Below are 288,358 nucleotides of genomic sequence, written 5' to 3'. Positions count from 1 at the left end.
TTCAAGAGAAAACTAGAAATAATGCAGTTGTGATGTGGCCAACAAATTATTCTCCAGGCCTACTGGCAACTGTAATCTTGGTGCTTACCTGTTCCCCAATTCTGAAAACTTATATTTATAAAACAATCATGTTACAAAAATGCTATCAGTTTCTACGCTCAAGTGCCCCTGCCAGATATATCTCTTGGGAATTGGAGGACTTCACACTAAAACAATAGTTCAGACAGTTATTTACTGAAAAGTTAGGCAAGTTGTTCCCAAAAGTAACTATAGCTGATTTGAGATAAAACATAACTAAAGTCCAGGCAAAGCTAGTTTTCATCCAGAGGTAGCAGGTTTTATAGGCTGTGCTTTTGCTGGCTTCCTCAAGATAACATTTTGTCTTCATTACAAGTTGACCTTGGCTTAGCTTCCTCAAGATAGAACGCATTGCTTTATTAAGCGGCAGTCTCACCAAAATATCTTTCTGGTACAGAATGGTCCCTGTAATTCCCCTGGTATTGAAATCGCAGGGCAAGATCTTCATGTCCTGCTGCCAGCGCATAGGTTGACCTTGAACACTGAGCTCCTGCAACATGTAGGTCAAGGTTGAGTGTCAATTAGCCACTTTTAAATATTCCCATACATATTACTTGGATCCACAGTACAGTTGTAAAGATGATACCAGAGCCTTGCTGTTTTAACCAGGCCTGCGGTTCTAAAGGAGGCCTTTGAGGAGAGCCTATGGCTTGGTGGAAGAGCCTCTGCTTTTCATGCAGAAGGTCCTAGGATCAATCCACAACATTTTCAAATAAAAGGACCAGGCAGTAGGTGATGTAAAAGACCTCTAGCTGAGACCCTGGAGAGGGTCTGACTAAACAGTACAGACCTTTATGGATGATAGTCTGATTCAGTATAAGGCAGCTTCATGTGTGTTTATGTGTGTGTACCAGGCTAGAAGCCCTCTAGTAATGCTTTATTTATGTAATTGAAGAAATAAAGTAGAAACGTTTCTTTAATGACTCCTGAGTTTGTATGTTGGAGATGGGATCATTGGTGTATGTGTTGTAACTGCAAACTGAGCTCAGATAAATACTGTTGGATCTTTGTGTAGGATGATCAGACATGAGGAAATATTGGGTTCTACACCATTAATAAGTCTATGGAATAGACCATTTATTTACTATGTGGCCATAATTCCACCACAAATTTGCCAAAGAACTTTCCAATGTACCCATCAGATCCCTGTCAACCTCAGTACTCCGATGCATATAAGATCTAGCTTATGTAGGGATAGAACTTTTTTTAAAAATCCTGAGAATAGTTTATTCTAAAGCCTCTAACCCTGTAATTGGAGGGATGGGAATCTAGTGACTATGAAAAATCTTCACCTATCTCTGAGTGCTTCTGTGGAATTCAGGCTCAACAGCCACATTGAATGTTCCCTCTCCACCAGTTTTTATTGAAATGCCTTTTCATTCTTCCCATCTACCATCCGTATTATTCTGCTGCAGCCTAAGATTCTCCCACCTCCACAATAACTAGTCCCAACATAAATATTATATCAAACAAACCACATGGCTTTCCCCATGTCCATAGGCCCCCAGGATGACCAGCCCTCTGGAGTTCTGTCCCCAGCCCCCCTTTCTTAGCAGCCTTGTTTGAAATGTGTGCCTTGCCCCAGATACTGAGGTCACCAGTGCTAAACCTTCTTATCAGTGTCCTTTATTACAGCCTGATTACCTCCCCTCCCAAGATAAACTGGAAATCACTGGAATTGTCTTTAAAAGAAAAGTGGTATTCAAATAAAAATAGCATTGTGTGGTGGTGGTGGTGGTGGTGTTTTAAAATATATGGGTCAGGGAATGTGGGCCATAGCACCGGAACGCTCTATGTCCTCTGCTGAACCGCAGGTTCCGTAGTCTTCTTTCTTCTATGTTGTAATGCTTTTACAGTGTCATCTCAGCAGGGGACCCCAATAATCCTTTTCAAACAATGTTATTGAAGAGCATTCAGAGCTCAGTTATTGTATTTAAGTGCACACCAGGTTTTCAAGGCATCAAAGAGAATGTAGCATCAAATAATATTGTTTCTGTACTTGCAAGCATTACCCAACTTCCAAAAAAATAGCACATTCAGTTAACTCCTTACTGAGCTTAGCTTTATTGAAAAATATATTCCCATGACAGGAAAAAGTCATCATTTTGTACTGTTTTGTCTCAGGTCCATTGTAGCTGAAGAAGTGTAGGGATACCTTTTTTCTGCTGCTGAATCCTAAAAACATGCTACAGTTAGGGATCTAGACTGAATTGCTGATAGTATACTAAACTCAGCTGATGCTGGCACAACACCTCCGGGGCCAGGAAATGGGTGATATCAAAGGCATAACAGGGAGGAACAGGATTATCACAAGATCTCGCAGACCTCAGTCATCCCCCCCCCCCATAACATTCTACCAGCAAAAGAGGACATAAATGAAAAAACTCCCATTGAACCCATATAGAAACTCAAAAATTACTGCTGCTCCTGGTTTACCCCCATAATATAATTGCAACATGGGATACTGGCTCTGTTCTTTAGGGCAACAACAACATGCAGCATGGAGGCTAGCTCACTTTGGCCTCATTAGTATAAAATACAAATGGTGACTTTGGTGATGGGAACTCTAGGAAAAATACACGTTGCTGCTCAATAACTCACTGTGCACAGACAGACAAGATGATTGACGAAGGAAGGCCAGATTGCTAATGCCCAGCTCAGAACTCTTACAGGTATTCTGCTTTGGAACTCCAGACCCAGCAGAAACCTCAGTTCCACCTTCAGCTGAGGATTAAAGGACAAAGCACTCCATGCAGATAAGCTAGGAGAGGGATTCTGATGCCTCAAAGTACAATTTCTGTAAATGTCACCCCCACCCCTGCAATTTGAGAAAACTGGGTGATGGCTGGACAGTTCTTCCTGCCTCCTTTCTGCTGGTAGTAGCAGTGTCACCCATCCAGTGGACATGGAGTAAGTATGCAATGGTGAAATCAACAGTTTATCATTCTACTTCAGTGACTATGGTTGCTGTTCAATCCCTCTTAACCCTTTCTGTCTTGCTGATTCAGAGTTGCAGATATGGAGCACAGTAAATAGTCATGGGAGAGAGAACAGCACTACAACTCCCTACAGGGAATGGGGGAAAGGTTTCTCAAATATTACAGTAGATGGATCTTCACATGTTGTGCGCATCAAGAGTGCCATTAGTAGAGAGGGGAAGTGGGGGTTGAAGCAAATAAGTTAGGAAGTCTCTAGATGGCAGCACTGCCTGACAGTCACTCTCTCACTGGTTGCTGCCTGACAGTAGTTTTGGTTTGGCATTCAAACTGGAAGAGTTGTGTTTGCTTGGGTTTATTTAGCATCCACATAACATCATCCACTAATCATCTGCTGTCTTAAATTTCCCCTGCTGTCTTTCCCAAACCTAGTCAGAGCATGTTTGTTTGTTATGTGTATGTTACTGAATGTATCTCACATATCTTTATGGTTTCTATACAAATAGATGTCATTTAAAATCAGTGCCTGACGTATGATTGTCATTCAATGTTACAGGTATATATCAATGGCCAGTTGCTTTGAAAAGGCTGACAAAGCCCTCTGTTGATGGCCAGAAGGGGGCAAGTGAAAGTTCGGGGGGGGGGGGCTGAGTCAGGCAAAGTGTGAGGGAAAACTGTCATGATCGCATTCCATTGCCACTGTTCCTGGAACATTGTTGCCATGTGGAAGCAACCACTACCCCATACTGATTTGTAGATACAAGCCCTCTCTTTTGACCACTACTGCCTCAGCGTGTGTTCTCTTTCAACTCTTTGTAGGCAGCCCTCTAACAGGAGGATGCTCCTCTCCCCCACTGTAGTGTAGACCACAAACAGACCTAAAGCAAAGCCAGAAGCAGTAACTGATACAAGTCCAGCTGTTCCTGGGTGATGGAGACAAAGTGCTAATGTCTTATTCTAACAAGGTCCTGAACCTTTGAAAATAGCTTGTGCTACAGATAAAGCTGTTGCTCGCACTGAGAATCAGTGATGGGGAAAGCTGCACACATCACTCCAAGCCTGTCATGTAGAAAGTCACAGAAGCTCTGCTAGAACAGGAAGACTGGCAATTCTGTTTTGTTTCATCATGGATGCTGTTCTGTAAAAGCTTGGTTTCCTTCACAGCTGTTGTGCGTATTTGTATCCTTCTCCCCCTTGCTTGTTACAAACACAGTGAGTAACACATTCTCAATTAAATGGTGACCTAAGGTGTGTGCTACCACCACCACCACACCACAGTGGAATACAGGGTCTGCACCTAGAGCAGTAACACACACCCCATCTATTACTGCTGATGTGATAAAACAGAAAAACAGTCATAGATATGACAGAGTGGTAGAGTGGAAGGAGATGGGTAGCAAGAGCTGGTGAGGTGGTAACTAGCAGGTACAAGGAATCTAGTAGATGATTGTGGGGGACATGTCTGACCAAATTATAGGGAGCCTCAGGAATATTTGTTCCCCCCCCCCCCAGCCATTTTATTTTATGGCAGCTAGGTTTTAAACTATTTTATGATTATATTTTATGATTTATGATTTAATTATTGTAAACCACCCCAAACTCACTTAGTAGTAGAAGCAGCAGCAGCAATAGAACCAAACAATTAGCAAAACAAGGCAAGTGCTTCATGTACCACTGGAGAGCCAGTTTGATGTAGTGGTTAGGAGTGCTGACTTCTAATCTGGCATGCCAGGTTCGATTCTGCACTCCCCCACATGCAACCAGCTGGGTGACCTTGGGCTCGCCACGGCACTGATAAAACTGTTCTGACCGAGCAGTGATATCAGTGCTCTCTCAGCCTCACCCACCCCACAGGGTGTATGTTGTGGGGAGAGGAATGGGAAGGCGACTGTAAGCCGCTTTGAGCCTCCTTCTGGTAGGGAAAAGCGGCATATAAGAACCAACTCTTCTTCTTCTTCTTCCTTTGATTGTGGTGTTGCACGCTAGGGTTTGCTTGTGTATATGTCGTTCTCCCCTGTTTTTCCTGCTGGGTGACTCCATGTACTAAGGATGTGCTGTTCTACATATACTGTTTTCATTTATAAGCTGCTCCCACATGGCTATGGAAATGTTGAAATGACCTAATAGTTGCATGTTAGAGACTTATCATGTAGGTTTTTGCATGGAATTTGAACACCAGAGGTATGTGTATGTATATAAACTGATTTGTGGGAGAGGCGCACATGTTCAGTACTCACCCACATTTTTGGGTCACTTAAATTTTCCCTGCTGCATAGGGGTTGTTCAGATAAGCAGTTCTCATGAGGCTGAAAGAATCTCGAAAGGGCAGCTGTACTGTGATTTATGTTGATCATTTCCCATATAGATAGCAATTTTATTCATATATCTAATTAGTTATTGCTATGTCTGCTAATTATTTAGCATAAAAAACCATTCTGGTATTATTTTTCTAATTATCTCCACATGGGAAAACATTTGCTTGCTGAGTCTTATTAGAACTGTGTGCATGTAATAGCTGTAATTGTTGTTTTTGATTACATATCCAGTCAAGTAAACTTGGTACTTAGCTTCATTTGCTTGATTAACATAGTTGCAGATTTGGATAGTCTGGATTTACTAGCAGCTGAATCAGTGACCCAAGAATCTGTGGATCAGACATTTGGTTTGCATAATTATCCAGTGCATATGTTGTGATTAATGTGAATTTGATGAACGTGCATAAATAAAATGTACCTGAAGCAAAATCTTGAGCAGAGAGACTGTTGGGCAATGTCTGGTCAACATGGTGGTCTTCAAATTGTGTTGGAGTATATGCATATCTGGACAGTGTCATCCAGGTTATATGTACAGGTTGACGTATGAATTATTTATTTGGAAAATGATGCCTAGCTCATGTAAGGTGATGTGTAGCAATACTAAAGCTGTATGTATTAACTTGGCCATGCATAAAACATCTCTGACATGCGCTGGTCAGTGTACATATTTTAATACAACTGGATAAAAATGTGGGTTATAATACAAAACAGAGAATCCAACAGTTGTTGCGCAGAAAGCAATACATTTAGTTTCCACAGCAAAAATGTGGCTCAGTTCAGAAGAAGGCTGATTAGGATGGACTGATGAATATGAAGAAACATAGATACTTAAAGTGAGGTGCTTCTTAAAATAAGGTTTGATTTTCAGCTGCCACAGTATCTATACCACTATTAATGATACAACCATGGTGACAATTAATGACTTCCTCATTCTAGACCAGCCAAATAACTTAGATATTAATTACTATTGTTGAGGTATTAATCAATTGTACTTACAGTGTAGGCTGATAAAATGTTTAAAATGACCCTGAAGTCATCACTGTGCACCATATAAAAGTCTGCTTTTGTGAGAATTGTTACAAATCTGAAAGTTATGAACTGATTTCAGAATACTGCACACCAAAATGAAATAGGCAACTATGCTACTGAACATATAATCAATCTAGAGCTCTGTTAGGTGAATTTCTAAAGAGACTTGATGATAAAAACACTGAAAATGATGGCAAAATGATAGTATCCAGTTACAGTTTACCCCAGCAATATAACAAGCCTATGACATATTTTGTAGTCAATTTCCTATACTTTGGTGTATGGAATGTCCTGATCAGTTTGATACTTATACTAGGGGGAAAGCCCATTTATAAAAAATAGGCGAGAGCAGGGGCCCGCGGAAGGATGCGAGGCACCCCGCCCCCTCCTGACGTGCGTGCATGGGAGGTTGCGGGAGAAGGCTGGATCGGTGATGGCCATGCAGGCAGCCGTGGCCCGGTCTCCCGCGCAGGTGAGCTCGTCCCTGGGCAGGAGAAAGGGGCAGGGTGCGTGGCAGGCTGGGCGTGGCCCTCGACGGAGCGGCAGTGGAGCGACATGGCGTGAATAGGTCGCGGCAGGCGTGCAGGCGGCTGCCTCATCTGGAGGCACTATTCTGGGGCAAACTGGGTCCGATGGGGAAAATGCTTCACTGTCTGGACCTGAGAAGAGGTGGGGCAAACTGCCCCATTGCAAACACCCAGCAGCAGCCCGACGCAGCACCGCCAGTGCAGAAATTGTCTGAATGGCTTTAAACTAGTCACACAAGCTCAGGTAGATCTACCTCCCTGGATTGTTTTGAGTGTAAGCCACTTCAATTAACCATTGTGGAGGAATGTAGTGTGCATGTGTATATGTATATATATGAAATAAAGAAATAATAATGGTTAAAGGAGGGTGCACACATAAAAGAAAGGTTAGTAGGAAGGAAAGAGGAAAGCAGGGAAAAGAGAGAAATAGTGTGGGGAAGGGGATCAAGGGGGAAATGAAGTGTCCACCATAAGTCCTTCTGGGTTCCCTGCTGGTACTTTCCTATGGTTTGAATTAGTGCACTACCACTAATACACAAATGCTAATAAAGTGTATCTTCAGTTCCATGTTCATCTGTCTTTCAATGAGGGAAGTTGGGTTGTTTCTTGTGAGTTAGGACTATCAGACATCTGTATCATTCAGCAAACATCTGTAGCACAAGCAATCTGTGTATGAGTTTAAGACAGGTTTTAATCAGTTCCCTTACATTCTGCTGTAGTAAAACTGATCTGTACAATAAAGTATACATTTGAGCAATGCCCTCCCTTCCAGTGAATCATGAAATTACAAATGGCAACATGAATTGTTCCTTCATTGGTCTTAAAGGTGCTATTGGATTCAATTTTTGTTTTGCTGAAAGTTGAAGAGAAATCTGGATTCCTATCTGAAAAATTTTACCAGTTGTAATGGACTAAGGCTGTGAGTCTAATTTAATGTAAGCATCAAACAGATCTGTTTTTCAGAGAGACTAGAGATATGTTGCTATTATCAGGTTCTGTGACTGCTATGATTGCTATTAAGAAACCAGCAAATCTCAGCTGTTGACTGGTTTTATTTTTTGCATGATTTGTATCACATGCTTCTCATGAAGGCAGGCCGTTAAGAGTATATGAATGCAGCTTTGTCACCATCATCTTCTGGGTAGAATAGGCATTTCACATCCTCAGAGATGTGATTGCTCAGACTATGTCATACAGAATTGTTCCAGGCCTAATCTTTGCTAGTAATGCTACAGATTCTATATCTCAGCTCATAGATTTTCTTCAACCATTCTGTGGCATGAGCTGCATAAAATTGTTAGATTAAAAAAAAACCCTGGTTTCACTACAACTCACAGCGGATCTCCTGTGTTGTTATTTCAAGTTCTTTCATATCCATTGAGAGGACAAGGGCTGGTTCTGCACACACTCCCCTCCACCCCCGTTGTTGATCCTGATGAATTCAGATAGATTTGAACCCGTTTTTTTCTCCTTCCTTTCCCCCGAATTGAAACAGAAAGAGTTCTACACTTGTTTGTTTGTTTGTTTGTTTGTTTGTTTGTTTGTTTGTTTATACCACCCTTCCCTACGGCTCTGGGCGGTTTACATAAAACATTTTTGAACATTCACATCGAACACTATCAAAATCAATATCAAAATCAATATAACAGTATAACAATAACAACATATCAACTGGAACAATTAGAACGGCACTTCTACACGGCACAGTAACTTGACAATCCCTCAGTAGGTTCGGTCCCTCAGGCTGGGGGGCACCTATAGGTGTTATGGCTCAGTCGGCCCCACCAATTGCCTGGTGGAAGAGCTCCTTTTTGCAAGCCCTGTGGAATTGTGGAAGTTCTGGCAGGGCCCTGATCTCTTCGAGGAGCTCATTCCACCAGGTGGGGGCCAGGACCGAGAAGGCTCTGGCCCTTGTTGAGGCCCGACGTGCCTGTTTAGGGCCAGGGATCCGTAGCCGGATCCCTGTCATAATGTCATAAGAACTTGATTGGGGAAACTCAGAGGGGAGAGGGGAGTGGTGGTTGCGAAGCTGCTTATTTATTTTTCTTTTCCTGAATGAGCGAAGGGGTGGGATAGGGTGAAGTTTCAGCCAGCATTATAGGAGCAAAAGGCTGGAGAGTGCTTTATTTCTTGTCTTTTGACTCCCAAGTCTACAGAAAGAGCAAGCTGGGGGAGGAGCAAGTACAGCACAAGGCTGCTTATTTCACTTTATTTTCCTGAACGAGGGGATTGGAGGAAGCAGCCTCACAGAGAATGAGGAGGGGAAAATAAATCCAAGAGGCAAATCTCTGCTCATAAAAGTATGGGCTTCCGGAGCACAGTCACTTTAAAACATATCCCAAAATGAGGACAAAATAAGTCTTGCAAGGGAAGTCTTGCAACCGGGAACCATATGCCCTGACCGGTCAGTGACAGACTGCTTTGCTATATCAGAACTGGAGATGCTGGGGAGGATGTTAATCTGGCAAAACACTGAACACCTACACTTAATACTGGGGGCTCTCAAAGTGGGTTCCTCAAATATAGCAACTTCTATCTGCTCCTGGATGTTGTGGGGAAAAATGGGGTCACTGTGGATCAATCATAAACATTGCAGAGAGAAAATTTAATGTGCTAAATTTGTTGTTGTTAGGTGCAAAGTCATGTCCGACCCATCGCGACCCCGTGGACAATGATCCTCCAGGCTTTCCTGTCCTCTACCATTCCCCGGAGTCAATTTAAGTTTGAACCTACTGCTTCAGTGACTCCATCCAGCCACCTCGTTCTCTGTCGTCCCCTTCTTCTTTTGCCCTCAATCACTCCCAGCATTAGGCTCTTCTCCAGGGAGTCCTTCCTTCTCATGAGGTGGCCAAAGTATTTGAGTTTCATCTTCAGGATCTGGCCTTCTAAGGAGCAGTCAGGGGTGATCTCCTCTAGGACTGACCAGTTTGTTCGCCTTGCAGTCCAAGGGACTCGCAGTGCTAAATATCAGAATGGAAATGGAATGTGTAGATGAGTTTCTTTAAATCGAGGTCATCAGGGATAAAAAATCCAGTGCAGATTCACCCAAGGTCTCAACTAACGTAAATTGTATGATGATAGAAAGGCAGCAAATACTTCTTGATGCAATGTCATAAGAACATAAGAGAGATTTCTCTCTGTGTCCCATGGTGGCAGGGGACTTAAGGGGTGGGGCAGCATCTCTTCCCATCAGGAGAGGAGCTGCCCAGCTCCCTGGCCCAGGTGTCACCCCCACAGAGTGCAAAGAGGCTTCTCTCTGCACCCCATGGGGGTGGGGGACTTCTCCCAATGCATTGAACGTTCAGAAGGGTCTTGGTGGGTGGGGCGCACTCTGGAGCCTTTCAAACATTCAGCAAATCATGAGACGTATCAATCACTCTTTATATATAGATGATGATAATAATACAGTACTTTATAGATATACTGTAACAAAGCCTTACAATGTATGGAAGAGCCTTCCTTTATTATGCTATGTGTGCATTCTAATGACAATGGGAAGTAGGTTTGTTTGTTTTTTAAGGTGTACTCCATGGCAGAGTACGACTGTGGCAAAAGGCTAACTCTGCCAGAATTTCCCAGAGTTTTAAAAACAATTTTAAAATGTTCTAAGAGAACTCACTCTGGAGTAATATTGTGGAGACTACAGAACTGTTTTCAGGTTATCATTATGGCCTGACAGTTGTGATGTATCATCTTCATCAGTAACATTACAAACACTAACTAGTAGGCATACAACCATATTTTATGTAACAATAGCAACAAATATGCTATTTTAGAAAACTCAGCAGATCAGGGGGAATGTGATTTTCCTGAAATATGCTAACTGGGAGATACACAGAACAACTTAACAAGGATTTTGATTTCCCTTTAAAAATACTATAGATTGGAAAGGTGTTTGTAGAATCAGAAACTATAAGCTGTGGCACACTTGTACAGTCCAGCCCATCACCTACAGTCTTCCTCAGAAGCCCTGTTCTTCTCTGTGCCTTTACCTTCAGAGGTACAGTTGCTGGCAAGCAGAGTCTGGGCTTTTTCTGAAGTGGTACCTCACAAGGGGAATACCCTTCCCCTTGAGACTTATCTGCCATCTACTATATTTCTTTTTTGCCCATGCTTTTAATGAAACGGTAGATATTTTAACTTTGTATAGTTTACTTCTAGCCTGAAAGGTATTTTATGAGACTTTTTAAAGCCACTCAGTGTTTTATTCTGTTTTTATGCTCTGGCCTGGGGTTCTAATGCTAATTTTAATAGTTTATTACTTGTTAACAATTTTGTGGTCTGTTATGCTTTCTTCATGTTTTACTTTTTAAGCCACTGGAGAGATGGCCTGGAAATTTCTTGAAGAAATAAATAGTATGTTCATTTGTTCATTAAAACTGTAGGGGCAGTTCAGATGTCTCTCCATTCCCGTTACTGCCACCAAAAACCTCTATGTATAGCCAGTAGTTGTCGATCAGCTAAAGATCTTACACATCTTAGAAGCAATCTTAAGCAGGTCAATACTGAAAGTCCCATTTTATTCAATACTATAAATTAAGCCCGCTGTAAAGAAAATACAGCAGGCGCTAGGGAGTTTGGGGGTGGGGGGTGGATGGACAGTAAGAAGGGAGGACGAAAGAAAGGAAGAAAGGCATGAAGACAGATGAGAGCAAGTGAGAGGGCGAGAAAGAGGCAGAGACAGAGAGAAAGGAGAGAGACAAATGTAGGGCGGAAGGAAGGAGGAAGTGAATGCTGGAAGAGGAAGGAAGGGAATGCTGGGAGGAAGGCAGGCAGAGAGGTAGGTGCCCTGAAAGGGGATGGGGCAGGGGTGGAAGGGAGGGGATGGAAGGGTGGGGGGGTCGAGTCGCGAGGGGGGAAGAGTTGAGGGTACAGAAGTGTAGGTGGATGTGAGTCTGGGTGCAGGGAGGCTGAAAGGAAGAAAGGCAGAAAGAGAGGAAGGGCAAAAGCAAGCAAATACAAGGGAGAGAAAGGGAGAGAAAAAGAGGAAGTCAGGAAGGAAGGAGTCAGTGCTCCCGGCTCTCCCCCCTGGCCCAGCCAGGGTCTGAAGGAGATTGCTGGGCAGCTCAGTTGGTGGGCGGGGCCAACGCAGCGCTCTCACCCCCCCCCCGGCTCTGAGAGGCAGCCATGACACTCCGGGCTGCCGTGAAAGGGCTCCCCCCCAGACCTCCGCAGCCCCCCGTCTGCAACTCGAGGCCTTCTCACGGCCCCGGGAAGAGGCTGTTCCTGAGCCCGGGAGAAGGCCCCCGGCTACCAGGTCCCCCCTCAGTGTTAAGGCAGCCCCCCCCTCAGCGTTAAGGCAGCCAGGGCATGAAAGGAGCAGGGACGCAGCGTCAAAGATGCCGCGTCCCTGCTCCTTTCCCTGGGACGAGGAGAAGCTGGCTGGAGGACTCACCATGTCAGAAGAGCTCCTTCTTCTGTGCGGCAACTCCCCGGTCGGTCCAGGTGAGGCCGAGCCAACCATCCAATGGGGAGCAGTGCGTGACACTCGGAGGGCCCAATCAGGAGCCGCTTTGCAGCTCCTGATTGGGCCCTCCGAGTTTTTATCCCAGACAGGGCCCACCCTTTCTCCTCCCCTTTAGCCCTTATCCTTTTATTCCTACCGCTTCACAGGAGCGGTTTACAGATGGTTTACTCCCTAGAGGGTATTTGTAGGATTTCAGCTGAGTATTCACGGTAGAGGCATTGAAAAGTAATCCTCTATTGACCTTTTATGCACGGTGGCAGCTACCCCGTGCTGCCACCGTTCCATTGTGGTGGGGCACGATGCCCTGCCGTTCCCCGTGTACACATTGGGGCGGGGCATGTTGGGCTGCCCCAGCATAGCACACACGCACTTTACGCCAGGGCCAGATGGGTTGGATTGCTGCCGGCAGAAGTAAGCCAAGCAGCGGGGGGAGGTGGGATGGGAGGCTGGGGGAGTGGGGGGCAGGCCCCCTCCACACACACGGAGCCCACAGGGGGCTGCAGTGTCCCTGAAGGGACACTACAGGTTGGGGCTGGGCTCGGCTGGCTCAAAGACCCAGCACTGGCAATTATGCACAGCGCCGGCCCGCCTCAGCCCCTGCCGGCCCCCCACGTTTGCTTAACACAGGCCTTCCGTAGCCCTGGGCCAGGACGTGCCCGCGCTGGTGGTGGCGGCGAGCATTATCAGGGATTTTTCCTGAAGCGCTGCCACCACCAGCGCGGGTGTTATGGCCCGTGCATAACAGGCCAATGAACAGGTTTTTTTTACCAGCAGAAGATTTTTACCAGCAGACATAGATATCAAGTAACATCTAAACTGGTTCTCAATGAATTCTCTTGGGAATGTCTGTTGAGCATTCCCCAGTGAAATGAATGTTCCCGGTGGCCACGTGCAGTAAGAAACAGTAGTCATAGATTCCATCTGCATAACCCCCTGTCCACAAGAAACTATTCTTGGTTCTACTGAAAATCTCATCTCCTGTCTTTGCGTGTGTACTTTCCACAAACTCCAAAGGCAATTTATGTTTGTAGTGCCTTTTATCTTCCATGGTTTCTTTCTTTTGTCTTTTAAAAACTATATATTTTTACTGTTATAAGAATGGGTGTTCTGTGCTTGGGTAAATGAAAGATGTGTGCTGCAGTTTTGAAAGAGACAAGATAAAATGATTGCCATACCATCATCACAGATGGCTGAGAAAGATACTGTGTGTTCCATAGAAGGAGGAAAAAATGTTAAGGGAGGAAAAAGAGCTGTCACAGAATGTTTTGTACGAAAACATTAAAGGCAGCTTTTAACATCCTGGCGGCGAGTAGCATGTCTCACAGGCCACAAGAAAATCAGTTTCTAAGGTGCTGTGCTCTGAGACCTTGTTTGTCGAAACATTTGCTTAACATAAGCAAGTGTGCCTCAGCCATTCCAATGCCATATCACAAAAGTTGACATTATGGCAGTACTGTATGGATATTACAATGCAGCCCTAGGCAGATTTCTTTGTAAGGTCAAATCAAGTATCGTGTAAGTACTGGCATTGTAGACCTCTCCATCCTGACCTGAAATTTCTGCCCTGTCCATGTTACAACTATGTTTCTGTAGAAGCTGCCAGTCAAATTGAAACTGGAGAGAGATGAGTGATAATTTTGTGAGATAACCAAAAGAAACAAAATAGTACATTAAAATTTCATGTAATGTACATTAGAATGGCACTTAGCATATTTTACGACCAGTTTTAATTGGCCTCAATTCCATTTTGGAAACTAAGCACCATACTTCTCAACGGACACTGTTGACCTTTGCATATATGTAAATGAATTGCCCTTTGCATCTAACAATGGCAGTTCCCCATCACTCTGGAAAAGGTAGTGTGCCTTCTCCTCCCTTGTAGCCATGAATAAATTGAATGGGCTGTGATTTCCCCCAACTATAATGATGTCACTCTATCAAATTGTCCTATCATATTAGGGAGCCATAGTTTTCATCCAGACATTGATGTAACTTTTTATACAAGTCAATGATTTTGTTATCTTGCATCTTTTGGAAATTTTCAAGGCTAGTTAAATGCTCTTGTTCCTGAATCATCTTGTATGTCTCATTAACCTCTAGAACGACTGTGAAAGGATGCTGGGGAGGGGGTGCCCTACTTGTATTCAGGAACATTCCATTAGATGCAGTCTTTTCCAGCTGATCCTTCATAGGAATTTCTCTGTAGGTTCATTTTTTTCTTTTTGTCACTGTCAACAGACCTGTACAATAAAGTTCATCAAGATGCAGTAACAAGAGCTGTAAGAGTTCATAACTCAAATCTGCCAGCATTTGCAGCCACAGCTCTGCTGCCATATGGAGCACTGAACAGTCAGTTATAATGTGGGTTCCTGCCAGATTCAGTCATGCTGAATGTTACTGCTTTTGAAACAGATTTTCTAAGTCGGAATTTGCTAGTAGGCCAGAGAACAAATGATTTCAGTCCACAAAGGAGGTAGGGTGGAGGGTTTGAATTTAGCACAATATACACCTCACCCCAAAGGCATTTCCTTAAATGTAAATCCTAGTAGTTCCAATGGAACTTGCTTCATTTTTTTTATACTTTGGAGTTGAATGGTTAGCTGAATGTATTTTTAAATGACTTTGCCACAAAATGGCACTTATTTGTGGATTGGGCTGTACATGATCTATACTTACTGCAATTTCATGTAAGTAATCATGAACAACCCTTATAAAATGCTGAAGACGTATGTTTATTGCAACCCCTTCCCCTGGTTCCATGTGGCATTTTGTCCCTACTGTTTGCCTCAGCTTAGCAAGGGACCTAGGGAGTTTCTGGGAGAAAAGCCAACGCTGAAGATTTACCTCAACAAACTCCTTATGCTGGCAATTCACAGTATCCAACCCATAACGTATAAAATTGTACATTTTGGATATAGAATTCAGGATGGTTTACTATGCGAGGTATGGAGAGGGCGCAGCCAGTACCAATTTCTGAAGGATTCCATTTTCCAACATGGATATGGGAATGTTTATTACATTATCATAGGTAAAGGTAAAGGTATCCCCTGTGCAAGCACCGAGTCATGTCTGACCCTTGGGGTGACGCCCTCTAGCGTTTTCATGGCAGACTCAATACGGGGTGGTTTGCCAGTGCCTTCCCCAGTCATGACCGTTTACCCCCCAGCAGCAAGCTGGGTACTCATTTTACCGACCTCGGAAGGATGGAAGGCTGAGTCAACCTTGAGCCGGCTGCTGGGATTGAACTCCCAGCCTTATGGGCAAAGCTTTCAGATGGCTGCCTTACCACTCTGCGCCACAAGAGGCTCTACATTATCATGCAGTGTATCAAAAAGCTATTTCCAGTCAGAGGGAAGTATACAATGTGGAAGTGCAATGCCAAGTTTAAATTATTGTCTGGTTACAAAAATCACTTGAATGCTGAGGGCAAGCCACAACCTCTTAACTTACCTTAATTCTGAGGATCATTGTGAAGCTATAACACTGCTTTGAGCACCTCTGAGAATGCTTCTGTGGCAGCATGCAGAGACAATGTATAAATGGCAAATTAATTTTCCCATGTATGATTCTATACACAGCAAGCAAGTCACTTCCTCGCCATTTTTACATTGCATTGTATTTTTACAAAATATAAATGGAAGTAGGTAATGTGTTAAATACCTACTGGACGTAAAGATGCTGGATGTAAAGAGGGCAAAACCAGTGCACTATAAATACTGACTTTTTCCTGGGAGAAGCACACAATTTTGTGTGTGTTGCCTGCCTCCCCTCCCTTAGGCTTCTACCCTCTGCCACTGCTTGATTTGGAGCAAAAATATGAAGGGAATGGTCACTACATTGAGTGATACTCCCCCTCCCAGTCCCCCATACCTCCCAGGACTGTAAGGCTTATGCCTGGAGATCAAACTAAGACTGTTTCCACATTCGCAAAAAATGCTGCAGTGACCTTCCTAAAGTCCCACGGAATAACAAACCTTTTACACAAAAAGTTGGGTGCAAAATCAGAGTCTACTGCATTTGGGATCCAAATGCAATCCCTCTTTACTGCTCAGTTGGAGAATCCTCAGAAACTGCGATCCCCCCCCCCTGCCCTTGAAGGCAATGTGCAGTAATCCAATGAGGAAACTTGGGATTTGAGTTTGCTTTCTCCTCCATTTCACCTCAAGTGATGTCATCTCAGAAGCGTATCAGCTTGGCCTACTATCTTCCTTACCTCCTGCTTTCCTCTTCCATATTTTTTTTGAACATGGTCACATTACTATATAAATTTACAAGGACTATAGTGCTCACTTTTTGGGAACGCTCCAGAAAGTTAACCTTAAGACAAACACAAGGACTCCACATTCCTCCCTGCCTTTCCCTTCTTCCCCTACAGTAGTGGTTCTCAACCTTCCTAATGCCATGACCCTTTAATATAGTTCCTCATGTTGTGGTGACCCCCAGCTGTAAAATTATGCAAGTGTTCTTTCACAGAAATTAAACCAAAACTGACCAATGGCGTGAAGAGCCATTGTTCATGATTATATATAAATTGATTTTTTTCTGGGGTTTCTCAGTTCAGTTCTGCCTCTTGTCCCACCATGGGTAGGCGCCTGCAGGAGGAGGGGCAACAGGGGTGGCACCCTCCCCAACCAAGCTGCTCGCCCTGCCGTAACCCCTGTGTGAGGGTCATTTGACCCCAAAGGGGTCCCGACCCCAGGTTGAGAACCACTGCCCTAGATCATCTAATAAACTACTTCAATTATTTAAGGTACAATGAGGCACTTCATAACTTTTGTGCAGATAAACAGTTGTGTAATGACAGCCAGCATGCTTTGTCTTCACATATGTATGGTGATTGAGTGCACATCAACAAAAGAAACTTCCCCACCACCCGCTTGGGTGATTTGAATGTCACAGAAATCAAGGGATGGGTGTATGTGATTATTTACATTTTTATTGTGTTATGACATAAGTGCATTATTGCACATTCTCAGACCAATAAAAGGAGAGGGGAGGCATGACAGGAAGAGTGGCTACCCACTTTCCTGATGAAAATGCAAACACATCCCACAGTTGGACTCCTGACCAGTCACAGGAGAAAAACTTAGATGGAGAACAGGCGCAAAATCAGAGTCTACTCTTAGAATCCATATTTTTACATGATCATATATCATTCACCAGCTTAAATGTGGAAATCTCTCAAACCCACCATTTGGGAAATGTAGCATCTAACAGAGAAAAAAGCATTGTGAAAATGCTGGCAGCTAGTGAGAAATTACTAATTTCAGATTGAAATTAAAAAATATAGACAGAAATAATATCATCCACAGATTGTTAAGAGAACTAGGTACTGCTTAACCTAACCTTATTAACTTCTAATTTAGAAAAAGGAATGAAATTTTATTGCTAGCATGCATTCTAAATTAAATTAAATCCAACAAACATGCTGATATTGAACTTTTCATTTGATTATATGTGGAGAACCAATGCATTTAACCACCAGTTCTTCAGCATAAACCAGTAAAGAGCACTTTACTAGCAGAAATTGTATCAAATCTTATGGAACATTTAGAACAAGAAGAAGAGTTGATTCTTATATGCCACTTTTCTCTACCTAAAGGAAGCTCAAAGCAGCTTACAGTCACCTTCCCTTTCCTCTCCCCACAACAGACCTGGCATGCCAGACTAGAAGTCCACACTCATAACCACTACACCAAACTGGCTCTAGGCATTAGGTCATATTTGCTAAATAAAGATGTGGTTTTGGATACTTGTTGGGATTGAGCCCGATGCTTTCTCATCAGAGAATGAGGACACTGTGGTTGTAAATCCCATGGAGGACAAAAACCAAAATGGAGGCTATGGTGTCTGGACCCAGGGACTGCTGGTAATGGCCATCTGTGGCTACTAGACCAGACTCTGAGTCTCTTAGGTGCAGGAGCCACCACTAGAACCTGGGGTTGCTGAGAGACCCATGAAGAACTCTGACAAATTTCCAAGAACCCCACCATTGCCTCCAGGACCCTGAAAGCAGGGGAGATAGAAAGCCCATGCAGACGTACATTGCACAAGTGCGCGACTAGTTCCTCAAGATCTCTCTGCTGACCATAAGATATCTAGAGAATCCAGAAACAACTACCCTTTGCTAGTCATAAGGCTTTGTAGGTTGCTGGACAATTCAGCTGTGAGTGCTTGCAGACTCTGGGCCGCTGTTGCAGTGTCATCCTATAGTGTTTGCTGGGTGTGAACAGGACAATCTCCTGTGATTGGGAGAAAACTCTCCCCATTATTTCAGAATTCGACTGACAACTCACTAGGACAAAAACATCCTTTCCTTTTAATATGGACTTAATGTGTGGAAATGGGCTGTTGAAGTTTTTCAGCCTATAAGAGTAAACACTATCTGAAGAAGAAATGACTATTAAAGGGGCAAGAGAGACTGTGACGAAATAGACTTGCAAAGCCTTTTTGCTCCTTTTGGTAGGCCCCCCCAGGAGGTCAAACACCCATGGATGTCCTGATTATCTTGCCTAAGGTGACCAGATTTTAACAGTGGTAAAGCAGGACACCATTGACCGGGGGGGGGGGGCGTTCTTGATTTAAAATATGGAGCAAAGCATGGTTTCTGGCTGTTTAAACCAAACAGGTGATCAAACCCCTGCTTTCTATTCTTCATGAACCACCATGAACTGTGTCAAAATTCATGGATGTTCATAGTAATTGTTCAGTTGATGGACACTGCTTCACAAACAACAAACCGACCAAAATTAATGATAAGCTTTGGTTCATATGCTGATACATGCCCATCCCTAGCACTAGTACATAATTGTGAAATGTGGTGAAACAGCTGCAAGATATGCCATTCTGATGGAAGCTTGACTTCCAAATAGTTTTACATCATCTGTTATCTTTGCAACAAAGAATTTGTGCTTCTACAAGAACTGACAAACCTTGCCTTTACCTGAATCATCTCCTATGCGTGGAATACATATCTTTGTTGACTCTGATGGCCCAATATTATGTTCTATTTCCAGCAGTTGTTATGGCTTACAATGTGCTTACTCTTCTCCTATCATTTTCCTTTCCCATAACAACAAAAATGAATCAGTAATTTTCCAGGTATAATCTACTGAATATATTAAATCATGACTACAAATGGTATTTACTTCAGCATTTGACAGTTTTATATCCATGTTATACAATCCCTATTCCCAGCCTTATTCTATTCCTGCCTAAACCTGTTAGCTCCAGAAATGATTTGTCAGTAAGAACAGCAAACATGAGTTCTGAAAGTACAGTAACTGTGATTTTTCCAGAGCATAAATTCTTATGATACTAGCCATATTAGGTCATTTGATCTGAAGTTAGGCCTATGTAAAATACTGAGATTAAAAGGCAAATCTTCTGTACATTATGATGTGACTAGATCCCATTTGGTAATTCTGCCTGACAACCCCATAGCCCACTGTAATCAGAGTATTGTTTTGTAAGGGTTCTGCCCCTGCATGCTCAACAGGCAAACCCCAAATAAGCTTTTGGCCAATTTTTTCTCCTATAATGATAAGTATTTCCAGTACTACTTCTTTCTCTAAATCATCTGCTGATGCTTCCTCTAGAGCAGGGATTCCCAACCAGGGGTTGATGGACCTCTAGGGGGGTCTGCAAGAGCTCTGAAAAGGGTCCATGGAAGTTATGAAGTGGTGTGGTATGAAGGGGTTGAGCTGTCTTCTCAGCTCCTACTCTTCTTTCTGGTCTACATGAGGCAGAACTCCCTTAGTCATAGGAAAGGCAGGGGGAGGGCTAAGAGTGCGGGTAGTGATGTCACTTCTGGAGGAGTAGCAAGGGGTGTGGCCAGTTATCACTTCCAGGGGCCCTTAAAGTCTGTATTTTTCTCCAGGCACTCCTCCATGGTCAAAAGGTTGAAAAGGGCTGCATTAGAAGAAGCATACCATTTTGAGCTTGTAGGCGCCTTTGGAATTTTGAGGGGGGTGGTGAGCACCACTCCAAAATGGTGACTACAGAATGTGGCACCCAATCCAAAATGTCTGCTCCAGGAGGTGGAGCCAAGCACAATACCTTTCCTCACTTTGCAAAAGAATTCTAAACAGGGAATGAAAAGCAATTCTAGACAGGAAATGAAAAGCAATGAAGGAAAGCCCAAGGGTAGACAAGGAAAAAGAAAAGAGGAATGTAAAAGAAGGAAAGCATGAAGGGAAATGTAATGGCTTACTGACTGAGGAAAGCACAGATGCTTACCAGTTCTCCTAATCCTATAGCAGCTGTGGCTGCTATTGCAATGGAATATATTTTTATTTGAGTTAGGGTTGCCAGTAACAAGCCCTGCCATATAATGGCCTTGCGCATTTTCTGAAAAGCTTGCCAGATGCCCAGGGAAGTTCTGGAGAGTACCATGGCATTCATGAGCACCATATTGAGAAAACCTGCTCTAGAGTAGCAATCCCCAACCTGTGGGCCATGGCCCACATGTGGTCCTTTGACTAATTGGAGGTGGGCCCCGAAGGATGCCTTCTCCCCCCCCCCGGCCCTTTACAACACACTTTGGGTGTCATTGTCTCCCATCCCAGATGCAACTCTCTTGTTGCAGAGAAACAAGCTCAGGGTTCCCATTGATTTGTCATTGTCATGAGTTAAAATAGTGAATATTTTCATGAGTGAATATAAAATGTTCCTTATGTTCATTGTTGTGGCGTGTCTGTATCTTATTTTGAAGGGATGTTTAAACATTACCATAGCGATCAGAGAGCGTTAGGGCAGTGGTTGAGAGTAGAGGAGTAAACTACCTCCCCCACCGGGCCTCAGTAAAAGGCATTGAGTGGTCCCCGGTGAGTGGTCCCCAGCGTTGAGTGGTCCCCGGTGATAAAAAGGTTGGGGACCACTGCTCTAGAGCATTATTCCAACATGCACCATCCTCAAAAAGACCTCTTCATTTTCAAATTACCTGAAGGCTTGTTGTGTAAAGGAAATAGTCAATTCACATTGCCGGTGTTGCCTCCATCTTCCTGTCTTCTAACATCAAGGGTCCAGGTCAACTCCAGAAACCACCCACCAACCTTTACTATTTGCAATTATTATAGGCTTACTTTATTTATACTTTATTTTCTCCTCAATGATGACTCAATATTCTAATTTTTCCATTTTATTATTACAACACCCCTATAAGTTGGAAGTTCTGCTAGACCATTGCATCCTATAGGATAAGCAGATTGTAGCAATGACTAGGGGTTCCTTTCAACAGTTTTGGCTGGTGAACCAGGCATCACTTCCTGGGTGGGAAGATCTTGCCACTGTGGTTAATGCCCTAATATCTAGATTAGATTACTGCAATGTGCTGAATGTGGGGCTGCCCTTTAAGACTGTCCAGTTGATATAGAATGCTGCAACCAGAACATTGACCTAAATGGGTCATAAGGACCATATCACTCTAGCTCCATCTGCATTGATTCCCAATATGCTTCCAGGTCCAATTCCAGAGACAACATGATCCTGGATATTTGAATTCTCCTCATTTTTGGAACTGTAACTCCCATAATGTTCCTGAAGATAGTTTATTAGTTATGCCTGCCAGAAATAGATGGACAGAAGGATGGACAGACTAACAGATGCCTCCTTTTATTATTATATATTATATCACCATGGTTTTTTGGACTATAAGATATAGCACCTATGAGAAGCAAGTGCAGCATTTATGAAATGGATTTGTTCTGCCTTCTTGGAGAATCTCCAAGGCAGAAGATTTCACAGACTTCCTAATGAAATTGTTCCCAGCTAAACAGTTTTATATTTTGAAAGGGATATTTTTGGGAGTAATATGTAAGCTGAAGTCTACCATCTTGTAATTTAATTGCTCTTGTCTTCTCCTTAAAAGGGCAAGATGAACTATCACCCTTTATCATCTTTTTGAACTTTTCATTATGTGGAGATTCTTTTATAAATTCTTCCTGACTCTCAATTTTTTTTAAACCAAACACACTATGCATCACTCAAGAGAGCGAAGCAAGTGCTAGATAATCAAGATGATTATTGGTTGTCCTTTCTCAGTTATGATTCTACACCCTCACAATGTTACAAAAGTTGATATATGGCCAAGAAAACACACTGAAATGCAACAGTTCAGTAAACAAGCAGTTTCATTTAATTTTAGGTATTCTAATTGAATGTCAGTTAATTACACAGTTGTAATCCATATCTTATTACAAATGCCACCTACTATATACATGCATTTTAAATAGCACATTTTCATGTATCAAACTCTTCCCTTAAAAAAAAAAAGATGTTAATCAGATTTGCAGCAAAGCATTCAATTGTGGTTGTGGTAAAAACCCACAAAATATTAATTACTTAATGTCATGTATTTAAATGCAAACTGATAATGGGGCCCAGTCCTTCAGCAGCTAGAATGGGTGAGGTGGTCCCATCCCATCCAGTACCTCATTGCAGTCTGGCCAGATGGGATTGTCCACTTGAATTCCTTGACGTGAAATGGTAGCCCCATCCTGTCCCTCACTGAGGTGTAGCTGTATGGAGCAGACCTGTCCTATTCCAGTAGTCTCTTCCCACGAAGAGGCCACCTAGAAAGGATGGTCTGGGAAGGCATGTCCCTCACTGCAGTGAGCCCTCTTTCCTTTTGCCCACTCCTCTTTTTGGCCTGAAATCTCTAGGATTGCTTGTGCCCACCTATCTCTTTGGCCTGGGATTGCTATGTGGAAGGCCCAGTGGGAGAGCACACACACACACACACACACACCCCGCATGCCTCAGTTCATAAATCTTTATGTGCTGTAGTGAAAACCAGTTTTCTGCATACAAATTAACATGTTGGGTTTTTTTCTCCTTCACTACAATTTTTTACTGGAATACTTAAAGAATAGTGGTGATGGATTCAGGAAAGTATAAACAACTGTACAGTCTTAGGTGACAGAGAGTCTTGTTCTACTTTAAAGTATATAATTTGGGCAAAAGCTGACATTTTTAAGCTATATGTTTGTTTATTTGTTTGTTTGTGTGTTTAGAAATTTATATTCTGTCTTTGGTAACTCATGAGTCAGAGTTGACTCTGTCAGGTGTATGGATACCATCTTAGAATTTCTTCCAGCATTGTAGTGTCATTTCTGCAGTTAATAAGATGATTAAATGAATAACATCTTTCAACAAAATTTGTTTTGTTCTAACCTTCTTTTTAGTGTTAAATTTCAATACATTTACACTACTATCCCATTGGACTCTATAGTAATGCAATTACAGAAATATAATTATTCCAGAAGACCAATTACAAAGTCCTATGGATGTTACACTCATTAGATACTGTGGTTAAAAGGAATGAAGAACAATGTAATTGATTCTTAGGCTTGATTCATAATTCACATTATTAAATGTTTGAAATGTATACTGGTCCGTCTCATAACAGCTGCTTTAAAAAAATATTGCATTCTCTGTATGTCAAATAAACTATTTCATATCTTTAAACCGCCCGTGGCACCACGGGCGCCACGGACTATATAAAAGGCTAAGGGGTTCTAGGGCGGGATGTGTCCGTGATGAGGAAGGGTCCGAATTGGACCCTTCCTCTGGACAGACAATCGGAGGGACCAATTGGCAGGCGCGCAGCGCCTGCCAATTGGTCCCTCTGATTCCCAGCCACAGCAACTGCGAGCCGCGCGCAGCGCGGCTCACAGTTGCTCCCTTTGCCTTTGCTCCCTTTGCCTTTGCTGCTGGCCTGGTGCGTCGGAGGCGCGAAGCGCCTCTGACGCATCAGGCCGGCCGCAAGGGAGCTCCTGGCAGCCGCCGGCGGCCTGACGCGGCGAGAGGCGCAAAGCGCCTCTCGCTGCATCAGGCCGCCACCCGAGGGAGCCCCTGGCAATCGCGCGGAGCGTGGCTGCCGGGGGCTCCCCGAAAGAAGGCTGCGCGAATGTCCGCGCCTTTCCAAGATGCAAGCCTGCCACCGCTTGCCCTCAAGACAACCCGCGCTTCAGCCCCACCGCCAGCCTCCTGCCGCCATCTTCTGCCTTCCAGCCAACAGGAGCGCTGAGCATTGAGATGTCGACGCGGCAACTGCCGCCCAGAACCAACGCAGGGAAGAGCCCGCGCAAAGGACGCCCGCCAGCCGCGCTGCCCGCTACGGCGTGCTGCCCACCAACCTCTCTCACAGCCCACTGCCCACTCGCCCACGCCAACACCGGCGCTCCGCGCCCACCGGAAGCCACCCGCAGACATCTCCCTCACCGCAATAACAGGTAGGCGTCACGGCGAACACGACCCGCCTCGGACACGCGCGGAGGCAGCTGCAGGGGGGTGGGCTCCCTAAGCCTACCACCAGCCCCAGAAATCCTCTGCCGGCTGCTAGCGCCCGCTGCATTTCGAGGGCAGTGGGCTTGATTACTAGTAGCAATATAAGTGCTTTCAAGCTGCAGCCAACTTACGGAAACCTCAGCAAAGGGCTAGAAAGCCAAATGAGAAGCAGATATAGTTTACCATTGCCTCCCTCTGCAAAGTCTTCCTTGCTGGCCCCCCATCCAAGTACTGACTCCGCTTAGCTTCCAAGATTTTATGTGATACCACCTTCTCTTCAATATTCCAATTAGGAAAGCAGTATTTTAGTAGAAAACATATATGCATGGTTTTCAGATTTATTTGTTTGTTTGTTTGTTTGTTTGTTTGTTTGTTTGTTTGTTTATTTATTTATTTATTTATTTATTTATTTATTTATTTATTTATTTGGCTGAAAGCATAATTTCAAACTCTCAGATCTGTGATGAAGCAGAATTTGATCCTTCATCTGAAACAACACTTTCTTATGCACTACCGATGCTGTGTGGTGTTCTTCTACAAACAATTGTCTAATCGCTATAAATGCTTGAGCTACTGCTTTCTAGTTGTTGTAGAAAGGTTAAGGCAACCATTTTGCCACATATATCTACATATTTATTCTTTTGCCCCTCTGCTGCTCCTTCAGTGTGATTAAATCCTCCTGAGCAATGTTCAAACTGTTAAACAATCAAGTCACATTTTAGAAAGAGAAGTTGTCCCTTGATCTACTCTGAATTACTTTTAGCTTGGGAAGATAAGAAGCACTGAGGCCAGGAAGGAAAAGAAGGGGAATTAGTTGGGCTTCTATAGGCTTCCAGAGCTAGGCAACAGTTGATCTGTATGGTTATAATGTTGTAAAAACAAATCCTTTTAAAATTAACTTTCTGTATTTATATTGCTTACACAATGGTCCTTTCCATTTGAAATTCCTCTCCATGAGTCATTAGTGAATGTGCCCTGCAACTTTGATGTCTCTAGCTTGCACAGAATCCATTCTATAAATTAGGGTGTACAATTTTAAAAACCTTTTTTGGGGTGGTTCGGGTATATTGGAATTAAAAATATTTTTGGATTTCCAAAAATGATCTCATATTTTTTCAGAAATCCTGAAAAAAAATAGTGACAATTTCCCCAGAAAGAATTTTTTGGGAGGACCTTCCAGGGAGGGGGGGGGGGCATGTAAATTTAATGTAAATCCAATCCTCATCTTGGTCCCATCTCCAAACCTCCAGGATAAGTAGAGGAGATTCTGCCAAAGATCCCCTGCAACTATAATATCTCTACTACACTGGTGGCTTTTCTACCAGACCATGAGCCTTATGAATCAACCCAGTTCATAAGGTAGCTAAAAATGTGTGACAGTCCATGCGAATGGAGCATGTCACAAACCAGAAACTGAACTACATTTCCCCAGTTCATGCCCAGTCTTACATATAATTCCTGGTATCATGTCTGCTTTGGCCTGAAAAGCTGAAAGTGGAAAACGGAAGAGAAAAAGAAACTAGATTATAGTGGAAGAGCGAAGAAACGACAGCCATCTTAATTCATAGACATATATACCCACCGCACCTATCTAAATAATGGGTTGCTAGCTAATTTATATAAAACATTAGGGTTTGAGCTCTTCAGCTGTCATTCCAGGTTTGTTGATGTGATTTAGTATTTTACAAAAAAAGAAAAGAAAAAGGGTGTTGTGTGGTGACGCACCCTGTTTTACTCAGAGGATTAATATGGGTATTAGTGAACCTACTCAAGCTTTACAGGTGTTTGTAATTAACCCATTTTGTTTACAGGCTCTTATCTCTGTCAGGGCCAGAACCAGGAACATGGGAATTATTTTTTTCCTGAAAACATAGACCATTTCTGCATGAGGAATCTGCCCCTGGACAGCCTCTGGTTGCTGGTAGGTTTTAGAGCCCCCTCCACATGACATTGCCTGCATCCCAAGGCTATCCAGGGGCTGGATTGAGTTTTGCCCATATTTGCCACAGGATGAAAGAAATCACAAAAAGTGGATTTACCACTTTTATCTTACATCCCATCAATGAGCAATCGGTGAGCAACCAGAGGCAAGCCCATAAGGAGGGGGAAAGGTGTGATAGTCTCTGTAGTGCTGTCCCACCCTTGCACCTGCTATTTCTTGTAATAAGATGTAACTTGGTACACAATTACAAGACTTAATTCTGCTTCCCTTGAAATTAATGTATTGGCTTCAGTATAAGCAGACCCTTAACTTGTATGTTATGTGAGCTCTGCCTCTGCAATTGGAATCAGGATTAAGCAGTATTTGTTTCTCCACCCCCCCCCCTTACATCATGTTCTTTGACGTGTGTAGTTCTATCAAAATTCTAATAGACTAACCATTAAGTGACTTTCTGTTTATATTATAGACTCTTTGAAATTTAAAATTGACATTATAAGAATTGGAATAGCAGAATTTACAGAAGCGTAGCTGTTTCTCCTGCTGGATATGTGATAATTATTTTTCTACTCATTTACATTCAAAAGTAATTAAAGTATATAAGAAAACTATGTGCAGAATGTTGTTTGAGATGATGAAGAAATTCCATAGAAATTTTGTAGTAATAATGGATGTTTTAAATCATCACTTTCTAAAATGTTGTATGATTGGGCCCTTTGAAACAATAAGCCCCGCCCCCCATGGGGGGGTCTGTTTTCCCAGTGGGTCTTCACAGTTGATATTCTTCAATATAGTTCTATATTTTTATATATATACTAGATGTATGGTGGGCCCGCTGGTGGGCCCGGCGGGCTCGCAGGGCTCCTGGTGGGCCCCTCCTCTGTGCCGTCCTCACTGGACCCTTTCCCCCACCCCCTCCCCCAAGGCCCCGGCTTTGGCACGGCAACAGAAGCAGGCCCGACATGTCTCCGACACAGCAGGCCTGCTCTTCTCACTGCGCCAAAGCCTTTCCCCCCCTTCCCCCTCCCCCCGAGGTCCCTTCCTCAGCACTGTGAAAGGAGCAGGCCCGCTGCACCTGCTCTTCTCGGTGCGTCAAAGCCTTTCCCCCACCCCCCTCTCCACCCAAGGTCCCAGCTTTGGCGGCGGGAAAGGAGCTCCTTTCCTGGCAGCGAAGCCTCTTCCCCTGGCCCACTCACCTCCGAATCCAGGACAGGCCAAGCGGCCAATTGGAAGCTGCACTGTGTGCCCCTCCAAGTTTTTATCATGGACTCGCCCTGCCCCTTTCTCCACCCACAATGCCTTTACTGTTTTATTTTTACCACTCCACAGGAGCAGTTTACAGATTTTATTCATTTAATTTATCCATTGCCATTCACTGTGACTTCTCAGGGTGGTGCACATGGAACCAGTAATGTTGAAAAACATATATCAAACTATTTTTAACAATGTAACAGATCAAAACAGACATAACAGTCATAATATCAATGTCAGAAATGTAATTTCAAAATATTGACAGTAACTGCAGCAATTTGGAGAGGAGGAGACCATGAGTTTGGATAGAGTTGCCTGCCAGAGATGGATCTGGTTGCAGGGGGATCTCCTGTTGCTTGTGTTCAGCTGAAGGCCTGATGGAAGAGCTCCATTTTGTAGGTCCTACAGAACTGTTTCAGTTCTATTAGGGTCTTGAGCTCATTGGAAAGCTCATTTCACCAGTTGGGGCCACCATCTAAAAGGCCCTGGCTCTTGTTGATGCCAGAAACTTAAAAGTTGAGCTGCAAAACAATATTAAAAAAATATTACAAGTATATATTAAAAACAAAGTCAAAACAATATATCTCCAGCTGCAAATGAAGAACAGAAAAAAATGTGTTTCGACCCACAGGGGTCTTCCTCAGTGGTCAATATATATTATACAATGCTCTCTTGTCTATAAACAAATTCTAAAGTTTTGCAGAGTGGTCAAGAGAAATCTGTTTGGTGTAGCCCCAACCAATGTTTCTAAAGTGTTTCTTTTTGGAGCCCACCTTCTATAATATATATTATCTAGGACCACCATGCTCAGCTATAGTCTTATTCTGCATCATGTGTCTGACACTCTTGATATAGAGTTTATGCACCAACTCCTATTGATAGCAGTGGTTCCTAGTTCAGCAGTCTCCATTCCATGCTGCTGAGTCAGCTTTCAAAGTTCATGTGGTGTGGCATTGCAGCCTCTGTCCTCTGTGTTTCTGGGACAAATTCTAACCAGATCAAACTACTAGTTGCTTGATGTGACCTTTTCTCTGCACTAAAATAACTGCAGCTTCTGCAACAGGAACCATTTTTCCAAGTATAAAAATGCAGTGATGGGGAAAAGTTGCACCTGAAGAATTTCTGATTGTTAAGCAAGTTGTTAAAGGCAGAAAAACAATGGCAGCCCTCACAAGAGTCTGACATAGTTCTAAATAACATGCCTTGACTTGTTTGCCCCTTGAGGCCTCCATTCTACATCAGCTTCTGTCCACTCATCTTTAGTCATATTTTCCAATACAATGCTTCCACTAAGTGACTTGGAATTGCAGCTCCAGCAATCCTGCAGTATTAATAAGGCTGAATCAAAGATCTGGATTTTTTCACAGGCACAAGAAGCATGTTTCAGGTTGAACCCAAATAAAGTGGGGGCAGTACAATGCAATATTAAATGAGAAGAAGAGTTGGTTTTTATATCCCACTTTATATTGTCCAATGGAGTCTCAAAGCAGCTTACAATCGCCTTCCCTTCCTCTCTCCACAACAGACACTCTGTGAGGTAGGTGGGGCTGAGAGAACCCTGGTGTTCCTGCTCTGTGAGAATAGCACTATCAGGGCTGTGATGAGCCCACGGTCACCAAGCTGGATGCATGTGTGGGAATGGGGAATCAAACTCGGCTTGCCAGATTAGAAGCCACCACTCTTAACCACTACACCATAACATTAGGAAGGACTGTGGCTCTGTGGAAGAGCTGCAACATCCCTAGTTAATAGGAGTAGACCTTGTGAAAGACTTCAGCATGAGACTCTGGAGAACTTCTGCCAGTCTGAGTAGACAATACTTGATGGACCAATGGTCTAATTCATGCTAAGGCAGCTTCATGTGTCATTAGAGAAGTTCATGTTCAAAGGCTCAACTTGAATTAACCTTGCTTTATGTTTCCCAGTCGGATGTAGTAAAACCAAATCTCTACAGAAATGGCTTCTCCTTGACTTTGAATGCAAGCTTCTGCATGCCCAAGAGTAATGAAGCATATATGCAGTCAGTAGATTTCCTTGACAGCTTAGATTTTTGTTTTTTGCTGTAACACAAGAAAACTTAAGCTGACAAATATTCAAACAGATTGCACTCTACAGTATTATTTAGTGGGGGATCTTTGACTGCTAGAAACAAATTGTTTTAAACTAGTCAGTATTGACCTCGGGCAGCCATCCATATCACTTGTGTGTCTTACCCATGCACGAATACAGAATTTATCTTTGTTCTAAGAAAAAACTGGGTCTCCAAGGATCATAAACGGCAGAGACAAAATCTTTGAATATGAGATCCAGTATTAAAATTGCAGATGTGTTCATCAATTGAAGGAATGCAATGGCTTGTTTTATTGACATAGATATGGCAGCATCCTTGTCTTGCTGTGCCAGAAATGTTGTACCAATGTGTACAAGGATTTGCTAATATTCAGGAAAGTGGCAGTGTTAGGTACCACTCTTGTTATCTGTTCCACTTAATATTTCTGGCAAGGGCTTGGAGACAGAGTGTCTCATGGATTAAGTGCCACTCAATGCTTAACACCCACTCAGAGGGCGGCTGTCCTATCCCTCAGTGCCTCCTCCTCCAACCAGCTTGCCTGTCCAGTGGCCAGCCAATCTCTTTCTGTCCCCTACCCCTTCCTTCTTCCACTTCCCTCTGAATGCAACGGGCTTGACCGCTATTCTTTAACCATTCCTGTGGAGCAGATTAAATAAAGCGGTAAGGGCAACTGGGGAGGAGTTAGGGCGGGCCCTGTCCGGGATAAAATCTTGCTGGGTCGAATCAAGAGCCGCGAAGCCTGGATAGTTGTGAAAACAGAATCATTTGTCTGTGTACCTCAATCTGGAATGCTTACAATTAGTTTGGAATAAAGATGTTTTAGATCAGGGGTCCCCAACCCCCGGTCTGTGGCCCGGTATCAGGCCGCAAAGGCCAATGTGCCGGGCTGCCAGCGGCCGCGCCTGCCTCCCCCCGTGCAGCGAGAGGGGGGAAAGAGGCCAGCACGGCAGCCGGCGTGGCAGCCAGCGTGGCAGCCAGCGCGGCAGCGACGCTAACACGCACGTGCGGAACTGCCATGCATGCGCGTTTTCGCCCCCTGGTGGCCAAAACACGCATGCGCAGCAACTCTGCGCATGCGTGTTAGCACCACCTGGTGGCCAAAACGCGCATGTGCGGCAGTTCCGCACGTGCACGTTTTTGAGCAACTGTGGCAGCCGGGCTGCTGGCTCTCCCCCACCCCCGGAGGCGGTCCCCGACCAGATGAAGGTTGGGGACCTCTGTTTTAGATGCTTTTGTACCCTGCTTTTTACTGCCTAAAGAAGCCCCAAAGCAGTTTATAATTGCCTTCCCTTCCTCTACCCACATCAAACACCCTGTGAGGCAGGTGGGGCTGAGAGCAATGAGAGAACTGTGACTGACCAAGATCACCCAGTCAGCAGCATGTAGAAGAGGAGTGGGGAATCAAACCTGGTTCCCCAGACTAGAGGCCACTGCTGTTAACCACTACACTAAACTGGTTCTTTAATTCCAGACTAATTGTTCTTTTATTCCTTACTTTACTGTGCAATTCTTAACAGAGTTACACTGTTCCAAATCCATTGAAGTCAGTGGGCTGACAAGGGTTAATATGGTCTACGATTGCAGTTCTTATTTTTATTGCTATGTTTCTAAAACGGAGGAAATACTATTTGCCCCAATATAGATCTGGATTTATAAATGAAATTACATCTGCCACGTTATTCAAAGTTACATGGCCATAAATCCCACTGAAATTAATTGCGCAAAACCAGCCTGCAAGACATGGGCAGGAACATATCAGATGCACAAGGACAAGAGCAATGACTTGTGTCTCCGCTGCTCTATTCATGGCATTCTAGAACGTTTCCGGATCAGCTTCAGCTGTTCAGAGCAGGTAATAAACAAGAGTTCTCTCGGTAATTTGCTATCAGTCTTCTCCTTCCTTTAACTGATGACATCCTGCATTGTAAATAAAGATTTCAACACATCATTTACTCAGATGTAAATAATACATACACACTTTTAAAGGAAAGGCATTTCTGAATAAAAGCTCTTTGTATTGAAAATGGATGTCTTACAAAAATGATTTAAATGTTCATCCCTTGATTGTGACTCTCCCAAAATAACCTAAAACCACTGAATGCATCATGCCTAGAGCATTCTGTGTACACTAGTTCAGCTGAAAAATACAACAGCAACTGCCTTCACCAGACATGCCTTGACCATTAAAAATATAATAGAAGGGACAGTATAAAGAATGAAAATTCTGGTCTCCTTTGCCAACCCGCAGAGGTCAGAGTTAAGGATATTGCCATGGATTTATAAGGAAACTCATATTGCAGCTGTCTGGACTATACCTGGCTTGAAGATAAATCAGCAGGCTAAATTTCCACTGCTGCCAGTTCTTTAACCTTCATAAGTACAAGTGTTCAATCCGGGTCCTGTGCTTTTCCAAAAAGAATGTCTAAGAGTTTGCAGAGCCATTTCTTGCACTTGGTTTGAGGAGCCTTGACCACTATGATCACTGCTTATGTGTTCTGCCCTAGTAACCAGAAAGATAATCATGAACAGTTAGTTGTTATCTGCTGCAGTGCAACTATTAAGAGATCAGAATAATGTGGAATCAAAGAGGCCACTAGCATCTTGTTGGTTAGTTTCTTTGCTTACTTAAAAAAAAATTAAAGGGCATTCTATAATACCCTTTCCCCTTTTTCTAAGAATCTATTTAAATATTACAATAAGATCTGCCCACTACTATTACTTGAATGTTTGCATTGAGATCCTGTATTGTTTCTGCTAAAAAGAATGAAGATTGTATTCTCGCAAAACTGTTAGGACCAGCAAGAACTTGGTGAGCCACATGCAAGGGTATCTGGTTGGCCAATGTATGCCACAGGAAGCTGGACTAGATGGACCATTTCTCCATTCCAGCACAATTGCTCTTATGTTCAAAGGCAACAGAGACATAAGAGGCTGCCTTATCTTCTCAATCCTCTATTTGGCTTTACAGAAACACACCCCAAACTCATTGGCTCTTCCTGGCTTGGCTTTTTGTGGCTTGGCTAGAAATGCTTCCAGATTTGCCAGAATCAATTCTACTCACGTTTGTACTTACTTTGGCTCTGTTGCTCAGTTGCATTTGACCTAGGGCTATCAGACTGACTCTGAAGTCCCAAATTCCGCTCTTCTATTAACAAAGTATCCCATAAAGGTAAAGGTAAAGGTATCCCCTGTGCAAGTACCGGGTCATGTCTGACCCTTGAGGTGATGCCCTCCAGTGTTTTCTTGGCAGACTCAATACAGGGTGGTTTACCAGTGCCTTCCCCAGTCATTACCGTTTACCCCCCTGGACTATATATACTCCCTGCAGGACTCCACATATGTGTTTGTGGCGACTTTATAATCTCTCTCCTATTGCTACCCTCTGTCTGTGAACCCAGAGAAAGGAGATTAGCCTTTGGAGGGCTGTCCGCCATATCCCTGTGTCGGTGAGGCGGTGAGCTAAAAGCTCATGGTTGACTCTGTCAAACACTGCTGAGAGGTCTAGTAGCACTGACCCACCTCAGTCCAGCTAATAGTGGAGGTTATCCATGAGGGCAACTAGCACTGTTTATATATTGTGGCCAGGCCAGAAATCTGACTGGGATGGGTCTTGGACTGAAGCTTCCTCCAGGAATGTTGATATTAGGTCCATGACAACCCTTTCAACCTTTCCCCCCAGAAATGCTAAGTGCAAGATGGGTCGGTAGTTGTTGAGCTCTTGCGGTCCAGAGATGGCATACCACTGCCTCTTTTAGCCCCTCCAGGAATTCTCCTGTTGAGGGAGAGATTGATTATCTCTCAGAGGTGGGCTCCTATTCTTATATCAGTTGTTTTTAGTAGCCACAATGGGCAGGGGTCTAGTGGGCATGTGTTCAAATGAGTAGCCGTGTTGGTCTGAAGTAGCACAATAAAATCAGAGTCCAGTAGCACCTTTAAGTCCAGCAAAGATTTATTCAAGGCGTGAGCTTTCGAGTGCAAGCACGCTTCGTCAGACTATGATCTTCTTACATGACAGGAAATATATAGCAAAAATCAGTTCGGTTACATCTGTGTCACAACCAGATACAGCCAATGATAATCCTTTGTCAAAACAGCCAATAGTGGGTATGTGGTTGGCCTTTGCTGACACGATTAAAAATCTTTTTGCAAATGAGGCAACACCAGCATGATGAGGGTTCTTCCATCTCAGCAGTATGAGAAGAAACTGTGCTGTCACGGTTCCCATGCCATTAAAGTTTTGCAATAGTACAAACACTGTACCAAGGCCACTGTGAAATTTGTTTCATGTTTCTGTCTCCTGGTGAGCAAGCTGTTTGGCTTAAGATTGTTGAAGAAGGGTAAATACTTTCTCAGTGATAGTCCATTTTGAAAAGACCTTGTCCCATCCTACTGGCCCCTTCCTAGAATCAATATGTAGTAATGCTGAATGCCATTAAAAAAGAAATTTGTGGCTTTGATTCCATTTCAGTATCTCATTTTTAAAAAATCCAAAAGAAACTTCTGGGCTCAGAAGTGTATGTCTAATTTTTCCTGTAAGTAAAAGCCATGATAACAGCTGCTAGCCTGGCTCATTTTCAGAGTTTCTGAACAGCAGCAACTTACTATTTCCAGCACACTCACATATAGTGATTCCAATTCATTGACTAAGTAAATATCCATCAGATTGTTTATAGAAGCCAGCTTTGAAATCAGATTTCTAAATCTTTTCTCATTGAGTTCTCTCCATCCTTTCTCCCCAGAAACGGGTTTTCTAAACAAGTCTAGGCTTATTTGGTACCTGTATAATCCCACCTATACTAAATGCTATTAGGTCCCACTGTCTTCAACAGGACTAAGTTAAGCATACCTGGCTGGATTTCCTTTTGCAATGGGCTCAAGATGAGAGGGAAGAGGGGGAATGAATTTGGAGAAATGGCATAGAGATGGGAAAGAACAGTAAAATGGAGTGGGAGAAGAAATGGCTGATGAGAGATGAAAAAGGAGAAATGAGTCTAGTTGGGAGGGGATTTTCTAGAGACCAAGGATACCTTAATACAGGGAGACTCCCCACTTATATTGCCCAGTGACACTGATGATGGTTCCAGTTTGTGAAGGAATGAGATATCAGCTTGGCAGGTGAAGTTTTAGAAGCTTTCCCATGTGTTACTTTCCCATGTAGAAATCATTACCTGGTGGAGACTGGTTACTCTCTTTTTAGAAGCTCTGTTTTACATGTGAAATATACAAACTGTCTCAAAGCAGTTTACAAACACCTTTACCTTTCCTCTCCCCACAATAGGCAACCTTTGAGGGATGTGGTGGTATGAGAGGTCTGAGAGAACTGTGAATGGGTTACAGTCACCCAGCAGGCCTCAGGTGTCTCAAAGCAGTTTACAATTGCCTTCCCTTCCTATCCCCATAGACTTTCCGTGAGGGAGCACTAGCTCATAGTTTGGTGTAGGTTTAGTGCCTCTCTTTGAAGCTGACAACCCTAAGAGGAGATCTCTCTGTGCACAGTAGTCTTGGCAAGGCCAAGTTGTTGTCTAATAAAAATTGATAACCTAGTTTCCCCCAAAGTCTTACTGTCTACTTTCCTGTAAAGTTAACTCCACTTGAAATTCTGGGCCACTTATGCCTTTCATAGCAATTTCCTGGCAAATACTGTTTTTTATTTACCAGGCCAAGCTTGAGAAAAGTAACTTCAGTTCCCATGTCTCTCCAGCCATTTACTTGTTCACTATTTACAGTTTCAGGCTGTAAATATTCTTTATATAAATCTTCCTGCACTTTCCCAACTCGCAGGATGTGTCTGTCTGTCTGTCCTCTGTGCCCCAAAATACAAACAGTTGCTGGTAAGGGCTGTCCAAATCCCATAGCCCAAGAGGCATACACGCACACCACTCCATCCCAACCTCAGTCTGCGAGTCTCTACCATCATCTCTAGATCACTGCTCATCTCTAGATTATAATAATCAGCTCTGCAGGCAAAAATGGCTAATTTGAAGGCCAGATTCTGAGGTATGATTTTGGTCCCATCTCCAAACCTCCAGGAATATTTCCAACCCTGGGGTGTGCATGTCTGTGTGCCTGTGGGGGCGGGGAAGCAGTATGTGTATGTGTATATGGATTGGACTCCTGATGCAGGGGAATAGATCCTCCCCCCCCCCCCGATGTCATGAAGAAGATTGCATTTATATTCAGCCTCACATTCCTGGTAGCTCTCAACAACGAACCTTTTACACTGCTTCAACACCCAATTTGACATTTTTAGTAAAGTTTACACTGCAGTCCTGAAATCCCTTTCCAGGGCAATTTTAATTTAGACCCATCAATACAGGAGGAAGAAAAACTGTAGATGCCTGTAGAACTAATTAAACAGACAAAAAATGGCTGCAGAATCATCAAAGTAAACTCTCAGCTTGATAAATCTACAATCTAGCTTGAAAGAATGGGGGAGGGGAACAAGGAACAAACAGTACAAGATGCTCTGTCTGTCTCCACCACCAGTGGAAAAATTCAAAACACAACCTGTGCTTTTGGCATGAGCTCCCTGTTCGCCAAAAGCAAGATGGGCTATGTACCCATTCCATCATGAATAGAATAAGGGACATCTAAATAGCATATGAAATAAAATTGCTGTGCTATCAGAAAGGAATTTCACATGAACCCAGAGGGTGCAGACAACATAGCTGTACTACCCATACTATATGGAATGCCCTTCCAAAAGACATCTGCCTTCTGCAAAGAGCATTGAAAGCAAATTGAAAGTGTGTTATTTAAGTGCATGCGGAAGCGCCATGTGTTAGGCCTATTATGCATGGCCGCCGAAATGGCGATTTCAGGTCACATGGAAAACGCGGAGGGGGAAGACGCAAAGCAAACCGCTTACGCTCGGGACGGGACGCAACGGCGGCAAAACCCAGAGTAACCAATTATGCACGCGGCGACCCCAGCGCCGCTTCTGGTGTGCCCTGGTCGCCTGGAAGCTGCGCTTTCTTCCGCATTTTGCTAACACGGCTTTTTCAGCGTCATGCACCAAATCTGTGCCCGGTTGCAGCTGGCGCCATGTGTTATCGGTGATTTTAGGCAGCACCATTCCACCCTGAATGCGGACCTTCCCCTTCGTGCATAATGGGCCTTAAAGGGGATTCTTTTTGTTAGGGCTTTTGGAAGTCAGGTTGTTGACTAATAGTTACAGCTTTGCTGGTTTTAATTGTTCTGTTTAATTGTATTGATGGGAGAGAATCAGGGGTGCCCTGATGACCAACACCTTTGCTTTACTGAAACACTGTGTTTTGAGTGTATAACCCATGTGTTGTAAACCATGCTCCTGAGGTTTCATGTTTTGGGAAGGGACAGAAAATAAATGCCTGTAATAAATAGCAGAGACTTCTAGCTCTGCAGAGGTGGCAGCAGCAGCATACAGACCAAATTACGTCCTGTATAGATGGCAGCAATACCATCCCAATGAATGTGCAGCATTGACATGAAGGAAAAGGACATTGTCCAGTTTTAGTACTAACAGGCATCTGTGAATAGCAGCACCATAGCATGTTACATGTATTTATTTAGGAAATTCCTATACCACCTCTCCAGGGAAACTGCTCAAGGCAGCTTACAAAATAAAACATAAAACACTGTATATTATTAACTAAAATCCAGAATGAGCACCTGAAAGGGCTTAGCATAAGCCACATTCCACTAATACCTATAAAGTAAAGAGGGCGACAAATATGATGTTCCTCTTTTGAAAAGTTTGCTACTACCTCATTTTCATTCCTCTTCCAATGACAACAAGAGTTGATATGTGCTGAGGGCTTGCTTAAATGAAGCAATTGTTTTCAGAAACTTTCTAAGATTGATTACTCCCGTCCATAGCCCACAATCAGCTTTGTGCCTCCTTTTGCTTGTGAGTTTAATTGATTGGGTGCACAGAACTGAAAACCAGGACTCTTTCTGGCATGTCATGTATATGTTTGTGGCTCATGAAATGCTTTGAATGGAATGGAGGGATGGTGATGATCAGTCAGACAAGAGCCCTTGAGGAGTAAAACCAATACAAAAAGCATCTTTATGCCTTCTTCACTAAAATAGTTGAATGGCATTTGACTCTGGGCTTGAGTCTTTGTTACAAAAAGATTCAAGTTGGAAGTCTAGCGCCCGCTTCAAAGGGCCTTCAGAAGTCTCTTTGTATTGCCTTCTTTTTAAAAAGACCCTGGACAGACTTGAACTATTAAAATCTTGGGCAGTGACTTTTCTACTTTTCTGGCTGCATGCTGTTCCAGTTTCAATTCATGTCTTCTATGAAAATAGAGACCTTCGGAAAGGGTCATTTTCAAGGACAAGTATAGTTATAATTGATCTGAAAAGAAATGTTCGAACATATCTAAAAGATTAGAACAACTTGAACAGAGGTAACTAGCTCTGCTTACAAGAAGAACCATACTAAACCATAAGAATGTGTATAGAATGCTGTATAGTTCTAAAGAACATCTGCAGAAAAGATCAAGTTTGATACTGAAAATCAGTTCCTTCAGTTTAGCCCTTTGTCTGGCATATACCTATTCCACTACAATCAGAAGAGAGAACAAGGGAATATGTGAATACCCTTTATAGTCTCAAGTGATGGATGGATAGTATCTTCCTCATTGGGACCATGAGAGGGGCTGAATGCACTGAAGACCTGAGGATATGTATCAGGCTCATTTGTGAGTAGGAGTGTAAGTGTACTGGTGGGCTACATATCGAGCCTTTCAGGCACCAGCCACTTCTCATACCTCTAGCAAAGAATCTTCTAGATTTCAGAAATTGTTTCCAAACCCTTTAAAATAATACGCAGATGATGCTTCAAAGATGCATACACAAGAATCTGGAATTTTAGGAACATAACATTAATCTCCCCACATCATTCCGACTGAAATATAACATTAGGTTGTATCAGGAATGTATGGGGTTGCCGACCTCCAAGAAGGGCCTGGTGATCGCCAGGAATTTCAACTTATCTCTGGACTGTAAAGATCAGTTCCCCTGGAGACAACGGCTGCTTTGGAAGGAGCTTCAAAGCTTACAAAGTTTACAATCGCTTTCCCTTCCTCTCACCACAGCAGACACCCTGTGAGATGGGCATGGCTGAGAGAGCTCTGAGAGGACTGTGACTGACCCAAGGTAACCCAGCTGGCTTCATGTGGGGGAGAGAGGAATCAAGCCCAGTTCTCTAGGTAGAGTCTGCTGCTCTTAACTACTATACTACACTCTCAATGGGAAGGTGGGATGTATGACATTATTTCCTATTGAAGTCCATCCCCTCCCCAGACCCTGTCCTCCCCTGGCTCTGCTTCCTAAATCCGACATCAGGCCTAATAATAAAATAAATAATAATAAAAAATCAGCAAAACTTCAATACATAGTTCAAAAGAAGTCATTAAAACCAGACACATTTTGGACAAATGTGATACAGGTAATTACAATATATACCACAAATTAATCACAATATAAAATTAATCATTTCTGACTTGTCTAAAAAAACACAAGAAGTAAGGACATTTATAAAATTGATATATCCTTCTTCATTTTTGAGATACATCAGGGCCATCTAAAGTAATTTTTAAATTCAAGGTGTTCCTGGCCCAAAAGATCTTTATATTCATGGTCAGAGTAACTTGTAACTTTGTGGTACATATGTCCATACGCAGGAAGCAAATTCTGTCAAGGCCTCCCTGGGCCAAACCCTACTTCTTAGCCAGTATACCACTCTGGCTCTCCATGGCTGCATTTAAAGGATTGCCTCATCTCTGATATCATCATCTGAGATGTTTTGTTTTGTTTTTTAATCCAAGTCACCTTTAATAAATACCTTTGTCAGGGTAATAACAGGCAACAGCCTTGTGCCTTAAACTAGGAATTACCCTTAATTTGAGCTCCTACCATTTTTAATCCCTGGGCTGCAGATCAATTGCTCTGAGAGATCTTTTCCGATGCACAGTAATAACAACAGGACTAGAGCCCTTGCTTCATGCTGTGTCTGCTAGACATTTCACTTTGGGAGCATGGCATGACAGATGTGTTCTCCAAAATTTCTTTCATGTTGATTAATTCTCTGCCACTAAGGGAAGCTTCAATAAACAGCTTGAATACAATCCGGGTTCTGGCATCATACATACAGCATTTTTGCATTTACTTACATGTTCTCTATATAATAAATAACACAGAAGCAACATTACACTAGAGAAGGGCAGACTGAGAGCACTGCACACCAGTGGCAAAGTATTTTGCCCCCACCCCATGTATTTATTCTAATTGTTGTTATGACTAGATACTTAGCCTCAGGTGTGCTGAGGAAATCAGAATGACTCATCTGTCTAATGCAGGCAAATGCAGGGGTGGATGTTGTCCTGATGGGTTAATCATCCCCATCTTTGTTAATTTCTGTAGCTGTGCTGGCCAGCTATTGTGACGCTTAGTGGGTGACTTCTCTGCTGAAATAGCCTTTTTAGTAGTGTAGCTAATATACCAGGGAACAATGGCTGTCTTGAGGATATGAGCCTTGCACATGGCAAATGTAGTCTGCGATGATAGTTTCTGCATCCATTTTTTTGCCATCCTTTATCACTGATTGCCTTCTTGCATGACCCTCTCGGAGTGCCTTTTAATCAATCTTCTAAGTCATCCTTTCTTGGAGAATTATTTTGCTAGCTGGCCTGCCCGCCTGAATTTTTCCATACATAACTGGGCTATCACCATGCTCCAACAGCAGTCTTATTGTTACCTGACCTTGTTTCTCTAGGAAGCTAATGCTTTGAAAGTGGGGGATGGAAGTGTAAAATTGAACCATCTTTGCACTAGAAAAAGAATATGGCTCAATCCAAAGATTTGCTTGTCCAGCAAATAGTGCAGTTTTAAACAGAGCAGCCTTTTTGGCCCTGGCCCCAGCCTGGTGGAAGAAGCTCCCAAGAGCGTTCAGAGCCCTGTGGGACCTTAACCAGTTCCGCAGAGCCTACAAGACAGAGCTGTTCCACTGGGTTTATGGTCAAGGCCTATAATAACATCCACCAAACATGTGGCCTCATTGCTAGGAGAAGAAGGAGAAACTGAGGGCCTTTTCGCACGGGGATCTTTGTTGCAAATTGGTCACTGAATGAAAAATCGCCATTTAAAATAGTGGAATTCGTCGTTATGCATACCTGGCTTTGTAGTGGAATCAGTTGCGTTTTTTAGCGTTTCCCACAGGCTTCTGGTCTCGGCAGAAATCGCTAGAAAGGAAGCGCTATTGCCAAGCTCGTCCCGCCCCTGGCCGTCAAGCAGCCAATGGGCAGCCGTTAGCATGCTCCCAAACAGCCCCTTTCCCTTTAAGGAAGGTTTTTCTTTAAAAAAAACACACCCATTGTAACGAATCTAGGTAGATTCGTTGCAACGGAGAGACCCATACAGCTGCCTGGTGTATTTGAGCTGTCGTTTGATCGTTGCCACGCCCCCCCCGAGTGAAAAAAAAAATCCCCCCCCTCTCACGGGGCCGATTTTCGGCTGAATGGAATGTGTGAAATGTGTGTGCTTAGTGACTGAAGGGGAGGGACTGAAGCCGGGGAAGCCTCTGTTTGAGCTGTCATTTGATCGTGGCCACGCTGCCTCCGAGTGGAAAAAAAAAATCCCCCCTCCCCCCCCCTCACGGGCGCGATTTTCAGCCGAAACAGTGTGAAAAATAAAGGGAAAATACATCAGCAAACGGGATTCTGCGGGCTTCTTGTGCTTAGTGACTGTAAACAGCTCTGAGGAGGGACTGCAGCCTGGGAAGCCTCACTGGCTAAACGGAGGCTCGCCGGTGCGTTGATCTCCACTCGCTTGGGGAAAAAAATATGGCGATCGCTTCGCCGGAAGTTTGGAGGACAGGCTCAGGAGGAGGGACTTTGAAGAAACCGCAACAATGTTAACGCACAGGTCTTTATCGCTACTGTTGCAGATTGGTTGCAGGAGTGTATCGCTTTCCGGAGGGTGAATCCACTTTTTGGGATTCCCCTGAAAGCGCTACAACGAAGCGCTTTTTGCGGGTTGGTTTCAGGAGTGTTGCAGATTGTCTATGACGTCGTGGGTTATTCCAAATTAGTAGCGTTTTCAATTAGCAACCATTGTGCTATTTTGAAGCCGTGCGAAATGGCCCTGAGAGACCAGCTCCCTTCTAGAGGACCCCCTATCTGGATATCTTAGAGGGACTGATTGTGTGTGCTGTTTTAAAGTTTTTCAACTGTATGTCAATTTTATTGATGTGACCCACCTGGAGTGTTGGAAGGGCAGGCTGCAAATATTTTTTTTTAATCATAATCATCTCTTAAGACATCTCTGGGGCCCAAGGAGGGGTGAGAAAAAATAATGGGCGAGCTGAAGTCAGTCAGTGGCATCACTCCAGGGCCAAGCAGCCAATGGGGAGCCGCACAGAGCGCGGATCACCATTGGCTGCTTGGCCCAGCCTCAACTTGCCCGCCCGAGGACTCACCACACACAAGGAGAAGCAGCCTTCCCCGACAGTGAGTCCTCCCGGTGGCTTTCCCTCGCCCTCGCAAAAGGAGCAGGGACACTGTGTTGCAGACGCCCTGGGGTCCCTTCCCAATTGCCATTCCCCACCGCCGCTTCCCTGCACCCAAACACATACACAGCCTCATCAGCCAACCCCCCCCGGCCACCCCCCTTGCCCCGCCGCTGCTTCCCCGCCCCCACAGACACACAGACATGCACACACACACACGAAAAACCCCTGGCCGCCCCCCCTCGCCCTGCCGCCGCTTCCTCGCCCCCACAGACATGCACACACACACAGACACCCCTTCCCCCACCCCACACATCCATGCACACACTCCTCTCTACCCCCTCTTCCCTCGCCACCTCCCCCTCTCCATTCCCCCCTCCCCCTTCCCCACAATTTTATCCTCACAAGAACACGGTTAGGTTAGCTGAATAGAGGGAGTAACTAGCCCATGTTTACTCATGGAGCAGCAGGATTCCAGTGCAAATGTTAACAAAGACACGGGAAAACCTTTTAGTCCTGAGCACATGCTGTCCAGCTAAAGAACACTGTTATAGCTATGCTAAGGGTTATTTCCATATATTGGCCAAAATAGTGACACATATTCTGATTCCAATCACGCAATAGTATATGGCACCTCCTGTCCCCTCCTGTCACCTCAGTACTGTCACACCTTTTTTAGCTGCCATTTTGCGTGTCTTCCCCTCCTCAACCATGGCTTGAAAAGGCAGAAGAGAGAGCAATGCACCCTTTACAGTCCTCTTCTCAGCCTGTCAATCACTCTAAGTGAACAATCACATCCCAGCAAATCCAGTTGGTGTTTAAACATGGATTTTTTAAAATTATGAATTATTCATTGCTATGCATATACACAGCATCATATATGCATGGTGTCTTTTAAACTCACTCCAAAAAACAATGCATTTTCAAGTTTTGGTGAGAAGTCACATTTTTTTCTTTTCAACTTTGGGACACCAGTACATTTGAGAAGCCCTGCTTCTGTAACATAGAATCATAGAATCATAGAGTTGGAAGGGGCCATACAGGCCATCTAGTCCAACCCCCTGCTCAACGCAGGATTAGCCCTAAGCATCCTAAAGCATCCAAGAAAAGTGTGCATCCAACCTTTGCTTCCAGTGAGGGGGAGCTCACCACCTCCTTAGGCAGCCTATTCCACCGCTGAACTACTCTGACTGTGAAAAACTTTTTCCTGATATCTAGCCTATATCGTTGTACTTGAAGTTTAAACCCATTACTGCGTGTCAATCCTGAATGTGAGATGCTTGTTTGGTTCTATCGACTCGCCTACACGTGTGTCTGCCTATGCGTTGATCTGCGCACAGTGCCATTTTTAAAAAGAAAAAATTATTCCTGTGCTCAGGAGTACAAGAAAGGGAAGTGGGTGTGAGGGCGGGACGAAGCTTGGTGCATTTCAACCTCCCTACTTTCTTTCGGCTCGTTGAAGGCTGGTTACTCTCTGATCACTAGCACTTTTTAGGGCTCTGAATCCACTTTTGGCGATTCCCTGAGTCACACGTTAAAATGGAGGAAATAGCGAACCAGCAACTAAGCAGACTCTGAATGTGGGCAACGTCATGTGGAGGGGCTGGAATATGCCACTTACATTAGGGGGCTCTCCAGCTACATTTTAAGGATGCAGAAATGCCCAAGAGGCAGAATGTGGGGGAAATCCATATTTTTCTGGTAGTTTAGATTTCAGAGAGCATCATCTTGTACCCGTATTTGCGGGAGTGCAATGATTTATGATTGGTGGAACCCAGCCATGACATATCAGGATCCTATTAGCCATGTTCAGTCATAGAATCATAGAGTTCAGAGGGACCTCCAGGATCATCTAGTCCAACCTCCTGCACAATGCAGGAACTCACAACTACATTCCTATCCACAGTGACCCCGATTTCATGCCCAAGTGATTGCCAAGTGATTCCCCCCCCCACAACCACCAAACAATCTCCAGAATCCAGCCTGGCCTGGAGGAAATTCACTGTTTGATCACTGTTTGATCCCAAAGTAATGATCAGCATTTCCCAGGGCATGCAAGAAAGGAATGCAAAGTCCCTGACTTTCATTTCCAGAAATAAAGCAGATAAATGCAAATAGGCTGAAAGATCACTAATAGTAAAGTATCAGCATAAATTGTTCTCAGGGTTAGTCCATAACAATGTTACTGGTCTTTCAAACAGTTGTATCCTCAAAATCATGAACTTAATGGAGACCACAATGGTCTAATGTTGAATATATCTCATCTTTGCGGCACATTCATCCCTTTTCACTGTGAGTTGTTTATCTTTGGGTGTCGTGCCCTGATTTAATTCCTTTTGTCTATGCTCATGGCCCAATTTTGACATAATGTTCTCTGTGTTATTTCTTTTATGTTTGTGTCCATATGCTCACTCATAGATGTTTCCAAAGGCAGATTCCATGGATGCCAATCCAGGACATGGCTTCAGTGTGATATGAGTTCTACAAAGCAATTACATCCAGGGATATCAGGAGAGCAAAATCAAAGTACACTGAAAAATTTATTTACAATGTAATGACATCACATGTGCTGTCCTCATAAAGGTACATGGGCCCTCATAAAGGTACATCAGTCCAATGTCGAGAGCTATGAACTCTCCTGTGAGCATACAACTTAGTAGGTTGACTTCATAATGAACCTATGAGTCTGTGCTAGGCTGAAAAGAAATGACTACTACTCCAGGGATTCTTGTTGAAATGAGACTGGGTGCAGGAATTGTGTTCATACAACTGTCTTCCCTATTTTGTTCACCATAGGAAGAAGGTAATAATCAAACTGCGAAGATCTGATGTTCCAAATAAACATGGAACATCCTGGTTCACTTGTTCTCTTCCCTGTGACAGAAGGCATAAACCTTAGTCTTAGTCTGAGCAGAAAAATCCTGTTGGCAGAGTTGCGTCTGGATAGGTCCTATGGTCTCAATTATCATTTCTTCTGGGCAAATATTTCAAGAAATACAACTGCAAGAAACTGACCTTATCTCTTTAGCATTTTTGGTTCTGAAGAGAACGTCAATAAGATGAGAAGGCGATTTGGCTGTCCTCATAATGTTAAGAAGGTTGATGAATATTATGGAGGAGACACCTGTCTGCAATTAACAAGACTGAGCCCAACTCATGTCACATGAGCCACCAAATAATCTTCATGCTATCAACACTTTCAGTCACTATATATCCAAGCTGGGTTAAAGCCAAAGATATATGGGCCTGGAAAACTCGAGTGTCTTGTTGCCAGACTTCTAACAATCCAGGACCTATTGCCAAATTATTTTTAGTATGATTCTGACTGTATTCATGCTGAAGTGTTTATAATATATTCTCTTATATGGTTGTGCTCTAAGGGGGTCAGTGCCTCCAGAATAGCCCCATTGAACACATTTGATATTATGTTAGATTCAGTGAGACTTAACTTCCAAACAAATATACTTTGGATCAGGATGCTCATCTTGTCAAAGTCCTGGGAGGAAGGTTGTATGTCGGTTTTTTACATTTATTCCATATTTGCCCAGGCATCTAGGCTTCATTTCTTACATGAGCATATATACTATGTTGCTACAACTGTGTGTTAGCATTGAGTTGCCAAGCTGCTTTGTGACAGGATACGGGGAAATTATTGTTATTTCAAATAAGCTTTCAAATAATTTGCCTTATTGATGCTAATTTAATTTAACTTTCCCCCCTTCCCCCAATAGTGAAACATATTTCATTGTGCAGGGTTTTCCCCCTCTGAGTCTGGCTCTTGCAATAAAACATAGCCTTCTTTTTTAGCCCTACTGCCTTGAACTCACTAAGCAAATGGATCTGAGTTATGATCATCCTGTATGTGAGGTACAGACTAAGAATGTGCCTTTCTTTTCTACTACCTGGCATATCTGTCCCTCTTCCAGTGCTGTTAGATGAGTACCCATGTGTGCAGTATCCGAAATAAAGCACACAAGCAGAAAATGCCATGCCCATGTAGTACAGTTGGCCCTAAGATCAACTTAGGCAATTGTTCCAGCAAGGGACAAACAGCTTCATATTGGTAATTTTGTCCTGGGTGATATTGTTGTATATTTAAGAATATATATTAAATAGTAAATTATATGTTGGGTTTTATTGTAAGTTTATTAAATTGCACTGTTTTTTTTGTGTGTGTTTTTTAACTCTGTTGTAACCTGCCCAGAGCCTCTAGGGAAAGGCAGGCTGAAATCAAAAATAAATAAAATAAAACTAGTATTTTGCCTATGCACTCTGGACCTATACATATCCTACCTTAGTCTGGAAGAAATTCCTCCAGCCTAAGCCTTCCTCCAATTTAAAGGTCTATTCTATTGGAGGAGGGCTCTTGAGGCTAGAAAGTGGGATGATAGCATGCAGGTTGTTAGATTTTATTTGTGTATGTCATAATAAACTCTCATATAGTTGAGGATGCGTAGACTAAATGAGTAAGATTATGCCATCATTGTTGCCACTGTGACCAATTGGTTATACCAACTATTGTAAATTTATTAGAACTTATTGTGATTTTATGGTTTTTAGGGGATGGGGTTATGTAAGCCGCCTCGAGCCTTTGGGGGGAGGCGGGATATAAATACAACAACAACAACAACAACAATAATAGAAAGAGAGATAGGGACAGGGCAAACATGTTGGATAGGGAGAAAGGCCTATTCTCATTCCTACTTCCCATTACGCAAGAGTGGCAATGGATGTATCATTTGATCCAGTCCCTGGTATTTGGCAGGAACTAGTCTATTGCAATCTGATATCCAACCTCCTGTCCACCATTGCAAAATACAAACTAGAATGCAGCTTCAGTGTTTAAGGCTGAGACCTGTCAGGAGAGCAAACCAGAATTGCATAGACCAGGCTTTCTCAACCAGGGTTTTATGAAATGTTATTTGTTTATGATTGGATTTCTATCCCACCACTTCTCACAAAGACTCGTGGCGGGTTACAAGGTAAAATAATAACCCCCCTAACACCAATACCCCCCTAACAGCAGCAGCAATATCGGTGTAAAACAATTCTCTCACCACCACTCCTCCCACAGCCATCCCAGATGGGATGCACTGGTGTAAGTGCAGAGACCTGATCAAGAAACCCTGGGGGTCCTTGACAGTCCTGGAAGGGTTTCTTGAATGGGTGGGAGTTAATTATTTTTTTATATATTCTTAAATTTTATTAAACATTTATTATTGGGTGATATGAGAATATATGGTCATGTTGACGTCCCCCTCCCCATGGCCAATGATGGGTCTGGACAGGATAGAAAGGGGGGCTTGGGGGAGGGGCCCTAGGTGCTTCACAACCATATTCTGCACAAATGCACTACTTCTGGGTGTTCTCAAAGCCTGAGAGATTTTGGGGAGGGGGGATGGAGCCTGGGGAGGGAGAGGACTGTGAGAGAAGTTAGCAGCCATTTTCTCCAGGGGAACTGATTTCTGTTGCCTGGAAATGCATTTTAAATCCAGATCTCCAGGTCCCACCTGGAGGCTGTCAGTCATAATTTGTGACATTCCCAGAAAGTCTGACCTGGCCCTTACATCTCCCCTTCTTCCAACAGGGACATGGTAGCAGAGAACCTGTATGTAGACATTCACAATCATTTTGGTTATCAAGCCCCTTACCCCCCGTTAGAGATTTATTTTTGATTCTGATTTAAAATATTTGTATTTCACCTGTCCCCTGAGGGCTCAAAGTGATTATATACAACTATAAACTTACATAGAGAAACAGGCTCAGATGTTTTCAATAATGTATCCCTAAAATATCATGATTGTGTCTTTGCACTACAGCAGCAATGAACTGCAGCCGTAGAGATGAATCTAATTTCTGGTGGCATGTGTACTGTTTCAGGTGTATCTGCATGTTACTGTACACAGAGACAATTCTAGACTGATCCTGCACTGAGCAGGAGGTTGGACTAGGTTGCCTGCATGGCTCCTTCCAACTCTATGATTCAATGAACTTTGGCAGCACATTATCTTCCACTAAAAGATAATAGGGACTACTGATGGTACATGGTCTGCATGGGTGACTTCTTGTCAAAAACTTGTGGTCCAAGGGTTCTATAGTATTTAGCCACAAGTACAAGAAGCTGCTATTTGAATTTGCCATTAGTGTACACTGTCTGCAGGAAGATACTTTTCAAAAAGATTCCACTGTAATCGTTTCAGAAAAACTTGGATCCTAATCTCTCTCTCTTTATCTCTCTCCCCCTTCTCTCACCAGTTAATTCAGGAGATGGCATTGACTACAGCCAGCAAAAACGTGAAAATATCGGAGACTTGATTCAAGAGACATTAGAAGCCTTTGAGCGCTATGGTGGAGAAGATGCCTACATAAACATTAAATACATGGTCCCAACTTATCAATCGTGCTTGTTAAACTAACAAATGGAATAGTGGTGTCAGAAAAGTGATGCTGTTCACATTCTCCAACTCTGTTTAACATTTTGTTACTCATTGTTTCTCTGCAGCTACTAAAACTGTGATTTCTGGACTCTTAGACTGCTTAGTGCTATCAAGAACCTGTCTTTCCAATACATAAATAGTGACTGTTTCATGGATTACAATGGTCTACTGTGCTCATTTGTTCTGTGAAAGAAATGCTCCTTTATCACAAATGCTAAACGGAGCAGGAGTCAGTCAAACCTTCAGTTGTATGGACAATAAAACTATAATTTTCATATGCAGTTCAGCAATTGGTCTTCTGTGTCCGCTTGCCCTGGGGGCGATGTCAGAGACTGTAACGAGGAGTGTTTATGCTGATTGCTTAATAGGAGTAACAACAGTTCGGCAGTAGCTCTCTAGCAGCTGGGTAGAATAATGGGCTCTGCCTTACAATAAGGGAGGGATTTTTGAGCAGCCCATTAGAAAGCTCACTTGTAAAATTAATTAGTGATTTTTATACTATTGTCATCTGTTTCCAGATCTTGCTTTTTTAAGCAACAGAATATGAGCCCCTATTATCAAATTTGTAAAAGAATAGCATGTGGGGATGGGGATAAAGAATATAGATACCAGCCTCAAAGTAAGATTTTGTAAGAAGTGTGGCACAGTAGCTGTTTCCAAAGGGCACTACCTGGTATTTTATAATATTCGTCTAAGCAGTTCTTCCCAGAATCCTATTAATCTCTGCTCAATGGGGTTTACTCCCATGAAGACATGCTAAGGAAAGCACTGATTCAAGTGGGTAACTGTGGTGATCTGCAGTAGCAGAACAAAAATAGGGTCCAGTAGCACCTATATGAGCTTTTGTGTACGTTCCCACTTCTTTGGAAGTGTCTGAAGAACTGTGCTTGCATGTGAAAGCTTATCCTTATCCATGGTTTGTGAAACAGCTTGGTGGGTGGAACATGTCCGGCTGTCTAAGTTGGAATAGGGCCAATCAGCAGCCACCCTGATTGGCCCTACCTCTGCAGCTCCTGCCCTCTATCCCTGGACTCTAGCCTTTTTGCTCTCAGATGCACCTCAGTGCCTGGAGCCAGCAGCAGGTAAGGGGAGAGGGCCCTGGGCAAAGGGTCATGGTTGAGGGCCTGTTGACGAGGGCCTCCCAGCCTGCTGACTACCTGCTAAGGAGCTCTGTCCCGGCCCTGCTAACAAGCTGGCCAGCCCCTGCCTGCCCCAGTTGATCCAGCTGCGAACTGCAGCCCAAAGTCATCTTAAGCTGCCTGGCCAGGGGACGGAACCTTTTCAAGGCCCATTCTTAGAAACAGGCTTTGAAGCTAGTACCTTGAATAAAACTTGTTGGTCTTAAAAGTGCCACTGGATTCACTTGTAAGGATAACCCTATTCAACCTCTTTGGCTATTTGTAGTAATCAGGCTTTCATTTCCATCAATTTGTTTGGTCCCTGCAATATGTTCACATTGTTTGCTTCTATAAGGCTGGACAGAGAGGCAATTCATGACCTGTGGCACAGATGGAGCCCCTGAAGCAATTCCCTCTAGCCCCTGGCAGCCATATTAAACTTTAATTGAGGTGTAGTAAAATGTTCACCTGTAGCATCACTTGTAAGGAAAAGCAAAAAGTCATTTAATGTTTTTCTCTCCGCTTCTATAGGTAACGCTCCATGATGCCTGAATGCATGTTCTGCACACATGCCTGTATGCATGTTCTCTGATTGCTAAGTGGCACCATTTTTCTGATGGAGCAGGGCCAATTGTGACAGTGAGGAGTTGCATTTTAATGCGGCCTTGTATTTAGTGTTCCAAGATTCACTTCCAGCCTCTAGACTACAATTAAGAGAATAAAGTGGTCCTGAGACCACAGGGACCCCCATGTTTGAGGTTGCTTGCCTGTTTGATCATTCATCTAATAGGGGTGCCAGCTTCCATGAGGGCATCTCCCAGAATTTCAGCTGACTTCCAGACTACAGAGACCAGTTCCCCTGAAGACAGGTGGGCTCTGTAGCATTATATTCCCCTGGGGCCCCTCCACTCCCCAAATCCCACCCTGCCTCGGTTCTACCCCAAATCTCCCAACCCAGCATTGGCAGCCTTCTCTTACCATGTATGATCCTGCTCTGTTCAGATTCTGTGCAACCTACTCAGACTATTAAAAGCTAGGGATTTGTCCCTTTTCCTTTACAGATTGCAGACTAGTTGGGAATGTAAAAGAAATCAGATTACAGGATTGCTAATGTTGCTCCTGGCTATTTCTAGGCATAGTATAGCTCTGAGTGTTTTACGAAGCACAAGACGAAGTGTCGTGTGACTTAACCCCCTTTCGTAATGAGTGCTTCACACACACTGCTGGGCTGTTCTCCTGCTACAAAAACAGAACTTCCTAAAAGAATATATGATTTAAAACAAAAATGCAAGGCCTACTGACCTCTGAGCTTGCCAGTTCTCATTGGCTGGATAAATTAGTTCCCGGGTCTATGAGACTGTAAGCAGCCAGAAAAGTGAACAGGCACCAACAACAGCCCCTTTCTTTTCCTTTCTCAGCACTGCCTCTCTGCACTTCCCCATTTTCAGCTCAGCTCACATTATGAGATCTTCCAGTTCCTGTTTCTGATATTTATTTATTTATTTCTTAAAGAGAAGCTGCACCAGCTCTTGCTGCAAACAGAGCTCTTTTTTCATGCAAAAAGCCTCCAGTCAGTCCCAGAAGAATCAGTGCATTCACAAGAGATGAACGACACATACATGGCAGAGGCTGGCTGTGCCGGGGCTTCCAAAGTCATAAACATTCCTCAGGACACACCCTTTCTGGTAGTGTTTTCCATGTTGGTTGCATATAGGAGAACTTTAAAAGAACTCACAGTAAAACATGGGGGCCATTTCCATACTGCCTTTGTACTCCATTCTAATAGTTGGTTGTTAATGGATTTTTCCTGTCATTTTAGACAGACTGATTTTAGTAATTGGGTGCTTGTGGCATTTATTTTCCTGTTCACACAAACTTGCTCGTGTTTGGTTAGCAAAGCATGGCTGAAACTGCTTTTTTCTACGCCTTCATTGTCCTTCTGAATTGCTGTGATGTGCTGTTTAAAATGTTCATAGTATTTCCTACAATGCAGCTTCCCCCCCCGCCCTTTTTCCCCATGTGAGCTTCCTGTTTCTTTTTAATGTTCTAAGTTGAGCACTACAGCACTAAGCCAATACAGCACCTCAGTGCTATAGCATCACTACTGAGATGCCTTGACCCCAGGAGTCAATGGACTCAATGGCATCAAGGCATCTTAATGATGTCACTATAGCACTTAAGTGCTAAATTGGCTTAGTGATATAGCACTCAACCTAGAACATTTAAAAAACCTTTCTAGAAAGATTTCACAACAAAAAGGGGGAGGGATTACGGCACTATTTGAAATATCCATAGCGCTTTACAGATGGCTCATTAACAGGAGGAAATTTGTTGTATGAAAACCTGGCCCTGCATCACTTCACTCAAAATCAGGCCAGCAATGAATAACAGCTGGTTTAGAACAGTAATGTGAAAATCTGTGGCTGAGCTGATTTAAGATGTTTAGAGTGACTGAACTCTGTCTGAAATAGAAGACAATAAGGATATCTCAAAATGTAAAAGAAATATGGGGAAATGTTTTGATCTCTGTTCTGCCTCCTGTTTAAATGTGCCAGGGTGAGTCAAAGTGAGCAGGCCTGTGCAGTTCTGATCCAGCCAACATTAAACACTTTAAAATCCTGTTGCATTAGATAGGAGCGTTCAGTCTGTCAGATCTCCCATTGATATCATTGGGACGTAAACGCACTTAACTATTGTTTGAACAAATTAACAGAACTATTAGGGGCCTAATTGTTTTGCCTATGAAAATATTGCTGACAAAAGTCCATTTACCTCACCAAACATAGAGAAAATAGTTCATTTCTGATGGAAATATACCTCTGTTTGCTTTAAAGAAATGAGTGTCCTGAAAATCCCTTTTATGGTGGGCTATAAGCAGGACAGACTAGGCTAGAAGTGTGTCTTCTCTCTGGTATAAAAACATATAGGAAGCAGCTCCTGGATTTCAGGCGGCTGGAACAGCATGTGAGTGATGGGAAAGGAGAGTTACAATCGCAGACTGGTATTCCTCTCACCCCCTCCACCCTCCCCATCTCATAGCACAGAAGGAAGCCAGCAGACATCACCCTGACAAAAATAGAACTGATGAGCAAAAGGGAAAGGCTGGAGAGAGGCCTAGCCCTCTCCTCTGCAGTGCAGTTATCAACAAATGCAATGTCAAAGCTGAAATCCACACAGGTTTGAGTGATGTGCCCAGATGGCATTTTGTGAGAGAGCTGGAGTTCTCAGGAAACTTCACCTGGTGGACTGAAATGTAGTTTTTAAATATAAAAATGAGCAAACAGAGTGGATAGAGTGGATAGATATGGGTTGGAACATTTGATTAGCAACTGATTGTAGGAGGAAGCAACTAAGAAGGTGGTATCATGGATCCACAGACAAAAATTTGTTTGCCCACAGAGGTGGAATGAAGAAGGAGAAGGAGAAGGAGAAGGAGAAGGAGAAGAAGACTTGGTTCTTATATGCCGCTTTTCCCTACCCGAAGGAGGCTCAAAGCGGCTTACAGTCCCCTTTCCTCTCCCCACAACAGACACCCTGTGGGGTGGGTGAGGCTGAGAGAGCCCTGATATCACTGCCCGGTCAGAACAGTCTTATCAGTGCCATGGCCAGCCCAAGGTCACCCAGCTGGCTGCATGTGGGGGAGCGCAGAATCGAACCTGGCATGCCAGATTAGAAGTCCGCACTCCTAACCACTACACCAAACTGGGATTGACACCATAAACTGGGATAATAAAAATTGAGAACTTTATTTTTCATTATTCGCGAAGGATCTAGAGCACACACAGGGCAAAACATCATTTCAAACCTAATTGCAGTGTGGTCAGTTGGTGGTATGAATAAGAGTCTGGCCTCTTTTTTTTTCATCCATCCTTAATTACATGTACAAGGCCACCGGGACGCCAAGCCCCAGAGATATCAGGTGGATACAATTCAGACTCCTACTTGCCAACTGTACTTTCATGCTGAAGGGAGGTGTGCCACATTCCTCCCCCCCCCCCGCTGCTGCAAGGTCCATGGGTCAAGGATAATGGCATCCCTTATAGGTTCCTGTCCCATAATCATGAAGGCACTGAGGTTCCAGGTTCCTGACCTGAGGGTTACCCCTTCATCCTCTAAAGTGATGCCTCAGGATGCTGACCTAAGCTATACTGTGTACCTTTGAGGCAACATTTTCCTGCATTTCTACTTCCACAGGAGATTCAATGAGAGGCAAAAAAAAAATTGCAGTGAGAATGCTGGACACATGAGTAGGTTCATCCTATACCCAATGGGGTATATGGCAAATTTACCAGGAGCAGGAAGAAGGTCCAGACTACATGGCTGGTAACATGGCAACATCAGTTCCACCATGTGCCAGAAGTGACATCAACATACTGGGCTGTCCCAGCAAAAGCTCTGTGGTAAAAATGACAGCTGGCAATCCTACATACATAAAGTCAGTTATTTTTCTGACTATGCATTTTGCTATCAAAGTTCACTGCCCAGTGTTTGGTGCATGAGTACTGCTCAGTGCCTCAGCTATGGCCTCATGAATTCTTAACCACTGAATAAGCAGTATGAGAAATATCTAGCAATGGCACTACAGGGAAAGATTCTCCTTATCTTCAAGAAAACATCTAGATGCTTGATTATTATATAGCCACAGCTCTTCTTTTTAGCAATTCAGAGTTTGATATATTCCACAGTGATGGCACCCTGATCTTGAATGTGAGAAGTAGGGTTTCTCTGCATGTTACCTTAAGTCAACCCTGAAGCCTTTGTTAACTTTGCACTGTCCAGAGAAAAACTGATATTGTCTTGTTAAAAGAATTTTTTTAAAAAGGCTGCCCCTTCACTCTGGAATCATCTTTCCAAGGAGGAGGTGTTGTTGGCTCTTTTTTTTTTTAGCTGAACTTTTGAAGGCTTGTAAAACCTTTACATTTCTCAAGGCCTTCCTGGATTGTTCCTCTTGAATTGTTAATAGTTTGTGTGGTGGTCTTTGGTATTTTCTGATATAGTTTAGTTTGCTCTGCTCTGGCTAGACCTCAGAGTACTGTGTTCAATTTTGGGCACCACAACTGAAGAAGGATATAGAAAAACTGGAGAGCTTCCAGAGGAGGGCAATGAAGATGGTGAGGGGTTTGGAGACCAAGGCGTATGAGGAAAAGTTGAGGGAGCTTGGTCTGTTTAGCCTGGAGAGAAGACAACTATGAAAGTACTTGAAAGGCTGTCATATAGAGGAGGGAGCAGAGTTGTTTTCTATTGCTCCTGAGGATCAGAGCAGAAGCAATAGGTTGAAATTAATTCTGAAAGATTTTCAGCTGCACATCCAAAATAAGTTCCTGACAGAGCAGTTCCTCAGTGGAACAGGCTTCCTCAGGAGGTGGTAAATTCTCGTTCTTTGGACATTTTTAAGTGGAATCTAGATAGCAGTCTGACAGAAATGATGATTCTGTAAACTTAGGCAGATTGTGAGTGTGGGGCAAGAAGTGTTTGGCTTTTGTGGCCCTTTCTTGGATGTTCAGGGAAATGCTGATTTTGGGGGAGGGAGGCAAATTTACTCCAGGTCAGACTGGCCAGAGATTCTGGGGGGGGGGTTGGGGGGAGATCATCTGGGCATGGAATTGGGGTCACGGTGAGAGGGGATGTAGTTGTGAGTTTTCTGCATTCTACAGTGGATTGTACTAGATGACCCTGGAGGTCCCTTCCAACTCTGTGATTCTATGGTTAGTTGGTTTTAATTTTCAATGTAAGTCCACTCTGAAGGTAGAGTATATATCATCACCATCATTCAAATCATTTGCTGCTGTGGTAAGAAACTCTTAAAGTTCTAGAAAACACCAGAGGGAAATATATGGTAACTTATTGGCTATGTTTTGCCATGCTCATTGGCAGTCAAGTCCTGAGCCTCCCCTAAATTCCTGGAGGGAAAGTTGGTAGTAGATTTTGAGTACATGTAGTTTCATGTTATACAGGGTCTTCTTCATGATAAATGGTATTTTAATCATGAGATCTGATAGACAGCATGATGAATGAGTGTCCTGAAGTTTCATTGTCTCAGTTCCTTGAATGTCCATATGTTTTCTGGTTTTTACAATTTATTCTCTTCTGTGTTTCATCAGTTGGATGACCAGTTTTTCTCTCTAGTGAATAGCAAAAGTCTTTTTACACTTTAGAGTTAATGTAGGGTGAATTGACCATATAAGATTGCCAATGCATAAGCAATATGTATGAAAAAAGGCTTTTACGGAAAGTATTCCAGTATAAATATATGGTCTGTGAACATTGCCTGTACTTTGGTTTTAATAGTGGGCATATCACATACTATAAAATGCATAAGATCCAGTCAGAGTATAATAAATTCATTCATCATTATCTCCTTATAAGCTGGATCTGAAAAAGTAATATTAAATGATTTCTTGATTTAGAACAAAATTTCTAGGGCTCATTTCCAAAGTTGCTAAAGAAAGGTTTCTGTGAATTATGTTTGTATTATAAACTTTTGTCAGCAGGGTTTATAAACTCTGTATTATAAAAGTAATAAAGACAGTATCATAAACTTTGTCAAAAGTTTCTACAGGATCAGTATATAAATAATTGATAAGTATTATTAATATTATTTAGCATTTTATTTGCTTCTCCCTAAGTCAAATTCAAAGCGGTTTACAGCCATCATCTATAAAATCATAAAATGAAAATGTAGATATAAAGTAAGGCAGGTGCACAACTTTTATGACGTAGGTGTTTTGCATCTGCATGATTTGCACTTGCAGCATGCATGAAGGCATGGTTCATTGACTGAGATAGCCATGAAGTTGCTGAATTATGGTTTTCTGAAGCCAGCAACAGCAAGGCAGGACAGAAACTCCATCCAGAACAGAGGCATAGACTAAAATGGTTTAGTCTTTTTGAATGTAGGAAGATTTACACATCGTCTACATTGATAAGGATGGGGCCATATTTTAAAAAACAAAACAAAAAGCACACTCACTCACTTTGACAATGTGCAGAATCCCAGCATTTCCCAAAGTGCTTTGCAGTAGGGACATCCAGGGTGTGTGTGGTTACAGTGGGAAGTGTTCTTCTGTAGTCTTCCTTTTATGACTTGGGGTTTGAAGAGGTTCTTCTGCAGGCTTGTTCACCTCTAAGCAAATACATGGTGGTGTTGAATAGCAGAGGAAACAGCAGTCCAGTGAAAGGAGACTTGCTTATCACAATCATCCCAACACCGAAGAGTAGGAGGCCAAGTCAAGAAACCTTTGGATCTTTAGAGGTCAGAAAAAGCCTTCCTAAAGGCTTCAAGCCAAGCAGTATTTTTCATGGCATGGACATAAGTAACATCACCTGGTAAATAGCATCCAATTAAGTCTTATCTCCAATTAATTTTTATCTCTACATTGCTGACAATCCTATATTGTTCATGTATGATCCACAGTTTAACAGGACTATAAAAGCCACCTTGTCTCTTCCTTCCCTTCAGGTGAACACAAATAACGCAGGAATTGATCCTAAGTAGGTCTATTCAGTAGAAAGTTCTATTTTATTCAGTGCTTTTCAGTCTCAGGAAAGTGTTTTTAGGATTGAATCCCAAGGCTCTATTCCAATCATGTGCAGGTGAGCCCTCTCAAGTGAGCAATCCTGAAGATCTGCTGTGCAGTGGGGAGCAGAGAAAACTGGTCAAAGGTTTAGATCCCTTTCCTGTAGAGCTGATTGGTGCTATCACTGATAACATGCTGTTCTTCAAGCACTAGGCCCATAGCCAAAAGACAGTCAAACCAATGGTCCTTCCATCTCAATACTGTTGAGTGTGCCCAGAAATATGCAGGTGGAGGTTCTACTCAGATGGCAAAGATTCTACCTGTGATGTTTTGCGCACAAAGCCCATGTCCAGCCCTTTGAGCTCCCAGATTTTGTTCCACTAACCTGTACACCCCTTAACAGAATTCTCATGGAAGCTGGTACTTGGCCTGGCCAATTATATAGGCCCAAGTTGAGCAAGCTGTGTTTTTCACTTGTCTGGCTCTGTGCACATCTTGCATAGTGAAATGGAGCCCTGTAAAGCAAACATTTCACTCTCGCCCATCCAGCAGCCTTACTGGGAAACAGCTTAATGAATTCTGTCATGGAATAGTAAACCAGCAGTGAGAGTTATCCCACTTAAACAAATTTGACACTGCATGAATAAAAGCAGCATCTTATCTCGTGTATTTTAAAGAAGAGAAGCCAAAAGCAGGTTTTTGTCTTATTCCTCAGTTAGAACTCTTAAGGACTTTTTGTTCAAACCTTTTCAAATTTATAATAACACTGAATCATTGATGTCTGCAACAAAGGAAGAAATTGCTAATGCTGTGCCTCCAGAATCCAAAGGCGAACATCTGCCGTTCCAAACTTCTTGCATGTACTTCTTGCTTGTTTTGCAGTATTGTGGGAGTCACGTGATTAAATTCCATCTTTTTGCTGCCTCTGCGCATTGCTTGGGCCCAAAGTATGTGCGGCTTTAATTCAAATTCAGAGAGCAGCTCAAAGATGATATCCGCAAACCATCCAGCTTGTGTATGTTTTGATTCAATTAAAGATATAATAGGATCATTCAAGGAGATTGCCTTTTAAGAGGCCCTTTGTTCACTCCCCCATGTTCCTAGGGTGCACAGGCATGTATAAATGCATCACAAAGAACGGGAGGGGGGAAATCTATGAAAAAAATTATTAACAAAAAGGTACATTTTTCACAAGCCAGCTGTGGGCTGTATTCAGCCTCAGCCTATTAAGCTGCATTTGCAGACTCATTAGCAAACTTGTAGGCATAGCCCACATTCAAAGGAATGTGTACCAGTAAAACAAATAATAATGAAAAGACATTCCTGAACCAAAACACTATTAAAAAATATTATCAAGCACCGGGACAGCTTTTTTTTGGGAAAAGTCAGCACAGTTGTATAGAATCCAGTTTATTTTATGTTTATTCTCCTCTCTCCTTTTAAAGAGAAGAACATGGACAGTTGGCTTAATTGATTGAGAAATCTATCCAAAGGAAAGCCTGTTTCTGGAGCTTGCCCACTTGGGAACCCTGTCTGCGTCAGACATGTGGCAAAGGCCACATATCTCACAAAAGACCACATTTCACAAAGGAGGTTTAAGAGCACCAATTGAATAAAGCTTTCTCTGTGAAATATCTTTATGGGTCTACGAAGCAGTTAAACCCACTCGGGGGCGGGGGCGGGGGAGATGTGTACATCTTCTAGAGTGTGTGACAACAAGAAGTCTAATGACCATTAATGAGGCTTATTGCTTATCAGTAAAAGGGGAAGGGAATAAATTCGCAAGAAAGGAAGCTGAGGGTATAGTTCTATGCTCACCTGGAAGTAAGTCTCTCTGATCATAGTGGGATTTACTTCTGAGTAAAGATGAACTAGGTTGGACTGCAGACCTCTGCATTCCAGCTCTTTGCTGTTAAATCCAAAGTATATACAAGATTCCAAGTTTGCAATGCTCTGAATGTTGCTGTCTCATCCTGATTTCAAAGGATGGATGCAAACATCAAGGCTGAAATAATAACTTTATAGCTCATCCTTCCCAGTTGGCTCCAGATGGGTAACAAGAAGGCATATACAAATACTATAATTGCTTTTGTTTAAATAGCCAGGGGGAAATATTCAGAATGGACATCTGAATAATCAGAATTTTGGATCTATGGGAATGCTAGTTATATATGGTTACATTAAAGTGGAGAGCCCTGACCTGGATGGGCCAGGCTAGCCCAGTCTCTTCAGAATTCAAGTGGAGTCAGTTCTGGTTAATATCTGGATGGGAAGCCACCAAGGAAGACCACACAAAGGTAGGCAATAGCAAACCACCTCTGAACATCTCTTGCCTTGAAAACTCTGTGGTGTCACCATAAGTTCCCTGCAACTTGATGGCACTTTCCACCATCAGCAATGAAGAGGAATAGTGGAGAATGAGGATTCAGATAGTGGGAGAAGCATCTGGATAGTCACGAAAAATAGAAACAGAGTACCAATCTAGGTCTTCATCAATCACTAATCTAGGAGTAGTTTTTTAGAAAGTTTGGAGGACTTTTCTGCTGTAAACAGCTGTTGAAATGTAGCCCTTTTAAGAAGGCTGCCACATTGGTTTAAATTCCTGATTGGAATTCCTGCCTTGAGGTTGATTTAAAATTAGTCTGTACAAATAAGCTATGGCTAATCTTCAATACCAACTCTTGTGAGAATTGGCAGCAAGTTGTTACTAAGAACAGCTACACATTGCTGTCTGTAATGGCAAGATAAAAATCCCCTGTTCTACCATCTATAGTGTACTGATCTCTCCACTCTTGTAGACTTCAGGCTGGAATCCTCAGAGGTTTGTTCCAGAAGCCGGGCCCACATCAGACTGGAATAATTGTAGACTGCCAGTTTCTGAAAATCCCAAAGAGAAAGAATTCAGGTCTGGACTAATTTTGGCCAGGCTGAAGTGGCTGCCAATATACTGCATTGCCATGGGTCTGCCTGCCAGCATCTGCCATTGGATACATCTGGAACAGCTCTGTTCTGCTGTACTAAGACAGACATCTCAATTGTATGGGGGGGATTATCTTATATATGATTTCAGATTTTTCTGTAAACCATGGGAGTCCCCCAAGTTTGAAGAAAATCTGCTTATCTTTGGTGTGGTCCCAATCTGCTGATTTAAGTATCCTCAGCCGAAGGCCACGTGTGGCTAATAACGTATAGATGTCTTGTATGTTCCAATACTTCTGTAACTTTCTGATTGGCTCAATTTATATTGCTTCCTATTGAATGTTCCAAGATTAGACCTTATGTTCATTCCCCTTTGCCTATCTATCAAGAGTTGGGAATGGTCCTCACCCACATCGAGTAGATTAATTATTTGTGATTGGAACTTGATTGATCCAATTGGAACTGGAACTGCTCTCTCTTTCTAACCATTCCCTTCCCACCTTTCTGTTGTTTTCTGTCATTAATATATATGTGTCAACCAAAATAATGTATACTTCATGCATCTAAAAAAGTGAGTTCTGGCTCACAAAAAAATGTATTATAATCATGTAATATAGAGATCCTGTGATTCCAAACCTATATTTCCATCCTTCTTTTATGATGCTCATGCCTCCTCCATCTACCAGCTTCACTTCATGCTCACTGAATTTCCAACTTGTTAAATCACCACCTTGTAGCATCTGCCTGTGGCTGCTTTGTTGTGTCTCCCATAAGTTTATATAAGATTTTTTCCCTCATAGTTTTTTATAACCAGATCAATAGATGGCAATTGTACAAACAGCATTTTTTAATTTTCCAAGGGAGCCACATAAAGAAACTGAGGTGAGGGACAGCAGTAGCTTAGGCACATTTTCATGTTTAATTTTACTTATGATTTTCAGATTCTCATGAAAATTTAAATATTGTTCTTGAATTATAATGGCAGTATCATTTGCTCTGCCTGGTTCTATGAAATAACTTTGCTCTATATTTGTGACTAGGGAAGCAAGGGAGGAACCTATACTAAGGGTTGATTGGAAGTGGTATCTACCTGTCTTGTGGGTGGAGCAGAGTTCTGGAGGTCCAGGGAAGCAATTTGGGGCAACAGACGAGGGACCAAGATGAGCGTCGGACAGAGTTTCTGTAGCCTGGAAACTGACTGCACTTAGTGGCTGTGGGAGCCTGATATTTAAAGGAAATTTGTGGCCTGAGGTTACAGGGGTCTTATCGTACCTTGTCCAGGTCTTGGACAAAGAGTTTGATTGCCAGTAACGATCATGGCCAGGTCCCAACAAAGAAATGGGTTGCTGAAACAAAGAAACTAGCTGCTGGGAATATGAAGAAATATTTCCTATCTAGAAGGGCTGATGGCCCATTTCTGGCAAATCCTGGATGATTGCTTGTGCCTGGGGATAGTGGTAAGGGAAAAGACAAAGACCAAATCTTGGATTAGATTTGGTGTTGAAAGAGAGTGGCCAGGTCCCTTTACAAGACAATGTGCTTGGCTGGCTGAAAGGGAGTTTTGGGTGGGGTGCCTTTGTCTCTCTGTATTTGCCAGGTGTGCTGACAAACTCCTCTTTTGTTTGCAAGCAAGTGGTTTGGGGGAAGCCTAGCTCCAAGTCCGGCTTGAGAGCAAGAAGTGGATTTTAGTTGCTCTGCCATTATGCTTTGCAGGGCTTGACCTGGCTTTTCTCTCTCTGGTGCCAGGGTCTGCACAGGAGTGTCAGGAAAGGTTGACACGGGTGTGCCAGCCTGCAATGGACGGGTGACAGCCCACATAATACCATAGCTAGTTCTATTTACTGAGCAATACAAAACTTCTTGCCAGGGCATTCCTCTTTACAACTCCTAGATATGTGAAGTTCTTCTAGAACCTAAGAACACAACTCAGATCCCTCATATTATACATTCCACAAAATATAATCAAATGTGTTAGGTCTCAACCAATTTTAGAGACTGTAATTGAGAATATTTGTGAAAATCCAACTGCATCTGGACAAGAATTTTAGATTTTACATGCCTATAGAACTTGGTGGTTTATGCAGCAGCTCACAAAAAATATTACAACTGTGTTTTGCTCGTCTTCTTTGAGAAATATTACAGAGAGAGTGTTAAGCCCTTTTCTTTTCCTGTTAAGCCCCCTTAGTGAAAGAGTGTTATTACAGGGACAGCAGTAAGCCCCCTTAGTGCCTTGAGCCCAATCCCTATCTGTACCTACAAGAGCTTTCTTGCAGTTAAATTGCACACTGAGTAAACTAATCACAGATCCCAGCATTTATTTTGGCTCCAACTCTTCAAAGCACTTCTTAAGTTGACTGGTTCCTATGTCTCAGGGAATGCACAGACATGCAGGATGCACACGTGTACTGTTACTCGCAATGGCCTGTCACAAATTTAAAGTGACAGGAGTGAGAGGCCGATAACTGCAAGGTCCTCACCTATGTACAGCAGAGTCTAGCTGTAGGAACGGAGGTAGATTAATACTGAATGCAAATAGATTTTTATTTTAAAAGAAATCCAAAACAGATTAAACAATCATTTTGTAAAAATTACACACACACACACACACTAGCATTTGGAGAGAAATAAAGATTATAGCATCCAAGATAGAGGAGTTAACCTGGGGGCAAGAAAAGCATCAAAAGGGGCAGATGCTTAGTCCAGCATAATGTCTGGGCGGTCTGTCTGGGATCCAGACAAATACACACTTTTGGACTTCCTTCAGGGATTGATATATTATTTGAAATTTCCATGGCCAGCCCATGAACTGCCCATAGGGGGTGTGAAGTGAGGTAGGTGATTGATGACTGGCCATAGGTTGTGGACAACTCTGATAGGTGAGTTGAACTAGAGTGGGAGGTTTGGGATTCTGTCCATCAAGCAGCAATACCTTGGCTGAGTGTAAGACAAAGACCAAGAGTTTGTGTGATAAGTGGAGCAATTTAGAGTTTTCTGCCAGGTGATCATGAGTCACTGGCAGGCATATTGGGAGGACCAAATGGTCCCTGAATAGAGGGTTAAAAATGACAATACCCTTGATGACCCATAATCAAAACAGGATAGGAGATGGGAGTATGATAAGATTCCTGAAAAGAAGAAGATTGTCAGCTGCCCCAGGTGGAGACCTGAAACTGCAAGAATCTTGACAGGATTAAGGGAGCGTCTTGAGTTCCATTTACTTGTTAATGCTGGCAATGTCTGTGTGTGTGTGTATGGGAGGAGAATGATTGGCCCAGTTTTCCAATATTTCCCAAAATGCTTTTTGCTACAGTCTCCTGACTTCCCCTGGAAGGGGTGGCATCAGGCCATGAGAAATACAATTGCAGGGTTTGGCTGTTGCGTAGCCATACCTGAGCCATCTTCCTGGGGAGAGCACTGACCTTCTGGATACCTCCTGAGCCTTCCTGCAGTTGCAGAGAGGAGCTACAAAGCAGATGCTGGCTGGAATTTTGGGGGAAAGGGACCTCTAATATGGAGGGGTCCTCTTGACCTTACAGTACATCCATTTGCAAGTGACATCCAATGTTTGTTCAGCTTGTAACCAGCACTTGGATAAATTTGGGATTTTTAATCACACATTTAATGGCACGTGTTGTGAACGTAGCACAAGAATTGTTCAACACATGGATTTAAAATTATCAAGTGCACCATAAACACAGTTTGTATGAGCATTCACTGTAACTTGTCAGCAGGGCTACCTTGCTGGCAGAAATATTTTGAGTTACAACTATCCTACACTGGTAACTGGTGATGAATTTTGGGGTATATAACAGCTGTAGCTACATTCCTGCTAATATACATAATTGGTACACAGCTTCACTGTTGGAGTGTGTGTCAAGTGTAATTAAAAAAAAATAGAAACAAGACTTTAGGGCATTTAGAACATCCTGAAGCACTGTAGGTTTTATGCTTCATAATGGATGGGAGGAAATGCTGTCACTTTTTCCTCCCATTTAAGATTTAAAGGAACAAGAAAATCATTTTCATGGCTGCTGTATTTAGAACCAATTGTTCTCTGTGAGATTGTTAGTCCTTTTAGAGAAGAAAGCAAACATGTTTTTTACTAAAGATTTCGAAGGAAGGAAGGAAGGAAGACAGACAGACAGACAGACAGACAGACAGACAGATAGATAGACAACCTGTGACTCCAGCAAGCTTTCTCTCACAATTTATATGTAAACTCAGCTGGTTTGTCATCTCCATATCCTAGAGAGTCATAATTCTCTAGGAAAAATTCTAAATTCTATCAAAATACTTAATAGGTTTAACAAAATTTTCCAAGATTCTTTGGGAAGCTATTGCAGTTAAATTAATGTGGTTTTGTAGTATAGACATATTCTCAATCTCCTAACCACTGCTGAAAATAGAGTGTTTGACCATCACATTATAAAAGTAACAGGTACATCTTTTTAATTTAAATCAATGTCACTGATTAAAAAGCTACATTATTTATTTTTTACACAAATGGAAGGAGAAAAGGATTGCACCAAGTCCTATGAAGAAAGCAGATAAAAAGACAATTGTTGTTTCTCAAATGGGTTGTTTTTCATATCATGTTATATTTACTGAAATTCTGCTGAATAATTAAAATTTCACCATCAAAGTCATCTACTAGTTCTATCTATTAAACCTATCTTAGTATTCATTCCTCCAAGGAGCTCTGGGTGCCATATATGGTTCTTCTCCATTTTTATCCTCATAACAAACCTGTGAGATAGGTTAAGCTATGAGAAAGAGACTGGTCCAAGAGCCAGCTTGGTGTAGTGGTTAAGAGTGGTGACTTCTAGTCTGGTGAGCCAGATTTGACTCCCTGCACCCCCACATGCAGCCAGCTGGGTGACCTTGGACTAGTCACTGTCCTGATAGTGCTGTTCTCACAGAGCAGTCCTGTCTGTTATATCTCAGCCCCACCTACCTCACAGGGTGTCTGTTGTGGGAAAAGTAATGGAAGGCAATTGTAAGCCACGTTGAGATTCTTTTGGGTAGTGAAAAGCAGGGTATAAGAAACAACTCTTCTTCATCATCCAGTGAGCTTCATGGCAGAGTGTAGAGTCCTGAACATAATTCCTGGTCTAGGATACTAATCACTGTAACTTGCAGGCTCAGCTAAATCAATTAATGCTGGCAGGCCACTTCTAATGCTGGAGCTGTGATGTGTTCATCATTTAGGGCCAGTGCACACATTGAGCTCGTCACTAGGATTCTCCAGAGATCCTGCTCCAATGGTCATATTTAGCCAAATTTCAGAAGGAGATGTCTGTGTACACAAGGATGTTGTCTAGCAGCAGGATAGGAAAGATATTTTTGTGAGTGTTGAAGGCAACACTATGCGGCATTTAAAATGTGGCCATCCCATCAGCTGTCTGCCCACACTAGAGTTATTCTGGTTCCTGCTTCTTGTTTTGGAAGCCAAAGTACAGGGGAAACAACTGACTTGTTCCAAGACATACAACCCAACTCTTTCAGAGCCAGGGTGGAATTCCAGACTTTTGTTTCTGCCATTGGCTTAACAGTTCTCTATCTACCCCATCAGAATTCAACAGGGCAATGAGTCCAAAAGATTTTAATATCAAGTAGCTTTGCCTATATATGAAAGACACCTTTTAAAAGCTAGAGGCAAAATTGAAGAGCTCAGATACACATTCATGATATCTGATTTGGGAGTTTTAAAAGCATTTTTCTTATCCTTCAGGTGCAACTTCTGCCATGAGCCAGAATCCAGATGTGACACTTTGTTTGTTTGTTTGTTTAACTTGCATGCTGCTGCTCCTAGCCAGCTAGCTCATGGTGGCACACAACATTTAATAAAATACAACTCAACAATTGTAAAACACTCAAAAAACCCCTCCTACCCATCCACCCCTCAAACCTGCCTGGTTCAAGCCCACCATCAGCTGCCATACATCGGGGGAAAGGTGTAAAATGGAATGCCAGAGGAGGTGCCAATCTTCCTCTACCTGGCCTCAAGCAGGTGATGGAATGTACAAAGCAGGACTGTGGAAAGAATGGATTAGAGGAAACATGGCAAACTTTTCTCTAACTCCATTCAGAGATGTAAAGGAATGTGTCTCATGTTTGCATTGTAAAGTGGCAGCCCCAACACAATCTTTGACATTAATCAGAAGGCTTTTTCCAGTGCTCTTCAGAAAATATCATCTGACAGATATGGTGTATTTGCCTCAACAAAACCTCAGGAAAAGCTACTTGTTGACAGTCAGCCAGAAAACTTGCCTTTCCCCTAAGGGGATGCCACCTAATGGGATGCTTGGTTTCAGTTAAGTAGCATGAACATATTTTCACTTTGGAGATCTGATCAGGTCCCCTGTCAAGAAAGATTGGCTTGAACATTGTCAGCAATACTGAGATATAACATAAGGAGAGAATAAACCTTGCCTGCAAAATGGAGCTCTTCTACGGTTGAGGCTGGCGCGCCAAGGAAGATCTGTACAGCCCCCCTTCCAGGATAGAGCAATGTGTATGGTGGCTGCAGGTTCCATCTGCCCCCCTCTTCCCACCTCACTCTATGAAATTTCTAGTGGGGGGAATGGATAGTGTTTTGAATTGTTTTTTCCACCGTATCTCTCTTGGTTTGTGATTATGGATCTATGTGCTTTTATGTCTGGGGTCTTAATGGGAGTTTTATTGGGGATTTTATTCAGACTGTTGTAACCTGCCATGAGCCACTTGGGAGTGGCGGGTAATAAAGTGAAATAATAACAATAGCAATAATAAAAAACCAATCACTGCCCAGCTTTGACAGAGTTGTCCCTAAGCAAAGTAACATGAGTTTGAAGGGAAAAAACAATTGGAAAGTTTACTTGGCAGGAGTGTTGAAAATACTGGACTGCAAAAGAATACTAAGAAGAAGAAGAGTTGGTTCTTATATGCCGATTTACTCTTCCAGAAGGAGGCTCAAAGCGGCTTACATTCGCCTTCCCTTTCCTCTCCCCACAACAGACACCTTGTGGGGTGGGTGAGGCTGAGAGAGCCCTGATATCACTGCTCAGTCAGAACAGCTTTATCAGTGCTGTGGCAAACCAAAGGTCACCCAGCTGTCTGCATGTGGGGGTGTACAGAATCGAACCCGGCTCGCCGGATTAGAAATCCATACTCCTAACCACTACACCAAGCTGGCTCTCTAGGTTACAGGTACAAAAGGTAGTTGCTTGTGAACACTCCAGGGAGTCTCTGGTTGCCACCCACCTTGCCACTGCAAGCAGGGGTATAGATAGCAGGGCTCGGGGATCTTAACTGGAAGATGGACTATAATTGTGTTTAGGATTAAATGTATTCTCCCTTTCTTAGCCAATTCACCTCATGCAAATAACAAATTCTAGCTCAGTTCATGTTATATAAATGAGACTGGTTTGTTCTCCCTCTCACATTCAATTCCTTCCTCCACTCAAACAGGATCAGCTAATTAGTCACTTGTACATTACTGCTAAAACAGAATTTGCCATTCCATCTGAATCACAATCCATGCTTTATTCTGTATCCTCCAAATCAGGATTCCAAACCCAAATTAAACCCTGGTTTGTAATCCTGATCTGGAGGGCAGAAAACAAACCATAGTTTGTTGAACAATTGAAACGAGAAGTTCTGATTTCCTATTAAGTGGGAACCATGCCTCTGTATTCTTCACTGTTACGAACTCTGGCTCATGGTTGCCTCTAATGTCCACAATTGCTTTGCCACTCATGGGCCATATGCTGCTCATTCAAATGCGATGATTATTTTGCACATTTTGGCAGGCAGACCCCCTTTTGCTCCAGTATTATATAGACTGAGGTGAATATGATTCTGTCATCTTTAAAATAAGATCATATTTATTATTAGAGAAAATGTGGGTACAGGAATGCGTTGTTTCTTTCAATACACCTAAAATTGCACCTTTAGCTTCACTGGTCTTTTAATATTTCCAAAGCATTTGTAAACTATGTCTGCACTATTACTTTCATATTGAAAGTCATAGTACTTGGATTACTTACTTGGATTACATACTTAGATTACTACTATTCTTTGATTACTGAAACTTATTTTGGTGCTCCACCTGCATCTCCATTGAGGAGGCCAGGAAATGAGGAGAGCCTGAAGGTATCCTGAATCTTCACATGGCTCACCGATCAAAATAAATAAAAGATCTGTCAGTTTCTCCAGTACACAGTAACTGCCTTTTATGGATAATAGTGTATGTTGATTTATGTGAGGATGTGCTCCTTCAATGGCTTTTACTATATCATCATAAAACCACAGTCTTGGAGAGTACATTAAGCTGCACCGTTCTGTTTGTTCGGCACTTGGGCTGGTAGCAGTCTCCTCTGGCTGCTTTGCATTGGTAGTGAAAAATGGGGCGGGGGGGGGGAGGAAGTTATTTTAAAGCACCCATCAGAGCTGAAGAAATCTGACCCTCATTTGTGAATGTGGCATCCAGAGAAAAGTGAGGCAGGACTGATGAATAGACTGGAAACTAGTGAAAGACTGGTTTCAGTCCGGGGAGGGGGGGGTCCCTCTTCTTCTTTCATTGAATGTCTCAGAATGTCAGTGTCACCGACAACAAAATGCATCCTTATGAATGCTTAAATTGGAAAACGGGTTATGAGAACTTGACTGCAATTTCCCTAGAGGATCCAAGGGTTTTGAGCTTCCAAACATGTGTCCTGATGGAATCATGCACACTTATGCAAAGATCATAAATGGCAATGTACTCATTTCCCCAATGCTGGGAGAAGTCATGTGACTCATCCAGTATTTGCAACGCAGAGGGTCTGAAAGGACAATAAGCAGATTCCTGAAAAATTAAGCAAACTTGAAGAAAGGCATTCATATTCATTTTGAATGCATTTTTCAGGTCACTTGTTTGACTCCAAAAAGTTTTTTTGTCTTTATTTTGCAAATGCCTCATGAAGAAGAGGGCAAATATTGTTAATGTGACTTTGCCACACATTGTCAAGTGCTTGTAAACTCTATTTATAGCTACAGTTAAAGATTCAGATATGCAAGTGCTCCATTAAAAGACCACATTAATGAGCCCTCCGAGAAAATATCTCCCAAAGCCTTTTGAGCTCATAACCGCCTGGTTGCGCAGGGCTTCTTGCTTGTTAACATTCATAAAATATAAATACTGTGTACTAAACACCAGCACTTTGTAGGCCCTGGTGACTTATGGGGCTGTCAATGGGTTATGTTGTGCCATTTGAGAACGTACCGCTTGCCATGAACTGCCAAGTGTCATTCATTTCGGCTCACACAAGTAACCTGTTCCTGTTTGGAGAGCCTTCATTTTTATTTGGAACCCTGGTGCTTTTGCTTTCAGTGACTCACTAGGATAATGTCTATAAGGATAATCTCCCAGATAACAGCCAAGCCTGTAAGTCTGGAGTTACAGAGCAGAGCTTAGGTCTAGCTGCAGCTCAGGATTGTGAGTACTGACCTTATACTCTATAATAAACAAGTAAACCTTTGGCAGGATACAGAGCAATGAAGGAAGCTTTCCTCCTTTGACATAAAGGATCCTTCACTATCATTGCTGGCAGAAGTGAAGGTGAGGGAAGCAGCAATAAAATGAAAAACTGGCTTATTCTTTTTTCTTTCCCTACTGCTCTTTTCTGATTTTGTTATTGAGATTGCTTGGGAGAAGGTATTTAATGTATAACACATAAAAAGTTAAAAGGTAACCAGAATTGTCTTCTGATTGCTCTGATATCAGGTAAGTTTTTCTAAATGCAGGTTTTAGGCACAGTGGCCTTCAGGATCTTTTCATCCTCTGAGTACTGGGATCCTACAACTCTCCACTGATGGGGGGAATCTTCACAGCCTCCAGAGACTATGAACGTTTATCCAAACATGCTGTTATTCTGAGGAGTCCCTGATGCTCAGGTTTCGCAAGACAACTGAACCAGCCTTCAAAGTTCATCAATATGCCAATGACACCCAGCTGTATTTCCTGATCACTCCCCCAAGAAACATTTGCCAGATGTTTGGAAGCAGTAATGACTTGGCTCAAACAAAGTTTCCTGAAACTCACCCTCCACAAGATGGTCCTGTGGATAGGCAGGAAGGGTCTGGGCAAGGAAGCATGATTGCCCTGCCTCGATGGGGCACAACTGACATTTGCACAATCTGCTAGGAATTTGGGTGTGATATTTGATGCCTGCCTTTCAATGGAGGCACAGGTCACAAAGGTAGTTCCCGGCCCCAGGGAAGCGCACCTAGCCTCAACCATGGCAAGGGCCTTTTCGTTCCTGGTCCCTGCTTGGTGGAACGAGCTCCCAGGTGAATCATAGAATCATAAAACCATAGAGTTAGAAGGGGCCATACAGGCCATCTAGTCCAACCCAATGCAGGATCAGCCCTAAGCATCCTAAAGCATCCAAGAAAAGTGTGTATCCAACCTTTGCTTGAAGACTGCCAGTGAGGGGGAGCTCACCACCTCCTTAGGCAGCCTATTCCACTGCTGAACTACTCTGACTGTGAAATTTTCCCCCCTGATATCTAGCCTATATCGTTGTACTTGTAGTTTAAACCCATTACTGCATGTCCTCTCCTCTGCAGCCAACGGAAACAGCATCCTGCCCTCCTCTAAGTGACGACCTTTCAAATACTTAAAGAGGGCTATCATGTCCCCTCTCAACCTCCTTTTCTCCAGGCTGAACATTCCCAAGTCCCTCAACCTATCTTCATAGGGCTTGGTCCCTTGGCCCCAGATCATCTTCGTCGCTCTCCTCTGTACCTTTTCAATTTTATCTACGTCCTTCTTGAAGTGAGGCCTCCAGAACTGCACACAGTACTCCAGGTGTGGTCTGATCAGTGCCGTATACAATGGGACTATGATATCTTGTGATTTTGATGTGATACCCCTGTTGATACAGCCCAAAATGGCATTCACCTTTTTTATCGCTGCATCACACTGCCTGCTCATGTTTAGTTTACAATCCACAAGTACCCCAAGGTCTCGTTCACACACAGTGTTACCTAGAAGCATGTCCCCCATCCAGTAGACATGCTTCAAAGAAGTCTAGACTCTCTCTGGTCTACCAGATGAGGATCACCCTTGGTTTCTGAGTTAAATAATGCATTTTTTTAAAGCGGTAGGTGTTTTTGCAAGAGACTTGAAAATAGCCTGAATTATCACCCGCAAGTATCCAGTGATGTCACAATCCTTCTTGCTTGCCTATTGACAGTTGAGCTTCTTTACTGCAAAAACTGCTGCATTCCCCACCATGTAGTGTGTAAGATGACATTCCTTGCCTTCCCTAGTCTAGATTGTTTACAGTAGCGATCCCCAACCTGTGGGCCACGGACCACATGTGGTCCTTCGACTAATTGGAGGTGGGCCCCGAAGGACGCCTTCTCTCCCCCTCCCCCAGCCCTTTACAACACACTTCATTGTTGTGGCGTGTCTGTATCTTATTTTGAAGGGATGTTTAAACATTACCATAGCGATCAGAGAGTGCTAGGTCAGTGGTTGAGAGTAGAGTAGATGAGTAAACTACCCCCCACCGGGCCTCTGTAAAAGGCGTTGAGTGGTCCCCGGTGAGTGGTCTCTGGCGTTGAGTGGTCCCCGGTGATAAAAAGGTTGGGGACCACTGGTTTACTGGACGTTGGTCCTAAGGACAGTTAGAGGAACACTGATTCACTTCAAGGAGGGAAGTTTGTCAGATTTTCAGGTAGGTGAATACCTTTTCAGTGCATTAAAACTAGCCCACTATCCCATCACCTACGTCCAGCAAGTAGGATAAAAGACATGTTATTATTTTAAAGGCTTCAATTATCTAGACAAGGGAGATGGTTTCTTTCTCCTCTGAGGAGAGGAATAAAAGCACAAAGATTTAAAGGGAAAGAAAATGACTGACTTGTGGGCGTGAATGGGGAATGCTCTGTCATATAGCCTTCATCCTGTCATCAGGCATCATTGCTATTAAATTGTAAATGTCATTACTTTTTTAAAATGAAAAGATAGATCAAAATCCACAAGTCTCATGTTTCTCTAATGTCATTACATAATTCTTTGTATTCAGTCTCAAGTAAGAAACAAAGGGGGGGGGGCACCCATATCACAAATTGTCCTTAACTTCTCTAGTGACAAGTCTAGTAACAGGGTTTGTCTTTTTAACAATGTGACTGTTTCTAATTTTTTTCTTATCTGTGCATGCATGCATGCATGCGTATGTGTGTTTGTGTGTGTGTGTGTGTGTGGAGAGAGAGAGAGAGAGAGAGAGAGGAAGGTTTCTCTGCTTCTCTGTACTACTCCTGTACAAAGTTTTATGGATTAAACCACTGCTAGAATTACAATACTTATGAAACATTTTTTTTTTTGCGATCCACAATAATTACATCACTGTAAGAACATCACTGTAAGGAGTCTCTTTGGCGCAGAGTGGTAAGGCAGCAGACATGCAGTCTGAAAGCTCTGCCCATGAGGCTGGGAATTCAATCCTAGCAGCCGGCTCAAGGTTGACTCAGCCTTCCATCCTTCCGAGTTTGGTAAAATGAGTACCCAGCTTGCTGGGGGGTAAACGGTAATGACTGGGGAAGGCACTGGCAAACCACCCCATATTGAGTCTGCCATGAAAACGCTGGAGGGTGTCACCCAAAGGGTCAGACATGACTTAGTGCTTGCACAGGGGATACCTTTACCTTTACCTAAGAACATCATAGGCCCAAAGGCTGAAAACCTAGATCCATCTGCTCTCCTAGGAACAAGGGGCACATACTAGAATTCTGGGATGGGAACCAAATTCAGTTCTTGATTAACTAACTGGTTTGATTTGGATAGCAACAGGGAATCTCAGGTTCAAATTTCCTGTCTTCCATGAAGTTGATTAGACAATCTGGGGCCAAGCACTTTATCTCAATGGGAGAGACTACAGGGATTTTCATAAAAGGATAAAATGGTGAATGGAAGAACTACATAGTTTTCTCTGAGGTCCTTGGAGAAAAGGTGGGATATCAGTATTAAATAAGTAACTTATGCCCAAGCCATCTGCTCAAGCCTTGAAGAACAGTGTTCTTTTGGCACAATTTTTGGATTGGTCTAAGATACCAGGTTCTGAATTCACAGTTTTAATGTTATTTCTTGCCTCTGACTTTTATTCAGCTCTTTGTTTTACACTGCTACTTAGCCTCTTTCCTTGTGGTCCTCTTCCTGCTCCTTTCCTTGTTCCCATTCCAGTCTTGGCTCTGCTGCCTGCTGGCTTCTTGGCATGGTTTGGCTATCTGACCTTGGCCTGAGTTCTGACCTTCTAGTATTTGGGCTGGCTCAGATTACATCACTCAGGTCCTGGACTGACTCATTAGCTTTGACTCCAATCTCCTTCCCTGCAGCCATGCAGAACATTTTGACCCCTGGCTTTTGATTCCATTTCTGGCCTCTCCAATTTTGCCTTGCTCTGGGCGGGCGCTTTGCTCCTGTACATCTCAACTGTCTGTAACAGAGCTGCTGCTGCTGCTTCAAAAGGAAAGGAGGATAATGCCCAGGCTCTTACGTGTATGGAGACACAATCACTTCATTTATCATGTAGAGACTCTTCAGAAAGAAGCCTGGAAGAAAGGCGAACACCTTGGTGGAGCTGTTTCCAAATCCCAGTGGCAACCCGAAAGAACTTTAATGAAAATGAAATGTGCCCATCCATAAGACATTCTGCTTTCTGAGCACCAGTGATACAACCTATCTTTAACACTTTGCTCTATTATATAATTGTGAAAAGCCCTCCTGGGTGGAGACTGTCCGGGCCCTGGCCCAGACCCACTGGCACCTGCCCCCAACCAGCCCAATCAGGCTGTGTCTCCTGCCCCTAACTGTCACATCCAGCAACTTTGCCTCAGACCACTGACGGAGCTGGCAGGTGGCTGATGAGTGCGCTCCCCCGTCTTCAGGCCTGCTGTGAAGGAAGCCTCTGACAGCCCCTGACTGAGGCGAGGAAGGCATTTCCTAGAGCAATGCAGGAGAGTCTTTAGGGAGACTTGTGCTTTCTTTTGAGCGGGGGGGGGGGGGAAGCTTTCCCCTTCTGCCAAACAGTTGGCTGACAGGGAGGCCACAGAAAAGCCCCTTCTCACTTAAAATACTGCTCTGTCCTGGCTCGCTGCTGGAGGAAAGAGGCAGCCAAGCAACTCTATGCAGATTTTAGGCCTACTACACAGGGTTGTTGTGCAGATGAAACTTGATCCTGTTTTTTTGCTTTGTCTTTCATCTGCACAACAACACTGTGCAGTAGGCCTAAAGTGTTTCAACTCCACAACAACCATTGTGGGAGGCCTTAAATGTTTCTTTTGCCTTCTTCCTTAGGGGGGCTTCCAGCTGTCCAAGGAGAGCATTGTCAGTGGGAAAAATGGACCACCCAATCTGGGGCTGCAGCCCAGGTTTATAACACACATGCATCGTGCGGGCAATTGTAGGCAGAATTATACTGTTCTGAGTACACTGAAGTTAATTGACTTAGAAAGTGTAAACCTGTTCAAGATTGTACTGGGTGGCTGCTTTTTAAAGGCAAACCCACAAGCACACCACATCAGGAGTCTCATCATGGAACTTCCGCATCACATGTAGCCTGGTCATCCACCCACTCTCAATAAGTTCTATTGTCACTGCTTCCAACTCACTTGGTAGTTTGTGTGGCACTGGCTCCAAGAAGAAAAGAGCTGTTTGTTTGTACCCTGCTTTTTACTACCCAAAGGAGTCTCAAAATGCTTTACAATCTCCTACCCATCTTCTCCCCACAGCAGACATCATGTGAGGTAGGTGATGAGGGAGCTCTGAGAGAACTGTGAATGGCCCAAGGTCACCCAGCTGACTGCATGTGGAGAAGTGGGGAATCAAGCCTGGTTCTCCAGATTAGAGGCTGCTGATTTTAACCACTGCATCACAGTGGATAAACTACAAGCTTAATGTTGCATCAACAAAGTTCCTGTGATCAACCAGTAAATTTCAGACTATGCCACGCCTATGAAACGTGATCTTCAGAGTCATACTCAAGTTAGAAATGCATTTATTCACCAAAGCATTAAATCTGACTAATTCAGAAAATTGGTAGGACAAAAGTACAGTGCAAAAAATTTGAGGCATTTTCAATGGGGACACTCTCACAGGCTACAAAAGGAGAAAGATGAGCTTAAAATATTAGATTATCATACATGGGGAAATTCCTTTAAAAATGCTTCAAGCACTAGTTTCCATACATGCAACAGACTTCCTTCAAACAGGCAGAAAACTGCACAAAATAAAAGCTGGCAACATTCATTTCCCTTTTTTATTCTTAGGGATGTCAACATTTCATTTCCTTAAATTGCTCCAAGTGCTCAGTCAAGAGTTTCACTGTCCTCCCTAGTGGGGTGCCCATGATGGCATTTAAGACAAACAATTACTGACAGCAGGCTGATGATTTCTCCATGAGACAAAAGTTAGGAGTTATTGACTTCAACAGGAGAATTGCTTCCTATTGGTTTTATCATGGAAGGCTTTATAACTTTCAGGCAGGTGGATTGGATTACACACTGAAAAGCTAATCAGCATTTTTTGCTGCATAGGCAACTTTCCCCTTGCAGCTCTACCACTACCCACACTGTCTCCAGACAAGGGACAAGAGGGTCCCACATACCTGATGTCATTTTTTCGACCTATTATGTACAGCCGCTGAAGCGGCGGTTGGCGGTCGCATGGAAAACGTGGAGGATGAAGAAGCGAAGCAAACTGCAAACGCACAGGACGAACGCAACGGCGGCAAAACCCAGAGTGGCTGCCGGCTGCGGCCGATGAGGCGGCAATGCGGAGCAAACAGGAAGGGAGATGAGCACGGTGTTGACCGAGGCTGGGCCGCCAAGTAGGGTGACCACGGCATGCGCAGGCACAGGCCCTGCTGGTGGAACCGAAGGGTGCGGAAGGGGAGAGAGCAAGCACACCCAGAAGCCCTGTACACCACGGACCTCCCCGATTATGCACGCAGCCACTCCGGAGCTGCTTCTGGTTGCGCCCTGGTCGCCCGGGAAGCTCCACTTTCTTCCGCATCTCCCTAACGCAGCTTGTTCAGCGGCACACATCGACTCTGCGCCCGGCTGCCGCCTGTGGCGTGCATTATTGGTGATTTTAGCCGCCATCATTCCACCTCGAATGTGGACCTTCCCCTCTGGGCATAATAGGCCTTCAAGCTGAACGTGCATCTGCCTTATCCATCAAAAAACAGTTCTAAGAAGTGAGGAGATTGTCAGCAGTAATTTGAGTTGCTCAAGACTGAATGTATGAAATCATCACCAACTGTCAGAGTTCTAGAGAGAATTGTGGAGCCAAGAAACTCTGGAGCAGGCACACACACACAACTCTGAAAACCACATGCACTGCAGAGCAACACCTATACTGCTAATAGGGTTGCTCTTGGGGAAATGGGTTGTTGATTGCAGGCAAATGTATATACCCTTTTATTCAATCAATCCAAAGTCAGACGTCTGAGAGAAAGATTAACCGAGGAATATTAAACTTCTTGGGCAAGCTAAAGCAGGTGAATTTAGGTATAAAAGCAGTAGACTGTGTAGGTTGAATCATGTCTGCAGATGAATCCATATAAAAAAGTTTAAGAGTGAGTTAAACTGAGGCAAGGATGGATGCAAGAGGAGGGCTGAATCATCCCTCTGCTGGTATTTCTTTCCTGTGCTGCTGATTTTTAGCAGCTTTTCTTTTGTGTGGGATTCTAGGGTGTAAACTGCATGGAGCTTTTATTTCAACCCCAGATCGATTCAGTCTCTGCCCTTTACACACAATGCGATTTCTGTTTGGATTTTGGGCCATTTACATTTTCCTTCTGCAGCAAGAAAGATTGATCCGGAGTGACCCTACCTTTATTGTGCGATATCTTAGAGTGCTTTTAATCCTCAATATCCAGATTGGAAAAGAAAGTTCCGTGGTAGAGAACCTCTGATAGGCTACACCTGGTCATGTGACACGCTTGTCTTAAAGGAGAAGCCCCTAATTTCTCTCAACTTCTGTCGGTCCTGGATTTTTCCTCCCTTCTCTGCCTTTTTCGATCCTCTCCCCCACCCCTCCAAGAAAAGAAAGAGGCTCCCTGCCTGGCTCCTCTCCCCACCCCTTCAAGAAAAGAAAGAAAGAGGCTTGGCTCCCCCCCCCCTTCTGAACTACCTTAACCACGTGCAGAAAACTATCCTGTTTCAATGCGGGGGGGGGGAAGAGGAAGACCCGAGTTCAAAGCGATCTGAATTCAACAGGATTGACAATGGAATAAAGCAAGTAAGTGCAGACTCTGCCTAGGACTAGAAGTAAGCCCAATGGAATAAAGGTAAAGGTAAAGGTATCCCCTGTGCAAGCACCAGGTCATGTCTGACCCTGGGGTGATGCCCTCTAGCGTTTTCATGGCAGACTCAATACGGGGTGGTTTGCCAGTGCCTTCCCCAGTCATTACCGTTTACCCCCTAGCAAGCTGGGTACTCATTTTACCGACCTCGGAAGGATGGAAGGCTGAGTCAACCTTGAGCTGGCTGCTGGGATTGAACTCCCAGCCTCATGGGCAAAGCTTTCAGATGGCTGCCTTACCACTCTGCGCCACAAGAGGCTCTTCCAATGGAATAAAGAGGCTTAAAAATAGCCTTTTAGATGGAAAAGTGTGAACAAGGGAAGGGTTCAACTCTCCCTTCTGGCTCATATATGAAGATCCTTAAATTTCTCCTCCTTAAGAACTGTCAGGATCTGGACTATGTTCTGCTACCACTATGCTTAATCTTCAAAGAAAAGAAATGTATACTCCAGAGGTAAACAATCAAGTCTCAACCCATGAAAAAGACAATCTATGGTAACACATTTTTAAAAGTTATTGGGATTCTTGATACATTGTAAGAAGAGTCTCAGCCCAATTACTGAATGAATGCCCTGAAGGAGAAGGAGAAGGAGAAGGAGAAGGAGAAGGAGAAGGAGAAGGAGAAGGAGAAGGAGAAGGAGAAGGAGAAGGAGAAGGAGAGGGAGAGGGAGAGGGAGAAGGAGAAGGGAGAAGGAGAAGGAGGAGAGTTGGTTCTTATATGCCGCTTTTCTCTACCCAAAGGAGTCTCAAAGTGGCTTACAATCTCCTGTAGCTTCAAATGAGTAGCCGTGTTGGTCTGAAGTAGCACAATAAAATCCGAGTCCAGTAGCACCTTTAAGACCAACAACGGTTTATTCAAGGCGTGAGCTTTTGAGTGCAAGCACCCTTCGTCAGACTGATAAAGGGTGCTTGCACTCAAAAGCTCACACCTTGAATAAATCTTTGTTGGTCTTAAAGGTGCTATTGATCTCCTGTAGCATAAGCTACAGACTTGCTAGTTCCAGAGGTTGAACTGTCCCCTGGTCAGTCATCTGTTAACAGAGGATGTGACTAAGTGCTTGTGGAAAAGACAGCAACATCAGCTGGGGAACATCAGCTGACTCATGCTCAGCATATTTAAAAAGCCTCTTCTCAAATATGGTCAGTCAAGAGCGAGCACATACTTTTTAAACTACTATCCAAACATTTGAAAGGTGACCCTATGCATTTTGAACAGAAAAAGACCTGCTCCTTAACTAGCACATGTGGCTTTTATAACAGCAGAGACCTCCTCTCTGCTTAGACGACAGCTTCTTACAACATACTTATCTGTATGCACACACAGATAGATGCCCAGACACACATCCCTCCCCCCCCCCCACACACACAAGGGACCTTGATCGAAACAACCTTTGACTGTTTATAACAATTGCATCATTGTCTGGTGGATTAGTGGAGTTTGTTTCAAGTGCTTCACTGCCAAATGAGAGCTGATGAAATTTTTACTGGGCACTCCTAACATGGACGCAGAGCACATGATGTTATTGCATTGTGATCACTAAACAGCTCTCAGCATGGATGTCAAGTGACTTTCAGGTTGTGGTGGGGGAGAGGAAGGAAAATGTCATCTGGGTATAACAAACTTCGTGGCAGGGGACAAAAGCCTACATGGGGATGAAATACAGATTAAATTACAGAAGAAACAGTGTGCTGTATTCAGAGGACTCCTTACAGTACTTCTCTCTCTCTTTAAAACGAAGGATTTGTGTCTTTGGGATACATATTCTTTGTTCTGTATACTGATAAACCCCACCTTTCTCCTGACACATTAAGGATCAAAGGCAAGTAGCAACAAATGCTACGGAGAATTGGCATGTATTAGAATCATGTGAGAGGGGATGCAATATGGTTTTCAGATTAACTCAAGCTCTGGCTACTATTTGTGGGGTGGGGAGTAGGCTGCATGGTCCTATATCTGTAGATTTTGTGGGGAAGTGAATGACATTTAGTAAAACAAATCTGAATGGCTTGTAGTTGGGGCTGTGAAGTGTTCACTCTCCTGTCTTAAAGCAAGGAGAAAAATCTTGGCCAGGGACACTTGACCTCTTTTAATAATGACCTTTCATACATATTTATGTATAAGGCTTTGCTTTATAATGGCCACTTGAAATGGAACTATGTGAAGTGTGGCAAAGATATGCCTAGGACCAAATATTTAAAAAGATTGTTGGAATTTCCTGCATACCAGCCTCAAAAACCTCCCACAGAGAGGAGTGGTGAAGGGTATTTATGCATTGCTTTGCTTAAGTATTTCTGAGTCTGACTTTTTTATATGGTGTAAGTATAACCAAGATTTTATTAGGAATCTAAAACCCTATGTCTGCTAAACTATTTCAAAAAAGTTCCACAGCAGGGCACATTGCTTTGTAAGCCCCTTCTAGTTACACTGAAGTTTGTGTCATTCTTTATACACCCAAAGCAAAATCATATGATCCCCATTTCCTAAGTAACATAATTACTGTATTGGTTCTTAAGAGGGGAAACACTACTTTTATTGTTAATTAATGCTGCCAAATCTGGTTATGCAAATCTGGATATGGGAAGTCTAGTTTAAGTGTGGGCAAAAGGGAAACACTGGCTAAAAATAAGTGTAGTATCCACATATTTGTCTACCAGTTTAAATAGCACTTACGTAAACCTCACTCCTAACTATTGCAAGGGATGTGACCCTATGGTCACTTTTAGTCCAAGGCAAAGGGGGAGGGTAGAAGGCAACAGAACTACAGAAAGTATTTTGCAAAAGTGGCTGGGTGCGTATGCCAGCCAGTGTGTGTGTGTGTGGGGGGGTGTTACTTAATATTACTTAGGAAGAGGAGAAGAAATCACATGGGCAAATCTATGTATCCTTGCTGGTTCTGTCTCCAAAAGAGCTTGATGAAAAAAACTGAGAGGAATATTTGGATTCATTGCAAAAGCTTAGCTATTTGAGGAGCTTCTATTTGAGGAGCTACCAGCAAGTTCTTGCACCATGTTCTACCTGACCCTCAGTCAAGGAGAATTCATCAGAGGAGGAGATAGGGTGTTTTCTTGATACCTTCATTTTTTAGCCAGTTGTCTAAAGAAATGCAAACCTGCTACATCTGCCGCACCACACTGTTAATTAGTTTTCTATTTATTTAGCCGATCTAGAAGTGGGAAGCCGTCTATTGCCAGTGAATTGTTTGACTTCTATGCTAAGTAGGCTGCATTCCAATCCTCTGATGTTGAAACTAGCAGGAGTCCAACTTTTATCTCATTGCCATGTCAAATTAGCACCCAGCAGATTTTGGATACAAAAGCTCCCCCCCCCCACACACACACACACATCTTTTTGAGTCTGCAAAAGACTTACATGTTCTTATAAGTCAATATAAACAGGCATTTGGGAGGAATTTGCTCTTCCTATCTCCCTGTAGTCTCTTTTCTCCTTCAGTTGATAGGCTAGTTTAGAATGAGAAAACATAAGACACCAACAGTCTGTAGTTTACAGAGAACTGGGGCTAAGGTTTTAAAACAGGTAATGTGTGTTTTATTTTTAAAAAAAACTTTGCAAAAAAAGAGGGGGAGAGAGAAGTTTAATTGTGATGGAATAAAGTAAATGTTAGACACTCCCAAAGAACAGCAGAATATCTAGAATTCTAGGCAGTTTACAAAACAGATGGAATGTAGTGGTGCAGAGTTGGAGAAGCCCTTGTTCTAATCCTGCTCCTTCCTCATGCCACTGTCTTTTAACCTCAGCCTCCACTCCATTCCCCTTGCATTACAATATTAATAACATACTTTATAGGCTTATTGTGAGGATCAATGAAATTATGTACACATTATGGATTCTCCAAAAAGGTTATATTTATTTTATTGCAGAGCCAGTGTTACTCCAAAACACAGCTAAATGTGCTACTGTTTGTTGTTTTGTATTTATTTTAAAATTAATATTAAAATCTTTAATTTAAGATTTATATCTCATAATTCATGTTTCATGTGTGTTGTAGAAACATAGGATAGAAATTGAATAAATTATGAATGAATGGTTACAGGGACAACACTTGAGAAAATCAATTTTGGGAGAAGCTGTTATTATAGGAGCTTGGCTATGCTGTACTCATGATTAGACAGGCAGGCAGACAGACAGATAGATAGCATGGAGGCAAATAAAATATCAAGCCACACTTTTAACAATGACTGGAAACTCACAGACTGAAAAGGGGGGAAGTATTTATTCTCAACACAGAACAGCCACTTTGAGCTGCAGATTTAAGTGATGAGACACCTCCATACTTCACATTTCTATAGAAACCTTGGGTCGAATATATCTCACACTTAAATGTAAGCGATGTGGAAGTGCCCTAGTTATGCTTCCAGTTTTGATGGACATTTAAAAATGTATAGTTTCCAAATTTTTCTAGCAATCACCTTGGACCAGAGCAAATTTAACCTTTTGAGTGAATCTGGAAATTGGCATTGATCATCCAACTCATCTCTGCCACCCTTGCTTGGATCAGGGAGGACATGGCTCTTTTCCATGCAAGGATGATCCTGCTAAGACACAAGTGGACCCTGCACAGAGCTCTCTCCAGGTGTGCCTGCCACAGCCAGCACATTAGGATCTCCCCAAGGTCTAGGAGAGCCACAAGGTGAAGGTGGTTTGCTATCAGAGGAAGGCTGCAGCACCAGGCAACCAACACATGCCTGCCCATCATGTTGGAGACGAGGGTGGCCAAAAAGGAATATATCCTTTGGTCATGTCCACTGTTGGGGAGATCATGTTGGAGGCTGAGATATACAGCAAGCTGGTGTGCCTGGAAGAAGAGACTGGCAAGGTAGGCAGGCTGTGGTCCTGCTGTGCTTGTTAATTTGCTCTTTTTTGCCAATAAGACACACAGCAATGCGTACATGCTGCTATGCCCCCCTGGTCATCTGCAGGAAACACCGGTGTGGTTTGGGGTGTGAGGTTGTTTTTTCTCAAAGGTTTGCTTTGTTTGTTTTTCTCCTGCAGAACATGGATGGGTTTGGCCAGCTGGGATTCTCCCACTGCATTGGAGCTTTGGATGGTTGCCACATCCCAATACAATTCCTGAACAGGAGCATAAGGGAGTATGGCAACAGAAAGAACTTTTGCTCCATGCTCCTGCAAAGGACTGTGGACCACACTGGATGGTTAATAGATGCAGGGGTGGGCTAGAGTGAAAGGAGACACGATGCCTTCATTTTTCAGGAGTCCCACCTGTGCACTGCCATGGATGCTGGAGTCTTTGTCCCTGAAAACCCTATGGAAACGATACAGGGGGTTCATCCTGATCTTGGCTGATGGGGCATACCCTCGGCCCTGATCTTGGCTGATGGGGCATACCCTCTGAGAACATGGCTCATGCCCCCTACAAGTGGCCTCATATTGTATCTTGAGGTATTCCCGGGCACGGAATGTGGTGGAGCATGCCTTTGGAATACTTCAGGAAAGCTGGAGGTGCCTTATCATTAGTCTTCATGCTCACCTGGACAATGTAACACCTGTGGTCACAGCATACATTGTTTTCCACAATAATTGCAAGGAGAAGGGGCACAGCATTACTGTGCACAATGGTACTGGGTGAGGAGGGACCAATAACTGACCAGACAAAAGAGAAGATTTATAGGCAGGGACAGTTGATCAGAGATGCCATTGCCATATTCCTGTATAGGCAGCATCAGGGAAGATGAGAGTCCAACCATATGTCTTATGTAAAATAAATAATAAAGTTTGCATTGCTCATGTTATGTTTGTTCTTCCCTGGTTTTACATAGCTTGTCTGGAGGAGAAGGGAGGGGAGATCACGAGCTGGAAGGGGTGGTGGGGGCTTGATAGCAACAGGGCTGGCAGGCATTGTGGGATTGCTACTGCTATTGGTCCAGCAAATGGGTACGTTTTTTAATATCTCAGAAAAGGTGTTTATATGTTAGTCCAGAAAAACTGCCATTTGCAAGCATGCCACAGCCACACAGAGGAGTCTTCTAGAAGTGGGCAGAAATCAAGGCTCTTCTGGACGTGATCCTGCACTCCAGGAGCCTCTCACATCTCATGGCCCACACCCACACGCACACCAGACAGGCATATGTGGTGAGGAACCTTATGGAGAGGGGCTTCTACAGGACGTGGGAGCAGTGCTGCAGCAAATTTAAGTGGCTGAAGCTCGACTTTCTCAACCGCCTGGAGGCATGGCAGGGTGTCCCCAGGGAGAGTGGGACACCCTTACACAACAAAATGATGCATGGGATGCCCTTCTTGGGAGGACTGGAGACACTTATGTCACATCTGCAGAGACTAGCCTGTCCATAGCAGTGCAGTGGTCACTTCCTGAGTTACCTCAGGCAAGATCCAGTACTACCTCCACTACTTAGGTAGGGTCAGCACAAGGGATGCTTACCACTGGGCATCTCTTAGCATGCTGGGGCTGTGTCCCTCCTGGCCAGAGCCACAAGCTACACCCTCAGAGTTGTTGGTGGGATGTACTCTGGGGAGAAAAGGTAAGTCAGACATCAGAAGCAGTTCAGAGCAAGCAATAAGGAGCACAGTAGGGGCCATTCCGCACAACTTAAATGTAGCAGAAGTCTTATCTTTGGTAAATGCTATAAATTCAACGTTCCGCATGACGTCGCACACAATCTGCAACACTCCTGCAACACTCCCACAAAAAGCGTTTTGTTGTAGCGATTTTTGGGGAATCGGGAAAAGTGGATTCCCCCTGAAAAAACCGTTACACTTCTGCGCACAAGCTGCAACAAACCAGTGAAAGACATGTGCGTTCCCAATGCGGTGGTAGAAAGAAAGTCCCTCCCCTGCTCTTGCCCCGAACGTCTGGAGAAGCGATTGCCATTTTTTTCCTTAGACCTGTGAAAGCAACGAACGATAGAGGCTTCACTGGCTAAAGTCCCTCCACAGAAGCGATTTAAAGTAAAACAAAGCTCCCTAAGTTCCCAAGCACAACACAGTCCCCTGTTTGGCACTGCCCATAATTTCGGCCACAAATTGCACCCGTGGGGGGGGTCTACTTGCGGAGCGTGTAAACGATTAATCACCAGCTCCTACGCCAGCAAAAAGGTCTTTCTGATGCAATGATTGAACGCATATTAATTGCAACGGGTTTGTTTGGTTTTTTAAAAAACAGTTCTTAATGGGAAAGGGGCTTTTCGGGAGCATGAACACAACAGCCCATTGGCTGTTCCATTTGATTGACAGCCAGGGGCGGGAAGAAGCACAGAAAAAAATCGCTTCCTTTGTTGCAATTCCAGCGAGACCGGATACCTGTGGGGAATGAATAAAACGCTACTGGGACTATTCCACTAACAATAAAGGTATACGGAATGATGAAATTCCATATTTAATATAGCATTTCTGCATTCTGTGAACATTTGGCAACATTGATCCATGTGCGGAATGGCCCTAGGTGTTTGGTGAAGCCTTCTCTTCAAACAGAAGCCTTGTCCTTCACAGAGAAACCTCCCTTGTGAGCTTCCAGGATAACCCTTCCCACCCACTCCAATGGCAGATGAATCACCGCCCTGCAAGTCCTCTCTGTGAGGAGACATTTCCTGGGATTCAGGGAGTGCTGCCTCGGGAGCATGATGTGCTGTGAATTAAAGGCAGGGGATTGTTGCCAGCATCCAAGAAAAGTTCCCAGAGTTGCTAGCTGGACGCATAGGGTTTGGGAGGGGTAGGGAACATGAGAGGGAAAGCCTCCAGCGATCCAACATGTGGCTGGAGATGGAAGAGCTCCAGAAGGCCAAGGGCTTTTCCTTCTGTGTCTCCTCTCAACACAGCAACAAAGCCACATAGGGATGCTGGGCACACATCAAATGGTCCGGCCACTCCAATCCTGACCCTGGGGCTCCTGGCTTAACTGCAGCAAGAGGCATGGAGCACTATTGGCCATGGAGTTCCCCCTGCTGTATGGGGATGAAGTCCAGTGTGACAAACTCAGTTCCTGGGTCCCTCTTCAAGATGCCTTGCCTCCATGGCAGCACTCGGAAAGTGGAGGGACTCTCATCCAAGTTCTCCAGCTGCTGATGATTGCTCTCCTTAGTGGCAGATTCCTCATCTTTAACTTAAGGCTATGAACCATGTGTTTTGGACGGCCAGTGCCATCCCCCTCTCCATAGATGCCCTAAGCTCGCTGAAGTAGGGGCAAGTAACTGGTGCGTTTCAGGAGGCCTTGTTGTGTTTAACACAATGAAAGTACTCCTGCCTGGGGTTCTTTGTCTTTGTGCGGAACTTGAACCCTGTCCTGCTGTGCCCCAGAGCCCTCATCTGGTGAGTCATGTCCTTGAACACCTCCCGGTTCCAATGAGAGGCATTGAGAGCCTCCTGGACCTTCTCATCAGAAAAGATGGCCAGGAGGTCTCACTGTCCTTTCATGTTGGTCCCCTTGCACCAGTGATGGAGGGGATGGGGGAAGCCTGAAAGGTGAAGGGGAAAGAGGTAGCCTGCAAGGTTGATGGAAAGGATGGTGTCTGCGAGCTAGAATCCATCTCAGCTATGAAGCTGCTCACAGAAAATGGCTGGCAAGCTGAGTTTGCAGGCTCTTCTGTCTTCTTCTTACTACTACTACTACTACTATTAATAATAATAATTGGATTTGTATGACCGCCGCTCTTGGAGACCGGCTCGCGGTGGTTCACAATAATTCACTACAAATCAATACGTTAAACCCATTAAAATTCCCCATTAAAACCTCATAACAATGACTCAGTCATAATGATGGCGATTAATAACTATTCACACACAGGCCCACTGGATGAGCAGAAGGGAGCGGATGGATAATTGGGCATGGGTGGAACAATCTGGGGAACCAGGCCAATCTAATAGTGGCCTCCCCCCAGGGAGAGGGGCCCAATCTTAGCCCCGGAGCCACCACCCGGCCTCAGACAAATGCCTGGTGGAATAGCTCCGTTTTGCAGGCCCTGCAGAACTCAGACAGCTCCATCAGGGCCCGCAGCTCTTCAGGAAGCTCATTCCACCAGGTAGGGGCCAGGACTGAAAAGGCCCTGGCCCTTGTCGAGGCCAGGCATGCCACCCAGGGTCCTGGGATCATCAGCAGATTCTTACCCACAGAGGGTAGTGCCCTGTGGGGGGCATAAGGAGGTAGGCGGTCTCTCAAGTATGCAGGACCCAAGCCGCGTATAGCCTTGAAGGTTAATACCAAAATCTTGAACCTGATCTCGAAACAAACTGGCAACCAGTGCAGCTGCTTCAGCAGAGGCTGAACATGAGACCTCCAAGATGATTTAGTGAGGACCCATGCAGCTGCGTTCCGTACTGGCTGTCACTTCCAGGTTAGGGACAGGGGTAGGCCCGCGTAGAGCCACCCAAGGCGATTCTCGACTCCTGATTGGGTAGAGAACCTTGCTGGCCACATTGACTGGACCACAAAGATCATGAGTTTACTTTCTTTGTCCCTGACGATATTTCTCTCTTCCTTGCAGCATGCAGCCTCTTTCATTTCATGTAGTGGTGGAGCTACATATATGCATTACCACAGCCAGTAAAGTAAAAAAAAAATTGCGTATTCTAAGCACGAAAGAAATAGCCCCATAACACAGATGCGTGGTGATGGGCAAGAGTTCTCCCACATAAAATCCCCCTCTCAACCTATTTTCTTTTTAAAAAGTAAACAAATAAATGTAGAATCATAGAATCATAGAGTTGGAAGGGGCCATACAGGCCATCTAGTCCAACCCCCTGCTCTACGCAGGATTAGCCCTAAGCATCCTAAAGCATCCAAGAAAAGTGTGTATCCAACCTTTGCTTGAAGACTGCCAGTGAGGGGGAGCTCAAATGTATATAGATTGTTGCTGCTCCCAACCTAAGTATGTGCCCTTAAATGCTTGAATTTCTATGAATTCTTTTTATTTACTATGGAATGTATTAATATTCGCTGTAATTGTGACACTGTAATTTCAAAAAGGTATTTTCATTTGTCATTTCATATGTGCGTGGATACACGCGTGCGTTGCTTTGCGTACATCACCAGTTAAAAAAAATTCACTGGTCAGGAACCGGGTAGAGGGAGGCAGGGTGAGGGCAGGACAATGCTGCCTAGACTACTGCACATTTCCCCTTTCTTACAGGCAACCCCCTGGTTGCTCACCGATGGGACACACAATTGAGAACGGCAAATAAAGTTTTGGCAGTTTCCCTAATTGTGAGTTAAATCTGGCTAAAGCTCAAGACAGCTCCTGGTCAGCCTCAGGATGCAGACTATGTCATGTGGAGGGGATTCTAAAAGCTGCCAATATCAGGAGGCTCTCTGGGGGCAGATTCCTCATGTGGAAATGGTCTCTGTGTGTGAACACATACACAGATGGAAGAGGCAGATGACATAAAGAATGAGGGGTGGTTTATTGAAATTGCCTGTGGGTTACCTACATAAATAATTCCTTCTAGTGATTAGAAAGCGATTTAGATAAACCAGTGCATTATTATTTTGGTTTAAATTTGCTGTGTTTTCAAAAGGCCTCAGTGGCCTCAGAGAAAACCCAGAGGAAGTGGGAACCTGAATGCTATTCACAACCACAAAATCTATGTTCCTTAAGCCAAAAAGGAAACTTTGTTTATATGAATCCAGGGTGTAAACTGCACGGAGCTTTTATTCCAACCCCAGGTCGATTCAGTCCCTACCCTCTACACAGAATGCGATTTCCGTTTGGATTTGGGGCGATTTAAAATTTCCTTCTGCAGCAAGAAGGATTGATCCGGAGTGACCCTACCTTTATTGTGCGATATCTTGGAGTGCTTTTAACCCTCAATATTTCAAGATTCGGATTAGAGAAACCAGGCTGTTTTGAATCTGGGCTCTCCTCCGTGGCAGAGGCCACAGATGGTCATGTGACAGACATGCCTTAAAGGAGAAGCCCCTAATTTCTCTCAACATCCGTCGGTCCTGGATTTTTTCGCCCTTCTCTGCCTTTTTCGATTGTCTCCCCCCCCCCCTCCAAGAAAAGAAAGAGGCTCCCTGCTTGGCTTCTTCCCCCCTTCAAGAAAAGAAAGAAAGAGGCTTAGCTCCCCCTCTTCTGAACTACCCTAACCACGTGCAGAACACTTTCCTGTTTCAATGGGGAGGGGGGGGAAAGAGGAAGATCCGAGTTCAAAGCGATCTGAATTCAACAGGATTGACAATGGAATTAACAAAGTAAGTGCAGACTCTGCCCAGGATCCCTGATGTTCTGGATAGCAGTTCTTATGACAAACTGAACCTCAAAAGTTGAAAAGGAATATTTAAAACATTTCTCAAATTGTCCATGTCTACCTTCACTCTCATTGGGCAAAGACATATTCAGAAGGCATTCTGCCACTAATACTGATTAACATAACTTTTCATTAAATAAGTGTTACATTTGAAAAGGACTGGCTGGCACTTTAGTAGGTAGCAGAGGAGGAACCAATTTTTTAAATTTTTTAAACTGTAGATTTTTTCAATGATTAGGTGAAACAATCAGTTGAGCTGACTATTTAAGAAAGAATCTATGAACTCAGGTCATAATAATGAAGCACTACAATGCATAACCATATCTTGCAATGATTAAGAATAAATCCATGAATTTCAAAATTTTCAAAGGTATATGATCTGCAGGGTTTTTTCACCGTGTTAGATTATCTGCAGAATGTATGAAACAATTGCATTCGAATTGTACACATACAGTTGTTAATACTTCAAGATATTTCTGTAGATTGTCAATGCAACACTACCATGACAGCCTCCTTTACTTTAGATCATCTGAGGTCCCGTCAATATATGCACAGTCCAGAATTAGGGCCATTCCGCACCCTGAAAATATAGTGAAATGCTTTCCTTATGCAGACACCATATTTTTGGTGTTTTACATGACATTATCAACATCCTGTGCGCCAGAAGCAAACCAGTAGCTACATCCTCCATTTTAAAGCTCTAGTTGGGGAATCACATAAAGTGAATTCCCCAAACTATGTAATGCTAGCCAGAGGAGACCAACCAGCAAGCCACATGCTAGGGAAATATGTGGAGCTGAAGTAGCGCTACCTCCGCCTCCAGTGCCCGCCCTCGCACCCACCTCCCTCTCCCTTCTCCTGGGGACTTTTTTTTTTTTTTGAAGCAAACTGTCTGGAGCACCGAATAGGCATTATATTGTCCAGGCAAAGCAAAAAAAAAAAAAAAAAAATCCCCCCTACCAATTAACACACAAAGCATGCCTCTCTAAAGTTCCCTCACCCCCAAAAAATTGGGAACAAGACTGATTTTTAAAAGCTTCAGTGATCATAATTCCAAAAGGGCTGGCATTAAAAAAAAGCAATATGCATCTATGATTACTTAAGTTTTACTTTTTAAAAAATTGCTGGCATTTTGGTCCCTTTAAACCATGGAGAAAGGTGATTGGCTGCCTGGCTTGATTGGCAGGCGGAGGAAAGTCAAGCGTAAATCACATTGCTCTCTTCCGCAATTTCAAGCATGCATGCAGAGTGCTAAGAAGCACAAGAAGGCGGCAGAGGAAAGCAAGAGAGCCAGAAGGTGAGGAATGGCTGGAGGTGCGTTATTTTTTAGCTTTAAGCCATTTCGCTGGTGTAATGCTATTTTAAAAAATGTACAGAATTGCCCTTAGTGTTTAATGGTTTGATACCTTCGGCATGGTTTGTGAATTAAAGTTACAACACCCTTTCATTCCTACACTTAAAACGATATAAAATTATAACTACATAGATGCAGCTGTAGAGCACCAGCCACAACAATAAGTGCATGCCTTCCACGGAACCAATAGGAGAGCCAGTAGTGTAGTGATGTCAGACTAGGGCTGGAACACTTGCATTCAAATTCCTTCTGAGATATGGGGCTTATTGAGCAACCTTTGATCAGTCATTCTCAGTCTTATCTACTACATAGGCTTATTGAAAGGCTGAAATGGAGGAGAGGAGAACCAAGGACACTTTCCTTTAAAAAAAAATTTTTTTTTATTATATATAAGCATTTACAGAAAGATAGAGGGGGGAAAAAAGAAACAACCAGTTGGCAGAATAATCACTGACATGTAAAAGCACAATCCATTCTTGTCTTAAAAAGTACATTCTCAGTTCCCATCGCTTAAGTTAAAAAGAAAAAGAAACAACCAGCTAGCCAAATAATTATTGATACATGTGAAAGTATAGTTTGCCATCCTCTTATAACGTACATATTCAGTTCCCATCACATATTAGTCCTAACCTAGAAGTTATTACTGTCTTTCTTAGCAAAATAATTGTTGATACATATGAGAGTATAATCTATTATAAGAGTATAATCTATTATTATCTTAAGTAATATAAAGTCAGAAATCAGATTGACTATGTACTCTGCAGCCAAAGATGGAAAAGTTCTATCCAGTCAATAAAAACAAGACCAAGAGCTGATTGTGGTTCAGATCATGAGCTTCTTGTTGCAAAATTTAGGCTTAAATTGAAGAAAGTAGGGAAAAGCACTAGGCCACTCAGGTATGAACTAAATCATATCCCCGAAGAATACACAGTAGAGGTGACAAATAGATTTAAGGAATTAGATCTGATAGATAGAGTGCCTGAAGAACTATGGACGGAGGTTCGCAATATTGTACAAGAGGTAGCAACTAAAACCAACCCAAAGAAAAAGAAATGCAAGAAATCAAAATGGCTGTCTGAGGAAGCTTTACAAATAGCTAAGGAGAGAAGGGAAGTGAAAGGCAAGGGAGAAAGAGAAAGATACACCCAATTGAATGCAGAATTCCAGAGAAAAGCTAGAAGAGATAAGAATGCCTTCTTAAATGAACAGTGCAAACAAATAGAAGAAAACAATAGAATGGGGAGGACCAGAGATCTTTTCAAGAAAATTGGAGATATGAAGAGAACGTTTCATGCAAAGTTGGGTATGATAAGGGACCAAAATGGTAGGGACCTCACAGAAGCAGAAGAGATTAAACAAAGGTGGCAAAATTATACAGAACAACTATACAAGAGCGAGCTTAACATCCCTGATAACCACAATGGGGTAGTTACTGACCTGGAGCCAGACATCCTGGAATGTGAAGTCAAATGTGCCTTAGGAAGTCTGAGCAACAATAAAGCTAGTGGTGGTGACAGCATTCCAGTTGAACTATTCAAAATCTTAAAGGACGATGCAGTAAAAGTGCTACACTCAATATGCCAGCAAATTTGGAAAACTCAACAATGGCCACATGATTGGAAAAGGTCAGTTTACATTCCAATCCCAAAGAAGGGCAATGCCAAAGAATGTTCAAACTACCGCACCATTGCACTAATTTCTCATGCTAGCAAAGTTATGCTCAAAATCCTACAAGCTAGGCTCCAGCAATATGTGGACCGAGAACTTCCAGAAGTACAGGCAGGATTTCGAAGAGGCAGAGGAACTAGAGATCAAATTGCCAACATACGCTGGATCATGGAGAAAATTAGGGAGTACCAGAAGAACGTATACGTCTGCTTCATTGACTATGCTAAAGCCTTTGATTGTGTGGAGCACAACAAATTGTGGCAAGTTCTTAAAGAGATGGGAATACCAGAGCAACTTATTTGTCTCTTGAGAAATTTATATGCAGGTCAAGAAGCAACAGTGAGAACTGAACATGGAATCACTGACTGGTTCAAAATTGAGAAAGGAGTTCGGCAAGGCTGTATACTGTCGCCTTGCCTATTTAACTTGTATGCGGAGCACATCATGAGAAATGCGGGATTAGAGGAGTCACAAATTGGGATCAAGATTGCAGGGAGAAATATCAACAACCTCAGATATGCAGATGATACCACTCTAATGGCAGAAAGTGAAGAGGAACTAAAGAGCCTGTTGATGCGGGTGAAGGAAGAGAGTGCGAAAGTTGGCTTGAAACTCAACATCAAGAAAACAAAGATCATGGCATCCGGCCCTCTCAATTCCTGGCAAATAGATGGGGAAGAAATGGAGATAGTGACAGATTTTATTTTCCTGGGCTCCAAGATCACTGCAGATGGGGACTGCAGCAAAGAAATTAAAAGACGCTTGCTCCTGGGGAGGAAAGCTATGGCAAATCTAGACAGCATCCTAAAAAGCAGAGACATCACCTTGCCAACAAAAGTGCGTTTAGTCAAGGCTATGGTATTCCCAGTTGCAATGTATGGCTGCGAAAGTTGGACCATAAGGAAGGCCGAGCGTCAAAGAATTGAGGCTTTTGAACTCTGGTGCTGGAGAAGATTCTTGCGAGTCCCTTGGACTGCAAGGCGAACAAACCGGTCAGTCCTAGAGGAGATCAGCCCTGACTGCTCTTTAGAAGGCCAGATCCTGAAGATGAAACTCAAATACTTTGGCCACCTCATGAGAAGGAAGGACTCCCTGGAGAAGAGCCTAATGCTGGGAGCGATTGAGGGCAAAAGAAGAAGGGGACAACAGAGAATGAGGTGGAAGCAGTAGGTGCAAGCTTAAATGGACTCCGGGGAATGGTAGAGGACAGGAAGGCCTGGAGGATCATTGTCCATGGGGTCGCGATGGGTCGGACACGACTTCGCACATAACAACAACAACAACAATATAAAGTCAGTTCCCTTCGTATGTTGGCCCTAACCTAAGAGTTACTGCTGTCTTTCCCACAAAAAACCAAGTAAATGCTCCACTGTTCATCACATTCTCCAGGTAGTCGCAGAAGATGGAATTGTGCTCTTTTCCATGATGTATCTTCTAGCAGGTCTCGAAGTATTTGTGTTTCTTGATCCACCAAATTCAGCGGTATCGCCTGATGGTTTCTGTGTGGAGTATTTCTAGCAGCCTTGCTGTCAGGGCCAAAAATGTCTCTTGGTTGTTTCTTGCATGCAGTCGCCTTTGAATAGACTCTGTATACTTTATCAATCCGAATCTCTTCCTCCTCTAAGCAGTCTTCCGGGCTTTTTGTGATTTCCTTCCTTAGATCTGCCATCTTCAGTCGTCTCCCCAAGGACACTTTCCTGAGTTCCTTGAAGGAAAGGAGTGATTAAATGGTAAAAAATGGAGAGCTCTATTAATGTTCCTTCTGATATCCCTCTTAGTCCCATCAGCCAAGACATGGCCATTTGGGCAATATGATGTTTTGGGAGTCAGAATGTGGGCAGCATCAAGGATGTCACTGCTATCTACTGATGTGCAAGGTAGGGTGGGAAATCAGTGCTATGAAAGATCTCCATGCCTGGAAATGAGCTTTCAATATGGTGTCTTTATTTTTTAAGGCAAACTTCAACAATGGTTGTAGCACACAAATACTAGTGTGGTCTGACACACAGGCTGGAAATCACTGATTTAATATTATACTTTCCTGATTTTCTCAGCACTGAAATTTGGGGAAAGAGAAAACCTGCACACATTCTATCCTATTCCAGCACTTCTGGTCTGAATTATGGAGTTATGTTACAAATTTCATCTTGTGTACTGGCATTAAAAAAAATGAATTTGCTTTTCCTCCATATGCAGCAAACAGATGCCAGAGAGTAGGGACCTTGCATAATCAATGAATGATAACTTATAAAATCTGTAAAACTGCAGGAAGAAATCTAAATTTCAGCAAGTTTCCATCTTGTCTGCCTTTTCAGTTTGATCAAGTAGAGAAAAAAATCCAGCTGAGCATAAAACTCCATCTGTTATTATAGCCTTGGTGAATGTATGCCTGGCAGAGGAATATTCAGAGGGATGTTTCAGAAAAAGAACTCTGAAAATTCTAAATGGCAATAACATCCTGCTGAGTAACAGTCAAGGCTACAATAATCAATTTGGATTCAGATTTTTGCAGGGTTCTTTAAGGCAGAAAACAATGCATTAGAAGAAATATATGTTTCACTACTTATATGTAATCTAGCCAAAAAAGCCTGATGTATCTGAAAATACAATAAGCGCTAGGGCCCCACCCCCAAACCCAGGCAGGCCACCTGAGTCCTGGAGAAGCCTTGGCCGGCATTTTTGGGGCAGAAGGGGGAGAGGAAGCACTGGTGGGGACTCTGCTCCTTCTGCCACCACCCTGAAAAGGCTCGTCGAGGCCTGCAAAGGCCTCATTGGGTGTTTAAGAGGTGGCAGCAGAAAGCACTTGCGGGGACTCTGCCCCTTCCTCCACCGTCCCAAAAAGCCTTGCCAAAGCTTCAGTGGGTGTTCTTGGGGCGGTGGCAGGAAGTGATGGTGGGGTCTCTGCCCCTCCCTCCACCACTCTGAAAAGACTCAGTGAGGCCTCAATGGCATTTTGGGGCAGTGGTGGGAAGTGCTGGTGGGGACACTGTTCCTTCCCCTGCTGGCAAGGCTGTAACTGGAACTGCTCAGGGTGGTGGGAGCACTGGCAGGGACTGGCTTGCCCTCTCCCCCCTACCCCCACAGCACCACCGAGGCCTGGGAAGGCTGAAACCAGGGCTGCTCAGGGTGGGGGCAAGCACTGGCAGGGTGCTTCCTCCCTCCTTACCCACCCCCACACCCATGGAGCTTGCAATCCCAGGCCCCACTTCTTCCCTCCAGCTCCCACTCACCAGCTGACACTTCTTCCAGATGGAAGAAGCTGGAGGGGGATGCGGCCAGGGTGGGACACCCCTCCTGATTGGCCATTATTATTCTTTGTGTACGTACTGTTTAAATTATGTTTTCCTTTTGACAACAATATTTGACAATACAAACCCTTCCTCTGACTCTTGGTTATGCAGCAGTTCCATCAAAATGCTTACATCAATGTCTGATAAAACACAGTCTGCAAAATGTTAGGAATTTGTTCATCTTGCTCTGATTACCCTGCAAGAGAAATAATCTCATGGTATCTGCTTAGTTTACTTCATTCTGCACTGGATTTACATTTTGACTAAGGTAAAAATGTCTCAGTTGTGCAGCGTGAACTAATTGGATCATGTTTTGAACTCACCTCTCTTTATAACACTGTTCCAGTTCAATATTTCTATGTCCAGGCCATCTGATATTGCTGTAGGTATGTTGATCAAGAGCTAGGCTGCTGTGATTAAGTGATTAAAGAAGAATAAGCATAGATCTGACAAGATGAGGATGCTGCTGTTAGGAAAGGCTGATTTCTTGTAGGGTATCATGCCTCACATTTGATTGGATTCAGCTGACCCTTGTTGACTCACTGGAGCGTCTTAAGGGTTATACTGGCACCAGCTTTGCTCCTTGCAAAGCAGCTAATCGTGCTGTAAAAAAAAAAAGTGAGGATATGATTCTCACTTAAATTGTATGTGGGAACATCATGGCTGGGAGGGGGGATGTTGGGCAGCTGGGTTCCCAGCCTCCAGGTGAGGGCCTGGAGCACTTCAGGCACCAGTTGGAAGGAAGAAGGACATGAAGGAAGGATGGGGGGAGGAAGGGAGGGAGAAGGAAAGAAAATGATTGAAGGGGGGAGGAGGAAGGGAAGAAAGCAAGCAAGCAAGAAGAGGAAGGAAAATTGAACAAAGAAGAGGAAGGAAGGAAGGAAGAAAGGAAGGAAGGGAGGGAGGGAGGGAGGGAGGGAGGAAGGAAGGAAGTGCCCAAAGCTCATGGTGGCCCTATGTGGCTGGATGGGCTTTTCTCCATCTTCTGAGCCCTTCCCCCCACTAAGGAGATGCAGGAAAAGTCCCCCTGCCTGGCCACATAGTGGCCAGCATGGGCTTTGGGTACTTTTCTATGAAGGAGAGGACCCCTGTCCAAGTTAAAAAGAGGAAATCATGTGAGGATTTCCTCAGACTTGTGTGAGTGAAAGCGCTTCAGACTCCTCAGTAGTCAGAGGGATACTGGTACTTAGTAACGGAAAGTGGAGGTACTAGCAGAAGGAAACATACCTTTTAGGAGTCAGGGGAGTTTAGTGGAACTCAGAGACAAAAGAAAAACAGAAGTGTTTTTGGATGAAGTAGCTAATACCTCTCTATTTAAAAGCAAGCTTGAAATCTGAAAGAAAAGCCTATGAACCTCTTCATAGTCTGTAACTAAGAAGTTGAAACTGCAAAATAACAGAAGCTTGAATTCCTTATTCAAGCAGTCCTCACCCTCAATGTAAAATAAAATATTTTGTTTGTTGGTTGAAAAAATGCCTCTGAGCCATTCTAACAAAGGATTTCAGAAAAGAGGGCTGCACGCCTTCCCAAAATGTTTCAGGGCTGAGTAAAGCCAAAAAGAGCTGTCAGTGACCAGGGCAGAGTCTGCACTTACTTTGTTTATTCCACTGTCAATCCTGTTGAATTCAGATCGCTTTGAATTCGAGTCTTCCTCTTCCCCCCCTCCCCATTGACAGGAAAATCTTCTGCACGTGGTTAGGAGGCTCAGAAGAGGGGGGGGAGGCAAATGGAGACTCTTTCTTTGTTTTCTTGAAGGGGGGAGAGGATCCAAGAAGTCAGAGGAGGGAGGAAAATCTTTTCTTTTCTTGCAAAGGGGGGGGGGTGTAAGAGGATCGAAGAAGGCAGAAAAAAAAATCCAAGATCAACAGAAGTTGAGAGAAATTAGGGGCTTCTCCTTTAAGGCAGGATTATCACATGACCACCTGTGACCAATCATGGGTTCCCTACCACGAGGAGAGCCCAGATTCAAAACAATGTGATTTTATAATATATTCAGGATTAAAAGCACTCAAAGATATTGCACAATAAAGGTAGGGTCACTCCGGATCAATCCTTCTTGCTGCAGAAGGAAAATTTAAATCGCCCCAAATCCAAACGGAAATCGCATTCTGTGTAGAGGGCAGGGACTGAATCGACCTGGGATTGGAATAAAAGCTCCGTGCAGTTTACACCCAGGTGGGAGAGTCAGCATCATTTTATAATAAAGAAACTATGCTACAAAGGTGACTCAATCTGTGAGGAAACAGCATTTTATTTGCTTCAAGGTGGAGAAGTATGTGGGGGGGGGGGGAAGGGGGTCCATAATAACCCCCAACAGCATTCGCTGTACAGGCTCCCATCTAGTGGAATGGCCTACCTGCTGAGTTCTGAAAGCTCTCACATTTTTTTCATTACTCAAAATGCAAAAAACAGAATTGATCAAGGTATTTTTGTAGAAGGAAAAGGATTGTACTTCTGATGTAAGTGAAAATATTTAAGCAGGTTTTTTATTGCATTATGTTCTAATTTTTGTAATCCAGTTTTGTAAATAAATAGCCTATATAAACTGGGTCTAATTGATTTATATCCTATGCAGCTGATGAACAGAGCTCTGATTGATAAAATCTCTTGCTAGAATACATTTTGTAAGTTCTTTGCTTTCTTTGTTGAAGGGGGAAAAGCCAAAGATTTGAAAAGAACTGATACATTTAGTGAGTGACAGGAAATAAGGCTCATGCTTCTTGCTTCAGATATACCTTCCCCATGGTTCTAATTTGGAAGAGAACCAATACAGTTTCCTTTTCATTTGCATGTCTGTGCTGAAATGAAAAGCTACAACTTCTTTCCAGAACTTTGATGGATTTCAAAGAGTGACTGCCTTAAAGGAACAAGTCTCAGATATACTGGAGTTCTCTTGCTTTCTTCATGTCACTTGTGCATGTATGGATGCCAGGCTGCGGTAGGGCCTGAAATTACAGCACATCTCCAGACTACAGAGATCAGTCCCCTTGGAGAAAATGGATTTTGGATGGTGGACATTATATTCCACTGAGGTCCCTTTCCTCCCCAGTCTTCATCCCCAAATCTCCATCAATTTCTCAATCTGGATCCGGCCACCCACCTTCTCCATCTACCGCCAGTGGCCAGGAGGGACCTGACAACCCTATTTGCATGTTTTTCCAATGTCAACATCCAACGTTATTGCCAGCATCTGGAAACACAAACTATACTTTATTTCTTACCCACATTACAAACTATGTTTTCTTGCAAATCAGTTAATAAGCAGTACATTAGGGAACAATGGTGTGGGGGAAGAGCATGCAAGCCTGAGGACTTCCCATTTTCAATCTGAATGCAGCCAGTGTCATTGTAGAAAATGGTTAAAGCTGTAAATTATCTATTGCTACAATCCAGAAATCATGGCTGGCTGGCTGGATCAGCTTGAGTGGATCAACATGATATTAAATTCTAGAGAATACCCAAGCAAAAGATTAGAGATGAAGTAGCTACAGTGATTAAGGCTGGAAACAGTAAAAATGCCTTTCTCTTTTGCCAGTGCCACACTTTTCCAACTTGTAAAAGGTTTACTCTTTTATATTTTCAAATGCATATATTCATTCCAGTTCCACTACATTCCAGATTTGTATATTGTTTTTATTTGCATACACTCCCCAACCAGGAAAAATAAAAACCCTTTCCCCTTACTAAGCTTCAGTTTTTTTCTTATGGAATTTGTAAAGATTTGGTATAGAATAATGCTGGAATGTGCTGATTACGCAATCCTAAATGCACATATTTGTTCCAGTAAGTCCAAGTTTCAGGGTGTTTATAGACAAAGAGTCCTGACCTGGATATGTCAGGTTAGTCCAATCTTATCAGATATCAGAAGCTAAACAGGGTTGGCCCAAGTTAGTGTTTGGATGGGAGATCACCAAGCAATTTCAGGGTCACTTTGCAGACAAAGAAAAGGGCAAATGATTTCTGTTAGTCTCTTGCCTTGAAAGCCCTACAACAGCGGTCCACAAGCTTTCGCCTGCTGCGGACCGCTGCGGCATAGTGGGGGGAGAGGGCGGCCCGGGGGCCCGTACACGCGCAGCAGCCCCAGCGCAAACGCGCATGCCTTGGAAGGATAAATGATTAAGAAAGAGTTGCAAAACTGTTATCTTTTAATGCACTCACTCTTCCAATTTCTAAAGCATTAAAAATGGCAAGTGGCAGCTTAAATTTACAACTCTCCATTGTTATAATGGAGGGATGTAATGGAGGGATGGGGGCTTCCTCTTTGGGAGCCCCTAGTTGTGGACAATCTTTGACCAATCATTTTGAAATTTGGAAGGGAGTCAGGGAACCTACCAGAGCTATCCAGAAAGTTTGCAGGCTGTACCTCAATCCCCATCCCAGGTCTTGGAAGAGGCAGGAACACCAACATTCCCATTATAGTCTATGATGCTATTAACTTCCATGGGCACCAAGGCGGAAGGGACCAAATTGTGTCCCTCATGCACAAGCTTACTTGTGATCTCATAAGGGGTGGCATTCAAAAGCACTATGCATCTATGATTCTATGCACAGGCATTGCAATGGAGAAGTATGATAAAAAGAAATTAGTGGGCATCACAGAATCTTTAAACTGCATCAGAGGAAGGGGATTGGTTGTCTGAATTGATTGACAGGCAGAAGTGTAACATGTATAAGGTGTGTTGCTCTGTTCTGCCTTTCCCAGCAGCACGTGAGGAGGGTAAGCGATGCAAAAAGAAGGCAGAGAAGAGTGAGACAGCAAAAAGGTAAGGAGGGACAGGGTGGCATGATGTAATGTTGCGCTTTGCCATTCTGCAGGTGTGATATTATTTTTACTAATGTGCGGAAATGCCATTAGGTGGAATTACTGGAAGCTTCCTGCAGGGACTACAATTTAAGTTTTTGTGGTATTACTGAAAGCTTTGGAAGGAAGAATCTGGAACAAGAGTTCAAAAAATCAATCACAATATTCTTGGAAGAAGACAACGACATATGAATAGGGAAAAATATCTACAGAATTAATTCCAAAGTAGAATTAAGCAACCTAGAGATAACAAGGTTTGACAACAAAAGGATCTAAGACACTTAGGCTAGATTCTATTTACTAAATACATTCCAATGATTCTGAATATTAAAAACCTTAATACATAGAGAGATCACCGATCAGTCATATATTATCTATCAATAAAATCAATTCCTTAATTATTAATTATTCAAAGGCAACCTATTTTATCATATGGGTTAATTGACAATCAAAAGCAATTTCTTCATAGTGCAATTCATTTAAAATGAAAGATATGTATAAGTATATAAATTTAATACAATATGACAATTAATTAATTTAAATTAGAATACAAGTCTAATACAAGTCGTGTCCGACCCATCGCGACCCCATGGACAATGATCCTCCAGGCCCCCCTGTCCTCCACCATTCCATCCAAGTTTGCACCTACTGCTTCAGTGACTCCATCCATCCACCTCATTCTCTGCCGTCCCCTTCTTCTTTTGCCCTCGATCGCTCCCAGCATTAGGCTCTGTTGAGTTTCATTAGTACTTCTCTCTAAAAAGTCTTTATGACCAACAGATGGGACCAACTTGGATGCTCTTGGTCTGTCATCGAGATCACTGATAGGACCCAAGCCATTTTTTGTTTTACATGTCAAAACCTGCCTAAAAAAAATTATGTGAAGCCATTATAAATTGGGTAAAAATAACAGAATCATAGCCTAATTCCCAATAAAAGAAAAACACTTTAACAAAAACCAGGTCACAGACTGGATCATCAAGAGAGAGATTGTGAGTGCAGTTTCTTTGGGGGCTTGGTGCCATACAGTACAATCCTCAGTATGTATACTCAGAAGCTAATCCCACGTGCTTACTCCCCGATAAACATGTTTAGGATTATAGTTTTTGTATTATCTTCAGTCCTTCATTAAGTTTTGGTTTGTTGCAAATGCTTCTATAAAATTAGAAAATGGTATGTAAAACTTCATTAGATATTTCAGAATTAGTCTTCTCCTACCACCTCTGTTTGACCAAATGCCAACTATCTGAAATTTAGTCCTTAAAATAACTGTAGTTCACGGGTGCCATGGTTTACATATTTGTATCTGATAATGTATTCGTCTCTACCAAATTATGTCTGAGGCACACTTATTCTGTTATATTTTATCTAACTGGACTTATAAAAAAGGAAATATTTATTGATCTCTTGAAAGACATGTGTGTCTAATTAAGGATGGGTTTGTTCTGCATATTTTACATTAAAGCAAAGCAAATGTTTTCTGCTCTTTGAGTTTAACCATGTCTGAAGGGTCTTAATGAGAATCTGGCAGCTTTATCTTGGGTTGGATTTTGTTCACATAATTCCCATCAATTTAAATGTTCTCCCCCCAAAGCAAATATGTGTCCAGATGAAATGGTGACAGTACAGGATCCTCAAATGATACCTACTCATATGTCATCCTCAAATGATATTAAATATTGCTGCCTTATTACTTCGCAGCTTGTCAGAAAGTAGTCATACCCACACTATCATTTAAACTTGAAATGAGCCCCGCTTATGCATTTTAATAAATTGTAGCATAATATTCTGTACTGCTATTTTTTAAAAACAACAGTAGAATAATGATAATAATGGTCAAATTGTAGATAAAGGTAAAATCCAAAGTTTGAATCTCTGAAGGGAAGCTGTAAGTACTGGGGTTCAGTTCTGCTTGGAATTTCTCTCCCAATTTTGAGAGACTGATATCCTTAATACTATTTTGCTCCCTTATATATTTGGGAAACAGCTTCCTGGGAGGAGACTGTCCAGGGCCCTGTCTGTATAGGTCCACCCTGATTGGCCCTCCCCCTCCAGCTCCCACCCTCCCTCCTTGCCTGCTAGAAGCCTTGTGGCTGCAGCCTCCATTGTCGCCCACGAGGAGAGAGACAGCAACAGGGCTGCAGATGCGCTCCTGCTGGGAGGGAGCTGGGTGGGGGTTTTGCAGCCTCCTTGCAGTCCGCAAAGCCCTGTCGCTGCTGGAGGTGGGGCCTTCTCACTCCCTTTAGCCCATTTTGTGGGCTAAAGAGAGACACGGCCACCCTCTCACGCCCTCTTGCCTGATGCCCCTTTCAAAGCCTATTTTTTAAAAATGGGCTTTGATACTAGTAGACAAATAATGCTTATTTGAGGTTAATGCAAGTTTCTCTTTTTGGTACTCGGCAGAAAAAAATTGCCTGTTGATAGTGCAAAATTTTGCAAATAGAGCAAAAATTATCAATATTAAACTGGGAAACCTACAATAGTTATATGTATTTATTGCAACAGTAGGTGATGTTATAAGTTAGAAATTGGTTGGGCTGTTTGAAGTTTTCAAAACTAGAACCTCTATGGTCCACTGAGTGTTTTGAATGTATACAATTGCACTGAATACAATTGAACTTAACCATTTAACTGAATGGTTAAGGCATAGCTAACTTATATTAAATGATCTAGAGCGGTGGTCCTCAACCACCGGGCCGCGGCTCCCAACCCCCTGCCCCCCCCGTAGTAAGAAACTTCCCAGGCCGCAAGCTTGTGGCCCGGCAAGCCTCTTACTCTGGGAGGGGGGGGAGGGAAGCAGGGCCGCGGATGCGCAATGCGCCATGTGCGGCCGAAAACGTGCATGTGCATGTGCATAAGTGCCACACATGCGTGTTCGGGCCGCGCATGGCGCATGCACGGCTGGGCAATCGCCCTCCGTGCTGCCACCGGTCCCCAGCCTAAAAAAGTTTGGGACTACTGATCTAGAGTGCAGATTTGTATTTAAGAATAGTGTTTCTTTCTGTGTTAGTTCAAGGTCAACTTATTCCAGATTTCTCTGCAAGAATCTCAGCCACCTGCAGATACTTACTATCCACTAGTGCAGTGGTTCTCAACCTTGCTAATGCCGTGACCCTTTAATACAGCTTCTCATGTTGTGGTGACCCCCAACCATAAAATTATGCAAGTGTTCTTTCACAGAAATTAAACCGAAACTGAACAACGGTGTGAAGATCCATTGTTCATGATTGTATATAATTTTTTTTCCCTGGGGTTTCTCAGAGCAGTTCTGCCTCTTGTCCCACCATGCTGATCTCTCTCTTTTCTGCTGCTCCAGAGAGACGGATGCTCTATCTTGATCTACTCCACAAGGCTGTTGTGTGGATGGCGCCTCCCCCGGCCAAGCTGCTTGCCCTGTCATGACCCCTGTGAAAGGGTTGTTTGACCCCAAAGGGGTCCTGACCCCCAGGTTGAGAACCACTGCACTAGTGGATTATTGTAAAGTGTTGTACTCAGTCGCTTACTTATCTAACTCACGAGGCTGTCTTTTAAGAGAAAACAAAACTTTCAGTTATTTTTTTTAATTCTTGAACTCTCAATAAACAAAATAAATTGTAGCTCATAGCACTTAAAGAAGCATGCTGTTATGAATGAATGACTAAATTGCACCCAAGCTAATTTCCATGGAAAACTACAGAAAATGGCTAATTATTGCCTCAAAATGCTGGTAAAGTGGTAGACAATTGTTATTTGTTCAACCTGAATGGAAATATATAGGCATTTGCTTCAGTCCTTAAGCTTTTATAGAAATGTCTTCTCTTAATAACAGAGGCTGAATCTCTAGGACTCTTGAATTTATATCCAAAACCAGAAGATATTCAACAGAATAGTAATTACTGCATTTTCCTGACAGAGTATCAGGCTCATTCTAAATATGAGCTGACAGCTCTGGTTTGGAAATTACCTAGAGATGTGGGGGGTACAGCCTGAGGTTTGACTTTGTGGAGGTACCTTGGCAAGGTATAATGCCATGGAGTCCACCTTCCAAATTTTCTCCAGAGAAACTGACCTTGATGGTCTGAGATCAATTGTCATAGCCCTGTCATTAGCCATCTAGAGGAACTGATTGGCCACTGCGTGAGGCAGAATGCTAGACTAGATGAACTATTGGTCTGATCTGACAGGGCTCTTCCAGATGCCACCCAGAGGGTGGCACCCCAATTTAACAGTTGGTATTCTGATCTCAGTGGATTTTTTTTTGAGCAATAGTTGCGGCCTGAATGAAATCCCTGTTGCCCAAACCTTGCTAATAAATTTTGAAGACATATTTCCCAACAGGCAAGCTATTCAGTTCCTATGTGCAATTTTAAAACATTTTGTTTCTGCTAAAAGTACTGGACTGGCTCCAATTAATCATTGAATTGAATGGTCCCCATAGGCTGTTTAGAACTCTTTCCCAAGTTCAGGATGCAGTCATAAGAGGTGTAGTTCCACATTTTCATGAAACCCTCCAAGAAACGAGACCACAAGACCACCTTAGGTGGCATGCTGAATTACTGACTGTCCCACTCCAGGATTCCGATGGTGGTACATTGCTGGTGCATTGCAACAAGTAGGAAAATATACACAATCAGCAGAGAAGTATATTTTTTAAAAGACTGCTCACTGAAGTGCAGAGAACAAGAAAAATGAAATGGTGCCAGAAGCCACACTAATGCCACCAACTCTCACTGATCATGGAATAGTCAATTAAGCCTCTATATCACGGAATAGCCAATTAAGCAATAAAAGCCCAACAATGTACTCTGTGGTAATGTCCTGTCAGTCCTTTGCAAGATGGAAGGAAGGAAGTCACACTACTTTAAGAGGCTGCAGCAAAAAGTGCTCTCTAGAGGTTTGAGTGTACTACTCAAACCATACTCCTTTTCCCCAGGTGAATACACAGGAAAAGAAACAGGATGCACATTTCACAAGTGCAATCCTGATAGAATGCCCATTGGATAAGTATTCTTTTCCTCAGTGTACCCATTCTTTCATCTGTCATCACAGACTAGTAATATTTTGATTAGTAAAAAATTGTCATTGTCATTTTGCAGATAACCTTCTCTGACTCATGCCCATCTTACCACATGACATGACTCCCTTCTAAAATGTATGACTTTGTCCTGCCAAATATTGAATCCATTGAATTTGTCCCGTTTCCATATATCCTTGATTCATGAAAAGAACCACAACAATTCATCCCATCTGTGCATGCAGACAGTGTGGAGTGTTCACGATACTGCAATGTAATTTTTACAGCCAGACTGAAGTGAAATTTCATTCAACGAAGTCCTTAGCAAAGTAAATGAAAATGGCAATGTCAATATTGAGGTTGACATAAATGATAGTCTTTGAATAAATGAAATGTAGATAGCTTTATTGGATTCAATTACATTTGAAATTGGACAACTCGAAAACAAAGTACAATAAAAACTGGAACACATTTATTAGGGTAACGTTTTTGGAAACCCCAACAGACTTAAATGCAAATAGAAGGGGTTAAAAATCATTTTGCAACTCAAAAACACAGACACATTCTGTATTGCCCAACAAGATTTAGAATGGCAGCACAGAAAGAACACTTTTAAATGTCATGTCCTACTGCTCAGTTGTGGAAGTGAACAGTAACACTACCAAGTCATTTTTTTTAAAACTTTAGTTTCATGCATGCTAGGAAATAAAAAAGGTGAGGTTAGTGATGATTAAAAGCGGAGAATATTAATCTTCAGTAATATATTGCAGCAGTGTATATTTCACTTCTAGCATTTTAATAAAGCATGTTCATCTATCTGTAAAGCATTGCAAATTACATAATATATAGTTTTGCAATATCTAGGAACTCTTCATTCCCATATAGCTGTGGAAAACCTTATTTAATTTTGCACTTATGTCAAAATAGAAAATAGTAGCCATGTTATGTTTTTTAAACATTTTCACTCAGCAAATATGATGGGATAAATGTACATGGCATATACAGTGCCAGATGTGAAATGGGGAACTTTGTGTGCAGGACCCATTTGCGCAAGCAGTTCTCCATTTAGCTGAGGACAGATAAAAGCATGGCTAAAAGTGGGTACAGGTATTTGTACTGGATGTGAATGTGAAACCAAAGCAGGTACTTCAAGGCCTGCATCACATGAGTGACAAGAAGTAAATGAATTTTGGCAGTGGAATTTAGATAGAAAAGGCCTAAGTGTAACAAGGGGAAGCCAGACAGAAGCTTGCAACAGTCAAGGGTGGGGGTTGATCAGAACATTAACTAGACATTTTAGCCACCTCAAATTTCCATTTTCATAATGCTGTTTCGTGAAAGAGCAATATGACTAAACCATATAGTCCTCTTCAGTGATATTCATATGTATATATAATTTTTTCAGAGACAAATGGTGCATGCAGTATGATAAAAAAGCAAGGTCTTTCATTACTGTCCTTTTTTCAGAGAGAACTCTTCATGCACAATATAGATTTTTTATTTGTATTCCTGAACCCACAGCAGCAACAGAGTATTAGGTACACCTTCATTTTTAAGTTAGGTTTTATTCTACATTTTCTGAACTGAAATGAGCCACGTTAACAGCTGGTACTAGTAAAGATGCAACTTCATTCCCTTCTGTTTGTCCTGTACAATTTTCCTCTTGCCAACAGATTTTAAATCTGTTTGGTTCTCTTTCTCTTTCTTTCTTCTTTTCCATGGGAACTGCTTGGTAAGTGCCGACATTAGAGCTGACAAAGCTTTGTGTGTGTTTTCCCCCTTTGCCTGGTTTCTGTGTCTGTGTGTGCAGGCATGCATTCATTAACGTAATTCCTCAACGTTCAACAACAGCGCATCATAAACCCGGGAGAGGGAAAAAAATCTCATAAATATTTAGATTCCTCTGACTACCTTCTAAACTAAAGTAAAAAAAAATAAAAGAAAGTATTTGGTCAGGACTTGGTCTAAGTTAATCTGCATGTGAAATGAAATGGGTTACAAAAGGATGAAAAGGTGGTGGAAACTAGTATACAAATGCATAGTCCCTAGGGGGTCATTCATCTTGTTCTTGTCAATACATTCCCAGTCTCAGTGCCTAGCTTTTTCTGCGCATGACCAAACAGACCAGTTTTGCAAAGACAATGTGGCAAAGGACGTACATATTTTGTTCTACTGTGTAGGATATATTAAGGAAAAAAAGATGCTAGCTAGTTTTTATTGTGGACGTAGCAACTGACTTCTCTATGCATCTCTTGATGCCTGAAATCCAGTACTCCTACAGGTATCCTTTTCTTGTAACATACATTTAGAAACCCAACATCAAAGTTCAGAACATCCTAGGTGCTGGTTGCTATTAATGGAGAGGAATACAATTTTTAATGCAGTGTACAGATGATTATTTAACTGTACAATATAGTTCTCTCAGAGGTATACATACAACAGAAACCTTCAGAGATAGAAACTCTAGTTGATGTAACTTATACTAATACAAATACAATATCAAGAAACAATTGTTAAATGATAGTGCTGAAATGACAATGATTGAATATGTAACGCCTACTTTTACACAGAGGGTTTCATTAAAAAATATTGCTATACTAGTCAAAGAATGACATTGCATTGACCAGGTAGGAAGAGTGAAAATACACATTATATATTCAGCATTTCATTTTAATTTTAAAAATGGAATAGTTCTTTGTATTCAAAACTTTTCAAGCACCCCGAAGTATTTATGAGCCTCCTTTTGCAAATCCCTGCTTAGCTGTGAAGGCTGCTGGATGGCAATCAGGAAAGCACTATGCCTCAGCCTAACTTGCTCACAGAATGGAAGATGAGATAGCTCAATTTGCAAGCTCCTCAGAGAAGAGGTGGGCTAAATACACCGTTTGTCACAGTTGTGAATTACTTAAGTTATGACAATTATGAAGTTACTAGTAATATAGCCCTGTATGAGGAATACAGCGGGCGCTAGGAACTAACCTTTGTGCGTGTCCCCCGGCGGCGGTCCTCTGGGTCGGCGGCTCTTTGAGGGGGCGGCCTGACGCGGCGAGAGGCGCTTCTGTAAATTATGGCTATATAGCTTAAAAAAGCTATATAGCTTTTTTCTGACACACATGATACACTCTCAGCACAGAATTATATAATAGCGAAGAGTGGTGACCTTAGGCATATGTCATAGGCGGTGGTCTCCAAAAAGTCTAAAATTTACATATATTGGTTGGAGCCATAATTTACAGATCCCAATCAACCACTCAGCTACACTTTATAATGAGTTTAATATAAATATTTTATATAGAGTGTATTAGCACAGTTCTGACCACTGAGGAAGACCCAGTAGGGTCGAAACACGTTTGGTCTTATGTGCTGTTAGTTCTGTATAGTTTTTATTCTGTTTTTAATTGTGCACTGTAATAAATAATCAACATTTTTACATTATTTTATTGTACAGCTAACTTCTTAGTTCCTACCTGTTAAGGTTGGGTTGTGTTCCTTTTTTGCTTTTGGTTTTGCATATAGGCAAGTCAACATGTGAACATTTAGGCTGATTCTGCATTAAGCAGTGGGTTGAACTAGATCAGTGGTTCTCAACCTGGGGGATCGGGATCCCTTTGGGGGTCGAATGATCTTTTCAAAGGGGTCGTGGCAGAGCAAGCAGTTTGGACGGGGGTGGCACCATCCACACAACTGCCTTGCGGGGTAGATCAAGACAGAGCATTCATCTGTCTGGAGCAGCAGAAAAGAGAGTGATCAGCATGGTGGGACAAGAGGCAGAACTGAACTGAGAAACCCCGGAAAAAGACTAATTTATATACAATCATGATTGATCTTTATACCATTGGTCAGTTTCGGTTTAATTTCTCTGAAAGAACACTTGCAGAATTTTATGGTTGGGGTCACCACAACATGAGGAACTATATTAAAGGGTCACGGCATTAGGAAGGTTGAGAACCCCTGAACTAGATGGTCTGTATGGCTCCTTCCAATTATGACCCTATGATAGTTACAATTGAATTAAGTACTTACATGAAACAACCCTCTTATACAAATCTAGAGCTTGCCTTTTTACTCTTGCATAGTCCAGAAAGGAAATCTAAAACACACACCCACAACTCCAACAATTCCTATTAGCTCTAGGTAGAAGAGTACAATTGCTTTCTAAGTTGTTATCCATAGAATTTCAGTGCACTGACCTTTTTAAAAAGGCATGATGCCATTAAGACACTTCATTTGCTATTAGGCCCCATTTTATGTTTATGAATTTGTTGCTTCTTTCTTATATATAATGAGTTCCATCCACAAGGACAAAAATATCACGTTATATTCTTGAACTTCCCATTTTGGAATCCAAAGAGCTGTTTCAATTTATGTAAGGGGGATTACATTAGTCCAATGGAAAGTTGGACCTTTCCCCTTTGCTACTGTAATCACACTCCCCTCAGTTTTCTAAACAATCTTGTTATGTAAAGGGCTATTGTTTGAAGGAAGAAAAATCACAAATCTTACATTCTCATGGGCTCATTGAACTGTTTGTTTCTTCAGGGAAGCACATCCTGGGGTAGTAGAGGGTGGCATTATTCTGCTTCTAAAGGACAATCAATAGTTGAAGTGGGCTAAGTGGGAAATTCCAATCCCAGCTTCTATAACAGAAGAGAGATTGTGAAGTGGAAGTCTCAGATCTTGCGTTAGGAAAAATCCTCAGGAAAAGCAGTCGGTTTCCAGCGGTCTGATCTGAGCTTGATTCTAAACAAAGTGGTTTCGCACAAGGCTTGAAAAGTCCAAGATACTTTACTACGTCCATATTTACTACAGGCACCTAGCCATTTTTTTAAAAAGTTTCACATATGGCTAACGCCAGCATTGGGCGATCTGAAATAATTTTTCGTTCCAGTTAGTATTTCCTAGCCTTAAATTAAACACTCTACTTCAAAGAAACAATAACTTCATCATACCAGTAGCTACATTCAAAAGCATGTGTTCTATTAAAATTAGTTAAACTTATGTATAGATATGCTTAGAATTTGGGTACAGATTGCTAATACATTTTAAGTATAACAAAACAAAGCTCCTAGTTAAGAGTGGTTAGGTAAATGAAAGGAATGTTATTCTGACTAGCAATGGAGAAATACTGTCTATATGACTTGTTTATACAATTGGAGACAAATTTGTAAAGCTTGTATTTAACTTATTTTTGCTGAATAAAAATTATATTAAAATTTAAAAAGAACAGTCAGCTATTAAGTTACTATTTTAGTCCTTTAGCTTTCCTCCCCTCCCACCCAAAAAAAAACCCCAAATCACTACCAGCAGGCGATAAGTTATTTGCTGGCCTATGTGAGATGACTTGCAACTTTATTCCACATGTGGATGATCAGATTTTATCTAAGTTGAAAATCAGGGCAGTATTACCAGGAAGACAGAGGAATGTTTCAAAAATGTCAACAGACTTTTGGCAGATAGAATGATCAAAATAACACTTGATGATGCCTAAAGATACTTTACAAAAACCCACCTTGAGTGAGTTTTAACAATCAAGGAAACATTGGCTGATAAACAGTTAAAAGATGACAGAATATGATAGACCTAATTGGTGCATAGCTCTCAAGATGTTTGTAGCTTACCACTGTTACTAAGTTGGCTCATAACTTTGCCAAAGGTTGCTACTGATTGGGGCGACTTTCTACTTTAGGGAAAGAAAAGGAAGGAAAATAACAGGATAAAGCTGTAAGGCTGTGACACTAGGGACATGTGATCACCACATTTGATGCAACAGGGTCACAAGGAGAGTTATGCCCCGTCTTTGTTGTTATTTCAATGGGAAGAACAGAGCAATCCTATGGTAATTGGGGCAGTCGCCTAGTGAGAATATTAATCGGGATTCATGAAAGCATGAGGATCTTCCTGAAAAGAAAATGGGAACCAAGTGCACATATGTACATAAGAAAAGAACAGTTACTTGAAAGAAAGTAATGGAATGTGCCAGTAGAACCCTAAACAAAGCAGCAAATAGCAAAGCATGAATGAATGACCAAACCTCCCGAATAAGCAAATTCCTGGAATGTTGATATCATTTAAACAAGTTAACCAACTCAGTTAACTACAATTACACTCCTAAGAGTTGTTTTAATCTAAAAATAAATGTAATTCAAAAGGGTCACTTTGAAGTCTTCTGTTCTTGTCTTCAGAATGAATGCTGATTTTAATTGTCTTCCCCATGTCTAAAGGTATCATCCAGTTGAGAGGAACATTAGAGTCAAACTAGATATCTAATGGCAGCCCTGTCTGTACAAGTTGTATCTAAAAAGTGTTGAGGAGTCTAATGAGATGTACAAGTGATGGGAAATTAATCTTGCCCTATCTTACATACCCACACTCAAGTACAACAGGTATTTTTCACCCAGTCTCTCTGTCAGGCAGGGAAGAAATACCTCAAAGATGTGGGAGAAAACAGAATCCTTCACCTCTATGCACCACATTTTTGTAACAGAATCTGCAGCTCCTATGAGAGATGAGCAGAGGAGAGATGATGGGGCCCATGCTTATTCACATCGCTTCTCAAAGGTTCTACTTCTTACTCTTGGATGTGCTTACTAGGAGCCCCTCTGGAGATAGTGGGACTTACAAATGAATAACATGTTGTTTTTCTAAGCAACAACAACAAAGTAATATACACATTTTAAAAAGGGAGCCTATAATACTTTGCTTATTTTTGTCAGCATTGCATTCATATTAAGTAATGATTCTCTCTTCCAAAAATAGTACTTTATTACTGAATTGATTGATGATGTTTTTACCCAAAAGAAAAAAACACACACTATGTTTTTTGTTCACTTGACAGGTTACAGATGTTTGATTTAATGTTAGCTTTGAACCTTCTATGGAACCATAAGATTTGAAAATATTGTGAAAAAGCAGATATTTGAAGTAGCCTTGCAAAACAATTGTTACAAGCATTAAATACAACCAAGATTGTCTTCTTAGAGAGTAGAGAATTATATACATTGGTTTCTAAACAAAACTGTGACACTTACTTGGTAGTAAAGATTTCCTGGTAAATAGGCATTCGATCAGGCAGCAAATATTATCAAGCTCCTTTGAAATCTATTGCACTTTCAAGAAACTATGCTTAGTATAAAAAGCAATCGTGAAAATTTTCTTGCCTAATCCATTTTAGCTGTGCATTTTACATTCTGGGCCTATGTAGGTTAACTTGAAAGAAAGTTTTACTCTGCTTTATGGGACTCTGTGAAGTATGGAAGCACAAAATTATTTTCATAACAAAGATCACTTTGGGACAAGAAAAATTAATACCATGCCCCGATAAATGTAACACATGAGACCGCAGCCAAACTTCCACTTTGGAAAGGTTAACTTTTCTCTAGCTGTCTCAAACACCCAAATTTGGGAAGGATTCTTTTTTTAAAAAAAGAGGGAAAATACACGTTCCCAATTTTCCTTCTCAGTAAAGGCTGAAGATAGCAGGAGACAGGCGGTGTTATTTCCAGCCCCCTGGCTGCCGTGCTCTTGTTAAGCTCTGAAAAGAAAAGCAGAGGGGGCGAGGGGAAGCTACAAGTACTGCGAACAATGGCATTTACAGGATCAGGTAACTGACGTCCTTGGCGGCAGGAGGCCGGAGTTCAAGCGAGGCAGTAAACAAGCAACCGTCGGCATAGCAGACGGTCACTTGGGCAGTCAACCCTGCGGGGCCAGCGGCTTCGTCGGGGGAGGCCGGAAGGATCCCGCCTGGATGAACCAACGCAGTTGGGCCCCACCCCGAGTCAAAGAAGCCGAATTACCGCCTGGCTGGTCTTTTCTCTTGGCTGGCTCGTCGCGATCGCGGCCGGGGAGAGGCGCCGAGGACTCTTCCCGGGGCTTGCCGGTCCGCGGGGCCCCTCCGGACAGTGAGGCCGCGCGCCTCTCGCCATGCCCCGGGAAGGGAAGGGGCTGCAAACGGGCCACGGGGGGGGGGGGAAGGGAAGAGATGGGCGAGCGGCGCATCTGCAAACTTTCCGTGCACACGTACGGGGGGGGGGGGGGGAAGAAGAGGCGCCCAGGCAGCCCGCGGCTGAGCGTGCAGGGCCTCGGCCACCGGCACCCCAGCGGCTGTGCAAAAGCCACGCCGGCCTTCGAGAGCCGGGCTCGTGTGTTGCTGGAAGAGGAAATGGCGCTGCTTTGTGTCAGAAACGTCAGCCTCGGAGACAGGATACACACCTCGCAACACGGACTCGCGGAGCACACCGGAACCTGCCTTACAGGCCGGCACGTCGGCTATTCGGCGTCCACCCCTTCCCCGCCGCTATCGGGACCGGCGGAAGCCTCTTCCTCTCCTCAGCGGCCCTCGCGGCCACTGGCAAGGGGGAGAAAAGAAGCCGCTCCTCGCGAGGCGACCCCTCTTGCGCTGCTTGCGCAAGCGCACCACGGTCATCTCAGCCCCGCCCTATTCCTTACACCTTGAGAAAGGAAGGGCTGCGGCCGCTGCCGCGACACAATTGAAAGCGCGAGCACGCACGCTCTCTCGCAGATGAATAATATATACCCGCCCGTAAGAGAATACACTACGCGCATGCGTCCTAGTAGTAACACACCACGATCGGGACTTCCCCCTGCTAGGAGCACGTGACCGAGCACCACCCCGACGTTAGATCGGTGAAGTAACAAGAGTTATTCCCCCTCCCAGGAGGACTTTTTCGAGATCTCTCTCATTAACAATCTCGGGGAGGAGGGGAACGCACACGGAGAAGGCACTCGCCTACAAAAACCGCCTGCAGCCTCAACGCGTAGTAGGCAGCAGTGTGAGCCTTTCTAGGTGTGTGCACGCGCGCGCCAGTTAGTCACACCGAAGCACTGACATGGGGGGGGGGGGGAAGGCAGGCAGAACGGGAAGTCGCGCGCGCGCGTGTTTGCTCGCGCTGCGATTCTCTCCTCTGTCCGCCCCCCCCCCCCCCGAACCTCTCCACGGCCGCCTGCCTGCCTGCCTGGCGGGTCGTCAGCCGCGTCCCAAGTCTCAAGCGGGCAGGGGCAGGGGCAGGGGCGGGGCGGGCAGAATCCGCCAAGTGGCGCCGCCGCTGCCGCCGCTCTCTGATTAACGGCCGCCCCGCCCCTGCTCCTTGGTGCTCCCTCCCCGGCCCCTGTCCCCTCCCTTTCCCGCCGCCGTTGCCTGCCGCCGCCAGCACAGCCTGAACTGAAGCGAACTGAGGAGGAGGAGGAAGACGACAACGGGGACGACGACGAAGGAGGAGGCACGGCGCCTACAGCCCGGTTGCGACTCGCCCGCCTCAAGGAAACGGCACCAGCGGGAGGGGAGGGAGGCAGCAGCACCAGCAGCACCACCACCACCACCACCACCACCACCACCACCACCGGTGGCCGGGGACAGCCTTACAAGCGGCAGCGGCGGGGACTCCTCGGGAACCAGTAGCCAAGCCCGCCCCCCTTCGCCCGCCCGCCTGCCTGCCTGCCTCCCTCCCCCGCCGCCGCCGCGGAGACAGAGCAGGGGGCCGCCGCCGCCGCCGCGCCGAGGAGCAGGAGCCGCGGCCAGCGTCTGCGTGTGCTGGCGGGGAAGGAGAGCCCGGGAGGAAGAGGAGGGGGAAATACCGACGACTGCGCCCGCCGCTGGCGCACGGCGCTGGGGAAAGGCTTCCAGTGGGAGCGGCGACCGGAAGGGGGAGAAGCGGCGGCAGCGGCAGCAGCAGCAGCAGCAGCAGCCCTCGGTGTGAACGCGCTGGAGGAAGACTAGGGCGCAGCCCTCGGCCCTTTCGGGAGCGGAGTGGGGGCTGGGGGGGTGGCGGTCGCCGAGTTTCCCCCCGTGTTTTTCTCCTCCGCCTGGGACCCGGCGGCATCTTCCGGTGGCTTCTTCGTCGACGGGCACGGAACCCCCTTTTTCCCGCTCCCTCCTCCTCCCCCTCCCCAGATTTTAGGGGGGGAAGAGGCCTTCCCCCCGCCCCACATACACACCCCGTCTCTTCCCCGCCTGGCGGGCGCCCAGTGCGGTGGTTGGGTGAGTGCTGGTGCGGGCGCTCGCTCGCTGTCTCCGTGCGCTTGGAATATGGTTGGGGAAATGGAAACCAAGGAGAAGCCCAAGCCGAGCCCCGATTACCTGATGCAGCTGATGAACGACAAGAAGCTCATGAGCAGCCTCCCCAACTTCTGCGGGATATTCAACCACCTTGAGAGGCTGCTGGACGAAGGTAAAAACGGGGGTGGGGAGAGGCGGAGAGAGCCCCAAAGCAACTCTATCCTAGTGGTTGAAAAGAGGGTGGGGAACGGACTGTTCTCTATCTCTCCCCCCCTTCCACAACTTAGGCCCTTCTACTCTTATATGGATCCCCTTTGCTCTTCCTATTTCTGTCCCGGAGATGAGGGCGGATTCCCCCTTTCGGCCCTTCAATGGCGCCTCTTGGCCTTGCAGCCCGCCCCATAAACAAAAGACTCGAAGCGGGAAGGAAGTCTTCCCACCGAAGTTTCACCCTTTCAGGATTAAGAGCCTGGGAGTCAATGAAATCTCTCTTTGTGCGCTGGCGTTTTCTTGTTATTTTGCTCCTCAGGGGGAAGGCAGACGCCACATTGACAGAGACGGAGAGACCAGAAATAAAAAAGCCCGAGAAGGGAAGGGTGTGTGTGTGTGTGGTGTGTGTGTGCGGCGGCGAGGGACGCTCAGACTCCTGAATCCACGAGAGCGTAGAGGGCTGGGTGGTGGGACTTGTAGAGGTATTTATAGGCAAGTTAGGTTTGTAGCCTGAAGAAATGAAGAACGGGTGGTTTTGTTGAGATTTTGCTGTTACTGGGAGGTGGATGAAAGATACTGATAAGATGAGAAGACAGTTCTCTGCAGGGCATTTCTCTGGAGTAAACAATTTCAACTTATGTGTAAACAGACTGAATTTCTTCAGTGAAGGATCTGCACTGGAACACCAAAAGTAAAACACTAAAAAGTACTTATTTCAGGTCCGAGCCCATACAGTTAATGGTATACCTCTTTTCCAACATCTCCCAGATCATATTTTCATAGAATTACAATATTGGTCACATTTTTGGTATGACTCTTTAAGTCTGCAATCTTGAAACAATTCTGAATTGTTCTGTAGGTTTCAGTAGCCTGAGGATTGCTGACAGAGGCTTCACAAAAGTGTTTTCTAGCATATTTTTAATGATATCTTGTCTTGTTTACTTGGATTCTGTCCAAGATGTAGATTCTTTATTGTCAGTCAAAAACATCCTGTGAATTTATGTCTGGAAATTAACGGGACGTGGAACTCGATGTCTAGTAGTCCTATACTTGGATATGAAATTCATTAACCTGTAGTTTCAGTTTTGTGTTGGGTACTTTGATTTACTTACTATATGCAGAATTCTTCCTCATCTTGAGGATTTGTCTACTTTTGGAATGGAAATGATAGATTTAGCATCTGGTTGAAGTGAATGTGGCTGCACAGAGCAAGTCAGACTGGAATTATTCCCTGAATAATCACTATTTTGATAGCTAATTTAAAAACAAGATAGACATTGCAAGGATGCTCCTATGAAAATAGTTTCCGTTCGTAAACATTTTAAGGAGACATTTTGTAAAGGAAGTTAAGAAATGAACTCAAAAAACGGGTTTACAAAACCAATTTAATAGTATTTCGACAATGGATTTTTAAAAGTTTATGAATTAACAAAATCTGTTCCAGAAACCAAGATAACAGCACCTCTGTTACAAAAACAAAAGAGCAGAATGTCTCTGGAGTCAAAAATATATTGCAACAAGAATGTGAGGTCACTCCAATGTGAAGCACTGCAAGTCTTTGTGTAGCAGAAAGTACTTGCTTAAAAGTTCAAAGCCAGGACTAGAAGAAACTTAACAACCTTTTTCTTGTTCTGCCTCCCTTACCCAATTCCTTTCTAGTTAGCCCAAAGAAAAAGTTTAGCTGGCCCTTTAAGTCTTTCTGCTTTTCCTGTTTGTGTTGGCTTCTGGGTGGGAGAGCTGCAAAGGCTGAAAACTTTCTGGAATGTTAAAAAAATGTTCTATGCAAATTCAGTGAATGATCTAAATGTTTTAATATTTGAACACTAAGGGGCGCCCGTTCTTTCTTTTCTGAAAAAAGAGATACTTAAAATCCAGTTATTTTATAAAACTTAATAATGCCAAAATTAGCTAACCATGACTTAAGAATTATGTGAGAAGTGCAAGTTAAAACACAGACATGAATATATGCTTTGGTTTTAACTTTTTTTTGTTAGTTACCCTTCCACACCCTCTTCTCTAAAACAAGGAAGGTAGGTTTTGCAACATTTAAAAAAAGAAGTCCAAGCTGTGTCATAAAATTAGTGCAAACACTAGTATTCAGAAACTTGCTAAAGAAAAGTTATATTTTTTCCTTGGGGATTTCTGGGAATTTTCATATTTATAAACATTAAAAATGAACTTAAAACGCATTCTGATTGCCCAGTATGTTTTAAGCAGGAGAGTTAATGTTTCTAGCCAAGAATAGTACTGATTAAATTAACTTACTGTTACAAGGTTTTGTTATTGTTCAAGCCTGGAAAAAACCATACGAAGCAAAAATTGACCAACCAAGGTGTAAAACATTTGAGTGAAATGATTAAGTACTGTATATCCTTTCATTTCTAAAGGCTCGGGGTTTATTATATAAGTAAGAAATAAGAAATATTTACCTTGTTAATGTTATGAAGTAAAGTGGAAATTTGAAATCATTAGCGAGTAGCAGGTTCCTATTCTCTTAAGGAGTAATAGTTTTTACTTGATAAACATTGTATTTAGTAGAAAGTATCTCTAGAGAGATGAATAAATATTAGCTTTCTGTTGGTTAACAGCAGCCTGAATAGAAGGGGAGGAAGGCTTTTCCTAAATTAGAAGCTTTGTTTCCTGCAATTGTTTTCTTTGTAGATTTTTTAAAAAGTATTTTCAAAAGCTGAACTCCCCCCCCCCCCCGTAAATGGAAACATCAGATTTATTTTACATCATGTGCTTTTCTCCCCGTCCCCAAATCTGAGTCAGAAACTTTTGGTAAGTATCCGGGTATTATCTGCCAACTAGTATTAGGTGAAACAAATCAGATGTTTTACATGTGAGATTCTCAGATTTCCTTGAAATCTGGAATTTTACATGTACTTTGATTGGTGCCCCAGTGAATATTAAGCCTTTATTGGAATTTCAACACTGAAATTAGTAAGAAAATTAAATGAGTGCAAAAATGCTGCAGTCAGACATTTTTTTAAACTTCATGGCTAGTCCACATGAGGTGCATACCAGCAGAAAAAGAAAACCAGCTTTGTGTGCATAGATTCTGAATCTGAAAATGAAATAGTTGTGAAGTCTGTTTACCATTATCAATTGTGCTAGAAGAGCATTATCTTCAGGAAACTATTTAAAAACTGTACGTTATATTATTATGTATTAGTAATAACTAATTGAAGATTAGTAAACTAACTGAAGCCTTAGCAGTACTTAGAATATCACTCACAGTGTAATCATAAACAGGGTGTTAATATCAGCTGAAAGCCTACTTAAATGCTCAGCTTCTAAAATATATTTATGAAACTTGTTCTGAAGTCTTTATGCACCCAGTCCTTAGTTGGCTGTGGGAACTCACTTTATTTCAGTCTTTATAAGGAACCTTTCCTGATATTATAGATGTCAGTTTTTTCAAAAGTTGGAAGATTAAATTACAGTTTTGATTAAATTTATGTTTCCTTATATAAATATAAATAAGAGCCTGGGAAGTAGCTCTATCTCTAACCAAATAGTAAAATGTCATATTAAAATATCATTTTCCCTGTTTTTGTGCTTCAGTGGTTTTGGGGTGCAATGATGATCTACAATTCTGGGCATGGGGTGTGTGTGGAAGCACCTTTTCAGAATATCCCACTTTCCCTCTTTAATGAGTTTGTTTTACAACAACTTCTCTGTATGAAAGGACCCTTGGTATCTGTTAATTTTTCAGAAGAGATGAACCATCAGACTCCTAGTGCCTTGGCTGCTGCAGGTATTCCCCTAAAGTAGCACTCACATTATTATTTCTGATGATATGCCATATTTTATATGCATTATATCTGTTTTTCCTCATATCTGCACACGGATGAACCCAAGCCTGTATCTCAGCAAGCAACTCATAATAAGGATCTTTATCAGAATTCCATATCCAACTGGCTTTGGTCTCTACTCTTGACACACTCTAGCAACTAAAATTTACCTCTTGGAAGTAAAAAGTGAGGTGTTTTTGCATGAGTTCATGTATTTAACCACTTTTGCTCTTGGGAATGATCTGAAATGCTCAATGTTTCCTCCATGGTCTGGAAGTCAAACGAAATACTGTTAATCAAGGACACCCCCACCCCATTCCTGAATAACAAACAACGCACTTTGTAATTATAGTGCTATAACATGGTTGAAAAAAATGTTGCACCTTTATGGTTTGTTATATATTGATGTATCAATTAGCATGGTTCTTTCTAGCATACCAAGCTTTGGTATTGAATACTTTTTCTGTTTTAGTGCAGGGTAAAAACTGATACGTGCTTCAGTTTCAAAATACATTTCACAATCTTTATAGTTGAGCATTAAAATACATTCTGCATTATATTGGTCTGTAAGCTATATTTTTGTATGCAGGTATAAGCCCTGTTGCTGCTGTAGTTTATTACAGTAGTTTTAATAAGTGTGGCAGCATCTGGCTTTTTGAAAGAATGTTTAATATCAGTTCATCCAGAAGAATCAGAGTAGTCAGTTACATTTTTCAAATGTAAGTAGGTATTGATTCTATCCTGTCACTGAATCTGTTCAGCCTTGCATATGAAGAGAGTTCCGTTATTTCTTGTTCCTGTTCATCCTATTCAGGAGGGAAATGGAAGTTTAGCATTTCATGGATACGTATTTATCAGAATTTCTTCCCAGTTATTGATGTTTTAATTACTTCTGTGGTCCATTTCATGGTAAACAGTAATTTGCCAGCTGTATGCAAGCATCCAAAGAGTATAGGTTTTAATGTGTTTTTTTCCTTTCCCATTAGTTCCCAAGGTATTGTTAAAGGCCCTATTTATTTTTTAGAAAATAGAAGTTATAAAATGCACTGGGTTGGGTCCTGGCTAACTATTTTATTAATAGAAGGACTTCCTTCTGATGTGAGGAATAGTTCACTCCGCCAGGCATTTGGCTGAGGTCAACCTGAGCCAATCACCCCCCATTGGCCCCCGAGCTTCCCTCTTATGGAAACCACTGCTGATCTGTCCAACTCACAGGGCCATTAGTATGCCATAGTTGATTCAAAGTTCTTTCCATTGTTCTACCAGTCTAATATACTGTCTACTGTTACCATTGTATTATTATTGTCACAATTATTGAGTTATCTGTATTGTTCCTGTTCTATGTAAAAGTATATATAATAAATATAAATAAATAGATATATAAACACTGGTACAAGGCTTCTTGAGCTAACGGAATATTATTTGACTTCATGTACTCTCCATTCATGGAACAGAAATAAAGGATCCAACAATTTGGTAAATGCTTATTATTGGATGGGCAAGCTAGAAAAATATTTTAAAATTCTAGGACTTCAAAGTTGTAGTGGGAGACTGCTGATAACTCAGTGTGTTAATCTTGTTGAAGCACAGGATTCATGTAATGTTGGTAATCTTTTGGAATCCTTGCTGTGATAAAGCTAAGAAAAGAAACTGGATGCACAGATGCTGCTTTTGATTAAATGGTACAAACTCACAAGAATTTTGGTACTTGTGATGTAGATCAGAAAGAATACATTGTCATTTACATGAAATGTACAATCTAGTGCATATTTTGCAGGAACACCAGTGTATTTATTTATTTAGATTTTTATACCGCCCTTCCCTATGGCTCTGGGCAGTTTACATAAAACATTTTGGAACATTTACATAGAACACTGTAGGTGATTAGTCAAATTTATTTAAAGCAGAATTTCACCTTTGCCTTTCTAGAACCTCTGCTTTTGTTACCCAGGTATCTCAGTGCTTGGGACAAATGGCACAAAGCTATATTCATGTAAACTTTTACCTGTCAATGTTGTTGTGAGTTTAGATTTCAGGACAGCAGTGCTCATTAATGTCAGTATTATGAGTTATCAAGGGATAAACTCATGCTAAGTTACAGTGTTAAGGCTATAGATATTTCAAGCAATTCTGCCCTTTCTGGCATCATTTGTTTGTATGTGCACAAATATAGTACTCTGTTGAAATTATATATTGAAAAAGAACCCTGGCTTTCAAACTAGAGCTTTTTTGTAGAAGACTTACTATGCAGCTTCTTATGGTAGTAAGAATGATTGCAATTGGGAAATTATTAATACATTGAAATTGAAATTTGGGAAATTCTAGTTCTCAGTTTTCTGACAATGGTACCAGGAAACTTGTGGTTGTAGGTACCAGTAGCAAAAAAGACACTAGTGGCATGATAAAAGAGTGACATTTGGTATACCGTTTAGAACTTGGTCTGATGCTTGAAGTGATGTGTAAGTTGCTAGGAGCTGAGGGGGTGAGCAAGTCAGAAAACAACTGAAGTTTTATTTCTCACAATAAACTACTTGATCTTTATTATGATTATATTATATCTGGTACCTTAGGTCAGGGTTTTTGGTTGACCCCAGAAAAGCATCCAAAATTGATTTTGCATGCCCAAAGGGACTTGAGGGACCTGATTTTTTTTGAGAGGAAAGTAGAAATGCTTGACTAAAATAACTCTTTTGAATACTGGCTTTTGTTAGATAGTAGTTCATTGTTGACTGAATTGCAACAAGTTGAATGAACTGAAGTATCTGAGATACTGCTTTTCTTCCAGAAGTAGGAGAAATCTAAATACTTAGCAGCATAGGACAGGTTTGATATTCATGACCCAGCATGCAAAACTACTATATTGCAAATAAGGAAGAAATAATAGACACTGTGAGCATGTTTTGGATGATGTGACAGCTTGTCCTTCAGAGTAAATAAGGATGAAAAAATATTCTGTGTGTGTGTCCAGTGAGATGTTTTATGATAGGTTCATTGTCTCAAATGGGATTCTGACTCTGTTCTTGTGTGTTCAGAACTATTGGTTGGTGTCTGAAGAACGGAAGTTTGACTATCAAAAGCTTAACCCTGAAACTCTTGTTGATCTCTGAGGTGCAGCTGGACTCAAATCTTAACTGTTCTACTACAGACCAGCATGGATACAGTGTTAATTGAACTTGGGGAGATTTAATTTTGAAATATTTGTTGTAAAATTGCAAAAGTTGATTTTCTGTCTCATAGGACCTAGAAATATAGGTACCTTTAAGGAATTTTTGTATGTTTGAAGTGAAACATGATATAAAGGGAAGACACTATGTAAATAGCTATGTCCAGAGGACAGATAATAAAAAATATTAGTTTGTGAGCACAATACTGAAGCTGTTTCTTGTTTCCTTGTGCTGAGTACTTTGTCTTGCTACTCGGCAACTCTCCCTCCCTTTTTGTTTGAAACTGTCATTTTAAGAATTATACATTTCATAGTGAAATAGAGAATCCAAGGTATATCTGATGAATTGCGTTTATATGTACATAATTTCTCAGTGGTGCTACTGAAAAGAAGGGGATCCTAAAGGGTTTATGGGGGCCCCTGTTAACTGAACTGAAGAAATAATCTTTGCCACAGATGAATAGGCTGCCTAAGGAGTTGGTGAGCTCCTCCTCACTGGCAGTCTTCAAGCAAAGGTTGGATTCACACTTTTCCTGGATACTTTAGGATGCTCTGAGATGATCCTGCGTTGAGCAGGGGGGTTGGACTAGATGGCCTGTATAGCCCCTTCCAACTCTATGATTCAATGTTATCATTAATTGTTAGAAATAAATTTCCTTGAAGAGGAAGAAAAAGAAAACATGGAATCCAGTTCCTTTGTGTGCTTGAAGTAATGCATTCAAGAGCAAACATGAACATGCATACTTTCCTTAGTTGAATGTCTAGAACTCTGTCTCGTGTATATATAAGACAAGGTCTGTCAAGTATAGTTAGTTCACTCTTAGCTTAGACCTTGTGCAAGCAGCCAGTTTGCTGCAAGGGAACCTGGAACCTGAGAAGAGCGTCTGAAAGGGCTGTAGCCAAAACAAAAAAAAAATTAGAATGGCTGTCTTGGGCTATATTGGTACATGTAAAGGCAACATTTTCTACCTATGTCACATCGTATGTCACCTTCTTTTGAGTCCTTATGGTTGAGGCCAGCATGGTAAGGAAGATCTGATGCCCCCCCAGTACTAAGAGGGCAGCACTAGCTATGTCATCTATGCTCCCTCTTCCCACTCCTCTATACAGATTTGGGGGGGGGTGTTAGTGGGGTTGAAGACCACCATGATTTTTTAGGAGTCTGTTTTTAGTGTATGTGTGTGTCCACATTTGTTTAAATAGGGTTTTACTGGGTTTTTATATGGACAGATTGTTACCCACCATGAGCTAGTTCAGGAGTGGCGGGTAATAAGTTTAAATAATAAATAAATATAAATAGAGGCAGTCACTTGATCCTGTAATGGTGTTATAGTCCAACATTTCAACTTAAATAGCATCCATCTTAATTTGGGCCTCCCAAGCAAGTCTTTTCATGGCCTGTATATGAGTTGCCATTGCAGAGTCCCCCCCTCCAAAACAGCTGTTTCCCCCCTGAAGAGCTGATCTCTATTGTCTGTAGATGACCACCAATTTCAGGAGATTTCCAAACTGTACCCGGAGGTTGGTGACCCCTGTTCTGTGATGTTTGGAGGCGTGGCCTCAAAGACTCCAGAGCAGGAGCTTTTGCCTTGTAGCCAGTCCCCAGGAAGGCCACAGTGCAGGTTTGCATCCTAGAGTCTGTTGTTCTGGATGCAATGGTCTTTGTGTCTAATAGATAATATTACATAACGTGTTTGATAGAGTTCAGAGTTCTCCCCTGGCTCTAGAGCACCATCCGTAATGGGTGGTTCTCACTGCTGTTGCTAGGGAGGCCTTGCTTACAAGGTGTTGGTAGAGTTTGTTCTTGTACTCTGAAGTGTATTGGATGCTTAGTATTTATATAATGCTTTTTTTAAATGTTAATTTTTCCAATTCATAAATCCATTTTGTCCTACACATTGCCGTGTTTACTCGGCATGATTACTTACATGATTCCCTTCATGCCCTGATTTGGAAAATGTTTTAATTGCTTAACTTTCCCCCCTTGTAATTAGATTAGATGCTCTGTAAACAACGGCAGATATGGGTTTATATTCCCAGTCATCTTTCTGTAATTTCAAATCAGCTTAAACTTTCAAAGGTAATTGGGAAAGGAGACTGGCAGGAAGTAAAGGTAGTTTTGGGAGCTGCACACAAGTGCAGTGAAAGGCTTACAGTGCATGGATTACCTTTAAAAGCTAATGGATAGCCCCTTTTCCCATCAAAATGTTTTTGGACCTTCATCCTTTTTGATGTATATTCCGTATTTTAAATTATTTTTGCAGCATCATGTGCAATCTTGTCACAATGGCTTCTTAGCAAGTTTGTAAAGCATTAACCTATTTGAATATGTCATTTCACTTGTTTGGGGTTATTCTTTTTTAATATTAGAGCACATTCCAGTTTGTAGTACTTTATGACTGTTATACTAGTTTTCTGATGTGATTTTCTTAGCTGCATTGAAGGCTTTGTGACCATTCAATATTGATCTCCTAGTAAAACATTTTATTGTATAAGTATTTGAAGCTCGTTCACTGTTTAAATCTGTATGTATTATCACTAAAGTGTTCAGGTATCATTTTAAACGTCCATATGAAGAAACATCGTTGGTTTCTTGTAGAAATACACCCAAAGTAAACAAAACCAAAAGGCCAAAAGTTGTGTCTTCTTTAAATTTATTAAATGCAATCCTGAATAATTTTGCAACCAGAACGGGGTCCCAGGGTATTCAATCCCGCTTTCTAGTGCTTCTTCAGTGGTTGCAATTGTGGTCTTAATATAACATCATATAATATCACCGGTACAGGTACAGGATATCACATAGGCAACAGCTCTTTAGTAAAGGGGTCACTTCTTCAATATAGCTAAAAAAAGCTATATAGCTACATAGCTTTTTTCAGACTCACATGAGATAAACTCTCAGCACAGAATTATATAATAGCGAAGAGTGGTGACCCTAGGCATATGTCACGTGGTCTCCAAAAAGTCTAAAAATAACATATATTGGTTGGAGCCATAATTTACAGATCCCATTCAACCACTGAGCTATACTTTATAATGAGTTTAATATAAATATTTTATATAGAGTGTATTGGCACAGTTCTGACCACTGAGGAAGACCCAGTAGGGTCGAAACGTGTTTGGTCTTATGTGCTGTTAGTTCTATATAGTTTTTATTCCGTTTTTAATTGTGCACTAATAAATCAACATTTTTACATTAGTTATATGGTGGGCAATTAAGTGAGGGACTGCAGTCCTGTGCTTTGTTAAGTAAAAAAAAGAAACATCCTATTAGATTTCCATAATACTTAGCTATTCAGTAGTTTTAAATTGGCAGGAAGATGTCCATGGTGTTCAAGCGTTAGTATGTCCATAGCCTCAAATAAAACCATCAAATCAAATCCTATGTATAAAGCCTTTGAGTTTTTAAATTCATATTTTATTATTAATAAAATACTGGCATTTTTATAACTATCTCATATTTTAGAACCTTCATGATGCAACCTAATTAGGCCTACATATATTTCACTTTTTGTTAACCTTGTTTGGTTTCTGCAATGCCAATGATCCTGATGACATTTGCTCTTATGGTAAATGTGGAGGAGTGGTTACTCCCATCTCCGATAAATGGGAGTCTTGTAACATGCTAAAAACGACACATTTTTATTGTAGCATAAGCTTTTGTGGACTAAAACCTTAGAGACCTGGTTTTTATTTTTTTTGTTTTGCTGTAGCAAACTAACTCTGGTTCTCTCTATGGAATTAATGCCACCTTTGTCTTGGTCATAGCACCTAGGTGGTGGACCCAGTACACTGTTGTATTAAAGATGCCTTCAGGTAATATTCAGAAATTAGACACACAGACCATACTAGTAAAAATAAATGATGGCTGTTTTCTTAGTTTTTACCAATTATGCTAGCAGCAGCTTGTGATAATAAATCTTTTAATGTATTTGACTGTTTTGAAGATGTCCATTTGTAAATACCTTCCATTTAAGGGGTTAAGCATTTTTACTTAGTGTAGTTCTTTTTTATTTGAAGAGAGAAAATGCTGCATCTTCAGGGTAGAAATCAAGATTGCTAGTATTCCTTTTGTCACAGTGATAGAAGTAAGGCTCTATTAAAATAGCACTTGTCTTTATTCTTGTAAACATTTTAATATCCATAAAACTGTTAGGGAATTGGATTGACACATCTTTCATAGTTCTGGTTTTGATTGTGCAACCTTTCACTAAGTTTCTTGTATGGGATATGACATTTGAGGTTTCTGAGCGATTAATTAAATTCAGATAACTGTAAAAGGGCATTTATCAGCCCTCAGTCTGCTTTATATATGTTTAAATAAAACTAATGACCAAATAATGAAATTGAGTACTTATTAACAATCTGAATGTGGGTTTACTCCCTTTAATGTTTATAGGGCTGAGACAAATGAATAGAAAAGATCAATTGGATTGCAAATAATTGCAGTCAGTGGTTTGTAGGGTCTAATTTTTTCCTCAGATTTTTAAAAGTTTGGTTCCCCACATTTAATAAAGTAATGTTGTTTTTGCTCCAGGTTTTTGCTTGCATTGTTCAGCTTGACTGTTGTTAACACAGAGCATTACAGTACTTATGTTGATCTAAATATCCTGTGTTGGCAGCAAACCATGTATAAGGTATACCATCATGTGTATTTAATGACAGAAATTACCTTCAATGGGCCTGCATGGCTACCCTCCAGGATTTTATTAGTGCTTCACACGGCCATATGAAGACAGTATGTATTCTTGGCAAACAAGCTGTATCCTTTGAACAGTTGTTTGTTCAACTTTAGTTATGTTTGGCCTTTATAACATTGAATTTTAAAGATCAGTGTTGTTTCTGAGTGATAAATACAGTGAATGCTATCAAATTGGTTTAGGATTTTTCATTCTAAAACAAACTGTTCTCTCCTTCTGTTTTATTGCTCCCATCTTCAGCTATATTTATTCATCTATATGGTATCTTTTTCCACAGTGGGGGACAAAGCAACTTACATCAGTCTCCTCCCTTTTTTCTCATCAAGAATCCTGTGAGGTAGAAAGTATGTGACTGGCCCCAAATCACCCAGTGAGCTTGCACAGCAAGATGAGGATTCGAGCTTGGGTCTCCCAGACCCTACTCTGAAGCTGTAGCTGCTACACCACACTGGATTTCATAGGCTGGCTACTATTGAGCAGTAGCTGAGTCATGCTAGTTGGGTGGTATCAAGTCTCACAGAGGTTGATTCCAGACCTAGTGCTGCCAACCTTTAGGTAGGCACTGAAGATCTCCCCAAATTATATATGAACTCCAGACAATAAACCTTGACCCACTGGAGAAAATAGCTGCTTTAGGTGGTAGACTTTTTGGCATATTCAGCTGAGGCTCCTCAAACTCTACCACAATATCTCCGGGCATTTCCCAACATGGAGTTCACATTCTTAGTCAGGCCTTGCTGCAAGGATTCCTCCATCAAAGTCCAAAATAGCCCTCGAAAGGTACCTTCCCTCCTGACTTTTACTGTCAACCTGAAATACTGTGGTTACCTGGCAACAGCCACTTAGGGAGCCCATCGTTTTAAGTCACTCCTTCGATCATTGTTTTGTGTTTTTTAAATCATTCAAGGTACTTCCCCCTTAGAATAGAGGATTTTGGTGTATTAGGCTGAGAGAAATCTTCAGGCATATATGCTACCTTCCATCTTCCTTCATATGGTGAAACAGGTTGAAAACATCCTCACTCAATGCAAACTGACATATGAATTTGCCTGGTTTAGAGGTGTCAAACTATGGTTTACAAACAGGAAGCTATGTCTCCAAATGAAAGAGGGAAAATAGAGAGTCTGTTTATGTTAATTACAAACTAGGATTTGTTTGTCTGTATTCTCTGATGCTCATTTCATTTGAGATATTTCAAACTTTAGTGGTTTCCATTGTTGTTGGAATAAGTCATTTTCACCTTGCAAGGCAAAGTTATTTACCAACATTGTGTATAGACTTTTTGAGTTGGGATACAGTATAGAGCAGCCTTTCTCAATGTTTTTACCATTGAGAAAATCCCAACCATTCTTCAGGCTTCGAGAAACCTCAGAAGTAGTGCAATGGTGCAGAATATAGTTGAGAAGCATAGCTGTGTACACACCCACTGGGTCCCCTCCCCTTCCCACCCCTACAGGCCCATCATTGGCTAATTTGGGAGGAGGGACATGACATATATGGTCATGTCACTCAAATGTTTAACAAATTTTAAAAATATATTAAAAATTAACTCCCACCCTTTCAGGAAATCCTTCCAGGGCTGTCAACACACACCAGGATTTCATGAAACCCTGGTTGAATAAGCCTGGTATACTGTGTTCCTTTAAATGGGCAAAACAGAGGGAGAGAAATAAGATGAAGGAAAGATGGATGAGGGGTAAACTGCTTTGATTCTTGCCTCTGCTGATCTGAGTATTATTGTAAAATAAACATCAATGGCATTGATCTGTCAGGCTATCATGGTGGAAAATCCCTCAGTAAGGAATGATGATGGTACTGCATCCATTGTATACCTGCGTTAAGCTTTAAGTACAGGATAAGTTCAAACATAAGCAGAGTGAACTGATGAGCTTACAGCAAAATCTTGGCTCTAGTATTTTTATGACCAGGTAAACAATGGAGCTGCCTAATGGTTTTATGATAAGGCTATTAAGTTAATTAAACTTCTTTATAGCAGTGTATGTTTAGTATTATATGATTTCTAAACTTTAAATGCTTGTCTTTTGTTTGCTCTTGAAAGTTAAATGATTACAAAGAAGCTGTTGTATATGTAGCAAATTTCCATTGTTGGAAAGGCATATTAAGAAATCTACACATAATGTTTATGTCCACGTGAGATATTTTTCTCAGTCTACAGATGCAAAGGTGAGCTGGGTATGAAAAAGTAGGAATACTTTTTAATTATTAATAATCCAATTTATACACCACCCCTCCCCTAATGCTTACAACATTTATTTCAATGTTTTCCTTAAAAAATGCATAGGAGTGGAATGAGTGGAATGCTTTTTAAGACATCAACAAGAATGTGTTGGATGGGAATATTTTATAGAAATCCACAGTATTAGATAATGATAAATGCTGATACATTATTTCATGCATATATATTTTTAAATATGACTAATGCTGCCTATAGTTGGTACGTTGAAGTGTCTGATAACATTGTATTATTGAACAATTTAGTGATTTCAGTACTTTCATTAAATGTACTGAGAGAAGTTTCCAGAAATTTTTCAGAAAGAATGGAAATTTTGTGGAAAATGTAGTTTTTTCCCACCGAATGTAAACTCTTTACTGATTTAACGTGAAACAAATGTTTTATGACTTAATGTAAAATTAGTGTACACTAATATTAACAGTGTAATATCTGGTATATTTATAGAATTAAAAATATAAATATCCTATTGTTTTAAGATAAACTATGGCCCTGACTTGGATAACCAAGGTTAACCTGATCTCTTAACATCCTGGAAGCTAAGCAGGGTTGACTTCAGCTAGTATTTTGATAGGCTACCACCATGGAATACCAGGGTCGCTGTGCAGAGGGGGTAATGCGAAACAACTTCTGAACATCTCTTGCATTGAAGACCCAATGAGGTTTTCAAGCTTTGAAATGCTGAAAGACACTAGCAACCCTGGAGGTATTCTGCACAGAGCCAAATGAAACAGTTTAAAAAACAACCAGTTTAGATCGCTTTATTATATTACAAACGTTGTTCTGCATTGATTATAGTCTGTTGAAAAACTATGTTGCAATGCTCTCTGCATGAAACAGTTCATAGACCTGCCCCCTGTAGTTTTGCCAACTTCGCTTTGTTCTCTAATGCAGTCACTAATCTGCATAACTAAGGAGCTTCTCTATATAACTAATAGAGTGTCTCAGGCAGGCAGGGCCTCTTCTGCATGATGGGTAAGCTGATGAAAACTCACTAAATACATTGTTGTTTATCTGATCTCTGCACAGAAGAGTGAATTTACTCTACAAAACTGATTTTGCTCTGCATGGTGAACTGCCTCTTCGGTGCATTAAACGTCTTTTAAGCATTGTTTCTGAAAGAGGATTCATTTCTTTCCTGCCTGTCTCAGACGCACTATTAGTCATGCAGAGAAGCTCCTTTGGTTATGCAGATTAGTGACTGCATTAGAGAACAAAGAGGAGTTGGCAAAACTACAGGGGGCAGGGCCATGAATTGTTCCAGGCAGGAAGCATTGCTGTGTAGTTTTTCAACAGACTATATTCAATGCAGAACAATGATTGTAGTATAATAAAGCGCTCTAAACTGGTTTTTCAAACTGTTTTATTTGGCTCCGTGCAAAATACCTCCAGGAGAGAAATGAATTGGTGAAAAGCATCACTAGTAATATAAGTGAGTCATTCAACAGCCCACCAGAATTCTCTCCCTAAGGCAGACTACAAGGGAGAAAAATTTCAATTTTCCATTTTTGTCAAAGGGGCATCCTAAGCTCTGCTAAACCCCAGTCATCCCCTTTTCCCCCTAGGTATGAGGGACATAGAATCTTGGACTGGGGCAAAGGCTCCTCCTGGCTAAATAAAACTTCACAAAAGATGGGAAGACATGTCTACAGGACATGTCCAAAGAAGGGGAATTTCTCTCCAATGAGGGGAGGAATTGTGACCCAGTGGCAGAGCTTCTGCTTTACATGCGGAGGGCTCCAGATTCAGTCCCTGGCATCTCTAGGTAAAAATATCAGTAATTAGAAAGACATCTATATAAAGGATCTGGGGAGTCACTGCCTGTCTGAGTAGACAACACTGACCATGATCAACTGATGATGTGATTCAGTGGAAGGACACTTCTTATGTGGCCAGGGCAGTCATTAAGATTCTAAAACTGAAGACTACCAGCATTTATTGTACCAGTCCTGGCAGCCCTAGATTTAAAACAGTCTCCAGTCACACATGACCAATCTGTGGATGACCAGAAGGAAATTCAGATGCCTGTATAGTTCAGGTGGGTTTTAAAGCACAACTACATGTACTTAATAGCTGAGTTTCTGGTTGCACTAAGTTTGATAAGTCAGTTAACTGGCTGTGCTAGATTTAAAATGACTCCCAATGGCATTGACTAGACTTCAGGGGCAAAGACTAATTACTGGCCAAGAGAAAATAAAGAATTCTTCCACAGAGTAGGCACATCTGAAGACATTCCCTCTGCCTGAATTCTTTGGAAAACAAAATAGAGTGGCTAGACCTATTAGCACGAGGTCAATTTCCAGCATTTATTATTTTTAAAATTGTGTATCTAATAATGCGGAACATTTTTTACAGGTTGCCTTAGTTGATGTAACTGCCATACAACCTTGAATGTAGTTGGCGTGAAGTAGGCAAAGTACCTGTTTCTTGGTTGTTAGTCTGTTTTGGAGACGACAGCCTGCATGTGCTTAAGGCATGATACACTTTATTTCAACAGGTTAAAACCTGTTCCCTGTTGATTGGTTTGCCAGTTCGTCCTAATAATGCCTAGTTTAAAGGCTGTCACAGCGACACAGCCACTTGGGTCCACCACTTTGCTATGATTTCTCAGTACCGAGATTAAACTCTAAGGAGCCCCATTTTCAGCACAGAGCAGATTTACTGTTGCCATATCTATCCAGTTTGTTTTATTTTCAAAAAGTACAATTATTTTTGCCCGTGGTGCCCCTTTATCTGCACAGTTTATACCGGTAGGAGGGGTCATCACTTTTGGGGCTTGAGGTGGGCTTCCCAATCAGCTGTCTAAGTATGGGGGTTGAGGATGGGGTTTCCTCCTCAGAGTTGTCCTCCTTCAGGTCACTGTGCTCTGGGGGCTTCGTGGGTGCCACTGCTGTTAAGCCTACAACAGTACCATGCCCCTGCTGACACCCTCTTCCTCCTCCTCTGTCAGTTGGATCTTATCACTCCTTACTCACTCCTGCCTCTTCCTCCAATGTTCCTCGATCACTATCAGCAGTTGCTCTGTCCTTTCCTGTCTTCTCCTCTCTTGCTGTCATACCATCCTTTTCCCAGTGTTTCCTTTTATCCTTTTCCATCAGTCCCACTTCCACCCTCATCTGCCTCTTGCCAGCCATACCGGCTGGGTTGCAGTTGGCATCCCCAAACTTGGTGCCTGGCCTGTGCTGAGGTTCATGGTTCCTGAGCCAGTGCACTGTCAGATGAGCACCGCTCCAGGATCAGGGCTGCTGTGCCATCTGAGCTGGAGCCAGAGTCAGGGCATGCGCTCACTGGCTCTAGCTGCGTCTGGTCAGCATGTAGGTGAGCTGGTGGGCATTTCTGAGATAGGTCTGTGGGTGGCTCATTCTTCCTGGAGGGAGGGGGGTGAGAGGCCAGGACCGGATGCTACAATATTTGAAAAATGTCATACTTGGTTTTGGTGATATAGTTATATAGACTTTGGAATCTTTGATGTAATTGCTTTTATCGGGATAAAAGCATAGCTCATTGCCTTTATGAGTTGCAGTCACAAAGTGTGGTAGATTAAACAGCAATATGCTTATATATAATTTGACTTTTGATGCGGAACACAGAAAGTTCCATATAAATCAATACATACCAAATTAATCTATTGAAAATTATTTCTAAACTAGCTTCCAGTGAGTCCTTGACATCTATGTTCAAATCTACCGATAAACTCAGCCATTTTATATTCCTTGTCTTTCTCCATCACAAAAGAGTGGGCAACTAGTTTAATGGTTATTTTAAATATTTATAATTTAATGTATTTACTTTAAATCTATATTTTTGGTATTATATGTTTTTACTTTCTGTAATCCACCCCGAATTCCCTGAGATAGGGCAGATAACAAATACAACATCAACAATAAAAGGAATGCACAATTGGGGACAGGTAATAGGCAAATATGCTTGGCTCCCACAATTTCCTGTAGTTACATGTAAGACATAGATCAGGTTTGGTTTTATAGACAAGTCTTGAAGGAATTTAGGATCAATTGTGCAAACTTCCCCTGGCTTTTTTGCATGGTGATAGCCACTCTACTATGGGGGAAATGAGTTTGTCATTACATTCTTACTGCTGCTGTTTGAAGTTCTGGCTTGCAGAAAGTAGTTGCTCAGTTTTAGTTGCTCAGTTGAGCAAGCCTGGAACTTATTCAAGGCATGCTTATATAGCAGTTCTATATTATACAAATATCAATCAATCAATATTTTATTTACGGTCATTCAGACCAAAATTCAAATACATGCAATTTAAAACTAAATATTATACAAATATATGATTGGTGTGTTACTAAAAGCAGTGCCATTGTTTAGCATGAGTTACACTTCCTTACATTCTGGGGATTATAGCGTCTGATATTTATCAATGAGGACCCATATGAAATGGTAGCTCAGTGGGTAGACCAACAGGAAAAGGGAAAACAAAAAAAGCAACTTGAAGAACAAGTGAGGACCAAAGGGGTTGAGGAGGCACAAAATACATTATATACATTAAATAAAACTCAAGGTAATTAAAAATATTTAAGAACCATACAAAGAGAACATTTTTTCCTATAGATCACATATCAGCCAGACATCTATACCTTAAGTAAAAAAAAAACCTTTGGCCATGTTTTTATCTAGATCATGTCAAGTCAGGATTTTAAGACCAGATGCCATTGAAAGCTGAGCAGCACTGGTAAATAATGTGCCCATGAATCAATCAGGTCAGTTTGCAGAGCTTATGTATGAGCACATTCTAGGCTTGCCTCCTTAGTAAGAGAACCACATTAATAGCCTAATCCTATGCGTGTTTATACATATGAGGAGTGTGGGTTTGCAGTTAATCTTGTGTATACAAAAGGAAAGCTTATTGCTCTGCTTATTGCTCCATCCAGAGGAATCCACAGCAACCAGATACCACCCCATTAGGAACACCATGGCTATATCCTTCACACCAACTTTCCCCTGAACCATGAACCACCTCAGCAAGCAGACAAGTGCTGTGGCAGTCCAGGAGCTCTCTTGAAGAGTGACTCCTGACAGCGTGAGGTAGCCTGAGGGGAAAGGAGGCACTAGTAGAGGATGATGTCATCTGGTGGTGCTGCCTGTCCAAAAGGCAACAGTGGCTGGAGGCAGGAAAAGAACATATCTTGAAAAACACAAATGAGTGGTGTCTGAGGAGGAAGAACATGCTGGATAATCAAATGTTGGATAGAAGAGCTTTTGTTGTACTTAGAAATGAGTCACTGACTTTAGTAGCGCTTTTACATTAAAGTGCACATGTGTGAAGATTCAGGTATTATACAAAAAATATTATTAGTCTTCGGATCAATGATATTGATTTTAGTGGTGTAGTGGTTAGGAGTGCAGAATTCTGATCTGGCAAACAGGGTTTGATTCCCTACTGCTGTTCCATATGCAGCCAGCTTGGTGCCAAGCACTGGCTCACCAGGCACTGATAAAGTTGTTCTGACTGAGCAGTAATCTCTGGGCCTTCCCAGCCTCACCCACCTCACAGGGTGTCTGTTGTGGGAGAGGAAAAGAGAAGGTGATTATAAACCACTTTGGGTAGAGAAAAGCGGCATATAAAAAATAACTCCTCCTCCTACCCACATCATCATCATCATCGTTGTGGTGATCTTTCTTTGCTGAAGATCATTTGAATTTTATAGGAGACCTGACCATGTATGGCAGTGATTATTCTTTGGATGGCAATGAAGATTGACCAGATTAGAAAGAAGTAAAGGAAAACAAAAGTATTTGAGCGGAAAAATTGGTGCTGGGTGAACTGTAAGAACATAGCCAAAGAGAACTACAAATAAACAGGTGTTTGAGTATGAGAGATAATGGATAGTGGTAGGAATTGAATATGGCATAGACCTTATCACTATTTTTTACAGCTAAGAAATGGAGTTCTTCTGTTAAATATCTGCATGGGACCAAGGGTGAAGGTCTGGGGACAGAGGCAGATTTAGGGGAATGGAGACTGAGACTGAGGGAGAGACAGATAATGGAGGAAAAAAGCTGAGCATCTGCAGTCTCTCCTTTGCCATGGTAAGTAAGCAGGGAAACCATTTCACATATGAAGAGGAAAGAAAGTAAACCAAAATAGATCACTTGAATAAAATGAGTGTAACCTTCCTGATCTGTTGCAAAGCAGCTGTTGATTATGAGTGGATATTAAGCCCTTACACTTAAGAGTATCATCTAACAGAAAAAGCATCATTGCTGATAGTATGCAGGCAAATAGTTTTAAAACTGGCTTAAATTTTAAAATTGTAACATTCTTCTGTTTAAAAATGAAATGCCTTCATTTAATATGCTTTCAGTGATGTCAAAGGTTTGTGTTGATTGATACTAAATAAAGCCTTACAGAAGTATTCTCAAATTTTTGTTCCATGAATGTGTGTACAAGCTTCAGAACAAGTAGCCAGGTTAGACTGCTGCATGGAAATAACAAAAGATGTGGCACCTTGAAGAGAAATTTATTGTGGCTTAAGCGTTCCATAAATCAGAACTTATGTCATCTGACGCATGATGTAGAAGTGTTGCATTCAGTTGACAGAGATTTATACTCATAAATAAATGGCAGAGGGGGTGGAGAAGTAATATTAGAGTCCAGGAGGCCCAGTTTCCCAGGGAAAGTTACGTTCTGTTACACTGCAGAGCACAGATGAAGATGAGATCCTGTCAGGAGTAAAATATCCACTTGGGGTTGGTGTGGAAAACTCCCAGATGTTGATGAATAGACAAAGATGAATTTGAATACAAACTAAGGAGCAAAAGTTATTTTTTGTAATGAGTAAACCATCAAATGTTGCTATTTAGTTCAAGTCTCTAGTTTGATTGTATCAAACCTGCATATAAATTCCAATTCCAAAGAAAATTTCATAGTAGGTTATCCCCCCCCCCAGTATTCCCTAATCTGTTTTTCATTTTTTTCTTAATGAAAAAATTGTGAAAAATCTTGCTATTCATTCTGAGTAAAATGTTAATAGAAACAGCATTAGATTCCTTTCATTCCCCCCCCCCCAAGCTTTTTTTGTACCCCTCAGTGCTTTCTGTCACTGATCAGCTTTGGGCTGATCCTGCGTTGAGCAGGGGATTGGACTAGATGGCCTGTATGGCCCCTTCCAACTCTATGATTCTATGAAATCAAAAACAAATTCTTGGGGGAAAATGGCTGATGTCTAATCCTGCGATACTGTTGCTTGGAGATACATTAAATCATGGGTTGTCATAAAGGCTTGTCTTTGTGTATATCTCTTATTAGCAGTATGGATTTTCTAGTGAACATTTCCAGAAAATGTTCTGATGTTCTAAATGTGATATAAGTTTGCATATTTGTTTGATATACTTTTTTTTTTTTACTCCTCAGCAGGCATTCTTCCTCAGCAGGCAACAAAAGATCTCGTATTCAGTAAACAGAACAAAAAATGTAGCTCTTGCAATTTTATGTTCAGGATAAAGAATATATCAGCAGTTTCCCCAATAGATACAAATTATTTGAACTAAAATTACAGCTGAAATTCAGAAAGAAAAAAGTAATGACTACTAGGAAATAGCACAACTTAACAATGAAGAGATTGAAATTGTTCAAGGAGTTCTGTGCCCTAGCTCCATCATCAATGAAAAGGGAGACTGGAACCAAAAAATCCAGAATGTTATCAAAACTAAGAAGGGCAACCATAAAGGAGCTCAAAAAGATTTTAACTGTAAAAATGTATGTCACTGGCTACCAAGATCAAATTAATTCATGCTATAGTATTCCTTATTAATGTGCATGGATGTGAAAATTGGACAATGAAGAAAGCTGACAGGAAGAAAGTTGATTCATTTGAAATATGGTCTTGGATATTGATAATGTGTACCACCAAAAAGGCCAATAAGTAGGATCTAGATAAAATCAAACCTGAACTGTCTTTAGAAGCTAAAATGACTAAATTGAGGCTATCATACTTTCCTCACATTGAGACGAGAGACTAGAAAAGACAATGATGCTAGGAAAACCTGAAGGCAGCAGGAAACAGGAAGCCCTATCATGACATGGATAGACTAACAATTTGACATTTTGGAGATTATTAATTCATAGGGTTGCAGTAAGTCAGAAGCAACTTGACAGCAATTTAATGAATACCCAGCTCTATCTCCTGATGGATGGCCTACCAGACTCCCCCCCCCCCCAGAAACATTCACCAGATGTTTGGAAGCCATAGCTGATTTGAGCAAAGTTGCCTGAAACTCCCAAGATGGAGCTTCTGTGGCTGGGTAGGAGGGGGTCAGATCAGGAAGTGAGCTTTCCCAGCCTGGCCGGGGTGCAGGTTAACATCTTGCCCTCCACCAGGACTCTGAGGGTGATTCTCAGTCCCTCTCTATTGATGGAGGTGCATGAGAGTGGCCCGTCTGATGTTTCTCCACCTACACCAGAGAAGGCTACTAGTGTCCTATCTGTCTTCAGAGCCCCTAGCCACAATGATCCATGCAATGATCACCTCCAAGATTGATTTCTGTAGCTTGCTCTATGTGGGCTTTCCTTTGTACTTTACCTGGAGATTGCACCGGTGCAGAATGCAGCTCAGTGGAACACCATGGAGAGGCCACATACAGCTGGTGCAGTGGCAGCTGCATTAGTTGCCACTTGCGTTCTGAATCAGATTCAATGTTTTGATGGTAACCTTCAAGGCCATCTGTGGTCTGGGTCCCGCATATCTGGGCCCCCCATCGCCTTATGCCGCCTTCAGGGCTTTGTACTCTATGAGCGCAAATCTGTTGGTCCCCGGCGCATGAGAAGTATGCCTGGTCTTGACCAGAGCCTTTTCAGTACTGGCCGTGACCTGGTGGAATGAGCTGCCAAAAGAGCCGAGGATCCTAATGGAGTTTTCACAGTTTCGCAGGGACTGCAAGATGAAACTTTTCCACCAGGCATTTGGATGAGGCTAGGGTAGTTGAGATCAGGGGCCCCTTCTCAGCTTAGCTGGGACAGTAGGCATTTCCCCCATTAACATTCCCCTAAGCATAAGGTGGGGGGAGGTGAGGTTTTAGTGATCGCTGTCCGGGCGGGTTAAGGTTTTAGGGTGGTGGATGGTTTTTACTGTTTTCTTGTATGTTTTTATAGTTTGTAATGTGCTGTGAGCCAGTTTTCTGGGAGTGGATAGTAAGAAATCCAATTGACACATAATTAAAAAAAATGCAATTAGGCAAATATCAAATTAAGCATGCCGTATAGTTTAAAAACATGCTAAAGACATTGAAAGTTTTATGTGGAAACTATTTAGTTGCTTGATGGCATTCTAGTAAAAAGATGACAGTAGCTTGATGTGGTTAACAGTGGTGGCTTCTAATCTAGGGAACTGCGTTTGAGTCCCCACTCTTCCACGGGCAGCCAGCTGGGTAATCTTGTGCTTGTCACATCTCTGATAGTGCTGTTCTGACCAATCAGTTCTGTCAGAGCTCTCTCAGCTCCACCTACGTCACAGGGTGTCTGTTGCAGGAAGAGGAAGAGAAGGTTACTGGAAGATGCTTTGAGACTCCCATCTGGTAGTGAAAAGCAGGGTATAAAAACCAACTTTTCTTCTACTTCCATTATATTATTGGTTTACATATAAGTGGGAAAGCAGCAACTGAACACAATATTTTAACACAACCAAAGAGCTGTGCCTCTTTCATTTTTACATTTATAGAGTTAACAAATCTTACGCAAACCTTCCCTATCTCATCTCAACAGGAGAAATAAAGCACTGCTCTCTGTGTTTGAGGATAGTGAAATTAAAAGCCAGTTTGGTGTAGTGGTTAGGAGTGCGGACTTCTAATCTGGCATGCCGGGTTCGATTCTGCACTCCCCCACATGCAACCAGCTGGGTGACCTTGGGCTCACCACGGCACTGATAAACCTCTTCTGACCGGGCAGTGATATCAGTGCTCTCTCAGCCTCACCCACCCCACAGGGGGAGAGGGTTGTGGGGAGAGGAATAGGAAGGCGACTGTAAGCCGCTTTGAGCCTCCTTCGGGTAGGGAAAAGCGGCATATAAGAACCAACTCTTCTTCTTCTTCTAAAAGGCATCACAGTTTTAGTTTGTTTTACTTCAGCTGTTATTTAATGCTAGTAAAAAAAGAAAAGCACACCACTTACATCTGCATTGCACAAGGAGGGAATGTTTCATTTCCTCCATGGGCAACTGAACTGAGTAGTGGGACTTGGCAGTGTTTCATATTCTACATTTAGCCGATGTCAAATGATTGATTTGCAGTGCAACCTACCTGACAATGATAGATGAACAGAAACAAAATTTACATGTGGAGGACGGAAAATTTCTTCCAGAAAAAATATATCTAATTACAAAATTTTCTTCCCTACATCACTGATCTCCAGTTCAAATTAAAATAATGCCAGCAAACACACCATGTATAATCCTGGACAATGTACAAGGACTGGGGTTTGTCCATACTTCATATTGCATACTTAGACCATTTCACAAGATTGGTTTGCATTACAGCAGACCTGAGAACTACAAATAGGTGAAATTTGCATATGTGTGGCATAAAAAATTTCATGGAAAGATGTAACAGCACAAAATGTTCTGAAATTTCTCTCTGACATCACTTTTTCAAAGGTGTATGGGAAGTATTCCTTCAGTCAGAGATGATACAAAAAAGCACCTCTAGGTTGCCACACAGCTATAATGGACCCAACCAAAAGCTTGGAAGAAGAGCTCTGTTTTGCAGGCCAAGTGGAAATGTGCTAGCTCTGGCAGAGCCCTGATCTCCTGTGGAGGCCAGGACAGAGAGCGACCTGGCCCTGGTTGAGGCCACTTGGGAGTTAGCTGAGCATAGCGCTCATTGAGTGGCATAGGCAGAGAAGCGGTCCCTCAAGTATGCTGGGTCCAGGCTGCGTATGGCCTTAAAGATGATTACCAAGGCTTTAAACTTGAGTTGGGATTCAACTGGTAACCAGTGCAGCTGTTGGAACATAGGCCAAATGTAGGCCCTTCAAGGTGTTCCCATGGGGACCCTGGCCACTGCATTCTGTTCCAGTTATAGCTTCCAGAGCAGGGATAAGGGTAGGCCCACGTAGAGTGAGTTGCACCCCATCAAGGCTGGGCAGTCATGCTGCCTCACTAGCACCCTTCCTGCCTAGCCACAGAACCTCTATCTTTCAAGGATTGAGCTTCAGACAAGTCTGCTTGAGCCATCCCGTCACTGCTTCCAGACTAAGGACTCGGGGGTGGGGGGGTGGGGAGGGGATGAATCCGGGTGGCCATCCATCAGGAGGAAGGGTTGGGTGTCTTCTGTATATTGATGACACTGAAGGCTGAACCTTCGTGCCAGCTGGGCAAGAGGGCGCATAAAGATGTTGAATCAAATTGAAGTTGGCAGCAGTTTGATTGTCCCTCTCCAAATGCTTTTTCCACTGCCAGGCCAGAAGCCTGACTGTGATGGATCTAAGACCAAATTTCATCTGGGAATGCTGATATCTGATCTGTGGCAGCCCTATACCCTTTTCCCTATAAATGCTAAATGCGAGATGGGATGGTAGTTGGTGAACTCCCCTCAAATCCATGGATGGTTTCTTCAGCAGCAGGTATACCACTGCCTCCTTAAGCACCTCCAGGAATTTTCCTGTTGAGAGGGGGAGGCTGATTATCTCCTGAAGGGGGTCCTCTATCCTCTCATCAGCTGTTTTAAGTAGCCATGAGGAGCTGGGGTCCAGTGGGCGTGTGATCAGCCTCACTGAAGCTAGCAACCTGTTCACTTTGGTCAACATGTGCAATCGGAAGTCATCCAATACTCCTTGTAGAGGTGGCCAAGGAGCCTCTCGTTCTTTTTTCTGTATCCAAGGTTGGTGGAAGATCACTGCGGAGTGTTGAGATTTTATCTGTGAAATGGCTTGAAAATGCCTCACAGCTGATTTCCGTTTGACAATTATTTTGGTCTCCTTCCAGGGAATTATGTGATCAAACTATTCAAAACAATTCTGCTGGGTGTGAGTTTGCAGATGCGATGGAAACTGAATAAAAGTTATGCTTTACTAATTTCACTACCATCTCATGGGCTTTAATAAACGTCCAATAAGATATTCTTGATGCTTTGTCGCAGATCTTGAACTGGAACCAGAATTCATCTGGAAGCCGGTGCAGCTGCTGCAAGACAGGCCTTATGAAGGTGCTCCATTGTGTTCATGTGAGAACCTAAGTAGCTGCATTCCAGACCAGCTGTAGTTTCCAGAGTAGGTTCAGGGGAAAGTCTGCATAGACTGATTTAAATCAGTGAACTGGTTTAATTCAGATCAGTGAATGTCTAAGAATAGAAAATAAGGGGCTGTTTAGGGAAAGATGTATCTTGGAGACGTTAGACAAAGAGACAAAGGGCTCTTGTGGCTCTTAGCCTGGGGTTCTTGGCCGAGCAATTAGAATCAGTAGATTATATTTCCCTAGTACTTGCACTGCCTAGACATTACAATGGACATCCAGGACACTCATCCCATCATCTACAGTGAGTGTGACATGATTGCCTTCCTCCCAGAAGACAAGATGGACTACAGTTGCCCCAAGTGTAAACTGGTAAGACTTTTGGAGGAAAGGATTAGGGGATTAGAAAACAGAATTATTACTCTGACCCAAAGTAAGAAAGGGGAGGAGTTCATAGACCAGAGCCCTGCGACTCGGAATAAAGAGATTACAATCAGTCCTGAAGAGGATAAGGATATTGACCACACTAGGGAGCCTCTGCAGACAGTTCGGAAAAAGACTCAACGGCGAAGAGCAAGACAGTTCTCGGGGCCTTTGGAGCTCCAGAATAGATTTCAGGCCCTTGCAGAGGAGGTGCAAGGGTCAACAAGGGAAGAGATCCCAAAACAAAGTCTAAGACAAAGGGAAGAGGCCACGGGGACAAAAGGAGTTGAGAAGAAGAAAAAAAGGAGAGTACTGGTAATTGGAGACTCACTGCTAAGAGGAATGGATCGCCATGTGGCTGGGCCCGACCCCCTAACCCGAGAGGTGTGTTGCTTGCCAGGGGCGAAAATTAAAGATGTTTCAGAACGGCTGCCCAAACTCCTAAAATCTACGGATCGCTACCCATTTGTGATGGTCCATGTGGGAATGAATGACATGTCCCTGAATACCATCGCTTCTATTAAAAAAGACTATCAAGATCTGGGGAGGAAGCTCAAGCAAATGGGGGCAAAAGTGGTATTCTCTTCAATCTGGCCTGTCAAGGGAAGAGGAATGCGTCGGGAGAGGAAGATAATGAATCACTGGCTGCGTAGTTGGTGCCGGCAGGAGAGATTTGGTTTCTGGGATCATGGAATAGGCTTTCTTGAGGAAGGCCTACTAGCACCTGATGGACTGCACTTATCGAAACTGGGGAAGAATGTGTTTGGCAGGAACCTGGGGAGATTCATCAGGAGAGCTTTAAACTAAAGCCACAAGGGGAAGGAGATGATCAACATAGGGAGTGTATGGAAGGAAAGCGATTGGGGGCAGCCCAACCTGCAAGGCCAGCTCATAGGGAATCAAAAGTAAAAGGATTCAGATGTCTTTATACTAACACCCGAAGCATGGGCAATAAGAAGGAAGAGCTGGAACTTCTCATGCTGATGGAAAGGTATGATCTAGTAGATATCACAGAAACTTGGTGGAATGATTCTCATGAATGGAATGTAATGGTGGGTGGATATGAACTGTTCAGAAAAAAACAGAATAGATCAAAGAGGTGGAGGAGTGGCACTGTATGTGAGGAAAGGGCTTACCTGTCAGGAAATTCTAGTGAAGGAGAGCATATCTACAATGGAAAGCATCTGGGTGAAAATAAGCGAGGGGAAAACAAAAAGTGAGGTGGTTGGTGTCTGCTACCGACCGCCTAACCAACGAGAGGATGTGGATGCTGCACTTTGTGAGCAGCTTGAGAAAATATCCAAGCGACAGGACCTTGTCATCATGGGTGACTTCAATTTCCCAGATGTGTGCTGGGAAACAAACTCTGTGAAGCGTCCTCAGTCATGCAACTTTCTGACCTGCCTGGCTGACAATTTCATTTATCAAATGGTAGATGAACCCACAAGAGGCTCAGCCATACTGGACTTAATACTGACCAACAGGCAAGAGTTGGTGGATGAGGTGAAGGAGGTGGGGACCCTAGGGGGAAGTGACCATGTCCTCATAGAAGTCCTTTTGAGATGGGGAGCCAAGGAAGCTTGTAGCCAGACGCGGATGTTGGATTTTCGTAGGGCAAACTTTAATAAACTCAGAGACATGATGAGTGTCATACCATGGACGAGAATGCTGGAAGGGAAGGGAGCATGTGAAGGGTGGGCGCTACTCAAACAAGAGCTATTGCATGCTCAATCAATGACTATCCCAGAAAGACGAAAACACTGCAGGAGCTCTAAGAAGCCTATTTGGATGAACAGAGAACTTCAAGAGGAACTAAGAAAGAAAAAGAAAATGTTCAGGAAATGGAGGGAAGGACAGAGCTCTAAAGAAGAGTACCTACAGGTTACTAGGCACTGTAGATCAATCATCAGAAAGGCCAAAGCTGAAAGTGAGCTAAGATTGGCCAGGGAAGCCCATTGTAACAAGAAAAGATTTTTCAGTTATGTGAGAAGCAAACATAAACTAAAGGAGGCAATAGACCCACTGTTGGGTGTGGATGGACAAACTCTAACAGAAGATGCAGAGAAAGCAGAAAGGCTCAGCACCTATTTTACATTGTTTTTCCCCACAGGTCAAAGTGTTTAGGCACATCTAGAGATGGCCGTAGCCAAAGGATAGTGTCTGGGTGGCAGGTTAACATGGATAGAGAGGTTGTCGAGAGGCATTTAGCTGCACTGAATGAGTTCAAATCCCCCTGGTCCGGATGAAATGCACCCGAGAGTACTCAAAGAACTTTCCAGAGAACTTGCACAGCCCTTGTCCATCATCCTTGGAACCTCTTTAAGGACTGGAGATGTCCCGGAGGACTGGAAGAGAGCAAACGTTATTCTGATCTTCAAAAAAGGGAGGAAGGATGACCTGGGAAACTACAGACCAGTGAGTCTGACCTCTGTTGTGGGGAAGATAATGGAGCAGATACTAAAGGGAGCGATCTGCAATCATCTGGTGGACAATTTGGTGATCCAAGGAAGTCAGCATGGATTTGTCTCCAACAGGTCCTGCCAGACCAACCTGGTTTCCTTTTTTGACCAAGTAACAGGTTTGCTGGATCGGGGAAATTCGGTTGATGTCATTTACTTGGATTTTAGTAAAGCTTTTGACAAGGTTCCCCATGATGTTCTGATGGATAAGTTGAAGGACTGCAATCTGGATTTTCAGATAGTTAAGTGGATAGGGAATTGGTTAGAAACCGCACTCAAAGAGTTGTTGTCAATGGTGTTTCATCAGACTGGAGAGAGGTGAGTAGCGGGGTACCTCAGGGCTCGGTGCTCGGCCTGGTACTTTTTAACATGTTTATAAATGATCTAGATGAGGGGGTGGAGGGACTAATCATTAAGTTTGCAGATGACACCAAATTGGGAGGACTGGCAAATACTCTGGAAGATAGAGACAGAGTTCAACGAGATCCGAACACAATGGAAAAATGGGCAAATGAGAACAAGATGCAATTTAATAAAGATAAGTGTAAAGTTCTGCATCTGGGTCAGAAAAATGAAAAGCATGCCTACTGGATGGGGGATACGCTTCTAGGTAACACTGTGTGAACGAGACCTTGGGGTACTTGTGGATTTTAAACTAAACATGAGCAGGCAGTGTGATGCAGCGGTAAAGAAGGCAAATGCCATTTTGGGCTGTATCAACAGGGGCATCACATCAAAATCACAAGATGTCATAGTCCCATTGTATACGGCACTGGTCAGACCACACCTGGAGTACTGTGTGCAGTTCTGGAGGCCTCACTTCAAGAAGGACGTAGATAAAATTGAAAGGGTACAGATGAGAGCAACGAAGATGATCTGGGGCCAAGGGACCAAGCCCTATGAAGATAGGTTGAGGGACTTGGGAATGTTCAGCCTGGAGAAAAGGAGGTTGAGAGGGGACATGATAGCCCTCTTTAAGTATTTGAAAGGTTGTCTCTTGGAGGAGGGCAGGATGCTGTTTCTGTTGGCTGCAGAGGAGAGGACACGCAGTAATGGGTTTAAACTTCAAGTACAACGATATAGGCTAGACATCAGGAAAAAGTTTTTCACAGTCAGAGTAGTTCAGCAGTGGAATAGGCTGCCTAAGGAGGTGGTGAGCTCCCCCTCACTGGCAGTCTTCAAGCAAAGGTTGGATACACACTTTTCTTGGATGCTTTAGGATGCTTAGGGCTGATCCTGCGTTGCGTAGGGGGTTGGACTAGATGACCTGTATGGCCCCTTCCAACTCTATGATTCTATGATTCTATGACCCATGTGGACAAATACTCACATGCAGTGGTTTAATAGTAGGCTGCACTGAGGAGGTGGAAGGTGCAAAATAAACTTCCTTTTTTCTTAGCTTCTCTGATGGAAGTGGGAGAAAGGGTAATTTAGCCTTCTTCTCTCCTCAACACAGCTCTGACCTCCTTCGCCTGCTATTGGGAATAGGAAAAATGACAAAGATAGAAACAGCAGTTTGATCCTAGTGATCTATCTGTGCAAGTAACTTCATGAGGCTGATGGATCTTGTTTGGTTCTATCTGCTTGCTTTGACATATTAGAACCTGAAAGGACATGGGATAAATTTATTGTTGATTTAAAGGTTTATGTTGCTTGATGGCATTTTCTATGCCTTACACTTGTGAGCTAGTGAACACCTACTTTCTAATGTGCTAAATGATGGTCTCTGGCACTTTAGGGTCAAAAGTTCTTTTTGCCCTGTTTTGCTGCCTGCTATTTGAATTTCTGAAAGATCCCAAAATTATCCTTTAGTAACCGGGACAAAGTATCTTTATCAGTAGATTTTTACCAGCATACATTCAATCTTTTGGAAATAGACATTGTTTGAACTAAACACACAAGAATGTGTATGTTGGGTTCATGGATGTTTCTCAATATAAATGAACAAGCTTGTCCAGGTAATTGAATACTACATTTCTCTCATGAGTGATAAGTCTTGGTATATTGGAGAAGCGAATGTCTACAGGAATGTGATGGATAACTTAGAATACTGTTGCTTTTACCACAGAAAAATACTTTCCTTATTGTTCCTATTCAACAGGCTGTAGAGTTCAACACATTCTTATATCTTGTAATAAAGATGATGAATTTAATCTCAAACTGGCAGCTGAATGGAAATTGCAGATCTTGATACTGGGAGAAAATTGCCCATAAAGCAGCTCCCGAGGGAGCAGAATTTAAAATTTATCCACCCATTTCGACATTCAGTAGAGGATAGGAATTGCAGCATATTTGCTGGGCCTGCTTAGTTTGGATGGATGATAGTTTCCTTTATTTAAGGACTAGAGATTTTGTTTAAAAAATGACTTTGTTCCCTTATATATAAAATATTTGGCAAACTGCTTTATAGGACTTTTGAAATATTGAAATTTTTTTGCCTCAACACATTATTTAATATTCACAAGTGGGAAAACTATGTGATGCAGAGGTAGGCAATGGCAACCCATGTTTCCTGCCTTGAAAATCCAGCAGGGATGCCATAAATTGAAAACTAAAACTGCAAAAAAATGACATTGTTACGGTTCAAGAGAAATTTTATTTTCTTGGGAATAAGTGAGTACATGATATTGATGCCAGAGAGAACTCTTGTTTGATGGATTTAATAATGTGCATATCTAGTTAAAATTTACTAGATGTGTAAACTGAGTAGGCATATAGTTTTTCAAAAGGAAAATCTTGCATTCATCTGATCAGTCACTTTGCCACTTTGATATGCAGGTGACCGAAAAGGAATACAACAGTTTAACTACTTTGTATAAATGTACCAAACCTGATTTTTCACTATTGGAAGTGCTTGTTGCATTTAACATGAATTGTTGACCGAGGATAGGTGACATGTCTTCCCCTGAATAAGCAGTTTTTAAAAATTGTATTTTTTCAAATTATATTGAGAACAATAGATACAAAGTTACTGTTCCATTGTTCAGTAAAAATATATTCAATTTTGATTGGGATTTGCTTATTGTAGAATAAGTTAATTTAGTTATACCATACTATAAGTGATGGTGCAGTCTTTGATTTCAACATATTAGCTGTACGCATCTTTCCATTATTGATATACTAATTCAGCTTAATCACACTTTCCCTACTAACAGTACTTGAGGATTCTTTACTATCTTGCTACATGTGATTCCCTCTCCCCCAATCTTTTTTTCTTTCTTACACTAGTGGAGAATCTCACTGTGTATAAACTGGGCAACCTGGTCTGGTATGTTGTCACAATTAACTGATTTGTAGAACTGAAATCAGGTTCAGACTTGATCCTGCTTTATTGCTAAGCTAAGGTTTGTTTTTCAGGAACATCCAGAAGTTCTTGTTTATCTGTTTTTCTACTTGTGTCAATTCCTCCCTAGCCTTTAAATAGTCTGTTGTTAAAATTTGCACTAGTGTAACCATAATTAGATTTTAAGATAGGGATTGAAACTTGTTGGATGCTGGTTACTGAAATAATTGATCTGTTTCCACTATTCAGCGACAAAATTGTCTACATGGTTTATTCAAATTAATAAACATTCTGGCAGTTTTCTAGTATTATCTTCATTACAGGGCTTTTAACATACTCAAACTTTAATAGATAATAGCATTTTAAATACATGCTAATATTTTCTATTTGTGCACTCTTAAGTGAAGGGTAGCAGCTTGCTAAAGACCATTTCAGGATTCTGGATGGCAACTTCAGACATGCACAAAGCTCTGCATGAAATTTCAGCAAGCTACATTATTGTTTATATATTGAGAGCAGTGTTATGTGTCACATGAGAAACCTAGCATTAATGTAATTATATCACAGAGGTATGCTTTTGTGACTTCATTCCACAATATTTTATAAAAAGATTTCAATAGAAATCTTGCAGGGCTTTTCACTCAAAAGTAAAAACAGTATTGTGACATATTAAAAACCAGGAACGTTATTGCAGTATAAGTTCTTATGAGCCAGAGCCCACTCATCAGATGCATAAAATGCTATTAGTGAGCTTTATCTGTATGTAAGGATACAAGCAAGAGGCAGATGGGATATAGGAATTACAAAGGGAAGCCAGAAGGCCCAGTGTTCCAAGGCATAGATTTGTCAAGTTACATTTCAGAATATGAATAGAAGCTAGATCCAATAAAATGAATAAATAATCTGGTTGAAGTGAATATGATCACTCCCAATTGCTGATGAAAGATTATACAATAAGTTTTTTCATATTTACAGTGCCACAAGAATTTGTTCATTTGGCTGTGGCAAATTAATGGGCTGTTCTGAGAGTTTGTCAAATCAGGATTGGCTGCAAGTTTCATTCCCTCCAAATTGTAATTCTCATTTGAGGAGAGGTGGACATCCTGTTGTTTGGGTACTCTTGTTTCCCAATCCTAAAAGCAGTCATTCTCAACTTTCTTACCATTGAGAAACTGCTGAAAAATTCTTCAGGCTTCCAGAAATCCCAGAAGTGGGGTTTGTGCGGAATATGGTAGGGAAGCATAGCTGTATGCATGCCTACCTGAGACTCCTCCCCTTCCCACCTCATGCAGGCCCATAATTGGCCATTCTGGGATGGGGAGATCAACATAACCATATACGTTCATACCATCCAATAAAAGTTTTAACAAATTATATATATAATAATAAGAGAGCCAGTTTGGTGTAGTGGTTAGGAGTGCGGACTTCTAATCTGGCATGCCAGGTTCAATTCTGCACTCCCCCACATGCAACCAGCTGGGTGACCTTGGGCTCGCCACGGCACTGATAAAACTGTTCTGACCGGGCAGTGATGTCAGCGCTCTCTCAGCCTCACCCACCCCACAGGGTGTCTGTTGTGGGGAGAGGAATGGGAAGGCGACTGTAAGCTGCTTTGAGCCTCCTTCGGGTAGGGAAAAGCGGCATATAAGAACCAACTCCTCTTCTTCTTCTTCATAACTAGTAGCAAAGCCCATTTTAAAAATGGGTTGTGAAAGGGGTAGGGGAAGGCCCCCGGCAGCCAGGAGCCCATCTGCGAGCCGGTGACAAGGCTTTGCCACTGAAGGGAGGCTGGGAAGCCTCCCCCCCAGTGGCAGCCTCTCTTCAGCGGCAGAGCCCTGTTGTTGGCTTGCAGCCCAAGGGAGGCTGGAAAGCTCCCCCCCCAGGGGCAGTGTCTCTTCAGCGGCAAAGGGCTTTGCAGTCCAAGGGAGGCTGGAAAGCCTCCCCCCGGCTCCTACCCATCAGCAGCATCTCTGCAGCCCAGCCTCCCGTTCAGCAGCAAAGCCCTGTCTGGAGGCAGCAGTGCTGCTAGCAGGCAAGGAGGGAGGGCGGGAGATGGATGGACAGGGCCTTGGATAGTCTCCTCCCAGGAGGCTGTTTCCCAAATATAAGGAGCAAAATAGCGTTAAGGATAATATTCTCACTCTTTTGGGAAACCCTTCCAGGGCTGCCAAGAAACCCTAGGGTTTCATGAACCCCTGGTTGAGAGTCTGCCTTAGAGGCAAGATATTAATTCCTTTTCTCTTCAATTGTGAAGATCTTCAATTATTTCGCTATCTCCTCTGTTTGCCTTTTAACCTCTCCCCCTTTCATTGTGTTCCTTACTGTGTATTTTTTTTCTCTGTATTTGTTATAGAAAAAAACAAAACAAGAACTTGTTTGGTATTTCCACTTCTACTCAAGTGATTTGTTGCCTTAGAACAGTGGTCCCCAACCTTTTTATCACCGGGGACCACTCAACGCCGGGGACCACTCAACACCATTTACTGAGGCCCGGTGGGGGGGTAGTTTACTCCTCTACTCTCAACCACTGCCCTAACGCTCTCTGATTGCTATGGTAATGTTTAAACATCCCTTCAAAATAAGATACAGACATACCACAACAATGAACATAAGGAACATTTTATTTTAATGGAAATTTTAACTCATGACAATGACAAATCAATGGGAACCCTGAGCTTGTTTCTCTGCAACGAGATATTATTATTATTATTATTATTATTATTATTATTATTATTATTATTATTATTATTATTATTAGATTTATAGCCCACCACTCCCTTGCGGCTCGTGGCGGGTAACAATATCACAATCCCCATTAAAACCCCATTAAAACAATAATAACATTGCCAATATTGCCGGCATGGCAAGAATGGCAGCTCAACTTCCCCCCCCCCTCCCACTACTAGCGGGTGGAGAGGAGGTCCTGATGATGTTTTGCTTCGGGCCCAGAACCTGAGTCCCCGGGGGGGGGGCATAGATCTATTATCAGCCCCGGCCTCAACCATAAACCTGGTGGAAGAGCTCCGTCTTGCAGGCCCTGCGGAACGTTGAAAGATCCCGCAGGGCCCGCAGCTCTCCCGGGAGCTCATTCCACCAGGTCTGGGCCAGGACCAAAAAGGTCGAGGCCAGCGTCCTCCCCTAGGGCCGGGAACGACCAACAGGTTTTCACCCGCAGAGCGCAAGGCCCATCTGGGAGTGATGGGAGTCAATGACACCCGAAGTGTGTTGTAAAGGGCCGGGGGCGGGGGGAGAAGGCATCCTTCAGGGCCCACATGTGGTCGCTACCCTAGAATCTCAGGGTTATGTTATTTGCATATCAGTTGGCTGGATTTAAAATGGCCTGCAGGGTAGCAATGATGAGGGGTCATCATGCCAGACAAAAGAGGGCTGCAGAAGCAAAAGTGGATACCTCTGGGAATTAAACAAATGTGTCAGGTGCTTTGAGATTTTTGGTGCCAAAACACACCTTGTTGCAGTAGTTGCCAATAGCTTATACCAGTTACCTCTTCCCCTGCATCCCAAAGGTTAATTCATCAAGAGATGGTGAGTGAGCAGGTCAGTTTTGCTTCCCCTTAGACCAGCAGCAGCAGTTTTATATCCTGCTTTTTACTAACCAAAGGAGTCATAAAGTGGCTTAAAATTGCATTCCCTCTCTACTTAGAACAGACACCCTTTGAGGTAGGTGGGTAGAGAGCGCTCTCAGAACTGTGACTAGCTCAAGGTCACCTTCCTTCCTGCACGTGGAGGAATCAAACCTGGTTCTCTAGATGCCACCAATCTTAACCATGGGGGTGGGGCGTGGGGCTGCTTTTCTTGTTCAGGTGGGGTTTCAGAAGTGGCCAGCCATTTTTTTAAATAACAAAGTGGTCAGAAAAAGAGCAAAGGTCAGAAAAAAAGTGTCACTCCATCTCATCAGCCTATAATTCCATCTTGGTATAATGGTGTGGGATAGCTAAATATTTTAGGTAAAGCTAATTAAGCAGTTTACACCAGCAGTGGTTGTAGTTTTTTGCACTTTTAACTAACCAGTGTATTTAAATTTAATAACTCTGAATTATAGTGCACCATTAATTAGGGGTTTGACATGGCAATGGAATGTTACAAAGTGTGTAATTGGTAGAAATACAGTTAGTAATGTCTGCAAAAAATGTAGAGCTTCATTTTTCTATGGCAAATTTTCCATCAGTAAATATTGTTTCAGAAATATTATGTATGGATGTCATTGCCAATACAACATTAGGCACACATAGGAACCTCAAAATTGTAATTAATAATTTTCAGGTGGTATCCCTAAGAATTGTTGAGGCATATGTGTATGCTTTGAAAATGGGTGTGCATGGTAAAACCACAAATACAGAATTCAAATCAAAAAATCAAGTTATGAATTCTCTTAGTTAGTTTGCTGGTCAAATAAAACCAAAACTAAAATTCTTAATTATGTTCCTTCTTTCACGGTGGATTATAATTCCCAATTGAGGATGGAACATAAGGAATGCTAATGATTCTGCATAGAGTAATAGTGAAATTAAGATGGGAGCTGAACTTCATGGAAGATAGTTTAATTTTGTTGAAATGGGTGAGCAGATAACCACTGTTGTATATCATGTGCAGTTCTTTTAATGTTTTAAAAATATTCTCTATGCCATTGTTTTTTGTTTAATTTTAAATCAAAAGAGTGATGTTATTTTTGCAAGTATTTTTCCAATAAAGATAATTTTTTATAATACTTGAATATAAATTGAAACATTATATTCTTTTTTAATCAAGCGTTTTGCCTCAGCTATTTCTCCTTGGACATAACATTAACACGAGCTAGTTATTATTTTTTATAAGTTAAAATTAAAATAAACTTGTTAAATTAGAACATGCTCTCATTTAGGGCATTGAAATATTTTTCAATTCAGATATTTCTGTAAAACTAGTATATTGGATCATGAAGATGCTTTGATAGAAGTGTTGCAATGACACATGGAATATGGTTTTTTAGTACAATTCACAATAGAAAAGGTAGCTGAGACACTGTCCTTTTGCAAAGCTCATTTCCCCAGTCTCCTTTTCAGAAAGCTTAATTATTGTGCCAGGAATTGGATTCATGAAGAAAACATGGGGTCAGGATTGTGAAGGGAATTAAAATAAAAATGGTCTTTTTATTCAAGGTATAATACAATACAATGGGACATAATAAAACACATTGACCTATATCTCTAGATTTTTGTGGCTATTAGTGCTGAATCTGTCTTTGTGACAAAAAACCTACTACCCAAGGTCCTCCAATAGATAATATCATTGCCTGATGTGAGCTCTAAATCATTGATAGGTTGGAACATTTCTAGCTGGTGAGAATTGTATGTAAATGTAATGACATGCAATTTATTCGTCTTGAAATGTTCTGTAACAGGCAACTCCTAGCAATCAGTGTAGTCTTTTAATTCTGTTTCTTCACTTAATTGGATGAATATTGTAGTTTTGAGGCTTAAGATGCTGCTGATGAATTGTGTGATTTTTTTTTCTGATATACTCACAGATAAAATTCAGAGAAATTTTGAAATCATGGAAAAACTGAAATACATACAATGTTTACTTTTTATCAACTTGAAATAGATCACTTAACACATGCAATTGCACTTTTTAGCATATTTATGAATTTTAAAAGTGTTATCCTGTATGCCCGTTTAAAGGTAAAGGTATCCCCTGTGCAAGCACCGAGTCATGTCTGACCCTTGAGGTGACCCCCTCTAGCGTTTTTTTGGCAGACACAATATACAGGGTGGTTTGCCATTCCCTTCCCCAGTCATTACCATTTTACCCCCCAGCAAGCTGGTTACTCATTTTACCGACCCCGGAAGGATGGAAGGCTGAGTCAACCTTGAGCCGGCTCCTGGGGTCAGAGTTTCAGACAGCATGTTGGCTGCCTTACCACCCTGCGCCACAAGAGGCTCTGTATGCCAGTTTAGCATGTAGCTAATTTTTATCATCTGATAGGAAAAAACATAAAAATAGAAAACACAAATTGTCAGTGTCATAGATGATTTTGCCAAAATCCTCGTTATACAATTTGTAAAAACAAAGGCTTGTCATAAAAAGCATTCTATTCATTTATCTTCATAAGAGATATGATTTCATTGTACATGTTTTAGTGCTTTCCATATTCTTCTGTTACTGTAAATTGGAGAAGAAAGTATTTGGGGAGGTTTTTAAATCTCTAGTTATGTCTGGTAAAAGGTAAAGGTAAAGGTATCCCCCTGTGCAAGCACCGAGTCATGTCTGACCCTTGGGGTGACGCCCTCTAGCGTTTTCATGGCAGACTCAATACGGGGTGGTTTGCCAGTGCCTTCCCCAGTCATGACCGTTTACCCCCCAGCAAGCTGGGTACTCATTTTACCGACCTCAGAAGGATGGAAGGCTGAGTCAACCTTGAGCCGGCTGCTGGGATTGAACTCCCAGCTTCATGGGCAAAGCTTTCAGACGGCTGCCTTACCACTCTGCGCCACAAGAGGCCCTATGTCTGGTAGTCAGTACATATCTAAAAAATGATGAAGAAGAAGAGTTGGTTTTCATACCCCACTTTTCACTGCTTGAAGGAGTGTCAAAGCAACATACAATCATTTTCCCTTCCTCTTCCCGCAACAGACACCCAGTGAGCTATGTGAAGCTGAGACAACTTTACGAAAGCCTACATTCTGAGAACAGCTTCTAACAGGATTCTGACAAACCCAAGGTCATCCAGCTGGCTGCATGTGGAGGAACAGGGAATCAAACCCGGCTTGCTGGATTAGAAGCTGCCAGTTTTAACCACTATACCACACTGGTGATATTTTGTTCACATTGTGGTGTACTCAGTGTGCATGCTGCCTGAATTAGTGCTCACTTAGGTTTATGATGAGGTATGCATCATTTTAGCACTGGTAGAATTCTTCAGGGGCTTCTTTCCTGTGCATCCAGATAACATCATCAGTATACTAGAGAGAGAGATTAAGGTATTGGGAAGTCAGAATTGTGGCACAAGATTATTAGCAGACTGTGTCCATGAGTTAAGCTTTGCCAAGAGGCATACATTTAACTGGACAGTGAAAGCTAATGGGCAAATGGTGAATGAGATGGAAAATGTTATCTTAAAAAGTTTCTGGGTTTTTTCCCCACTCAGGGTTCTCGAGGTGGTAAACACTTTAAAGACACATTACAATCATCTTTAGAAGCATGCGCGCACGCACGCGCACACACAGTGTCAGTAAAGTGATGCCAAACAAAACAAAACAATTTTTTATCCACTATTGGGAGACAGTGATAGATGGGGAAAGATGACAAGGAGGGAATGAATCCTACAGTTTTGTGTTGCTTGATTAAAATCCTCTAAAATGTAGGCTTATAAAAATTGGAAGTAAACTATACAAAGGTCCTATTGATCAGACAGGAAACAGTTTGCCATCTGCAAGCAACATCTCGGAATCCTTGAGAATTAAAAAAAATCTGATTACCTTATTCTAAACTGAACTGGGGCGAACAAATCAAAATAATGTACACAGTAGGGCTACAAATTGAAAAGGAAAGTGGTTTCCCATAGAAATATGAAGCCCCAGATTTGCCCCCCAAATCCAAAAGTTAAATGTTTTTTATAAAGTGCTGACAACCAGAGAAACCTATCTGTGCAAATTCAGACATTGTTCAGCTGTTTTCATGGCAATCTCATAAGAGTTGCATGATTTTAGTGGCAACAATCAATCATCTAACTCTGTGGTCCCCAACCACCAGGCCCTGGCACCGGGCCGTGGCTCCCTCTCCCCGCCCCCTCCCAGTAAGAAACTTCCCAGGCCGCAAGCAAATCGGCCGCAAAAGCAGCCGATTAGCTTGCGGCCCGGCAAGTTTCTTTTTGTGGGGGGGTAGAGGGAAGCAGGACCATGCATGTGCGTTTGCGCCATGCGCGGCCACAAACGAGCATGTGTGGGAGTACAACGCTTGCACATTTGCGCCAGCGCATGACGCAAATGCGCATGCGTGTCTGCGCATGCGTGGCGAGGCGATCAGCCTCGCCACCGGTCTGCAGCCTCAAGAAGGTTGCGGACCACTGATCTAACTGATGATGGGGAGAAGGGAGATGCTTGAAGGAAAGAGGGGCATTCATATTTCTGCTTCAAGCCTTTTCTGTTGATAAGGGGGTGGTTGGGACTCAGAGTGAAAAGCATATTGAATATGCTTTCTATATATTGAATATGCTTTCTATGTCAGCTGCATAATGATTTTATTTATTTATTTATTATATTTATTATAGATAGAATCATAGAATCATAGAACCATAGAGTTGGAAGGGGCCATACAGGCCATCTAGTCCAACCCCCTGCTCAATGCAGGACTAGCCCTAAGCATCCTAAAGCATCCAAGAAAAGTGTGTATCCAACCTTTGCTTGAAGACTTCCAGTGAGAGGGAGCTCACCACCTCCTTAGGCAGCCTATTCCACTGCTGAACTACTCTGACTGTGAAAAACTTTTTCCTGATATCTAGCCTATATCGTTGTACTTGAATTTTAAACCCATTACTGCGTGTCCTCTCCTCTGCAGCCAGCAGAAACAGCATCCTGCCCTCCTCCAAGTGACAACCTTTCAAATACTTAAAGAGGGCTATCATGTCCCCTCTCAACCTCCTTTTCTCCAGGCTGAACATTCCCAAGTCCCTCAACCTATCTTCATAGGGCTTGGTCCCTTGGCCCCAGATCATCTTCGTCGCTCTCCTCTGTACCCTTTCAATTTTATCGACGTCCTTCTTGAAGTGAGGCCTCCAGAACTGCACACAGTACTCCAGGTGTGGTCTGACCAGTGCCGTATACAATGGGACTATGACATCTTGTGATTTTGATGTGATGCCCCTGTTGATACAGCCCAAAATGGCATTTGCCTTTTTTACCGCTGCATCACACTGCCTGCTCATGTTTAGTTTACAGTCCACAAGTACCCCAAGGTCTCGTTCACACACAGTGGTACCTAGAAGCGTATCCCCCATCCAGTAGGCATGCTTTTCATTTTTCTGACCCAGATGCAGAACTTTACACTTATCTTTATTAAATTGCATCTTGTTCTCATTTGCCCATTTTTCCATTGTGTTCAGATCTCGTTGAACTCAGTCTCTATCTTCCGGAGTATTTGCCAGTCCTCCCAATTTGGTGTCATCTGCAAACTTGATGAGTAGTCCCTCCACCCCCTCATCTAGATCATTAATAAATATGTTAAAAAGTACCGGGCCGAGCACCGAGCCCTGAGGTACCCCGCTACTCACCTCTCTCCAGTCTGATGAAACACCATTGACAACAACTCTTTGAGTGCGGTTCTCTAACCAATTCCCTATCCACCTAACTATCTGAAAATCCAGATTGCAGTCCTTCAACTTATTCTAAGAGCAAAGCCTGTTGTATCCAGTAATACAACGGGCACTAGAGCTTGGTGGTGGGAAGAGGAAGAGGAGGAGTTGTCCAGTCTGTAAGGGTATTGGGTTGAATGTGTGTGTTGTGTGGGAGGTTGTGGTGATGTGCTGACAATATGTGTGTTGCATGGTGAGGTTGTGGTGCACCCTCTTCCTCCCTCCCCCTCTAGATCATATTGGGGGTATTGTTAGAGCTGGGGCGAGTTTGCCGCCGTGTCTTAAGGCTTTTTATATATGTAATCTGATTTTATGTCTGTTTTAAGGGGATTTTTATTGGGATTTTTATTCAGATGATGATTGTAACCCGCCGTGAGCCTTTGGGGAGCAGTGGGCAATAAATCAATAAATCAGTAAATCAATAAATAAAGGTGTGGGTATGGAGAGATGGGTGTCAAGAACTTGTGGTTTGGAAAGTTTGTTGAGTGTGGGAGAGTACGAGGTACTGTGAGTTCTTCCCGCCGTAAGGGGGAAAGGAGGCCACTTACTGTGTCCCTGTCAGTAGCCAGAGGCAAAGTGGCTGTGAGCTTGCAAGATTGCTCCTGGGCGGGCTGTGTCGCCTCCCTATTGGTCCAAGGTCTGGGGCGAGGCTTTTGACCAATCAGAGGGTAACATGCGCCTTCCGATTGGTCCAAAGATCAGACTGGCCCCACCCACTCTCCACTCACCTAGGCCTTAGCTTTTTATATTATATTATACAGCGAAGCTGTTCCAGATACTGCCATCCCTTTCGGCTCAAGGCAGTTTACATTAGAGATTTGAAAATTTCCATAAAATGATACAGTACAATAACTATCTTGACTTAAATGGATAACATCTTTAACAATGAGATCTTGTATTTAATATTACCATTACTAATACTGTTAGGTGGATCGACAGATTGCACCCAAAGGGTGCTTATAAATGGTTCATCATCTTGTCAGAGAGGAGTGACTAGTGGAATGCTTCAGGGATCTGTCTGCCCCCAGAAGTGACATGTCACTCTCTCTCTCCCTTTAACCCACCTACCCAGAGTAAAAATACTTGACCCCCCCCCCAAAAAAAAACCCAACCCCAAGAGGACTCATACAGTTGGAGATCAAGGGCCTGCTCCACGTGCTGCTGGGACCAAGATGCCAGGCCACAGTCATGCTAAGGGCTAGGCCCTGGTCCCCACCCACCTCCAACACCCCATTGCAGCAGAGCCTGAAGCTGGGATAGGCTTCCAACCCACCCACTCAGGATAGAAAAATCCAAAACATTCCCCCACACCCAGTATATGTGAAAATGCCCTTGTCAAGATACATTTATACATATATACTTATACTTTTAACTCAATTTCCAAATCTTAAGCATGAAGAAAATATGAAGAAAATTTCTGAAATGAGTTTCTGTGTTTAGCTTCTGAAGATTTTTATAATTGGAAGTGTGCGAGTGTCCCATAAAGAAGGCAGTGAAAGTAGCACATTTAAAATTTTTAATGTGTCAAATTATGTTTAATACATAGTATACATTTTTCCTTCCACAGAAATTAGCAGAGTACGGAAAGACATGTATAACGACACGTTAAATGGTAGTACGGAGAAGAGAAGTGCAGAATTACCTGATGCTGTGGGACCTATTGTACAGTTACAAGAGAAACTATATGTGCCTGTAAAAGAATATCCAGATGTAAGTACATACTTTTTGTAAATCTATTTTCTGACTTTTTTGTTGGCTTCTCGTGTTGTCTAATTTTTGTCCGTTTTGTTGATCCAAGAATCCTACAGTGAGGTAAGATCTGATAACTAGAGCAAAAATTATTTGCTATTTTATAAGTGTTGCTTTTGCTGTTTTTCTTTATTTACAGTAGTAGCTGCAAAGCATTCATTGTATATGGTAGCTTGTCAAATACCATTTAGTGATGATCAAGTCAAAATATACATTTACATTTTATTGGATTCTTGACATTGTGCATGTCTGTGGATAGCTGCATCTTCTTCCTCACAGCAGCCAGTGTTTATGTACTCTTGAACATACTCCCTACTGTACAAATGGTCCTCAAGGGCATCTTTAAACTGCTCCACTGGAGCTGTATAAATAAAGCAGTAAGGGTCCTTGAGGTGGGCCCTGTCCAGGATGGGGAAGGGTGGCCATTGGCCCCTTCCCCCTGGATTGACAACCGGAGGGCCCAATCGCCAGGCCCCCTCCCCTCTCCCCCACCTTCCCCACCCATCGCTACTGTCCACTCCCCCACGGCACCTTACCCCCCTCTTCCTCTCACCCCTGCCCCGTCCCCTTTCATGCCACCGACCTGACTCGTTTCCTGCCTTCCTTCCTCCCAGCATTCCTTTTGTCCTTCCTTCCTTCCTTCCTTCCTTCCTTCCTTCCTTCCTTCCTTCCTTCCTTCCTTCCTTCCTTCCTTCCTTCCTTCCTTCCTTCCTTCCTTCCTTCCTCTCCTATCTGCCTCTTTCTTGCTCCCTGTTCTCTCCCTCTTCTTTTGTCTTTCTCTCTCTCTTTCTCCCTTTCTTCCTTCCTTCTGCCCATCCATCCACTCCCTCCCTAGCGCCCGCTGTATTTTGAGTACAGCGGGCTTAATATCTAGTCAGACAATATTGCTGTTTAAGTGGACAGGCAAAACCTAGCCTGCATCTCAGATGGCATTTGGCAAAGCCTTTTGCTGTTTTTTTCTCTTCTACACTATGTGGGAATTCAGAAGAATACTTCAAAGAACAGTTTGGTATTTTACCTGAATAACATATTTGAATATTTAATTACTAGCTGATTTCTGTGTAGCCCAATCAAATTTGAACTTTCTTAAATAAGTGTAATTTAGGAGAAGTTTATATTACTGAAATATTTTAGTATCACAGTTCCTTATACAGGACTTGTATTACTGTGAGAATTCTTGGATGGATAGTAATTTAATATTTTATTTATTCTAGGATTTATATTCTGCACTATTCATTAGTTAGTTATGAAATAAGCCTGTAAACACAATAGAATATGATCATGATTAATCTGCTGAATGTGTATCCAGACATCAACCTTTCCCCAGTGTGCTTGGACAAATACCCTACCCCTCACCCCCGGCCTTTGGAAATGTTATGCTATGTAGTTGTATTCTTTAGTGTGGGTCTATCCTATCAGCTTTTCCCCAAGTGCTAATAGTGTTAGAATACATTCCTTTTTCTTCAGACAACATACTGGATGTTTTATTGCAGTGCTTTTGTTTCTTCCTAACATTCCTTAGTTACATACAGATGTACAATGTTGGTCAGAATCTTAGGAAGTAGAGAACCTGAGAGAAGTGTAATTAGTTTTGTATTAAAAGAAGAAGAGGAAGAAGAAGAGTTGTTTCTTATATGCCGCTTTTCTCTACCCAAAGAGAGCCCTGGTATCACTGCTCGGTCAGAACAGTTTTATCAGTGCCATGGTGAGCCCAAGGTCACCCAGCTGGCTGCATGTGGGGGGGTGCAGAATCGAACCCGGCATGCCAGATTAGAAGTCCGTACTCCTATCCACTACACCAAACTGGCTGTCTTACATTATAAGGGAGGAAGGTGCAGAACTTTAGGGAGGTTGATATGTTTATCTGGTGTAGCCAAAACAAAGTATTTTGGTACATCTTGAAGACTAAAAGGTATTGTGGCATAAGTTGTTGTGAGCAAGAGCACACAAAATATGTACTAGGTGCTGGGAATTTTTCTCTGTGGCAGCGGAACATTTATTTATTTAGGAAAGTTCTGTGTGGCCTTTCCAGACAATCTGCTTGAGGCAGCTTATTTAATAAAACAACAAACCAGAATAACAATTTTAAAAAGTTAACCATAAAATCATTTAAAGCCCAATGGGAGCACAACTCACAGTTCTTGGCTAGAAGAAGGAAACTGTAAAAACAATTTTAAAAGATCAATCCCTTAATTAAACGTCTGGGTAAAAATAAATGTTTGGGTCTGGCAACTGACTATGCTCCTGATATCACCTGTTTGGCAGAACAGCACATCCCTGATTATGGTCATCATTGCTATCAGCTAGGTAATAAGCAGTGAAAAATAAAAAAAGCTAACTTTATGTGCCTTGTGAGCATTCTGCTTGCCAGTAAAAATACAAGAAAATATTATGCTCCTACCAGAAAGGGAGCCCATCAAACATGATCCACAGGGTTCAGTTTAAGTATTCCATCAGTCGATAGTGCATTGAGTAATGTGCCACAGCCAAAACTGAGTCTGGTAATGCTTCTAATTGGTAATGCTACCAGCAAAAGGTGTTTGGAGGGCTTCTGCCAGGAGAGCCAGCTACTGTGTGGAACTTCTCACAATCCCAGTATGCTTGTGCTCTCTGGGCACTGGGGATACTGAATGAAGTGCACCTGGGTTCCCAACAAACCTTCATCTGAGGATACTCTTTAAACATACATTTTCTAGGGGCAGGTTAGTAACATTGTAGCTCATATAGAATATGTATATTTTCAACATATTTGGCAAGGATACTCAGAACTTGGAAGAAGAAGTCTCCGTTCATGGAATTCACTCCAACATAGAATATTCAAATCGCTCAACACAGATAAAATGGAACATACAACTCCCTCTGGATTGATTCACTTGTAACAGAACAATTAAAAAATGATGTGCGTACGTACCTGGAATCTTTAAGGCTAAACTTCTCATGTGTCTTTGTGTGTTTGCTGCTTAATGTGTTTTAGTTAATCAGTTATATTTCTTGCTAATTCTGTCATGTAGGAATGACTGTTTCCTAGTTGCTAAAAATATGCATTCTTGAATTGAATATAAATTATCTTGTTATTATGTTAATAAATGCCATCAGAATGGAAATTACCCATAGTCTAAACTAAGAGAATCCAAAATAGAAAAATTTGACCGCTTGGCTATCAAAAAGGTAATCTGTTTTTGTTTATAATTGCTCCAATTTATTGAAAATAAGTTGCACATAAACTAAAAGAATAGCATAAGAGCCCTGCTGGATCAGTGATGAGGTTCATCTAATCCTGCACCTTGTTTCATTCAGTGACCAATCATTGTCCTGGAAAGGCCAACATGTTTTCCTGATGCTGCCACCTTGTAGGGGTATTTAGCTGTATACAGCCTCTGGATGTAGAAGAGCCCTTTAATTGCCAGGGCTACTAGTCACTAATGTACCTATGTATTCTATAAATCTTTCTAATCCCTCTTTAAAGCAATCTGTGCTACTGGCCTAGTTTGAGATTAAATCTTTCCGCTTTATTTTCCCCCCTCCCAATTCAGGCAGTTCTTTAAATTCTAAATAACATTAACCCACAAACAAACAAACAAGACTGTTGCGGTAAGCTATGAAAGGAAAAAATGATGAAATGAGACCATACTGGAAAAGAGAGATTTTGTAGAATGGATTGGAATTTCAAATCTACCACCCCTCCCCCTGCAGTTTCTCATAGCACCTTTTCAACTTGTACCATCTAGGCACAGTCTAGCTCAGTCTGGCTCAACCTTTTTACCATTGAGAAACCCCTGAAACATAAGTATATGAGAATCCCAGAAGTGGTATGATCGTATAGATTATGGTTGGGAAGTATAGCTTGTACACGATCACCTCTCCCCTTGCCACCCTCTCCAGGCCTATCATTGGTCATTTTGGGAGGGGGGTGCGGTAGACATGACCATATATGATCATATCATCCAATAATTGTTTAACATATTTTAAAAATATATTAAAAATAATTAATTTGGGAAACTCTTGCTTGCCTTCTTAGAAAATAGCATAACTTTATAGAAAACTAACATTATTTAAATTTTTGAGCAGCACTGTGGTTTAATCAGGGGCTCGTCAAACCCCGGTCTGTGGCCCACTACCGAGCCACAAAGGTCTCGGTGATGGGCCGCCATGCCTGCCTCTCACCCCCCCCCCCCGCAGAGAGAAGCTCACCAGGCCATGAGAGAAGCAGCCCGGCTAGCTTTTTGCTGTGAGAGGGGGGAGGAAGTGGCAGGCGCGGCCGCTGGCATGCCAGCGAGCACAAATGCGCATGCGCGGAGCTCCCGCGCATGTGTGTTAGTGCCCTCTGGTGGTGAAAACGTGCATACACGGCAGCTCCGTGCATGCACATTTTCAGCAACAGGGGCGCTAACGTGCATGCGCGGCGCCTGGGCCACTGGCTCTTTGCCACCCCCGGAGGTGGTCCTCAACCTTAAAAAGGTTGGGGACCGCTAGTTTAATCCATTGTAACTATATAGAAGAACTCTGAAAACAAAATTTGATTTGATCTCTTTGCTAACTTCTGACTTGCTTATTCGGAGGAAGATATGAACAGTTTTCTTATATAATAACTAGTAATCAAGCCCGCTGTAGTCATAATACAACGGGCGCTAGGCAAGGGAGCTGGCGGAGGCTGGCGGGGGCTCCCTGGCTGGTGGCCCGATGCATCGGAGGTGCTTCACGCCTCTCGCCGTGTCAGGCCGCCGGCGACGGCTGGCGGGGGCTCCCTTGTCGGCAGGGCGGGAATCGGAGAGGCCAATTGACAGGTGCTTTGCGCCTGCCGATTGGCCCCACCGATGGTCTGTCCGGAGGAAGGGGCCAATCGGCACCCTTCCTCATCCCGGACAGAGCCCGCCCTAACTCCTCCCCCTAAGCCCTTACGGCTTTATTTAGTCCGCGGCGCCGTGGGTGGGGTTAGGATAAGATTTCTTATATAAGTCATGAAATCAGAAACTCCTGCAGCTTTTTAAAGGTTAAGAAGCAGCTTTAGGATTATCAAAAAGCATGGAGCTATGACATTGAGGAAGGTGACATCTTATATGCTGATCCTGTATTTTTTAAAACTCCTCACATGATGGATGTGCTATCTGAGGAAACCTTTGAACTGTCCCCCTCTCCAAAACTTATGCTTCTTCATAGTGGTTCTGTAGACCAGTGGTCCCAATAAGTGTTCAGTCCTTGACAAAAATATTGGTGAATGGTTATTTTGAATATAACCCTATTTCTCAGTACTGTGTTGGCTTCCAAAGGAGCTCACAGGTATCGGAATCTAACACGTCATTATTAAAGTGCAATACAAAAAGCTTTCTTGTGGATAGAATTCTCAGTTTTGGTAAATCCAGCCATGATCAAATGATGCTTAGTTTCTTCTCCCCTTCTGCTCCATGGACTTAGCAGTTACATTTGAGTTGGAAGAAAGGGACCTGATTCATCTCCAGAGTTTGCTGTTAGATCTCTGGACATTTGTGTTCAGCTGGTAATGTAATGATTACTAATTTAGGTGGCAAAATAAAGGAGAACTCCAGTGACTAAGGGAGCACTCCTAGGAAAAGTTGCTTAAAAATAAATTGCATATTACTGAGTGCGCTTTACTGTCAGACAACCTAGGGCTGTAGCCTAAATGACTTAAAATTTATTCCAGTATAAGCTTTTTTATGTTCTTTTCAGATGCATAAGGTACCACACTTTCCTACAAATTTGGTGTGATTGAAAGGGAGATTCAGTGTCCCAGTGAGGCTTCTGGCTCTCTGCTCATGTGATGCAGTCTAGACCTTTCTAAGCTGCTAGAGATAATGCAATGCCGCTAGAGAAACCAAGTGAGAGGCCCGCAAGGAAGCTGACGGGCCCATATGCAACCTGACAGTAAAACATTGGCTACTTATAGAGCTGCAGCCAGTGCTGCCATTCAGGGTGCAGGTAAAATCATAGAATCATAGAGTTGGAAGAGGCCATGCAGGCCATCTAGTCCAACCCCCTGCTAAACACAGGATCAGCCCAAAGCATCCTAAAGCATCCAAGAAAAGTGTGTATCCAACATTTGCTTGAAGACTGCCAGTGAGGGGGAGCTCACCACTTCCTTAGGCAGCCTATTCCACTGCTGAACTACTCTGACTGTGAAAAGTTTTGTCCTGATATCTAGCCTATATCGGTGTACTTGTAGTTTAAACCCATTACTGTGCGTCCTTTCCTCTGCAGCCAACGGGAACAGCATCCTGCCCTCCTCCAAGTGACAACCTTTCAAATACTTAAAGAGGGCTATCATGTCCCCTCTCAACCTCCTTTTTTCCAGGCTGAACAATCCCAATTCCCTCAACCTATCTTCATAGGGCTTGGTCCCTTGGCCCCAGATCATTCTTGTCACTCTCCTCTGTACCCTTTCAATTTTATCATTGCATGCTTGTGTCACTAAGCACCATATATGACCATTCATCTTCAAGTGCAAGTTCTGTCAGAGACCTGGGCTCTCCTTAAGCCCACAAGTAGCCTGTATTGTCTATGAGTACTGAGGCAGCCGTGGTTCCCCTGTCTGTCTTAGACATGCCCTTGTTTGGGCCAGCAGATCTTCTGTCTTCCACCAAACCTCCATCTCAGACTCCTCTCCAATACCAAATCTTCCTCTCTCTGACTTTTTCAACCCCTCTCTGACTTCAACTTACTAACTGCCCTTTTAGAATTCTCCCTCTTTAGAACCCTCTAAGGCCACTCCCCCTATTATTTATTTATTTATTATTGTATTTATATACCACCTCTCTGAAGGCTCAGGAATGCCCCCTTGCATGAGCAATTTATGGGTCCTATAGAGCTCCTTTGGACTCCTAGCTATGTGGGTCCATTACAGGGCCCTAGAACCAGATTCCCACCCAGGGACCACATGCTCCTGTCAGCAGCAACCCTTTTACCCTCTGTTCCTTTTTTACCATTGAAAGAGAAAGTCATGCTTTTGGAGACTGTATGTTATAGTATGTTCACTATAAATTGAATCTGTTCAGTGTGGTGGATGCAGTGTTTGGGAGGTGAGTCCTGCTACAAGTGGTGGAGGCAGACTCTTGCCCACCTTGGACCTAAAATTGCTCAGAGAGACAGCTTGGTGTAGTCGTTAGGAGCGCGGACCTCTAATCTGATGAGCCAGGTTTGATTCCCCGCTCCCCCACGTGCAGCCAGCTGGGTGACCTTGGGCTCGCCACAGCACTGATAAAGCTGTTCTGACTGAGCAGTAATATCCGGGCTTTCTCAGCCTCACCTACCTTCAGGATGTCAGTTGTGGGGAAAGGGAAGGTGGTTATAAGCCCCTTTGAGACATCTTCTCGTAGAGAAAAGCAGCATATAAGAACCAACTCTTCTTCTGATATGTCCCAAGCAGATGGCCTTGGGAGATCAGGGGAGAACAACCCTGGAATGGTACTCACTGTGCTGGATCCTTCTACCTGGATCTCACAAGGTCATCTCCCCCCACCCCACCCCCAGAGTGCGTCTGCTGTCACACTTACATACATACACAAAAAAGGAAGGGGTTAGTTCTCCCTCTGGTGTGGAGCTCACAATTCTGAAATGTGCCAAGTAGAAGTTATAGCCACTAAGAAAAGAACCTTCATCTTTAATAGTTTTATAAGGTTAGATTATTGGTTGCAGATTCTTTCCCTTGTCTATCTTTCCTTCTTTCCTTGAAAAAACTGAAGGAGTAGGGGTGGTTCTGCTCAGGGAGACAGAAAGGGGAGGAGATTTTTGAGAGAACCACCTAAGCAGATGGCCTCATGAGTACCCAGGTACTTCACGGTGAGTACCAATGGTTGTTCTGGAGCATCAGTATTCATATATGCTGTGGTGCCAGCATCCTAGAAATCATTGTGAACTTCTAAAAAATCTAACATGGTTTTGCTTGAGCAGACATTGTTCCTTTGCATATGTTTCCTGTCAAACTGTTCACTTCCAATAATTCAAAAAATTACATTATTGAAACAGTCTACTTCATTCTAGCATTGAACCTTCATTTTTTCAGATTCAACCATTAACTTTGGGATTAGAGGCTTATTTCTCAACTATCCACTGTCAAAACTGCTCGCCTGTTGTTTGTACCTGAGAAATGAAAGCTGTATTCTGTTTGAATCTTGGCTTGAAATATAGTCTGTAAAAACTTGGTATAGTGGTTAAAAACAGCTGCCTTTAATCTGGAGAACTAGGCTTGATTCCCCACTCTTCCATATGCATCCAGGAGAGTGATGTTGGGTTAATCACAGTTCTCTCAGAGCTTTCTTATCTAACCTTCCTCACAGAGTGTTTGTTGTGGGGAGAGGAAGGGTAGGTGATAATAAGCTTCCATGAGACTCCTTTTAGTAGTAAAAAGCAGGGTACAAAAATCTTTTTCTACTTCTCTAACTGGGGGTGAGATCTTTTTTCCTGAGGCTTTGTATTTTTCTATAGTAAAAACAGACATTTTATTTTGTTTATTTATTTTATTTCTAGGTTCCTAGCCAGCTAGCTCGCGGCGGCTAACAACATCCATTAAAAATACAATACAATAAATTCAAGAAAACATTTTAATTAAAAGCCCCTGCCTCCCAACGATCCCCCCAAACCTAATACAACTCCCCTTAAATATTTTATCTTGGAAAGAGCAAAATGCTTTTAAAGATATATTTATCTTACTAGCATTTAAGCTTGTTGCATGCAGGAATGCAACGGATGCTAGTGCCGTTCCCCCCTCCGTTCTGAGGGTGTAGCCGGCAACTTACATCATGGTCTGGCAGTTGGGTGGGATGACGGGGCTGCAGTCAATCTGGGTGGGGTGGCCGGTGAGCTGTGGATGTTTGGGCGGGGGAAGTGGGGTAGCAGAGGACTTATTGGTGCTTCAGGTAAGGAAGGGCTGTCCGCAAGGCTTGGCGAGCGCCTCATGGGCTGCCGAGCTGCTCGTGGCCTCTGATGCCATTGGGCGAGCTCTGGTTCCCACTGACTGCTGGGGTGATGGCCCCACAGCTGTTAGGGCTGGTGTGTGGTGGGTGTGGTAGGTGTGCTAGGCGGGCGAGGTGCTCGCGGGGTATGCCAATGCAGGGCGACCTTCTGATCCTGCTGGGGTGATGGCCCCACAGCCATTTGTGATGGATTGCAGCCGGTGAGGCAGGGGGGGGGGCATGCTGGCCAGGTACCCTTCTGTCAGCTGGCGACGGCACTAGGCAACCTCCTGTTGCAGCAGTCTGCTGGGGTAAGGGCTGATGCGTTGGTGGGCAAGATGGTAGGCGTGCTGGCCTGGCAACCTGCTTGCAGCTGCTGAGACCACCGAGTGACCCCCTGTTGCAGCAGGCTGCTGGGGTGAGGGCCCTGCAGCCGTTCGGGGTGCTACACGGTGGGTGAGGCAGGAAGAGTGCTGGTGTCCAGGTGATGGCCGTGCAGCTAGGGGTGTCTGTGGCAGCCGGCGGAGGCCACAGTTATGTGAAGGCAAGGCAGGGCAGGAGCGCCCTCCTTAGCTGTGAGGCAGGGTCTGGGTGTGCAGCTGGGTGAGTGTGTTGTGGCCAGCTTCTAGAGGTGGGTGCTCCTGGGGCCGGCCCAAAATGGTCAGATTGGCCCATGTGGGCAGAAGTGCAGTCCGGACAGCATTCCGCCCACAGAGGCATTTCACAAATATTAAGGAGAAGAATGGTAAGGATATGAAGACTTTTGTACAAGAGGATGGACAGCATTAAGAAAAAATAATTCCTATGTATACTGAAGTCTATATATATTGTATATGTAGCTTTTATATGTAGCTTAAATGTGACTATTTCTCCCCACATTTAGAATGCTGTATATAAATAATTTCCAGTTAGATTGATATCCAGATATGCTGACTGTATGAGACTGTTCCTTCCAAAATACTTCGCTTGCAATGAAGCTTTGTTGTTAGTGTTTGATCCCCCCCCACACTTTTCATATGGAATTTAGATGAGCATTCTATTTCAGTATAGAGTAGGCTTTCTGAACGAGCGTTTTGTGAAACCTGGGGTTTCTTGATTGTCCTGAAAGGGTTTCCTGAATGGGTGGGAGTTAATTAATTTTGTATTACGTATTTTTAAAATTTTATAAACATTGATTGGGTGATATGACCATACATGGTGATATCAACCCACACCACATCCCCCAAATGGCCAGTGATAATATTCTCTATGATTGCGTCACTTCTGGGATTTCTTGAAGCCTGAAGAATGTTTCAGGGGGTTTGCACTGGTAAAAAAGTTGAGAAAAGCTTCAATAGTAAATTGCAGTGTGTTCTCTCTCATATAGTGAGTTAGGACATTTATACTTTAAGTTATGTAAATGTGCTAAGAACACTTTTATGTGCCAAATGATGCATTAAAACAAAACAAAACAATAAAACATATTTGGGTACAGATATTATTGCATATATTCCCCCAAAATTCCAGATATTTATGGATTCAAAATTCCCAGGAACTTTGTCTCTTTTTTGGGAGAAAAGCAGTCATGATTATCTAGTGGCTTATTTCACTGTTGATTTCATTGTTGCTTTCTATCATTTTGCTCTGAGAATGTGGCAAATTAATGGTGGGGGTAAAATTGTTTTCAGGTTGATAGTACAACTCCTTCAGAAATTTTGGATGAGAACTTGTTCCTGATTAACATATCCTTGACCTGGATAGCCTAGGCTTGAACCTTGACCTGGATAGCCTAGGCTAGCCCAATGTTGTCAGATCTTGGAAACAAATCAGAATCCGCGCTGATGGAGATCTCGGAGGAAGTTGAGGGTTGCTACACATAGGCAGACCATTTTTATACATTTTTATAAAATTGAAGGATATAGGTCTGCATAATTGCTGATTGATTTTTTGTCGTTACAAGCCAGTCATGGCTTATTGATTATAGTAATTCTTAGCCTGAATTTCGTATGCCGTGATTATTGGGAAGGATTTTGCTTTGCAGTTGCATATTGTCCTGCCTCACATACTACTATCAACTCGTAAGAATGTCAGCAGGCAGCATCAGGAAGGGTACTTTATAGTTGTCACTGTGGAAAGGCAATAAATGAGATCAGAGCTAAATATATGTTTGTGACATTCTAGCAGTTAGCTTTAGCCCTGTGGTTTGTTGCAGAAGTATGCTGGCCTTAAAAAGGAAGAGAATGCATTGTAGCCCAGGGAGGGAAACAGCTGGTGGGCTTATCACTCTGGTTACTGACAGGGAAGGTCACGCAGTTTGGAGAAGTAAACATTAGTGATAAGACGCCATTTGAACATTATTTCAATAGTGAATGAAGCCGGTCTCATTTTAAAACCTTAAACAAATTGTTATGCCTGCAATCTAACAGTTTGTTCAGTTGTTTAGGTTTTTCTTGTTGCTCCGCAGACAGTTTAACTGTGAAAATATTTAATTTAGCAGAATTTGTTTTATTCTGGAAAGACATACCTACATATAACTACTGGTAATGTTCTGTTTTCTGATGAGAAGCGGATTATACTTGAAATAAGTTTAAGAAACTGAGACATTCTATATCAGGGATTCCCAGCCAGGGGTCTGTGTACTCCTAGGAGCCTGTAGGAGTTTTGAAGGGGGTCCATGGGAGCTCTGAAGTGTTGTGATCTGGAGTGCTCTGGACTGTCTTCTCATCTCCTTCTTTTCTTTCTGGCCTACATGAGGCAGAGTTGCCATAGTAGTTATAAAGGTAGGGGGAGGGTGCAAAAGGAGGGCTAAGGGTGTGTTTAGTGATGTCACTTCCTGGGCATGGCAGGGGGCATGGCCAGCTTGCTCTTTGAGGGCTGGATGGAATCCTAGAGCTCAGGGGGAAGGACTGTTCACAGTGAATATCCAGTGATCATTTTCCCCTGGCTCTAGCACATGAAAGAGCCATTAGCCAGCCCTGGGTGTGCCAGAGCCGTCCTTATCCAACACATGCAAAAGAATGTACCTGGCAAAGGTTATGTCTGCAAAACTGAACGCATCCAACTTGTAATGTCTTATGAAAGTCTAAATCAGTGACCAAGTGGTTGCCTTGCATATCTGCTCTACCGAAGCAAACTTACAGAATGTCGCATTGGATGCTGTGTTATGTACCAAGTGGGCTAACCCTCTTGACTTCAATGGACTTAGAAGAGTATAACTCGGTTTAGGGTTGCACTGTAAACTAATTCTCATAAAACATTCCCCAGTCTAGAAGCAGACTTTAAAAACAATGTAAAGGGTTGTTTTGTTAAAGGGTGGGGGGACCCCGACATTCGATCCAGGCCCCTCTGGGTTCATCTGTTTGATCTGGGGCCTCACTCCCACTAGGAGATCAGCAGGATGGTATTCCCCTGGCTGAATGAGGGGAATAGATAGTTTTTTGCTTGCTGCCTTGATATTGATTGATATTGATATTAACTGGTTTTAATAGTTTTACTATGGGAATTATGAGATTTTATTGTAATCTATTTTGTTCTGTAAACTGCCGTGAGCCCAAAAGGAACGGCGGTATATAAATTCAATGAATGAATGAATGAATGAATGAATGAATGAATGAATGAATGAATGAATGAATTGTTGTTGTTGACCCATCGCAACCCCATGGACAATGATCCTCCAAGCCTTCCTGTCCTCTACCATTCCCCGGAGTCCATTTAAGTCTGCACCTATTGCTTCAGTGACTTAGGATATGATTTAGTTCATACCTGTATATACATAGGATATTATTTAGTTCATACCTGAGTGGCCTAGTGCTTTTCCCTGCTTTCTTCAATTTAAGCCTAAATTTTGCAACAAGAAGCTGATTATCTGAACCACAATCAGCTCCTGGTCTTGTTTTTACTGACTGTTTTTACATGAATGAATGAATGAATGAATGAATGAATGAACGAACGAATAATAAATAAATAACAAACCCCTTGTGGCTGATAGTTAACTAACTGTTAGTTAACTGTTAATTTTATGCTGTTTTAATTATTTTACTGATTGTTTTGTCCTACTTTTGTCAACTGCCCCAAGCTCATTCTCATCTAGCCTATGTAACAAGATCTCCTTTGGGTGTTTAGGAGAAGTACAGAACACAGGTAAAACATTCTCTTCGGACTTAATGGAATTGAGAATTTACTTTGGGACAAAAGGTAGGGTCCATCCTAAGCAGTGTACCTTCTCTTTATGAAAGACACAAAGTTCCTTCCTTACTGATAAAGTGGCCAATTCAGAAATCCTCCTAGCAGAGGTCACAGCTAGTAAGATGACCTTCATAACTAAATACTTTAAGGGAATTTCTGCAATAAGTTCAAATGAGCTTTTCATTAATGCCGATAAAATGGCATTCAAAGTCCAAGATGGAAACCTGTAAACCTTAGGTGGAGGAGATAGTATAGAGGCTCCTCTTAAAAATCGCATTATGTGCGTTTAGTCAAAGGGATTTTTCCCACATAAGGAATTACCGTCACCAAGACTATGACTTGTCTCCACAAGGTAGGTGGCTTTAAGGCTTCTTTGAACTCTTACTGTAAAAAGTTCAGGGTACCCCTGATTTTCTTCCTATAACACAACCTAACAAAGGCTTTCCAAGATGAATTATAAATGTGTACAGTAGATGCCTTTCTGGAAGCTAATTTGGTATTTGCTACCTGATCACTCAACCCCTCCATCGACAATGCTGCCCGTTCAATCACTATGCGGTCAAATGCAGCCTTTCTGCGTTTTGGTACCAAATCAGAGCCTGTACTCATAGATTTGCTCTTACTGGAAGTGATAGGGGCGGACCCTCCACTAGATGTTAAAATGGTTGTGAACCAGGGTCTTCGTGACCAGAACAGGGCAATGAGGATCACCTGAGCTTCCTGTTTTCTCAAGATTTTTGGAAGAATGGGGAATGGGGAAAAGGCATATACTGTATATACATGAGTATAACCCTAATTTTTCAGCACAATTTTTAATGCTGAAAAAGCTCCCCCCCCCCTCCCGGGCTTATACTCGAGTGAGTATCCAACTTACCTGTTATTCCTGATACCATATTTTTGTGGTAAAATTAGATCCCTCAGCTAAAATTCAAGTCGGCTTAGGCTTGAGAATATACAGGTAATAGACCTTTTGGCCATTGGCATAAAGTTTCGAACTCTTCTGTTCTGGGGTGTTGAAACCTGGTAAAAAAACGGGGAAGGTGAGCATTCTTTGGACTGGCAAACAAGTCCACCATGGGTTTCCTGAAGTGATTGCAAACTTGAAGAAACACTCTGCAGTTCAGATTTTTCAAATCTAAAATCGGGCACCAATCCCCATTGGCCTTGGGAACCATGAATAAAATTGAGTACATAACTGTGCCACATTCAGCCATTGGGACAGGCTGTTTGGCCTGTATTTCTAATAGGTGAGCAGTGGCCTTTCTTATGGGGTTTATACTTACAGGTAATTAAAAAAATTATCTTGGGGAAAGGTTTCAAAGTAACCCAAGTATACCACATCCATGGCCCACTGATCTGACTGGGAAGAATTCCAAGTGCTGTGGAAAAGTGCTAGATGACCCCCCCCCCCCAATGGGAGTGAACAGGTAATCACACTCTAGTTTGGGAATTGTCTCGCTCCCTCTTATCTTGCCGATTGTCTGTTAAATCAAGAGTATCTGCCTCTAAAAAAATTAATAACAATTATAACCCCATGAACCTATTTTATTGTATGGAAACCTGGGCGAGATGTTATGCCTCCTGTACGAAGACCCCTGGTATCTATGTTCCCTGTTGCATATAACAAACTTAGACATCATTCTTTTCCTATCCCTGGTCTCTACCAGGATTGTATTCAAAGCCTCACCAAACAATTTATTCCCCTGAAATGGTTAAGTCGTAACAATTGTTTTAAGAGTGATTATCTCTTGTCGAGGTCCACAGCCATAGCATCCATCTAGCTGCTGCTGCCAACATCAAGCCTTTCCTGGTAAAAATCAAAGAGTCTAAGGCAGGGTCTGCTAAATAGGAAACACCTTTCAGTAATCTGGACACACTTTCCAATATTTTATTACTTTGTGGAACTATACAATCCAATTTCGGTGCCCACACAATAGACGCCCTAGAAACAATAGAGGCAGTTGTAGATGCCTTAATCAACATATCTGGAGCCTCGTGGGTCTTTCTTAAGGCAAAATCAGCTCATCTATCCATCCCATCCCTGATATTACCTTCTCCATCTTCAGATACCTGTTCTGAGGACTGTAAAGTGGTTACTGGAGCATCAACCAGGGATTTTTGTAGAAACTCCTCAGTGTAGTAAGACGACCTGTACGTTTTTCTAACAAAAGCTGGAAACTGTTTGTTAGACATTGGTTTCTGCCATTCTGCAACACTTCCTCTGGGGGGAAAACCCTCCTTCTTATCTTTAACTCTAGGTTTAGCCTGTTTATCAGCAGGCACTTCAGCATCCTCAGGCTGAATAAGGCTTAATGCAGTTATACATTTTTGTAATAAATCCTGAAAGTCTTCAAGCTTAATAAATCTCTGCATTTGCTCAAGAACTTGTACCTCTTCAATAGGTTCATCATCCGTTAAAAATTCACCTTTCTCTGGCTCAGAATCAGAGGATTCTGCAGATAATGGAGCGCTGCAGCACCTCTTCCTAGCTGCATTATTTGGCCAAGAGGGAGCAACGTCACCATATTGACTTTGAGGAGGTGAGAAATAATTCATGCATGGGGGCATCATGGGGGGGGGTAAAGGGATGGGAGACATATTCGTTCCCATTCCCTGGTACATGACCAACTCATTTCTAAACATATATTTCTTATAAAGGAAAACATTTCTGGGGAAATGCCAGACAGCAACCCCTGACTTACATTTCCTTGAAGACCTCCAGTGTCTGTATTATTCATTTGAGGGTCCCTCAGAGAGCCACAACACTTCCAAAATGGCCACCAAAAGCAGAAGCACACTCTTCTGAGGGGCCAGGGAAGTGCTGTTGCCCTGTGTGTTGTTCTGCTGGAGAATACGAATGCTGCCTTTTCGTATTCTTTTTAGAGCTCCTCAGCTTCTTTGGAGCTGCCGCAGTCTGGGTGCTCTCCACTGGGACTGTTGGTTGGCTTGCTGCCTTGTGGGCAGCCATTAGGTCAGACTCTGACAAGAAATCATCATTATCGATACTAATTGCCGTAGACAATTACCCCTTCAGTTTAAAGCCAATAAACCCCTCAAGAAACTAAGGGCTTTAAGCTGTTACATCGTAAAGCCACAACTTTTTTCTTTTCTTTTTCAAATGAAGGTTGAGGAATATTTATTTATATTTTCTTAGATTTTTATACTGCCCTCCCATATGGTCCAAGGTGGTTTCCGTGGAACATCATGGGATACATAGAATATCATACATTAAATAACAGTCACAACATAAACAGGTAAGAGAAATAGGAAGGAAAGGGGATTAGAAAGGATTAAGCAACAATTCGGTGGTAGGTTGAAATGTAGCAAGCTCACAACACAACGGTGGGCAGTTCCAGCAAGAGAGACAGGAAGAGGAGGAAGTTTTAGTCCTGCCTTCCCAACAACATCAGGGAGAACCACCCATAATGGATGGAGTTCTAGAGCCAGAGGAGATCTACCATGGAAGCCTTCCTGATCTTTGTTGTTTCGGTAATGGTGGCAAAGAATGTACAGAGTCCTTCTGAACTGGACCCTGTGTAGTTCAACATCTTGTTTTATACTGTGATCAGTCAGTTGCCCTAAGGCAGTGGTCCCCAACCTTTTTCAGGCTGGGGACCGGCAGCAGCAGGGAGGGCGATTGCGCGGCCGCGCATGCCACGCATGCATGATCGAAATCGCGCATGTGCGAAGCTGCCGCACATGCATGATTTCGGCCGCGCATGGAGCATGTGCACACGCACGGCCCTCCTTCCCTCTTCCCCCCCTCCCACAGTAAGAAGCTTGCCGGGCTGCAAGCTTGCGGCCTGGGAAGTTTTTTACTGCGGGGGGGGGGCGGGGAGAGGGAGCTGCGGCCCGGTGGTTGGGGACCACTACCCTAAGGGACCTTGGTGCAGAGACCAAGGAAAACAGAAGTCCAGTGGCACCTTGAAGATTATCAACATTTATTCTAGTATGTCCTTTCATGAGGCAGAGGTAATTTATTCAGATACAATAGGAGACCGAAACCCCTGTACCACAGTTCTACAGAAGGGCAGGGAGGACACATGAACAACACATGAAAGAGGGTGGAATTGAGCAGTGACAGTAAATAAAATGAGATTCTCTATGTGGAGTCTTGAATTCCTGGAGTAGTTTAAGGTCTTTCCTTTATATGGCCTCCTAGCTCTAGTATTCAGAGACTTATTGCTTCTGCATATGAATATTCCTTTTGGTCACCATGGCTAGGGAAATAAAAGCCTAGGTTTGTAAGGCTTTTAGACACCTTGAATGCATAAAGTACTATCCATGGCTCTCTGAAAGCCCCCACCTCCAAAATGCTCTGTACATGAGATGAAAATCAGAGCTTTTTGTTGTGAAGCTGTTTTTTACTTAGACATCTGACAAAACAGAATTAATTGACTTATATAAATGGTGCCATTATTTAGGAGCAAAATAATATTAAAGTCTTGTTAAAAACAGTGTATTGTTATTCCATTGACCTGGAAAACTATTCAAGCTTTATGTATTTGATTTGTAGTTCATGAGATTATAAAGCTGTTTCCCAGTTAGTCTTGAACTCTTCAGTACATGGGTTATTAGAGGTGAATAATGTAGATTAAAGGGATTTAGTAATTCACTCTAAATCTCCTAGTACATTTTTAGATGTTGTGTTTTGCATGGGAGCACCTGCTGCTATATAGAATACTCATTTTATCAAGATCCCTGAAATAATCTGGTTAGTTTAGATTCCAGAATTAGTGATTAGACAATAATCCAGAGTCTTTAGAACTGATCGCCAGTGACATTTCTGGCCAAGACAAGAGATACAATTTGTTTTGAAAAGTTTCAGAAATTAAATACCTTGCAAAAATATTCAGTATTTCCCTATGAAAAAGTAGAAAGCAAAAGAGAAGTAGAATTGCTTCATGAATGACTGATAAAACTCTGTATTTGTGGGCTAATGAATAACTGTATTAAATTAAAGCCAAGTGGTACCCTTATAAACAAAGCTTGTTTTTTCTGTTTAGTCTTTGAATATGTTAAACAACTTTGTTATGCCGTAAGCTAATTTACATCTTACTCTCTACCTATATGTCTGGACTGGTGATTTCCAGTTTATTGTATCTGAAGTAGTGTGCATGCACATTAAAGCTTATACCTTGAATAAAATTTTGTTGATCTTAAAATTACTACTGGATTCAAACTTAGTATTAGAGAGCCAATTTGGTGTAGTGGTTAGGAGGGCGGACTTCTAATATGGCATGTCGGGTTCGATTCTGCACTCTCCCACATGCAGCCAGCTGGATGACTTTGGGCTCGTCACGGCGCTGATAAAGCTGTTCTGACTGAACAGTGATATCAGGGCTCTCTCAGCCTCACCCACCTCACAGGGTGTCTGTTGAGAGGTGAGGAAAGGGAAGGTGACTGTAAGCTGCTTTGAGCCTCCTTCGGGTAGAGAAAAGCGGCATATATTCTTCTTCTTCTTCTAGATTACATAGATTTCCCATTTTAAAGTATCTTTGTATAACATTGTGAATTATTTGTAGTCCTGCTGGCCCTGCCACTTTCTGTTCATAGATTTGAATTTAGGGTATCTACACAGTTCTGTAGGCGGTGGATTTTGTACAGCTAACCAGTTGCTTAAAGCTAACATGTAGACAAGACACACATTGGCCCAGGTACTAGAGCACTATAAAGACATTTCTCTACCCTTATTATTGTATGTATTAGCTGTATTAGTACATTATACTAAGGCAACTTCCTTTAAGTTTCTGTAGGTTAGCAAGTAGTAATCTTCTGGTGAACTGGCATATTGGGCACTATTCATGCATTTTTAGGCATAAACTAATGGTAGAGTTTATAATTGTGTTCCACTATAACAAGATACTAGATACTGGCTAGATCATGCATGTTGTTTAAGAAACCAGACCAGTTGTATAGTCACAAAAGCATTAACTTTGTAGCTGTTTTTATGGTAAATACTTTGATTATACCTTAGGAAATCATCATTCTGTTAATAATAGTGAACAAAGTTTCCCATGTTTTATATTATCATGCTGTAAAATCTCTTTTGTAACAGGCATAGTACAAAAATAGTTGTTTTGCTGAATCACTTCAGCCATGAAAATCCTTACATTTGAGGTGATAATGTGGCTTAACTTATAGCTAGTTACAGTTAGCGGTTCTCCCAACATTCAGTTATTTATACTATGTGTTTTTCAGCGATAACATTTGTAAACAGCTGAATGAAAATGAACAGTATGATCATAGATGATTGTTGGATAGTATGTAAATATATTTTGTCTGATGTTTTCCGTACAATACAGCTAGGCCATCACTATTGGTTCTTGGCTGTAATGAATTCTTCTGACCAAGTGAGAAAGTTACACAATTTAATAATTGCAATAGGAATGTACACATGACCACGCTGTAAATTCTCAAGAATGAGGCTTTTGATTAATATCCTTGCCTTTGGTCATAGACAGTAATTATCAAAATAACTTCATCATGGTTAGTTTATGACAAATTAATGTTCTGTCAAGAGTCATGTTGTAATATTAGTAGTTTGGCCACTGAGGAAGGCTAATTGAGCCAAAACTTGTCTAGTAAGGGTAAATATTTGTCATTTTTGGATGTCCTTGTACATTATCAGTGATAACTGGGTATATTGTTAAGGCTAAAATGTTTTTAGTCTACTGTGAAATAAATTCATATATATATTTGTACATTTGTTAATGATTTTAAATTTGATCTACAGTATTATTGGGCCTATACATTTATATTTTCTTAACCTTCAGGTACTTAATTTAATTTGATTAGGGTTAAGTTTATTTTCCCCTCTTTTTTGTTTTCAGTAATATAATGTCCCTATATAAATCTGTGTTTTAGCCTCGTTTTGGAGTACTGAATACAGTTCTGGTCATCTTAAAGAGGACATTGCAGAGCTGGGAAAAAAGCGAAGAAGAGCTTATGCAGAGATAGGAGCACCTTTACTATGAGGACAGACTAAAGAGTCTGCGGCTTTTCAGTTAAGAGATGACTAAGAGGAGACATATCGGAGGTTTATAAAATTATTCATGGGACAGAGGGAGTGGACAAAGAACACTTTTCCCCTCTCAAAAATGCTAGAATTGAGGTTATCCAATGAAAGCAATGTGCAGTAGATTCAGAAAGTTCCTATTACCAGGGGAAGGTTAGGTAGAGGCTTATTGAAATTATCTGCTCCTCTCATATAGTAAGATTATATCATTTTGTTAAAGTTTTATGGAATCAGAAGTAGGTATCAGGACATGCACTAAACTGGTTCAAATCATTGTTCATGGATCAGACACAAAGGGTTGCTACTGGAAACCAGTTGTCAGTGTAAGACCAATCCTGTGGAGGTCCAGTGCCAAGTTCTCGCTCTGGTGATTCTCCCCCTGGGGTCCAGGACATCTTGTTGGGTGAATTTCCACTGTTGGATCAAGGGAGGCAGGAACTTCCAAAGTTCTTCCGACCACTAAGTGGAGCTAACCTTACCTACTCAGTTCGGCTTTTGCCTTGGGAGGGAGAGCAGTAAGCTTAGGACTAGCTGCTAATTTTCTTCTCTTCTTACCTAAAAAATCTTCTAACTCCTTCTTGTCTGCCCTTGATTTCTTTGTTCTCCTGCATCTCTCCCCCCCAAAAAACCCCTCCTCTCAGCTTTCTATCTTTCTCTGTCAGCTCTGTGAGTAAAAGCCATTAGAGGTCCATTTACCCTCCCTCCCAGACTCTTGGAAAATAGTGCTGCAGAACAGTGATAGCTGACAACCTGCTATCTGTAGGAAAATTGGAGGCACCAATGGTGCCAACAGACCAAGAGCCTCGGATGCTGGAGGACATGTTAAGGATACCAGAGGTATCCAAGACATTAAAAAAAAAATAACCAGAGGACTAAAAAGGTAAGGGCAAGCACCAAGTCATGTCTGACCCTTGGGGTGATGCCCTCTAGTGTTTTCATGGCAGAATCAATACGGGGTGGTTTGCCAGTGCCTTCCCCAGTTATTACCCTTTACCCCCCAGCAAGCTGGGTACTCATTTTACCGATCTCGGGAAGATGGAAGGCTGAGTTAACCTTGAGCTGGCTGCTGGGATTGAACTCCCAGCCTCATGGGCAGAGCTTTCAGATTGCATGTCTTCTGCCTTACCACTCTGCACCACAAGAGGCTCTAACCAGAGGACTACCATATCTTTTATGTAAATGTCTAAATGCTTTGGATTTAAAGTGGCAACAGGGGGAAGATGAACAGAATAACAGGATCCCAGGAGATATGGAAACAAGGAATATTTTCCTCCAGATGAGGGAACTCCTCAAAATTTTCCTTTCCTTTGCCTTCTTTTCAACAGAAATTTTGAGCAGAATGGGCCAAAACTATGGCTAACAGGCAGTTGCCTGCTTACTCAAAGAAATTATACAGAATGGCAGACAACACTAAAGAAATCTTCAAAACCTCAATTGATAGATGCACCTGTAGTGGATCTTCAAACATATGGCCTCATCTTTGAGTATGGGGACGGGTCAGTTTGAGACATCATGGACAAAAAAGTGGATTTCACGCAAGACGCACAAAACCCTGGCAATTACTATGAGAGTGTCATCATAGAATAATAGAGTTGGAACGGATCTTATGGATCATCTAGTCCAACCCCCTGCACTATGCAGAACACTCACCAATATCCTCCATTGTGTCCAGGGCCGCTGTAATGTGGGTTAATACAATGTAAGCTAATACAGGTTAATACAATGAATTCCAAATCCTGCTAAGAGAATAACGGAAGGTATGAACAAAGTATTAAAAGCTGTTTGCTTTACAGCATATGCACCTTAAAATGCCTCTGTCTTCAATGCCAGAGCTATAGCTATGTCAACTGCAGCCAGGAGGACTTGTGACTGCACAATTGGGAGGCATATACAAAGGCCAAATCTGTAGTAACAGCATACCTATTCCATGGCTCCAACATATTGGATAATCTCTGGAGAAGGTGTTAGTGGAAACATGAGACAAAAACCATGTTATGTCTAGAATGGTAAGAAGGGCAGACAGAAAATTTAACCAATCCTCACTAATCTTTCATCCATATTACACATCCAGTAGACAGAGACAAGATTGAAAACAATCTTGGCCCTATTCTAAGCAGCCCTTTCGGGGGCGGGTGGTGGTGGTGGATACCCTTCCTTCAAACCTGACAGAGATGAAACTTTAGGTCCAAAATTACTCTCCAGTAGATGGGTGTCTTCTTCACCATTCCCAAGGCAAACGGAGACTAGTTTTGGACCTAAAGTTTCTAAACCACTACATAAAGCTCAGACACTGCTGAGCGGAGCCCTTAAAATCAGTCTCTGAGGCCCTTCAAGGAGGGGAATTCTCAACATCCATGGACTTCACGAAGGCATGTCCCAGTTCTGCAGGCACACAAAAAGTATCTCCACTTTTGCATAAGCATCAAGCACAACCATTTCTGGGCACTACCCTTTGGACTCTTGACGGTACCGATGCTGATTGTGACAGTAGCTCTGTTCATAAGCACGTACACCTGTTTTTACATGATTTGCTTCTCCGAGCAGACGCAATAGATCAGGCAAAAAGTCATATCAAACTGGCCATGGAAACCCTACAGAAATTTGGCTTAATTCTCAGTGTGCAAAAGAGCTCCCTGATACCCTCACAATTCCCTAGAACATCTAGGGATGTGATTATACATGGAAGCTACTCGCTTTTACATGACAAAAAAGTCCAGAAAACCAAAGACCTGGTGGTAAAAGTCATTAAAAGCAAGACATTGAGTCTAATGCTATTGGCAAACTTGATGGGAATACCATTGTCGAATTTGGGGAGGACTACATTCCCAACCACTACAAAATTACATCACTCAGGCCCTTCTAAAATTACTTGACTCAGAAGATTGACAGAATGGCACAGGTTCCCCTGGAGGTAAAGAAGAGTCTCCTCTGAGGGCGAGGAGAGAACAACTTAAGAAAGGGAAAGCCATTTGGAATCCATCAGGAATTGCAGGTGTTCAAAGACACCAACTTTTCAGGCTGGGGGCCAACGGTGGATGGCCTAACATTACAGTGGAAGTGGCATCATCAGGCATTTCAATTACCGATAAACATCCTAGAGATGTGAGTGGTGTTCAAGGCCTTCGTACACTTCAAAATAATGAATGGACAACGTAGCCACCAAGGCTTATACAAACAACCAAGGTGACTAAGTCATCGAACCTAGATGGGGAGGTCATGCGAGTCTTTCTTTGGGCAGAAAATAATCTTTCTGTAAAAGCAGAGCATGTGTTAGGGAAAGGAAAACGTCTAGGCAGATTGGCTGAGAAGAACGAATTGTTTGAATGGGTGGGAAACCACTCCGGGAGACTGGAGATAGACCTCTTCATGACAGTACATCAGGCAGACTCAGAGGTTCATGTCGAGATACTTCCATCCAGCAGTGGAGAACACAGATGCACTAATGGCCACTTGGCCAAGAACCATATTGTATCCCTTTCTGCTATTTCCAGTCCTTCCATGTCTGTTGGCAAAGATGAGAAACCTAAAAGCAGAGGTAATAGTAATCTCACCATTCTGGCAAAGGATGGTTTTCGACCCTAGTACAACTGTCAACACAAGAACTGGTTTAGATCCTGGTACAAATAGATACATTGTACAAGAGGTAGCAACTAAAACCATCCCAAAGAAAAAGAAATGCAAGAAATCAAAATGGCTGTCTGAGGAAGCTTTACAAATAGCTAAGGAGAGAAGGGAAGTGAAAGGCAAGGGAGAAAGAGAAAGATACACCCAATTGAATGCAGAATTCCAGAGAAAAGCTAGAAGAGATAAGAATGCCTTCTTAAATGAACAGTGCAAACAAATAGAAGAAAACAATAGAATGGGGAGGACCAGAGATCTTTTCAAGAAAATTGGAGATATGAAGAGAATGTTTCATGCAAAGATGGGTATGATAAGGGACCAAAATGGTAGGGACCTCACAGAAGCAGAAGAGATTAAGCAAAGGTGGCAAAATTATACAGAAGAACTATACAAGAGCGAGCTTAACATCCCTGATGACCACAGTGGGGTAGTTACTGACCTGGAGCCAGACATCCTGGAATGTGAAGTCAAATGGGCCTTAGGAAGTCTGAGCAACAATAAAGCTAGTGGTGGTGACAGCATTCCAGTTGAACTATTCAAAATCTTAAAGGACGATGCAGTAAAAGTGCTACACTCAATATGCCAGCAAATTTGGAAAACTCAGCAATGGCCACAGGATTGGAAAAGGTCAGTTTACATTCCAATCCCAAAGAAGGGCAATGCCAAAGAATGTTCAAACTACCGCACCATTGCACTCATTTCTCATGCTAGCAAAGTTATGCTCAAAATCCTACAAGCTAGGCTCCAGCAATATGTGGACCGAGAACTTCCAGAAGTACAGGCAGGATTTCGAAGAGGTAGAGGAACTAGAGATCAAATTGCCAACATACGCTGGATCATGGAAAAAGCTAGGGAGTTCCAGAAGAACATCTACTTCTGCTTCATTGACTATGCTAAAGCCTTTGATTGTGTGGAGCACAACAAATTGTGGCAAGTTCTTAAAGAGATGGGAATACCAGAGCATCTTATTTGTCTCTTGAGAAATTTATATGCAGGTCAAGAAGCAACAGTGAGAACTGAACATGGAATCACGGATTGGTTCAAAATTGAGAAAGGAGTTCGGCAAGGCTGTATACTGTCGCCTTGCCTATTTAACTTGTATGCGGAGCACATCATGAGAAAGGCGGGATTAGAGGAGTCACAAATTGGGATCAAGATTGCAGGGAGAAATATCAACAACCTCAGATATGCAGATGATACCACTCTAATGGCAGAAAGTGAAGAGGAACTAAAGAGCCTGTTGATGCGGGTGAAGGAGGAGAGTGCAAAAGTTGGCTTGAAACTCAACATCAAGAAAACAAAGATCATGGCAGCCGGCCCTCTCAATTCCTGGCAAATAGATGGGGAAGAAATGGAGATAGTGACAGATTTTATTTTCCTCGGCTCCAAGATCACTGCAGATGGGGACTGCAGCAAAGAAATTAAAAGACGCTTGCTGCTAGGGAGGAAAGCTATGGCAAATCTAGACAGCATCCTAAAAAGCAGAGACATCACCCTACCAACAAAAGTGCGTTTAGTCAAGGCTATGGTCTTCCCAGTTGCAATGTATGGCTGCGAAAGTTGGACCATAAGGAAGGCCGAGCGTCAAAGAATTGAGGCTTTTGAACTCTGGTGCTGGAGAAGACTCTTGCGAGTCCCTTGGACTGCAAGGCGAACAAACCGGTCAGTCCTAGAGGAGATCAGCCCTGACTGCTCTTTAGAAGGCCAGATCCTGAAGATGAAACTCAAGTACTTTGGCCACCTCATGAGAAGGAAGGACTCCCTGGAGAAGAGCCTAATGCTGGGAGTGATCGAGGGCAAAAGAAGAAGGGGACGACAGAGAATGAGGTGGATGGATGGAGTCACTGAAGCAGTAGGTGCAAACTTAAAAGGACTCCAGGGAATGGTAGAGGACAGGAAGGCCTGGAGGATCATTGTCCATGGGGTCGCGATGGGTCGGACACGACTTCGCACATAACAACAACAACAAATAGATATGCTATCTTAGGGCCCAGTATGGTACCCGGACCCAGGATGGCTGAAGTTGACCACCTGGAGATTTAGTGGTAGCAGCTGAGCAAGAAGTAATACACAGAAGTGATACACACTATAATGTCACACTGTCAACCAGTTATAATGATATCTCATTGCCAGTCTATCTATAATATGATATTGAACGTGTTTGTATATTGTTGCAGATGGAAAAAAATAGATCACCTAACACCCAAACTCAGAGATAGCCTTCAATTCCTCCAGGATGGTCTATTGCAAAAGCTTAAGGTAACCACCCTGAGGAGACAAGTAGCAGCCTTAGTATCCATCTTACCAAACTTGAAAAGGAAGCCTTTATCCAAGTATCCATACATAATCCAATTCCTGAAAGGAGTGGCCCAGAAGGAGGCTCCAGTCCTACATAGATTCCCAACATGGAACCTAAATAGAGTCCTGATGGGATTGACACCCCCCCCTTTAAACCAGTAATTGAATTATCCTTGAAGCTCCTAAAAATGAAAAGAATATTCCTAGTTGCTGTGATCTCAGCTTGAAATTTTTGGGAACCCACAGCACTTTCCATCAGGAAGAAACTGCATGTTCCACAAAGAACAGAAAATATTTGGAAGATGGAATCTTTATTCATGGCTTTTTGGGAGCCAAACAAAGGATCCAAGATGTCCAGTGTGGCAATAGATAGATGCTTACAATAGACAAGCACTGAAATTTGAAACCTCCAGATGGGATCACAGATGGGATCTATATTGGGGGCATTTCTGATGGACTTGGTCAACCCCAGATTAGCCTTCAGCTGGTGTACTGAGGTCCCGCTTCACAGCGGGGTGGCAGGGGCCCAATTTCAGTGTTCAAGAATGCACTGCAATATCCTGTTCCTAAAAATAATTTTTAAAATGCCCCTGGTAGCTTTGCAATGCTGTGCAGCACTGTAGCGTCGCATTTTTTTGTCTCTTCTGGGATGTGGTAGTCAGGGTAGGAGCCGGGCCTGGGTGAGCTGACTCTTCCCTGCTGCATGAGCCTGCCTTGATAGAGGCCCCAATGGCACCTGCAGCAAGAGAGGGTATGTGGAAGAACCCACATTCCCTTGCCACGGGACAATGGAAGGCCTGACTCAATGCAGCCCTCTGCCAGCACCAATTTCATTTGGAAGCAGGCATTAGCCCTGCAACTAGATGAGGTGTAGCCTAGGCCGAAGTCCTTCTGCGGAAAAATTTTGTCAGCTGTAGACGTCAAACTGACGGGCTGGTGATTATATGTATCTCCTTCTTCAAGGAGAACTAAATTAATATACTTAATTCTCAATTCTCAATTTGGCCTCATCTGTGGATACTTACTTCCAGATACTAAAGGCATGAATAAACAAGATAGGGATTTCTGCGGACTTGAATAGAAAACCCAGATTTGCAGAAAAATGTGAAGCCTAAACAGAAACAACAGTCCTAGGAATTTAAAACCCCACCAAATAATAGAACTAGCACTTGTAGATAGGGACCAGCTTTGGTAGAAGCTGGCTGTTACAAACATTGATAAATTATTGTTTTTGGTATGAGAACTCCATAGCAAACTAACAGCTAAAATAAGAGTGCTTATCTCTGGATCACTAACTGAGATTATCTGAATTTTCAGAGGTGTAAAACAGGTGTGTTGCACCTCCCCTGCTCCTCCACCTGTACCTCAACAATTGACAGGCCGAGAATTTATTCTACCTTCACTTGGCCAATGGATGAGTTGGCCTAATGAGATTGCTGCACAGGATTAGCAATTTATGCATAGTAGATTTTCAGTGTACCAGTCACTCTAAGACTAAGGTCTTAGAGGTTTTGGAAAGAGGTTCTGTTCATTCTAGTAGCATATAGACAGAATCCTAGTAGATCAGTACTGCAGCCAGTGTAAAATCTTCTGAAAATTTCTCTTGGAAGACTCATCCAGCAATAATTCTCAGTAGCAAGATTGACTCAGGCTCTCCTTAGGTTCTATTGCTCAAATTGTGGCTTCTTGATAGATCCTGCCTTCAAATTGTTGTAGAACAGTCATTACTTATCTATTGTATGGCGTTGAGATCTGGGATTGGGACAACATGATATCTAGCCTGGAGATAATACAAAACTCCTTTCTTAAGAAAATGTTGATCCTGCCTTAGGGCACTCCAGCTGCTCCGCTGTGAGCTGAATGTGGCTTGCCTTGCATTAGAGCCCATGCCCATGTCATCTCAAAGGAGAAAGTTGAAGAATTCTAATTTTTTCTAAATTGTGCTTTATCCAGCTCCAGAAAGACACTATCACAAGATTTTCTGCCATTATCTAGTACATGTTGACACTCAGGAATTTCCTCTGAACGGGTTCAGAACACGGGATCTGATATTTAGTAGAGATGCCACCTTAGGGGAACTGTTGTAAGTTCTAGATTTTTCCCATGGTTTAAACTGCTAAACAGGATCATGCTAGAGTTTCCTATGAGTCCAGTCTTGCCTTCCACAAGCCTTGCAGAAACCTTTGTGACCCTCACATTTTGAACAATGACAGTTGCCATGTTAGTTGGCTGTTTCCAGCATATACCAGTTGCTTGGTGAGTATCTGTGGAGCCCTGGAATTGGAGGATCTGCCTCATGTCCTTTTTTTGTGTCCTTTACTTGTCTCTCAGAGCCAGGTTCCTTGCAGCCATTTTAGCAAGACTAGCCTCTCATTCAGTGGCAGACAAAATAATCTACCGCTTACTTGAGGTTGTTCATTATGTCACCTATATGACATCATTCTATGCACTGGCTACCAAAAAGATTCATGCAAAACTTCCACCCTGATATTCATCATGCTGTATTTTCTGTTATGTTCTGGTCCTTACAATTTTACCTTAAAAAAAAACTTCTTGTATTTTTAATGTAATTTTAAAATTTTATTTATCATTATATCATTATGGTCTTTGGTGTTATTCAATAAAATTCAACCTAGCTATGTAATAGTTTCAAATAGGGTTCTGCACGGCGGCATCCGAATCGGCCGTTCCAGGCTAACGCGGCCAGCATTGCACCGCAGGGAAGGGAGGCGAGGCATGGGCACCGGTGCATAACTCGGTGCACGCACGTAGGCATGGAGCCGACTGAAGCACCAGTGCCTGCGCCTCCTCTCTCCCCCTGTGGTGTGGTGCTGTCTGTATCGGCCTGGCGCGGCCAATTTGGACGCCGCTGCGCACAACCCTAGTTTCAAATATTTTTGGAAGCTCACCTGAAATAGTTTTATACATTTTTGGAGGCTCCTGAAAATTTTTGATGAAATCATTTTAGAGCATGGCTTGATGAAAAGATAATGTTGCCTGCTTTAAAATAAATATTTTATTTTTCCTTCCATTTTGGAACTTTAATATGATCTTAACTTCCATATGTCATACTAGCTTTTGTAGACAATTTAGGTCAAAGGGAACTTTTCCAGTTCAGAATTATTTTGTCCTTGGTATGCCTAATAGCCAATTAAAGAGAAAGGGGTCCTCTCAAGTTTTTAAAACTGTGTCCTGCTTTTGTTTAGTTTAAGATGGTTATATTTTGATAGCTGTGCTGAAAATGGGGAATCTGCCTGAAATCATATCGCTTTAGAGATTAGAGATTGTGTTGTACAGCAGTTACATTTATATAGGAATCCAGTTGTAGACTTGCTGTTACATAGGAAAATGAGAAGTAGCCACAATGTAAGCTTGGTTTTGTTTGGCATGAGGAGTTTATACTATAGGCAAGAGATTTTTCAGCTCTTTCAGTGTGGCACAGTGGTTCATATCAAAGCAGAGAGGTTAAGTGTGTTCAAATCTCCCCTTTGCTGTGAAACTAACTGGATAGCCTTAGGCCATTCTGCCACGTAACTATGGCTGTGAGAATAAAGTAGGAGAAGGTAGAATTTATGGTGCCCTGAGCTCTGAGAAAAGATGAGATAAAAAGACGATTAAGAGCTAAAATGTATCTGTTGTGCTTTTTTCATGATTTGGGTTCTGCCAGTAGCATAGTTACACAATAATGTGTCCAGAACACCAATTTATTATAGTATTTTAAGACAGTAAACTGGCTTTTCTTAATTTCAGTTTAATTTTGTTGGAAGAATCCTTGGGCCTAGAGGACTAACAGCTAAACAACTTGAGGCTGAAACAGGATGTAAGATCATGGTTCGAGGCAAGGGGTCCATGAGAGACAAGAAAAAGGTAAGAGAAGCAACTATTCCTGAAAAGATCATGTTTAAAATTTATTTAAGCATAATAGTCATACAGTAGTAAAATTCACCAATTTTATATTATTTACAGTGGGTTATATCCTGGCAAATAGATGGGGAAGAAATGGAGGTAGTGGCAGATTTTATTTTCCTGGGCTCCAAGATCACTGCAGATGGGGACTGCAACAAAGAAATTAAAAGAAGCTTGCTCCTGGGGAGAAAGCTATGGCAAATCTAGACAGCAACCTGAAAAGCAGAGACATCACCCTGCCAACAAAGATGCATCTAGTCAAGGCTATGGTCTTCCCAGTTGCAATGTATGGCTGCAAAAGTTGGACCATAAGGAAGGCCGAGCGTCAAAGAATTGAGGCTTTTGAACTCTGGTGCTGGAGAAGACTCTTGCGAGTCCCTTGGACTGCAAGGCGAACAAACCAGTCATTCCTATAGGAGATCAGCCCAGACTGCTCCTTAGAAGGCCAGATGCTGAAAATGAAACTGAAATACTTTGGCCTCCTCATGAGAAGGAAGGAGAAGAGCCTAATGCTGGGAGCAATTGAGGGCAAAAGAAGAAGGGGACGACAGAGAATGAGGTGGCTGGATGGAGTCACTGAAGCAGTCGGTGCAAACTTAAATGAACTCCAGGCAATGGTAGAGGACAGGAAGGCCTGGAGGATCATTGTCCATGGGGTCGCGATGGGTCGTACACGACTTCGCACCTAACAACAACAATATCCCATTTTGCACAAGTTTGTGAATGCCTGTTGAAGTAAGCCTTGTTGCTTTTAAACAGCAGAAATTTATGTCTGGGTAGATGTCTTAAGATACCCATACCCACAGTCCTTGGCAATGAAATCAGCAAATGGCAGGAAAAGTGCGGGCGAATGCACTGGACTTTATTCTTGCCTCTGTATCTTAGGTCACCATCCATGGAGGTGTATTCTAGAGAAGGAGAAGGGATTTTGATTTCATTTGCTTGCTCTGGCCTCAACCATATGCCTAGTGGAATACTGCCATTTTCCAGGCCTTGAGGAACTTTGGTAGTTCCATTCAGGGAATCCTTCCAGGGCCGTCAAAAACCCAGGATTTCCTGGCCTAGTAGCTTGTTAATTTTTAACTTTTCAATAGAATGAAGTTTGAATCCAGTGGCACCTTTAAGGCCAATAACATTTAATTCTGGGTAAATTGAGCAGTCGGCTCAAGGTCGACTTAGCCTTCCATCCTTCCAAGGTCGGTAAAATGAGTACCCAGCTTGCTGGGGGGTAAACGGTAATGACTGGGGAAGGCACTGGCAAACCACCCCGTATTGAGTCTGCTATGAAAACGCTGGAGGGCGTCATCCCAAGGGTCAGACATGACCCGGTGCTTGCACAGGGGATACCTTCACCTTTACCTTAATAACTTCATTGGTCTTAATAGTGTCACTGGACCTTTTGTTCTGTTGCTTCAGGTGAGCATAGCTACCCGCGGGAATTGTATAACTTTTCAGTTATCATTTGCTTTCAATCTCTTGCCTATGTCTCTGTTTTCTTCAGGTAGGACAGTTAGTTATCAGTATGTGTCCACAGTTTCCATGATTAAGATTAATGTGAAGATTTAATTTACCTTCTCTCTAATCTCTATATTTTCTTTCATATATTTGTCTAGTCACCCCGATACAAATTTTAGATCGCCCCCCCCCCCAGTTGTGCTTGTTTTCAGTTTCTTGATTTGTGCAAGCTTTTTGCTTTATTATATAATCCTCCTTGTTATTCATATTGGTGTTCTCTTGGATTTATTTTTTATCTCTTCCATAACCAGTGACTACATTTTTTCTGACTTGTGTTACCGTTTCTACAGATTTCTTTTCCTCCCTTGCTTTCATAGTTTCCTTTAACTAATCCTATTAATTTTTGGACTCTTTCACAGCAAGACTGCAAGCACTTTGAATATCACATCCTACTTTTTGGTATAGCAGTTCTACCACATGAAATTACTTGTGAGCATGTTGGGATTTTTTTTTTAACAATAATGTTACCATGTGGTTCAGGTACACTTACATCTCACACCAGATTTTAGACTCACTAGTTAGATTTGTATTAATGGTTGTCTTCCCCCCGTTCTTTTGCACAATTATGTATCAGGGAGACTAGGAGAAAACAGGAAGAAAGCTGGTATTCCCTGTCAGCTGAATGCAATAGACCTTTATGTGTTTATGGTCATTGCCCCCCCCCCCCCCCACAATTTCTAGATAGGGCGTATAGGATTGAGACATGTCATCACTTAAGATGTATCTAGAATAGTCTTTTCAAAAGTCCTGAAACAAGTTAAACTGTAATTAAAAATTCATATTACTTACTTTGTCCCACCTTGATTTACATCAGGAAGGAAGGTCAAATATTTCTGTGTGGACAGATGTGTGAAAATAGAATGTTCTTCTCTGGAATTATAATTCTTTGCTCAAACACTTGATCACATGCCAAACTAGCCTGTGAATAAAATAACCAAAGCAGGGGATACTGGGATGCCTGTATGGAGGCACAAAATAGCTGGATTCAGTGTAGTAAGGAGTCTTCAATTTTCAACACAATATCTTTTTCAACACAATATCTATTTAAAAGTTCAAAGACATTTCACTACACAGTGCTTTGTCAAGGGATTCTACAAGCTTATATATATTAGTCTGTAGTCTAATTTTTCAAAAGCCAATATAATGGCTTAAGAGAACAGTTTCACAAGCAGCTTTCCAAAGTTGGAATGCCTACAAGCTTTGGAAAGCTGTTTGTGAAACTGTTCTCTTAAGCCTTTATATTGGCTGTTGAAATAGACTATAGACTAATACATATAAGACTAATACATATCAGTTTATGGAGTCTCTTTCGAAAGTGCTGTGTAGTGAAACACGTTGGGTACTGTTAAACAGATATTATGTTGAAGACTCCTTGTGTGTCAACTTACTACACTGGATTCAGCTATTTTGTGCTTCCATACAGGCATCCCAGTGTCCCTGTTTTGGTTATTCTGTTTCTTCTATCTTCTATCTTTGTATTGTGAAGAAAATTAAGCAACTTGCTTGTGCTATATGTTTTGTGGATAGGGTTTTCTGTTTCTTCTATGATCTGTAAATAAATGAAGCTTGGATTCCAAACTAGTATACTGTATATGTTAAACAACTTATTAGGAAAATAAGTTATACTAATTTGTTTAAAGCTAATTATATTAATTATTTAATAATTTAATATTGTTGGTTGTCCCTACCTAATGTAGTGAGCTGTGAGTTCCTTTTTTAAGAGCATAATCTGCTTTATTATTATACTAGTAAAAGAGCCTGCTGCAGGCTTCTATGCCGTGGGTGCTAGTGGGGGTATTGTTTTCGGGGGGTCGGAAGGGGCAAGCTGGTTGTGCACTTCATGGGTGCCTCCTGGAGGTGGGCACTCTAGGGGCTGGCCCAATCCAGTTGCATCCAACGTTGCTGGCCGCAGCCGGATTGGTCCGGGCAGGCGGAAGCGCAGTCCAGACACTGGATATGGCCAGACAGCAGGCCGCCCAGAGGGGCTTTTCACAATTATTAATCTGAGGGTGAGTGCCTTAATGAGTGCCTTAAAATTAAGACTTGATTAGGTTGCAGTCAATTTAAAGAATATTGAAACAATCTGTACTGTGCTTTGGCTCCAACAGATGCTCTTTTAAAGCATATGACCCCTCAGATTGAAATTAGCATTAAAATGTTCATTCTATAGAAAGAAGCAAATTCCCCCCCCCCCCAACCTTTACTTAGGATGTTTGACTAGTATTTTTGTCTACTATAAAAAGTTAAAACAGTAATAAAACATAAGGTACTTGGATTAGGTCACTAAATATGTTGTCAATGTATATCTCAAAATTAAGTGTTGCTTAGGTTGTAGTATATCTAAGAAACCATCTAGATTGTGTTAAGGCTGAATTCAGAAATCAAACAAGCCAGATTTTTTGACACAAAACGGTGTTATCTATGCTTGAATAGATTATAATAGTGGCCATATACATTTCCCTTTGTCGTGCCACATTTTTAATGGTTCAGCCCTGGAGGTTTTTTGAGTTAGATAAAGAATTCTGTGTGTTGATAGAACGGATACTAGTGTACATTAAACTTTTATAGAATAGATTTAACTGTTTCAGGTCAAAATTTCTTAAGAGTAAGGCTTCTAAAGTATCATGTCTTTATAGGACATATGACAAGACATCCTAATTCTCATTATAGATGAATGCAGTAGTTTAATGAAAAGATGAAGTTTATATAGTTTATCTAAATTGCATGTATGTAATCTCAAATGCTTGGCACTGTACTTGAACACTGAAGGAATATTGCATCCATTTTCTACTACATAGCACAGCACATGTGATAGAAAGTCAAAATTTTAGATGCATTTTTTAAAAACATAGAGAGCTAAATATTGCAATGTGCTAATTATGCATTTTCTTAACTTTTTAACGTTTTAATGACATCTGTTGGCAGATTTGTAAGACAATTGTCTTCTAATGAGAGGCTTGTACCTATAGAAGAAAAAGAATAGGATTGATTGCTTACGATTTAATTTTTAAGAAGCATTTTTGGATTATTTACATTCTAATTGCCATGCAGTCAAAACTAACTAAACTATAGTTAGCTATTTGAAACTGCAAAATGAAAGGCAATCATATGTATGAGGGAAATACCACATTTATTATACAAGTCTGTCTGAATATTAGAGTTAGATTCTTCTTGTGTTTAATTATAGGTGTCTGAAAAGTGAATCTATGCTTGTGGATTAAATGGATGACTGTGACCCTGAAACATCAGCTGTTCCTTGTAGAAGCAGAGCGGTTGGCACTGAGAACTTACCAGTGCTGTGGATTTGGGTGATAAGGGACTGTGACGGAGTAGCTGTTAATTACTTGCTTTGCTTGAGATGGAAAGTAGTGGCTCTGCACTTTTCTTCCTGGTAGTGCAAGTTAAAACTTGTATTAACCGTGATAATACCATTTTTTTAGGTGATAAAGAACTTTTATATAATTTTTACCAGCTTGGAGCCTTCTTTGATTTGTGTGAATGTAGAGGAGTAACTATTTTTTTTACTACAATTTGTCTATGGGATAAAGTATTAACTACCTTAATGTGCTGTGGTTACAGAGATAGAAAAGGAAAAGATAAATCTAGTTTCTAGACACACAGATAAGTATTTAAAAGGAGCACAAAGCAGAAAATAAACTTAGCTAACACTCTATTTGCAATGGTAGTTGCAAGTTTTCATCACTTTGTCAAGAAGTTTGTTCAAAGCTTTGTATCATGCTCTAAATCCAGGAATTAAAGTAGCGGTGGGGTATTGTAGATGCATACTAGTACCTTTCAGAGATGCTTAAGTTCTGTCAGTTCTGGAAAAATTCTGTCATATCTGGTTGTCCTTAAACTGGGTAAATACATTTGGAGATCTTATCATTCTAACTCTGATGATTGTTAAATGAGCATAATATTTATTTATTTGCAGTAAGTGTTGGCTTCACAGACTTAGTGTGTTAGTACAAGAGTTGTTTTTTTTTATATCCTGCTTTTCTCTGCTATAAAGGAATCTCAAAGCAGCTTACAATCACCTTTCTTTCCTCTCCCCACAACCAGCAACCTGTGAGGTAGGTGAGACTGAGAGAGCCCTGATATTACAGCTGTGTGAGAACAGCACTATCAGGGCTGTGACAAGCCCAAGGTCTCTCAGCTGGCTGCATGTGGAGGAATGAGGAATCAAACCTGGCTTGCCAGATTAGAAACAACTGCTCTTAACCACTACACGAAGCTGGATCAATCATTGTACCTGTATAGACCAGCTCTTCATTCTAGTTCTCTCTGGTGACAGTTCTTCAAAATCTTATGGTTAGGCCACTGTAATGCATTTGACATATGAACTTGATACGAATTCAGAAGCTGTAATTGATACAGAATGTCTCTCTTTCTCCCTGATGTGGAGGACTGTCGCTACCATTGCCTGACGCTGCCCACCACTGCTTCCTTGTCACCTTTAGGTAGGCAAGCAGGTGGTGGAGGTGGGTGGCAGGCAGCGGCAAAGGCGGCGGAGCCATGACAGTGGCCACCTCCACGCCGCTCTGTCTGTTATGCGCCTGCACACGCACATGCATGTCCACACACTCACACACGCAGACCCCACTGCCGCCGCAGTTGGGGTCATGGAGTTAGAGTGGTTGAGAACCACTGCTGTAGTGGGCATCACCCCAAACCCCAGTTCATTTCCTTCATCAGCTAGGGAAAGCAGCATTCTTGCTAGGCTAGCATGCTTTTAAAATCTTCTTTTTCCTCCCTAACCTTGCTATATTTCGTATGCTACTTGCTATACTTGCTACTTGCTATATTTCGTATCCTACTTTTATTATTTTAGCCTTCTCTTACTTTCTGCCACTACTTTCTGCCTCTCACATTAATTAAAGGAAAAAAAAAAAAAAACCCTCTTTGTTTCCCTCACTGTTCATAGGAATGAACATGTTATGAGCCACTACGTAGAAAGAGTGTAGGGAGAGGATAAATTCCTGTGAGAGAGAGTAGACAGATTCCTTTTGGATACAGACCTAGAAGCTTCCATTCTAGAGGGCAATCAAGAAACAACAAGGCTAGTGGGCGCACTATTTGGGGCTTTCCAACATTGGTCAGAGCCGAGAATGTGGGGGCACGCAGTGAAGTCTGCCAAAATTATGGCGGTGGTGCACCAGGGTCTAAACGAGGCAAGAACCTCCAGTGGCTGTCTTGTCTCACTGGACGAGCCCACAGAGGGATTGAGGGGGATCAAAATGTTGACGGAGTTGGAAGATACTGGGCCACCACCAAATTTTCTGGAAAGGAACATAAGGTCCACTGGGCAATCTTTTTTATTTCCAAAATTTCTAATAGTCATTAGAGACTCCATTAAGGAGGAGATCTAGCCTATTTGGCAAGCTCTGAGTTGCAGATCTAGCGGTTGATTGGGGGGAGGGTATGCTTTCGCTTCTCCCTTCCCATAGCGATTATAATTTTGATATTCCTCAGCCTAGACAATCTTGGCCCACAAAAGCAGCTAGAAAATGCAAGTATAGCTCTTCCAGGGAAGAGGCACAGCCTTCAGATAATGACTCTAGCATTAGAGCTGACACTGAATTTCTCACTAAGTGGAGGTCACCATTGAATTACCTGAGCCTTCAAAATGTTTCTTCAAAATAGAGGAATACTAATATTTACTAGGAAGGACTGTAGCATAGATTTAAAACAGTTTGCCATGACTGAAGATGAGGAGTCACCGATAAAGCCAAATGACCCAAAGGAACAGCAAGTTTTTGCCTCCAGAGGACTCCCCTGTTAAGATGGTTCCTTTGCTATAATTTTTTCAAAAGTCAGTTTAGGAAGGAGTGGCTTACAAGCAATTTCCATCATATGACAAAAAGTTATATAACCTACCTTACTTTGCCAAACATTATGTCTGTCTCAATCATTGACATGTCTATTGTGTCTCTGTGGAACCGTGGTCTACTATCAGAAGATAGAGAGGGAACTGTAAAAGATTCCTTAGATGAAAAAGCAGACTATGCCTTGAAAAAATCTCATATGGCCTCAGCTAGTAGTGGACCATGACGAAAGACTGGCAGAGGGGAGCCAACAGGTGGTTTCTTTTGCAGTGGACATAACATTAGATTCAGCCATATTTAACACAAGGGGCATCACCTCATTTTCTGTGGCACATAGGGCCCTCTGGCTAAGGGCTTGGCAGGTGTACATGCTTTCAAAAGCGCAGGTTATGGCATACCTTTATCAGTAGATAAGCTGTTTGGGGAGAAAGTTGTGGTCAACTCTAGGGACAAGAAGTGTGTCATGCTGATATATTCATTCTTGCACCCACACTGACAAGAGCGACAAAGAATACAGCAGGATGCTGGTGGAGGGAAGACTCACAGACTTCAAGGGCGTCTGGGAAATAACAAAGTCAGACAGATGGTCCTTTGGAGGTAGTGGCACAACGATATGCAATTGAATTTTGACCCCCCCCCCTGAAAAAATTTATCAGATCCCCTCTGAGCAAAAATTCAGAATACGCCCAAGGACATTGAATGCTTTTAGTTAGGTTCTCGCTTTCCAAGCCATATAACAGTTTCCACCAGGAAAAGGAAGGTCAGGATTGTAGATATTTTTCACTGTTCCATAAAGGAATGGAGACTGGTACACTATATTAGATCTCATGTTTCTGAACAAGTCCGTAAAATTGAGAAAGAGCTGGATGGAAACATTATGATCAATTGTGGAAGCCCTACAGGAGGGGGATTTTCTTACTTTGCTAGATCTCCAAGAAGCCTACCTGCATTTACCAATCAGTAAGTCACACAGAAGTTTCCAGAGATTTTGCTTGGCGGATCACCACTTCCAGTTCAGGACTCTGCCCTTCAGAAAGTCTACAGCACCACAAGTATATTTCAAGATACTCACAAATCCAGTAGTATCCCTCAGAAACAAAAAAAAATACACTTTGACCCCTGATCGGTAATTACCAAGCAGTAATATCAGGGCTCTCTCAGCCTCACCTACCTTACAGGGTTTCTGTTGTGGGGAGAGGAAAGGGAAGGTGATCATAAGCCGCTTTAAGACTTTTACGGTAGAGAAAAGAAGCATATAAGAACCAACTCTTCATCAAGGGTGCTCCAAATCCCAAAGACTGCATTTTGGAAGACATCAAGGTCCTGAATTGGGAGGAGATGATTACATGATCCATCAGAAGGCATAGAGAACTACCAGACCGACTTGCTAACCAGAAGGAAGATTTCAGAAGGAGATCTGACACTGGAGTCAGGAGTCTTGTAGATGGTAGTTGCAGCCTTGGCAACCCTAATGATAAATCTGCTGCACAACTTAATGATTTTGGCAGCATTGGAGGTACTGAGCATGTGCTCTAAAGCAGTGGTCCCCAACCCCCGGGGCTGTGGCCTGGTGTCAGGCCGTGTAGGCCTTGGAGCGAGGCCTCTTCCCGCCCCCTCCCGCAGCGAGAAGCTCGCCAGGCCGCGAGCAAATTGGCCGCCAAAGTGGCCGATTAGCTTGTGGCCCAACAAGCTTCTTGCTTCGGGAGGGGAAGGAGAGAAACTTGCCGGGCCGCAAGCTAATCAGCCACTTCAGCGGCTGATTTGCTGGCGGCCTGGAGGGGCGGGGAGTTGCGGCCACCAGCATGGCAGAAGCGCAAATGCACCCCCACCAGACGCAAACGCGCACGTGTGGCAAGTCCACGCATGCGCGCTTGCACTTGGGCTGCCACACATGTGCGGGGCCCCGGGCTGCTCTCCCCCCACTCCGGCACAGCGGTCCGCGGCAGCCGGAAGGTTGCGAACCACTGCTCTAAAGGCCCTGGCACTGGGCCTCGGCTCCCTCTCCCCGCCCCCCCCCCCCCGCAGTAAGAAACATCCCAGGCCGCAAGCTTGCGGCCCGGCAAGCTTCTTACTGTGGGAGGGGGGGAGAGGGAAGCAGGGCCGCACACGTGCATGTGTGGCCGCGCACTCGCCCTCCCTGCTGCCGCCGGTCCGCAGCCTGAAAAAGCTTTGGGACCACTACTCTAAAGGACGAGCCAAGAGTGTAATTGGAATGCAGTGCTCTCTAGAGGCTTAACTGGAGAAAAACTTCCCCAGAGCAGGCTGCTCATGCACAGTCCCTGTGTGTTTGTGCACAGAAGATACTAGATGAACAACCATTACAGGTGGCAACCCAGTTTTCCCCATGGGTCCTGCATGTGTTTACATCTCCCAAGGACCCATTATGCACAGGCCAGAACACCTGCACTGGCGGTGGCAGGGCATCAGGGAAAATCCCTGATAATGCACACCACCACCGCCAGGGCGGGCGTGCCCCAGCCCAGACCTTGGATGACCCGTATTAATGAAACGTGGGTTCTTCCAGAATCCCAGGAGTCCCGAGAGCACAGGTGAGGGCCAGGCCACCTGAGCCCCGGGCATAATCGGAGCCGGACTGGCGTCCTTGCAGGGATGCCTCTGCTGGCTCCGCGGAGCTGACAGGGGTGACCCTCCGCCCCCGCCATGGTAGGAGAGCAGCATGCTGCTTCCCACTATCCTACAGTGGGGGCCCCCTGCAGCAATTCCCCCCCCAGCCACTGCCGCTGCTTACCTGCACTCCCGGCGCTTCCAGCCCCGAGTTGCGTACACAGGGCGGTTGCTGGCGGAACTCCACCCCCGTGTGTATACAGGGGACGGCTGGACATTTTTGCCCTGCTACAATGGCACAGCATCAGCATGGAGTAGCTGCTGCCATACATAATGGGTCATGGAGAGGTTTTTTGAAGCTTTTTAGAAACGGTGTGCTCCTTTCCCTTCCCTCATGCCTTATGTTTCCCTTCCCTCATGTTTCATACCTTAAAAGAGTTGATATAGTTTTTTGAGGACAATTTTGAGTTTTTCCTCTCTTAAGCTCAATTATAGAATCATAGAGTTGGAAGGGGGTTTTCTAGTCCAACCCCCTGCTCAATACAGGATCAGCCTAAGGCATCCATTTTAAGTATCTATCCAGCTGCTGTTTTAAGACCACCAGTTATAGGGAGCTTCACCACCTTCTTAGATAGCCAATTCCATTGTTTGAACTACTCTGACTTAAAATTTTACCTGTTATCTAGCTCAGCGGCCCCCAACCTTTTTTGGGCCGGGGACCAGTCTGCGAGGGAGGGGAGAGGGAGGCCCGATGCTGGTGCACTGGCGGGCACAAACGCACATGTATAGAGCTGCCACGCCTGCGCGTTGGCGCCCACCGACACGCCCGCGCCTCCCTCTCCCCCCGCAGCATGGCACTCAGCATGGCCGGGAGCGATCGGCTGCTTCGCCTGCCGGGCCTAGGCTTCAGCGAATTGGCCGCTCCATCGGTGAGCGCTGTGCTGCAGGGAAAAGAGGGAGGCACCTCCCTCCCCCTGCCACGGCTCAGCACTAAGGGTTTCACGGCCCAGTACCAGTCCGCAGCCCGGGTGTTGGGGACCCCTGATCTAGCTGATACTGTTCTACATGTAATTTAAATCCATTACTGTGGTTCCTATCTTCTGTTGACAACAGGAACCACTCCCTCGTCTTCTCTAAGTGACAATCTTGCAAATAGTTAAAGCGAGCAATCATGCCCCCTTTCAATCTTTCATGCTTTGGGCTGATCCTGCGTTGAGAAGGGGGTTGGACTAGATGGCCTGCATGGCCCCTTCCAACTCCACGATTCTAACCTCCGCTTCTCCAAGCTAAACACTCTTAATTTACTCAGCCTTTCCTCATAGGGTTTGGTCTACATGCCATGTATGATCCTCGTTGCTCTCCCCTGCGCCCTCTCAATTTTGTGAATGTCCTTTTTGGAGGTGTCCAGAACTGTTCACAGTACTCCAGATGTGTTCTGACCAGTGCAGTATACAGTGGGACTATGACATCTTGCAATTTTGAAATGGTGCCTCTGTTGATAGAACCCATGACTACACTATATATATTCTATATAATTCAGTTCATGAGAAAAATAATTAAGAACAATATAGCATAAAAAGCTTTTGTTTGGAAAATGTTCCTCATTCTGACAATCGTACTGTTTTTCACCTGGCTTGGCTATTGACCTTCAAATATTGTCTGAGAATTCATTTCTCAGTCAACTCTAGTAGCCTGCTATGTGACCTATTGTATGACCCGTTCATTTCCAGTTGGTACAGCAGAATTTAACTTAAACTGAAAAATATTGGGCTTGATATTGTGTGGCTTATGGGTCTGAGTAAAAAAGACATTTTCAAGGCAATTTCACATAGACTTGAGGATATCGAAATGCAAACTTTATCTTGCGTCCCATGTTCCCCCCAATTTTGTGGCATTTCACTCAACTATAAACTCCTACCAGCTTATCTCTATCAGTTGGATTCCCATTTAGCTAGGAGAGCCTTCCTTCTCTTTCCGTCAACTACTTTCCCTCCTGGGGAAGATTCCACCAGATTCCCACCTTCAAAAGACTCTGTCTGCGCGGTTGTAAAGTCCTGGACACACTACCACATATTGTTTTGGAGTGTCTTGTCTTCTCTCCCTAGCAAGCTTTAATCCAGTCATATTTGAGGGATTTAAATTCCAAAGTCAATTCTAAATCCCTCATCATCAAATTAATGCTTTTGGAAAAGAATCCCATTAAACTTACCAGGGTAGCCCTGTTCCAAATAAATAACTTGCCGTATATACTCACATATAAACCGACCTGCATATAAGCCGAGGTACCTAATTGCACCACAAAATCTGGGTAGACTTATTGACTCGCATATAAGCTGAGGGTGAGAAATGCTCCATCATCACAGGCTCACCCATCCAGCCTCCCCCAAACAAATACAGAAAAGTCAAGAGGATGAATAGCTGCTGGTTTTTGTACCCCGGTTTTCACTAAACAAAGGAGTCTCAAAGCAGCTTACAATTGCCTTTCCTTCGTCTCTTGATGCCAGACTCCCTGAGAGAATTGTAACAGAACTGCTCTGTGAGAACAGCTCTGGCAGGAGAACCAGTATCCCCCCAGGCCAGCAAACCAGAGCAGAACAACAGTACCCGAAGTTGGCAACCTACTACAACAAATACAACAGCTACCAAACTGGGAGAATGGGCAACTCTAACTACAACTGCTGTGTCTCCCCCAGAATAAGACACTGAAATAAACTATAAAACTGAACACTGAAAGAAAGAACTGTAAAAATAAATTTTTAAAAGAAACAAGTCAGAGCAAAGCTCAGCTCGTAGTAAATATTTGCAAAAGGCAATGCAATGACTGGATGGTTGGAGAAGGCTTTTATTTCAATTACCGCATATACCCACATATAAGCCGAGGAGGTTTTGTTCAGTGTGAAAAAAGGTGCTGAAAAACTAGGCTTATATGCGAGTATATTGGGTATGTTTGAAATTGCCAGGAATGTAGTATTGTCTAATCCAGTTTGTTTCCTTGGATTGTGTTTGTGTATGCCAATAAAGGTTTTCTGAGTCTGAGTCATAATGTTTTGTCTACTCTGCCTGGGTGAGGAGATGCACTGTCTTTAGATAGTTTTAATCCAAAGACAAGGCACAACTGAGCCACCCACCTAAAGATTGTCTTATGGCAGATAGCCTTCTCTGGCTGTACTCTGGAAAACTTTGCTATGCCAGCATCTGTCCCAGCACACTTTTCATTGTTTCTGAAACTTCAAAGACATTTGGGTCCATCCTCCGCTCCAGCCAAGACCTTTCCTTTAGTTCTTGCAGCTCAGAGCCACCTCCCAAATGAATGTTTTGATGCATATTTGTTGCACTGCACTATCTAGTGCAGTTGGGTTTGAAGGTTAACACACTGAGATCCCACCTTTTCTTCAAGCTCACAGAATCATTCCTGATTCCAGTATGCTTATGGCTTTGATGTTTTTTTGACATCCATATCAAACAGTTTTCTGTGTGCATTGTTTGCTTGGTCTTGTGGCATCAGGTAGGACAGTCACACCTTTTCCTAGGCACCACGTGTGCATATTGCAGATGTGATACAATACTATTCTCACTACAGATGAGAGTATAGTATGGTTCTGCTCCCTTCCTCAGCTCTCTTTGACGTATAATAATCACACAGCATCTGGACCAAAGCTGTCTTCCTGTAGCATTGGGGGACTGGAACACAAGCAGATTCTCCTCCTGTGCTGTTTCAGTCTTTGTATTACACAGCATATTTCTGTGTGTGAAGTCTTGTCAGACGCAAGCCCAGTCCCTTGCTTGGGTATAAATGCATGAACCAAATTGCATCAGCAGAGATGGAGCAAACAATGTGTTCTTACCCTTCATATAACAGAATTACTTCTCCACTTAATGTGTAATTTGAAACCTTTTGTTACGGCTATGGAACAAAATGCATCTAAAACTTTAGGTTTGTATTTTAATAAAATGAAAGTTTAATGTTAGCTGGCTGTGTAGTTAAGAAATTACATTCTGATGTAATTCAAGACGAATTTGGGAGTGAAGTTGTTTTGGAGTAGTCAGATATGCCATACAATCATGAAAGCTGTTATATAAGTAGTATTTCCTGGTAGTAGAAGAAGAAGAAGAAGAAGAAGAAGAGTTGGTTCTTATATGCCACTTTTCCCTACCCGAAGGAGGCTCAAAGCTGCTTACAGTCGCCTTCCCATTCCTCTCCCCACAACAGACACCCTGTGGGGTGGGTGAGGCTGAGAGAGCGCTGATATCACTGCTCGGTCAGAACAGTTTTATCAGTGCCATGGCGAGCCCAAGGTCACCCAGCTGGTTGCATGTGGGAGAGCGCAGAATCGAACCAGGCATGCCAAATTAGAAGTCTGTACTCCTAACCACTAGAGCCTCTTGTGGCGCAGAGTGGTAAGGCAGCCATCTGAAAGCTTTGCCCATGAGGTTAGGAGTTTGATCCCAGCAGCCGGCTCAAGGTTGACTCAGTCTTCCATCCTTCCGAGGTCGGTAAAATGAGTACCCAGCTTGCTGGGGGGTAAACGGTCATGACTGGGGAAGGCACTGGCAAACCACCCCGTATTGAGTCTGCCATGAAAACGCTAGAGGGCGTCACCCCAAGGGTCAGACATGACTCGGTGCTTGCACAAGGGATACCATTACTCCTAACCACTACATCAAACTGGCTCTCTGGTAGTTACCAAACGGGTAGTTACAGGAATGATATGTCCCAGTCTTGCAGGAATCAGAAGCACACATGATCACCACATCCCTCACTAAATGGAATGGCTCATTTTTTCCCCAGAGGATGACTGCCCTTTCCTTTTCCAGTAAGCTTCAGGGCTCAGAATAAAGGACTGAGACACACAGGTCTAGTTAGCATTTCTAGCTCATCAGGATTTCTGTAGTCTGATTTGAATTTTATCTTCTTGAATAGTTGCTAGAATTCCATGGTAGAAAATAAGGAAAAAAGCTTTCTGTTGAGCTTTTCAAATTGTTGATGCATAAGCCTTAGTTGATATTGTTAATGCACTAGGGAATTGCATGAGGGTGATAGCTGGGTTTGTACTTTAATTCACAGAGGACTGTGAATGTAAATACAGGTACACTGCTGCACTGTGCACTTTGAGTATCCTTAACACGCCCGCGGCGCCACGGGTGCCGCGGACTAAATAATTTGTTAAGCCCTTGGTGGGAGGGCTTTGTCTGTGATGAGGAAGGGGCCTGATTGGCCCCTTCCTCCGGACAGACCATCGGCCGGACCAATCGGCAGGCGAAAAGTGCCTGCCGATTGGCCCGGCCGATTCCCACCAAGCTGACAAGGAAGCAACAGTTGCTCCGTTGATGGCGGCCAGACACATCGGGAGGCGCAAAGCGCCTCCGACGCGTCAGGTTGCCCACAAAGGGCTGCCGGGGGCTCCCTGCCCGACGGCTTGACGCGGCGAGAGGCGTGAAGCGCCTCTCGCCGCGTCAGGCCCCCGACAAAGGGAGCCCCCGGCAGCCACGCTCTGCGAGACTGCCGGGGGCTCCCTGGTCTAGCGCCTGCTGTATTTAGCTTACAGCGGGCTTGATTACGAGTTAATTCATAATGTGTGTGATGCAAACAGAAGGTTGGTTCATTCAAGTATGCTAATAGTATTCCATAAATGATAAATGCTGTGAATGGAAAAAATCCCATTTTCTAAGGTACCTGAATGATCTGTAGTATAATGGGACTGTTCTGATTTTCTTATAAATGTGCCAAAATAGAAACCTTTCATACATATAAAGCTTTTAATGTGGCATTATTTAGTAGAAACATTATTTGCGTGTTTCCAGAATTGTAGTATACATTCTCCAATTAACAGCCTGATATTTCCCGACTTGCCACTTCTCATTAGTAATAGTAATTGGCTGCTGAGGTGTTCTGTATGCAGCCTTGACTCAGTATTCTGTGGATCATTGGATAATTCTGTTCTATTCATTGATGGCAACCGATCCTGTTTTAAAATGGTTTCTTTATAGTCTTATGCTTGATTGCTAGACCCCCCCCCCAAAAAAAATTCAAAACTATGAAGGAACATTTGGTGGAGGTAATTGGAGGCCACTTGTGTGTCCTTTCTGTAGTCTGTTGCCTCCACTTCAAATAAGTTTGAATCTCTCATGGCAATATTCATTTAAAATGTTGTCTTCATGCAATAGGGTTTTTCCATCTATATCTTATGTTGGCTTGCAAAAGAAGTAATGCTGCAATTCAAGAAGTAAACTGCAATTCAAAATTATAATGCTACTTTTTTAACATTATAAGGATTTGAATCTGTTGGTTGTTCCTAATCTCCAAGAGGCACGCCTGATCTCGACTGGGGCCAGGACCTTTTCAGTCCTGGTCCCAACTTGGTGGAATGAGCTCCCGGAAGAGCTGAGGGCCCTGATGGAGCATTCTGCAGGGCCTGCAAGATGGAGCTCTTTCGCTAGGCATTTAGTTGAGGCCAGGCCAGAAAGATTGGGTCCTTCCCTGTATAGCTGTACGTGCCGAACATCTGGGTAGGAGTTACCCCCACAAGACAATGGCTGGGGTGGTGGTAGGGCTTTGTTGCTGGGTACAGATGGGGAGGGGGAGGATGTAAATGGGATCTACTGCTAGTTTTTATATTTGTATTGTCATTTTATTGTATTTTCTTGGGTTTTATGACTATATATGTAAACTGCTATGAGCCAGCGGGGTCCGGGAGTGGTGGTTAACAATAGCTACTATAAAAATAAATAAATAAAATCCTACCCGCATGACAAGAATATTGGCTTGCATGCATACCCCTTCTTTTCTTGCATGTAAATTCCAGCGTCCCCTCACTTGAAGTATTTTGCCCCTTGGAACTTATAGCGACACATGTATTATGCTAGGAAAATGGAAATTATAAAAAGTTAGCTTCTCTGGCCATGGTTTGTAAATCATGTGCCTGCTTCCTATTGAGGCCACAAATTAAATGTGTGTTATTTTTTTCCAGGAAGAACAGAACAGAGGCAAGCCGAATTGGGAACATCTGAATGAAGATTTGCATGTACTAATCACTGTGGAAGATGCTCAAAACAGAGCAGAAATCAAATTGAAGAGGGCTGTGGAGGAAGTAAAAAAATTACTGGTACCTGCAGTAAGTAACTATATTGAGAAGTTATTTCAAGTTTTGTTATTTAGGCTGAGGGGTCAGGGTATCTTTCAGGTGTACTGGATTACATACATGTAAAAACCAATGAGGTATAATGGTTTGAATATTAGACTGGGAATGGAGAGAAGATGATTCAAATTCTCACTCAGCCATGAAATTTGCTAGGTAACTTTGTGCCATACTTGTTTAGCCTACCTACCTACCTCAACATTTGCTAGGATAAAATTGAAGGTATGCTGCTCAGATTTCATTGATAGAAGGAGGAGAGATAATTTGTAATTGAAAAATAAATGTTTAAAATATTAAAATAGGCTTTGTCACCTGGCTGCCTTTTAATATCAAAAAGGACGTCTGGCTTTTTCAAAAGCAATGTTTTCTTACTGGAAAAAAAGACAGTTATAATATTTTCTTATGGAGCACATGTAGCTGGATGATGATGGGAAACTATTGATTACTTTAGATCCAGAGAACCACATATGACTTCCTGAAATCATTAATCATTTATACCACTTGGAAAGCCAGTTTTTGACACTTCTCAAGTTTCAAAAACAGTTTACAACGTCTCATGGACTACTGTCAAAAGAGAGAAGAGGTCACAATTCTGGTGGCATGGACAAACTCTCAAGCACAGTTAAATAACTTATTTTGGCTGTGGTCATGGATGTAAAAATCCAGGTGCCTACGAAATATTAAGCATGAGCCTGTGTTGTTGTAGAGCTTAGGAATCTGTTTTCTTTTGCCATCTGGCTGTTGTCACTCTGCATAGTATTATTTCTTCTGAATTGCTGAGACTAGCCTGATACTAAACAGGGTTGACCATGATTAGTATTTGGATGGGAAACCACTGAGGAGTTTCTATGTCAGATATGAATTTATGGCACATTATTATTATTATTATTATTATTATTATTGAAAATATAAAGACTTGGTTTCATAATTGTCAAATTGGTACAACCTATTTACAGATTTGTTGTTGTCAGTTGCGAAGTCGTGTCCGACCCATCGCAACCCCACGGACGATCCTCCAGGCCTTCCTGTCCTCTACCATTCCCCGGAGTCCATTTAAGCTCGCACTGACAGCTTCAGTGACTCCATCCAACCACCTCATTCTCTGACGTCCCCTGCTTCTTTTGCCCTCAATCGCTCCGAGCATTAGGCTCTTCTGCATGGAGTTCTTCCTTCTCATGAGGTGGCCAAAGTATTTGAGTTTCATCTTCAGGTTAATTTAATTAAAATTTAACTTGAATTATTAAAGTAGACTTAGAATCACATGTCAGTAATCTGTGCACATAGTTCTTTGATCTTCTTGTGAAAATATGAACAGACTACAAATAATAAGGGTTGGGAATAATTTTCCTTGACACTGAAATTCAACCCTACAGTGGATTCTTATGCAGTTTAAACGACAATTCTAGAAACAAAAATATTACCACCACCTCCCAGTCCAAAGCTTTATTACATAGAGTTATAGTGCAACAATTTTCAGTGGAATCTGGAATACAATTAAAGCATAAGTTGGACATGCGGAGGAAACAGTAATTTCAGTAGAAATATATTTTAGTACAGGGTTCAAAAACAGCTGTTAGATTAATATAGGAAGATTTCATTGTACCAGGCAGAATAGTCACTTTAATCACAGGGGCAGATAGTCAAAAGTGTCTCACAAGAAAAAAAAAAGCTGTGAAATAGCAAAAAGAAAACAAAATCAATAAAACAATCCCAGTGTATACAACCTGCATTAAAAGAATATGTATATACAGAGAGAGAGAGAGTGAGAGAGAGAGAGCGCCTCGGGTTAGAAACAGACCATAAATAAACTGGAAACGAGAGCATTTCAGAGACACAGTATCTTCACTGAAAAAGCCCTGCCGCTACTTGGTGACTTCCTTACCTCTTCAGGTTATAGCACAGGGAGCATGAGATAAGAATAATAAGCTATTGTGAGAACTAAAATCGACTTAAATGCATGGATTTTCTCATGTATAAAAATGGGTCCAGTCTAATTGATCAACTAATGTTTCAGTAGAACTACTGTTTTAACAAAGTTTGAAGCCCCCGGTGATTTTTTGGAATGAGGAAAGCACTGGTGATATAGTCATAGTTGAATTGATCTTTGTGGGTCTGTGTGACTTATCTTGCAGCAGCTGCATAGCTGCTATTGAAATAACTGAGCAATGTCCCGTTTAACGTAAAAATTGGTTATTTGAAACAAATTTTTAAATTCATGTAATCTTCCCCCTCACAAATGAGGATGAGATACTGCCAGTTTGGATCAACAGAAGGGGACATATATAGAATAGTTTTGAGACATGCACTAGTTATAAATAGTGAGATGTCTAATTTCATTAAATACTGACAGTATTTCTGTCCCATAAATCATTTAATTCTTTAAAACTGCAGATATGGATTTTATTTTCTGTATGTACCACTGTCATTGCTTACACACATTTCAACAGGACTGGCTATTTTGTTTATTTTTCAGTAAGTTTAAATAACATTTCTCCATTATTCTCTTTGCATTTTAAAATTTTTATATGGTTGGAGATTAATATGGGTGAATTTCTTTGGTGAGACTGATTATCTCTGTAATTAAATATAAGGAGTATGGTAGGATTGCTGCTACATTTGCTATTGAAAATATGCCTGGGGAGAAGGAACAATTTGTAGAAATATTACTGTGGTTTTTCTTCACTGTTTCCTATAAATTTCTGAGTTGACTTCCCTGATATGAGCAAATAGATACACATATACCGTGTATCTTACCCTGCCATTATATTTTTCAGTTCCTCTGTGGTAAGGATGGTTCTATCCAATTTTCCCCAGAGAAAAGTCACCAAGGGAGATGCAGAAGCATAGTAAAACACTTTCCACGGCTCCAGCAGAAAAGTTATCAGTTTCTAAAGTTTCATGGTTTATAAAATAAGTAACAATGAATGGTTGCCACTGCCAATTTAATTTTAGGCAAGCTTGGCAGTTTCAGAGTTGTAATAAATGTTTTTAGGTTATTGTCCATAGGACTCATGTGAGAGATTACATGTATGTTGATTTGTGAAGTGAAAGAGAGAAGTAAAAACACAAATGCATGTAGCATTATGAATTCAAAATAAGTTAAGTTGCAAATTTACGTATTTCGTTAGAATGTTTACATCTCCCTCATATGGGTGGAAGGGCGTAATGTAAATTCCATTCTAATATAGAACTAACAATAGGTACATGTGAACAGAAACTCAGATGCCTCATAATCCTCATGGAAGAGAGTAGATGAATAGAAACCACATTCAAGTAATATCATGGACAGGATAGGTGTGCTAAAACCAGTGTATCAGCTGTTGTTGTTTTATGCTATAATTCATGTAGGGGAAGTAAATGCTATATTGCAATCATCTGTCAGTGCTCATGTGTAATCTTGTTCCTACCACTTTTTAAACATCTTTTTGAGAACAGAAAAGTTTAAAGCACATTAAGCTTTGGCAGCAAATTAAAGGAACTAATGGACATTCAAATACAGTTATATTTATGTTCTTTATGAGTCACTATATTTTAGACTACAACAACTAACATTTTAGTAAAATTATCAAGGTTTCACAAAGAAATGAAATATGTATAGCTGGAAGCAAATCAGAATGTGTATCTTTTGAGTTATAACATGGCAGTTTTTTCCCAGAAACATTTTGAACTTAATCCAAGAAGAACTTGACTTCCTACTCCTTGAATTTAGGTACTGTGGGTGTTATCTTTAGTCTAAAGGAGGCAGGCTTCCTATATGAATCCTTAAAAGCTGAGAGAGGACTACACCTCCTTTGAGAAGTAATCTTTATTTTATTATATATCAGATCTAGGCTGCATGATAGCGTTCAGCAAAGGAGACCTGCCTTGTTCCACAGAATTACTTACTACTTTTAAAACATTAAACTGTCAGTAGCTGAAACATGCATTGTAAGAAACAGGCTGGTCTTTCAGTTCCTGTATGGTCTGTTGCTAATTGATCCACCTCTCATTCACTGCTAAGCCTTAAGTCTGACATAGTCTGGACTTTTCTACTAAATGATTTTAACTTTACAGTTCCATGAATACTTAAAACTAACCAGTGTGTAGCTTGTCTAGGAAAAAGACATACCCTTGTTTCTGTTGATTCATGCAGCTCTCCCCCTCCCCCAAAACAGCAGGTTAAGTACTATATCTAAAATGTGCTGGGAGTATGTTTGGCTAAGTGAGGTGTCCTGCTTCAGAGGAAAGCTCCTCAAAGGTAGTCATACGCTCATGGACTTTAACATAGGTGAGATCTTTAAGCCTTTGCTTCCCAACAGATACACAGACTGAGGAAACCTGATTGTGCTGTACCTCTGTATTTTCTTTAATGACTGAATCAATCTTATTTAGCTGTATGTTTATTCTACATCAACAAGAAACCTCATTTGTAATCTGTAAGTGTATTCTAAATTTGTTTCAATTAGGGGTGTGCAAACCCGCTATTTTTTGGATTCAGGAGTATTGGACCTAAAAAATATTGGTATTGCCCAGTATTCCCAAATGTAAATACTGGTATGATATTTGAATTCGGTAAATATTCAGGAATGCTGACATTTCTTTGTTCCGTTATATCCATATAATGGAGCCAGCTTGGTGTAGTGGTTAGAAGTGCAGACTTCTAATCTGGCAAGCCGGGTTCAATTCTGTACTCCCCCACATACAGCCAGCTGGGTGACCTTGGCCTCCTCACAGCACTGATAAAGCTGTTCTGACCGAGCAGGAATATCAGGGCTCTCTCAGCCCCACCTACCTCACAGGGTGTCTGTTGTAGGGGGAGGAAAGGGAAGGTGACTGTAAGCTGCTTTGAGACACCTTCGGGTAGAGAAAAGCGGCATATAAGAACCAACTCTTCTTCTTCTAGTCAGTGGCCCCCATATGGTATAATGGAGAATTGATCTGGGGCATAGGGGGGGGGCTGTTTTTTTGAGGCAGCGGTAGAGACACCACATATGTAGTATAACTGCTGATGAATCTCCTCAAAATACTCTCCAAGTTTGAGAAAGATTACTGTAGGGGTCCAGTTCTGTATGTTCCCAGAGAAGGTATCCCTATCCTCTACTTCTTTCAATGGCATTTAGGGATAGAATTCCAAAGGTGTTTAAAGGGCTTGCAGCCCCTTTAAACACCCTTCAGATTCAGCTGTCTGATGGTCCTGAAAAATCCCTAATATTTTCATGATTTTTTGGGCTTGCTGATAGCTGAAAAATATATAAAATTAATTAATTAATTTTATTTTTAACTCCCCTATTTTTAATTTTTATTTTTTACCGTAAGGCTCAGGGTGGTTTACATAAAACATAGGGGAATACATTATAACCATAATAAAAATAGTCATAGCAGTAACAGTAAGAACCAGCATTGATCAATAATAGCATAATAATTAACAGCAATTATATCTGGCTGTAGCAATACCTGAAAAATACTAGTAAGATATTTTTTTTACTTGCATTAGCCAAATGCACACCTCTGGTTCCAATTAGAGGATGTTGGAGCGATCTTTTACAAGCACTGTTGCATGTATTAAAAAGTAAATCAGTTTTATTTGCCTAAGTTGTCTGGAAGAATTTTTGCTTGTGTGTTACAAAATATTGTTGCTATGACTTCTAGTGGTCTGGAGCAATAATGTGCCAATTGGGCTGAGGACCAGTACAAGTCAATGGAATTTATAAGAAAAGTCCCATTGAAAGAGCATTAAAACATAGTTCACCTTTCAGAACAAGTTTCTGTTTCCCTACTAGAATAATTGAAATACATATGTATTAATGGATAAAGGTACTGTGTTTTTTAATTTTTTTCCTACTTGAACTAAAGCTTATAGTCTGCTACATTTTCTGAATGAATAAGTGGATAAAAAGCTGGATACATTTTATGGCAGGTTTATTTGAGCAGATTATTGCTGCTGATTAAAAAAATCAAATCAGTTGCGTATTTACCTAATAGTTTATAACAGTGTATTTACTTTTTAACATTGTGTATTTACTTCCTGAATTTCATTACGCAATGTCTAATTTATAAAAAGAAACCCTAGTAGCTGCAATTTTGCATTTTGAAGATGTATCTTCTGTTATATAAAAAACTAGTCTGCTAATGTTTGATTAGATGAGTTTTAATAGAGCACAAATGGCATAAAACTAAGGAGCTAGTATATGGATTATATAGACTGTTTTAAAAAGGCTATTGAGCAGTGATCTGCTTGTGAGCAGAGATGCAGATGTATAACTGAAACTTTCTTAAATTCTCTTCAGAGTACTCCGGTCCAGGGATTCTTGCAGACTCCCTATCTGTTTCTCTTCCATGGAATTGGACCTTGTGGCATGGCCACAACATTGGAATACCCAGATTTGATCTTTTATTCCTTGTGAAACTCATAAGTTGGCATTGATAAGATCACATCTCTCAAACTAAATGACCTTGATGAGTTCTGTAAATTCTGTACTGTGTTCCTCAGGTAAAAGCGGTAGAGTACAGCATGAAGAAAGCATTTTTTTTAAGCCACAGATAATATAGGTAATTATTATCTCATAATTCTACAGGGATCATATCTTGCATTATCAGTGATAAATAATATCAGAATTCCTCACAGCAGCCATTTTCTAGAAACTTGTCATCTTGTGGGCTGTGCTTAAACTTCCCTTTTCTAATGTACACAAGTTGAGTGATCCTACTATCGCTCTTGCAGTACTGGTTGTTTGACAGAATCTTAGCAAAGCAGATACTACTTCCATCAGCCCTATTGTGATTGGATAGGGTCACCTTCATGAGAAGCGGGGGTTGCTTCCCTGTAAATAGAGTTCTTCCAAAGTGCCAGTGTCTAGTCGGGTATTCCTACTGATTACCTTTTTTTGGAAAATAATTTCTTAAAATAAGATTTAGGGAAGCAGAGGGGCTGGCTCATCATCAGCCCTTGTTTCCATGTGCTAGATGGAGCTTCCTATGCATTGGTAGTTAAAAGGTTCCAGTGCTCCTACCTTTTTACTCTGGCTAGACAGGGTCACTTAGGAAGAATTCTCCTAACAGGTAAGGAATTTCCCCGTTCTAACTCCAGTTTTTGTGTCATGTTCCAGGTCTTCCAAAGGTTGATAAGCCCCTCCCAGAAAAAGTAAGTTGGGATGTGATTTTTCTAATTTAAAAGTTTTAAAATATAAAATTTAGTAGTTCCTGACTCTTTATAACATCATAAAAAGACTGGTGGTCATAATTTACAGTTGGTCATTTTGCAAGTAATCTCCATTTCTTATGCAACTGAAACTCTTTGAAACCAAGAAGTAAGGTCATTTCAAAAAAATATTTTTTGTAGTTGTGGATGAAAGTGAAGGGATTTGATTACACTTTGACAGTTCATTCTAGACACTTTAGCATTGCAAATGGATGCACTTCATGTTTGAAGATTATTGGCTGTTTCTTTTAATATTTATGTCAAGGACTAGTATATAAAATATGTTGTGACTTTAGTATTCAAATTTTAAAAGGTTCTGAATTTTAAGAATACCATCTCCAAATGATGCACAGTAGGTATAGATTGACTGATCTGTGTTTATACTAAATATTTTTTCCTGTGCCATTTTTATACATTGTTCAGGTTTTTTGCCATAACATCTTTCCTTATTTCAACAACAATTTCATAAAAATTCATCAGCAATTAATATAAATAATATTATGTTTAAGACCAGTATAAGTCACGGTATAGTTCTATGTAGAATGTTGTCACTGGGAACAGTGAGACAAGGTGTAGATATATGTGACTGGACTTTATTTCTCATAGTGTGTTGGCTGTGATGTATATCTCCTGTGGTGTTTTGCTAGGCTTGAGTTGTTTTCTATTTTAATTATATAAGGTTACTCAGACAGTTTCCGCACGGGAGGCTTTGTGCCGAGCTGCAGGCTGGCATTTGAGCTGGGGCTGGTTGCCCCACCTCTTCCTGCTTCTGCATGGGGGAGCATTTGGCCTGGTGACACCTTGTCCGCCCCGGATTTGTGTTCCCGCATAGGACAGCGAAGTTCCCAGTGCGGAAACTGTTTGAGTGAGCTTGTCTGAAGCATTGGACGGGGCTGTAATCAGAAAGCTTATTATACCTAGCTCACAATTTCCTTAAAGAAGCCTCTAGGCCTGCCTTTCAGAACTATTTTACCATTGAGAAGTGCCTGATACAGGCTTCAGGATTTAAGAAACCCCAGAAGTGTCACGATTGTGCAGAACATGGTTGGGAAGCCTAGCTGTGTACATGCCCCCGGGCCTCTTCCCCTTCCCATCCCCTCCAGGTCCATCACTGGCCACTTTGGGAGGGGTGGGTGGGTCATTGTGACCAATATATGGTCATATCACCCAATAAATGTTTTACAACTTTTTAAAAAAGATTAAATTAATTAACTCCTACCCGTTCAGGAAACCCCTCCAGGTCTGTTAAGAAACCCTGGTTGAAAAAGCCTTCCCTAGGCATTGCCTGGATCAGTGCCTAGATGATATAGTCCAGAGTGGCCGAGGGATAAACCTGCTGAAACTAAATCCAGAAAAGGCAAGAGTGATGCTGGTTGGTAAGGGAATTCTGTTTCTTGTTTTGGGTTGTTGAGTTCTCTTTAACAAATTGTAAAGTGTAAAAAACTGAAGAAGCAAGCAGTCACGAAAGCTCATACACTGCCATAAACTGTGTTAGCCTTTCATGTACTAATATGTTCTTGCTCTTTTCTATTGTAAAAAAAACTTTATACTAATGTTAGCCTTAGCACTCCTGCTGGGAAAAAGAAGTAGTAGGGTTAGCTAAGAGTGTCTTTTTCTTGTTGGCTGTAGCATGGAAACTATTTTCTCTACTAGGCACAGGTGACCTAGTCATACTTACCCATTCTGTTGTAATTTCCAGGCTGATATTGTAGACTGCTCAGAAACTGCAATAGGCCTGGTATGGGGCAGTCTTACTTTTGGCCAAGGTAAATTGTTTTACTCATCATATATATATTAATATAATAATTGTGGCAAAGGTGTTATAATACTGATCTATTTTTGGGTTCAGTTCACAATCTGAACACACATACTTTTGAAGAACTTTCACCATTAATATTCTTGTATAGCTGCTTTGTTCAGTGTAGCAGTTTCTTTTGACTATCACCTTCCTAGTTGATTCACTCTGTTGCTGCCTATTCTTAGGCTTTCTTGTTTAAGGCAGAAGACATACTGATTGGTATGCCTATCAGATCTGGAGGCTTTTAACTTTTAACATCCTTTTTCAAAAGCAGAGGAAATCACCACCAGCCAATTAGTTTGTTGCCTCAACTCTGTTCTTTGAGAGAGCTTTGTAACAGGTTTTTCAGAGGCCCAAATTAGTACAAAAGAGTGCCTAGCAACCAATAACAGACTGGAGTGGAAATTACTGGCTTAAGCAATGACCGTGGGCATTACTGCTAGACACCTTTTTTCTTCTAGTATAGCCCTAGATGAAAATGCCAGAGCACTAAGCCACAATGTGCTGGAGTTTCCTGATTGATGATTTAAGATTGTCCCTCAGGATTGCCTTGTTTAGTGGTGGGATTGAGAAAGATATTGTAACTGGAACTTTTCAATCCTTTTTATTGCCCTCTGTTGTTGCAATCATTCCTAAATGCTGCAGAAAGGTGGGAAATGTGTGGGGGAAAGCCTGCAGCTTCACCTCTGAACTTCATGAGGCTTGTTAGCAAGCTGCTGCCCCACTAAGGCTGTTCAGAAGTAGAAGCATTATGGGTGTTAATCTGCTCCAGAATTCTGTGAAACATCTTCTGGTGTATCTTAGGTGCCAAATCACAGAGCAGAAAATGTTGGGAGGGGAGCTATACCGTACAGAAATGATTCAGGAAGCTTAGGCATTTACTCATCTGTTTCTTCAGGACAATTAAAAACCTTTATTCTACATGATGTTTTAGTCCCTTTAAATTACATCAGGAAGTTGATGGGCTTATTCTTGGCTAAATGTGCACAAATTTTCATTGTACGCTGTAACCTTGTGCATATTTATTCAAGTTAACTTGGTGTGGTTTACCCATACCAGTCTGGCTTCCATCCTAGCCATGGGATAGAGACAGTGTTGGTCACCTTGACAGATGATCTCTGGCACCAGCTGGATTGGGGCAGCTTGGCCAACGTGATGTTAAATCTCTCAGCCATGTTTCATGTGGTCAGTCTCGCTGGCACTGGGATATGTGGGACAGCCCTTCAGAGTCTGATTTCCTTTCTCCATAACCAGACACAGAGGGTTGCAATAGAGGAGGAAACATCTTGCCAACTCCCTTGTGGAGTTCTGCAGGGGGCAGTCCTCTCCCCCACACTTTTCAACATCTTCACGTACCCTTTGGCCCAGCTCTATCTCTTAATGGACAGCTGCCCAACTCTCCCCCAGAAACATTTGTCCTGGCCCCGACTTTGTAGAATGAGCTCCCTGAGGGTCCTGATGGGGCAAGTACAGTTCTGCAGGGCCTGCAAGATGGAGCTCGTCTACCGGGCATTTCTTTGTGGCCAGGTGGCAAAAAGATTGAGGGCTTCTCAGTTCGGTCAGGATATCAGGCTTTCCTCCTATCACATCCTTCACCTGAGGCATCAGACAGGGGAGTTGTTGAACAGACAGGGGTGTGGGGGGGGGGGAGTTAGTCGGTCATTGGACTACGTTGGGGATAGTTTATATTTTATTGTTGGTTTTTAAATGTTGTAACCCACTTCGAGCCAGCTTGCTGGGAGCGGTGGGTAATAAATTAACCATGGGTAATTTTACATCACAAATATGCCCAACATAAATGCTTAGAGGAAAGACCTTGCTTGCCTTTATTTAGCATATACATGGTGCTGTAGCCATTAAGTGCTTCTAATGCCAGCCAGAGATTTAGTGCATGATATATTTCTTAACATCTCCATACTTCTCCCAGTGATCACACTCCTTCTCATCCCTACATAAAAACACCATATTTGCCATTGTTTTTGTATGGAAATAATTTTAGTGATGATGGGTTGTATTCTGTTCTTTTTTCTTGATGTTCTGCTTTTATATAGAGTGAACATTCATAGTTATTCAAAGATGGAAGGGAATGTTCTGAATTTGAAATTATCTAATTTTCTTTCGTTCAAAGTAATTATTATTCTTCACTTATCTCCTGGAAGCTTAGCACATGGTATAAAAATCCCCCCCCCCATTTTGATTTTTGCCTTCACAACACCACTGTGAGTTAAGTTAGACTTCTTCTTGTCTATAAGTTCAAACTTCTGCTGTGATTACAAAAAGGAAATAAAAGTCAAATGTATAAAATGAGTTTTCAGTAGTATAGTACTTACAGAGTCGAAGTAATCTAAGAGTTGTTTTACTGTTACAGGTCTTATTGTGGTATGATTGGATTTTACAGTTGGCGAGTCCAAGAGGGGCAGTATATAAATCAATAAAATAAAAATAAATAACAGTTTTCTGCCAAGGCTGGTTTCAGTTTGTTGACTATTATCATAGGGTGTCAGTTCAGAGTAAAAAAAGTATAACCTGTGTCTTTTAACCACTTATCTGTACAGAATTGCCATCTTTCATGTATATGTAACGTATATAAGGTTTCCAATATCATCTTGGGCCTGGAGATTGCCTGTTATTACAAGTGTTCTCCAAACCATAGAGATCAGTTCTCCTGGAGAAAATAACTGTTTTGGATGGTGGACTATATGGCATTGTATGCTGCTCAGGTCCCTCACCTCCCCAAATCCCAGCCTTCCCAAAATGCTCAAGTATTTCCAACCCAGAGCTGACAATCCTAAACATGTAACTAGACCTTCAGAGTTGTCTGATAATCATAGTTGCTTGGGTGTGTTCTGAGTTGCTTCTGTCTGTGATGTCTTCCATGTCCTCTTCTGTTTCGTAAATGCCTTATGATGTAGTGCAGGGGAACTAGGTTGAGAAATGCATGTACAAAACTTGCATGGGGCTCAAATTTAGAAAATGTGTATGCTGCTTCTCTAGACACCTTCTTGAGGGGACTTCAGATTAAGATAATGAAAATTAAGCCATTAAAAACAAGATCTTGAATAAAGCATTTAATAAACAAGCCAAAGCCTAAAACATCATAAAACATATATTGAATGATCTAAAATGATACAGATAAAACAGTAATCAGGCTAGGAACAAACCATAAAATAGCTAATCAATCAGGCACACTGGTACTGTCCCTGATTAGTTGATAGGTGGTCATAAATATTCCTCATCTGATAATGAGCTCACCTCGGTATGATTAGTTAGTAAGTAAGTAATATTTTTTTGGAGAATTGAGACTTTGATCATTCTACTGTGTTTGACAGAAAACTTTGGGGACATGGAAAACTTTTTGAGTTCTTAAATTTGTAATTAATGGTTAAGGTTTCTACAGTGTAGAATGTCATGCTATGTATATGCCACTAATCTTTTTTTTCCCAAAACAGCAATAAGGAAACAGCCCGAGGCTAGGAGACTGATGAACCGCCCAGCCAGGCATCCGTAGTCCTGCCACCACACGCACGCCCTCCGGGATGTCCCACCGGCGTAGTGTCCATGCCTTTCTACGGCCCCCCTCCATTTGCTGGCTGCACCCTAATTGGCCCTATTCCAACTCGGACACCCCAGACACACTCTATTCCCTGGCTGGTTTCACAGATATTAAGAGGAACCATAGATAAGGATGAGCATAAAGCATATTCAGATTTGTTCTGAAGAGTAAGGAAATAGTAAATGCAGTTTGGTGTAGTGGTTAAGAGTAGTGGCCTCCAATCTTGAAAACTGGGTTTTATACCCCACCACTCCCCCACATGAAGCTATCTGGGTAACCTTGGGCCAGTCACAGTTTTTAGAGCTTTCTCAGCCTCACCTACCCCACTGGATTTCTGTTGTGGGGAGAGGAAGGGTAGGGGAATGTAAGCTGCTTTGTAACGCCTTTGGGTAGTAAAAAGCAGGATCCAAAAAAAATTGCTCTCCTGCTTAATTTAAATTTAAATAAAGTTTATTTCATGTGTTCAGTAGCAGTCAGTTGTTTAGGCCTATGTCTTATGTGTTAAGGCCACAACTGTGGAAGTACAGTATCATCTTTCCAGTGCATGTAAAATGTGCCTCTTCTGTATAGAATCAGAGCTGGAAGGGGCCATCTAGTCCATCCCCCTGTTCAATACAAGGTTAGTCTAAAGCAGTGGTCCCCAACCCGCGGCCCGGTGCTGGGCCGCGAAGGCCTTGGCGCCGGGCCGCGGCTCCCTCTGCCCGCCCCCCCAGTAAAAAACTTCCCAGGCCGCAAGCTTGTGGCCCGGGAAGCTTCTTGCTGCGGGAGGGGGGGAGAGGGAATCAGGGCCGTGCCCGCGCATCGCGCATGCGCGGCTGGGCAGTTGCCCTGCCGGTCCCCAGCCTCAAAAAGGTTGGGGACCACTGGTCTAAAGGTCCTGTGGATCCATTGATATTGTTTTCAGCAGAGGGCAGACCACCGCCTACTTCAACACCACTGGGAACTCTGTAGTAGACAGGGAGAAGTTGATGACACTCCCCAGATGTGATTTTTAAAGCCATATTTAAGCAGGGACCAACATACTTAAGGACCACCATCTCCAATAAGAACATATCTAGTCATCTTTGGATGTCCTGCTTTTGTTGCCCCCTCCATTTGAAGCTAGACAGCTGGCAACCAGAGAAAGGGCCTTCTTAGTCATGGCACCAAAACTTTGGAACTCCCTTCCCAAGAAGATTAATTTTCTTTATTGACTAGGGGCAAAGCCTGTTCTAAATATAGGCTGAGGAAGGGTCTCTTGCTTTCCCATCAAGAAGGAATGCAGGGAATGCTGCGTGCCATGGCAGAGCATGCTCAACTGGCTTCCCTTGCCATCTCGCAGCCAGGAAGTCTGGAAACAGTGCATGCCCAACTGGATTCCCTTGTCTTCCTGGCAACTAGGGGGGAAGGGAATGCCATGCACCATGGCAGAGCTTGTTCAGCCAGCTTCCCTTACCTTTCCGGTAGCCAGGAAGTCAGGGAAAGATTTGCAGCACAGCAGTGTGCAGTAGACCACACCCAGCCAGCTTGTCTCACCTTCCCAGCAGCCAAGAAGCTAGGGAATGATGTATACTTCCTGTTAGCCAGGAGGGGGTGGAGCACAGTGGGGTTGTAGTGCAGCGGACTCATGGATGACCAACCAAATCTCACAACTTACCTTCTGCAGCAGTTTGCCTCCATTCAGCTCTTCACTCTCCTGGGAAAGGCTGGGAGGAGGAGGAGGAGGATGGGGGCAGGTTGCAATTGGTCCTTCCAACACCTGGCTCTCATCCTATTGGTGGAATGCTCCCCAGTGATTATTGCTTTTCATTTAAAATGTATGCATTTTTAAAAAATAAGTAATAAAGAATTTCAGTAAAATAATTATCTTTTGGTGAGGTTTTGTATCTGTATTTTGTATTTCTCGTACTGTTCATGCTACAATTAATCATCAATTTTGAATAAATCTATTTTTGGCATGAGGGAACATTCATTCATTCATTCAATTTGTATACCGCCCTCCCTGAAGGCTCGGGTTGGTTCTCATAAAACAGAACAGAAACAGAAACAATACAGATAACTTAGATTAACAATAATGAATGAAATGAATCAACAAGCAACATGGAACAGTAGAAAAATTAAACATTGAAGTAACTCCAGCTGATTGCCCAGTGGGTTGGGCAGAATTATGGAGGGTGGCACAGGAGGGAGGCTCACGGGGAGGGCCCTTGGGAAGCAGTGCTTCAGGTCAGCCTCAACCAAATGCCTGGTGGAGGAGCTTCCTTTTGCAGGCCCTGCGGAACTGTTCAAGTTCCATCTGGGCCCTGATCTCCTCTGGGAGCTTGTTCCACCAGGTGGGGGCCAGGATGGAGAAGCAAGCTTCCCTGCGGCCAGGGATCACGAGGAAGTTGGAATTGCTAGAGAGTAAGGCTCTTTGGGGCTGTAAGCAGAAATGCGATCCCTCAGGTACACTGGGCCCAAACTGTATATGGCCTTGAAGGTGATAACCAAAACCTTAAGTCTGATCCGGAATTCAACTGGAAGCCAGTGCAGCTGCTGGAGGATGGGCTGAATGTGGGATCTCCAAGCCGTTGCTGTCAGGACCCTGGCGGCTGCGTTCTGGACTAGTTGCAGTTTCCGGATCAAAGTCAAGGGCAGGCCTGAGTAGAGCGAGTTGCAGAAGTCCAGCCTAGAGGTGACCATTGTGTGGATTACTGTGGCTAGTTGTTCTGGACCCAAGTAGGGCACTAGTTGTTTGGCTTGGCGAAGGTAGAATGCCAACCGTGCTACCATCACGACCTGAGCCTCCATTGAGAGGGAGGCATCAAGAATCATACCCAGGTTCCTGGCAGAGTGGGCCACTGATAGCTGCTCCTAGCCCAGTGCAACAGTTTCATTTAGGAGAAATATTGTTGTTCAGATCAGAAGTACTTACTGTGCATTTATTTAGCACCCTTAGCCTTAGCTGTTTCTCTGAATTGGAAATAAGGCATTGTAACCGATTGCAGGATTATTATAAAGTATCTTGATTGCAGTAAAACTGAATTACAATATAAGACATCTTGATTTTTGATGGGTCTGGAGGCCAGAGGTTTCCGACTTACAGTTACCGTTTGTGGCAGGGGTTCCCTTTTACAGTTCATTTTCTGCCTTGCAACTGAAAGCAGGGAGTGTTATGAGCTCAGCTTTTGTGATATTCTTGGTCTAGCCTTACTCAGTTTTTCTGTCCAAATTCAGTCGTTTTTTTATTTTATTTTATTCAGCTATACCTGTTTAAATTGTCTCTGAGGTTACGTTAGTGTGTTGATCAGTTTTTGCATCTGGAGTCCCAGTAGGGGGAACAAGTAGGGGAAAGGATTAATACTCCTGTCTTCTCCTACCCCTGCCTCTTCTCTGCTGCTAATTGCCTCTACCTAGCACAACTTTGCAGAGATGGCTTTCTTAGGTGAAAAGCCAAGCTTTTTGAAAAACCCAGCAGATTGAAATAAATTAGGGAACGTGCCAAATGGAAACCATATTTAAATCTTCAGTAAATTTGTTCACAGTGGATGAAATCCAGCATTTTGTTATGCCTTTTCTGCCAGTTAGATATGCAAGGAAGTGTGGGGAATGCAAAAATTTTCTTAGTCCCGTGGGTGGTTGTTGAAATGAGTTTTCCACATATAAAATGTACAAAGTAGTAGGTTACTGTTGAGTAAATGGCCCACTACTCATTGTGTTTAGTAAGCATTAAGATTCATTTTTAAAGAGCCTCTTGCGGCACAGAGTGGTAAGGCAGCAGTCTGAAAGCTTTGCCCATGAGGCTGTGAGTTCAATCCCAGCAGCCGGCTCAAGGTTGACTCAGCCTTCCATCCTTCCGAGGTCGGTAAAATGAGTACCCAGCTTGCTGGGGGGTAAATGGTAATGACTGGGGAAGGCACTGGCAAACCACCCCGTATTGAGTCTGCCATGAAAACGCTAGAGGGCGTCACCCTAAGGGTCAGACATGACGCCGGTGCTTGCACAGGGGATACCTTTACCTTTACCTTAAGATTCATTTTAATTGTCCCAGAACAATGTTGTAACATGTTTTCAAACCACACTGAATAAAACAGTGGAGTATAAATATGTATATTTTTAAATCTGTGACATCCCAGCCCTCTTTTGAGAGGGCAATAAGGTGGGGAATCCTATATTGCTTCATAGGTTAGCTTGATATTAAATTTCATGACACATGTATTGCTTGGCTGTAACCTGTGATGGACAGTACCATTCTTAATATGAGCAGTGTCCTCATGTTACAGGTAGAACTAAAGACCTTTTCTCACTTTCAGAGTTATAGGAAACAAACACTGTTACCTGTGTGTTCCACCTCAAATCCATAGATCGTGAAATGTATTAGCTAGTAGGGATATATTGATTTTGCAATAACAGAGCGTTCCTAGCAGAAAGCTGTGATGGGAAGAGTGCATCTCCTTCATATTAAAAACAACAACAACAACAACAAAAAGGTGTTGCTTCTGTTTCCAGCTATACAGGGCCATTTTAATCCGAATGGAAAATCTGTCTGGGGACCCGAAGTACAGTAATTAGCAGTCTCTTCAGAATGTCAGAGCAGAATTACCATTGTAATGGTTTAGCTGAAGGATAAAAGGATTGAATTTTGGTCCCCTTGCCTGCCAAACTGAATGAGTTGCCATGGGAATTTTCAAATGTAAGAGGCGTTTACTTAGAGCAATTTGAAAGATTTGAATAAACTCATAAATTATGGGTTTTAAAGGAAAGATCTGTGCTTTTCCTGCCATAGGCTGAGCAGCAACGTGAAGGCTCTTAGAAAGCTGCTTACATACTTAATGAGAATGAGTTGATCCATGCGTTCTGTGCAGGCTACTAGCTTATTAAAGCTAAACTGTTTCAGTTAAATACTGTACAGTAAGCACATTTCAACTGAGACAGTTTGCAACAAATCCCTGGAGTAAAAAGCAAAATCTGATTGCAGTAGATGTAAATTGAATTTCCCTTGTTGGATTAGATCTCTTTTCAAGTAATGCTATTAAAAGTGTTTTTTATATTGTTTCAGTAAACATTAACTTGATTTTAACTTTCCCCTCTACGTGTAATATTTATTACAATCCTTGTCAAACCTGACTATGAAGGGGAAGAAGGACATTGAAGTTTTCATTTGAAAACAGATAAGATGATTAGATTCTTTGAACTGGTTCTTTAAAGTTATATATAAAGTTAAAAGGTGATGTTTCTATTTTTTTCTAAAAATGATATATTTTGATTTGACTGGGCTGTCAGCATTGACATTAATTGAAATATGAGATGCTAGACTCTTTTTTTGCAAATGCCTGAAATAATGAACACTACTTACGTTTGTTTTAAACCTCAGTTATACTAGAGGAATCTATTATGCTGAACTGAACTAGGAGCATGGTGTCAGCTAAATCTAATATAAAAATTGACTACTCTTTTATATTTCAATGGAGTGGGCTTCATGTATGAACAAGAAACATGGGTGCCCTTTGATATCTAATTTATTCCATACTTTGATTATGTATATGATACTTCCATATCAGAACTTTTGCAATAGTATGTATAGCTAGCTATCAACATGTCTTGTTATCTGCCATTTTGCTACCTTTTATTACCATATTTTGCAAGGATATGTGTGTGTCTTGGAAGATGTTCATTAAACTTTTATTATGTTGCAGAGTGGAGAGAAGGATTACAATTTTGTGTCAATGTTCAGAATGCCCTATTTTCTGGATTCAATTAGTCCAGTCTGACCTCTTCACTGTGGAGCTTGCAGAAATGTGTTACTCTGGAGGATACTTTATTGAATCACAATGTGGGGGTTTGAGTTGTAATTCCGAATACTGGATAATACTTCCCCTGGGGGGGGGGGTCTGCAACGGGGCCAGGATCTAGACCATCATGGGCCAGGGGCGATATGGCTGGGGGAGGAGTTTGGACAAGAGAAGGACAGGGAGCGCTAGAGTTGGTTGTGTTCCAAGTCCTTCTAACCTCATGGAAATTTTTTGTGTGGGAGATCACTTGGGCATGAAATTGGGGTCACTGGTGGGTAGGCAGGAAGTTGTGATGACTCTGGGGATCCGTTTCCAACTCTCGGATTCTATATCCCAACTTTTCTCATGGCTCAAGATGATACACAGGGAAAAAAAACAAAAATCTGATAGAACTGTAGTAACATTCACTTATAGAATGTATAAGTGCGTCAAGAAAACCATACATAAGCATTGGCACTTGTATTCTCAGAAGATGCAGAGTTCCCCCTCTCTTTACATGTAAAAGATTCAGGAATATTCAGGACATTCTAGTCAGAAATAGATTAAGCACCAACAAGACACAGACCAACATTATAGATATCTAGCCAATAAGCCCACTGCAGTCAGGAATGCAGCGAGCGCTAGCAAGGTAGCTTGGTGGGGTGGGGGGCGGTGGAGACAGCTCACAGGTCTAGCAAGAGGGTGCTGGAGGTGAGTGGTGGACTTACTGCAGTGTAGCATTGTCTTCTGCAGGGAAGGCAGCAGGGCGAACAGGTAGCAGCTGGGGTGTGGGAGTGGTGCTCCGCAGCGGGGGAGCGAGGCTGCTGCATCCCTAGTCCCTGCACTGCTGGGCTTTCGGTCCTGTCACGGGGCTCCAGCAGCATTTGGCTGGCAGCGTCGTGGCTTCCTCACTGGCGGCTGGGTGCTCCTGCTGTGGAGCAGAGCGGGCAGGGATTGTATGGCCATGAGGTGGCGAGTGCGCCTCGCGTCCTGCTGGAGGGGGTGGCTTGATAGGGTCTGGGTGAAGCCTCATGGTGCCAGGCGGGCGCAGTTGCTGGTGGGCGCGTGGGTGGGCGGCGAAACCCATCAGGAAGCAGCAGAATAGCAGTGGTGGCGGAATCCAGACAGTGTCCTTTGGCGAGGGTGGGCGCACGTCTCTCAGGCTTCTTGTGGAGGCAGGTGCTCTAGAGGCCGGCCCAATCTGGTTGTCCCCAGCCTTGCTGGGTGTGTCCGGATTGGCCCGTGTGGGTGGAAGTGCAGATCTGACACAAGATAGTGTCCCGGTCAGTGCTCCACGTACAGGGTGCTTTCCGAAATATTAGAACTGTAGTAAGGATACTTAGGGCAACTTCAGTTGTGGTCATTGTTCAGTCTGTTCCTTTCTGTAAAACCAAATACATTTAGTTATACTGCATGAGATCTGACTTTTTATATAATTTTTTTTGCTAATTGTTCAGCTAAGTCTGTAATATATGTGATCCAATATGGATGTGGAAAACTCTACAACCCGGGCCATCAGAACAAGAATTTGTGAACAATCCAGCAACATCATACAGAGAAGCTTGACAGCGCCCCTGATGAGGCACTTTAACACGTCTGGCCACATAGACAGATTTTAGATTCTGATTGATAGAACATTTTCAGCCTCCAGCTGGCACTGTTTCAAGACTGTTTAGAAAAATAATTATTCTGGATTCATACATTGAATAGCATTTCTCCATATGGTTTAAGGGAGGATATAGATTGGATGGCTGTTTTTTGAAATGCTGAATTGTTGATGTGAAAACAAGGTGGTTTTCTCAAAAAGTTTTTTTAATTGTAAGTTTTTTTCTTCTGTAAGTTCTTGTCAGTGGCCTCAATGAATAAATCTTTAGCCTGATTGAGTTGCTGAGCCATCTGTAGTTCCTGGTTTGTTTTCAGGGGCAGTCAACAATAGAGTGGCATTATATTAGTCCAGCCACGAGGTTACAAAAGCATTGGTCATTATGACCAAATCAGCTGAGTCCAGCAAAGGAGAGTGTTAGCAAATCGAGTGCAGATGATAGAATGTACTTTTGGGCAACAACGTTTTAAGCAGCAAGACTGGTTCAGGGAGTGCTAGAAGTTTTTAACCTACTCTTCAAAAAACAACTCTACTGTATCCAAGACAAATGAATCCAGTACCTCTATTATTTTAGCCTTCCCAATTAGCAGTAAACATTAATTTGATATTATTAGTATTAGTATTATGAAATAACCTAATGTTGGGAGTGATTGAGGGCGAAAGAAGAAGGGGACGACAAAGAATGAGGTAGCTGAATGGAGTCACTGAAGCAGTTGGTGCAAGCTTAAATGGACTCCGGGGAATGGTAGAGAACAGGAAAGCCTGGAGGATCATTATCCATGGGGTTGCGATGGGTCGCACACAAGTTCGCAACTAACAACAACAACAACATTAGTATTATGATTTCTATATCACCCTTCACGCACCTGCATTGGATTAAAGAGGTTGTTGGTCAAACTAGGTGATTACTGTAATGAGGAGGCTCTTAATATAAATTACAACAAGACCAAAGTCATGGTCTTTAGGAGAAGGCCAAAGAGATTTAAATGGAACATCCATAATATTCCCATTGAACAAAGCAGCTCATTCAAATACCTGGGATTCACCTTCACTGAGAGACTGAGTTGGAACAACCATTTAGCCTTGATTAAGGCCTCCACTCTTAAAATAATTGGGGCCATACTAAGATTCTATGCATCTAAGGGAGGATTTCTTATTGATCCAGCAATAAAACTATTTGTAGCCAAGGCCCTTACCCCATCTCCTTTATGGTATCGAAGTCTGGGGATGGAGGGATCATCTGATTTCTAGTTTGGAAGTGATTCAGAATCACTTCCTTAGACGTATTTTGGCCTTACCTAAAGGAACTCCTGCCGCACATATGCGTGCAGAGTTAGGGCTTCCATCGATCAGGGCTCGAGTCCACTTAGCTTTGCTAAAATTTTGGGCAAAACATAGGAAAAACACTACCAATTCAATATTCAAGCAATGTTTTGAACTAACCTTGAATACTGAACCTTTCCAACTTGCCAGTTATGATAAAATACAATCACGGTATTCCATCCCAGATGATTTATTAAGAGCACAAGTTGATGGGTCTAATCTGAGAGACTGGATCTTTAATACTGATGCCATACTGGATAGACAAACAATAATAAAATATAACTTTTCTCCTTTGTTTAAACTATTCAAAACAGTCCATCTCAGATCAGACTATTTAGTAACCATCTCTGTACAAAAACTTCGAATGGCGTTTGCTCATTTACGCTTTCAAGTTATGCCATCAGCCCTACTCTCAGGCCGTTTTTCTGGTGTACCTTTTGCCCTTCGCCTATGTATTTGTGGAGAACCTGCTGTTGAAGACCTTTATCATTATGTTTTGGATTGCCCACTATACTTGGAGCCAAGAACCAAATATATTGAGAGATGTTTGAGTGGCCAGAACTTCCCTATGAATTTGGACAAAATAGTCTTTTTATTATCAGATACCAACCCCCTAATTAGTTATAATGTTTCCCTATTTGCATTAGCCGCAAGGAAAATTCGAGCCAAACTTATGCCACCAGAAAGCTAGAAACCTAAATTCTTATTGTCTTTTATTATCTATGTACTACCGCATGTATTGTTCTAATTCTTTTACTGTTTTTATATCAACTGATATATTGATTGCATTGCATTGTAATGGCCTATGGCTGGAAACAATAAAGTCTTATGTATGTATGTATATCATCGTTCTCAGACCAGCTCAGAGCAGTATTTGTTATGTGCGAAGTCGTGTCCGACCCATCGTGACCCCATGGACAATGATCCTCCAGGCCTTCCTGTCCTCTACCATTCCCTGGAGTCCTTTTAAGTTTGCATCTACTGCTTCAGTGACTCCATCCATCCACCTCATTCTCTGTCGTCCCCTTCTTCTTTTGCCCTCGATCACTCCCAGCATTAGGCTCTTCTCCAGGGAGTCCTTCCTTCTCATGAGGTGGCCAAAGTATTTGAGTTTCATCTTCAGGATCTGGCCTTCTAAAGAGCAGTCAGGGCTGATCTCCTCTAGGACTGACCGGTTTGTTCGCCTTGCAGTCCAAGGGACTCGCAAGAGTCTTCTCCAGCACCAGAGTTCAAAAGCCTCAATTCTTTGACGCTCGGCCTTCCTTATGGTCCAACTTTCGCAGCCATACATTGCAACTGGGAATACCATAGCCTTGACTAAACGCACTTTTGTTGGCAGGGTGATGTCTCTGCTTTTTAGGATGCTGTCTAGATTTGCCATAGCTTTCTTCCCCAGGAGCAAGCGTCTTTTAATTTCTTGGCTGCAGTCCCCATCTGCAGTGATCTTGGAGCCCAGGAAAATAAAATCTGTCACTACCTCCATTTCTTCCCCATCTATTTGCCAGGAATTGAGAGGGCCGGCTGCCATGATCTTTGTTTTCTTGATGTTGAGTTTCAAGCCAACTTTTGCACTCTCCTCCTTCACCCGCATCAACAGGCTCTTTAGTTCCTCTTCACTTTCTGCCATTAGAGTGGTATCATCTGCATATCTGAGGTTGTTGATATTTCTCCCTGCAATCTTGATCCCAATTTGTGACTCCTCTAATCCCGCCTTTCTCATGATGTGCTCCGCATACAAGTTAAATAGGCAAGGCGACAGTATACAGCCTTGCCGAACTCCTTTCTCAATTTTGAACCAATCCGTGATTCCATGTTCAGTTCTCACTGTTGCTTCTTGACCTGCATATAAATTTCTCAAGAGACAAATAAGATGCTCTGGTATTCCCATCTCTTTAAGAACTTGCCACAATTTGTTGTGCTCCACACAATCAAAGGCTTTAGCATAGTCAATGAAGCAGAAGTAGATGTTCTTCTGGAACTCCCTAGCTTTTTCCATGATCCAGCGTATGTTGGCAATTTGATCTCTAGTTCCTCTACCTCTTCGAAATCCTGCCTGTACTTCTGGAAGTTCTCGGTCCACATATTGCTGGAGCCTAGCTTGTAGGATTTTGAGCATAACTTTGCTAGCATGAGAAATGAGTGCAATGGTGCGGTAGTTTGAACATTCTTTGGCATTGCCCTTCTTTGGGATTGGAATGTAAACTGACCTTTTCCAATCCTGTGGCTATTGCTGAGTTTTCCAAATTTGCTGTCATATTGAGTGTAGCACTTTTACTGCATCGTCCTTTAAGATTTTGAATAGTTCAACTGGAATGCTGTCACCACCACTAGCTTTATTGTTGCTCAGACTTCCTAAGGCCCATTTGACTTCACATTCCAGGATGTCTGGCTCCAGGTCAGTAACTACCCCACTGTGGTCATCAGGGATGTTAAGCTAGCTCTTGTATAGTTCTTCTGTATAATTTTGCCACCTTTGCTTAATCTCTTCTGCTTCTGTGAGGTCCCTACCATTTTGGTCCCTTATCATACCCATCTTTGCATGAAACGTTCTCTTCATATCTCCAATTTTCTTGAAAAGATCTCTGGTCCTCCCCATTCTATTGTTTTCTTCTATTTGTTTGCACTGTTCATTTAAGAAGGCATTCTTATCTCTTCTAGCTTTTCTCTGGAATTCTGCATTCAATTGGGTGTATCTTTCTCTTTCTCCCTTGCCTTTCACTTCCCTTCTCTCCTTAGCTATTTGTAAAGCTTCCTCAGACAGCCATTTTGATTTCTTGCATTTCTTTTTCTTTGGGATGGTTTTAGTTGCTACCTCTTGTACAATGTTGCGAACCTCCGTCCATAGTTCTTCAGGCACTCTGTCTATCAGATCTAATTCCTTAAATCTATTTGTCACCTCTACTGTATATTCGTCGGGGATATGATTTAGTTCGTACCTGAGTGGCCTAGTGCTTTTCCCTACTTTCTTCAATTTAAGCCTAAATTTTGCAACAAGAAGCTCATGATCTGAACCACAATCAGCTCCTGGTCTTGTTTTTATTGCCTGTATAGAACTTTTCCATCTTTGGCTGCAGAGTACATAGTCAATCTGATTTCTGTGTTGACCGTCTGGTGATGTCCATGTGTAGAGTCGTCTCTTGGGTTGTTGGAAAAGAGTGTTTGCTATGACCATTGTATTCTCTTGACAAAATTCTACCAGCCTGTGCCCTGCTTCATTTTGTACTCCAAGGCCAAACTTGCCTGTTATCCCAGTTATCTTTTGGCTTCCTACTTTAGCATTCCAATCCCCCATGATGATAAGCACATCATTTTTTGGCGTTGCTTCTATAAGGTGTTGTAGGGCTTCATAGAACTGATCAACTTCATCCTCTTCAGCAGCAGTGGTTGGGGCATAGACCTGGATCACTGTGATGTTGAATGGTTTGCCTTGGATTCGAACTGAGATCATTCTGTCATTTTGGGGATTGTATCCCAAGACTGCTTTTCCTACTCTCTTATTGATTATGAAAGCTACTCCATTTCTTCTGAGAGATTCTTGTCCACAGTAGTATACCTGATGGTCATCTGAATTAAATTCACCCATTCCTGTCCATTTTAGTTCACTGATTCCTAAAATGTCGATGTTCAGTCTTCTACAGACTGTTCAGTCTTCTACAGAGCAGTATACATACATAATAATCCATAGAGTTAAAACAGTAATATTATCAGTGCGTTAACAATTAAAGCCAATTAATAAATTAGAAGCATCAACAAAGCAGTGATGCGTCATTATTACTCCAAAGGTTCATCCCTGACAATAAAAGGGGTGTTTTTTGTCCAGGGGCCCCATAGATGTTGCTGAATCACTGGCAACAATCAAAAACTCGGTGAAAGAGTTCAGTTTAATTTATTGAATTAATATATTGCCTATCCCAGAGACTGACTCTGGGCGGTGTACAACATATTGCATATACAATACACAATACATTTTTATTAATTTAAAAAGAATTTAAACATTGTAAAATAATGGTAAAGTGACTTCTAAATAAGCTGTTAATAGTAAGAATGTCTGACGTCAGCAGAGTGATGTTCATAGCTCCTGCCCGATGGTGGGCTGGTTCTCCCACAATCAAATGATGAAAAGTAGATGTTTCATACATCATCAACCCCAGCCAAAAGCTTGACAGAAGAGCTCCAACAGGGTTCGCATCTCCTCTGGGAGCTCATTCTACCAGGTAGGGGCCGGGACGGAAAATGTCATGGTTGTGGTTGAAGCCAAATGTACCTCCTTGGAGCCAAGGACCACCAGTTGGTTGGTATTAGGAGAGCGCAATGCTCTTCAGGGAGGGTGTAGACAGAAAGGTGATCTCTGAGAGCTCCATCTTATAGTCTTTGCAGGACTGTGACAGCTTTGACGGCCCTAATCTCCTCTGGGAACTCATTCCATCAAGTAGAATCTACTTAGTAGATGACAGGACTGACCCTTGTTGAGGTCAAATGTACTTCCTGGGGGCCAATCAACTGGTTGGAATTTGTCAAGCAAAGTCCACTCTTGGGGGGGGGGGGACAAGTCTCTGTCTTGTCTAGAACCAACACCACCTTGTTCTGGCCTAGCCACGTGTAATCTGGGCCCCAGCAGAGCTCCCAAGTAGACTGTATATGGAATGTCCATTTTCCACTTAAATCTTATGTGTTAGCTATCATTTCTCTTGCTGTGGCTAGTTCTCTTTGTGTAAGCATGCAGAAACTTAACTCATTTGCTATCATGCGTGCAGATTTCTGTTGCTACTAGACATGACAGTTGTATTAACAGTGCAGAAGAAAGTTATAGTTGCCTGGAAAATCATAAACCCATTGTATCTAATTACTATGTGAAGTTACAAGCATGGAATACAATTTTAAAGATTATCATTGAGTTGAAAACATTCAGCAAAATTGCATTATATCACATTATCATATGTTCACGTGCTAATTTACGTGCATTTAATTCCTCACCAAAGAAAGGTAGGGTAAAAGAATTTTAAATAAAAAGCTATATATAATTGCAATATGTGATTGATTTTGATGTTTAAAGTCTTTTTCATACAAAGAATGGTGAGAAACTTCATCTTACAATTGTTTACTAGGGGTGCTTGGTGCTGCTTACAGAGTTTCTGTTCCTCAAACTCCCCTATGTGCTATTTTTTATAAATAAAGGCAACTATAGTTCCTTATATGTAGGCTGACCAGGTGTACCCTTTTGAAGGGGACAGTGCCCTTTTTCACATTTCCTGGCCATCCCCTCACTTTAATTAAAATATTTATTCATTCAGTTTATATATCGCCCCTCACTGCCCCATCTCGGGGCAGTGTACATGGAATTGTGGGAATGAGAAGATACATTGAAATACTTGCAGTGATTTGAAAAGAAAAACAGAACTGCAAACAGTCAACATCAAACAGAGCCAAAAATAACAGTTAACAGAAGCTTAGACTGGGGACATAATGTGTGCCAGAGTTCCCTGGCAAGGGACCATGTTGTGAGAAGGTCCCTGCCATTGGCCTCACTCAAAAGCCTGCCGGAAGAGGTCTGTTTTGCAGCCCCCATAGAACTGTTTGATTTCCAACAAAGTCTTGATTTTGTTGGGGAGCTTGTTCCACTATGTTGGGGCCATGGATGAAAAGTCTCTGGCTCTGGTTCATGCCAGGTGAATTTCTTTGGGACCCGGGTTCACCAGTTTACTGGAGTGGATAGCATTTCTGTCTTCAAAGAGCAGGTATGTAATGGCCCCAATAACCATGGAAGGAATTGTAAAATGGAATTTCCTTTTAGGGGCTACTTTAAAAAGGGGGTTTTATAATTAAAGAAGATGTGGTGAAAAGCTTTTCCTAGCTGAGTTCTTATTTATTTATTTATTTTATTTATCATACTTCTATACCACCCTCCCCGGAGGCTCAGGGCGGTTTACATTATAACAGAAAACAATACATAAAACAGTCTGTAGAACATGTATAACTGATAACTAATAATTGTAACCAAATAACAACACAGTATAACAGTAAACAGTATAGTAATACAAACAGGTCCAGGGCTTATTGATGGGATTCTGAGGGGGAGGGAGCAGGGGCCCTTGGTCGCTGATTGATTACGTCTGGTCTCGGCCAAATGCCTGGTGGAGGAGCTCCTTTTTGCAGGCCCTGCGGAACTGTTTAAGCTCCGTCAGGGCCCTGATCTCCTCTGGGAGCTCATTCCACCAGGTGGGGGCCAGAACAGAGAATGCTCTGGCCCTGGTCGAGACCAGGCGGACGTCTTTAGGGCCAGGGCTCCTTAGCTGATTGGAGGCAGTAGAGCGCAGAGCTCTTTTGGGGGCATAAGCGGGGAGGCGGTCCCTCAGGTACACTGGGCCCTGAACGCGTATGGCCTTGAAGGTAATTACCAGAACCTTTAGTCTGATCCGGAATTCAACGGGTAACCATTGCAGCTGATGGAGAATAGGCCGGATATGAGACCTCCATGGTGTTGCTGTGAGGATCCTGGCTGCTGCATTTTGAACTAGTTGTAGTTTCCGGGTCAGGGCTAAGGGCAGGCCTGCGTAGAGCGAGTTACAAAAGTCCAGTCTAGAGGTGATCGTCGCATGGATCACTGTGGCTAGGTGTTCCGGGGCCAGGTAGGGCGCTAGTAGTTTGGCTTGGCGGAGATGGTAGAATGCCAGCCGTGCTACCTTTGTGATCTGGGCCTCCATTGTGAGGGAGGCATCCAGAATCACTCCTAGGTTCCTGGCGGAGTGAGCCGTAGAGAGCTGCACGCCATCCAGGGTGGGCAGGCACGCTTCCTTGCATGGGCCCTTCTTACCTAGCCACAGGACCTCCGTCTTTGAAGGATTGAGCTTCAGGCGACTCTGCTTGAGCCATCTCGTCACTGCTTCCAGGCAGCTGGCTAATGCTTTTGGGGGAGAGTCAGGGCGGCCATCCATCAGGAGGAAGAGCTGGGTGTCATCTGCATATTGATGGCAACCCAGCCCAAACTTCCGTACCAGTTGTGCGAGAGGGCGCATGAAGATGTTGAATAGGATAGGGGAGAGGACTGCTCCTTGTGGGACTCCACAAGTAAGTTGCTGGCGGTCTGATGTTTTCTCTCCTATTGCAACCCTCTGTCCACGATCCTGGAGGAAGGAGATCAGCCATTGAAGGGTTGTCCCTCGTATTCCAGCATCGATGAGGCGGCGAGCTAAAAGCTCATGATCGACTGTGTCGAACGCTGCTGAGAGGTCTAATAATATCAGCAGTGCCGACCCGCCTCGATCCAACTGGCGACGGAGGTCGTTCGTCAGGGCGACTAGTGCTGTCTCTACCCCATGGCCAGGCCGGAAGCCTGACTGGGATGGGTCTAGGACCGAAGCTTCTTCCAGGTATTCCGTCAGTTGGTTTGCGACTGCCCTTTCTATCATCTTGCCCAGAAACGCTAAGTGCGAAACGGGCCTGTAGTTGTTAGGCTCTTGAGGGTTTAGAGATGATTTTTTCAACAGTGGACGTACCAGAGCCTCTTTCAAACCCTCCGGGAATTCTCCTGTTGTGAGAGAGAGGTTGATTATCTCCCGGAGGGGGCGCTTTATCTTTATGCCAGCTGTTTTTAGGAGCCAGGATGGGCAAGGATCTAGTGGGCATGTAGTTGGTCTTGTCGCTAGAATCCTGTCCACTTTGGTCAGCGTGAGTCGTCTGAAGTTACTCATAGTTTTCTCCAAAGACGGCCAAGGGGCCTCTAGTTCACATTTTGTATCTAACGTTGGAGGGAGGTCGTGGCGGAGTGTCTAGATTTTGTCCGCAAAATGACTCGCAAATGCCTCACAGCTGATGTCCAATTGGCTACTGTTTTGTTGCCCTTCAATCCGGGCAGTGAGGGATCGAACTACCTTAAACTCTTCAGTAACAAATTTCAGTAACAAATTTCTAAAGAGAGTACTCAGGTTTTTTTTAGTACACTCTGTTAACTGAATGAATGCAAGTCTAATTCAGAAAATGAGAAATGACATGGGAACAAAAATAAGAGTAACACCACAACGTGAAATTTATATGTTTTTTTGCAAAGAAAATTCTAAAGATAAATAACTTGCTTTGTTTAATAATGGAGTTTGGTCAGCTGAGTAACTTTATCTGTAATGCAACTAAAAATAAATACATGGATGTAGGTATTCACAAAATACTGTGTGATTTACCTCTGTATGTAGTTATTTGTTCTCTTGAGCACACTCTGGTTTGGCTCTACATCTTTTTAGAAATTTTAATTGGATGATACATTTTTACCAGTATGTATTACTCTTAATTCTGTTGATTTGTGACCTTTCTACATCAACACCTCTCTTTTCTCTGTACATTTACACTCAAACATTCATGGTATAATTCATACTAAGCCTAGATTCCCCCTCTCCCAGCTTTCCCCTTGAGATCTCGCAGCACAATTTTCCTACATGTATCTATTTGATACATGGGCCTGAAACCATGAAAGCTTATGTTGAAATAAATGTTGTTGATCACTAAACCTCTGGAGTGTATAGATAAAATAAATTATAGGAACCTGAGTTCATGTCTATAAAAGTAAGAGGCTATATTAGTTATAATCTTTACCAAGGTTTGTAAAATTACTTCTAAGAAAGCATTTAGTTGAGGGAGTAATATGCAGCTTGCTTGTGGTAAAATAATGATTATGGCTTGCTCTGAGTACATGCTATGTATACTAGGATATCTGAAACCACTGTAAAACTTTGATTCTGAATTATTGATAGCTATTTGAAATTTTTGTTGCTCTATGTACTAAAATTTACCTGTATGCCTTGGAAAATTTACAATCTGTTGTATATATCCAAATAAGCATACTCCACATTGGTAGAGGTATAGAGCATTCTTATTTAGGTGAAGAAATACATGTAAAGTAACTGCAGTTTTGCTTATTCTCTCTGCCAGGCTAGGCTGCAAAATAAACATCAGAATACACATTATGCCTCCTATGAATTGATGAACGAATACAGCCAAACAGATTTACTAACTAACCTTCACATCTAGGGAATTACAGTTTGTCTTGATATGTAAAGGTCTCCAGGAGCACATGGAATTCACCAGCTCAAAAGATGGACAATATCTAGTCTCTCTGTTAAAATAAGACCAGGATTTGATCATGACATAGACCAGCCTTTTAAAACCTTTTGACTGTGGAGAAGCCCCTGAATTTTTTTTTCAGATTTCAAGGACCGCCAGAAGTGATGTCAGCTGGTCACCTCCTGCCTTTAGTACTACTGTGGGGGCTGTTCCCCCCTCCCTTCAGGCCTGCTGTAAAGGAAGCCTCTAACAGTTCCTGACTGAGGCGAGGGAGGCATTTCCAAGAGCAATGCAGAGGAGTCTGTGGGCATACTTGTGCTTTCTGGGTGGGTGGGTGGAGGGAGCTTTCCCCTTCTGCCAAACCGTTGGCGGACAGGGAGGCCACAGAAAAGCTCCTTCTCACTTAAAATACTGCTGTGGCCAGCCTGCAGAAACAACCAAGCAACTCTCTAGATTTGAGGCCTACCACACAGGGTTGTTGTGCAGGTGAACCTAGATGCTGTTATGGTGGTTCTTTTGCCTCCTGTTTCATCTGCACAACAACCCTGTGCATTAGACCTCATGTGTTTCAACTCCACAACAACCTGCATGGGAGGCCTTAGAGGTTTCTTCTCCACAACAACTCTGTCCAACTCCATAGCAGCCCTTTCTGCCTGGGGAGCTGATCTTTATAGTCTACAGATGAGCTGCAATTCCAGGAGCTCTCCAGGCCCCACCTGGAGGTTGGCCTTGCGGACAACAACAGGGACTGCAGTTGCTAGCAGTAGGTCTCAGGCTTCAGAAGGGCAGACATCACCAGCCAAGCCACCAAGGGGATTCTGGGGCCATGTGCTTTCCTTTTGAAGGGATGCATATAAGGAGAAAGAGCTTTCCCTTCAGCCTAACTTCCTGGAGATGAGCTGTACTTCCAGGGGATTCTCAACCCCCACCTGGAGGCTGTCATCCCTAAACCTCAGTGGGATACAATGCTATACAGTCAGCCCTCCAAACTAGCCATTTTGCCTGGGGAGCTGATCTTTATAGTCTGGAGATGAGCAGCAATAATCTGAGCATATTCCTTGAAGTCTGGAAGTGGGGCCTCAAAAGTGTGTATTGCCCCCACAGCCACCTAGCACCCTCTGACCTATTTCAGGTCAAGAAAACATTGCAGAGAGGAGGAAAGATTGCCAGATTGGTGTAAGTTCATGTTCTGGAATTCCAAACTACCGAGGTGTGCATAAACCTGACTAAGGTCAAGACTACTGTGCACAGAGAGACCTCCTCTTAGGGTTGCCATCTTCCAAGTGAGGCGCTCTATCCCAGCTCTTCATGGGAAGTCTGCTATGGGGAGAGGAAGGAAAGGCGATTGGAAACTTGCTTTGAGACACCTGAGGACTGCGGGCCATTCCCAGTTCTCTCAGACCTCTCATAGCCCCACATCCATCACAGTTTGTCTACTGTGGGGAGACGAAGGGAAAAGGTGTTTGTAAACCACTTTGAGACTCCTTTGGGTAGTAAACAACAGGGTACAAAAATCCAATTCTTCTAAGGAACAGCCGTGAAAGAAGCATGTGGTCACATAACATTTTATGAACAGTAAAATAATGGAGACAGAAAGAGCAGGGTGGACACCTGTGCACTGTGATTACCCCATGTGGATTAGAGCAGGGGAACATTTTGGTATCTGTGGCCTAATTCACACAAGAAGCGAAATGAGGTTGAACTGGGGGGAATTGGTTGCCATGTAATCCCCTAAGAAGAGTCTCCAATCTGATATTCCCTTCACATATCTGAAGACATGGCGCTGGAAAGCTCACCTGTAACCACTATGCCACAATTCCCAAAGGTCAGTCCTCTCCCACATTCAATTAACATTCCAAACTACAGGTTCTTGACATCCATCTCTCCACATCCAAGCCCTCATTTGTCACTATGCTACCAAAACCTCCCACACAACACACAGATTCAACCCCATGCCTTTACAGACTGGACTACTCCTCCCCTTCCTCTTCCCACCACCAAGCTCTAGCGCCCGTTGTATTCCTGGATACAATGTGCTTTGCCCCTAGTATTATAATAATGCAAAATAATACAAAAACAAAACAAAACAAAAAGGACGAAAGATATCTTTTCCATAAGTATCAAGAAATCAAAGGAAAATTAAAACCATCATAAGTGATGCTGAAAGATCAACACAGAAATATATTGTCTTATCAGGACAACATAAACAAAAGATGGAAACAGTACACTGCATAATTTTAGAGAAGCAATGAAAGAATGGCATATTCCTTCAAAAAAGAATCTTTTTGGTAAAGATCCTTCAGTTGTCGAAAGTAAAATGAAAGTTGCCCTCAAAGCAATTAGGACAAATAAGAAGTGGATGGGATTTCAGTAGACCTATCCCAAGCTACTGAAAATGAGTGTATCAAGCCTTAACCAAAAATGCCAACAATAAAAACAAAACAGTGCCCCACACACAGGACTGAAATTGTTCAGTCTACATTCCAGTTTTTTTTTAAAGGAAATGTCAAAGATTGCAGCAGCTGTTGCACCATTACACTAATTTCCCATTCAATCAAAGTGATGCTCAAAATTTCTCAATTAAGACACTTTCCATTTATGAGATGAAAAATGCCAAGTTTTCAAACTGGATTTGGGAAAGGAAAATTTAATAGATTTCATATTGCTAATTTATGATGGTTACTGGAGCATGCCAGAGAATTTCAGAAGAAATCAGTTTGTGTTAGATTGCGCCAAAAATTTCAATTGTGTGGATCATGAAAAGCTATGCTTAGTTTTTAAAAGTGACATTTGATTGTGAGTAGTTGTGAGTAGCCTCTAGTCAATTTTCTCTTTGTGCCCTACAGTGTCCTTGGTACTTGTAGCCTTTAGAATGAGACAATTAGGGTTGGGTGCTTTGGCCAACCCTAGAGACAATACTGCTGCATGATAGTAGTGCTGTTGATTCAACTTAGAAGGACAAGTGTGTGCTTTTTTTAGCACTTTATCTTGTTGTGCGGTGGTAGAACTAGAAATAGGAATCCTAGAAAATGTTGCTGTTAAAACAAGTATCATTAAGGGAGAAAAATGTCCAGGTGATGGGAAATGTAATGAGATAATGCTGGCTTTTCCACCTAGTGTGTCTTTAACATTATGACCGCTGAATTTGTCAAGTGAAACAGCCAAGTACTTTTGCATATCATTTGAACTGATATCTTGCTTTGAAAAAGATAAGAAAGTGGTGTTGGCAGAAAGAAATAATGATGCCAATTTATCTTTACTTGTCCCAAGCGTTGTATGTATTAGAGTTTTGTTCTGAACACAGTGAACCAAGTTGCTGCTGTCCTGGCTCATGCATTCTTGAGGCTTACAGCCTGATACATTGCATGCCTAATTCATCAAAGGGGTGTTTTTTTGTATTTATTAAAATATGTATATGTTGTTTACCAATATGGTCCTAAGAAATAGCAAAATATTAATTACTAATAAAGTCTTAACATTTAAAAAGAAAACTTAAATTTCCAGCGTAGGAAAATTGGGCAGAGCTTGAAAGGGAATAAAACTCAGTCACGTTGGACACTCATAGAATCAATATTTCCATAACTTCTCCAGTCAAAAAGATTAGAAATGCAGGAAAATAACTAGCAGAAATTGATATCAGTAAACTGAAAATTATCAACTTTTCATCCACCTACAGTTAACTTATACCAAAAGCCCTGCAGAAGAAAATTTGCCTTTTCCAGTGAATGGGTGCAAAGGTACCAAACATATGTCACATAACATATGCCACCAGTAAGAAATTTTGATTGCAAGCTATGCAGACATGATTTCTGGGTCTTGTCCAGTGTCCAGCCTACTCCCCTTTGGCCCTGGGAGGTGGTCATTCACCCAGCTACCTTCCCATGACATAGTAAAGCAAGGGAAAGCCCCAAGGCACAGGCAAACCAAAAAGTGTGATTAGTCAGGTAAACAACCCTGGAAGGGAGGGGAAAGTGGCAAACAAGATCCTCTCCCAAAGTTTTTTTTTTTTGGGGGGGGGGAATAACAATGGGTTGCCTATTACAAGTCACAAGCAACCACAGCCACAAATTTTGAAAAAGGAGACTCCTCAGGAATACCCAATCTGGTCAGGGGGGCACAAAAGGGAATCCCAAACTGATTGCACACTGATGCGGCAAAATCAGTGATGTATGGCTGGTTTCAAAGTGTGTCAGTAGAGCATGAGCAGGGGAAGGAGGGTGGAAAAGAGAAAAGCACAGAAAGTTATAACTTGACTGGTGCACTTTAAGGTAGTCCTATGTGTGATCTGGGGGAAAGAAGGGCGGAAATAAAACGTGGAAGCCAAGATACTGATTTGGCTATCCAGCCATAGCCACCTCAAATACAAGGACAAGATGCTGGGTTTGGAGCCACAGCCCCCCACCATACATGCACCAAAGTGAAGGTGAATCTTGAGGTAAAACAGTACCTCAGATTCAGAATATTGGGAAATAGAAACCTGGATTTATTGGAGATCTTTCACCCCATTTCCAGGAAGAAAGTTTGTGATGAGGAACACCTCTCTGCATCATCACCTGCCATACCAGCCAAATTGGAACTCATGGGATTGTTTGGGGGGGGGGATACTCAAAAGCAGGAGTTGGCTTCTCTTCTGGTGGCAGGCTGGCCTCCACTGGGATGGGTCCCTGCATCGTAATAGAAAGGATGGGCCTCCCCACTTCACAACATGTGCCCCTCATGTACACCCTGCCCATCATTCAAGCTGGACCCCGCCTTTGCGCCTTACCACTCATCTTGTTGGGGGGAAAACAGAAGGAGTTTGGCCAATGGGAAAGAGAGCAGTCGCTCACCAACTCTAAAATCAAACCTGGCAGATAGGTGAGTGTTTGCATGAGATCTATAAATCTTTCGTGTGGGGGGGGTAAACACAGTAGGGCTCCATTTATTAATCAAAAACCACCCCTAGTAAGAAAGCAACAAAGAGACGTCTCAATTGTCATTGGATATAAAACAAGAATAAACCCCAAGGCAAAGGAAAACCAAAAAGTGCAATTACTCAGGTTAATGACCCTGGAAGGGAGGGGAAAGTAGTGAGCCAAATCCTCTCTGAAACACTTTCCAAATTATCCCTTGATATCTATGATTGGACTTGCTGTTGGACTACAGAATGTCAAAAAGGGCAATGAGAATGCAGATAGAAAAGATTGAGGACTGTGCAATGGATGTCCTCCAAAGGCAACTGGCTGAAGATAGTATTATCATGTTTGCGCACTCACGCCCAGCTAAATTATTCATGATTGTTTGATCCCATACTGCCCTCGATGATGGGCACCAAAACAACAGCCAATAGGACATTAGTTGTGAGGCATTTCCGAGCCATTTCGCAGATAAAATCATGCCTCTCCGCCACAACCTCCCATCAACTTTAGATACAGAAATCAAACTAGAGGCCCCTTGGCGATCTTTGGAAAGAACACTGAAGTACTACAGACGATTCTCACTAGCTGAAGTAAAATCTTCATGTGCCCTCTTGCTCAGCTGGTGCAGAGGTATGGGTTGGGTTGCCACAAATATGAGGATGACAACCAGCTATTCCTCCTTATGGATGACACCCTGACTCTCCCCCAGAATCCTTAGCCAGATGCTTGGCAGCAGTTGTCTGAAGCTCAACCCTTCAAAGACGGAGGTCCTGGGGCTGGGTAAGAAGGGAGCAAACAAGGAAGTGTGCTTTCCCAACCTGGACAGAGTGTGACTAGTAGTAGCCTATTCTGTCAGAAACCTGGGTGTGATCCTCGATGCCTACCTATCTATGGAGGCACAGATGAGAGTAGTGCAGCAGGCCTTCTACCAGCTACGCCAAGCTACTAACACCCTACTTGGCCCCAAGACACCTAGCCACAGTGATCCATGCTACTATCTCTCTAGACTGGATTTCTGCAACTCGCTCTACGCAGGCATACCCTTATCCTCAATCCAGAAACTACAATTGGTTCAGAATGCTGCAGCCAAGATCCTCACAAATACCACCATGGAGATCCCACATCCGGCCAGTACTCCAACAACTCAAGTGGCTCCCAACTGAATTCCAGATTAGGCTTAAGGTGCTGGTAATTACCTTCAAGGCCATACGCAGTCTGGGCCCAGTGTGCCTTAGAGACTGTCTCTCTGCCTATATTAAGTTCCCAGCATGAAACTCCTAAGACTACCGTCAGTCAACATGCAATGGGTGAATGAGCCCAGGCAGAATAGAAGGATCGCAAGGGATGCCTGCTTTGCAATAATGCTAACACCAGCCGTCCTCAGCTATTCAGGAACACTCTGTTGCCTCTTTGGCTGAAACCACACAAGTAACAGAGGTATAGGCAAGTCCTACGGACTAAGTCCGACTGCCAGATGTTAGTACAGAATGAAAATGTATTTAAAAGCAAGGGTCTGAATTCATGTAGCTAAATTTTCCCAAAGGGAACCGTGAACATTCTCCCTCAAACCGGGAACAATTGTCCAATGAGGGATCTGAGCCCAGCTCTACAGACAGAACAGGGCACAAATGGGGTGACCAAGAAATACAGGGGCGCTGGGCAGTAGCTTGAGCAGTCAAGATGCCCCTCCCCCTTTCCTCTCTTCACACATGAGAGAAAGCATGAGTCTTGCACAGGGGCTTATCCTTTTTGGAGTAGAACGTTCCTTCCAAGTTGATCTGGCAGATCGCACAGATGAAGCATGCATAATTTCCCCCATGATCTTCTTAGAATCATAGAGTTGGAAGGGGCCATACAGGCCATCTAGTCTAACCCCCTGCTCAACGCAGGATCAGCTTGCTTGAAGACTGCCAGTGAGGGGGAGCTCACCACCTCCTTAGGCAGCCTATTCCACTGCTGAACTACTCTGACTGTGAAAATTTTTTTTCCTGATATCTAGCCTATATCATTGTACTTGTAGTTTAAACCCATTATTGCATGTCCTCTCCTCTGCAGCCAACGGGAACAGCATCCTGTCCTCCTCCAAGTGACAACCTTTCAAATACTTTAAAGAGGGCTATCATGTCCCCTCTCAACCTCCTTTTCTCCAGGCTGAACAATCCCAAGTCCCTCAACCTATCTTCATAGGGCTTGGTCCCTTGGCCCCAGATCATCCTCGTTGCTCTCCTCTGTACCCTTTCAATTTTATCTACATCCTTCTTGAAGTGATGCCTCCAGAACTGCACACAGCACTCCAGGTGTGGTCTGACCAGTGCCGTATACAATGGGACTATGACATCTTGTGATTTTTATGTGATGCCCCTGTTGATACAGCCCACTTCTTCTTGCACTTGGTGCAGTTTGGGGCATAGCGAATATCGTAACACTTGGAGCAGAAGATGGAGCCTTTCTCTTCAAAAAAGGAACCCTTATCCAGCACCTTCCTGCACTGCAAGCAGGTGAACTCCTCAGGATGGTAGTAGAGTCCCAGGGCCACCAGGTAGAGCCCTCTGATGATCTTGTTGCACTGATAGCAAGTGGGCTCTTGGGCGGTTGCTGCACAGCCTGGACAATGGAGTTGCGGTTCTGCATGGGTGTTGGGGTGGTTGGCTGGCTGTGCTTGCTCAGAACTGTGCTGGTTTTATCTGGGGCATAGCGTTCAGCGAAGGAAGGTCCACAGCCCAGGTTGGGCGACTGGCAGGGCCAGTGACAGGTGCAGGCTTCGGAACAGCAGAGCCATATGCAGGCTCCACTTTCAAGGCTGGCACAGCAGACAGATCCGGTATGCAAACCTTCTGAGGTTTGATTAGGAGGTTTTGAACTCTGCTTAGGCTGAGGTCAAGCTTATCCCCACAGGCACGGATCTTGTTCTGTGCTTCAATATGAGTCAAGGTGCTGATGTTCTCCCCATCAATGCTCAGCACCCAGTCACCTGCTCTCACAACCTGCCTGGGCTGCCTTGCCCTCAGGGGTAATCTGAGAGATGGATAATAGCATGTTGAAATCCTTGCCACCCTGCAGCCGGAATCCCCATGGTGGTAGCCCCTCCAGCACCACCTTATACGAATCCATGTCACTCATTGTTTCTGCAGGGCCTTGGCAACCACCCTCCTGAAGGTGGGACCGGGCTACTCTGCTGCCACTGCATTGCTTCAGCCCGATTTTTGTTGTGTATTTTGTTCTCTTTCGACTCAGGAATGTCTGCCATACTGCTCTGTTGTTTTATAATTTTTCAATTACCATTTGTTTTTCATCACATGTCTATGTCTATTTGCCTCAGTGTTTTAGTTGCACTCCCTTGGAGAAAGTACTACAGGTGTGGGTTATCTGTCTAACTTCTTCTGTAGTGAAAGATATTGCAAAGAATTCATTTTCATTTTCTGCAATGCCTTGTCCTTTTTCAGTAATCTTTGTAAACATGGCCTTCTAAGGGTCTAACTTTTTCTAGCAACCCTTGTACTTTAATTATGGAATCCTTGGCTTTGCTTGTTAACCACATGGGTTCTTCTTGGACTTGTCTGTACCTTTTCTAATTGCAAAATATATCTTGACCTATTATTGTGGCTTAATTAACTTTTAAGTGTTCTGCTGGGAATGTCTGCTTTGAGCTTCTGTTTAAGTTACCTTTCCCCTTCATGTTTTAACAGGTCTTTTCTTGAAATGTAGTGACACTGTTTGGCTTTCTCTCTTGCTGTTAAACTGAACTTTGGAATCATGCATCTCCAAATTTCAATACAATGTCAGGGAATCTGCCCCCCCCCCACACCAATTATCCATTTCAGATCAAGTTTAGAAGAAGAGTCAATATAATTAATAATGCCTTTGGAAATTGCCCTCTGAAGCAGTAGCAGGCAAGTTACTATACACTAGAACTAGAAAGAGGTCCTGTTGATTTCTCTTTATCTTCCACGTCCACTACAGCTATATCGCCCACTCCCCAATTTTTCCAATACAACTCACTCTATGCGGGCCTATCCTTATCCCTGATCTGGAAGCTACAACAGGTACAGAACACATCAGCTAGGGTTCTTACAGGAATACCTGGGGGGGGGGGCTCACATCTGGCCTGTGCTCCAACAACTGCACTGGCTACCAGTTGGATACTGGATCAGGTTTAAGTTTTTGGTAATCACCTTCAAGGCCATATACAGTCTGGGCTTTTGAGTACTTGAGGGACTGCCTCTCTGCCTACCCCTCCCCCCCAAAAAAGAGTGCTGCACTCTACAAACACCAACAAGCTGGTGATCCCTAGCCCCAGAGAGGCTCATCTGACTTTGACCGGATCCAAGGTCTTTTTTGGTCCTGACTCTCACTTGGTGGAACGAGCTCCCTGAAGAGATCATGGCTTTGCCAGAACTAAAACAATTCCACAGGGCCTGTAAAATAGAGCTTTTCTACCAAGACTTTGGTCAAGGCCAATGAAATAGCTACCAAGTAGAGCCCAGAGACCCCTCCCAACACAACTGTGAACAGTTAGAAGAACTGAATCTACAGCTATACAGTTAAAAATTACTCAGTTACAGAGTTGTAAAGTTTAAAGGTTTATGTTTAAACTAAAAAGCAATGTATGCGGGTGCTAGTATCCCTGGTCTGGAGAAAGGAGCAGGGTCCCTGCTCCTTTTCCAGCCTGTGCCGCCCCCAAAGTCTCCCCCCGCCTGCCTCCCGCCCGACTTGGGGCTTTGGAGCCAGCAAAGGGCGGGGCTGTCCCTTTGCTGGCCCCGAAGCCCCCCCCCCCGCCTCCCAGGCAATCTCGTGCTTCAGGGCCGGCAAAGCGTCCCTTTGCTGGCCCCAAAGCCCGACATCGGGTGGGAGGCAGGCAGGGAGGACTTTGGGGGCGGCACAGGCTATCATAGCATTTGCTGGCAGGGGATCATGGGAATTGTAGTCCATGAACATCTGGAGGGCCACAGGTTGACTACTCCCGCACTAGATGACTCTTTTTGCCCCTTCAAACTCTATGATTCTATGTTGATAGCTAGTTGTGCTATATAATAGCATGGTTTCTTTTTAATTACAGCACTGGTTATTTTTCTTAGCAGCCATTGAAGGTTGCAGTTTGGTTTGTTGAGTCCTGGGAACTGATTGGGGTCTGCATGTCAGTATTGTAGAAATGTCTGTTTTTGTTTTTTTCCAGAAATTATTTTTGGAACGATCTTAATGTACATTTATTGGGAGTATCCTGAGCAGAAATCTCAAAAGTTAGGTTTTTAATTACATATCGGAAGTTTCCACAGAGTTCCAGTATGCCACTAGTCCTAGAAACATGTCTGAAGAAAGAATCAACAAAATTATGTTTATAAAAATATAGAAAAGTAAGGAAAGATTTGCTTTGTAACATAAGCCTTAGCTCTAGTCACCACATACATACATAATTATTTTTATTTCCATTGAAGAGACTTAAAAGTTGGCATGAGAAAGACAAGTCAAATTCAACCAGACTCATTTTACAATTTCATAACAAAGCCCTTTTGATGTAGGCTAGCAAATTTATCATTTGCTGCATAATTAGAACAAATCTAATAATAAATTATCTGGACATATTTACAAATGTTATTTTAGATCTACAGTGCCACTAGCTGTTGAATCCTGTCTAATGTTTCTCATACTGGCAGTCTTCAAGCAAAGGTTGGATACACACTTTTCTTGGATGCTTTAGGATGATTAGGGCTAATCCTGCGTTGAGCAGGGGGTTGGACTAGATGGCCTGTATGGCCCCTTCCAACTCTATGATTCTATGATACTGGCCAAAGGATTGAGAGGAGTAAATGACAACAAGCTTAGGGTTTGGGAGCAGTTAATTTGATATCAGAGCTAGACAAAGTAGCCATTTAGTTGTAGTAATGTCGAGACCCTGTCATTGGATACTGAGGTTTTACACTGGGTCTTTAAGGGTAGAAGAGAATTGATATATGTTAAGTGTTTTTCCAGTGAATTCTTGTATGTATATCGTTCATACAATATAACCTTGTTGCATTTGCTCAAATTCAACAAGTAATTTTGAATATCCTTTGAATTAAGTAAGTTTCAGCGATATAAGTAGCTTTTAGACAGTTAATGTTTATGTGTATGAAAGAAAAAGAAAATGTTCAGTGATCAAATGTTTGAATCAGCAGAATAACTTTAAACAACAATGCTTAAACCATCCTAGTTCAGAGACCTTATTAATGTCTGCTTACAGCTATGTCTTAGTACAGTTTATTAGACTCCTTAATGTCTAATAATTAGACTGTGTGGGCAGTGCATTGTCCCTTCAGAGATTATTTTTATTTCTCTTGCACCTTAGCTCAATGCCTGCAGAAATGTCTAAACCTAGGAGAAATTGCATCAATGTGCTTTATTTGTCAACTGAGAGCAGAGAAGAGACTGGTCAAATTGTGGTGTGTTTGTTATTACAGCTTGAGCTTGGCATTCTAGAAGTAAAGGCATAAGAATCAGAACTCTTTTAAGCAGCTGGTTTTATATGATTTACAATTTTATGTACAAAAGGAGACTTTTGACCAGTAATCAATGAATATACAAACTAATAAGCAAAATATTCAAAAGAATATAATTATGTGACACAATAGTCATAGTGTATAATTTATTTGTTGCTGACAGAGTTTTAATTTTCAGAACTGTATTCATTTATTTAATATTTTATACTTGTATTTTGCCCTTCCCTAACAGCTCACATTGATCAATTAAATACAATATTAAACACAGGTTAATGTATATACGCTGAATAAATAAATTATAAATATTCGAATTGAGAATTCATTTGAATTGAGAATTTGCCTCTTTCCAAAGATTAAAATGCATAAGGGAGGACGGGCAGGCTAATCAGTTCTTACAGGCTTTAGTTCATTTGGTTGGTTTTAGTCAGGGAGGCCAGCATTTCTAGATGTCATTTCTGGCTTTGGATGTTATTTCTGGTGGAACAGCTTTGTCTTGCAGGCCCTGTGGAACTATTTAAGGTCCTGCAGGGCCGTGATCTCATTTGGCAGACTGTTCCATCAGGCTGGGGCCAGGGTCAAAAGAACTCTGGCCTTGGTCACAGCCAACTTTACCTTCTTGGTAATTTTTGGTAAAGGCCTTGATGAATTTAGAGATTGTTTAACTTATGAAATCGCATTTGAACATTGGTGCTTGCTGTGTTATGAAGTCTTACTTTTCATGACTGTAGCTGTTAAGTGTGGAAGAACATGCTAGCATGGTGCAACATTCTGTTGTAGGCAGGAGAGGTCTGTCTCCTACAGTGCTATGATTTCTTGCTATTTGAAACTTGTTACCTGTATTCCAGGAGTGTGGGAGGAGTGATAAGTCGGTAGAATGGCATTAGGTGAGCATGTTTCTGTTTTGTACAATATCTGAAAGCAGCAGGTGTGCCAGTATTGTGAACTAATTTCTTGTTCTTTCTGTGCAGGCAGAAGGAGAAGATAGCCTTAAAAAGATGCAGTTGATGGAACTTGCAATTCTCAATGGCACGTACAGAGACGCCAATATCAAATCACGTAAGTATTACATTACAGAACTATGATGCTTTACGTGTAAGGATGCTTATAAATCACCTTTGTTCACATAGACCAGATAAAGTAGACAATGTAGGTTATGTTTTGGTACTCCCTTCAGTGGCCTTAATGGCATGGACTACATCCAAAAGAACCAGTTTCCTATGTTCTGCTGTGCTTTTCTAGAATGTACCCATTTTCAGTTCACAGTTTCTCTCACATTGAGATACATTTACATAGATATACAGAGATATATAGCATCATTCCATATATGTTGCTGCAGTATTCTGCAGTTTCTGCGGATATTTGTCACTGGTTCTAATTAAAGGCCTTTAAACCTCTCTTGTCACATGAGAACCACTTTTTTATTAGTCACCTCTGCATTACTTCAGGTAACTCACCTGCACAGGTTCATTGCAGGTCTTAATCAAAGAACTGGGAATATGTAAGGGAGGACTGATAAGATTGTCCTCTTGAACATGTGATGTTTGTCATCAAAGAGTTCTAACGATATGGGGCACTTTGCTTAGCAAGTATATCATTTAAAGCAGTGGTCCCCAACCTTTTTATCACCGGGGACCACTCAACGCCGGGGACCACTCACCAGGGACCACTCAACGCCTTTCACTGAGGCCCAGTGGGGGGGTAGTTTTCTCCTCTACTCTCAACCACTGCCCTAGCGCTCTCTGATCGCTATGGTAATGTTTAAACATCCCTTCAAAATAAGATACAGACATGCCACAACAATGAAGTGTGTTGTAAAGGGCTGGGGGGGATGAAGGGCCGGGGGGGGGAGAAGGCGTCCTTTGGGGCCCACCTCCAATTAGTCAAAGGACCACATGTGGTCCGCAGCCCACAGGTTGAGGATCGCTAATTTAAAGGACCCTTTAATATGGTCTTAAAGCACAAGGTATTCAACCAGGTCAGTAAGTGAAATAAGCAAACTAATACCTTGCCTGTGAAGCTAACAGACACAGCATTCAACTGCTGATTAATACTTATTAGTTAAGTGTTCTAAGTCAGTGGTACCCAACCTTTCTGAGGCTGGGGACTGGCAGGGCATTGGACCGCGCCTGCACGGACCGTGCCCGCTCATCGGGCCGCGCGCCCGCACATTGGGCCACGCCCGCGCCCGTGGGCCTTGCCCGCGCATCGGGCCGCACCCGCATGGCTGCGCAGCCTGGCCCTGATTCCCTCTCCCCGCCCTCCCGCAGTAAGAAGCTTCCCGGGCCGCAAGCTTGCGGCCTGGGAAGTTTTTTACTGCGGGGAGAGGGAGCTGCGGCCCGGCGCCATGGCCTTCGCGGCCTGGCACCGGGCCACGGCCCGCAGGTTGGGGACCACTGTTCTAAGTAACCTGATCTGGATGGCCCAGGTTAGCCAGATTTCATCAGATCTTGAACGCTAAAGCAGGGCTGGATGGGAGATAACCAGAATTGCTATGCAGAGGCAGGCAATGGCAAATCTGAACATCTTCAAAATAGTATAGGATCACCATATGTTGGTTGTGACTTAATGTTTCTTAAACACACATTCAAGCATTTTAAGTGTTTTTACATTGCAGGACTAGATTGAATCACAGTATTAGGCTGTAAATCGCTAATAGCTAACCTTGTGGGGGGTTAGATCACACCCACAGACGGAGAGACACAGAGCATTATCATATGTTGTCCAACAAGTTGGCTTTTTATTTCAGCCATTTAGGCTAATACTTAAAAAAAAATTAAAGACCTAAAGGGCTCCCACAAGAATTCCGTATTCATTCAGTGCTGGGATATAGCCATACCCTTTTAATTTTGATTAAATTCCACTCTTTAAACACAAGTTTTTTGTACAGTTGAACTTTGATAAGATATGCTTTTTAAAAAGTACCTTAAGTATGTGCAGTATTATCTGTGTAATGCTGCTCATTTTTTTCATGTTTTCCCTTGTTTCTCAGTTCTTCAGCTGTGAGTTCCAAGATCAGTCATTAATTTTTTTTTCAGCAGTTCTTAGTATGGTTCAGCATGTTTTCCCAGATTGCATGAAAACTTAAACAAAATGTTGTGAACATACTAATTTATTTTAGTCATACCAGTTGTTGAAGGCAAATCTATGAAGATATCCACACTGAGTATAAGAATAGTCAGACAATTTAATCTGGCATTAATTTTTACAATCTGTAGTTTATTGCATTTAATTGCAGGCGTAAATAAAAATGAATGGGTACCTGTATAGTATAGTTTGAATGGTTATTTTACCAGCTTTAATAAAGAGAGGTTATCTCATGTGTTGAGAAGGATTGAAATGTTTTTGGCTTTTGATCAGGAGTGACAAGGATCGTGGAAAATCCCAGTGTATGTATTTAAGCAAAACATTGGCTACTTATATAGCTGCAGCCAGTGCTGCCATTCAGGGTGCAGGTAGAATCATAGAATCATAGAGTTGGAAGGGGCCATGCAGGCCATCCAGTCCAACCCCCTGCTAAACACAAGATCAGCCCAAAGCATCCTAAAGCATCCAAGAAAAGTGTGTATCCAACCTTTGCTTGAAGACTGCCAGTGAGGGGGAGCTCACCACCTCCTTAGGCAGCCTATTCTACTGCTGAACTACTCTGACTGTGAATTTTTTTTCCCTGATATCTAGCCAATATCATTGTACTTGTAGTTTAAACCCATTACTGTGCGTCCTCTGCAGCCAACAAGAACAGCATCCTGCCCTCCTCCAAGTGACAACCTTTCAAATACTTAAAGAGGGCTATCATGTCCCCTCTCAACCTCCTTTTCTCCAGGCTGAACATTCCCAAGTCCCTCAATCTATCTTTATAGGGCTTGGTCCCTTGGCCCCAGATCATCTTCGTCGCTCTCCTCTGTACCCTTTCAATTTTATCTACGTCCTTCTTGAAGTGACGCCTCCTGAACTGCACATAGTACTCCAGGTGTGGTCTGACCAGTGCCGTATACAGTGGGACTATGACATCTTGGGATTTTGATGTGATGCCCCTGTTGATACAGCCCAAAATGATACAGCCCCAAATTCGCCTTTTTTACCGCTGCATCACACTGCCTGCTCATGTTTAGTTTACAATCCACAAGTACCCCAAGGTCTCGTTCACACACAGTGTTACCTAGAAGCGTATCCCCCATCCAGTAGCCATGCTTTTCATTTTTCTGACCCAGATTCCGAACTTTACACTTACCTTTATTAAATTGCATCTTGTTCTCATTTGCCCATCTCGTTGAACTCTGTCTCTCTGTCTCTATCTTCCGGAGTATTTGCCAGTCCTCCCAGTTTGGTGTCATCTACAAACTTGATGAGTAGTCCCTCCACCCCCTTATCTAGACCATTAATAAATAAGTTAAAAATTACCGGGCCGAGCACCGAGCCCTGAGGTACCCGGCTACTCACCTCTCTCGAGTCTGATGAAACTCCATTGACAACAACTCTTTGAGTGCGGTTCTCTAACCAATTCCCTATCCACGATCCAGCAAACTGGTTACTTGGTCAAAAAAGGAAAGCAGGTTGGTCTGACAGGACCTGTTGGAGACAAATCCATGCTAACTTCCTTGGATCACCAAATTGTCCTCCAGATGTTTGCAAATCGCTCCCTTTAATATCTGCTCCATTATCTTCCCCACAACAGAGGTCAGACTCACTGGTCTGTAGTTTCCCGGGTCATCCTTCCTCCCTTTTTTGAAGATCGGAATAACGTTTGCTCTCTTCCAGTCCTCCAGGACATTTCCAGTCCTTAAAGAGGTCCCGAAGATGATGGGCAAGGGCTGTGCAAGTTCTCTGGAAAGTTCTTTGAGCACTCTCGGGTGCATTTCATCCGGCCCAGGGGATTTGAACTCATCCAGTGTAGCTAAATGCGTCTCGACAACCTCTCTATCCATGTTAACTGCTACCCAGACACTATCCTTTGGCTACGGCCATCTCTAGATGTGCCTAAATCCTATGACCTATGGGAAAAAACATGTAAAATAGGCACTAAGCCTTTCTGCTTTCTCTGCATCTTCCGTTAAGAGTTTGTCCATACGCACCCAACAGTGGGCCTATTGCCTCCTTTACGTTTGCTCCTCACATAACTGAAAAATCTTTTCTTGTTACAATGGGCTTCCCTGGCCAATCTTAGCTCACTCTCAGCTTTGGCCTTTCTGATGATTGATCTACAGTGCCTAGTAACCTGTAGGTACTCTTCTTTAGAGCTCTGTCCTTCCCTCCATTTCCTGAACATTTCCCTTTTCTTTCTTAGTTTCTCTTGAAGTTCTCTGTTCATCCAAATAGGCTTCTTAGAGCTCCTGCAGTGTTTTCGTCATTCTGGGATAGTCATTGATTGAGCATGCAATAGCTCTTGTTTGAGTGTTTGAGTAGTGCCCACCCTTCACATGCTCCCTTCCCTTCCAGCATTCTGGTCCATGGTATGACACTCATCATGTCTCTGCTTGTTTTCATTGTCTACCTCATAACATCTAGTTCCAAAGATGTTTGTGAGCTTTTTGTGAGGAGCAAGAAGAACATTTTTGGAATAGTATTTAATTTCTGCTCAGAACTGTGCTGAGAGTTGCTAGGCTCCACCCCACTTAATTTCCCACAGCTGCTACAGTTCAGTTGAGCATTTAGTTTTTAAATACAATTTTGAATGTGGCTTTTATATAGTACCAATCAAATTGTATAATTTCTTCTGTCTAAAGAAATGTCTTAATTGTGGGGAAAGTGACATAATAGCTTCTGAATGTTTTTCTGCAATAACCCCTTTGGGATTGCTTTTATTATGTGCTTAGTGTTCTTGCTGATATGGATTTAACTGGATAGAGCTGATTGTGGGCTGTTAGGCCATGTAATTCTGGAAAGCAGCTTTGTTAAACTTAAGATTTTTGCCTTCATGAATTCTAAAATACAGTATTTATCTTTGATACTATGGACATGATGGGTATAATGTTCCAGTATTTAGTCTTGAACTGTGCAACTATGATTTTGAGAAGAATTATAATTTCTGTATATAGCCAGAACTATGTCAAAGTAGATTTTACTATTTGTAGACACAAATTTAAATTATTGATCATATTCTAAAACTGCACTGTGTGTACTAAACAGTGCTATGAACGTCTTCTGAAATGAAGATAGGGTTGATACATTTTTGTTTGCAAAACTCAAACCTAAATATTGAGTATTTCTGAGCATGTTTGGACTGCCTTGCCTTTAATGGGAAATTATCACCTGTAGAATATGAGGCATTTTACCTCAAAACTGCCTAGGTTAGCAGTGATCCCAAAACTTGCGGTAGCTTACATCATCATATAATAATAATAAAACAACCTTTATAATAAATACAAACTCCTAAAAACCTCCCAACCACCCCTCTTACCAGTCCTCTCCCCCAACCCTGCCCTCCTGACAGCCATAATTCCAGGGGACAGTTGTGCACATTGGAGGAGGGACTCAATCTTACTCTTTACACCCGTCCTCAACCAAATGCCTGGTGGAAGAACTCCATCTTGCAGGACCTGCAGAACTTTACAAGCTCCATCAGAGCCCTCAGTTCTTCCAGGAGCTCATTTCACCAGGTGGGGTCCAGGACCAGGCAAATTGTGTGGACAAAGGATCAAGCAACACTTGAACCTGATCTGGTATTCAGTTGTCAACCAATGCAGCTGCTTCAGCACTGGCTGTAGGTGGGCTCTCCAAGGTGTCTTAGTAAGAATCCTAGCAGCTGCATTTTGCACCAGCTGTAATTTCTGGATCAAAGACAAAGGAAGGCCTGCATAGAACGAGTTACAGAAATCCAGCCTGGTAATGACAATTGCATGGATCACTCTGGCTAGGTGATCTTGGAACAGACAGGATGCTAATAGCCTCACCTCTAGTGAATGGAAAAATGTGATTTGGGCTACTCTGGTGACCTGGGCCTCCATAGAAAGGGAGGCATCCAGAATCATACCCAAATTTCTGGGAGTGTGTGAGATGTCCAATTGCACAACATCCAAGTTGGGTAAACACACTTCCTGATCTGGCCCTTTCCTACCAAACCAATACTACTTCTGTTTTGGAGGAGTTCAGTTTCAGCCAGCTTTGCTCAAGCCAGACCGTCACTGCTTCCAATCATCTGGCAGATTTTTCTGGGAAGGAATTGGGGCAGCCATACATCAAGAGATAAAGGTGGATGTCATCAGCATACTGATGACAACCCAACCCAAAATTCCATACCAGCTGGGCCAGAGGATGCATACAGATTTTAAATAATGTGGAGGAGAGTATCCTGCCCTGTGGCACCCCACTGGGGAGGTCATTACAATATAACTGCTCTTCCCCCACTGTTATCCTCTGTTACAGTTCCAGATAAATAAGCACAGACCTTGGAGGGCTGTCCTCTGAATCCTGGCCCTGGCGAGGAGGTAGCTTGACAACGTCAAACACTGCTGGCAGAGTGAGCAGTACATGAAGGGCTGGCCCATCCCAATCCTGCTAATGCTGGAGATCATCTGTGAGGGTGACCAGCACCATGGCCAGGATGGAACCCAGACTGGAAAATATCAGAAGCCAAAGTTGCTAGAAACTGGTCTGCCACAGCTCTTTCAATTACCTTCCCCAGAAATGTTAAGTGCTATATGAACCAATAATTGCCTGCGTAACAGGGATGAAACAATGGCTTTTTCTGCAACAGATGTACTGTTGCCTCTGTAAGAAAAAGAAGAAGAGTTGGTTCTTATATGCTGTTTTTCTCTACCCGAAGGAGTCTCAAAGCGGCTTACAGTCGCCTTCCCTTTCCTCTCCCCACAACAGACACCCTGTGAGGTGGGTGAGGCTGAGAGAGCCCCGATATCACTGCTTGGTCAGAACCACTTTATCAGCACCGTGGCAGGCCCAAGGTCATCCAGCTGGCTGCATGTGGAGGAGTACAGAATCGAACCCGGTTTGCCAGATTAGAAGTCCGCACTCCTAACCACTACACCAAACTTGCTCTTTAAGACCCTCTGGGAACTCTCCCGATAAAAGGGAGAGATTGACAATCTCCCGGAGCGGTTCCCCTATCCTCCTGCCCTCTGATTTCAGGAGCCAGGCAGGGATCCAGAGGACAGGTAGTCTCCCATATCAAAGCTAGCAACTTGTCCACTTTGGCTAACGAAAGCCAGCTGAAGCGATCTAACAGATCCCCACAAGCTGGCCAAGGGCTCTCTAGTTCCTTTCTATATCAAGTATGGGAGGAAAATCACGGCAGAGTGATGGGAGCTTATCTGTGAAATAGTTCTCCAAAGCCTCACAATTCAACTCTTAAGTGACTAATATTTTGCTTCGGTGATCATGGAAGCCCGAGGTGGCCAGCGCGGTAGAGGGGAGGGGTGCTGGCAGTGCACCAGCCAGCGCCCACATGCAGGCACAAATCTCTGCACCTGTGTGTGGGTACGGGCTGGGCTGGGGCTGCTACACCACAACCCTAGCCACCTCAGGCTTCTGTGATTGGCAGAGCATGCAATCCTTCAACCCCCTTTGAGTCACTGAGGCCACCACCATGCTGCTGCTGTGCCACTGCCGCAGTGCAGTGGTGGCCTTGGCGACCCAAAGGGGGTTGCACTATCAGGTAGGTTAAGAACTACTGGTCTGTTGGATTAGACCAGTGGTCCATTTAGGGCATAGAGGCTCTCCCCCTTGCTGTTGCCTCCTCCCAGCCCTAGTATTTACACGCTTGCTATCTCTGTAGGTGGAGGCACCCTTCAGCCAACATGGCTAGTGGCTATGAGAGCCAGCTTGGTGTACTGGTTAAGAGCAGCGGCTTCTAATGTTGTGAGCCAGATTTGATTCCCCAGTCCCCCACATGCAGCCAGCTGGGTGACTTTGGGCTTGCCACAGCACTGATAGAGCTGTTCTGACTGAGTAATAATATCACGGCGCACTTAGTCTCACTTACCTCACAGGGTATCTGTTGGTGGGGGGAGGAAAGAGCAGGCGATTGCATGCTGCTTTTCAAGTCCTTGTAGAGAAAAGCAACATATAAAAACCAACTCTTCTATTTCATCTTCTATTGATGGACCTCTCCTCAATGACTCTGTCCAACTCCTTTTAAAACTATTTATTCTTTTGGTCATTACTATCTTCCCTGGCAGTACTCTTTAAAATATAAATCACTCTTTAAAATATGCATCACAATTATAGATTCACATATATGAATATATGAATTCATATATGGCAGTCTTAAAGCAGTGTCTGGGCAGATACTTATCCTGGATTTATTTATTTATTTATATTTTATTTATATTTTTATTTATATTTTTATACCACCCTTCCCTACGGCTCTGGGCAGTTTACATAAAACATTTTTGAACATTCACATAGAACACCATCAAAATCAAATATAACAGTATAACAATAACAACAACATATCAACTGGAGCAATTAGAATGGCACTTCAACAATAACTTGACAATCCTTCAGTAGGTTCGGTCCCTTAGTCTGGGGGGCACCTATAGGTGTTATGGCTCAGTCGGCCCCACCAAATGCCTGGTGGAAGAGCTCCTTTTTGCAGGCCCTGTGGAATTGTGGAAGTTCCGGCAGGGCCCTGATCTCTTCGGGGAGCTCATTCCACCAGGTGGGGGCCAGGACCGAGAAGGCTCTGGCCCTTGTTGAGGCCCGACGTGCCTCTTTAGGGCCAGGGATCCATAGCCAGTTGGAGGTGGCGGAGCATAGAGCTCTTCTGGGGGTATAGGCAGGGAGGCAGTCTCTCAGATACACTGGGCCCAGCCCGCGTATGGCCTTAAAGGTGATTACCAAAACCTTAAGCTTAATCCGGAATTCAACTGGGAGCCAACCAAGTTCTTGGAGTACCAGCCGGATATGAGATCTCCATGATGTTTTAGTGAGAATTCTGGCCGCGGCATTCTGCACCAGTTGTAGTTTCCGGATCAAGGATAAGGGTAGGCCTGCGTAGAGCGAGTTGCAGAAGTCCAGTCTGGAGGTGACCATCGCATGGATCACTGTGGCTAGGTGCTCTGGTTCCAGGTAGGGCGCTAGTAGTTTGGCTTGGCGGAGGTGGTAAAATGCCAGCCGTGCTACCTTCGTGACCTGGGTTTCCATTGTAAGGAATGGAATCACGCCCAGGTTCCTGAATGAGTGAGTCTCTAGGAGCTGCACACCGTCCAGGGTGGGCAGGCGCGCTTCCTCCCATGGTCCCTTCCTAGCCAAACACAGGATGTCCGTCTTTGCAGGATTGAGCTTCAGACGACTCTGCTTGATCCATTTTGTCACTGCTTCCAGGCATCTGGCTAAAGATTCTGGGGGGGAGTCAGGGCAGTCATCCATCAGGAGGAAGAGCTGGGTGTCATCTGCGTATTGGATGCTTTAGGCCAGCGGTCCCCAACCTTCTTGTAGTCGGGGACTGCCTCCGAGGGTGGGGGGAGAGCCGGCGGCCCAGCCACAGCAGCTGCACGTAAACACGCACGCGCAGTTGCCGCACATGCGCGTTTTCACCACTAGGTGGCGCTAACGCACATGCGCAGAACAGCCACACGTGCGCGTTTTCGCCAGCAGGGGGCGCAAACACGCATGTGTGGCAGCTCCGCGCATGCGCGTTTGCGTCGCTGCCATGCCAGCGGCCGGGCTGCCTCTTCCCCCTCTCTCGCTGCGGGGGGGGGGAGGCAGGCGCAGCCTTAACGGCCCCGGTACCGGGCCGTGGACCGGGGGTTGAAGACCACTGCTTTAGGCTGATCCTGCATTGAGCAGGGAATTGGATTAGATGGCCTGTATGGCCCCTTCCAACTCTGTGATTCTCTGATTCTATACATCATAGCTTCTTAATAGGAAATACAACTTCTCTATATTCATAACATTATAAGAGGACAAGTCTTGTTATGGATTAAAAACTGGTTCAATTATAGGAAATGGGGAGCAGGAATGACAGTTGCAAGGAGGTTTCTTGCAAGGGGGGGAAGTGAACAGTGGAGTCTCAAAGTTATTTGGTATTGAATGCTATTTAATTTGTTCATAAATGATTTGGAATTTGGGCTGAACAGTGTAACAGCTGTGACAGGATGATATTTTCCATCAATAACTGTGCTTAGGTGCCACCGTAAAACCCCAACCCTTAGCATCAAACCACTGATAGTGCTGAAATGTAAAGAGATTAATAACATCTTCCATCTTCCATAGGTAATATTTGTACACTTTGGGCTTTTTTCTCCCTATAGCCCCTAAGCCTTATGAGCACACATGACTGGAAGTACACGATTGGAGCACTGCAAAACAAGAGAAAGAAGGGAAAAAAGGAGAGAAAGAAGGAGAAGGGGGGGGGGGTTGCAAGCAGACTCTAGCAAAAAGAGTCTATTGGGCATTAACAGTGCACACTTACAATTAAATCCCCAGATGAATGAGACTATGCAAGCAGAGCTTTCTTCCTGGCACAGCTTCCTCCTTGGCCTAAAACACCATATCCCTTCTCACCTCTCTTTCTCCCCACTCATTCCCAAGTACTAGCTGACTTAACACCCACAACCATCTTATGGGAGAGTGGCACACATCCATTGAAAAGCAGGACCTTCCCTACATCCTCTTCTGCCCTCACCAGCTGGGTGGCTCATCCAGTTGAACAACCTGGAAATGCTGCTCAGCCTCAGCACTCTTCATGCAGCATCCCTAAGGGGGAGGGGCAGGGGATGACTCTGCAGCTACCATATGCTTCCTGCCTTCAAGGACTGCCACTGTTGCCTTGGCCCTCTGCTTACCACCCCACAGCTCCATCGCATGACCCTGTCATCAGTAGCTCTAGCCAGAGAACAATGCAACTACTCAATTTTCTCAGCCACTCGGGCCATTAATCATGTGCACTTCAAATGGTGCTTGCATCTTAACAGGGACTGAAGTAGCTAAGTGCAAGTCTCGCAGTAAAGACATGGAGCAAGAGGTTGTAGGAAAACCCAAAATTCTGGGAAAGGCTGTATCACCCCAAGGGAGTATTGTTGCACCCCACTTGGGAGTCCCTGCTCTATCTAATGAGATCAGGGCCCTGCACGACCTTAACCATTTCTGCAGGACCTGTAAGATGGAGCTTTTCTGCCAGGCCTATGGGTGAGGCCTAGAAATAACACCAAGAATGCTTGAAAGTCTACCTTTGACAGATTCTCTAAGACCTCCATCTAAAGTTGCTCATAAGAGGCAGCATAAGTGTTTGGATTAATAGGACTTATTATTTAATTTTTATTATTAATTTTAAAATCTAAGTTAAAATTAAATTTCATTATGAGCCGGCTTGCTGGGAGGGCGGCATAAAATCAAATGCATAATAATAATAATAATAATAATAATAATAATAATAATAATAATAATAATAATAATAATAATTTAAATCTTGTTTAAATGCTTGAATTAATAAGATTGTCTTTTAATATTTTAAACATCTGTTAGATATCTTTTACTTACTCATAAGGGCATGCATTGTATTGAGTCCAACATCTTCTGATAGTGTATTTTCCTTCAAGCCAAGATTGTTTAAAAGACTAGATGAAGATACTGATACACAATTGCTTAATGTTTGAGAATTGATAGGAAATTTCTTTTCATTGAATTTCTACTCTAGATCACTACTTCTCAATTACTGTTTCCACAACAAAAGTAATAAAACATCACACACTAAAAGGGAAGCCTATTATTTGCTACTAGATTTACTATAACCATCAAAAATTTAGCCACACTCAAAGTTACTCATTTATCTTCTTCCCATAATAATCAAGACTTAGCTTCTAAAGATACAGACTACTGCTTAAGCAAAGGGAAAATTCAGGGCAATTTAAAAGAAAGTCAGTTTTGTTACTATTACATTCACAGAGCCTATTTGAATGTAGAATATTATTAAATATTTCTAGCAACACCGCCAATGAGAAAGCATTCAAACATGCAAGCATAAATGCCATTCTGTACTCTTAGAAGAGATAATTCAAACAAATAGTTTGGCATTTTAATTGGGGAAACTGAAAAGAATGAACATACACTACATGCTCTGACCAGCATGCTCTTATAATCAAGATCCCTATCTTTTAATTGACAACTGAATTCACAACTACTTATAGTTTTATCATATTACTAGTAATCAAGCCCGCTGTATTTAAAATACAGCGGGCGCTAGGCAAGGGAGCCCCCAGCAGTCGCGCGGAGCGCGGCTGCCGGGGGCTCCCTTGGTCGGCGGCCTGACACGGCGAGAGGCGCCTCTCGCTGCGTCAGGCCACCGGGCAGGGAGCAACTGCGAGCCGCACTCTGCGCGGCTCGCAGTTGCTTCCTTGTCGGCAGGGCGGGGATTGGCCTGGCCGATGGTCTGTCCGGAGGAAGGGGCCAATCGGCACCCTTCCTCATCCCGGACCGAGCCCGCCCTAACTCCTCCCACTAAGCCTTTACAGCTTTATTTAGTCCGCGGCGCCCACGGCGCCCTGGGCTGTGTTAAGATTATTAATGCCTAGACATAATTTAAATTCCAGGTATTTATCCCAATCACTTGTGTGATGATCTAGCATAACTAAACCAAAAAGACCTGATTCTAGATACAAAACCTTTTCTTCAAAAGACATCTCCCCAGTCCTAACTCCCAAAGCTGTTCCTGCCACATGTCTCAAAGTTCTCAGAATGTTGAGTAAAAATCTTGGTAATGGTACAGTAATATTATTTCTTACCACACTAATCCAAACCCCTAACTGCCCAGAAACTTTAGCATTAAATGTTTTAACTGCTGCAGTAACATAATGTCCCCCAGAGGAATAATAAAATTTTGAAATAGCCTTCCCCATATAACTCTTAGAGTGGAGTACAAATGTGCCCTCCAAGAAAGATGCAAAAGTATAACTCCTAAATATTTAAATTGCTCTACTTGCTCTATAGACTAACGAGCTACTTATATTTCCTTGTCATTTTTTACTAAAAAGAAGGACCTTCAACTTAGAGATATTGATACTTAGGCCCTCTTTGGAGCCATAGCATTAGAAGGAGGCTAGATATTTATGTAAGCCAATCATGAATCTTGAATGAAGTGTTGTACCATCTGCACACAAAAGAAATGGCAACTGAACATGGACCAAGGAGTCTAACATACGTACAAGTCAAATTTCTACTCCATGTTCAGAAACAACAATATTTGTATTTATTTATTATTGAATTTTTATACCACCACTGTTGTGGTGGTTCACAACATGACAATAAAAACACTAAAATCCTATAAGACGCCAGCTATACCAGCTTGCTGGCAACTACAATATCTGAACACCGCCCGCGGCGCCGTGGGTGCCGCGGACTAAATAAAAGAGTAAGGGCTTTAGGGGCGGGATGTGTCCGGGATGAGGAAGGGTCCGGATTGGACCCTTCCTCCGGACAGACCATCGGAGGGACAAATCGGCAGGCGCTTTGCAGAGCCACGATCCGCCGCGGTAGCGGCGCCGCGATCACCGGCGGGGGCCGTGATTGGCAGCGGCGGAAGAGCTGCGATCAGCGGAGGATGCGGGCCCGTTCTCGGTCGCGGCAGCGCCAGAGCCGCCAGCACCCCCCACCCCGCCCGCACACAGACCCGCTCCCACTCCGCGGCGTCAGGTAGGCCACGCCGACCGGGTGGGGGCCGAGCTAACGGCTAGCGCCCGCTGTATTAACACTACAGCGGGCTTATTTTCTAGTATAATACATAATAAAATCAACATAGATGGCTTGTCTATTCCCAGCAGTAATCTAAGCAGATGTAAAACGGGCGATGATCGGCCCCAAGTGATCCAGAGTTCATCATGGGGAGGGACTCATTCTTGTTAACTTGGTATATGACCCGGCCTCAACCGGAAGCCTGGCGGAAGAGCTCCATCTTGCAGGCCCTGTGAAACCCAAAGAGCTCCAGCAATGCCATCAGCTCGTCTGGGAGCTCATTCCACCAGATAGGGGCCAGAACTGAAAAGGCCCTGGCCATGACCGAGGCCAGGTGTGCTTCCCAATATTTCTATAAGTAATATCATTGCTAGAAGGCAGCATCAGGGGAAGGCCTCTGTGCCCTGTTTATCAGCCCTTCAGAACAACTAGTTGCTGTGTGAAATGGACTGCTGAACTAGATGGATGGATCGCTGATTTGATTCAGCAAAGCTACTCTTATCTTCTTACTTTAACATTACTGAGCTCCCAGGTGCCAAGCCACATAGCTGGAGTTGGAATAGGTATGCCCAGTAACTTTACTTACAGATGAACAAAAAGGGAGAATAATTTGTTCCTGTATTTTTATGGTATGTGGCAAAATTAAACAGAGCAATTTATATAAAGTACCTATATAGCCAGATCTCAGTTCAGGTTGCTTTTAGAGAAAACTGTACCTTAAAATGCGTTGTAAACTTAGAACAGTGGAGTGGAAAATTAGTAAATAGTAACTTTATCACTACTGTGCATCAATAAATCATAGATATTCTCTGTTCATCATGTATTTATTTAACTGAGGCTTGTCCTTAATAACTTCTCTACCAAATTGCAGCTTTTGTTACAGTGTAAACTCAGTCTGTATATAAACATTATTTCACACTTCTCCTGTTTGATATTACTGATCTATGTGAACAAAGGAGGACTAAAGGGACTTCACGTACCCCACGCCTTACTATTCCTAACACAGGAAAAAGCTGGTGCTAACAGAAATTCTTTGTATTTGTTGCAACAACCTCGCATGGCTGCACAACTGCAACTTGTTTTTTTCCTAAAAAGTGAAATTAGATATTAATTAGAAATAAGGATTCATCCACTGACAAAGCCATTTAGAGGTCTATGCCTTTTTTAAATATTCCAGTTACAATACAATATTAGGCTTTAAAACCTAACAGTTCTTCTCACAATGATAAATTGTATTACACTTTGTTTTAATAAACTAGTCAAAACTTGGCTTAACTCTAAGAAAGGATGCACTAATGAGTCCTTGTTGAAGTACTGTTTTCCTAGTCTGGATTCAGCTATAGTGTTTTAGAGAAACATAGGTTAGAATATTCTAACACCCTAGGAAGAGAAGTCTTGATTGTTAGTTTGGTATTTATCACAAGGGATCACTTAGCAATGCTCGAGTAGTTTTCCAGTCTCTACCTGTATCCCTAGTCATCCTGAAAATGGATAATGTTTGTAGACACAGTTTATCTATGCATACTGAATAAAATGTTTGTATTACAAGCAGTAACTGAAATATTTTATATTAGCATAACTAAATTTCTGTGGACTCTATAATCTCACTATTTTTAATATGTGCGATTAAAACAGTATTTTCTTTGTTTCCTGCATGCCTCTCAGTCTCATGCAGTCTTGAAGGCATAGGTAATGAAAAATATGTGGTCTAAATTGAGCTTTTGTGCTGTGTAACCTGTTTTAGAAATCTACTTTACCATTTGAAATTGGCTTTTATTTTGCATGTTCATACTTAATCACACTGGGAAATGAAAAGCTGTTTGCTTTTGAATGGTGTGCTTTGGCACTGAGTGATCAATGCATGTACTAATGATTTCCTTTTATTTTTCTTCTTTCCTACTTTTCTACTTTCCCCATCTTTCCATGTTTTGCACTGCTGTCTCCATACTTTCTTCTAAATTTCTTTGCTTACTGTAGCAGCCCTTGCCTTTTCTCTTGCAGCAACAGCCCAGGCTCCAAGGATTATCACAGGGCCTGCGCCTGTTCTCCCACCAGCTGCCCTGCGTACTCCTACGCCAGCTGGCCCTACCATAATGCCTTTGATCAGACAAATACAGACCGCTGTCATGCCAAATGGAACTCCTCACCCAACTGCTGCAATAGTTCCCCCAGGACCTGAAGCTGGTTTAATTTACACCCCTTATGAGTATCCCTACACACTGGCACCTGCTACATCAATTCTTGAGTATCCTATTGAACCCAGTGGTGTACTAGGTAAGTGTTTTCTAGATAAGGAACTGAACAATAGTTTAAGTAGTATATGTTACAGATGTGTAACTTGCTGATTGCTGAAAATATCATCAAATGGGAGAAGTATAAGCTACGTATTTCTTTTAAGCATATCGAGTCAAGAGTTTGTCCAGCTTTTCAGTGTAAATATATAACATAAGTACAAGCAAGCATACATTGCTCAAGTAAGAGTGAAGACTGATTCTATTCGCTTTAAGTACTTCACAGAGTTTGAAAATGCTATTTTATGAAGCATGAATTAAACTAGAATACAGTACTTCTTTTTTAAAAATTCTTAGGGTAATTTTTTTTAATTAGACGGAATTGATGGATGAATCTATGCAGTGGTTCCCAGTTTATGTAACAAAGCACAAACTCATCCATCTTTGCAGTGTATGGGCAGTGACATCCCATAATTGAAAGAATAAGAATGCACTGCAGGAGACAAATGTAGGCAAAAGCCAAAATATCAAAATTAACTTAACATGCACAATACTGTCCCCAAGCAAAAGGTGCCTACCATAAGGCAGTATTAACTGTGCACCAAGTATGAGAAGTTTGAAAATGCTGGATTTAGTGTTGGCTTATAATGGGTTGTGGCAGGAAGAGTAGGAGAGGGAGTAAATATCATAAACTAAGTTAAAGTAGAAGAGCATGGTCTAAAAGATTTACAACTGCTCACTGATGCTCAAAAGCCAAACCTGTGTGTCTAAGAATCTTTGCTTCTGTCCCGCTGAAATGAGTGGGACTTAATAGTGCTTCATTTTTGGCCATCTCATGTTCATAGTCTTGTTACCACTTGATGCCAATCAAATAGGAAGTGATATACCTTGAAAGAAATATAATTCCAGTAGTGAAAGTTACTGAAAAGTAGATCTTGAATGGCTCAGCTCACATGATCTACTTTTCAGTAACTTTCACTACTGGAATTTCTTTCAAGGTATATTTGCTATTATTACTTTACACTACGTTTGTATAGTATATTTAAAATAATGCTGTGGGTTGTCCATTATAACACATTATTTTAAATAAATGGTAACTACAATGTGATTTTGAGCCATTGTTTGAGTCCCTCTTGCTGCTGTCACTTAATCCCTCAACTTTTGAATCCTTTCTTCCACTATGCAGATAATCTATTGAGAAAGAATATTAGTGGTATAGGAGGTAACAGAGTAATATCTCTGTTTACATCACTGCATCTCAATTGTAAACTTTTGCTAGTGTATGTAGTACAGTGTTCACCCTAAATACTTGTTAATTTTACTTTGGTACCAGGCTACTGGTAAAAGCCACAATAATTGATGTCTTCAGACTAGGTTAGATGTGGGTGATTTGGTTGGATAAGCCAAAAAGTACCCAGAATCAATGCTGATTTGGGTACATCCCCTGCATTTAGACAGTCGAAATCAGTGGCAGGCAAATTGTAATTCCCCCCCCAAAAAAAAAACAACCTCTAAAACTTTTCATATTCAGCTGAATCTGAAAAGGTGAAGGGTGCTAAAGCAGTGGTCCCCAACCTTTCTGAGGTTGGGGACCGGCAGGGCATTGGGGCGCGGCCCGCGGGCCACTCACGCGTGGGCCGCGCCCGCGCATCGGGCCGCACCCGCACATCGGGCCGCGCCCGCATGGGCGAGGCCCGGCCCCGATTCCCTCTCCCCGCCCTGCCGCAGTAAGAAGCTTCCCGAGCCGCAAGCTTGCGACCTGGGAAGTTTTTTACTGCGGTGGGGGTGGGGAGAGGGAGCCGCGGCCCGGCACCATGGCCTTCGCGGCCCGGCACCGGGCCGCAGCCCGCAGGTTGGGGACCACTGTGCTAAAAGGTGCTTTGGATTTGGCCTGAATCCAAAAGAGTCCAGATTTTTTTTCCCTTTGTATATGTACCTTCAGACCATTTTCAGTAATATGTTAAACAATATCTCTTAACTTGCAGGCCATTCATTTAAAATATTATTGCAGCATGGAAATAAAGCTTCTGTATTGACATTGTCTGAGGTGTTTTTACTCAAGAGATAATTATAAATAAGTTTTGGAATTGTGTGAAAGCACTAATGATAATGTTTGTAGTCACCTAACCAATCAAATTTGGAATAATAAACCCGGGTTACAGTGCATCTGCTGAGTAGCACAGACTTTCCTTTTTTGTTGTTATGGCAGTGTCAGGGCCTTGCTCACCATGGCCCATTATGCACGGCCGCCAAAACGGCGATTTCGGGTCACATGGAAAACGTGAAGGGGGAAGACATGATGCATACCAGTTATGTACGGGGTGGGGCGCGACGGCGGCAAAACCCAGAGTAGCCGATTATGCATGCGGCGATCCGGGCGCCGCTTCTGGTTGTGCCCCGGTCACCCGGAAGCTGCGCTTTCTTCCGCGTTTCACTGACGCGGCTTTTTCGGCGGCATGCACTGAAGCTGTGGCCGGTTGCAGCCGGCTCCGTGCGTTATCGGTGATTTTAGTCGCTGCCATTCCACCCCGAATGTGCGCTAAAACCCCCGTGCATAATGGGTCCACGGTAGTAGCACTGATCCAAACTTGGAAGTGAATGGGAAGTCCCTCGTGCCAGGAATGAAAGCACATATATGCTAGAGCTACCCAGTACGTGAGGAGCTGTTGTATTAGAACTGTGTACATGGTGCTAACAGACAGCTGTTATAAAAATTTAAAACACCGGAGAGCTGAACGCAGGACATTAGAAGTCAGTCATGTTGACTTGATTGGAATGTAACAGATATTCATGATTTTACCAGATTTTAAATTTCTCAGAAGGATGACTGTGAACAAAATGTGATGTAACTGGAAGATTTACAGTAGCATCAAATCTTAGTTGACTAATCTTCAATTCCCTTCCTTTTATCTTTAGGTATGGCTTTCCCAACGAAAGGCTAAGAATTCAAGAGCGGTCTTAACTGAACTCTCATCAGAGCTGACTTTAACAAATACTTAGTTTTCAGCAGCCTTGAGAAATTGTAGCCTAGCAGTCAGTGACTTACTTGCACTTTTTTTGCACATAGAATTAAAATGCTATTAATTTGGTGTAGCCTGTACTATATATGATAAACTAGCTGTGATTTATGAGTGTATAGTAGTGTACTGACTGCTATGTATTCTGTACTATTTGCTTTACTAATCACCTAATTCATTGCAGTTCACAGTTATTGACTTAGCTTTTAAACCACAGTCTGTAGGCTTGAGGAATTGCTTTCAAACTTTTTTTAAAAAGTGATAAAAAACTGGAAGTTGTTCTAAGATTAGCAAAAAATCATCAGTATTAAAAATGGCATTATTTAAAAATAGTCCTGCTACAAGGAAGGCACTTCAGTGAATATGTGACTAGTAAAGCTCAAATACATGTGGGTCTAATAGATTTCATGAAATACTGTAATCTTGAGTTTGTAAATGAATAGATAATGCAGGTTAAGGCCCAAATGCTTAAAAATGCAATATTAATCTGCAAAAATATGCTTCATATATTAAAATTTGAAACTACTGTGCCTTAACTAGTTGCTTTCTTAAAATGAATTTTAGAAAGTGATCAATTTAAAACCATTTTGATAAGCCTGCTGTTAATGTTTTTGCAAATGTTTTCTAACTGTCTTGGTAATTGCAATTTAACTAGGTGCGGTGGCTACTAAAGTTCGAAGGCACGATATGCGTGTCCATCCTTACCAAAGGATTGTGACCGCAGACCGAGGTTAGTTTAGTTTGCAGTTCTTGCTTATAAGAAATGCTTTGAGTGTACATGAAATTTGCAACACCACAGCTGGTTAACCAAATACTGTTTTGACCATTCTATGGATTTTACATCAGTTGAGATGGTGATAATTTTAAACATCTGAAAGAATTTTATAAACTACTGTACCCTACCATCTATGTGAAATACATAAACGTCATTGTATTCATTTAAAAATGTTATAACTTGTCCCCTTTTTAAGCACTATTTATGTTCTTTAATTCAAGCAGGCCTCAAAACTTTAGTGTTGCGTTAATAGTTGATTCTTCTATGCGACTCTCTTAGTTGGGAATAGCAGATTGGTGTTGCAAAATAAAACGGATGAATGAGCGCTTAATGAGATAGAAGTAAATGCTTTCTATGTGTTTCAGGAGAAAGCTGAAGATTTAGTTTCCTCTTTGCTGATAAATGGTTTGTGCCACTGTACTATAATTTGATCAGCTATGTGAGAACAAAATTCTTCTGTAAATTCAGCAAAGAACTGTGAAAATTATGTATCAAAAGTTGATTAGTGTTTGTTAGTAAAGATGCTTTCTTTAAGTTCTCCTTTCCAAAATGAATTTTCAGTTTCAATACTTGCTGCTAAAATGCATTTCCTGAACTTATTGCAATTTTGATGCTTTTGTTAGCTAGGACAACTGTTTTGGAGCCCTAGTTGACTTGGTTAATGGAAAATAAATCTTCATTTTCTCCTTTTCATCAGATGAAATTTACAGTATTCAACTCTGGGACCCTTGAACAAATTTAATCACGTGAAAAGTGAGCATTCGGTTTATTGACATAAACTACTGGAGGTTGTGCAATTTGTTTGTGTTTGCTCAGGAGCATTTCTCCTCATGGTGGTTCTAGTTTCATTTGAGTATTTGGCAAGTCAATGTACTGTTTGCTTCCATATGAATGCTCCTTCCCTACCTCACAGGGATGTTGTGGGGATTAATTTTTGGTACAGAGTTCTACAACGCAAGCCAGAATGAAGCCACTAAGTTACAAAGAACAGGGTTTCTTTCTGTAGGTATCATGTGTTGCACTAAAGTGAATCCAGGCAATTAATGTTTTCATAACATGATATTAGAATGTTGTGTGCTGCCCAAGATATTTTTCTGTACATTTTAGCTATCTTAGAGAGTTTACAATAAAGGAACACATGTTAGAAACATTCCATTCCAGAGATACACACTAAAAAAGCACATTCTGGAGCATTTCAGAAAAACCACTACTTGCCTTATGTTTAATCCTCTTTGCCTTATATATAATCACAATCCTGGTTCTGACAATATTCTCTTACCACCACCATCACCCCAATCACATGTATCAGAGAAAATTGGGAAGGTTCTTTTCTGAATCTTCTGGACGTGAGCATTTGTATCTGAAAAGGTTGGCAACTGTGTATTCATTAAAAAGAAGCTGTTGTCACCTGTTCTTTGATCATCATGATCCACACGTCAGTAAACATTTTGCAGACTTCTTTCGTCATATGTTTTGTCTTCAAATAATTTTCAATAGCAGGATTTGTGGTCTTATTTATAATGGTCTTAAATACATGTAACATTTGCAAATATTTTTGTTAGTGAGAGGTTCCTTATGAATGATGACCTATAACTCTATCTCCTTTAGTATAACTCATGGTAGGTTTTCTTTAATGGTGCTATGTGATTTAATAGTATGTATCATTAGTGAACATGGCAGATAATTTCAAATTTAAAGTTGAGCAGTAGACTACTGCAGTAAATTAGAGCAGTATGTCTATTTTTATCTCTTTTAAGACTCAAGTATATCTCTTGGTATCTGGTTCAGGATTTATTGAACTTCTGGCCTACAGAAAACCAAGAAGACCTTTTAACTTAAATGTTCTAAAATTAATGGGCGCTTCCCATTTAACTTGTAAATACATGCTTTGATTTATCCATTACTGGTATTAGTTAAAGTATGTCAGTAAACCGAAATGCTTTCTTTTCATGAGGAAAAGTTATAAGCAGATTGATTTGAGTCTGCAGTTACAACAAATATTTCGAAAAATGTAAAATAATTGTCATGTTTTCTCATTAAGCAAGCTTTTATTCTTAATATATTGGTGTACATGTAAGCATTGTGTTTAAAGCAAGAGCCCCCGGTATGTCAGTATTCATTCTCTCAGTTTAGATTTGAAGAGTTCAGCAGTACTTACTAAATTTCTGCTAAGTTTAAGGCACTGCTATATAAATAATACAACACTGAATTTGATTCATGTAACTGAGAAACTGACTGATTTAATTGTAATAAACTGTAAATGGTGTTGCACAGTTGACAAACCTGTGTGTACTGTAGACGGTCAGGGACTTGGCAGAGGATGTATCACAGGTGTACTGGTATCTTAAGATAGCTTGCATTGATTATATATACCACAAGAATGGCAATGCTAAGACTATAACTGAATGTTTTTTTTAAGCCAATTGTCACATAATTTATATATAAAATTGTGATACCTTTTTAATCAAAATTGTAGTAAGTACCAAGAATGCTTTAAGATTCCGAATATCTAGTATACATTTTAAGGTGGCAAGTTTGTGCCACGTTAAATATTTATTTTTATTTTATTTTTATTTTTTACAACATTTTTAAGTTAAATCCCACTTGTCAGAATTTTAAAAAAATCAGGGAACAGAAGGTCTCATTTAAGATACAGCAATAATGTTTAGTGTTCACGTAGCCTAAAAGATAGGCCACAGAAACAATTTACCATGTGAAAGTAAATCCTACCCATGATGTAGGTCATTAAAAAATGTGCTATCTGTGAACATTGCGCCTACTGATTTTATTTTATGAAATGGCACAAATCTGACTTTGCACTGAATACCTTTCTCACTTTCATCTCCTCTGCTTTAGTCAATGGCAACAGTACAAATACTCTTATCAAACCTCAGAATTTATTAGAGATGATTAAGCTGTTGAATGAGTCTTAAAATTTGTACTACTGTAAAGTGGACCAAGTTGTTGAAGGAGAATGTGAGAGAGTCATTAAAGAAGGAACAGCTCAAGAACATTGAGAATGATAACTTTCCACTTGAGAACTTTTTTATGTTTTACTGTAATTTTTGTGTGTTTTGGAAAAGAAAATAGTATTTACAGGTGGCTTCTTTTAAAATATAAAAATATAAAGCAGGAATGTATATGAAATGTCAGATTTTATTGTATTTGCAGAGTATTAGCTTGAAAATAAAGAGCTGTTTGTAGTTTTAAAATGCCTTATTAGTATCAATTAGATTTCCTCTATTTTTGATGTAACTAGAGCATTTAAAGTATAGAATTTAAAATGGCAGAATTTAAAATTTACAGTGTTTACATGCAAGTGCATTTTCTTAGTGTCCTATATATGTAAAATAGCATTTTCAGCAGGAAAACGCTATTTGGCCTTTTCCTGGTTCCCATGATGATGCCTACACTTCTATACTACAATTTAGTATTGCTTTGTATCATGAAGCCAAGAAATTCAATGTTGTTTGTAAATAGAATAATTGAAAAGCAATAAAATTTATTGAACAAAAATCCCTTGTTTGGCCATAGTTTATGTGGAACCAAATTGTTCATGACAAATCCTTAGATTCATTTCTTTTAACAACCAGTTATTAATAATCACATTCATCATTACTAGTTGCTTTGATGCTTGCAGATGGGAAAATACTAATGCTTAATAGCAGTCAGATACTGATTGGTACACTGACTGTTTTAAATTCTTTTACCAAGTTCCAGAAACTGTTCATTGGTTTTCTGTTTGTTTTCTTTCATCGACTGCTACTAACCATTAGTTGTTATATTTTATTTCTATTTTTTCTTGTTAACCAGTTTTGTGGGAGTGGGCTTCTCCTTCACATGTTCAAATCATGATACTGCGCTGTCATGATTTTTATTGCATTCTGTAGATGGTGTCAAGCAGTATGTCCGAATTAAACATGCTTGTTTTTATTAGTTGTGATTAGTTTTCATGTTGTCATTAAGCCGTCACTAGCTGAAACTAATCTCTTCTCTATCTTTCTTTCTTTTTGTTTTGTTTTGTTTCTAACCACCCAGCCGCCACCGGCAACTAACCTATGACCTTCTGACCTCTGAACTCTTCACCCAATGATGACCTGACCATGCCTGCCTGCTGATCAGTTAACTGGTAATCGCCTTTGCTTGCCTGTCTTCAGTGCAGCGAGCTGAGGCACTTGTCCGTTCGTCTTACCATCTAACAAAAGACAAAGAACTTGTCCTCCAACTCAACTTTTTTTCCCTGTTTGGGTGAAAGTGGTTCTAGAACCTGCACTGAATAGTAGTAAAGCAATAAGGTCCAATTCATCCCTCCGCACTGATCATCCTTTAGTGTCCCTCCCCACATGAAAGGTAAGAAAGGGCCTCAATTAAGAGATGGAGGCAGATGTCCCTTAACTCCCTGATGACAGAGGCAGTTACTGTGAGACTTCTAGGAATCTTTTTCTTCTCATAAAGAAGTCAAAGCTCTCTTTGAATGTACTGTGTGATGATGCATCATGCATGAACCTTTGGTCAGGGATATCATTGGTGAAGGGATTCCTAAAAGTATTCAAAATTTGACATGCAGTGTAATCACTACCAGTGCCCTCAAAGGGCAGAAGATGCAGCCTTTTTTTATATTACCTGCCAAATTGGATGTTTTTAAGGAAAAAAAAGTGCCATGAAAGATAGGTTACTGAATTTTTGAACTACATCAATGCATAAACAAAACAGCAACACTATTTAAGCTAAACCTGAGATAAAGTTCCTTTTACTATACAACTTCCTTAAAAGATTACACGAGTACAAGGTACATGCATTATGTGTCACATTACTGGGCAAACTGTTCAAATATTTTTTTAAACCTCCCTGTATAGAGAAAATTCATTAAGGATGTAAAAGCCATGCTTGCCTATTTGCTGTATACATGTAATGAAATTGTAGATAAAGTGTAGTGCATTGAAACAAATTGAAAAAGTAGATACTTTTACTATACAAGGGTGCTGGTGCAGAAAAAATATATTTTTGGAAATGTAGCATTTTATACTTTCAAGTGTTATAAAAAAGAAAAAGAACAAAGAAACCCTTTATTTCATTAAATGATTTTTTCTGGTGGTTGTCGAGAAACAAAAGACCAAAAGAGCCTTTTTGTCTTTCTTTTTTATTTTTTAAGTATTGGAATAAGTATAAAGAAAAGAAAGTGCCTTATTTTCTTCATGGTCATATAGTCAGATATCTCATATAATCAGCTCCTCCCTCAGACAGCAAGTAAATGCATGCCACTCAGATGCCCAGTATGTGAAAAGAAGCTGTGAAGAAGAGAAATAAGTTGACCATTTAAATTACCTGATTTTTGCCATAACATGATGTAACTTTGCCAGGATATATACTGTGAAATAGAGTGGTATCACCAACAGCCAACCGCAATATTTTTGTAACATGTTCCCTCTTCAATTGTAGACAGAATATTTTTATAGTACTTGCTCAGCCTTAAACCAAAGGGTTCTCAGTCTGAAAGCATTAAATGACAGTATTTATATGGTAGCAAGTGTTAATTTTTCCCCCTTTGGACTCAGTTGTACTGTTTCTATTTGAAATAGATGTGGGAAATTACAATAGAACTTGAACTTGCTACAGAATAATTTTGTCAGTGATCAAATTAAACATTCATACTGGCCATGTATCTTTTAAACACATTTTAAGTTTTTAGGTGTTTGCTCTACAATGCCAAATAGTGTGCATAGTGCATAATTCTCATCAAACTCCTACTTGATGAATGTTAACTGCTGGTTGTGCTTTACTGAAAAGTTAAAAAGTATCATTTATCTATCTTGAAAGTCCAGTCAGTATCAGGATAAATTCATAGAACTGGGCTCATATGAACACTTTACGCACAAAAGTGAATCATAAAACTAAATAGTGAGTGATGGTGTGCTAATGGCTTAATCATATTTGGCAAATATCAGGCAATACTTTCCCCCTCCATAGTGTCAACTTCTTATCCTCCTAAAAATATTCACAGCTTCCAAATCAAAGGTCAATAGTAAGTTAGGTAAGAGGGCTTATTTTTTTAAGCACCTGCATGGTGACTTTGTCTAACATTGTGTCTCACCTGGAAACAAGTATCAGTTTATTTACTATGCAATAAACATTAATCCTTTTGTACTCAGCTAGCTTTTCTTTTATTCTGCCACTGGCTTTGTCTTCCTGTTACACATAGGGTTGTTTTGGTTTGACTTTCAGTATATGCTGTGCCATTTTGATTTTTGTTTGGTTGAATAAACTTGCGACACTCAAACATTTTGAAGAGAGAATTGCTTAAAAAAGCCACACATTACCAGTATTTGATCCAGTTTCATCTCAACTATGATAAACCTGGACATTTTTAGATGCTGATCAAAGGTCTCTTCTTGGGAGAAGTGTGACTTGTAATAGTAATGTTTGTTCTGGAAAAAGTTTGAAGACTTAGTTGACAACATTTTTGATCAACTTAAAGCATGAATTTTGAAATCTCTGAATGCCTTGGTTCTCAGTATTATCACTTATTGAATTTTTCTTTTATTAAAATATGTAGTTTAAGACTTTTTTCTGACAGTATTATGTAATTTTTTTAGAGTGGGTATATGGGAGTGTCGCTTGTATGTAAACCGTACAGATGACATGTATTTGTCTATTCTTTATCTTAGTTTGATGCTATGTATGTACCATAACCAACCTATTGCCTATGAGAAACATGTAAGATAATGTATTTACAGCCATTGTTACAAGTTTATAATGTATTTTTCTATCTTGTTTTATATGTATGTTATATAACATTCAGAAGAATTTTTTTCCTGACTGAGAAAAGGATACAAAAATGCAAAACCCACAATTTTGATAACTGAAAAATTGCCAATTGTTTTGCAGTACTTTATTATTATACTGGGAGTGTTGTCTTTCTTGGGCTTTTAGTTAGCTACTGGATTGAATACATTAGACATATTTGGGTTTTAGTTGGGTTTTTACATAGCTTGCATTTTAATTCTTTGGTTCTTTGCTGTTTCTATTAACCCATAGCATTATTTTAATAAATGTTATAATACCAACCTACTAACTCTGGACTATGTCAGTTTATTAACCATTAAATGTTTAATTAAAATAAACAAGGAAAGACGGAAGAATGTAAAGTCTTGAGTTATTGGACTAACCCTGAAGAACGTGACCACAGATAACACAACGTGACTTGTTTTATGTTGTTTGTTTGGCTGACATTCTGCACACTACTATTAAACTGGCTTTGGTCATTCTGGCCTCTTTGGGGGTCAGTGCCAGTAGATTTGGGAACAAAGTAGCATTATTGAAAGCATTCTTCTAGAGTCTTGCCACCTGCCTTTTAGCATCTGCATTACTAATTCCACACTTTCCTTCTCTAAAATAATCACTGTCAGCTGATGGCATAAGGGCAAAGATATGATAGGTAGCTATTTTCTGCTCAGAGAAACCAGTTTGATTCTTTGTTGAGCTATTCTGAGGCCACATAAAGATTAAATATACTGGAAAATTTGTGATTAAAGGTATGATTCAGCATTCAAAATATAACACTCCTATATTATAAACTGTTTTGAATTTGAATATATCTGAAGTAGGAAATATTTTGTCCTGATAAAACTGGTTATTTTGTAATTCTAAAAAAAGCTGCTGTTTTCAGACTATGTAATTCTCAGGTAATTTTACTGATCTCACTTCAACTGCTTCTAAGCAGATGGAACAAGCTTGAGTATCTTTAGGTCAGCAGACTTATTCATAAATCCGCTGTAGTTTCTGAACACCACTTAGCTCAGGGCACTATAAAAAAAATCCAATGACTTCTAAGAATGCTATCTGAGACGCTTGTTCTTGTGGAGGACAATAGCAGAATGAGTGCTGGTATGTGAACAGTAATAATGTAAATTTTCTACTCTGCAGACTTCCTCTTCATTAGAAAAGAGTGGGCTATGTCTTGCATTTCCAAACGTAAATATTTTCTATGTTTGAGATCAGTTTATCTTCATTCCATATCCATTTTGGCTATCTTCGAATGAGAAGAGGCTTTAAATGTAGGTAGGAATTTGGCTGTTTAGAAAAAGAATAAATTAGGTGGATGGCACATGAGTAAATCCTTCCTTCGCATTTTTAAAAGGCTTGCCACATTCAGCTGTATGCTTCATAATACATGCCATAACACATGTAAAATCTATCATGTATTGTGGGGGGAGATCTGAAAAATATTAGAGTTCGTCTAGAAGTATGACTAATTGACACAATAAAAAACATACAAATGATTTAAATCCAGAGGGTTAATGCTGAATGTTCTCTAGAGAACACTCAGTATTTGGGATTATTTGAAAAAAAAATGCACATCCTACTAAACTGTGTTCATAGGCAGGATAAAATGTAAACAAGTATTTACAGTGAAACTTTATGATCCACTTCAGAATTGTAGCTATAAAATTGTAATCAATATGCTTTAAGGTTTAGAGGATGTTAAAATTTTATGATATCTAAAATCAAGGATGTGTACATATTTATTTGAAACAGCAACTATCATTGACTAAATTTTTAGAATATGGACAGTGAGGAATGGCTATTTTTATGTAGTTAATGCCTCTTGCATTCCCTGTACAGGGTAATATGCAAATTCCACTGCATGTAAGAAGAAAGCATTTCTGTTTACATATGACAGTACAGACATTTTATCCATGGCCAGTCTGTTGTATTTTTATGGAGCAATACTGTAGCTGGTCACACATACACACACTAGGTGGGGAGAGCTGCTTTAAAACCTGTGTGCAATATGAGCACCCAAAGTGCAGTTTGGTTCCCTGCTATAATATACAAGAATTATTTTGGTGGTGTAGTGATGTATCTTTGAGGGCCTTAGTGACATTTTTATCATTACTTGCACTAGGACATTGCTGCATTTGACTAAAAATTATTGATAGCAATGTGCTTCTTTTGGGAAAAAAAACATGGGAAGTATTTGTGTCTGTTTTTCATGCATTGAAAGATGTAAGGTATAAGAACATTGTTCATATGTAAATAGGAAATGGTAAAAATCTTATATAAAGTGTAAATTGAAGAATAGCTCTATTTTTAAACATTGTAACACTACTCAGTTATTAATCAATTGATACACAGATACCAAGATTAAGTGATCGTCCATAATGTCCTATAAATTTGCGAGTTGTCCAAGTAAATGCACTTTGGATCATGCTATTAAAGCGGAATTTGCACAACAAGTTAGGGGTTCAGTTTAAGTGGTAAACTTCCAATATTGGAAATTTTTCAGGACACAGGGTCTTCTGAAATAATTCCTAGAGTAAATGGTAATTGGACAGTATAGTGCCATTAAGCAAACAGGTAACAGATATGTTTGTATATTTTGTCAGAGGTTTCTGAAACAGACTATTTCATAGAAAAAAGATGCGGCCATTGTTTTAAAACATTCCTTGGCTACCAATTATGTATTTATTCTTCTTGGAAACCCTATTTTCAGTTCTGTAGAATAAATTCTCTCGCTCGCTTTCTTTCTCTCTCTGCGTATGTATATAGAACACAATTGCCAGTTAAATATTTTATGTGGCGATCAATGTTGAATCAAACTGGTTAACAAAAGATTGGTGCTCTGGTTCTTTTGACATACTTGCTCACTAGCTGCAGGTGTAATACTTCTGCCTTGAAAGTCAGTATTGGAGAAGCTACAGATAGTTTTCTTGTAGTATTCACGTTTAGCCAACCATTTTATGTCTTTTTTTAAACAAGTAATTGAAACTGGAGAAATTATTCCCCATCAAATTATTAGCATCCCAGGAACTATTGAGTACAGAATATATAAATATCCTTTAAGTTGTATTGTGACAGAATGTTTGAATAAGTTAAAGTTTTTGTTTGTGCAACACAGTGTGTTCTAGGAAAAATGGACTTTGCCCAAACACATGTAAATAACAATAAAAATCACACATGTACATGATGTGCAATAAAAACTGGAAAAGTTACATGTGCTTTATCCTCAAAAGCCAGTTGACAGCTTGCAGGGCTGCCATTGAGAAGTAAAATTTTATTCTGTATCTAAATGTATAGCAGAATAAAGAATGTACCTTTTGCACTCTGTAACAGTCATCAATGTTTTTAGCTTCAGAAAAGATTCCAGATTGCTGCTTTATCCCTTAATCACTTGTCACTGTAGATTTTGTTGAATGTCTTGTCAGAATTAGAAGAGAAGTGTGTATGCATATTATCATTGAATTAATGTATAGGTATTCAGCCAAAACAACAAGAGGGCAGGAAGTTTGCAGTAAAATGTAATGAATCCTTACGTTTTTCATGGTTATCGCAAAAGAGTTAAATACATTTACAGGTACAGTACAAGTCTGCAAACTGCTACGGCTGGAAGCTGACACAGTATACATCGCAACAAAATTCAAGTCCAATAGCACCTTTAAGACCAACAAACATTTATTCAAGGCATGAGCTTTTGTGTGCATTACAACAAACAGCAGTGATGCATATACTCCTTTGTGCTGCTTCATTCAGGAGTGCGTAACATTTTGCATTAATCAAAGTCTCTTTCCTGAAATCCCTTTTTAAAAAATTCTACATCTCTCAAGGATTTAGAGAAACTATATATCTGGCTCTAGATTTCTTTTAGTTTAATTGGGCCAGCATATTCGCAATCTGGCCAATTTATCCTCATTAGTAATTGTGGGCATTTTCTTTCTGAGGGACTGATTGGTGTAGTATGGTGTAGTGGTTAGGAGTGTGGACTTCAAGACCCATTATGCACGGGGGTTTTAGCGCACATTCGGGGTGGAATGGCGGCGACTAAAATCACCGATAACGCACGGAGCCGGCTGCAACCGGCCGCAGCTTCGGTGCATGCTGCCGAAAAAGCCACGTCAGTGAACCGCGGAAGAAAGCGCAGCTTCCGGGTGACCGGGGCGCAACCAGAAGCGGCGCCCGGATTGCCGCGTGCATAATCGGTTACTCTGGGTTTTGCCGCCGTCGCGCCCCGCCCCGTACATAACTGGTATGCGTCGCGTCTTCCCCCTCCGCATTTTCCATGTGACCCGAAATCGCCGTTTCGGCGGCCGTGCATAATGGGCCCTAATCTGGCAAGCCGGGTTCGATTATGTGCTCCCCCACATGCAACCAGCTGGGTGACCTTGGGCTCGCCACGGTGCTGATAAAACTGTTCTGACCGAGCAGTGATATCAGGGCTCTCTCAGCCTCACCCACCCCACAGGGTGTCTGTTGTGGGGAGAGGAATGGGAAGGCGACTGTAAGCTGCTTTGAGCCTCCTTCGGGTAGGGAAAAGCGGCATATAAGAACCAACTCTTCTTCTTCTGATTGCATTTTGCTTCATATAGCTGTTTAAAGGGGAGCAAACTGTTACTGACTTATACAAGATCTCACTACTATCCTCATACTGCCTTCTTCCCTTGTCATGTTCATGACTTCTCATGTTCTGCCACTTCAGTGGATGTTATTGCCATGCTACAGAGAGTATGCATTGTGAGCACCTTGTTGCTGCATCTCTACTGTACCATATTTTCATCTCACAGTTCTTCAGCTTAGGTCAGAGCTTTTGGAAAGTATAAATACTTTCAATTACACTCCCCCCCTCCCCCGTTTTGATTCCATTTCTGTGGGATCTTTTCATGTTGAAGGTGGTTTGCCCTAGTGTTAGGGTTGTTTCTTTGTTTGCATTCAGCCTTTGTCACTGAAAGGGCATATAACAAACATTTAAAACTCAATGAAAATAGTATAAAGCAGAAAATTTAGTAAGAACAAGTTAATGCAATAAACACTACAATCAGCTACATCCTATCCCCTTTAAAATGGTCCTGAACAATTCGGTTTTATGCATTCTGTGGAACACATGCTCAGAACTGCTGCCGTCGTTTATGTGTGATTGCTGTTTTAAATGTCCTAAAGAGTACTAAAATCTGCCTTGGTCTCTAATCCAGAGTGTCTACATCTAATTGTAAAGGTACAAGTTACACTAGAAAAGCAGAAATTCTCCCAGATTTACAAATTCTTCCATCACCTACCTAAAGAATGCAAATCTCAGGCAAAAAGGCAGATGGCAACTCATTTTCTGTAATATGCGAAGTTGTGTATCAGTCTTTTTTCTCATGCTAATAATCAGGGGTTGGAATTATTCTGGTCATCTTGCTTACATTTCCCTTGATTTTGTTGCTCGGATTAGAACAGTAGTAGCTAGCACCACAATATCTGGCTGCCATCTCCACTGCACTGTGAGCTACCAAAGATGTAGTTGTACCAAGGCTTTGTTCTCTGGGTGCAGCTGTAGGAGAGCAGTTGAAAAGTTAGAGCTTTTGGCTGCTTCCCCAGATAATACATCATACCTTGACCAGAATACAAATTAAAAGGAAATACGAGGATAGGCCCAAAAGTATCACTGCGAGGGTTCCATCCTATATACACGGGTTGATTACAAACAAAACAATTTTCTCAAAGGATGCAAGATGATCACAAGAGGTTTATTATGAAGAAGCTGCTAGGAAAGTTGTGCTGAGTAATTTTTTTCCATCATGACAATGCACTTGTTCATTCTTTGAGGGTGGCAAGGTCTATATTAGGAATATTTCATTGGGAAACCTTACCCTGGCCACCCTTGAGCATCTTGTGGCGCAGAGTGGTAAGGCAGCAGACATGCAGTCTGAAAGTTCTGCCCATGAGGCTAGGAGTTCAATCCCAGCAGCTGGCTCAAGGTTGACTCAGCCTTCCATCCTTCTGAGGTCAGTAAAATGAGTACCCAGCTTGCTGGGGGTTAAATGGTAATGACTGGGGAAGGCACTGGCAAACCACCCTGTATTGAGTCTGCCATGAAAATGCTAGAGGGCGTCACCCCAAGGGTCAGATATGACTCAGTGCTTGCACAGGGGATACCTATACTTTTACCTTTTTTTACCCTGGCCACCCTACTGCTCCCAAAACTCAATATTTAAAAGGAACACCATTTGAGTCCCTCATAGATGCCAAAACTGCCATTTTGATGCAGTGTAAATCCAAGAGCACAGAATCCTTTGGGGAAGGTTAGAGAGATGGAAACCCACTATTCAGTGTATAGACCTTGATGGAGGATCAGTTGGGAAATAATAATTTCACATTTTGATATTTTTGTTTAATAAAAGTTTATGTGATTATGTAGTGATATTTTTTACTTATCCTCATACATCTTTAAACAGTGAGTGAATAAAATGTGGAATTTGCAGCCAGAGGATGTAGTGATGGCCACAGGAATTAGGTATTAGATAGTTTCATAGAGGATAGGTCTATCAGTAGCTACTAGCCATGGTGATTGAGAGGAATCTCCACATTGAGAGGCAGTCAGCCTCTGAATTCCAGTGTCAAGAGGGAACATGAGGGCAAGGCATCTATGGCGTTCAAAGGAACTGTTTGACCACACTGTGTCAGACTGTCCATCCTGTCCATTGCTGCGATTGAAACACAAAAGGGTTAGTGTTTTACAACTACAAAGGATTCAGGTCTGGGCAGAGGTGGGAGTGGAAGAGAGGAGTATCTACTAAACTAAAAGGGAGAACATATAGGAAAACAGGCAAGTATGCTGTTCTTAGTTACTTTGTGCAATTCTGTGAAAATCTTTTATGTGTTCACTAGCTTCAAAGCCCGTTCCAAAGCCCGTTCCTCCCCTGGCCAAGCAGCTTAAGGTGGCTTTGGGCCGCAGCTCGCAGCCAAATCAAGTGGGGCGGATGGGGGCTGGGCAGCTCGTTAGCAGGCCCTCGTGAGCAGGCCCAGCCTAGGGCCTCTCCCCTTACCTACTGCTGGCTCTAGGCACTGAGGCATCTGAGAGCAAAGAGGCTAGAGTCCAGGGCCGGAGGGTGGGAGCTGCAGGGGCAGGGCCAATCAGGACAAAGCTGGCTGCACCCTGATTGGCCCTATTCCAACTTGGACAGCCGGACACGTCCCACCCCCTAGGCTATTTCAGAAATATATAGAGGAATAACAATGGATAAGGATTAGAACAAAGTTAAAGGATACATTTAAAGCTATATAGCAATAAGCTCTTGAAACGCAAAGATATGATTGGGAAGGGAAACCTCTGCTGAGCAATTGTTTGAATCTGAATCTCACAAATCCAAATTGAGTGCATAAAAAGTCTCAGCATAGTAAAGGGTCCAATGTAGAACCTCATTCCTGTTCTTCCCTGTACATGTTTTGAAAGAGGCTGTTCTGCAGTGTTTCACAGTAAATTTGATTTTGAAGGTGGAGCTGGACAGATGAAGGGCAACCTATGGGACACTGCAGCTTTTCTCTTTGGCTGGAGAATTTGTAAAGACAGTCGGGAAAAGAGGTGGTGAGAGTCAGTTGCACTTACCCCAGTGAGCATGGCAGCCCAAATCAATTTGATGGCAAATACCAACCTTTCCTGCTCGACATCAGGAGTGACAGGCACAGCAGCTAATGTGTTAATTGTGCAGCTATTGTAGCAAAACAAAATAATAGGGTTAGTCAAAAAGTGTTGATGATAGAAATAAAATGCCCTTGAATACCTGTGTGGTAGCAGCACACATTGAAAACTGCAAAACATTTTGGTCTAGTTACCTTTTTTCATAATAAAAGTATAACCTGACATCCTGGAGTAACTCACTGTAGTATCACTTGCATGTTCAAAGTTTGATGCAATTTTTCAAAATATCCTTTTTATCTATAATTAAATGGCAGCATCAGAGCCAGTTCTATAAATAATCCTGATGACTAGAATCATAGAGTTGGAAGGGACTTTCTGGGTCATCTAGTCCAACCCCCTGCACTATGCAGGACACTCACAACCCTATTGTTCATCCACTATAACCTGCCACCCCCTTGAATCTTCACAGAATCAGCCTCTCTGTCAGATGGCTATCCAGCCCTCTTTAAACATTTCCAAAAATGGAGAACCCACCACCTCCTGAGGAAGCCTGCTTCACTAAGAAACCGCTCTCACTGTCAGGAACTTCTTCCAGATTTTTAGATGGAATTTCTTTTTCATTAATTTAATCCCATTGGTTCTGGTCTGTCCCTCCGGGGCAAGAGACAACAACTCTGCTCCACCCTCTTAAATACTTGAAGATGGCTATCAGATCCCCTCTCAGTCATCTCCTCTCCAGGCTAAACAGACCAAGCTCCCCCAACCTTTCTTCATACGTCTTGGTCTTCAAACCTCTCACCATCTTTGTTGCCCTCCTCTGGACACGCTCTAGTTTGTCTACGTCCCTCTTCAACTGGGGTGCCCAAAACTGAACACAGTACTCCAAGTGAGGCCGAACCAGAGCAGTACCATCACCTCCCGTGATCTGGACACGATACTCCATTTGATACAGCCCAAAATCCCATTTACCTTTTTAGCCACCGAGTTACACTGCTGACTCATGTTCAATGTGTGGTCTACTAAGACTCCTGGATCATTTTCACACATACTAATGCTAAGTATTCCACATTCTATATTGGTGTATATAGTTTTTCCTGCCTAAATGCAGAACTTTACATTTGCCCCTATTGAATTTTATTTTATTCAGTTTAGACTATATATCTGCTTTAAAAGTCACATGCTAAACATGGAATCTGTAGCTTATATATGTGAGTGGATGACGAAGCAGAGGGCCTCAAGTTTCTCCAAAGAAATTGGATGGTATTCTTGTTCTCTAGTTTCCCCTGATATCCACGTCCCAACTTTTCTCCCTGGTTTGTTAGAGCCACACTGTACTGAAATAACAGTGTTCTAATGTAGCTTAATTTGGGGAAAATGACTCAGGATACAGTAGAGTCTTCATAGTAGTCTATTGTGACTTATTGCTTAATGTTTCTTTCTAAGGTAGGGAATACATCAGTATTGTCAGCTCATACTAGCAGTGGTTCTCCAGGGTCTCAGGTGCATCACCTGATCCTTTTAACTGAAAGGAAAGGGGAGCTGCACCTGCAATCTTCTCCAAGTCATGCAGGTGTTCTACTACTGAGCCATAGTCCCTCACCCTAAATACTGAGACAGCTACTTTACAGTTAGATCACATCAGTACCTTTATTTTAGGCTTGAAGATAATATGGTAAGGAAATTATAAAATAATTGGGCTATTTGCTTATAGTGTTAGAAGACAGTCTGCTGTCCATGAAATTGTTTACACATTGCATTGTTCTACTTCATCTGACACTTGCCTTTTTAAAAATACACGAGATAGCCACAAAGTGATGTTTAAAATGATCGGTCTAGAACAAAACTTAGACAAAGTCATGAGATGAATGTCTTATTTTTTTAATATCTTTTCTAAAAGGCAGTTTACAACAATAATCAAGAAGATCACCAGATAGTTAAAGGACAAAAATACAATGTAATAATGATAATAATCAGACACCAGTCAGAAATAGCTTGGAGGTGTCACAAACTGAAAGAGTTTATCTTTTCAACTGCAAGGCAGTGGGGAGCCAATTCAAAAGAGCAGATGTCACGCACAAAAGCTGAGGCTGTTTCCACAGAGGGGTTTTTCCTCAGGTGGCACACACAGCAGGCCCCCACTTTATTTGGGAACTTTCATGGGATGCCATGCAATTCGGGATTCCTAGGATTTCTCCTTTTAAATCAGAGCCAAGAAAAACCTCCACACCTCCAACTTAAAAGAGAGATGGTATGCTGTGAAAGGTTTGCCTGCAGCCAACCAGGGGCCTCAGCTGTCAGAGGAGAGAATTCTTGTCTGGTTGCCACCTGCACTGATGTGATGAGTAGAAAGGAGCTAGAGAAGAGCAATGCCAGGAGCCAGGATTCTCTTGCACCTGTGTGGATGTAGCCCTGGGTTCTGCATCTCAGAGAATGGTCAAGGGGGTTGCTTGACCTTAACTGATAAAGGGGGGGGGGAAGATATGGAGATGGTTAAGAATTTTAAACAGTTCTATAATTTTAAGATGGTGTTAATGTTGTTTGTAAATTGTGAGCTGTCCTGAGCCAGCTCACAGAGAGGAGCAGCCTAGAAATTGAAATATAAATTCTTCCATCTATGTCAGGCAAGGAAGCTAGACCTAGCCAGAGTGATCCATGTGACGGTCATTCTAGATTTGTGCAACTCGTTCTATGCAGGGATGCTGTTGATACTTTTCTGGAAACTTCATCTTCTCTGGAGACTTCATCTGCTCAGGGAACCCAGTCTGAAGGAGGTGAAATTTGTCACAACCAGGGCCACAGCCTCTTCAGCCCCGGCCCCAGTCTGGCAGAATGCACTCCAAGGAGCGATCAGGGCTCTGTGAGACCCTGCAAGATGGAGCTATTCCACCAGGCTTATATGTGAGGCCAAAATAACATTTACCAAGGAAGGCTGGCCTCAGCATGACTCTCCCCATCTTCTCCAATCATCTTGGAATTCATTGAAGGTCCCTGGTGCACGAACCGTTAGGAACTTCTCAGAAGTGGCCTCCATACTGTGGAATCAGCTGTTTGAAGAAGTGCACGTTGTGTGGGACCTCCCTTGGTTCTGCAGGGCATGCAAGACTGCTTTTTTTCATGTGGCCTTTCAGTGACTGACAAATTATGTTTCAGCTGACAAATTATGTTTCAGCTGTGTCTTCACCATTCATGCATACTAGCCTGCTTAATATTGGATAGATTTTAACCAAGAGAGATTTTTAATCCTTTTATATTTAAAGTTGCTCATCTTATCTTTTGTATTGATTTAATTGGATGTATGTTGTATGCTGTTGTATGCCCTGAGTCCCATTCAGGGGAGAGGGAACAGGATATAAATTTCATAAATACATTTGATAAATAAATGAATATTAGTTAACATCAGCTGCTCCAATTCTACTCAGACACAAACTAGCAATCAACATCGCTGATGACAAACAGCCTAAATATATTCTGTATAAATAAGTGTCAGCTGCAACCCCTGAAGAAGAACAAAAAATATTCTATAGTTTAGGTCAGGGGCCTGATTTGGAAGGGACAGTATGGGTATTTCTCCTCCCATTCTTCTCTTGGCATCTTCATGCTCTTTATTATCTCTGTTCACTGATATTTCCCTTTCAACCCATTTACTTTGAATTCCAGTCAGAAGATTTTCAAAGAGAGAAGAATGGGAGAAGAACATCCCCTTAAATCAAGGTCAAAAAAGTAGCCAGCCAGGCTCTTTTCCATCTTTGCCAGGCTTGGCTACTAGCGCCCTATCTGTCTCCTGAAAACTTGTCCACAGTGATCCATCTGACGGTCACCTCCAGAATAGATTTCTGTAACTTACTCTACATGGGCTTGCCCTTGGGCTTGATCCGGAAATTGCAGCTGGTGCAGAATGCAGCTGCTTGGGTCCTCACAGGAACACCTTGGAGGGCTCATATCCAGCTAGTGCTGAAGCACCTGCATTGGCTTCCAGTTGCTGCCCGGATCTGGTTCAAGGTTTTGGTACCTACATTTAAGGCCCTTCATGGTGTGGGTCCCACATACCTTAGGGATCTCCTTTCGCCTTATCCCCCCTGCAGAGCATTACGCTCTGTGGGTGCAAATGTATTGGTCATACCCGGCCCCAGGGAAGCATGTTTGGCCTTGACCAGAACCAGGGCCTTCTCAGTCCTGGCCCCTACCTGGTGGAATAAGCTCCCGGAAGAGCTGCGGGCCTCGTGGGATCTTTTGGGGTTCCACAGGGATTGTGTAGAGCTCTTCTGCCAGGTTTATGGTTGAGGCTGGCACACTAAGGAAGATCTAGACCCCCCCCCTCTTTTTCTAACATCTTACTGGCGGCTGGAGATCAACTCTCCTATGTCCTCCCCTGGAGGTCTTGGTTAGTCCTTTTAGTCCTTTTAATTCACCTCATTGTATCTTGGATCTTTGTATAGGTATTGTGAAATGTATAGTGTTTTTAGGGGAATTTTTTTGGGGTTTTTATATGTTGTAACCCACCACTAGCCTTTCGGAGCAGCGGGCTAAAAATCAATCAAACAAACAAACAAATAAATAAATAACCAAAGATATCTCAGTGACTTCATGTTGAATCAGATCAAGGGCCGATATAGGTTGCTGCTGTTAGTGTCTACCCTGACTGGCAGCAGCTCTCTAGGGTCTCATGCAAGATGTCTTTCCTGAAAAGTTTTAGACAGAGATGCCAAGGTTTGATCATATCTATAGTAAGCAGAATCCCTGCCCTTATCACTTTGCCTATGTTCCCTCCCTATTTGGTTCTGAGTTTCCTGGAAGTAAAATGAAAAAGGTCTGAAAAACATTAGTAGGGATTTCCAAGTTTTGTATTTTGACAAATAAACAGTAAAAGAAGAAGGAGAGTTGGTTCTTATATGCCACTTTTCTCTACCCAAAGGAGTCTCAAAACGGCTTTCATTCGCCTTCCCTTTCCTCTCCCCACAACAGATACCCTGTGAGGTAGGTGGGGCTGAGAGAGCCCTGATATCACTGCTCGGTCAGAACAGCTTTATCAATGTCGTGGCAAGGCCAAGGTCACCCAGCTGGCTGCATGTGGGGGAGTGTGGAATCAAATCCAGCTTGCCAGATTAGAAGTTGGTACTTCTAACCACTACACCAAGTGATATTTACAAATATATTCATAGCCACTACTTTACCTCAAATTGAGTTAGCTGTTTATCCTATGAACACAGAAAAACTATTTTCTTTCATGGCATAATGTGGCACAAGCAGTACCTGATTCTTGAAGTCTGTGTTCTGTTCCCTACCAAAGTTAACCGTCTAAATAAGAGCAGTTGTTTCATGTTCCACCTCCTGCATCTTTCACCATTGTGCATCAGATCTGAACAATTTGCAGTGTGCATGCATATTTTTGAAATCCAGAAAAATCAAAGGGTCATTAAGGTAATGCTGGGAAGTTTATCAAGTACTGGCTGCACTGCCATACAGGAGTACTTTGAGGGGTACTTCTACAGGACTGTTACACATCCTTCCCTTTGCCCAATATTCATTGCCTAAACAGAGGCAATGCCCCTCCCACAAACATGTACATGCTTTCCATCCCTTAGACTGAAAAAGGGTAATTTTTAACACCACTTCAGAATGACAAAAGATCCACAAAGTCCCAAATGAACAGCAACAAATCCTCCTTAGTGGCTTTGTTAACTTTGATTTGTGAGTCACTTTCAATAAATGAGATGTCTTCTGCTTCTAGGAACCGTGACCTGCCCACCTCACATTCCCACAGATCCTCTGAGGAACCTCACCGCTTCGCTTAGCAAAGGCTTCTCACAATCCCCCAGTACAAAGTCCTTTGCAAAGGAGCCACTGAGACATCACTTACTGCTGTGAAATGTAGAACATACTAATAAGATCGTTTCATGTTTTACGAGTCAACAAACATTCAAAGGAAAAAAGAACCCTTTACATGAGCCTCTGTCATGTTACTTGGTCTCTGCTGAGCATTTTCATCAAAATAACAGATCTGAATGAAAAGTGCCCTCATCCTTGCATTTCTTTTTACTGAAGTATGTTGGCTACAAAATTTGGCTTTCTCACAGCTTACATAACCATGGTGGCAATATTCTTTCTAGGGAGAAATAGAAATCTAAAGAAGTTTATT

The 288,358-nt window shown here is 42.3% G+C and overlaps 2 protein-coding genes, 2 long non-coding RNA genes and 1 pseudogene across 16 annotated transcripts in view; 2 read left to right on the top strand and 3 right to left on the bottom strand.

Moving 5' to 3' along the window:
• PACRG (parkin coregulated) overlaps positions 1–49,112 on the top strand; it is a 334,003-nt gene extending 284,891 nt beyond the window's left edge. The window contains exon 5 of the mRNA XM_077348053.1: positions 48,650–49,112. Within this exon, the coding sequence (XP_077204168.1) occupies positions 48,650–48,810 (161 nt within the window). The 3' untranslated portion in view covers positions 48,811–49,112. The remainder of the gene's footprint in view (positions 1–48,649) is intronic.
• On the bottom strand, positions 27,955–51,444 carry LOC143842823 (uncharacterized). Of its 2 annotated transcripts, none has more exons than XR_013233373.1 (3): positions 50,928–51,444; positions 32,217–32,401; positions 27,955–28,351 (listed from the first exon to the last, which is right to left on the bottom strand). It is a non-coding gene; the product is annotated as an uncharacterized LOC143842823 (long non-coding RNA). The 2 variants fall into 2 exon arrangements; XR_013233372.1 differs by having other exon boundaries at positions 51,252–51,444.
• A 41,567-nt stretch (positions 51,445–93,011) lies between these two features.
• Positions 93,012–113,976, bottom strand: LOC143842812 (uncharacterized). Of its 2 annotated transcripts, none has more exons than XR_013233361.1 (3): positions 95,587–113,976; positions 95,349–95,459; positions 93,012–93,678 (listed from the first exon to the last, which is right to left on the bottom strand). It is a non-coding gene; the product is annotated as an uncharacterized LOC143842812 (long non-coding RNA). The 2 variants fall into 2 exon arrangements; XR_013233368.1 differs by having other exon boundaries at positions 93,014–93,678; positions 95,396–95,459.
• Positions 113,977–114,225: 249 nt separating this feature from the next.
• Positions 114,226–277,935, top strand: QKI (QKI, KH domain containing RNA binding). 11 transcript variants are annotated; one of them, XM_077347963.1, is made up of 10 exons: positions 114,233–115,241; positions 158,454–158,596; positions 188,390–188,506; positions 205,419–205,562; positions 248,157–248,244; positions 263,473–263,496; positions 263,809–264,081; positions 267,711–267,785; positions 268,528–268,583; positions 271,869–277,935. In XM_077347963.1, the coding sequence occupies exons 1-9, from the start codon at positions 115,100–115,102 to the stop codon at positions 268,560–268,562; spliced, it is 1,041 nt and encodes a 346-aa protein (XP_077204078.1). In that variant the 5' UTR covers positions 114,233–115,099; the 3' UTR covers positions 268,563–268,583; positions 271,869–277,935. The 11 variants fall into 11 exon arrangements, 8 of the variants coding, with proteins under 8 accessions (XP_077204147.1, XP_077204078.1, XP_077204088.1 ...); XM_077347973.1 differs by lacking the exon at positions 263,473–263,496 and having other exon boundaries at positions 114,234–115,241; positions 263,788–264,081; XM_077347993.1 differs by lacking the exon at positions 263,473–263,496 and having other exon boundaries at positions 114,235–115,241.
• LOC143842774 (PDZ and LIM domain protein 7 pseudogene) lies at positions 243,033–243,866 on the bottom strand (annotated as a pseudogene).
• Positions 277,936–288,358: the final 10,423 nt, after the last annotated feature.

This window comes from Paroedura picta, chromosome 1, assembly GCF_049243985.1.
Source record: "Paroedura picta isolate Pp20150507F chromosome 1, Ppicta_v3.0, whole genome shotgun sequence".
Classification (NCBI taxonomy): Eukaryota; Metazoa; Chordata; class Lepidosauria; order Squamata; family Gekkonidae; genus Paroedura; species Paroedura picta.
The sequence above is the reverse complement of the archived record's forward strand: the minus strand, read 5'-3'. Positions and strand labels throughout refer to the sequence as shown.

Excerpts from the sequence above, each read along its gene's own strand:
- QKI (XM_077347963.1), top strand. The coding sequence starts at position 115,100 with ATGGTTGGGGAAATGGAAACCAAGGAGAAGCCCAAGCCGAGCCCCGAT. Across the intron at positions 158,597-188,389 it reads CTGTAAAAGAATATCCAGAT|TTTAATTTTGTTGGAAGAAT; the intron begins GTAAGTACATAC and ends TCTTAATTTCAG. Across the intron at positions 248,245-263,472 it reads AGACGCCAATATCAAATCAC|TCTCATGCAGTCTTGAAGGC; the intron begins GTAAGTATTACA and ends CATGCCTCTCAG.